This window comes from Ornithodoros turicata, chromosome 2 (genome assembly GCF_037126465.1).
Source record: "Ornithodoros turicata isolate Travis chromosome 2, ASM3712646v1, whole genome shotgun sequence".
NCBI lineage: Eukaryota > Metazoa > Arthropoda > Arachnida > Ixodida > Argasidae > Ornithodoros > Ornithodoros turicata.
This window is the reverse complement of record NC_088202.1, coordinates 14,079,103-14,345,046: the sequence shown is the minus strand read 5'-3', so window position 1 is coordinate 14,345,046 and position 265,944 is coordinate 14,079,103. Positions and strand designations below refer to the sequence as shown.

The window sequence follows — 265,944 nt, the reverse complement described above, 5'->3', positions numbered from 1 at the left end:
AAGCAGCACAATGTACTGAAAGTCGAGTGCAACATGGGTGGACGGTATGTGTCTTATCAATGTTCTTTAGTTTCACGAGTCTGTTGAAGGCCTTCCACCTACCCGTCCACCCCTATTGCACTGGACTTTCAGTACATTGTTCTGCTTGGGAGTTTACATCACATCACTTCTGGCGGCTATTGTGACGAGCCACGAGCAGCTAATGGTGAGTCGATATTAGCTGCAATTAAGATATCCTATCAAAGCAGCTTGTGACGTTGTCAAAAGGGGGCGTCTTTGAAAGCAAGATTAGAGGAGAGCATCCAGCTCAGCGAGGACTTCCAACTCAGCCAACTACTTCGACTATGAAGAAGGTGGTATGTAAGAGACAATATGTAAGAGACAAGAGACAAGAAGGTGGTATGAAGAGGGAAAGTGATTCCGCCGTGAAACACTTGAAGCTCCGCCATTCATGGAAGAAAAAGTAATTGCCGATGTTGTGTAATTAGTAGCCGCGATGACCGGAAATTAGGAAGATCAAGGTTCGAATGCTTGCGCCGGAGGTCATAGGCCTTTTCAAGAATGATTTAGATTTCGTCGTTCGCTAGGTGTTGAGAAGTTCTATGGGTTTATCAGATTCCTAGGTGGAGGTAATTTCTCCGTGTCTTTGTGTATGACCAAAGTGTCCCAGAAAGATTTCCCCTTGAGGTGCGCACAACGATGATTTCCACATCTAACGCAACGTAGCAAGGCCTGGAAAAGAAGCTGAGCAACCATGGTGGCCATGATGGCCGCAGCAACACTTTGATGAAGATGAACGAGATAGGGCAAGATGAGTCTGAAATTTGAATATAAAATTATATTTTTCGTGTTAAAATGAACAACATATAGGCACATTCTCAGGGGCCTAGAGCTTGTGACCTGTATTTGCAGAACGGACGTAGCTGGTCTAATACACAGAAAAAGAAATTCAAAAATGCAGATTGTCTCCTCTTGCCGCAACCCCCGAGGCAAGACGAGACATCGCGTGGGGCAAGATGAGACACGCCGTGGTAATGAAATATAGGATTTAGATGTTGCAATCCAAGCAGACAAAGTAAAGCCCGTGGACTCCTACACAGCCCCCTTGAGCCCACCACCAACATGATGTCCAATAAAATCATATATAACCCATTGCTATTTCCCTCCACCGTCCTTTGCAAACAAGGCATCGCCAGTGTGAAGTGTCACTGGTCGCTCGCTTTTGCGCGCGCTTCTGCTTGGCTGGAAATATCCTAGGAAACTGAAAAATATTGATGGAAAATCCAGGGCAGTATGCAAAATCTCAGAGGAACAAGCATAAAACCACCTAATAGCTGACTTAACCGTTTCTAAATGACATTAAATATAAATTGCACTACACCTAAATTAAATTGTCGCGTCATGCTCCGTGCATATCATCGGATGCATTAAATTTAACGGATGCATTAACGGTAACCAATATTTTGCCAAGTAACCAAGACTTTCCAGACGAATGTCGGCACAGTTCCTCCTGGAGTCGGCCCAGGACGCATACTACCCTTCTGACTTCTCTTCTGACCCTTCTCTTATACAGTTGACCAAGAAGTTGACAGCTCTTTCCAATTCTTCGGGAGATCCAAAAAAATTATGGCGAACCATTAACGATGCGCTGTCAAGGAGTACCACAGGGTGCACTCCAGGCGCACGTCTTACCTACAACAATGTTTATGTGTCTGAACCGTCTGACGTGGCGAATGTTTTCAACGAATACTTTTGCAATATGACAAAGCGCGTGAACGTACAAATGGATACCCAGGCCACCGTATTTCTTCCATGTCCACAAGCAAACTGATTTGTTCTTGCTCCTACAACTAGGTCTGTAGTTTTGTCTGTCATACAATCTTTGAAACCACTGAGATATTGCGGCTATGACGGCATATCGCCTTTACTTCTAAAAAAATTATCTGACGTTTTGGCTAATCCGATGTCGACGGTATTTAACTGTCTATTTTCACAGGGGGTATTTCCTGAAGCGTTAAAAATAGCAAAGGTGATACCAATATACAAGAAAGGAACGAGATCTGATGTAGGGAACTAGGCCTATTTCTCTGCTGTCCTCCATCAGTAAGGTAATGGAGAAGTTAATCTTGCTGCGATTAGAACGTTTTTTTCGAAAACAAGGGGCTCTTTAGCGACTATCAATTCGAGTTCCGCAAAAGCAAATCCACCATCCAGGCTCTTGTTCACGACACTGAAAGAATATGGTCAAATATTGAATCAAAATTACTGACAATGGGAATTTTCGTAGATCTTACGAAAGCGTTTGGTCTCCTAAATCACAAAATTCTGCTTCAGAAACCAGCTAGATCCGGCATAAGAGGTACTCCACTTACACTGTTACAGAGTTACCTGCAAGACAGGCAACATTATGTATGTAATGGTGGCTCGAGTTCGTCGACGCGGTATCTGAATACGGGGGTGCCTCAGGGCTCTCTTTTTGGACCATTCCTATTTTTAGTGTATATTAGCGACCTCCATGAATTTCTTTCAAGCACTTGTTTTTTTGTACGCAGAAGACACCAACGTATTTGTGGAAGCTCCCAGCCTCCCAGCTCTTTTTTACAATGCAACGCTTGCACTCGACAAACTTGACGCATGGCTACGGTCTAACAAGCTCCTGCCTAATTTTCAAAAAACGTCGTACGTTATTTTCCGTCCCTCTCAAAGGACTCTCGATTTCTCAAATTTACAACTAACGTTCGGAAGTCATTTCTAACTCAAACTGTAACACGCGCTACCACTGTTAAATTTTTGGGCGTCCTCTTACACGAAAATTTATCTTGGCAGCCTCATATTAACTTGGTTAGGAGCAACATCACGCCTGGCCTTTATGCTTTATCTCAGCTGAAAAACTTTGTCTCTGTTAACACTGCTCTTATGGTCTACTATGCTTTGATTCATTCTCACATTACATATGCTGTAGAGGTTTACGGCTTCAGTTATCCTAGTAACCTTCAACCTCTCCTCCTCGCTCAGAAGAGGGCCCTGAGAACTATTCTAAATTTGGAACCCCGTCAGTCAGTTTCACATGAATTCCGGCTCTTGGGGATACATTCAGTATATAACCTTTTAAACTACAAGGTCGCTTTAATGATGCACAAATTGTTTTATGTCCCTACCAGTAGATATCAGCTGGTCATGCAGGTCTCTGAAACACCTTACTCTCTTCGACATGATGTAACCAGACTTCGGTACCCCACCTCACGAACTAACTATGGGCAGTTCTCGTTGATAACTTTTGGTAGTCAGATCTGGAATAAGTTACCAGAAAGCTTCCGTCATATCAACAATTACATCGAGTTTAAATGGAAGAAGTCATTTTCTTTAAGATTGTTGCTTTTCTTTTCTGTTTGTTTTTGCAGTGTCGCAGGTTAAACTGCTTGGTGCTCCTCACTCTATACCTATAACATTCCTTGTATTTGTAGTTTGGACTGTCATACAGTCCAGTTCTGTTCTATGTATGTAGTAGAAAACGATGATAAAAAAAGACTCACTACATGAAATTGAAGACGTCATATACATGTACAAAAAAAGAAAACAGAAGTGCGAGGAGTCAAGGTGCAGACTATGTTTTCTACCAATCAAAGTGTTACATTCATTTCGATCGACCGTCACATGCTCACAGTCAATCACACAGCACACAGGCTGTGCGGGGCAGTGTACAGTAATAGGCGGATTTTCCGTACGCAAATGACTCCCATGGGGAACCATGACTTCTGCCACAGGAATATTATATCTTAGTGTTCTTTTTATTTATTTATTTTTCGGTCAGGTCAAAGTCTGAGGGCCCAGTTTTTCATACTAAAACACTTGCGGAGAAGCCAAAATAGGACCATTTTCGTGATGAACATTTGGAAACCGCCATTTTGGGATTGCACAGCGCTTTCGGGAATTTAGATGCAAATAGTCTTTCGCTGTCCAACAGCTTTCGACAGTATGACCACGTCTGTTCAGTAAATTGTGTGGCAAGTGCTCGTGCAGCCGTCACTCCGCAAACTGGCCGCAACTGTCGATCTCAGACAACGTGTACACGTAACAGTCACGCAAATACAAGCAGGTCGCATCATACCAGGACGTCTACCAAGTTGCAGCATCCAAATTCCCTGACTTTTGCAGGTTTGCACTATTTCAAGGGAATTTCCTGACCAAAACAAAGGCAACTTTGTGAATTCTGCTTCGTTTTGATACAGATATTTCATAAAAGAGATCATTTGTTGAGTGCTAGCGAGGCTGGCCTATTATTCTGCCTCTAAGCTTGACATATTGTCGAACTGCTACTCACAGCAGCGATGCTGCAGCATGGCGGCTCAACCAAAGATCGACACTCTAAATTCGCTGTGCATTGTCACGACACTTCTCTCCCATTTGCCCTCACTCCAGCTTGGCAGAATAAAAGCGCTAAAAACACGAGGACAACGGACACACAGTTAGCGCACTAACAACATTTATTTTTCAACAACACCGTTCCTTAAAAAGGCTCACGAATTCCCTTTCCTTCGTTGTCAACCCAATGGAAGCGCTGCTGACGCACTTGTCACCCCCCTCCGCTATCAAAAAAGCTTCCCAGATTTCCCGTTCTCTGCTATCAGAGAACCTGCCCTTTATCTGCGTGTCACCAAACAAAGGTAGACACCCACAATCCCTCACATGTAAAAAAAGATTACCAGAACGTGCAGATAGATTATACTTGTGCTCTCTCAATCGAACATTTAAACACCTTCCTGTTTGGCCCAGATACATGGACCCACATGACAATGGAATTTCATAAACAACATGAGAAACACAGTTAACAAATCTATCCCTATGCTTCACAACGCATCCTTTCTTTTCAACCCCCCGAACATCGTTAACTATTGCATGTCGTTCGAATACTCTCTTGGAACATCATATATCTTGCCCATATTTCTGGCGTACGATTGGGGTATGGATGGTATCACCGGAATGCCAGCTAAGCACTTAGCAGACAAAAGGTTGCGGGCGGCTGCTTCGGACCGTACGGAGACGAAGAGAGAACCATCTCGGTGGAAACGGTGGTGCATAACCTGTTGTTGGGTTAGCAGGCGTATCTCACTAGCGACCGCATTAGGATTCACCTTCCAGAAGGAGTAGTCAGTAGTTGCTGGTCGAAACAGTATGGGAAAACCGCCGGCTCGGTTCTTCTTGTAGGTGACAGTGGTGAACGGGTCATGAAGTGAAGTGGCAAGGTTGCTATCGTTCATCGCATCTGTCTGCTGAGGAGCTGGCGGTGCCGAAGTGTCCATGGTGTTATCGGGAACATTCACGATCTGTGGAATGGTGGGATCACCAGAGGAAGGGCTCCCTACCCGTTGGCGTTTGGCGGGGCTGACGGGGACCTGTTGACCTGTGGTAAGTGTCATAGAGACGTTGGACCTCCCGTCCAGATTACGGCGGGAGGTCCGTGATGGTTCGATTTCCTTTTCAACGGCTCTGAAAAAGCCTAAAGGCTAAAGGCTGTTCCACTTCACAACGACGGTTATCCTCGTTGCTCTTGCATGGTTAAGAGCTCTCGGATGGTGCTCTTGAGGATCTGGAGCACATTCTTCTTCATTGCCCTCACTACGAAGCTTCCCGAACCACACTCTCCGAGTCTTTTCGTCAGCTGGACTCTCGCCCTTTCTCCCTACCGAAATTGCTTGGTCCCTGGCCCAATCCAGCCCAGCAACGCTCTGCGCTCAAAGCTCTTCTGACATTTCTGGACACCATCGGACTTCGATCGTTATTGTAAAGGGGCTCGTTATTTTATTCCCCCCCATTCCACCAAGCACTGGGGTAGAGTATCGCCTGTTGCGATGAAACTCCCCACTCTCCAAGGCCGAAAATAAAGTTGTTGTTGTTGTTCGTTTCTGAGATGAGAGAGCTGCTTCGGCGGCGCTGTCCGCCAGTTCATTGCCTTCGACACCGCAACGGGCGGGAACCCATTGAAGAGCGAGCCTAGTCCTGCTTCGTAGACTAGGTTGCAAGCGATTAACACATCCAAAACCAACGGGGCGGAGGAGCCTCGGATGCCAGAATTTTCAATTGTTGCAGCGCAGATGCCGAGTCAGTAAAGACCACCCAATTCCGGGGTGGGAATGGAACGATGTGCTGCAAAAAGAAAAGCAGAGTGTGGCGTAGAGTTCCGCAGCTGTGGATGATGTACAATGCCAAAGGCGACGTCCTTGAACTATGCCCTCGTCGGGGATGACAAATGCTGACGCGGACTTGCCATTTCGACATGCGCCATCGGTGTAAGCTGCGGTCGAGGTGGAAAACTTCGCGTCGATGAGAGCATAAAAATGGACTCGAAGGACTTGAGGGGGAACCTGAGCTCTGCTGACCTGGAGGTCAGGCAGACGTGGGAAGGTGGGTGGCACAGGCAGAGCCCAGGGGGCGTTTGGCGGTGTAACAGTCCTAGGTGTGAAGCCGGTAAGAGCGGGCCGTGTCCTCTGCGCCACGCGATGAAAATCACTTTCAGGACGGTATAGAATTTTCCTGAGGAGTGGGTGACGGGGAACGTTCGCACGCAAACGCAGGAAGTGTCGAGCCGCTTCCCGCTCACGGAGGACCTCCACCGAGAGTTCTCCAGCTTCAGCTAGGACTTGCCGTGTTTCAGTATGTATCTGGCGTACTTGGCAGTGCGGCTGTAGGAGGTGCATGGACTCACCACTTCCTGGTTTATCAATTTGTCCGCTCTATGAATTCGGCAAGATTCCGAGCGATACCGGGAGCTAGTGCGCGGCAGTCGAGTGGGAAGGTATAGGCGCTTTTATCATCTGGCGAACCGGTTACCGAACCATATTCTTTCAGTTCTGTTCCTGTTCGTTCAAGGGGAGAGAAAAACTGTATATGATTCAGTTCGGATTCAGTTCGGCAAAAAATGGCGTTTCTTGCGGATTTCGGTTACGGTTTAGTTCCGGTTACGACCCCTGCTTCCATGTGCACACCTTTACAAAAGAATAGCATTTTTTTATAGTGACATGAACAATAACATCCCTATTGAAAAATCCCGTATGAGACTCATATGGTTCCTATATCAGTTTGTATGGTTCCCGTACAGATTCGTATGGGTCCTATATTTATACATATGGACCGCGTATGAAGTCATATGTAGGCAATATGGCATTCTTATGGGTACCGTACGGAGTGATATGGAGTCAATATGATACTTATGTGGGCCTCGTATGAAGTGATATGGGGCCGTATATCACATATCTTTCACCCATATGAAGTGATGTGGCAGCAATATGGGTTCCATACGACGTCGTATGTGACAGCAATAGTACACATATGGGGCCGTATGATGCACATTAGGATAGTATGGGGGACAGGAATCACACATGACACATAATTCGAAACGTTGATTCTGCCACATAGTTATGGGTACAATTATGCCAAACTAGTTTTTGAAATGGGCCACTTAATTGCGTCACGCACTTACCTTATAAAAATGGATTGCGCGAAAAAAATGTGTGTCACTGCCCTGGAGGAACGTGCAGATAAATAAACTCACTGCTACGTTCCTGTGTTAGGGACTAAATAGTAACGGACGGACGGAAACGATGCAGAAATAGGATACACGCTCCGAACAACACGTGAGTTGACACACATGACTAGGTTAGGTCAGGTTGGATGATGTCGCTTTTTGCTGAGAATACAATTAGTTATACCTTAACAAGGATTTGTCCTGCTTTCTAACCTGTTCCCGTACTCAAAATATCGATTCTTCAGGTATTTATCTGGAGTACACGGATAGCCTGCTCAAGACTCTTGGGGACCCTAGTGGTTCATGGCAGTAGTGAGTCTCTTTCGACTGACGGTGGTGTCGCTTGATGTGGTAGTGCGTCTAATATAGAGGCCTAAAATGGTCCTATCAAGACGCTATTTGTTGTGACGGATTCCGCATTCCTCCCCCTTCACGAGCACGCCTAAAGTTTCTGAGAAATCCTAACGGTAGCCGACAAATGTGAAAATTTTTGGCTTCCATCAGCACATATACGACACATTCGGAGCGCCGTCACTCCCGCGGCGTTTGTCGGATTCACGCCAAAATTTGCGTCCAAATAGGTCTCGAATAGTTCTATGATCGGCCAAATCACACCGCGGTCCGGTCTTTAGCGGTTCGGAAATTGTGGGTGAAGACGCGTTCGCGACGCTCTTTTTGCAAACTTTGGGGTCCTTTTTAGGAAGGAAGCTCACGTCCGACGATGTTCATTTTTTTGTAACGTACTCTACATGACGTACCAAACGTGACAAAATTGACCGCAGCTCTGTAACTTTAGCGGCTCTCCAGTTACCGGTTTCCGTGTTTGCACTCCTCACAACAGATGTGACGGGCGGCCGCATTTTCCTAAAACCGCCCCAGTTGCAGCTACATAGTCGTGTGTAACACAGTTTTGAAGGTCTCGACGTGCTCTTTTCAATCGAGTTTGTCTTATAGGCCCGCAAAGTTTCGTTCTCCAAGATAAGATATTGGCTTTGTAGTTTTTCGACGCCGGCGTGTCTGGGTGACGACGCCCCGAAACGCTTCCCGCTGTTCAGTGCTGTAACTTGCTTACCTAACGCCCGATTTACCCGAAATTTTGTGTGTGCATGCTCCGTACCCTGCACTACAAGTTTCCGATTCGGACCACCGGTCAATTCCCAGCTGTTAGGGCGTCATTGCGAAAATTCCTGACGCCGACCCCCGTTCCGCGACATTTGTCTCAGTGTTTGGGTTCGAACCCCACGGCAGATCCGAACCTCCCTCTGACGGGCACACGTACTCAAAGCGGGCAAGATGTAGGAACTTGTGACACCTTTTTATCTCTCTCCGTTCTCTAGTTAGGATCCCGTGGCAACGGCGGCTTCCTTATATATGGGGTGCGGGGCATTTTTTTCGATATTGGGTGTTTCTTGGCGTAGGAAGGTGAATGAGGTCTCGTTTTGACGGGGAAAACGTCCTCTTTCCGATAGCATTGTTGTCGTGCTCGCGCCGATTTCCGTTCTCTTGATATAGCACGAAGAGCGCCGCGACAGTGGCGCCCCCGACGCCACACTCTGCATCCGCCACTGCTCTCAGTCGACGTTGGAGCACCGGAGGTGAGCGGTCGCGTGTTGTCGTCGTTCCTGTTCTGGGTGTTTCGGGGTGGCGTTGGTGGCTCGGACTGTTCTGACTGTGTGTTTGTGCCTTGCTAGTGATGTCTGGACATGTTTCTCTGTTTGTACGCCTTGGAAGATACGACCAGAAGCCGTTGGATTTCGTGAATGGAAGGTTAGTTGTGAGGCTGCTGTGCCATGATTCATGCACGGTTTGCTTGGTAACATTCCTAGGGTGTGGGTTCCTATTACTTTATGCACTCAGTGTGATTGCTACCCCTCTTGAGTCCTGTTACCTTATGCTGAACTCAGTGTGGTCGTTGCCGTAGTCGTTAACCGATATCGTCACTTAACATCTGGTGAAGATGTCACATGTGATGCTTCATTGGCCTGTTACAAATGTGGAATCATTGAATTTCAGACGCTTTTGACAGATTTGTTTCTGTGCACAAGACAAATGGGCTGTCGCACTCCCGACGTAGGAAATGAACACACACGTCGCTGAGATCTTAAAAAACAAAGTAAGTTAAGCTACAGGTCATTGCAAAGATTTTTACTGAGTTGTGTTTCCTGCGAAACAGGTAGGGTGTGCACTTCACCCATGCAACTCCAATGTCTGCTTCATGGCAGTGCAAGCTTTTACAACCGTGCCCTTGAATGTAACAAGCCAAATAAACTGGATAACAGAGAAAAGTTTCCTGGTTCTTTTGCCACTATGTTCGCGTAATTATACTCAGCTTATCATACCTACATTTTTCTAAGATCTGTACTGCTTTCACGATGTATCCTCCCCTTTGGTGCTTTGTGTGTAGGTGGATTTTGGTTCCCCACTATGTGTCAACCCTGTATAACCTTCACTCCGTATCGTCATACGACCGTTACCCGACCAGCGGCTTCTTCAACGTGGTACATAACCTTATGCTCTCTGTGCCCCGTATAAGCCGTCTCATAATTCCGTTGTGGCTCACACAATCATGTGGGTCTATGGGTCACATGAGAATTGTATGGGACACATTTATACGGGATTGTTGGATATGGAGATTCTCGTATGGCTCATACGGGCCATATGAGGACCCCGTATGGTCTATATAACTCATATGTCCATATGACACATAACCCCATGTTCAATAATGCCATATATATGGGACCCGTATTTATTCGATATGGGTTTTTTCAATAGGGATTAGTAGCCAACATTAATTGATCAGCCAGCTTGACTGGACAATATGCAATCATGTTTATTAAAATTATTCTGGACAAAAAATGATACCTTGTTATAGTGTGTCAGCTCCCTCTGCTCAAGTACCCCAGCTTTTCTTTGCCTTGTCTTCTTCGAATGGCACTGCTGCCACTGCACCTTATTCCATGAAATAATCAGTAAGGTGCTCCCTTACTTCATGAGCGGCGCTACAATACATGCCACCGTGTTTATCGCCTAGTCATAAGGCTTCTTGCACAGTGACACAGAGAAAAATATTTACAGGCACTTCGCATACGCTGTCCAGCGCATACCTGTTTTTGGGAACTGTGCCAGTGCTGGATTTTAAGCTTCGTATGCCCTCCAAGTTCCTTGCACTTTCTCACCCATCAGTGCCCTGCCGATTCACTACGCCAGTAGGGTAGTAGGACGCTCCCAACGAGTCAGATTCACTGAGGAGGAATTTGTGTAGCGCTACACATGCAGCTACTAAGCGCCTGATGTTGGCATCCTTGCCTGCATATCGGCTGCGTAGGATTCGCCACCGCTGAGCAAGAACACCAAAGGCATTTTCGATTATTCTTCTACACCGAGAATGGCAGTAGCTGAATATCTTGTGCCGCATCGATGTCATGCCTGTACAGAAGTCTTCATATATTTAATTTCCTTCTGGTTTTTCAATAAATCATGTCCTGATGCACATTCTTCTGAAAAAAAAAAAAAAAAAAACAGCCACTCTGATGTTCACCAGTAAGCATTGTAATGTATGCAAGTAACCTTTATTTGCACCCCAGCTGAAAATAACACTGACACAGTTGGATGCTACCCTCACATAGGTCGTGCAGTGTGTGTGCAGCCATGTGAGAGACCTACATTGGAGACCAATCCAGAGTACTCGCAACAGAGAACTCTTTCTAACACAGACACACACCGCAAAAAATTGTGAAACGCACTTGTTCGCCTTTACATGGCATGTCTGCATAGCAAGTATGTAACAAACAGTTAAAAAAAGAACTGAGGAAAAAGTGCTGACACCAGGACTCTTGCCTTGACCTTCCTGATTTCCGGTAAGGACGCTACCATTACGCCATGCCAGTAGGGGTCTCTCCTGGGCTTAGAGTGCTTCAAGCACAAGGGCGACGGACAACCAATCATTCTCTCCTACATTATTCTCACTCGCACATTCATTTAGACACGAGGCAGAGCAACACAATGTATATACAACATCAACAAGAATCACCTCATGTCTGAACGAGTGAGGGAGTAAGAAAGATGTAAGAGAAAATGGGAAAAATGTGATTGGTTGTCCCCCCTTGTACTTGAGGCACGCTAAACTCAGGTCCTGCTCTCGTGGTGTAGTGGTTGCATCCCTGACCAGAAATCAGGAGGGCTCTGGCGTCAGAACCTTTTTCCAGAGTTCTTTGATTTCATTGATCCTTGGACGTTGAAGGCTTATATGTTTGTGACCTGCCTTGCCTAATTCTCGTTGTGTACGTTATATTTAGGGTTCTGGGTTTTCGGATTAATCCGAAAAACTCCGCTTGGCAGATGTTTTCCCTGATAACCGGGTTATGTTATTGGCCTCCTTTTGTGTCCTGGGTTTCTTCTGACCTCGGATACTGACCCCACCGCAATATAACAATGGTTTCTGTGACCTAGCGTTTCCTTCGACGGTTATCTCGACCACTTGAGGATTCACCGGCCGGGTTTTTCCCTAGCCTGTTTTCCGATTTCCTTGTCCTACATGTCACATAAGCACTAAAATAAGCATCGAACAGTGGTCATACAGAGTGGTCTTTTTGAAATTGCAACTAGTTACAGTGCTGACGACAAGATGGGACGCAAGCGAAAACTGCCCTGGGACTACGTCAAGTAGTACCCTGATTTCGAGGAGTTCACGTCGTTCCTCGATCGCGATGCAGAGGTTGTCCTATGTAAGTATTGCCGCGTAACTGTGAACACACAGAAAGGGTGCTTTCGGAATTGCGGAACACCTCAGCGTGCTTCGCACGAAATGTATTGTTAAGGTTATGTCTCTTTAGTGTTGAAGCAATAAATGTGACAACTGCGTTTTCGCTGCACAACTGTGTGTGCGTCGTCAAGTGCTCTCCGAATTTCGGATATTAACTGAGCTGTAAATGATACCAAACCAAAAAAAATCAGTTTTTTGAAAATGGAATAAACTTCGAAAAGCATCCTCCGGTAACACCCAGAAATAAACTCCGAAATCCCGGAACCCTAGTTATATTCGATTGACTGCTGAAAAACATTGAAAATATACTGCATTCCTGAATGTATCTGGCGTACTTCTCTTGGGGTACGATCGCACAAGGAATGTCTCAAGGCGAAATGCCTCATCTCCCACGTAAAAGTAAGAAAGTTCTGGACGCCTTCCGACTTTGCTTGCAGGGGAGATATTGGATCGTGCGGACACAACATCACTCGGAAGAGAGGACTGCGAAAAGATGCCCCCATCAATGGCGCCTGCCGTGGTGTCCGATTTCCACATAAATAAATCTGAAAGGCAATATATCATTTTCTTCAAGTGTCTCGGCATGTCTGAAGGCTACCAAAGAATACCGGCGTATAAAATGCTAGGAATGTCCCTGTATGATCAACACTAATCTAGGTGCTTGACTGGATGCTAGCCATTCAACAAAAAGCAGTTGCCTGTAGTAGGCATCGCAACAACAACAACTACATGAATGATTATGGGATGAGGTGATTCACCGCAATAGTTGAGGCACCATATCTTAGTGCCTGGGTTAGTACATGAGTGGGATGACGATGAAAAAGATGATGCATACACACTCGCACACACACACACATGACTGACGCAAATGAGATATCACACACGTCGGTGCGTCGTAACAGATGGGATAGTAGTTCATCCAGTCGCCTACCGGAGATGAAATGCAGTGAAGAGCACGTCTCCACATTCATGGCAACAGCTCTGAGGTCACAGGAGTTCAAGCAGGTTAGAAGACGTCAGGAACACATAGAATGAGTGCAGGCATTGACGGTGCTGCATAGGCTTAGACCAAGGACCCAAGGTTGCTGCAAGGCTGAGCGATTTGTTGTTGAGACGGGTCAGTTGGGACTGGAGCAGTGCTCTCTCCGACCTGTATAGAGGGCAGTCGATGAGGACGTGTTGAATGCTTGCCACTATGCCGCAGTTGGAACACGAGCTGGTTGACGCATAACCTAGTATGTGTCTGAACTGCGGTGTGAAGACCACATTGAGGCGAAGTCGATGCAGAAGGGAAGTGAGACAGCGGGGCAAACGGCCTGGGAGAGAAAACTTCATAGTTGGATCGACGGCGTGCAACAAGGACCTGTCTGTAACGTCCCGGCGATATTGTTGGGATGCCATTGGCAGGATCATCGCCGAGAATGCCCTCCTGTCACCACGGGTCAACATATTCGGTATCACCGCCTGACATTGTCTGGCAACAGCAGTTACTCTGTAAGCCTTATCATTCCCGCTTAGTCCATAGTGACCTGGGATCCACTGAAAAGCGATGGAGTGCCCTACGTCGCAAAGACGCTGAGCAGCGCTGAGGATGTCCGTGACAATTGGAGCCAGTGTACCTCGTGCACCCATGCACTGCAGGGCTGCCCTGGAGTCCATGTATACAACCCACTACCGCGGAGCTTCATGCACAGCATACCGCGGAAACGACAAGATGGCGTAAAGCTCTGCGGACGTAGAGGAAGTGCAATGTATCAGGTGATACCCGGACCGTTGGAATAACGAAGGCGGCCGATGAACTTACGGGTGTGGAAGACCCGTCGCTGTAGACGGCAGTGTAGTGTGCTCAGCGTAGACGCTTACCATCATGTCCAATGACATTTGGCGAATGACTAACGGTGGCACTTTATTTTTTTTTAAACGTTGAGTCCCGGAATGCCGGGGGTGATACAGGGCAGTGGCAGAGACCACAGGGGAAACGAAGACACTGTTGGCATTACTACAAACGAGGGAAATTTAGGCTTTGCTTCCGCAATGATTTTGAAGACGTTGCTCTGCTTGCACCAATAAAGTTTTGCTACCAATGGGTGACGGCGATGATGAGCGATCAGAATAAATAGTGACGTACAGTCTCCCTCGTCCTAAGGAATTGATATGTCATGAGCTTCAGCGATGACCATCCGCGATTTCTGCAGCTCTGGGGACCCAAAGACAGATCCTCAGGCTGCGTGCAAGGAAGCACCGAAGCCGCTGATGTTGTATCTCAGAAATGCCGTGAAGAACAGGAAGGGTATACACCAGTGAACCACGAACAAGAGCTTTGTGAACAGCCAGGAGTGATTGCTCATCCATACCCACTTGGCGCCAGCACAATGACAAAGGACGGAGGTCCACCGCTGAACCTTCTTGTCAAGGTAGTAGATGCGTTTTTTCCAGGATAAGTTGCAGTTCAGGACGACACCAAAAATCTGTGATGTTTCACCTTCTTGATCGGCGATCCAGCAAGAAACAGCTGATATCGGTGCATATGTTTCCTTGTGAAGGCGAGAGCTGCAGATTTGTCCCCCGATATATCCAAGCCGACTTCGGTGAAGAACTGCATGATTCTGTCCAGTGAGCTTTGCAGACGACGCCGAATTGCAGGTCTTGATTTTCCAACTGTCCAGATACAGACATCATCAGCATACATTGCGATATGGATGTTATGCAAGACTTCAGACCCACCATGACGATGTTAAATAATATAGGGCTTAACACACTACATTGTGGTACCCCGTGCGTTACCATGACTTCCGGTGTTGGTCCATCAGGTGTGGGCACCCATACAAATCTCTGCTGTAGAAAGTCTGCGAGCCACCGGAAAGGTTTAGCGGGAACACTAGCTTGTAATAGATCATGCAACACCACAGCATGGCTGCGGTGTCGTACGCTCTCTTCACGTCAAAAAAAACCGCCATTACGATTCTCTTATGGAACTTTGCTTGTTCGACAGTGGTGACAAGGCCAAAGACGGAGTCCATTGAACTCCGGTGCCGACGAAAGCCAGGCATCTCCTTCGGAAATACCCGGTGCCGTTCCAGCCACCATTCTAGTCGATGAAGCACCATGCGGTCCAGCACTCTGCCGAGGCAACTTGTCAGGCTGACTGGGCGAAACGATGCAAGGTCTGAGGAATGCGTCACAGGCTTTAGCGGAGGAACAACCAGGGCTTCTTTCCAACCCCTTGGCACCACGCTGTTGTTCCAAACAGCAAAGATGCCTTTGTAATTTCGGTCCACGCTTTCAGATTAGCCAGGGCACTGAACAACAATATGTTTCCCGTCCATTGCACCAATGCAATGAGGGATGTGCGATCATTCCTCAAACCCAGCTACCCCATATGGTACACAGGAAATCCAAAAATATGAAAGCACGACATCATGATGACGATGATGATGATAATAATATAAAAAACGAAACAAACTGCCTCAAGAATATGTGAACAACCCTACCAACATTCCTCCACTCGTCGACTGTTGCGAGACAAGTCACATGCAGAGGGAAAAGCGCATCCCAAGTGGTCTGACATGTTTCTGATAGGATGCCACACAAACGTTGCTCTTCCGATAAGGGAACTGAATGAGCTGCTGCATATGTACTCGCCCGCAGCTAAGAACCTAAACGCAATGACACAGCACTGTCTTCGATATCATGAAGCATCGCACAATAATTATTTACATTCATGTTGCATTCAGCAAGCAACAAGTACTCACTCGCGGTAGTACACCTAATCATTCGCTCGACGAAAGCCAGGAAGAAGGTAGTGGGGTTGTCCTACGCTGTCCCGTTCCCATAAACACGGATGCAGCCGCCACTTTTTCTTCTTCTTTTTTTGTTCTTGCTGCAGTCGAGGCCGTGCAACAGGCAAGGAGAATAGTTGTCAACAACTGCTCTTCACTGCCCAGCGCAATATAAGTGTCCATCTTGAAAAACAGGATTGGATTGGATATTTGTGAAAAGATGGCTACGAAGTAACAACAGATTCAAGTATATCAGCACAACAGACACACGCACTTGGATAACGTGCATAGACTCGAAACCTGCCATTCAATCGCTACCGTTCCAGGACACGAACAACACCCTAGTCTCCAAAATATACGATGTCCATCAAAACATGTTTCATAGAGTAAAAATGGTTATAGTCCAGTGGGTTCCCCCCCATTGTGGCATACCAGGGAGTGAAACTGCGGAAGCCACAGCAAGAATGGCTCACAACGATGTAACAGTGCCGTCCATACCGTTCACACCAGAGAATGCGAAATGTCTCCTCCCTCAAACTGCTAAGGAAAATTCCGTCAAACTGTGAAAATAATATCTTCGTCTAACAGTCTACTTAACCTTCATGGACCCATACACAGCTTTGACAACCCCACGGAGCGTACCACGAAGCTTACAGACAGTCCTCCACCGAACTCACCTGGGTGTGCTGCAAACAAATAGTGTTGTGAATTGCTACAGACCATCGGCTTCCACAGGTTGTCCCACGTGTGGCACCACCGAAGACACACTACACATAATAATGCAGTGTCCAAAGAACTCCACAGAACGATCAAAATTTGAGAGCATCCCGGCTAAGCTGAATGATCGACCCTCTCTTTCGTGAAGATCATGGGAGCCTGGTGAAATGAAACACATCAGACGACCGCATTAGCAGCATTGTGCATCTATTCAAAATACCCCCACATCACAATCCTTAGCACCGCACCTTAGCAATCCTTAGCAATCAGCACCGGGAGGTACCTCACATCCCAAGTTATGTGCATATGTATTTGTGTGTGTGTGTGTTGTCCCATGTGTGTCCCATTTTATTCATTGAAATTGAAACGAAATTGCGCAATTACGCTCTGTGCTTGTCGAATGAGGCTAGAAAATTCTCGAGTAAAACAGCCACAACAAATACATGTAGCGACGATGGATGGAGAAACTTGACAATCAGTGAAACAGTACGTGTGGTATACCAATCTTGCTTTTTGAAGCCGCTGATAGCTGATGTCTGCATGAGACAACTTGTAGCCTCCTTACCCACATCAGGAGGTTGAGCGAGCGCGGAAGCGGGAAAGGAGGAAGGAGAGCAGTATTCATAAGGGAGTAGCGACATTGTTTTCGTTGCGTACATCGTAATTGCGTAATTGAAACGCTTTCAAGAAATGGAGCAGCAGAGCCCTGATGGGTGTCACCCAGCTCCAGTGTTGGTAAATAAATATGTATTTTCTCTCTCTCTCTCTCGTTGAGCAATCGACCGCTTTGTCTTCACTGGTGTCTCACCCAACCCTTGCAGTCACGCCTTTAGCATAGACGCGGCTCATCGTTGTTTTGCTTGAAGTCAAGGAAGCCTCAGTTTAGTAGGACACAGACATGTCTTCCTCTTTGAAACTGTTTGAAACAGGTATCTTTTATGCCACGTTGGGCAAAGACGGTCACCGGAGATCAAAGACAATAAGGGCGCCTTTCGTGACAAATTAACTGAAATTTTTTCGTACCTTTCACTTTCCTGCTCTGAACGGAAAAAGTTTCGGCACAGTTCTTCGACGCGGGAAGATGATGATAGTCACGAGTATGCAGTTGTAGTGATACTGGCAGAGTCCTGTGGGAGCTCCAGAGCAGGTGGGAGTAAGTGGCCATCTTCCCATGCATTTCCCCCTATTCTGCGCGTCAAACGCGGGCGGCAGCCATCAGAAGTCCCATAGTTATTAGCACAGAAATTTCTCCCCCCATAATTGGCGCAAAGTATGACGAGTCTGGTCACATTGTGCACAAAGTTCGATCACTGGTTGGATCCCAGTGGATTACAGATTCAATCCAAGCCATTAAATCGGTCCAAGTCAAGCCTAATGTCAACAAGCAGTGCGAAGGCGAAGATTATGCGAAATCGTCGGTTCCTGAATTGGAGAAACGTAATTAGCTGCAGAGTTTTGTGAAATTGGTGATTTATGGCCGTGTTTACGTCGTCACGCTTGTTGGAGTAGTGTTGTCTGTGCTGTGGTCCTTGGCTTCGCGTGTCATTTAGCGCTTTTATTGTGAAGAGTGACCTGCGTCCGTTTTTGTGAACTCGGTTTGAGTAGCGATGTGAAATACGCAGCAGGTGGATGATATACAGGGTGTTCAAAATTAAGCTGTCACGAGCGCTACGCAAACACAGCAATGACAGGAAACCGGATGATAACTTTACGCTGCTTGTGCAAGAAACAGGTGTTGCTAATTATGTAGCACCTATTTCTTACTCAAGGAACAGAAAAATAGCACCAGTTTTGCTTTTGTTCGCCTATTTATAAAGTGCTAGTGAAAGCTTAATTTTGAACACATTGTATATCATGCACCTGCTGTGTATTTATAGCACCACTATATAGTATTATTTACTATTTATGGCACTATTTATGGCACCACTATATAGTGCTAGCTGCATCATGCGTTAACACATGCATTAAGTTGTTTGCATTTAAGGGGGGAAAATGAATTGCACAAGCTGACGGTACTTGGCACAGAGCTCTGTAGGTCGATGCCCGATATGAGATCTGTCGTGATCTTGGCAGAATAGGTATTCGGCTGCACAAAGTACTGGGAAACGTGTAGGCGAGTGAGGCAGCCACACTTAAATTTGATGCAACAAATAAAATATGTTTATTAATGAAGTACCAATTTTATTACAGCGCAGTGCAACAAAATTAAGCTGTTTCAGGGGGTTGCCGACAGACTTGTAGCTGCTGTGAAGGAGTAAGTTAAACTCAAAACATAGATGTGGTTGCTGTTCCACAGGCTACCTCTGAGCAGATTACATTTGCGCCTGTCTTTTTGGTTAAGTATTCTCCCTGGATAAGGGAAGAAAAATGTGGAAGCACCGTCTTTTAGTTTCCAATCTGTAAATCAGGTTGACATCAGGTGCTGCTGATGCATTTGAGTGTTATGAGCTAAGTCATTGTTTTATCTTCTGTCTGAGCATTGGACCTCAGGTAAATAAGATCAAATATACCTTTGTCGGAGTTTATGGTCACCAACCTTAAATGTTGGGATGTCAAATGTACAGGGTTCGCCAAGATAAACTTCGGGGTTTGTAACGAAGATAAAACAAATAAGAACAGTGTCGGAAAGCTGAAGTAGATGTTAGAGGAAGTATTATGCCCCAAATTTTTATGTCAATAATGCCGCTTGGTCTGTTTCTCCACGGATAAATCGTGAAAAAAAAAATGGCGATGTCTAAACGGCTATACCTGTGTTTCAGCTTCTTTCCGTCAGATGGCGGAACGGTCGAACGCGGCGTTGCAGAGTACGACTCTGCAGTCAGTTCCACTTGTTCACTTGGTTTCGATGTCGTCTGCAACGCCGCATTCGGCCGGAGCTGAAACGCAGGTATAACCGATTAGGCAGCGGCGGTTTTCTAATTTTCACGATTTATCCACGGAGAAACTGACAAAGTGACAGTATCGACATAAAATTTTGGTGCATAATACATCCTCCAACATATACTTTAGCTTCCCGACACTGTTCTTAACGAATGGAAACAACTCAGTTGTTTCCATTCGTTAATTTCTGGGCGTTTGAGGCTTACTTGTCTGTGTCGTCCCTAATTGTTGGTCTGCCTCAGCCAAATCTCGTTGTTTACTGTTCTTATTTGTTTCATCTTCGTTACAAACCCAAAAGTTTATCTTGGCGAACCGTGTACTAGGCATAGTTTAGTTTTGCACGAACATAATTTTAACATCACACATATGCATTCATTTTTCCACTAAATAGTACATGTGATATGTGATTCTAGTACGGACAGAAACCATGTTCAACCTAAACTGGTGCTCAACTGATTCGGGGTAATGATCGGTTGGAGGTGCGTTTAAGCTAAAAAATTCAGACCGTAAATATAATGCCGTAAGTATGCAGGATGTTCGACATAGTTCGACACAGGTGAACCTCTATATTTAAAAAAAATGCATAGTGATCATGATTTATTTTATTGTATCAAATACAGGTAATATCCAGTTTATGAATGGTCAATGTTCCTGCAAAATATTCCATCAAATGAGATTTATCAATCGAGGTGTGAAGTTTTGTAATTATGAAGGGAATACATTTTGTTCCAGAGGGTGCTGTTAATAAAATGAGGGAATTTGTACACTGAATTTTCATCAATCGAGAGATGATTGAATTTCGTTTCAATGAAAATACCATTACATTGACTTTCTCTATAGCGAGCTGAGACTGTACATGCGCCCTAACCACGCCATGCTGCACTGTCGGTGTCGACCACTCCCCATGTAAAAGTCAACGACTGTGGCGACTACAAAGTCACGTTGAATCCATACCTGAGTGTGGAAAACTACCCGTTACCAAAGGTAGACGAAATGCTCAGTGCTCTGGCTGGAGGAAAACTGTTTTCTAAGATTGACTTAAGCCGAGCGTACCTACAGGTACTGATGAGCGCAGCGTCCAGGAAGTATTTAACCGTGAATACGCACAAAGGACTGTTTGAAGTCAATCGCCTGCCGTTCGGAGTTGCTTCGGCCCCGGCGTTATTTCAACGCATCATGGACACCATGTTGAAAGGCTTAGATGGAGTGGTTTGCTACCTAGATGATATTCTGGTAACCGGACGGACAGAAGCCGAACACATGGCGAATTTAGAAAGCGTGTTGAAATGTTTGAGCTCAAGAGGAGTGCGTGTCAAGAAAGAGAAGTGCGAATTTTTGAAGTCAGAACTGCAGTTCCTAGGACATGTAATCGGGATGAATGGCATTTCCACGGCACCAGAGAAGGTGCAAGCGATTCTTGAAGCGCCAGCTCCCAGTGACAGGAAGCAACTTCGCTCATTTTTGGGCATGGTCACCTACTATGCCAAGTTCCTGTCTAAGCTATCTTCGATTGCGTACCCATTAAATCGACTTCTCAGCGAGAAAGTAAAGTGGACGTGGTCATCAGAATCTCAACGCGCATTCGAGGCCCTCAAGAAGGCTATGGCATCTGCGCCGGTGCTTCAGCACTACGATCCTAGGTTGCCGCTTCAAGTGTCTGCTGACGCCTCACCGTACGGCGTTGGAGCAGTATTAGCGCACGTGGATAGTGATGGGACTGCGAAGCCAATAGCGTATGCTTCAAGAACTCTGACAGAAAGCGAGAAGAACTATAGCCAAATTGAGCGCGAAGCGTTGGCTTTAGTCTTTGCAGTGAAGCGTTTTCACTGCTACATTTACGGGAGAAGCTTTTGTCTGGTCACGGACCATAAACCACTAGTGACGATCTTTGGTCCAAAGACAGGGATTCCGCCCATTGCAGCGGCGCGTCTACAGAGGTGGGCAATAACGTTATCTGCCTACACTTACACGCTCAGCTACCGAGCAGGAGAGCAGAACTACGAAGCAGACTGTCTGTCCCGCCTTCCAGTGAAGAATGATGGAAGCAAGGTGACGGATGTTGTGAGCGAATTTTATTCCATTCGCTTGGATACTTTTCCCGTACAGAGCTCAGATATAGCTCGAGAGACAGCTCGTGACGACGTATTAGCACGGGTTACACACTACGTCCTGAAAGGTTGGCCACGCAAGGCCACTGATGATGACCTCAAACCATACTACGTGAGGAAGCTGGAGCTGACATACTTCAGGGGTTGTCTTATGTGGGGGATACGAGTAGTGGTTCCTCACAAACTGAAGAAGGAAGTACTCCAGGAAATACACGAAGGGCATCCTGGCGTAGTTCGAATGAAAGAGACAGCACGAAGTTATGTATGGTGGCCATCGGTAGACTGCGATATCGAAGACTTGGTATCTTCTTGTGAAGACTGCCAACAACAACGGAGCGTCAGCACCGTCGCGCCACTGCACCCCTGGGCTTGGCCGACGAAGCCCTGGCAACGCATCCACCTAGATTTTCTGGGGCCATTTCAAAGAACTAACTACCTGGTTGCGGTAGATGCCCATTCGAAGTGGCCCGAAGTGTTCGAGATGAAGTCCACAACTTCAGAGGCGACAATACGAAACGTGCGTGAACTGTTCGCAAGATTCGGGATGCCAGAAACGATAGTCACGGATAATGGCCCCCAGTTTTGCTCCCGAGAGTTTGAGGCATTCCTCAAAATGAATGGAGTGAAGCACGTCAGGTGTGCTCCTTATCATCCGTCGAGCAACGGTTTGGCGGAGAGGTTTGTGCGCACTGTAAAGGAAGCGTTGCGCAAAGACATGCATCGACCGGCCGACATTCGACTGGCTAGTTTCCTACTAAGCTACAGGAACACAGCACACGCCACGACGCAGCAGTCACCTGCGCAGCTTTTGTTGAACAGAAATCTTCGAACGCGGCTAGATTGCCTCAAACCGTCAACTGAAGACGTCGTCCGACGAAAGCAATTCACGCAAATGCTGGGAAGACGTTCACAGGAACGTTTCTTTGCAACTGGAGAGCATGTGTATGTAAGGAATTTCCGGAATGGACCACGTTGGTTACCGGCAACTGTGCTGGAGAAGACAGGACCTGTTACATACCGCGTACACATCAGTACAGATAGGGGACCATTCGTCTGGAAGAGACACCAGGATCACCTGCGACGCAGAACTTTGACGGTCAGCGGGGGTGTGTCAGTGTCATCAGCCCCGGAGCTTTTGACATCGGAGAATGACGCACAGGAATGTACTTCGTCCCATCAGCCACTGGTCAGCACATCACCTGCCAGGGCAGCAGCGGCACTGACAGAGGAGCCTGTTGGGTCACCTTCAGTCATCAATGGGGCTCAGGTTCGAAGGTACCCTACACGTGTGCGACATCCACCAGAACGTTTCCAAAGTACATAGAAGTGTTGTGTGGTAAAAGAAAAAAGAGAGAAAAAAAAAAGAGAAGTGTGCTACCAGTGAAAGCTTTAGTGTTTTGGTGGTTTAGAAATAACTCATTTTTTTGTGCATGTCATAACAATATTTAAACTGAAAGTGCGAGGTGCCCACTTATAGTATTTCCTCCTATTATGTACGGGTTGTACTTCGTTGTTAAGGGGAAGGAAATGTGGTGTTTGTTTTGTTGGCGCTTCGCCGAGGGTCAGTTGCGCGTGCATCGCGTGAACACTTCGTCATCTATCTTCGTTCTGGGCAGCAGCCCTGTTTTGCTGTAGCCGCATGTTTCGACTTGGGCAGAAATAAAGCTACGTTAACCTTTTGGATATCGCTGGTCTGTCTGGAGTGAAGACGTCAAGATACTACATGAGCAGCCAAGATGTAGAACATGTCGTAGCACATTAGCCTTTGATGTAGACAGATTTAGTGCCTGCAAACTTTGCTGGAGATTCTTCCTTGGTTTTGGTATTATTGCATAGAAACCTAAGCCAAAATTTTGTGATTAGTAAACACATTTTAATTATTTAACATGTGCCCTTGTTATTTAACCAACCAACATGTGCTAGATGAATATGTCTCACACAAACTGCTTGCCCACCCGTGTAAGACCTTTTTAAGATGTTCTCCTTTCCTTTATGTAACACGTGCATTATTATGCACCCTAAAATGTGCGGGAAATAAGGTCTCCAGCATACAGGTGCATGCGTCCCCATCACAAGTGAGCCTTTCTGTGAAGGGCTGCTCATGGGATGGTGCAGCTTCTGCTTGGCATATGGGTAGAATGAAAGTATATCTGGGACAAATTTGATTATCTGAGTGCTTGTATTTTGTGTACCTTGAGGAAATTGCAAGGTGCTTCTTCATGTGTGTGTACTTTTATTTGAAATGGAGTTACTTTCTCTGTAATTGTACTGCTTCTTTCCCTACCTTTTCTTGGATGGTTGAACAAAAACATGACAGATGGTGTGAAACAAACAAAAGTAACTGAGATAAGGTGGGTGGCAGCTATGGGAGCAGTGGGTTCTCAACGGTATCTGCCCTCTAATCAATGCTCTGCTAATAAAAATATATATGATGCGTAAATTTATTTATTTCTGTAGATATTACAAAAATAAAGGAACATTTTTATACAGTGGTACTCTGTTGTACAAAGCTCTACGGCCAGGGAAAGACGAACTTCATTCATTCAAACACATATTGGGAGAATTTCACAATAATGAAAGTAGGAAAAGTAGGCTACTTTGGAAGAGATATTCCTGATCCCCTCTCTCTGAACTGCTTGCAATTCTGTATTATGCATTTGTTGGACATGTCGACGTTGCTGACTTCCGAAACTGAACGTGGAAGCTTTCGGATTTCAGCTCTTTTTAAAAGCATCTGTAACCAAGAAACCCTTGAAATCGCCGAGAATCTCACAAATTAAAGTTATTTGACACGCTTTATGACTTGACCGCTTGACGGCCACGGAACAGAAACCCAAACCTAAGCAGACTCGAGATACAAAGCTACGTGGGATGCCGGTTTAAAAGAACAACATCGGAACAATAAAAAACACAAGATATCATCCAGCCTTGTTTTAATTGTTGTTTAACACGTCTCACATCAGTTTGTTTGGTACACACAGTGAAAAAGGATAAACCACGAACCAGAAACATCTTTCAGATTTCTTCCGGCAAAACCAGCGGGCTCCGCCACTTGTGGTCGGGCAACTCGTTGACGTCAAACGGCGGCTTCCTTGGTTTGGCGGTAGTTCTGGATGAGCTCCGGTGACCTGCTCCAGAGTCCCATCGGGCTCTCGACGATATAATGAACTGCATGTCATCCTTCAAAGATGAGAACTCGACCGACATCACGAGCGACGTCGTGCATTTCTGAGGTCCAAATGAGCATGAACCTGTTGCACCAGATTCTGCTGCAATCGCACGACTTCTATCAGATGTTCCAGCCATGGGCAACGAGCACTATCAAACCACACGTCCACACAAGTTACTGACGTGGACAACAGCATGTTCCCAGATGTTCCTAGTTGGGTGCGGAGCCGATCTCGCTCCGAAGCGTCGGGACCATTCTTTCGAGCTAACCTTGGTTGGAGCTACGTTGCTCCTCTTAAGTTACTGACGGCTCAACAGGCAGGATTTACACAAATAACTAGAATGGAACCTACCCCTGTGTGGAATGATTAGCTTAGAGATCCAAATGAAACCGCCGTTTATGGTGGCCAAAAAGGCTTGCGTCGACGGCGTCCTTCACGATGTCATACTGTAGACCCACCACTTGGAGAAATATTGATCAGTTAAGGGCCTACGTTTGTCTATGTTATTGACTTTTACCCGCACAACATTAAAAATAAAAGTCGCCTCCAAGGCCTCATGTTGCGACTAAAGCATGGTCGCGTGCGGTGAGAGTCTTGCCACACAGCAGCAACTTCAAAAATTCGTTACCGGCGTTAAGCAAAAAACGTCCTTAAGATTCTTCCTGAATTGTCGGGACGCTGAGAACTAATTTTGTGGCAATTTCAAAGTTATAACGTGTTCAGCTTTTTCAGTGTCACACTAAAAATTTCTGCATTTTTGCTCAAAATCCTAACTTTAGAATTTTTGATAAGAAATAAGTGGCATTGTTCCTAGGCTTCAAGCTTTCTATGATTGATATGTGGGCAGTGTTGTACCAGTTACCAAAATATGGTATCGCGATACCGAAACTCGTTACTTGAGTAAAGAGTATCGAAATAGGGATATCGATACTTCTTTTTAAAATAACGGAGTACCGCTTACTAAAAAAAAGTAACGGGATCCTTCGGGCGATACTTTAGTTTGAAATACGGAGATGACGAAACATAGAAATAACGCTTACGTGAACAGTTTTGCGGGGAAAAGACAGCATATTTCATATGTAGCTCGGAAACGTTATGCTTCACTTTTATCAATATAGCTGGTTCTTGAAATCGTCTTCTGCCATCCTTGCAAGCCGTGGGCTCTCTGGCAGCTGACAGAGGCCAGTGTGACATTTACATTAGTGTCAGGCCCACACATACCATGGAGTCCAATGACCAAGGAATCCTATCCGAAGTTAACAATGCCACAGTATATGTGAACGCGACTCAGTGCGACACGGCAGCTTAGCAGTGGAATCCAGAGCGCACTGTCAAAGTCTTGACCACTGTTCGTTGACCTCAACTCTTTTGCTGAACATAGCGTGGTTATTTCCTTCAGTTTCAAAGAAAAACGGTGAACTCGTGTTTGGCATAATTCCAGAATTCCGGTTACGGAGCACGTAGGCGTGTCCACAAGCTTCTTGTCGAGGGCTATAGGCGGACCACTGGCAATGAATAAGAGTGAGAAATATGGTCGGTGAAGAAAGGGTGGGAAACTAAAAAGTATCGGTATCGGTAGCGATACTGAGATCGCGTTACCATAAATTTGTAACGGAAATACTTTTCCGATACCGACTTAAGAAAGTATCGCGATACGCACTCCGACACCTAAAAGGTATCGATTACTGTAACGACGTTATCGGTAACGGCGATACGTACAAAACTGTATGTGGGTACAGCCCAACTACGAGAAAGTTCATTTTCGGGGTTTTCATGTATTGTGGATTGTTAAAAAAACTCAAAAATTTGCACATTTTGCGGATATTTCACTCAAGGACTCCATATCAACCGTCCGCACGGAACAACTGCAGACTCAGTCAGGGATAGTGCAGCCTTTTTGAAAAGAACCTCGTTAGAATGTTCCTGCAATGTGTAGTCGTTCTCGTTCCAGGGTCGTTCCAGTGCACCACGGTTTTCAACGCGGCACGGAAGTTCGGAGCCGCCTGGCGGCCGTTTTACGCGTTCTAGAAAAAAAAAGTGCATGTCGTGCATGTTCGTACCAACGACAATTTCCTACATATTTTTCTCGGAAATCAGAGATGGTCGAGCCCCGCGACTGGGACGATTGAGCTGGAATGATACAGCTTCCTTTTTGTGTTTGTTTTGTTTCTGTGGTAGATGTGCTAAAACTTCTTAATGTGTGATTTCTTTTAGTTCTGTGTTAGCGTCTCGAAGCAACCCTACAGACGTGGACAGATGGAGAGAGGACAGCAGCAAGGAGTGGGGGACGCCGGGTTTGGTGTGCGTCTTGGGCTGACCTCAGGGGGAACTGTGTCATCATTCGGCTGGGAAGGATTAGAAGGAATACAAGACTGGATTACAAGCAGATTGGAACGTCTTTACGATGAGAGTTCTGTAAACAAGGTACGCCAAGTACCTGATTTCTTTGCAGTGGGTGACATCACGTTACTGGCCTTCTATTTTAAAGGTTTTTGTTTTGCCTCCGTGGAACGCTTCCGATGTGTTAAAACAACGTAATGTGTGGTCCCTTTTGATTCCTCTGCCCCGCAAGTAAATAGAGTCCTCTAGCGAAGCTTGCCCTTTCCATACTTGCGCGCGCACCTGTCACTCTGTTTTTCTCATCTCCAGAGCGGAGAGGCAAGGGGGATTTTGGCGCACGGACAGGGCGACCTCCTGGAACCTTCCCGTTAACAGCTGCCGCTGTAATAGAAATTGTTCTTAGGATTTGAGCTTGCCTCGTATGCACAAAATGATGACTTTGAGCATACATCAAAGGTTATCTACGAAACGCTGCCCGTAAAGTCAGAGCTCTGTGCTATAGGGGCGACGCACTGAAGCTTTCAGGGTACCACTAGCCCCATCGCTCGGGACGCGTGGTCGTAACCACCCCGTAGGCGTTGTTTCTTTCGCGTGGCACAACGCCTGCGGAATGAAGAACGTCACTAGGAATCCGTGGGGGACATCCGAGGGAATATATTCCCATGTTTTTCGGTGTACCAATAACGAATGGAATTCCCGCAAGCTGTTCCAAGTTTTCAATTCCATTCGTTTCCTTCGGAGCCCTATAAAACGGAAAGAACGCAAAGCTGCATAGCTGTAGTACGCCACTCAAAGTAGGCCTCACTTTGTGTTTCATGTAACTTTGCGAGTGCATCCTTGAAAGATTTTGTGTCGGGAGCGCTTTATATTCTTTCGATTTCACATACTGAAGACTCATAAATGTAGCATATGGAGACGGTTGGATGACGGTACATCGATACCAAGTGAGTCGTCATAGATCTGCAGTTGCTACTTTGTAGGAAAGGGAAAGAGTGATGGCTACAACAGACGTTCCGACGATCTTCCCAGAAGCATACAGACGTGCAAAGTGCTCTGGAGATGCGGCGAAGGAAAGGCATGGGTGACAGGTCTATTTTTTGACAAATTTCGTCAGGTGCCATGACGTTGAACCACCGTGTGGCTGTAACGCAACTCACTAGTTTGTAGATGCTTTGTCGACGTGCTGCTAACGTTGCTATATTTTGCAATGAAGCCTTAGGAGCACATTGGCACAAAACTTCTGACATGTGCCTTAGGAAACAGAAATATCATGATTGTGGTACTGAGAACATCAAAACATACTACAACAGACACACTTCTAAATATTGTAACACAAAGGCAACCTCATTCTGATGACGTCTAGCATTCCTTGAAACAGCTCTTTTCCTAGGGCTGTGAGAAGAGCTGACACATGACAGATGTAAATGGCAAACCTTTTCCCATGAGGTCCTAGGACGTGCAATACTTGTTGCATGTGACATATCAGCAGCTAGGGAAAAATAATTTTCGCAGGTGTGGAGGCACTTGCTGATCAAAATACGTTCACATACAGGTGAAATAGGCAACATAGTAAGCCATGCCACGGTAACAAGGGTGCGTGTCAGTGACACAGTGCACACAGGATAATTGGGGGTCCCTAGCAGTGCAGATCCGTCAGCAATGCCTGGGGTAGAGGCTTGTGTTGTGCCATTGCTGCAATTAAGTCTACAAATTATGTTGCAAATTTTATTAGCATATTTTTGATCAGTGTACGAAGCATGCTAAACTGCACGCAGCTTCACATCATTGCTGTCTTTTTCTCTGTTGCTAATATTGAAGATGCGGCAACACAATTTTCCTACACGGATATGCGACACTGTGCTACAGAAATTCCAGTACCGGCAGATACAAGAGCACCTTGGGGCTCGTGAAGATCGTGTTGGTTTGCTGAATACAGGAGTGTGGAGAACTGACAGAGAGTATGTCTCCTGCCTTTGCTGCTGAGCATACTCGCTGCCAACGTAGAAGTACGTAAGGGAGATATTACCGGGTGGTCAGGTCACTGACTGAGTGTTCTTAGTCACATCCTGCGGCGCGGACATACTGTGGATAGCACATTCTCGGCATGTGGCTCTTCGACGCTGTGGCACGCCGTTACCCTTGTCGCCGCGCCGGTTGCGCGTCTTCTTCGCTAGCTTCCTGCAGCAGGACTTAATTGCGTTTGGTCAAGTCACCTTCGAACAGTTGTCGAGTTCGCATCCCTCCGTTTGTGTCCTTAGTGGACGTGTCACCCTGGCAGGCGCTCCTCCCTAACTGCGCACACTGGCCAGCTGCAATGACATCGTCCATCGCGAAGGGACTCTTCTGAAGGGGCGTTCTGGAACTCATGAAGTGGTATCACACGTACTGGTAGGGTAGCCAACGTGTGTTCACTTCGCATGTCCCTTCTAACTGGGTCTTGTTCGGGGAGCATAACAGCCCATCCGCTATGTGCGACTCGGTTCGCGGCATATATCGGACACCCAACGCGTATGTTTGCAATGTCAGCCGCATGGGCTTGAGACGTAATGGACACTGATGGAGATTTTTCTTGAAGATAGCCTCTAAAAAACGATGACCAGAATAAACTTCCACTTGTGGTTGTACAAACATGTAATCGTGGAACGTGTAGTTGTGATGGTGTCAATGGTCCAGACAGGTATGCCACACGGTGTTCCTTTTGTAGGAAGACCGCGCCGACTCACGCTGGCTACCATCCACTCACAGTGTCACTGGCTTGCTCGGATCGTAGAACTTGAGTAGAGTAGCGTCCCTCAGTTGTGCACTCGGCTTATAAAATCCCTGGTGGCATTCCGAAATCCACACACAAGCAGTGTACTTCTTTATGAGCTTTTGAAGGGGTGTCGTAATTAGAGCAGTGCACGGGCCTGACTCTACCGTCCCGGCCCGGTCCTGCCCGTACCCAAAGCCACGAAGTCTTAACCCGACCCTAGCCCGACTAGGCAACCGAAAACACGGCCCGGCCAGGCCAGTACCCTACACCACGGAAGCTTACCCGGTCGTAGGCTGACTTGGAACGCGCAAACGCAACCTTTGATGCGCTTTTTCCGTATAGCAACAGGTTTGTATCGAGTCTCGTGCGTGTGCCTGCGGTGCACGGCACAGCGAGGGCATGATCCTCAACAAGGCGAAGTCGCGAATAACGGGACGCTTACATTGTAGCGCTTCAGCAGAAAGGTGGAGGAAGTGCCTAGGGACTTAGTTGTTTTGCCTTCATGCTGTTGAGGATGAAATAATCTGAAGGAACCACTCACAAAAGCTCGGCCCAAATCGAGCTCGACGACTCTATGACTGGACCGGAGCCCGGTCAAAGCCCCCAGTCAAACTCTCTGCGAGGCCCGATTTCGGCCCGCGCATACACATTAAAAAATTTCACACCTCTTTAGGTGTTAAAAGGGCGTATTGCACAATTTACACCGTGCTGTACCGAGCTGGTGTTCGCGCCGACCCCGCTCTTTGCAGTGCTCTCCGTATATAATTGACACCTCAGAAAGCGCTGTAGCTCCTTCACACTTTGTGTCGATTCGATCATGCGTCGATGAACAGTTCTTCTGCCGATATTGCATATCCCACACTTGTATTTAGCTGCATTGGGAACGAGATTCACCTCTCTGCATCTCTCCAGGACTGCGCTCAGGCATTTAGCATGCTCGTTACTCGTAGTACCCCACATGAGGATGTCGGCCATCACAATCTCCACCCCTGGTGTGTTCTGGAAGATGTGGTGCATAGATCGCTGAAATACCTCCGGTGCGGATAATACCGAGCGGCATTCGCGTTAAGGGGTATCTTCCGAACGGGGTTGCAAATCTACAGAGGTGTGAGCTTCAATTATTAAAAACGATAAAAGCTCAGTGCAGGGGAACTAAAAGAGAGACTGACAACAAAGCACTGAAGAGGAACTAAAAGAGAGACGGACGTTTTTAATATGTCTGACCAAACACCCCGATTTATTAACCTTTTAGACTCGAGTATCCAGTTTTATTTGCCAGAACCCCGTAGATGGACCCAATGTTGAAAAGCACTTGGGTTTCTTGGGTCCGTGACTTTCTGTCCGGCCGGACGCTGTTCGTCCGTACTGCATCAGGAGATACGCCAGCTTTTCCCGTCTCTCGTGGAGTGCCACAAGGTAGTGTACTGAGTCCGCTGCTGTTCAATCTGATTATGGCATCACTCCCGGCATGCCTCTCTGAGCATATCCGCATCACAATCTATGCCGACGACATCTGCATATGGACATCCGGAGTCCGACGGGACGCCATTCAACAACGCTTACAAGGCGCTCTCAACACCACCGCGTCTTACCTTGCCGACCGAGGACTCCGTGTATCCCCTAGCAAGACAGCCGCCATGGCGTTTACTCGGCGGCCCTTCACCAGCTACCCTCTCCATGTTGCCGGAACCCCGCTTCAATTTGTGACGCACTGCGAGTACCTTGGTGTGATTATTGACAGACAGCTCTCGTGGTCTAAGCACATAAAGAACCTCTCCGTCAAGACGAGCAGATCAGTGAACGTCCTACGCCGCATCTCCGGAGCGTCTTGGGGCCCCACCTGTCGCGATCTTCGCCAAATTCACAGCTCCCTCGTGCTCGGCTTCCTGCGATACAGCATCCCAGTGCTGCACGGCCTGCGGACGACTCACGAGCGGGAACTCCTGAACATTCAGTCTCGCAGCCTTCGCGCATGCCTGGGCTTACCCAAGACAACGGAAACTAATTCGGTACTTGCAGAGGCCAGGGAATCACTTGTTACCACCCTGCGAGATAGAGAGACCCTCCGCATTTACACGCGGCTAATGACTCGGCACCCTTTCCACTACCTCAGGACCATTGTCCACGACAGCCCCGCGTCTGCCTTTGGTAGCGCAGTGCGCCGTCTGAAGGGTGTTGTCCCACCTCCCACATCTCACGTATCGTATGCTACCCCAACATGGGCTCTCGACCAACCTCCCATATGCACATTTATCCATGGCCTCGGGAAAAAAAGCGACACGCCAGCGCCTGTAGCACATCAACTTGCCCTGGAACACCTAGCCTCGCTGCACCACGGAAGGCAGACAGTCTATACTGATGGGTCTGTGATACCTGGTGGAGCAGCTGCAGCCTTTTATGTGCCCCACGAAGATTTTGAGAAAGAGTCCAAGCTCCCCAACGAGACGTCCTCCACGGAAGCAGAGCTATTCGCAATCAATATGGCCCTTCAGCACATCTCGTCCTCCCCACCTGCAGAGTGGACGATCCTCACCGACAGCAAGCCAGCCCTGGAGATCCTGAGTTCTCACGCCACCAAAATCATCAGCGACCTCCAAACGGCTATCATCGCCGCATGCGACTCTCTTTGCGCCTCTGGCCACGGTGTGCGGCTACAGTGGGTTCCCAGCCACATAGGCCTCAGTGGGAACTCCCGAGCGGACGCCGCCGCGAGGCGTGCCCACCAAGACGTCGGCCCGCCAGCTAGTATGCCGCTCACATCGTCCGCTTGTCTTATAAAGATCCGCGAGTGGTGTGCCTCCGAAATGCGTCGCTCTGTCGAAGACGCTGTACGCTCCAATGCGTATATCCAGTCCATTGACCCGACAATGCAATTCGCTCCATACCAGTAGCTCGTCCGCGCAGAAGAAACGCTGCTGCATCGGCTCCGACTCAACGTCGCATATACACCGCAATACCTGTGCAGGGTCGGAAAGCGTCGCTCAGCTAGCTGCGCTACCTGTGGCGCAGTAGCAGACGTTGAGCACCTCCTACTAACCTGCTCGGGGTACTCTGCAGCCCGCGCTGTCCTCGCCAATCGCCTCCAACGCCTGGGACACGGCTCGCTCTCACTGGTCGTGCTTCTCGGCCCCGTCGCACGCCAACAGCAGGGAGCCGTTACAAGGGCTCTCCTGCAATACCTACAGGACACCCAACTGAGTGTTACGTTGTGAACTGAGAACCGCGGCCCTGGGCACTCGCCCCCACTGCAAAGAAACCGGCCGTTTTTTTTTTTGTTTTTTTCTTTTTTTTGCTCCACCAGGGCGTAGCAAGCCGACATAGGTCTGGCTGACCTCTCCTTGCGTGGACGCCACCTCCTGTTTATTAAACTTATATATACCCCCCCCCCCCCCCCACACACACACACTTGGCGCCTTGTTGACGTGGTGCGATGTCATCCAAAGTTGACATAGGATAATGTTCCGTCACAAGGGTCTCCGGGACCTATATAGTTGCGCAGTTTATCTCCACGTGTGACAACAACCATGTTTTTTATCCAAGCTGTTGGCTCTGATACTGTCATTATTATGCCAGTGTCCCCCATTTTCTTCAGCTCAGACCTGCACGCGATCACGCAATGCTACTGGTACCTGTCACGCAATGCTACCGAGGCGAGCGTATCAGGCGTTCTTCTCCTGGGCATAGTTTCATTCGATAGATGATTCCCCTAATGTTTCCGATGCCACTGAACACATCCTGGTGCTCTGTTGTACCTGTTTTGAGGTTGTCGCAACTCTGACGATGAGTCTAAATGTTCCCCTGTCTTTCTACTGAAGGTGGTTTGAACTTTCTGGGAGACAGTTATAAAAGTCACAGGAATTTTGCTCTTTTCCGTGACAATAGGCCGATCTCATGGCGCGATCTGCGCAAGCGCGCGCACACCGGAAGTAGCTGGACGCCATGTTGGCTGTAGTCCACCGCGCTCCATCGTAACATGGGACGAACATCTGGTTGTTCTACGGTTCTACGCTCCTTCCCTTCGCCTTTGCGTCGTCCTATGCTTTCCCCTCTCATCTTCACAAGCTCTACCTGTCATGTAAGTATCTGCACGCTGCATCGCATGTGACTGCGGTGTTCGTTACTTATGACACGAATAAGAGGAGCCGCTGTCGGCGTATCATTGCGTTGCCTACTGCCGCTCTTGTTTCACGCGGTGTGTTGCTTGTGTTTGTGAAAGAATAGCGCTTGGAGGATAATGCTGCAGAAATGGCTTATGGAACGTAAAAATGGTTGCCCAATATCGAGGCATGAGGTACACGCGTCGGATTTATCTTGTCCGCCCAGCTCGAAGGAGGGCTCCGCTTGTGCTTTCACGTGTTATGTGACAGATATGAACTTTTTTAGCGTCTTACTCACGGTGACGGCCTCGCTTTTTGTATATGTGGAACCCTTAGAACGATCTAAAGCTCACCTAAACTGACCTTTCGCCAGCCGGTCGTCAGCTTTGCAAAATCAGTCGTCGTACATAGCTTCGAAAACCTAAATCAGGGAGTTTCATATGTAAAGGGTACGTTATCTTTATAGGCGTTGTCTGTACGTGAACACATGAAGTGATTTCAGAGTTTTCTTTACAGGTAACGTAATGAAAAGTAAGGAAAATGTCAACTGGACTGAGGGAGCGTAACGACGACCAATGGACACGAGAAACGAAATCATTAAACCCATTCTTTGGGAAGGAGCATATTTACAGGTATGTTTGACAGAACAAACAAACATTCAGGAGACAATTATCTCCGTGAAGTAGGAAACGCATATACCACATCTGGGCATTATTAGTGTTGAAATCACATCTGGAAAGGTAGAATTGATTTGTCTCTGCTGCACGCACACACAACAGAAATGTGATCCGCCACTGTTGTAACAGTGGCTGTAACTGGCTTAACCTAGGCCTTGTACCAAACTTCTTTTTTTTTCTTTCTTTCAATGTTACAACATTTTGCTTCCTTATTATTTCTTAAAATTTTTGCAGCCTGCAAACAACAACAACAACAACAACTAAATCATGACTATGACCTGGGGTGATTCACCGCTTGAGAGCAGTACCCTACCCCATTACACGAGAAGCATGAGATGTGAAATATGAAAATGAAGTTATGTGCAAGTACAACTCGAACTCCCGTCCTCTGGTTGCGCAACGCTATACGTCGCATAAAAGGAAGAAGCACATGAAAGAAGCGCCAATGGTCCTTGAGATGCAGGCCGCAATGCTACTATATTCACCGCGCAAAAAGAGGCCTCTGCCCACATATGCTGATAACTTTTTTCTCAATCAGGTACATTGAAGGAAAAGGTGCGCAGAGACATGGAGAGGCTGGCCTGCGCCTGTTCACTTCGGGTCATCTTGAGAAACTGGAGTTTTCAAGAAGGGAATGTGCTCTGACAATTATTCGTGCAGAAGTCAGGGCATCAATGTCATGCAGCATTACGTATGTAGCTACTGCTGAGATCTCAAAGTGTGACGGAGAGGTTGTCACAGGACACTGCTTGTGTGTTGCTGGACAGGAATCAGTATGCAAACATATCTGCTGCGTTCTCTATGGACTAATGTACATTGCACAATATGATCTTCGCTACGTACCTGAAGCACATGCATGTACAGAAATAGAGCGACAGTGGTACAGCCCGAGAGGCCCTAAACGTATTAGTGAGCATTTTGGTGACTTAGTGTTTTGTAAGGACACATGCCAAAGGATAAGTGATGCTCCAAAGCGTCACGCGAGACGAGCAGCATGGTCATCACTTCGAGATGAGAACTTGAGACTGCGTACTTCAAGTTCAGTGAACCTTCACATGAAGCTGAAAGAAAGTGGTCTCAACTGCTTTGCTGATGTGCTCGAACCAAATGACTTTATACCTGTCAAAGTAAAAGAAAAAAACAAGCTCTGGCACAGAAACTACAGAAAACCTGCCACCCCGATGGTTAGACCAAGTGAGAAACAAGCTTCCTGTGATTCCATACACTCCTGTTGAAGTTCTGGCCATAGAAAAGGCCACGAGACTGCAAAGCGTGTGCCCTCTCTGGCACCATTATAGAGAAGGCGTGATCACAGCTTCCGTGGCACATAGGGTTTACACTTGGGTGAACACTTGCAGGAAGAAAACTGGTCCCCATGACCCTCGGTCACTTATCAGTACACTTATGGGCACGAAGAAATACAGACCAACTTTCGCAATGGAGAGAGGGATTCTGTGTGAGAGAGAAGCACGTGAAACTTTCAAGACAGAAAATGCATGCCACATCAATATTGACGTGAAGCAGACTGGACTGTTCCTATGCAGCAGTTATCCTTTCCTCGGTGCAAGTCGTGATGGCATTGTCTCGTGTTTCTGCTGTGATGAAAGGCTAATTGAAATTAAAAGTCCTCTAAATTTGGAAACATTTTGCAAGGCCGAACTCCGCAGTGGATGCCTGAAGTGTAGCAGTAAATACTACACACAAGTGCAAATGCAAATGGGACTCACATCGATGAAGTCGTGTGTTCTTTTTGTCTTCAGCAAAGAAAAGTGTGTGCAGGTTCTAGTCCCTTTCGACCCAGCATATTTTAAGGAGCTAGTCGAGCGCTGCGCATTCTTTTACAACATGTACCTGCAACCTTTCATTTCCAACTGCGACTAAACCATTTTGTGAGACCAAACAAAAGAAAACCTGCTTTTGTTGTGCGCATAAAAATGTAAAACTGATTTTCTGTTGTTCTAGGTCATTATAGCTGTTTGTGTATGCAAGTTATGTTTGTTTGAAATGATTAAAGAGGAGTTTTCTAGTTTATTGGTTTATTTACAACATTGTACGTGTCCTTCAGTTGCTGCATATTTGTGCTCATTTATCCAAAAAGGGTTTCCCAGTGAAGTTAACAAGTCTAGCACAAACGTGCCACACCTTATTGAGATCCGTAGACATGCTATTTGGAAAGACCTTTCTGAGGATTTTGAAACCTTTAACTCTTCTTATAACTCTCTCAATGTGTATTCTCACACTCGCTATCCTTCTTGTCTCATTCTCGTCCTCCACACTGAGCTGAGTCCTTCCCCTCATGAAGGGAGGAATGTTTAATAGAATTGATCGTTTTCGACATTCTTCCTCTATCAGAAAGCCACGGTCTGCCATTATTGCCCTCCCAGGGGCTATGTGGTCAAGTACACCAGAGTTCAGCGTGATAGCTTTATCCGATATTCTGCCGGGTGCTAGATCCGAAACAAACGTTACAAACCCATTTGGACTACACATGATTAAGCCTTTTGCCGTGTTGTGCTTTTTATAATTGGAATACGTCTCGCTCTGAACACGAAAGGATGTGGGGGTTTCAATTAAAATTTCGGTGCAGTCCAAGATTCCGTCTACAGTATCGTACCCCTTGTCTTTGAAGGCTTGTGGCCTGTACTTGTCACAGAGAGATGGTGGCATAGCCGTAGGTACCTGGAGGAGCCCAAGATTTAACTAGATGAAGTTGACAGGTCGTAGAAAATTACATATCATGAGCATGGAGAGCAAATCTTTAGTCGTGTGCCACACGGGCACAATTCTAGGTGTAGAGTAATAGTACTGACCTGACAGAGCCGGTTATATAATAGATCAAGCCAGGTAATCCACGTCCTTGAGACTGTTGTTTCTGAGACGCCAAACCTGCAAGTTGGAAGTTGAGTGAGTTTAAATCCCTGCTAGTCACATAACCCGTAAGGAATGTTTGATGTTTTTAAATACACCTGTACGATAAGTCTACTCCGTCAAGTCCAAGTCTTAGCCTGACCAAAGTAAAAAGAAACTGATCCTTGGGTGAAAGGGAGAATTTCCGTTCTATACGTGCTGATGTTGGTGGCATCTGCCAGTACTGGAGATGCTTGACGTTGGGTTCGAAAAATGAGTAGAAGCTCTCTAGCAATTCCACAGTCTCAAATCCAGTGTAGTACCTTAATTTTCCAACGTCTGTAACTATAGCTTTATATGACAGCTGCACAGGACTTCTGTTTTTCTTCTCTTTCATCTCTTCCATAAGACTTTGCAGGCAAGACAGCTGACTCTTCAGTTTGTTGTTTTCTTGTTCCAGGTGATATGCCTTCCTTGTGGTTTCTGCATGTTGCTTTCTAGCTGTCTGCCGCACCTTCTCTGTCTCTTGTATTGCCGCGTCAACTTGATCTTGAAGATGTTCCAATTGAGCTCTTTGGCTGAAGATAAGTGCGCGAAGGCAGTCACAACCACTGAGCAGAGGGTACGAATGGTCCTCGCAGACGTGTGTTGCGGCTGTCTTCATAACCCCGGTCTGCAGTACATATCCCAGTGTTATTATGTTGAACAAATTGTCAAACAGAAATATACTGAATATACACAGCCACGCAAAACGTGCCGTGTACCTCAAGCGACGGTTGATGCTGGTCTGTTGGTCTTCCTTGCGGGAGTAGCAGCCTTTCGATAGTTCTCCGCTTTGGTTTTTGAGCTTTGTGTGCGAAAAGTATCGGCACCCGCACCATGTATGACCTCCGGCCACCCTCGAAATGGACGCCACACACTCTGTATCCAGCGGTAGGCACGAATTTTGAGAACCTATATAGTAAAACCAATCTCTTTTAGAACGCGACGTCAAACAAAACTTTCCGTCGGCATTATGTTTGAGGCTGTGATTGACGATGTAGGAAATCTCACAGGCAACGATTTAGTATACATGTAGAGACAAACGGCGTCCCACTTACCGCCCTTTGTTTCCTGCGCGCCCGATCTTGGCTACCCATTCTCCCCGCAACTTTCTGTCCTTTGGGAATGGGTGGAAGCTTAAGCCTTATCTCGGGAGCTGTTACTAAAGCAACCAGGCACACAGCATGTGTATCCGACCATAGTTACTAGGTGAATGTGCAAGAACCACAGCACTAAACAGCCACCGCCATAGCCGGAGCAGCCGGAAACTACGACTCCCACAATATTGCGCGACAGCGGCGGCGCTGCAAAACTACCGTGTGATACCGGCCTATTGACAGGACGACCTATCCTGTTGAGGTGACCTGATGTACAAAAAACGACGTCAACAGAGTCTCGTGAGCATCAACGTGCTTCGACGTGACATTTTGAAATGTGCTGTTCGAGGTCAAGTTGCTCCTGCGCCTACTTTTGCTTGTGTCTTCACTTCCCCAATGTGAACAGTACCCAACCAATGGTCTTTGTACGTTGTGTCCAGGGAGCCGATAGAGAATCCTGATCGTGACTCCTCTTCTTCTGTTACGCCACCAAAGTTTATTTTCTTTCTTTTTTTCTGCTGTTCTTTCTTTGATATGCACACTCTATCAAAGTGTTGCAATTTTCCGCAGTTTCTGGATTTTTTCCCCCTCTTGAGGAACAGCTTTTCACTTGATATGTCGGTTATCCGCAGCTTTTACACACCTGTTTCAAAGAGCTGACATTCTGATTTGGCGCGTTCGCTTTCGCTGCTTGAATTTCGCCACACTGCTCGAGGCTGAGGTCACTTGTCCGACATATGCGGATTATTTTCTGCAGACCAGCGTCTTCTGCAATTATTTTCTGCTGCAGCACCTTGTCACTCATGTCCAACATGATTGTGCAGTGAAGCATGCGATCTTCAATTTCTCCGAACGAACATGGCTGGTGAAGTGCTTTCAGCTCAGTCAACCACACATCCAATTTTTCTCTGGGTCGCGCGAGCTGAAGACGTATTCCGGGTACGTGAGATTTGCAGACGGGTTGCAGTGCCCCTCGCACTTCGCAATAACAGAATCGATGCCTAGTCTCATGGAGTCATCTTCAAATCTCATGGTGGCAACAACCTTGCGTGTTTGCTTTCCCATTACAACAAGGAACGTTGCCCAATGTATGTCTGTATGATAAAGCTTGAATTTATTGATACATTTTTTTTATGATTCACTCAAACCCCCTGTCATATCCAAAGACTCCGAGGGCGTGAGCATAATCGCCATTATCATTCCCCGTTCGCAGCCGGGTGGAGAAATCATTGTTGGTTCTTTGGAGTTACTCACAGTTTCGATGAGGTGGGGTGATTTTGGCATTGCTTCGACGTTGTTCTGACACGGTGTGTTGTCGTTTTGTTATAGTTAACGACAGGCTGTGACTTGCAGCCCTACATCGTAAACAGTCTTAATACTGGGCAGCAGGTGCAGCCGCTATGCCGTCGCTCTCCGTCACACCGAGTGGGCAGGAAAGCGGCGGCGTTGTCGTTGCTGCAATGTTGCTCGGCTTCTTTTTTCGGTCCGGTCATAACAGTCAACAAAACATTTGTCAAATTTACAACACTACTTATTTACGCCAGTTGCGGTAATTCTGTGACAAACTCTTCAGTCACATCCTTATGCTCTGATTTGGGTGCCACGAAAAGCGTAACCAAGGGGTCTGATGTTTGAGCTAGGTCTTCGATGGCCTTCGGAGTGCACCAGACTTTTGTGACTGGGCTGTAAGCGTTAAGGAACTCACTAAAGTGTGTGCGCCTCAGGACCGGTTTCACCAACGCTGGTTAACTTTGAGCCGAGATCAGGGGTTGCTAAAACTTGAAGTTAAAACTCCATTCTTTTTGAAAATGTTAGTTGGAGATGTAATGAACGTTTTAGTGACAATAACTCCCTTTAATGATGCAGAGTTATGCGTTACACTCAAGTTAAGGGAGCGTTGATCTCGGCTCAAATGTTAATCGGCGTTAGTAAAAACCGGGTCTCAGACACTCTTTGCAGTCTGGGACAATATTGGAGGGGAGCCGCTGTTGCTGTCCCGGGTTTCTTAGGTGCAGCACGCGTTTGCACGTCCTGATGCTCTTCGCATGGTAGCGAAGGGAAATCACCTTCTAACCAGTGGGCATGTCACATTGTCGCGGCAGGAACCATTCGCGTTTTTCAGATGTAGCACCTTTTCTTTGGGACCAGCGGCATGGCCGAGTGGGTTAAGGCGTCTCGCTCGTTGGTGTCCTGCTGACTGGGGGGTGGTGGGTTCGAACTCTACCACCGTCTGTGCTGTCTGAGGTTTCCCTGGGTTTTCCGAAGACTTTCCAGACGAATATGTCAGCGCAGTTCCCCCTGAAGTCGGCCCAGGGGCGTACTAACCCCCCGTCCCCACTCCTTGATGCTGTCCTCTCTCCATCTGTACGCTGCTGATAGCCACAGTTGCTGCGCGGCGCTAACACAAAAGTAAAAAAAGGAAATAACAAAGGTACCGTTGGAGCGCGTTTCCGTAACTACCTAGGTGGTGGTGGTGGTGATGAGCCACTTGACTGTGGCTGACAACTCTTACCCCCTACAAAGAAGAAGAAGATGGTGAAAGGGCTCGCCGTTGTTGGCCTTACGGAGGTGGGCAACGCACGTTGGGCAGAGGTGGACCTGGGGAGTGCCCAGCCCGGGCCGACTTCTAAGGGAACTGCCGACATATGTCTGAGAGCCCCTGCCCCTGCCTGAAGAAAACCCAGGAAAAACCCCCGACAACACAACCGGCACCGGGACTACCTTGTAGGTGTGTGGTGGTGGTGATGATGACGGATTGCCGTTGTTGGCCTCACATATGGGGCAGTGTCACGACTTTCGCCAGGATGATGAGCTCATATGATAACAGATGTTGGAATGGTGACGGCCGAAAGTTATGATGTAGGGCGGTCACTGCCAGCATTGGTAAGAAGCACGAGCAGAGAAACTTAGTCCAGTAGTCTTTGGGCTAGTTCAGACTCCTGGAGAAAGCAGACGAGGCTGTGACCTTTTCAGTAGCTTTCCGTGAAAGAGCCTCTGGGATGTAGGACATCATCCAGCGTGCAATTCCTGCACCATATCATATGCACAGCAATGAAGCAGGAGGTGTTCGATAGTGTCGATCTGGTGACAGTGTCTGGAATTTGCATTGTCGAGAGAGCCAATCTTGAATAATTGTGATGTAGTGAAAGCTCTTAGTGTTAGCAACCTGAAGAGCAGGGTTTCTGTTCTGCGGCAAACTCCTTTCAACGGGAGATCATGTCGACGATTTTGCAGGATGTCCCGAATCCCAGGGTGCTATGTAAGTACTATCTCATTGAGAAAAAAAATTCTGTCGCTTTCTACCGGTGTTGGCAAACTGGGGCTAGGCTGTGGTGTGCAGCAGAGGCTAGTTGGTTCGCTTTTTCATTGCCACTGATGCCGACGTGGGAGCGCAATGGGGCAGTGTACCGCCATAACGGCGGAGAATGACCCACCACATCATCATCCCATTATGTGTGTGTGTGTGAGGGGGGGGGAGAGGATCCATTGCCAGGGAGTTGTCTCCACCGATTGACTTCTATTGGGCACATCATGTTCTGATACACCGGGCTAGAATGTTACTCATGTGGGATTAATCACCAATTGGAGAGCGCTACGCGCGTCCGTGAGGATGGCAGCTTTGGTGATTCTCTTGACCTGCACCGCAGCTGCTGCATGTAGGATTTCCAGAAGCTCCGCAGTTGTATAGTACATTGGAAATCTAACTGACTTTCGCTGCCGTGCCACATTTAACGATGGTATATACAGGGTTTTTTTTTTTTAGGCGATACAGATTTTTCATTAAAAAACTATCAGAGCTATAGACATGCTGTTCTCACTTCTGTCATCTCTGGGCCGGCGGACGTTCTTGGCCATACGTTGCTCGACAACCAAATGACTAATGACCTAAAAATCGTTACTTAACTTTTTAATTATAAAAGCTACGTAGCTATAAGCGCGTAAAAGCGTATAAAAGCTACGTAGTCGTCTCAATGAGAACATCTGTTCTTTTCGGTGACCTGATATCGTGGCAGTTTTCAGAACAAAAATCCGTTCGGCAGATCGTGCCCAAAAAAAATCGTGAAAGAACACATTTTTTCTCTTTATCTTGTTCATTGCGCATGTTCGGGGACCCGTCTTTCCTTTTCCCCCAGTGTGAGAGGGTGAAAGAGCACACTGTCGCCTCTTGCGTCCTGGAAAAAGATTAACAGAAAATGCAACACAAGATAAGACAGTTCCGATAGCGTCACTCGATACATGTGTTTTTGCTTTGTTTCCGCAAGTTAAAGCTGATCTTCGACGCATGAGGCTCCTTCACCATCTCACATTGGGCGTGAAGGAAAGACGCGTCTCCGAAGATGCGCAATGAACATCATAAAAAAAAAGGTGTTCCCTCACGATTTTTTTGCACACGATCTGCCGAATGGATTTTTGTTCTGAAAACGGATACGATATCAGGTCACCGAACGGAACAGATGTTGTCATTTGGACAACATCGTAGCTTTTATAATTACAAAGTTAATTAACGATTTTATGTAATTAGTCATTTGACGGTCCAGCAACATATGGCCAAGAACGTCCGCCGGCCCAGAGATGATAGAAGTGAAAACAGCATGTTTATAGCCCTTAAAGTTTTTTAATGAAAAATCTGTATTGCCTAAAAAAGACACCCTGTATAAGGCGGAATTAGCGGTCCTACACGCGGCAAACGGAGCCATCTGTGAACACCAGCGTGTGTGCGTGAAAAGTGTCACTGATTAGGTCCTCAGCAGCTGCTCTGACTTCCAGTGAGCTGGATTCACCCTTCTTTCTTAGCCGTGGAATGTGCAACGAGATATTGGGCATTATACCATGCCACGGAGAAGTAGCAGGTCGTGGGATAATTGTCGTGCTACCTGGTGCAATGTGGTGAGGTTGCCTTGAAAACCGGTGAAGAGTGAGTAAGTGAGGCTTCTTGCCTAGAAGTATTGCGTTGCCTATGAACCGGATCCATCTGAGTTTTGAATGGACGTTGACGTCTTTTGACTCCAGATTGGTATAGGTAATGCTGAAGAAGATGGGCAAAACAATCACTGTTCGATGGAGACTCTCCAGGTTCAGCCATTGTGTTGGCGACAGGTCTACGTACGGCGTCGCATGCAAACGCTGAGGTAGAATAAAAGCTCTGTGTAGATCAAGCAGGGTCCGCGCATTACAGCCCTTGCCACTGATTCTCCGAGGAACCAAATTTAGCGACTCTTTTCCTTTAGAAATTGTTTCATTCACTTGCTTCGTCCAGCGCAAGGCGCTGTCAATAGTGATGCCAAGGTATTTACATGCTTTACATCTTGGAACAAGAATGTCATTCATGCTCAGACGTGGAAAGTCCTTAAGGGGCCGTCACACTGCCGCGACAAAGACAAGACACTCAACAAAAAGAAGTGTTTTTGTCGCGTCCGTCGCCATGTCACACTGCTCTTTACAAGAACATCGACAAACGACAGCATTGAACGACATTGTCTTTCGTAGACGTCTTGTCTTATGTTTCTGTTTCGGTTTGCTGTCACACCAAAAAACTTTCCTAAAAGACGCACACGACCGACATCGACATCGCGCTCCTCCTTCCTTCCGTTTCTTCTGTTTGCTTGCTTTCTGAAGCCAACATGTGGGATCCGGAACTGGAGATGATGAGTGCTCTCGCGCTATACTTTGCGTTCGATGATGACGACAAACAACCGCCGCGTAAGAGAAGAGTTTGGGTTAAGCCGTGGCTCTCAAGGCGAAAGGCACAGGGGTGCTATGAAAATCTACTGCGAGAGCTGACCCTCGAGGACGCGGAATCTTATCGGAGCTGGATCCGCATGGATACCAACACGTTGGAGGAGCTACTCTCCCTGGTCCGTCCTCACATATCAAAGCAGGACACTAACTTCCGACAGGCAATTTGTGCAGGGGAGCGTCTTGCGATCACCCTCAGGCACTTAGCAACAGGTGAGTGTATGACGCTGAATATTTGCTTTTACTTGTTTGTCCTACAATACAGTAGTACAGGGAATGTGCGCGCTGCTACAAATGCGTCGTGAAATTAGGAAACACTCCTGAAATTGATTTTTGTGCGAAATACGGGTTAATACTAATTGCGACGTTCAAATTTTCTCCATTTGTTTTTGCTGTTGTTGTTACAGGTGAAACACACAAATCCCTGGAATTCCAATTCAGAGTTGCCCACAATACTATATCTTTGATGGTGCATGAGGTATGCAAGGCAATCTTCCAAGTGCTGTGTGACAGATACTTGAAGGTACATCCACTGATGTATAGTGCATATAAGCATGATGCCATGGTATGAAGTTGCACATCTTTTCTAACTTCTCTACATCATTTCAGGTGCCACAAGGGCAGGAAGAGTGGTGCGATGTGGCCAGTCAGTTCTATGAGCTCTGGCAGTACCCAAACTGTATTGGTGCTCTCGATGGCAAGCATGTCGTCATTGCTCCTCCTCCACATACTGGGGCCTTGTACCGGAACTACAAGAGCACTTTCAGCATTGTGTTGATGGCCCTTGTGGATGTCGACTTGAGGTTCTTGTATGTGGACGTAGGTAGAAATGGTCGTATGAACGACAGCAGTGTTTGGGGCCAGTCAAAAATGCGATCAGCCATTGAGAGTGGACAGCTAGGTATACCAGGCCCAAAGACATTGCCTGCATCTACGAGTAGCACACCTTTCGTCATTGTTGGAGATGAAGGTTTCGGCCTAAAACCCTACCTGATGAGGCCGTACGGTGCAAAGGACCTGAATGATGAAAAAAGGATTTTCAACTACAGGTACACAATAGGAGAAGAAAGTGATGAGTAGTAACTACTCGCTTGTAGTTCAAAATGAAGTTGGATACTATGTGCAAAAACTAGTTAAACCTGCTTAGTTAGTTCCTGCTAGTTAGTTCTGCAAGTTAGTTCCTGCTATCTACATAGTTAATTACATTTAGGTAACTTCAAGCCACAAGATCATTCCATTTTTCTTCTTTGCCTTGATATTATGTAGTGGATAAAATTTTCCACACAAATTGCCATCTTTCTGTTGCTCCAAGTGTACCTTCACGTCATTTGTCTCATATATGGAGATCAAGCCACGAGACAACAGACTTTAAAAGTGATAAAACCCCCGTGCCGGGAAACAAGTCAAAGGACGACACAACACACAGCACAGTGTGCAACCTTTTTTGTCGTCCTTTGACTAGTTTCCCGGCACGGGGGTTTTATCACTTTCAAAGTATGAAATACTGAACGGCCCCGTTTTTAACCGTTTTTGAGACAACAGAGTAGTCAAAAATGCAGTTGAGCTACGACGTAGCAGTTACCTGGTAGCTTAACTAAAAGTTCCACAATGTAGCTGGACTACAATTTGAAGAAACAGCAGTATAGTTGGACGGCTAAGATATTAATTGGTGCCTATCCCCTCAAGTAAGGAGGCCCACATGTAATTGTTTGGAAACTCCTCTGATTACGTAGGCTCTCCCGTGCACGCCGGGTGTCCGAGAACGCCTTTGGGATACTGGCGAACCGCTGGCGTATATATCAATCTCCACTGAAGCACAACCCTGAAAAATGTTGTGCGATGGTGCAGGCTACTGTGGTTCTGCACAGTTTCTTGAGGTGCAAGACGACTGCGAGAGTACGCTACACGCCGCCAGGAAGTCTTGACGTGGAAGATGTCGTTGCAGGTAACTGTGGCGTGATCATGATCGCGTCAGCCTTGCCAGTGATCTCACTCATGATTGCGCCTACCTATGCTCACAATTAACAGATTCTTTTTTTATTGTTGAACCACTTATATAGGTAATTTCCATGGCTTAGTCGTATCACAAACACATGATCACTAGGAACATTAAGGCACGTGAACACTAAGAATCCTTATCAAGATACTGTGTGAATCAAGTAGGCTTCAATCAAGGATCTCCCTATACGCTTGGTTTAGAAAGGTACCTGCTATTGTGGTTTTTCGAAATAGTGGTTCACATCCGCAGTTTTTGCAGTGAACTGGCAGGTGACCAGAGGGGTTGTTACATTTTTGGGCAGCGGCGTGTTCTCTCAACCTAGTGTTTACACGTTCACACTAGTCTTCACGTGCCCTGATGTTCCTAGTGATCATGTGTTTGTGATATACCTAAGCCATGGAAATTACCTATTTAAGTGGTTCAAGAATACAAAAACTGTTTGTTGTGACTACACAGCCGTCCTGTCTCTTTCTTCCGTCCTTGTCTCTCTGCTGCAAAAAAAACTGAAGTATGAATTACCAGCTATCGTGTTTCTCTACGTTAGCAGTTCTTGATTTCACAACATAATTATAGGCACACTACGCAAGGGATCGTGGCGGAACGAGGGAGATCCCCTTGATGACTTTCGCAATGGTGGAGGCATGAACTGCACGACAGATGCAAAGGCAATCCGGGATACCTTCAAGCAGTACTTCAACAATGAAGGGCAAGTCAGTTGACAGCACAAAATGATATGAACTGGTAAATTTATTGCACTATTATGACCACATTTAGTTATTGCACACAGTATTGCATATGTGTTAAAATCATTCTGTGTGGAAGTCTTCAAACTGAATTACGTCTCAATGCCCAGTTTGCAATGACAATGTGTATTTTACGATAGCCTGCTGTGCAGCAATCATTGCAATGTGTCTTTGCACACCTGCAGGGACCTCCCTGATCATGTTTGCTATCATGGCACCATATATTTCGCATTCATCACTTTGCGACTTGTGAAGCCTCTCAGTTACAGCACGCAATAGCTTCGTCTTGTCATCGCTTCGTTGCTTGTCTGCTTTTCTCTTTTCAGACCTGCTGGGGGTGGGGGTGTCTTCCAGAATTGGACTATCACCTATAGGGCTGCTATAGTGCCACCAGCTACAGGGCTACTGCTGCTGCTGCTGTCAAAAACTTCTGTCTCACTCCGACAATCCTGTAACTATTAAATTGAATGTTGTTAGCACAGTTGCGCTTACGTTGTACTTTGAAAGTGCAAAAAGGAGGAAGGAGGGATCTGATTAAACAAAAACATAATGATTCTTCAAGTATTCAAGGTAAAAGAAAAAAAAATCTGTGGCCTATAGTTATGACACACACAACACACAGTTTTATACTGCCTTAGGTGGAGTTCACATGGGCCAACTTTTTCCACCAACTATGACTAACATTGGAATTGGTCAGATGCCGTCCACCACAAACCTCGACCAGCTGGAGATAGTGCGACGAGACGAGCAGTGGCAGATGACTTCTGGCATCACTGTGGCATTTGGAAAGTGGCGCTATGGGTCTGCCAACTCAGACAAACTTGGAACGGTGTTGGCTATGGTGGGAAAAGTTGGAAAAAATGGATCATAACACTTCGTCAATTCTGAGTCACTCATGCTAACTAGTAGAGTTCAGCTGCATATGTGTAGCTAAAATAATGTAAAGGACTCCTCCGTCAGATAAGTTGATAATGATGTAACCCATTCTCACAATCATGTAGTTGTCATGCTGCTCATGAAGATAGTTTGCTCTGGATACTATAAAAGCTGCTTACGCCATGCTCAGAATCTTCAGATGCTTGGCCAAGATTTAAATTGCATGTACTTTGAACTTGCTTGCAGCTCGAACTCAGGAGCTGCATTGCTTCAAAGTGCGCCCACTTGGGTCGATATACTTCGACGGGGCCACATCCAGATCTTTTGCTTCCTTCAACCTTTCGCACTTCTCGCTGAAACTGGGACCTTAGGTTTGTCCATTTGACCTTGACAACAGCAGCTGTTGGAAAAAAGGGACATACTGCTCTAATTGTTGTCCAATATCAAAATAAAAACAATGGCACGAATTGGTTGGCTCTGCGTTATTTATTTGCTTTTGGAAAAGACCTGAAACACAGACACATTTCGCTGTGGTTTATTATTGAACTTTAGAAGACAATCTTCAACTGCAAAAATTCGCAGTTCTTCGGAATGAAATGGTATATATGCGCATATCATGTCCTCTGACAAAACTAACGTCGTCGTATTTACATCGTCTTTTTGTGCATTTTGTGAGGCCATGAAATCTTGCCGAGCGAATGTATGAGACACAAACTTCATACAATTATACACGCTATTTTGAAAGTACAAATATGTATATTGTCATCACGCACAAGAACAAATATTTCACATCATGTGCTTCAATGCGTTACCGAGGGAAAATGCTAATTCGGGTGGTGCTTACCTGTGCATAAAAGTTTTTTCCGCAATGCTGCAGAATGCCTTTTCCTTTAAATCACGCCTGTGATACGTCGGCAATCCAATATTCCATATGATGGGACGTTCCTCTACTTCTTTGATCAGCTGCAGTTCGACTTCGTGTGTCCACTCCATTTCAAACAAGCAACAAATGGCGGAACCTTGCATGCATTCACATAAAAAACGTGTTTCGATGCCGATGTCGGTGACAACGCACACCCAAATTGCCAGAAATCCGCAAATTCCCATTATGTTTGCCGCTAGAAATTTGGTCAGCCGCCAAAACAGCAAAAACACGTCTTGCAACATGTTTTGCTGATGTGTTTGTCGAGAAATTATGTCACACTGCCACAACATTTGTTTTGTTGTGATGTTGGTGGCGCTGTCTCTCCAATGTGACATCCTCGCCGACAAAACGCGAAACACCGACAGCGTCCGCGGCGCCTGTCTTGTCGATGTCTTGTCGTTGTCCGGTGTTTTGTTTTACAGTGTGACATGCCCTTTACGATCGCGTTTCTTTGGGGAGTGGGGATGCAGACGAGACATTGGTACTTTTTTTTTGTGGTATTTCCAGCCTCTCTCCAATAAGGTCTGGTTCGTGGCGTTTAGTGGTACGTCGGCTGAGTCGAGAATCTTCTCTTTGTTCGTTCCTGCTATGTGGCGGCAGACATCATCAGCGTATATGGTCAGTTGTAGCGCATATGTTGTAGGACGGACTTGTTTGTGGATTCCAGCCATGATTAAGTTGAACAGCGTGGGGGCAGTACTGCCCTGAGGGACACCTCCCTGGAAGTATTTTCTGGAACTAATGTGGCCGTTAACAGACACGCCAACCTTTCTCCCTGTCAAAAAGTCTACAATGAATCGCAGGAGACGCCTGGCTTCAGTTAGGGGCGACAAAACAAGCAAAGTGCTTTACGGTGCTTTCTTCATATCTAGGAACAGAGCAAGCGGTGGTGGTGGTGGCAAGTGCGAATGCAGAATGACGAGATGATGGCCTTCGTCAGGGTGGCTCGTGCCGAAGCTGCATCATATGTTCCTCTATTGATGCACTGCAAATCTGAAGATTTAATTGCTTCCTTACAACCATATCGAGATAATTTTCTCGAGAAGCCGTTTTTCTCCTTGGTGTAGTTAGCAACTCTTTAGTTTAGTAGTTTTGTGCGGGACGCCATAACCCGCTGAGCCGTGCAGCTGGTAGTACTTTCTCTAAAGCGGATATTTTGAACCAATAGTTTTGTGCCATCTTGATTATTGGCCTTCTTTCGCGTTTTAATAACAGTGACTCAGTGAGCCTTGATCGAAAATTCACGCTGAAAGGGTAAGCGGCACATGTCAACCGCTGCGTATGAAGGATTGTTTCATTGTTCGATAAACACATTTCGCACAAGTGGAAATAACAGCAAGTAGAGTAGTTCATATTCTCGAACGCAGAGTCACCATTTCGAAATCGCATTTAAGACGCTCATAGCTAATTCCCGGACAACAATTTTCGAACGTGAAGGAAAGCGAGAGTTTTGACGTACACTCAATCCCAATGTGGATTTTTTTTGTCTCGATGTACGTGCTGCTCCCAGCACACGCAGTCACCTTTAACTGGATGGGCACCCCGCCACCTTCGCAGGTAGTTTCGTTGAACAAATGCGGTAAGGTTGAATTTCCCTTAACATATGCGAATGTTCGCTCAGATTGTGTGTTTTATATACTGGGGAATCTACTGATGATGATGGCGATGGCGATGGTAGGAGAAAAAAAATGGAAATGTGAGCTCGCTCGTCGCGGGAGAATTCTATTGGAGAATCTATATGACTGTCTATCGTAGAAATTGCATAAAGACACAGTAGCAAACTGCGAAAACGTGAATGGATGTCGACAGGATACCCTAGGCACGTTCCTCCTGCTGGTAGATAAACTGGAAGTGGTGTGGGTATGCAGCAACATCAACCACATAGCTCACTCGTTGCGTGTAACGTGAAATGGGCACGCAGAGCTTCTCGATGTTATGCCGTGTTCTTGTTGGTTTTGGCTTGGTGGAAGAAAGAATAAGAGGAAGAGCGCTCGGTACAGGAGGTCAGCTGCTCCAGTTCTCGGAATTGGTAGATGAAAAATAAATAAATGAAAGGGGGGGGGGGACAACGAAAGTGGCAGAAAAATCACGTTCATTGTCACAGTAAATCCACAACCTTGGTATCTGTAAATAAAAAAGCGGAAACGCTTGCAGATGTTTGAGATGTTTGATAGGAGGCCAGGGACACCTGTCCTTCGTTACGTTATAAGGGATGCTGTCCGTCGTGCCTTTTATGATTCATCATAATAATTGGGAGTAGTTTTGTACAAAGATTTATCAAAGATGTGTCACAGAAACAGGGGACCGCATTTCCATAAAATGGTTGCGCCATCACAGTGACCCTATAAAGCGGAGGTGAACGGTCTCATCGATATCACCTGACGTTTGTAAGGAGAGGTGAATGGACTGTCCTTCGCAGTGTCGATGCCTGGGGTTCTGCGCTCGGGCCTTCGGGGTAACTTCGGGGAATGTGAAAAACATGTGTCTGGGCACTATTATAAACGCCCAGACTCCTGCTTTTAACATTATGGAGTTTGTCCATCAGCTGCCGCCATATCAGATTAGTGTCAGTAAGCAACAAAAAATCAGCTGGACTGCATCTATGTCATACTCTCAGCTACGGAGCAACGAGCAGAGACACGTCAATGATCATAGCATACAGTATGCTTACTCTTCATTGTAACAATATTTGGGGTGTCCCAGCTAGCAAACACGAATGTATGAAAAAATAGTTTGGTGCGCTCTGAACGAATGAAACCGACCGAGTGCAAATTTAGTCGTTGAATAACACATGGACAAACATTTAACAGTGTTTCCAACAAGGTACACTTACTGTGTCGTTTCTATCAGGCTGTAGAGGAAAGCCCAGGAAATCAATAAGGACACGTGACAACGCGTCCTGCAAATGGTCGTGCTGACGATGCACGGCTGCTGACAACGCCCAGTTGGCTTCATTGACGCAAAGCTCTCAGAGTTCCTTAAATGTGCATGTCAGTTAGGGCACCCTGTGCACATTGATCCAAAGAGCCCTGCCCTTTGCGAAAAGCTTGGCGCATTATGGCCCTTGTTGTCGATGCGCAACAAAAACTGGAATTATCATCATGATCTTTGCCAAAAACTTTGACCCCGAAAAGCGGAAGCTGTAACGCCAGAGGTCGATTCCATAGGTCGCTCCCCGTTCATCTCACCTGTCGAGGTCGCCCTCAATGATCGTGTTACCTTCGTTTACACAAGATAACGAGCAACTATACCACTTGTTTCACACGTTCGCATCCAAAAGCAGCACACAAAAAAGCACGCCTGCGTGCCTGGGACCGATATTTTCTCTCTTTCCCTAGTAACCAAAAAGAGATTTCCTCCATGCACTGTATGGGGAAAAATATTCTCTTTGTCTTCATCGTTCCAGGACAACATGAAGAGTTTACCACCTTTTCTGTGGAGCCGTGTAACCAAACTCCATGTCTACTAGTGGCTGGAGGTTACTACAAATTCAAATTTGAGGCACACCTAAAAAACAGTAAGTACGTTTGCCTTTTCCGTCCGCGGAGAAGCATCCCATGTCATCGTCACTTTTCCTTCGTTCATTTATTGTTGTTGATCTGTCTTCGGGTTCATCAGTCAACATTGTGACAAAGGTAGCGGCTCCTTCATTCGCATTCACCAACTTTGCTGAACCGACGGTTTAATGATGCGGGATTTAAAGTGATCACGTGGTATCTTCAATTGTGAGGCATGCGAGTGAGCGCCAGACGCGCTAGACCACAGCGCCATGCGTTGTAATAATTTCATCTAGCATGACGTAGGGGAAGTTTGCGAAGCGACAGCGACAGTTAAGCCTGCCTTTGCGTTTGGAAGCAAAAGCGACTATCCTCATCCGCCGGAGGCTCCCATATAAGCTCTCCTACGGTCCAGGATAAATGGCGGGCCCCCTAACCACGTGATCACCAGGAGCCACTCACAGCGGTCAAGATCAGCAGCGCGCGGGAAAAAAAGCTCGGGTCAAGTGCGCATGCGCAGACTGACCTTCTTTCTCAACCTCCTTTCCCTTCTCTCGTCGGGTTTTTCATCTCTCTTTTATTCTCGTCCCCCCTCCCCCCAGTCTCAGATTCATCTGTTTTTCATTCGCGTTTGCTGCAGACAAACGTACGTGTTGTTCCAAGCAGAGAAACAAAAAGCGCTGGCGGTTGATAAAGCTAGTTTATTTGTTCCTCGCGAACTGTTCAGAAAAAGTTACAGTACATATGGTTTTAACAGGCTTCACTGGAGCCTTTGGTGCTTCGACACCGACAGTGTTCAAAAGCCAATCGCAGTTCGCACACCCAGTATGTAAACTGTACAGTTTTCGAAAACAGCTGTGCCAGGTGTGTCGCTATTGCCGATGGCTGCGGGAGCACTAAAAAGTAAAATAAAAACAATTTATTGATGATGCGTAACTCTGAACGAAAATCACTGCTATGAATAGGCAATCGGTGTTGATTTCGTATTTGAACAGCAAAGCACACTTGTCACAAACGTTCGTATATCACAGTGAATGAACGGCTGCGACATGCATGAGGGGCCAACTATAGCATAACCGCTTAATTAGCGGCAGATCCGAAACGTACAAGTTACGTCAACGCACTGCACTATGAAACGCCACTAAAGTACAGAACGACTCGTAAACGTTGTACGTAATACACTTCACACGGGAAAGCTGCATTACTTCCATCGGTGACAAGAAGTAACCAAACTTGTCTTACCGTTGACCTGTGGGACATCCAAAGAAGGGCGACTTCCTCACGATTTCTGCGTCCTTTGAAGGTGCAAGGATTCCCTGTCATGTTCGTCTTTCCGATGTTGTGATAATCAGGTAGATGCGCCATTCCGTTTCCACATTAGCTGTTCCCACAATCTAAATGTCTCCTCCGTCATTTTTCGTTCTCCTTTCTTTTCTTCCTACAACCTTTTCGTTCATGCTTTTCTTTCTACAACACATCGCTGATTTTACACCGCGGGAATGGACAGTCGTCACAGACTCCAAATCTGCACTTCATGCAATTGAAAATTCCGGCATACGGGGCCCATCCGCACCCCTAGCCACAGATGTGTTAACGGCTTACCACATTATCTACGCAGCAGGCCACAGGCTAGTTCTCCAGTGGGTTCCAGCCCATTGTGGTGTCGTGGGGAACGAGCAGGCCGACAGCAGAAGCAGCACTCTCGTATCGGAAACGGACCAGTATTGTTCTGCTGAGAGGAGACCGCGGTTCAATTCTGCGACGCCTAGTGACACCCCTGGCTTCCCGCCAATGGACAACCGACATTCTTCCCCCCTCTATGTTAAGCAGAGTTGATCCAACGCACACTTTCCGCATGCCACGAAACACCTCTCGTCAAGATGCTGCATTAATCCACCGAATGCGCCTCGATGTGGCCTTTACAGCTCAGTGGCGTTACCGCTTGAGACAAGTTGACTCTCCCACCTGCTGCCACTGTAGTGTTCTTGAGGATCTGGAGCATATTCTTCTTCACTGCCCCCACTCCCAACCTTCCCGAACCACACTCTCCGAGTCTCTTCGTCAGCTGGACTCACGCCTCTTCTCCCTATCGAAATTGAGTGGTCCCTGGCCTATTCCAGCCCAGCAACGCTCTGCGCTCAAAGCTCTTCTGACATTTCTGGACACCAACGGACTTCGATCGTTATTGTGAAGGGGCTCGTTATTTTAATCCCCACATTCCCACCAGCAATGGGGTAGAGTATCGCCTGTGGCGATGAACCTCCCCACTCTCCAATGCCAAAAATAAAGTTGTTGTTGTTGTTTTTTCAACTCTGTTCGACCGACTGTTCGGATTCTCGAGGCTCATTAAAATGTCTCTCGTCCAATCAGCGCGACGAAGACTGACGCAAGTTCTCGGAGACCAAGAGCATCCAAATATTTACTCATATGTCACGCAGCCTATTAGGGATACTTAGATCAGCTACGCCAGTGGCGACGATGTTTTGGACCGGATGCGTTTCGCTTTAGAGCCGGCGGCTGCTATCCTTGCGTTTGCCGACCAAGAGCGAAGGAGTCTCCGCCTCCTGGATGCCGGACAATAGGAGGATGCGGAGGGCAGGCACTTCCCAAGCCTCTGCTCTCGCCTAACAGATGGCGCGGCGTTACCCTTGTTTCTAAAGCCCCTCAGTGCTAAAAGTAGCAACAGCTCACAGGGGTGGCATCTCCAATGCATTGCTCTGTAGACGAAAGCGTGCTGGGCGAGCGCATTGCATACTGGACAGGTCCTGGTCGCACGTCACAGCAACCTCTTTAGGGTAGTTACAACAATGGCTGGTTTGTGTCATCCCTGGGCGACAACTCCTTCCCACACACTTGCTTCTCTCCCTTCGCCTCGACAGTGGCGCCGCCTGGACTGCAACACCGTAGCAGTCGACAGCCGTGTTGTAACCGTGTTCAGGCAAACAGAAGATTACTGTTTGCTTTGTTTGCGCCCTCTGGACATGTCTTCGTCGAATGTCCTCGTAAACAGAGTTCAGCATAGTCACATGGGCTGCGCATGGGCTCGTTATTTTATTCCCCACATTCCAACCAGCAATGGGGTAGAGTATCGCCTGTGGCGATGAACCTCTCCACTCTCCAAAGCCAAAATAAAGTTGTTGTTGACATCGTAAAATTTAGTCCTGAAGTGTCAAGGGAACTGAAGTGTCAAGGGAAAAATAACGCATGAAATAAAGCGCCCAAGTGTTTGTGGCAATGAACAGATATATTGGATCGAGTGAGGCACCACTCATGTTCTAAAACTTGACCGCTGGACGGATTATCATTTATCAATTTTTGCAAGCTCCTCATTGAACAATCTGGTTGAAAGGATGTCCTTATACTCGTTTGCTTGTTCTATTTCGCCTTTCAGTTCTTTGTCGTTTCAGAAAGTGTATGCTGGGGAACAAAAAAAAAACGACTTTTTCCCATAGTAGAGATATTCCGATGGCATAAGAATAGATGTACGAGTACCTGTCGTAGGGCTTTGCATAAGTAATTAGACTGTCCTTTAGTAAAGCTCCGATAAGCCATATTTGGGTCTATTCGAACAATCTTGAATTTTTTTCACGGCCTGGCATGTTTTTAACGTATTGGAAAGTCGCTCGATTCAAACAACACTCGTGCTTTGTTCAAACGAGTTATTCAACTTGGTTCGCTAAAGTGAAGTGGTTGGGGACAAAAAAATAAAAAATAACTGTCATCACACGTGGCATCATACGTCAACAGGAATTTCAAGAAACCACACTCTTCTGTGAGGTGCGCTGATTTAGAAACAGGAGAACGGTATACTGTACGGTCAAATATTCCGCACTGTTTTACGTTCTCATGAATGCATGCAATGTTCATTGACCGCATAAGCGTGAGCCACCATTGAAATGATCCTGGACAAAAACAAAAATCCACTACAGCTGCGCAACTGGACGCAAAATGTGGCTACGCGGTGACGATGAAAGCTTTCATGGCGACAGCATGGGTAAGCTAAGATTAAATCAATAAAAATATGTGCTTGACAAGACTGAAAGGACTGCAGCATTTCCTTCGCAAAGCTGAGACGGTCGCGTTCACTTATAAATATCCGTGCAATGAAAGGCAACGCAAAAACTACTCCCCTTCACCATATTGGGTGTGGCACCCGAACGCACAGCAACAAATTTTTACATAAAACAGTGACAGGGAGACTCAGAAACAAGCGGTGTCGTGCAGTTTGCAATTGGCACTACCTACGTCTTCCTGCTTTCTGCACCAGAATGGCGGCTATGAAAGAGGCTCCGCACCACGTGATAGCGAAAGCCCAATGAAAGAGGCAAGACGCTGTCAGGCGGGTCAAGCTGCCTCCAAATCAGCGTCAAACAGCGGAGGCTCCCCTCTTGTGGAACGCAGTTGCCGGACCGCGAAATCCATAGTTCGCTCTTTCCGGCGGCACAAAACGGTGTTACTGTATTTTTGTCATATTGTGCTTAAACTAAGCAATTCAGTACAAAATTATTCATCAAACAGGTAAAAATTATGACCTTGGTTGTCTTTGACATTCTTAGCGACTGTCAGTAGACATCCCTACGCTCCCGTGGCCGCATTGTAACGCATGCAACTGCTTGAAGGAGAGTTTCGGTTTGCGCTTTGCTCGTTTTGGCACGCTACATATCTATCATATAGAGGCACGTCTGTAACTAGAGGCAGATCTAAAATCTCCCCGAAACGTTTTCTTTTTATGTATTTTCCAGGGAGGGCAGGATGGAACGTTAGTCTCTTCGTGCTACAATGCCGTTGTGTGTAGAGCTGAACTGATAAATGCAGGTGCCCAAAGATCACGAAGTGCGCAAAATGTTACCGATACTTGATGGAGCTGCCCCTTTCCCCTATATCATGATTACTCAAGCAATTCATTTTCAAGGTTCAGCAGTAATTAAGACTCAAACCATATTAATGAGTAGCCTGCAGCAAAACAAATAGCCTGCACTGAGCGCATTGGTATGACGGTTGAGTACAGTAGGAACAGCATACTCCCTTGTATAGAATTGCAGTGTCAATACAGCTTATCCCTCTTTATTGATGGAAATCTTCACTGTGATCAGCGTACATAGAGGCAGAGTTCACATGTTGCTCTGCAACCACTTGTCACCGGTACATTTCAGACCTTTGCATAGAGACAATGCCTTTGAAGTGCACAATAGAGAAATTATAGTGAAGGTACAGTGCACGTGATATCAGTGGTCCTCAGAGTGACTACTTGCCATTAAGACACAGATAACGACCATGGTACATGACAGTGTTCAGGTGACTTATGTTGTACTGTATGTCTATATATAAATTAATTTTAATAGAAAGCAATAAGTAGTTACATCCAGCAAAGTGACAGTTCTATGTGTGCACACGTTCTGTGCATGTAACGACGGCGTTCTACATTTCACTTCTATCCAAATATGAAGCGTTTGTGTGCAAAACGTGACAAACATATGCTTTGGGTGAATATGAATGTTACAGATATTATAAATATAAACTCTTTATTCATCTTGTACTTCTGCACAGATTCCATATCACATGCATGTCTCAACTCATGTTAGAGCAAGTTCAGGGCAGCTATGCTCATTGTGTTTTCAAAACAAATTTTGCTACGAAATTAATAATCAGTAATATACAGCAAAGTAACAATTCCGCATGCGCATCTTTTGTGAACGTAATGAGTCTTTCATATCTTTCTTCTACTAAGGTTGCATGAGTTGAAAACTGGAAAGTGAATATTAATGTCAAGAGCTAGGATGGTAGAAAATGTCAGTTCACTCTTTTCTTTTACGATAGAGGTGAGGGCCTTAAAGGAGCAGTCTAGAGGCCCACAACTTTGTTTCTGTTTTTGGTCAGTATGGAATGTTAGGCGGCCGAAAACAGTTTTCTCACAATTAGTGCAACCGTAGCTAAATTGGGACACCTGCAATATCTCCCCGAACCTCCCGCGCGTGAAACACCCTCCTTCGCCTTCACGATAGGCACGTGATGAGCGCCACCACACACGTCACTATGTGACGCAAGTGGTGAGGACGCTCCTCATTGGACTTGGGATCACATGATCGAGGTGAGCAACATAGCCCAGGCCGGAGCGTCTGCTACTGCTTCGGAGACGCCATGCGTTCTCCGGCTTCGTGGTGTCCGAAACGGAGGGTTTGAAGGCTGTCCACGACACAACCACGATTTTTTGGGACCGCAGGCACCACGGGAAGAACGAGTGGTGCAGCCCGAAATTAACTGCGTTTGTACAGCAAAAACCCCGTGCTTCTCGACAGTGTGCAGCCTGTCCGACAGTTTTCACCGCGCAGTTGGTTCAGTGGCTAACAGGTGGCGCCACAATATCGCCGCTATCGCTAGCTTTCTGCTGCTGTGAATTCTGAGATTGCACAGAAGCCACGGATATATTACTCTTGTGATCGTAATCTTATTTTGTCAGGCTGCGTATATGCTTCTGTTTTTTTTTAGAAAACGTGATATAAATCATATAAATAATAGAAGTCAACAAGAAGCAGCTCGCAATGTTCGTAGCAGACGGTTTTCCCTACGAACGAATGAGGGGCTCTCTACCACGAACGTCACACTAGAGTGGGTGTGGTCTGCAGTGGGAGCGCTCCGGCCTGTCACCGCGGCAGCGATTTTCCAAATTAATTGCACCGTGGTGATACAACTTTGGACATAAATATTTTGTGGGAATGCTTTCCACATACTGCTTTACAAGATGACAGCAGTTTTCGGCCATGTTAGATACCACTTTAATGCTCCTTTAAGAGGGGATACCACCTCCGGCGGCCCCATGTGTTTTCTATGGGAGAACCTTCGCAGTCTCTTTCAGTAGCTAATGAACCGATTTTCACGAGACTGGTCTTGTCCGATAGTATTCATAAATGCGCCTTGTCGTTCCAGGAAAATTGGTGTTTTTTTTCAATTCATTTTTCTAAACACGTTACTGAAGTACAAAAAATTACCGAAATTGCAAAAGCTTGAGCTTTGAAACGCTCTTCTGAAAAAAAAAAAAAAAAAAAGAAACTAAAAGACCTATGCAGAAAATTTCTTGGAGCGAAAAAGTAAAAATCTTCCTGTAGCGTTTTAATACCGATTCTCGATTATCTGTTCTCCCGATATATGATAAAATATGAAGGTATGTAACGTGCTGCTTGATTGATGTTTTTCGGGCCTACCTGTGGTGCCATATCGCGGGCTATAGGTGAAAATAGAATTCCTCCGCCACATAGCAGCGTAAATCAAACATCCTCTCCTTGATTCCCTTTCCTGCCAGGACCCTTCCCCTTGTTGTATTGGAAGTCTTCAAATAGCCCTTTTTGGGAGACTAGGTTAGAGTCACTAACTACGAAGCAGAGTAGGGACACTGAGCCACGCATAGAGTTAATATAGGAAGACTCTAGAGAACGTACCTAGCGCGCCGTCAATGGGATTCTCCTATCCCCGAGCGTGACCGCCCGGGCGCAGCCATCCGTTGGTCATGGATAGTGTTAGTGGACGAATTTCAGCCGGAATTTCAACGAGCCGGTTGAGGCAACGGCGCCCACCGTAGGAAGCGAGGCCAGCCGTGTAATTGCGTTGAGTACGCACGAATCTTCGGGATACGTGCAGAATTGAGTAGTGCTATCGGAATCGCAAGGTAAACGTTGCCATATCAAACGTGAATCACATCTTATCTATGAGAATACCTGCGACATAGCCAACCCTCCACCGACACGGATGAAGATGTTTACCGCCTATGACGTGTTGAAGTGGCGTTTTTATGCTTTGGGAGCAAAATCAATAAACCGTTACCCATCGTAACAAATGTGGGCATGTATTTCCGAAGGCAACAGAATTCCAAAGATGAATACACGCAGTAAACCGACATTTTCGTGCTGCTCTGCAAACCAATGAGAACCGGAAATGGCAAAAACGAAACCAACCGCCATTCTATGCTCTGGTCTGTCGAGTTTCTTGATAATAAAGTGATGAACGAATGGCAGCACACAAGCTAGTGATGTAGTGGGAAAATATTCACTGCTTATTTCTTAACGAGTACATATGAGATACGCACATAGTACGCGGAATTTAGATAGCAAGTGATGGATTTAGGAAAACGAGCACGTCAAGTTTAGCGGAATGAAGCAGCCAACGGAAGGTTGATGATGATTAGGATTTTTAATGGCGCAAAGGCAACTTTGGCCATAGAGCGCCCCGACAATGGTATGAGTCAAAAATAACCGATATCATTTAAAGTCAAAATAGGAAAGGTAAAAAGCTGTGAAAATATTTGCATGTTCACAGGTCGTTCAGGTAACCTATGTCTCTTAAAAACTTTTACACATGGTGGTTAAAACTGATGAGAGGCTCGTCCCCCAGCAAAAGCGCTGGGTGAAGAGGAATCCTATACTTGTAAAACAGTGAGAAGTGTTGTTGACGATGGTGTTCGTGATGAGTGTAAACTATGAGTATATGCATAACGGACAAGGCTGTTCCTCAATGCTCGCAGTGTGGTATCTCCTCGCCTCGGAGAAGATACCCGTGTGTTAAGAAGGTGTGTTCAGCTCTCAGACGGCTGAATAGAACTTCATTTAATCGATTTTTGAAGTGTTGGACACACTGTTTTATCCGAGGTTTGATAGTGTGCAACTTGTTCACAGTTTGTGTGTCCCAAGAGCTTTGCCATTCCTTGTTGATAACATGTCTGAGGTCTCTCAGGAGATCACTGAGAGGAATCTCAAATGCCGTAATGTCAGTATCCTGAGCAGCAGCGGCAGCACGATCCGCGCTCTCATTTCCCTTTATGCCTACATGACTGGGCACCCAACAAATGGACAAACTGTGGCCCTTTCCTTGTATAAGACTCGCAAGATACTGTGCTCGTCTTACCAGCAGGTTTTTGTGCATGTGGAGACCACATATGGCACAAACTGCACTAAGAGAGTCTGTGTATATAACCGATGATGATGTGTGTGTTTGCAAGATATGGTTGAGCGCAACAATGATGCCATAAACCTCAGCACTAAAAATTGACAAAATATGGCTTAAACGGTGTGGCTTAGTGTATACACCAGATACCATGGCGCCTGATACTCCTGTATTCGTTTTCGAAGCATCAGTGTATATCTCCACCTGGTCGCCAAAGTTTTGCCTGAGGGCTTAAAATTCTTGTTGTATTTGCAAGGCTGGGCATTTCCGTTTGTCAAATTTCAGAAGAGTTGTATCATGTTGTACAGGTGGATACCAAGGAGATGCCAGCTTACTGCACAACAAGGGCGGTAGATTATAGCTTGTAAAATTGTAACGTTCTACATACCGCTGGACAGGAATATTAAATGAAGCCACAGCATTTGGCTTCTTAATAAAGAGCCGTTGGAAACAAGTGCTGGTTACAGTGGAGTGTGCAGGATGCTGTGGATAGCTACTTACTCTCAGCCCACAAGACACTGCAAGGTAAAATCGTCGCCTTTCCAAGGACCACTCGTTTGACTCAACATATAAGCTTTGAACTGGTGTGGTTCTAAAATCCCCAAGTAACAGCCGCAAGCCAAGGTGGTGCACTGGGTCGAGAGCTTTCAGGACTGATAAGCGTGCTGATCCATATGCAACACATCCATAATCTAGTTTAGAGCGAACAACGGTGTGAAATGGTTTTAAGAATATTTAAAGATTTCAAGCATTTCGCTTACAAGGTCTTGACGTGCGGCACGAAAGTGAGCTTTTTATCAAAGATGACGCCAAGGAATTTGTGTTCCTCAAATACAGCAAGAGCGTGACCATCGATAGTCAGTGTGGGGTCTGGGTACAGTCCCCTTCTCCTGGAAAACAGGACACAAACAGTTCTTTCTGAAGAGAATTTAAAACCATTTTGATCGGCCCATTTGAGTAGTTTGTTAATTGCGAGTTGCAGCTGCCTGTCATAAGTACTCAAATTTCTGGACGAATAAGAAATTTGTACATCGTCCACATACAGAAAGTATGAAATACAAGGGGGAATAACGCTTGCTACTGAGTTCATTTTAACTATAAAAAGTGTTACGCTTAGCACTGAACCTTGTGGAACTCCGTTTTCTTGAATAAAAGGTCGCGACAGCGTTGTCCCCAGTTGAACTCTGAAGGTCCTACCTTGTAAAAAGTTGGTTATGCAACTGAGAAGTCGGCCCCGTACTCCTAATGAGTAAAGGTCTCGGACGATACCATACCGCCAAGCAGTATCATAGGCCTTTTCTAAGTCAAAGAAAACAGACGCACAGTGATTTCCTCTGACAAAAGCTTCTCGAATACTGGATTCCAACCGGATGAGGTGGTCTGCTGTCGACCGTGCATTTCGAAAATCACACTGGTTATTATTAAGACAGTTATTAACCTCAAGATAGTACATTAGTCGGTTGTTAACTATCCTCTCGAAAGTTTTTCCCAGACAGCTTGTCAGTGCAATAGGTCGGTAACTGGTTGGGTTTGAATCATCCTTCCCAGGCTTCAGAAAGGGGATGACCGTTGCTACCTTCCATGTTGATGGCATTTGGCCCTTTTCCCAGACATTATTAAAAAACTTGAGCAAACATTCTTTAGATTCGCTTGACAGGTGAGTGAGCATAGAATATGCAATGAGGTCTGGCCCCGGGGCACTGACCTTTACTGAAGACAGTGCTCTCAGGAGCTCTACCATGGTAAAGGGCTTGTTATATAGAAGGTTCTCACCACCTGTGACTGGAATGGCTTGTTTTTCAGCTTGTTGCTTTGTAGGGAGGAAATCCTTGTTATAATGAGAAGAACTCGATATGTTGTGAAAATGCTGACCGAGTAGGTCAGCCTGCTCGCCCAAGTTCTGACATATGGGGACCCATTTACCTAAAGTAAGGGGACAGAAAAGCTTGTATATCTCCTTTAATTTTCCGAAGTCTATCCCAAACCACCTTTGATGGAGAGTTGTGTGTTAAGGAGGAGATAAAACTGCACCACGAAGAGCGCTTGGCCTGCTTTCTCGTCCATTTAGCTTTCGCCCGTGCTCTTTTAAATGCAAGGAGGTTCTCTGGAGTGGGGTATCTGCGAAAGATACCCCAAGCTCTGTTCTGTTCTTTGCGTGTTTTCCCACAATCGTTTGTCCACCAAGGTTTGGTACGCTTGGGGAGACGGCCAGATGTTTGTGGTACGGATTTCAAAGCAGCATTTATTATTGTATTCGTGATAATATTATTCGCTTCTCCAATGCTAGTGTCCTCAAAACATAATGACACAAGGTTGGCTTCTTTCTGAAACAAGTTGCAGTCTGCCTCAGAAAGTTTCCATCGTGGAGGTCGTGACCTTAGAGAATTTGTTGGACCACGAAATTTTATAATTATAGGAAAATGGTCGCTACCACGAGGGTTTTGCTCAACTATCCACTCCAGACGTGAAAAAAGTGTAGGACTGCACAGCGAAAGGTCTAAAGAAGAGAAACTTTGCGTTGAAGAATTTATGTATGTTGGTAACCCTGAATTTAGGAGACATATTGGCCTTGAGAGAAGAACCCTCTCCAACATTTTCCCTCGTCTATCTAGTTTTGAGCTGCCCCACAAGGGATTGTGAGCGTTGAAGTCGCCTAAGATGATGTATGGCTGAGGAAGTTGATCGCATAGGTTCTCAAGTTCTCTTTGTTCTATTCATGGTGATGGTGGCAAGTATAATGAGCATTACTGTCAAGATAGTGTCAAGGCTGACCTGAACGGCAACTGCCTCCAAGTCTGTGACAAGCGGAATATGTCTTCCGGGTATGGTCTGCGGGAGGACCATAGCCACTCCGCCAGATGCACGAGTCCCAGTTGTACGGTCCTTCCTAAAAATATTATGTCTGCGGAAAGGATTGTGGTTTTCTTCGTGTAGGTATGTTTCTTGTTAGCAGAAACAGACGGCCCTGTATTTTTCGAACAGGTCAGGTATATCATCTATGTTAGTGTGGAGGCCTCGACAGTTCCACTGGAGGAATACTTGCCCCATAATGAAAGTGTGAATTAAGAGGAACAAAAGAAGTCTGGCCATTGTGTGTACTAAGGAGGTACAATCCTTGGTGGGGGTAGTTTCTCTTTGTCTTGAAACCTGCCCCTACCTCGGCCTCCTTGTTTTTCTTTTCGCTCCTTTTTGTGGGGAGGAGCGCGTGAGTTAGGTGTACTGGGGAGACTTGATGATGATTTTTGCGACATGCAGTCATCATCATCAAGGTCCATGATGCGGATGATGTGTGTGTCTGTCTGGGGTGAACTCCCAGGGAGTTCGTCCCAGACTGAAAGTACGCCATCAGCCTCTGCAGAGGATGTGGCCACCACTTGCTGACTGCCCATTTGAGCAGCCGGAGCCAACGGAGGGCAACTCTCCGCAGGCTGTTGTTGTGTTTGAGGAGCTTGGAGTAAAGACCCAGATGGGGGGGGGGGGGGTCTTGGTCTCTACGGATTTCGTCGGGGGCGTCGCTCCGCTACGCATCACCAATGCATAACCGCTTTTTTGGCAAACTCAAATTTTGTTTTGGCTTCTTTGTATGTGATGTTTTCAGTTGTTTTAATCCTCAGGATGTCTTTTTTTTGTTGCCACTGAGGGCAGGACTGTGAATAGTCTGGGTGATTGCCACTGCAGTTTGCACATTTAATCTTATTCTGACAGGTTTCTGCCGTATGATTTTGGTCTGTATCGGCGCGCTTTGGGCAGGTAGTGCGTCCCCGGCTGACCTGCAATCCGTGCCCAAAACGTTGGCACTTAAAGCAACGACGTGGGTTAGGAACGTAAGGTCGCACGCGGCAGTTGATATATCCTGCTTTGATGTCTGTCGGAAGTTCGTGTAGCTGAAAGGAAAGTACGATATGTTTGGTCGGGATTTCTTTGCCATCTCGGCGCATTACAATCCGCAGCCAACGGAAGGCAACGCCTTACATGACCAACGGATGGCAGCTCCCACGTAGTCACGCTTTTTTGAGCGAGTCCGACCCTCCTGGAGCCACGCCGGCAAGCGGAACCACCATCTTGGGTTCTGCGCGGCTGCGTCGCCTAGCAATGGAACCCCAACCCTACCTTCTCCACCGGAGAACTGCGCGCAGTCGACCCAGCTCGCAACCGCGGAAACCGGTTTTGGATGGAGAGGACTCAACATGAACGGCGCGTTCTTGGAAGGAGAAACCACGTGCCACGGTCGGACCAATGAAGGACACCGAACGTCTGCTCTGCGATCTGAAAAGGAATGCGATACTCTGTACCCCTATTTAGTGACTCTTAACTAGGTGATGGGACGACAAAAGCGTCGGCTGTTTGAGATAGTGCGTGTGTCGTACTCTCTGAGCCTGTTCCTTGCCTTGGGTTCTTCCGACCTGATCGATATGACAATACACGCTTTCCGGCAGGAAGGCCTGCGGCTGTGTTGTATCAGCCTTGTTTGTTTTCTGTGGACAGTGACCGCTTACTTTTTCGGTGAAGGGACCCAGGATCCTAAGTTTATATGGTGCTGTCGTTGAAAGCATACGAGCAGTTGTGACACTGCTTTTGTTATCAGTTGCTCCGGTGCTGGTGTCGAGGAAAAAAATGTTACAAAAAAAATATTATCGGATGCAATGGCAAAGGTGGAAAAATGGTTCCATCCAAGTCGTGCGCGGGAAACAGCCAACGGCGAACTGAGACTAGCCTCGACATATAAATAACCTAATCAACCTAATAATAAACTAACCAATATGATGCGCTCTCTTTGCACTCCTTATGTCACAGGCAAGAGAAACTCCGAACATGGGACCATTTTTTCCGGAATGTCGTTACATCCATCGATGGACGTAATGGCACGACAGATATAACATCTCGTTGGATGTAATAGTACGGTATGGATGTAACGACGCGTTGGACGTAACAGCATGATGGATGTAATGACACGATGGATGTAACGACACGACGGACGTAACGGCCAAAAAATCTGTGCCCCCATGGGGTCGACGGGAGGAGAACCCCGGATTAAAAATAGCAGGAGTGAACCGGTGACCCGCCTGTGTTCAAGACGACTACAACCCGGAGGCAATTGCTGTGTATATATGTGTCGTTTCTTTCTTTATTTTTCGTTTTCTTTTTATGGAAGGAATAGCAAGTCGGCCTATGCCTGAGTAACCTTTCCCCACTTCTTTTTCAATAAACATATCTCCCCGTTGCTGGTCAGTGGCGATGTACATTCATCCACAATGCATAGTGCATGAATATCTATCGATAATGCGTTTCGATACCTGGCCAAGAGTATTAGTTCCGCCCATCCTTTCTTTTCTCCCGGTCTTGCTGGCATGGGACGCGCGGACGTCTGCATCCAAATTCGATGCGAAAACTTTATCAAATTGTGGCTCTCATTTCCACCCCATTCTTTCTTGAACGAACTTGAAACGTGAACCAGTACAAACTGACCGCAGACAGTCTCAAAAAGAAAAAGAAAGGAAGCACGCACACACAATAAAGCTTTTACAAGCATAAGATGGCCCGTCACGACGGGAGCTCTGCTCAAGCGCTAACTGGACCTGCCAGCCTCACGTCCACAACGTGTGGCTGCAACGTGTGGCAGACATTGAAAATAAAATACATAACTAAATGAATTAAGCATGAACGTTTTTTAATGATCTTACCTGTGTGCTGCTCTCGCTGTATAGTTGCGCCACCATTACCAAAGGTACCGCAGTAACTTAACAGCAAAAGGTCACAGTTTCTTGAGCAACGCGGCATACTATATTTTAGTAGGTACATCAGTTACAAACAGCTCTTCATTCGCGGACTATAATATTATGTGCATGGCAAAATCCCAACGTCTATAACGCGTTTCAGGTGCGTTGCGACGTCTTCATATTGAACGGGGGCACACAAAAAATAGCGGCGAAATAGTTCCATCTCTTCGGCATATCGGGCGTTCCTCTCGCAGATTCGTGCCGTTTGTGGCTTGGGCAGCGCTGCAGGGTCACACAGCAGCAGGTCTGGGCAAGATACTTCAAAAAGTATCTTCGATACCGATACTCGATAACCTCAAAAATTCTATTTCCGATACCGATACAAGATACAAAACCGAAATTGATTTTCACAATATATCACAATCACAATATAATAAAGCTGGTAATATGATTAGGGAAGTAAAAACATTTATTCGTTATTTCTAGAGCCTTTACTGTATTTTTATAGCGCACTTTTTCTGACAGGGCTTGAACGTATCCGACCGCACGGATTTAATGAAGCTGCACTGTCTAAGCAGCTAGTCTTGTTAGAACTTTAGACTGAAGCCATGGGTACGTTGAAACGATCGCATCAATAAGCAGCCTAGTAAAAAACAATTCTTTAAGACAATGTTCTTCGTGCGTACCGGTCTGTGAGCACTTGACTATACATACGAATAAACCTGAAACTTTTTTTCTGCTGCTTTTATCGTTTGGTACTGCAGTACTTATCCGGTAGCCTCTGACTTTGCCTCTGACTTGATTTTCTTAGTTGGCCGTTGTGAATTGTGAGCTGTAGAACGGGTTACAGTGCTCAAGCTAAGCCGGCGGTTATACTTTCCGCATGGCAGACGCGGAATCCACACTTCAAGTCAAGTGGACGTGCTCTTGCGCACTGAGGAGGGAGACATCAGTGGAGTGCAGCTGTAGCTTCCACAGTTTCGCCACGAAAACCACCGCCCCTCTTAACCACGTGATCATCCGTAACGAATCACGACAAAATAGCCGGAAAACGGCGCCAAAAAGCGCGCGCTGGCTGATCGAACTGCGCATGTGCACTGCGTGCCCTCTCCGTACCCTCTCACTCGAATTCTCTCCCCCCACCCGGTTCCGAGCGCTTCGCCAGGCCATCTGCTAATATTATCGGGAAGCAGAAAATGAAAATCCAGAAGACGAAGGAATTCACGTGTACAAATTTATTGACACGGTAAACATATAAACAAGAAGCAACATTTGAATGCAAGTAAACCTACACGATTATTACAGAATAAATAAAGAATAAATAGTGACGAGCAACAGAAAGCGTGACTATCATATTATACAATCATTAAGGGAACCTATTCGGTTTGGAGAAAGTAGATATTACTATACACATATAATAGCACGTGATGAGTCGCAGAAGCCATCCGCTTTATCCCAGCACAACTGTAGAATGTTCAGGTGACAGGGGCCACATGTTCGCGGATCGCAGGGCCACGAACAGGTGTCGGTGTCCGAATGAAAAGAAAAAGAACCTCTTAATGATATGGTAAACCCGAGCACAGGCAACGTTAGTATTCTGTATACGCTATGTAAGACATGCAATCGTTACGCGCCTAATGTCGACTAATGACAAAATTCGAAGAGCCCTGCGTACGCGACGCACGCTGTTTTCCATTACATGCACACCAGTGTATTAAACATCGGACACATTCAAATAGCGGAACAAAACGCGACAAGTAACGCCACGCAGAATCATAAACCAGATCATGACTGTTAACCGGCAGAAAGTGATGTAATACGGGACAAGGCGTACCTCCATGTACACAGTTAGGCGACAGTATTAAACGTCTGATCACTGACATGCATCATACGTTTGTCTGCTTACCTTTCATTCAGGCGTTCGTCCATAGCTCGAACATCTTCGAAATCCACGAAACGAAATCACCGTCTGCCTACATAGACGCCAGCTACACAACGGTCAGACGGGTCGGCGCCTCGGAGAAACGAACGCGGGCGAATCCACCGGTTAAATGAGCCTCAGCCAATCATGATCGAGAAAGGTCACGTGGGGGACCGGAGCCAATGGAAAGTAAATAGCCGGAATTTGGCGGGAAATGCCAGCGGCGACACTATTGTCGCGGCGGCGAAACTCGCTTACTGTGCCTCCTCTGGAGACATCGGGCAGCGCAGTTCCAGAAGCCGTGAGGTTGGTCCTGTGTAAGGCGTTTTCGGCGCGCCCGCCGTAGAAAGAGACGGAAGAGATTCTTCTGGAACGAACTAGAAGCCGCGCGCGCCCACGAGCGCGTCCCAGGGCAGGGCCCAGGGCCTCCTTTCCGGGCGACCTTGACGATGGAGCGCGCACGCGGACGTAAGCTTCGAACGAATTTATGGTCGACATGTATACGCCGCTGCGGCAGGCTTGTACTACCGCCTGAGCGAGCGCCGTCGACCCTAAGTCTCACAACAGCCTCAATATTTGCGTCTTTTTTTAGTATCGAGTATCGTTAAAATACATGATACACTAAAAATGTATTTTCGATACCGGTACTCCGATACTCTCATTTTTGGCACGCGATACCTAATACCGATACACAAAATGTATCGAAAGATTGTATCGAAGATACATGTATCTGCGATACTGCCCACCACTGCACAGCAGAAGCCGCAGCTGGTACTTTGCGGCGTGCTGCACCCTCTGGAAAAATGCAAGCAGTTCCGTGAGTCTTGGGTGCTGGGACGTAACGGCTCGTTTTTGGATGTAACAGCGCGTTGGATGTAGTGGGACGGAATCAGTACCATACACTTCGTAGCACAATGTGATCGTAGAGTTACGCTGCGTACCTTCTGCATCATCCAAAGCAGGCTGAGCTGCATGGGGGTGCAGGTGTAACTTGCCATCATAAAGACAGGCAGACTTCACCTGTCTTCCTTGCACGCCACTCCACTCCACGTTGCAAGTCGGACATCACAATATTTAACGAACATCCCAATCGACAGACATAACTGGGCACAACGCCACAGGATGGTACGTGATTGGAAATACCGCGAACACAACCGTCATGACAGCTGTTGAAGAGAAACGACAGCCATAAATTGAAGTGGCTATTCCGAGAAATAGCATGCTTGGTGCACATTGTTTGCAGATAATTTCTACTTCAATACAAATCTGAGTGGCAGATTTTGCGATGTTGGCAACGACCGTCCCACAAGGTGGCGATCCCCGCGGTGGCGATTGCGCGGCGAATGGGCTTTAATACATGGCAAGATGGCGACTTTGACCCACCTGGACGCTTTAGACCGCGTGACAGAGGAGGAAAGCGGTGATCCTCAAAGGTTTGGGCTACATTTAGAAGTACAGGGTCTTTAGAAACAACGGTAACGCTGCGCCCTCCCCTAGGCGAGAGCAGAGGCTTGGGAACTGCCTTCCCTCCCCGTCCTTCTATTGGCCCACATCCTAGTAGGCGGAGCCTCCCTCGCTCTTGGTCAGCAAACGCAAGGATAGTCTCACATACGTACAGCCTGTTTGAGAAGTGCATTAATCAAATGAACACTGCTATCTTTGGAGTTGTTTATCACACCTGCATTCCGGAATTTGTACTGACGCTCAGTCACGGTAGGTGGAACAAAGAAGCTACAGCTACAGCTAACGACGACCCTTATCTTCTTACAACTTTACTCATCTGCTTGCAAAATAAAATTGTTTGTGTTATGCGTGGATGTTGGTGTGAACACATAATTCTTCTCGAGTGAATGCTTGCAGAGCAGATTACATTGTACTGGATTGTATGAAAGTGATCCCGAGGATCTCGTCTTAGCAAAGTAGAAAGAAACGAAAAACGATGCATCGTGAGCAAATTGCTGTGGTCATGTATCCGTGCACTTTAATGTGACAGGTGACTTTGGACCCATGAAGTACAACCCTCTCCCCTTTTTGACAATGCATATAGTTATTTTAATTCTTGAGGGTCGTCATGTAGCAACACCATGTATCCATGTGCTTTAATGTTAAACTTCAATGTATACTCTGAGAGACTTATTCTTAACAATAGCTACTTACGCGTTTAGTTTTGAAAGGTTATTTTTTAGAGTTTCAAACGAGGTACACCCCCTCCTGTATACCTTGTGTACTTTCTGTAGACTCTTCCTTTCTGTATACCAAATGCACAGACGGTCTGCATAGCTCTTATAGACCTCCTGATCTGCACGCCTCCTCGTCCTCTCTGTAAACATAGTTTGCAGAGTTTCTGTATAAATCTTATAGACCTCCTGTATCTTGCCGTCAGGAGAAAGTGTGCACACCTTCTGTGCACTGTGTGTAGATTTTCTGGCTGTGTAGTTGGGGCTATAAATTATGTGGTCAAGACAGGTATCAATTCCGCCTCCGTCCATGGACTCTATTATCACGGTGCATCTTCTGCAATGTACACTACTGTACATAATTTCCCATATTAGGAAACAACAGCAGACATGCACAATTAATAACAGAAAGAGCATATGTATCCAAATAAATTGAAAGATAAACAAAGAAAGCAATAGATAAAAAGATAACAAAGAGAGAAATAGAAAAACGAAATAAGAAAAATAGACAAGTAGATTTGGCCTTTCTGTATAGACATCCAGTGTACTTCCTATGTATCAGAGTTGTGCCCGTTATTGAAAAAAAAAAAAACAATTCATTACCGTTACCGTTACTTCTACAGAAAACGTAACTGATTACCGTTACCAATTACTCGACTCCAAATGTAACTGAGTAACGAGTAGAAAACTCACGCGTTACACGAGTCGTTACTCTGAATTCATGCAAATTATACCCATCTTTGTGTGCCTCAGAAAAGGAAAAAAGAGAAAAGGTCCACTGGAAAACAGCTGAAATAACACACGCACACAAAAACAAAACAAGAAACGTAGGATGGGTAGTTGATAGTTGCACAGCATTGCATGGAACTTCCCCATGACTCCCTAAAGCTCCAAAGCTGCAGGTGTCAACACACTGGTGTAGGGAGAGCAGGAAGATATTAGGGAAAGAGACCCTGAAATTCAAGAACGCTGTTACAATGACCTCTGCTTGCTATAGTAGAACAGCCCAACAAAGGCTGACGGCACGGGTGTTGGACAGAACATTTGAAAGATAATGCCAGTCTCTGCCGGAAAAGTAATCAGTTGCTGAGTAATCGATTCCTCAGAAAAGTAACTGGTTACTCGAGAAATAACTTTCACAGCAATGACCCTTATCATGTCGGGGATTGCTCCAATGTCCGTACAAGTTGTGGCAACTGGTCTTGTCAACGCTGTAAAGCCGAACAATCCAAAACTAAGAAAAATACGCCTTCTGACAAAGACAGTGAAGAATTAGATACAATTTTCAATATACTCATCGATCTTACTCCAATGAAGGAGAAGGTAAACTAAATGAGTGAAACCCTCGCGCAGATAGAAACATCCCTGTCAAACAAATATGACACTGTACTTTCTAAACTTTCAAAAAGATGAGCTAACCGATCTCCGTAAACGGGTTGATAAGATTGAAGAAACTTAGTACTAAAAACTAGAAACTACTAGAAACTTAGAAACTAAAGAAAAAGACTTAGTGAAATGTTGTTTTACGTTGTATGATGTTGTATGTACATTCATGCCTTGGCCGACCTCAGTTGGCTGGCATTATAGCTAAATAAAAAAAAAAACACCATGCACATAGATACGCTCGGCACTGTTAAACGAGAGCTTAGCGGTTTAGAACAGTACGGACGGAAAAATAACCTGGAAATACATGGAAATACACTCGCCACTACCGGCACACATTAGTGCGCGACATTCTTCGGCAACCAGCATCCGGATGCTGCCAAACTGTTTTAGCTCACCGCAGCCTCATTCCAAAGCATAAAAAAACTGACTCTACCCGTAGTCCCACCATGGGCCCTTTAGGCACGACCTGTGCATGTCACTGTCATTCGCTTGACTTCCAGAAAATTGGCTACAACAATTGTTCTTCGCCAACTCACTCAGAGCCTGCTTCATCGCGATGAAGGCAGAATTAAAATCTTTACTGATGGCTCCCTGAGCTGTCGATTGAACGAAGCGCTAGGCTGTCGCACCCGACGTCGGCTGCTGCGGCCGAGCTGTATTCCATTCTTATGGCGCTTTCCTTCATTGTGTCCCGTCAACCACCCATGCACTGAACCAAACAGTGACTCCAAAAGCGCCCTCCAAGCTCTGCAGTGCACCATGGGCTCGAGCTTCCTCGCTCCACTGGTGTGTGACGTCCTCAGGGAGTATTCGTGTTCTGTCACACAGACGCATAACATCACCTTGCAGTGGATCCCAGGTCGTTGTGGCGTTCCTGGGAATGAGGCTGCCGACCTACTTGCGAGACGGGCTCATGTGGCACGTGGCGTACCGGCGCACCCTACGGATTTTACCCAAGCGGACGCGAAGCAAGCAATTGGTACAGTCGACCCCCGTTTATCCGGACGGTGCCGTTCCCGGCGAAATCGTCCGGATACCGGGGCATACGGATAAATGAAACGACCGAATAGAAACGTCCTACAGAACAAGGTTTAATTAAAACACAGAAATCTCGTCAATGACAGCTGTTACATAGTAGTGTAGGCACTCCATTCCTGCAAACTTTTGCTAATTGCATAGAGTTGAGCCACGCTGTTGCGCTGCTCGAAGAATGTCAGTGCGGACGCAAAGTGTCAATGTCGGAGTCTTTTTTCTCACTTGCGTCATCGGCACCGTTTTGCTGCACATCATCGGAGGCAATAGCAGCAATCACACCGTCATCAGTCATAGCTGCACACGCGTCATCATCCTTATCAACGTCAACGTAGTGAGAAACTACAGCATCATCTACGGCAGTTACAATGAGCCTCTGCATCAGGGATCGCAGCAGGCCCTCGGGTCGGAGTTTTCCCCTCTAGAACCGGACAGTTGCTCGAGATATTTCAAAATGACTCGACTGGTCAACGTGACCCAATGCACACAAATAGAAAAGGGGGTCATCGTGCACGGTTGTCTCCCCTACGGAGGAATATAGGTTCCAGACGTGTGACGGGAATAACCCCAACACAGCGAAAAGGGTGACGAAGCGGGGTCAGCGTCTCCTCTTACTCACGGTAGTCCGGATAACTGAAGCTGGATTACAAGAATAAGGGAAGAAGGGAAGACTTTCGTTCCCTGGAATTCTTGTCCGAGTCCGGAAGCTGAAGTCCGGATAAACGAGAACAAAATACACGGAGGAAAATCCGTTCCCGTGCCTTTTGTCCGAATACCGCGGGATCCGGATAAATTAAGTCCGGATAAACGGGGGTCGACTGTACTCTTATGAGATGTCTGTGCAGTGAACACTGGCGCAGAAGTGTCCCTTCTACGTCGTTCCTGCGCAAGGTGGGCCCAGGTCTCCGTTTTTATATGCCGCCAGCGCTTCCTCGACCCATCACGTCGCTCATCTACAGGCTTCGCCCAACGTGCCATACAGTGGACGACTTTTGTTTAAGCTCAGCATGGTCCCGTCCCCCAACTGCGGTCTGTGTGATGTAGTTGAAGACGTGGATCATATACTACAAGACCGCCCGAGGTACAGTGCACACCGTTGTACCCTTGTGTCGTCCCTGACCCGCCTGGATAATCGGCCATACTCCACCGAAAAGGTTCTTGGGTGCTGGCCAGCAAATCAGCTCATACCTGCCATGCGCACCCTTGTGCAATTTCTCGTCTCGACGGACCTCTCGGACGCATTGTGACGCTCTTTGCTTTTGTGCATTGAGATTTCGCTTTTGGTGCTAAGCTAGCTGGTGATGTTCTCATTTATTCTGTTTCCATTCCGTTTCAAAGCGTCGAGTTTTGTGTAGTTTCCCTTTCTTTTCTTAATAACGCGTCCTGGAGTAGCCAGTCTCGAGTGGCTCGAGACTAATATCTACATTTTTTTTCCTTTAAAAATCAATCAATCAACTCTGCAGTGGATTCCTGGACATGTGGGTATAGGAGGGAATCAAGCAGCAGACGAACTAGCGGACATAGCACACCTATCTTCAACACTACATCTGGTGACATACTCAAAGTCAGATGATACCTATGTGATGATATCTTCATTAAGGTCATCGTCGCAGGAAATGTGCAGACAGTGATGGGTGCAGTTGCAGAGTCATTCGTCGCTGCTACATCGCATAGATCCGGAGCTGAAGTTCTGTGTTCCGTCTACGTTACCGCGCTCTGTTCAGACGTTTTTACACCGGTGTCCCCCCGAAGTCGGCCCAGGACGCACATTTCCCCAGGGCGTCAGTCGTGACGTTGCCCACATACGTGAGGCCGACAACGGCAAGCCCTTTCACCATCACCACACCGGTGTCCTTGAATGTGCCTTTTAGCCGTCATTTTCTTCATAAACTTGGAAGAGCCGACTCATCGAATTGTTCGGTTTCTGCAACGGTGGAGTATAGATAGCATATTATAATGCACTGCACTAGGTATGCATCTCAAAGAGCTTCACTGAAAGCTACACTTGCTCGACTAGACAGCAGGGTCAAGGTGTTGGGACTTCGGGCACCGAACACGAGGGATGCTGCCTTGGCGGCACTTGTGAAATTTGTCCAGAGCTGTGGGATGGATACAACCTTCTACCATCCTCTGTGCATGATCTTGGGATAATTGTGAATAGTGGATAATTGTGGACTTCTAGTGAACATGTGGATAGTGGACTTCTGAATAGTGAATAGCGAACTTGCGTGTAGAGCACCTGAGAAGTAGTTTTTGGGGGTGGGAGGTGGGGTGGGGTGAGAATTTATGTTAGGAGTAGCAGAACAAGTTCAATTTCTGCTCGTTTTTTTTCCTTACAAACAAACAAACAAAGATGACATCGATCGTTTCTTGGCTCATGGTTTCGATTTTGATGTACTTATGTTTAGTAGGACTTGGTTTAGCTCAGAGGAAGAGTGTTATAGGATACCAGCGTATTCCTACTACGTAGTAAACCGTCGACACAATCACGGAGGCGGACTTGAGATTCTTATTGGTAATAGTTTTCCTGCTGTCACTATTGCCTATGATCTAATCTCCTGTAGCAACGATTATGGATCACTTGTTGTAAACAACAAATGCTCCTTGATAGCTCTTCTATATCGCTCTCCAAGTGGAAATGCAGCAAGTTTACTGTGTTATCTAGAACATTTGTTACTTTTTTGCTCTGAAAATAATTTGAAAGCTATGATCGGTGGTGACGTCAACATTGACTTACTGACAGACACAAACACCTGCCACGAACTAAACAATTTGCTTTCATGCCATGTGTTCTCGAATGTCATCCACACGCCGACTCGTGTGACGGCAAGCACTTCCACGCTTCTAGACCTTATTATACCAAACTGTGACCTATGCTCAGCGATAGTTGAGGCAATAAGGACAGATATAAGCGACCATTTCCCGGTATTCTTGTCGCTCAAATAAACAGACACGTGCGCCAAAAAATTACAGCATTACTAGGAAGGCCATAACAGATGCGGGATTAATAACTTTCGAACGTGCCCTTCAGGAAATAGACCGGTCAGAGGTACTCGAAAATCAGGACCCAGATGCTCCCTACGATAGTTTCCTGCTCGGGTTTACCGAGCTATTCACGACCAACACTTTCCCACTAGGACTTACGAAGTACATAAACAAGCACGCAAACCATGGGTTTCGCGAAGTCACATACGAAAAATGAAGAAACGGAACAGGCTCTACGCGAAATTCATGGAGCAGCGCACAGAAGATAACTGGGACAAATATAAAAACTTTCGCAACAAACTTAATAGGGAAATTCGCGCTAGTAGTAGTGAAAACGCGTGTCTCCACAACCTCGGGGCGTCAGCCCGTCCGTTCCGTGCGCGAAGAAACAAGCAGCACAACCAGAAATTCAAACGAACATACCAGGTTTATTCAGGGAAAGGCAGGTCAATGCTCCAAGCAGCTACGCAACAACAACGAAAAAGCAACCCCCTTCTTTCTGCACCGCCTTTTTAACCCATAGGGAACGCCCCCCCCCCCCCCCCAGTCCCAACCGGTTCCCACCGGTGTCGCTATCTTCCGCCTGTCGGTGGAACCACTGCGATGTGGTTGCCACACTTCCCCCACCTTCAGAGGGACAGCAGGTCCTCTAGAGTGTCCTCGGGGGATACGGGCGCCTGCACTTGGGGTGGAAGCGTTGCCGGAGGTGGTGGCAGTGACTGCGCTAGTAGTTCCGGGCGGAGGCGTCGGAGCGTGCTGAGTGCAGCGGAGACGTCCTGGGAGGAACGCACGGCTTCGGTGCGGGCTTGATGTAGGGAGCCCCGTCGATGAGCTACTCTGTGTAACTCCAGCACCTGGCAGAGGGGCAGAGAATCCTTCGTTCCTCCGCTGAAAGCGGCTGGAGAGGATCGGAGGGGTGCCGCTCGTCGAGCGTGAGGCCGTTAAAAGGAGCTGGCGTCTGTGTCAGGTCGTCTCCCCTCCGGGGACGAGGCTGACATGTCCATCGTGAGCGGGAAGCCCACGACACGGACTGGCCGTTTGACACCACCGTCCAAGTCGCGACGGAGTGGTGCTGTGGGACCTGCACTTGGGCCCGGTCTTGAGGTCCGGGGGGTTCGGGCGGCTTCCGCGGGAACGGGGTGTCTAGCGAGCGGGACGCTGGTTGCGTCCCGTTTCTCCGGTCCGACGCATCTGAATGCGAGGCGAGAAAAAGGGAACACGGTAAGAGGGTATCTCCAAGCCGTGAGCGCCGGAACGGCACTCCCTAGGACAAACAGCGGAAAACTGTGCAACAGAAATCACACTAATAAAGCACTAAATCACAAGCACTATGCTTAGCGATGGAGATAGTGGCAGCTACGTGCACCGCCTGCAGGGACGCAAGTTGTAGCGACTGGACGCAGGTCCGGGAAAGGGATCCGGGTCCAGGTCCTGGAGGGAGGGAGGTTGCAAACCGGGCTCCTCTCCGTCTGGGTCTCGGAGGTGGTAAGACTTCAGGTCCGAGATGTGACTGACCCAGTTTCTTCGCCGGTGTCGCAGCGACGAAGCCTGTAAGTGAGGCCGGAGGAGCACGCACTTACCTCGAAAGGGCCATCCCACCTATCTGCGAGTGAAGCTGCAAAGCCTCGTGACGCATCACTTAGCGGATGAGTCCGTCGAAGGACGAGGTCACAGACGCTGTAGGTGAGGTTTCGACGTCCACGGTTGTACTGGCGAGCCTGGTCCAACCTTGCGACGTCCAGGTTCTCCCGAGCTGTCTGGGCTGCATCGTCCAGTCGACTCCGGAGGTCCTCAGCGTACCTTGAATAAGGAGGCCGGGTAGCACCATCCCGGAGGCCCAGAGCATTCTCCACAGGAAAAGGGGCCTATCGTCCCAAGTTCAGGAACGCCGGGGTGAAGCCTGTAGACCAGTTGACCGTCGTCCGTGTGGCGAACGCCAGCTCAGCCAGGCGAATTACCCAATCACGGTGGTGCTGACTAGTGAAAGCAAACAACATCATTTTCAGTTTCCGATTAACACGTTCGGTAATGTTAGCCTGAGGGTGATACGGGAAAGTCTGTCTTAGGCATTCAGCATAAGAAGCGTAAGAATCTGAGAACACCTTACTTGTAAAGTAGGTTGCGTTGTCGGTCATCAGCTGTGCGGGAAACCCGAACCGCCAAAAGGTGTCGAGTAGTTTTTCCAACACTCTCTGGGAAGTCAGTGTCCTGAGAGTAAACATCTCATCCCATTTTGTGAAATGATCAGTAACCACAAACAAATATTGGTTACCTCTAGGGCTACGGGGAAATGGTCCCATCACATCACAAGCAACTATCTGCAAGGGTCTATTGCTGCGAACAGGCTGTAAGCGCCCAGGGGGTAAACCACCGCGAGGTTTTGCTCTCGGCATACCGGACAAGTACGAACATACTTTGTTACATCCTGCCTCATTCCTAGCCATGTCGCAACACGACACAACTTTTCATAAGTTTTCCTGCCGCTGCTGTGACCTGCCAAGGCCGAGTCAAGTAACGTATGAAAGACTTACGCAAATTCCGTGGCACCACGACTCTGAACGGGGATGAGCCGTCGTCCTCATACGCCTGGGGTATGTATCTGAACAGGATGCCATCCTCGCCCAGCAGATAGGAGTCGTGCCGTCCGTCACTGGTTCCGGTGTCCGCCGAGTCTTGCTCAGCGACACCCGCTGACAAAGACCGTCCGCTCTCTGAGCGTCTAAGTGCTGCTCTCTGCTCACGACCGTGCCCCAAGAGGAAGATACGTCTCGTGCCACTTGTGCTGCTGCCAGAAGTTGGGAAGGCGCCTCGGTGCCTTCCTCTTCCCCCTGCGGTAGAGGCGCACGGGATAGCGCGTCTGCTACCACGTTCGTTGAGCCCCGCCTGTACTCCACGGTGAAGGAGTAGCCTTGTAGCGTCAGGGCCCACCTGGCAAGTCGTCCACACGAGTTATGGAGCTGCTGCAGCCAAGAAAGTGCCTGGTGGTCAGTCTGGACAGTGAAGGTACTGCCGTCCAGGTAGAGGTCGAACTTCCTGAAAGCGAAGATGATCGCCAAGCACTCCTTTTCCGTCACGGAGTAGCTCCGTTCTGCCGGATTCAGCGTGCGACTTGCAAAAGCCACTCTTACACAGAGTAGCGTCATGCTCCTGCAAGAGAACTGCGCCAACACCATAATCGCTTGCATCTGTTTGCACAACAAATGGTTTGTTGAGGTCGGGCAGATAAAGACCAGCCGTATCAGCGATTGCTTGTGATAGAGCTCGAAATGATCGTTCCTGCTCTTCTCCCCAATTCCAGCGCGTGTCCTTGCGCAACAACTGGTTCAGCGGCCGCGCTAGCTCGGCACAATTAGGAATGAATTGTCTGTAAAAACCAACCATACCTAAGAAGCGCTGCAAGGCTTTGACGTTACCGGGAACCGGAAACTCCGTGATAGCCTTTAGCTTGTCGTCGTTAGGACGGATGGTACCTCCGTTCACCACAAAGCCGAGAAGGCTGATCCTAGACGATGCCAGCTGCACCTTGCGGGGGTTGATCGTTATGCCCGCTTCGTTCATCCTTGCAAGGACGGGTGTTCCAAGTGTTCCTGAAAATTTCTAGAAAACACTACGATATCATCCATGTACGTCATTGCGAAATTGTACTTCGCATCTCCCAACACTGTATCCATCAACTGCTGGAAACTAGCGGGTGAATTAGACAGACCGAAAGGCATCCGTACAAATTCGAACAAACCTCTATGACACGTAAAGGCTGTTTTTGGGACATCCCCCGGGGCAACTTGGATTTGCAAAAATCCTCTACTACAATCAAGCGTTGAAAACACAGTTGCGTTGCCCAGGGAATACAAGACTGACTCAATGGACGGGAAGGGGTAAGAGTCCCTTACAGTTACTGTGTTAAGTCGACGGTAGTCGACGCATAACCGAGCCGTACCATCACGTTCGGAGCCAGAACAACAGGAAATGCCCAAGGGACCTTTGAACTCCACCAGTTTGGAGCATTTCGTCAAGAGCAGCGTCTAATAAGGCACGCTTATGCACACTCAATGGTCCCGGATTACAACGCCATGGCCTAGCGTTACCGGTGTCTATGCTATGCTGTAACACAGACGACTTACCCGGTTTTTCCGTAAAGATTCCGTCAAACTGCCGCCGTACTTGTTCAAGCTGACGGCGTTGCTCCTCGGCACCATGGAATGACCCCAAGACAGTTGCCAGCCCAGACGTTTCAACAGACGCTGCCACAGCTTGCTGTGCTGTGCAGTGTTCCCGTGCTGCGGCGAAGCGGAAAAATCCCGAAGAGCCATGGCACACGTATCGTCCATTGGGCAGGTCCAGCGCCAACTTCTGCCGGATGATGAAGTCTCTGCCCAGGATAACAGGAACTGCCAGGCCAGGAAGGTGCACGGAGCGCTGCTTTCGTCGTCTCCCTATCCAGAGCACAACTGCAGTCTGTGCTGGAACGGCGTCATTGGAAGCAAGACGAAGAGTGACATCTGTGGATTGCAGTTCCACATGCCGTTATACGCAATGTTCGTAAACCCTAGAGAGTTTTAGTAGATCGTACGCAAAGGCGATAGCGTACGTAACAGATGGCGTTGGTGGTTCTGCGCACTGCGCGAAGCCCTCTTTCTGTTATGGGCGTGCGCAGAACCATCAACTCTATCCCTTACGTACGCAAACGCGATGGCGCACTATGTACTAAAATTCTCTATTGTCCCCGATAAGGGAAAGCGTTGCTCCCGTGTCGATAAGGGCAATGTAATCTTTACCCAAAATTCGAACGGCGATGTTTGGTTCCTTATCCTCGATGAAATCTCGGACAGAAAAAGCAAGAGGAGCCAAAGCATCTCTTTGAGTTACCTTACCGCTTGCAAAGCTAGTTTTTGACTGATCAAGGCCACGGATAGTAACCGTCTGCTCGTTTTCTTTGCAACTTGCCGACGTCGTTGAGCGAGCATTCATGGACGCCGGCTGCGGCCGTTTCCCGATGGCACATTACGGGTGTTTGGTCGTTGTCGCGGGCATTCGCGACGAAAATGGTCAGGGCTGCCACAATTCCAACAGCCGTTGGGCGCTCGTGGATGCCGGGGCGCAGGATCATGTCGCTCCCGCTGCCGTGGGGTTTCGCTAGCTGAAAGGCCAGGTTGACCGCGATTTCGGGGCAGGACAGGTCTGTCAAGGCTCGTTCCTGCGGGGATCGTCCTCTGCTCATATAGGAAGGGATCTAGGGCTCGGTGGGATGACTCCGCATTGTATGAATTATGGGGGTTGTCACCCAAACCTGTTGCATGCAGGCGTTCGACCGAGGCGGCTCCTCCCGACCACGCGCAGCGCGGTTCCAACGCTAGCTCCGGGGGCGGAGGGGGCCGGTATTCGAGCTCTGCCAGGAGGTCGCCTTGTATTGAACGAGCCTCCTGGGCCAACGCCTCAAGAGTTTTAAAGCGATGGGCTCTTAAGTAGGGCCGGAAGCGCGGGTGGCACTGACGGATAGCCCGTGCGACGTGCTGCTCTTCCGTAGCAGTGGGATCCGCTCTGCTGTGCAGATCTTGCAATGCCCGAACGAATTCAGATAAGCTTTCCTCAGGATGTTGAGTTCGCTTATGTAATTCCTCTAGGACACGGTATTCGTAATCCGGGGAAGAAATTCGTTTTTGAACCGCTTCTGGAAGTCCTGAAAGGACGCAAACTCCGATTGCCACCGAAGCCTAAGGCACCGAAGGCTAAGCTCAACTAAATAATGGAGAGACCCACCACTGCCAGACCCAGCTCCTAACTACGTATCAATGGACGAGACTACAGTGGACAAGCTCTAGCCACAATTTTTAACGAACACTTCACTACTATTACCGTCCACTGTCAGCAAACCAGAACACTGTTTCTTGATGAATCGCCAACGCAGACATTCTTTCTTACCCCAACGGATGTAAATGAAGTTTACGCCACTATTCGGTCCATGAGAAATACTTGTGCCCTTGATGCCTTTGGGCTAGACGTAAAGAGTTCCAAACAGGTATTGCACATAATTGCACCGCTGCTAAACCACATTTGTAACCTTAGCTTAGAGAAGTATAAATTCCCTATAAATATGAAAATTGCGAGGGTAGTTTCCATTTTCAAAAAGGCAATCGTAATACTCTGACTAACTATAGACAAATATCTACCCTTCCCCATTTCTGTAAGGTACTAGAAAAAATCGTCTATATAAGACTACACGCATTTTATGAAAAACACAAATACTCTCGCCTAGGCAGTACGGTTTTAGGCAGAATAAATCGACTGAACTCGCACTCCTTCATCAAAAGGAACCTATCCTTAACAATTTCGAAGCTAAACAACTCACACTGGGCGTCTATATAGACTGCTCAAAAGCGTTTGACTCAATTCATGGCTCTTAACGAAGTTAAATCATATGGTGTACGCGGAGATAGCCTGTCTTTCTTTCAGTCCGATTTATCCGACCGCTACCAATTTGTCTCCCTCGACCACACGACCAGGTCAGAACAACTTGGGGTCAAGACAGGCGTCCCACAGGGCAGTATATTGACCCGTTGTTATTCCTGACGTACATAAATGACATTACGGCCATACACCCCAATATTGTATTGTATGCAGATGACGTATCCCTACTAAGTGGGAAAACGTATGACATGATCGTCCAGGATGCAAATGCAATACTAAAAGAGTTTGATGCATGGACCCATCACACCCATTTAAAAATTAATGTAGAAAAGACTGTTGCTACCCTGTTTACTCCACGAGGGCCAAATATATCATCTGTCTCCGTCCTGGGCCAAAGCCTACACATTGGGAACTCCCAGGTCAAGTTTGTGGAGTGCGTAAAAATACTGGGGGTTATGTTCGACAGTAAACTATTGTGGCATAAACACATTAACTGTATTGCATCACAACTTAGTGGAATCTTGGGCTTGCTTCAGAGGCACAAATACACACTTTCCGTATATGGAGCAAGCGACTCATATACCAGGGACTTATTCAATCACGTCTCCATTACTGCAATCTCGTATGGGGTACCGCTACCAAAACTGCCCTTCACCGACTTCCGCTGCTACAAAAGAGAGCTGTACGTATTATTGACGGTGCTCCCTATGACGCCACAACTGGACCATTATATACCAAGCACAACGTGCTGCCTATATCGAGGCAATACACATTCCGTCTGGCACTAGCATATAAGCAGTCGTTAAGGGCTCCCAATGATTTATTTGCATTGGCCGATGTGCGTCCAAACAAAAAAGGGTATACACTTAGAGATCCCGACGCCTATATAGTTCCTTTTTCCTGCTCAAAGTACGGCAACAAAATATTACAAGAAATGGTCCCTCGTCTTCTGAATCGCTTGCACCATCGTAAGATAGATATTTCAAACATTTCCTTTCGTGAACCAAAAAGATGTACGTTCGAAAGTGATGTGCTTGATTAGACATGCTGTACTATATCTCATTGATGTTAGCCCACAGTGATTACAGAAACATGCCATTATGTCACTGAATGTGCTGACTACTATTTATATTTAACTCACACTACTTATTTTTGTACAGTTGCTAGCTGTCACTGCAATGTGGAGCCGCGGCACCCTTTCAAGCTCTTATGAGTTTTTAACCCGGCTCCACCCATCACCTCATGAAAATAAATATATAATAATAATAACCGTAAAGTAATTGATTACTCGAAAAATTACTCAAAAACGTAATGATTACAAGTAACGCAATTACTAGTTACGCGTTACGCGCAAGTCGGCTGTATACCTTGTCTACTCTTGTGAACTGTCTTTTCTGTATACGAAGTATATATAATTCTGTATACCCTGGTAGGCTTCATGTATACTTCTCACTAGCTGTAGGCATTCATGGTTAAAGGGGCACTAAACATCTTCACGAATATTTTCCAGTTATTATGCTCTCTGAAAGAACGTGGCTCACGATATCCAATCATGAAATTCATTTACTTCTAGCGAGCGTCTTTACCCCGAAACAATGCCAATCAAAGAGCATAATCCGCGTGAGTCTCTCCTTCCTACTCGGAGAGCACCTACGTCACGCGTCTCGCGCGTGTAGCAAAGCTGCATTCCAGTTACCGGAGGTAGGGGAAATTTCGGACTCCTAGCCAATGACGGGCCTCGTTGATACAACGAGCAGCGCGCGGGGAGAACCGGTTGTGGGAACGTCGCTGTGTCCTCGCGGAGCAATACTACACTGAAAACATAGTGCGCACACGAAATGCAGCATTGCGGGCTTTTGGTGCCGTTTGATCTGACTACCATGGGACTGGCAAGTGGCAAGACGCTTAGAATTTACCTAACTTCCCGATATTACAACAAAATCAATGTACAGTGAACCCTCGTTAATATGACCCCCGATAATCTGACATATGCGCTTTACGACCATACTCCTTGGGAACAATGCAGTGAAACCTCTGCAAATTTTTCCCGTTAACATGACAATTCCGCATTGTGACCAAATTTTTCGGGGACGACCATGGTCAATTATAACGAGGGTTCACTGTATAAGCGTCCGGCATTTTGAATGGTTGATGATACGCGATGTCAAAATGACGTGTGGCTATTGTCGCATGGGCATCGCGAGGCGGGGCATGAGCGCAAAAGAGTGCAGTGAATATTCGGTCGGTTTGGAGCCATTATTTACTTTCTTTGCGACAACAATTTTTTTGAAAACGTTCACTGTCAGCAATGTATCACATGGCATTAAAAAAAAGTGCAACTCGTATAACTCTTTATTGCCCCTTTAAGGTAATCCTGCCTACACCCGGAGTGTGGCAGGGGGGCTACCACCCCTCTTCCCCCACTTTCCGACGCCCCTGGGTGAAGCACCGAGAATACAAGTGGAGAATACCTGTCTTCGTCAGGACAAAGTATGTCTGTCTTTGTCCTGACGAAGACAGTGCCACTGTCGAAACGTCGACCGTTCTCTTAAACGTTTCATAGTATATTATAATATTTGTGTTAGAATACCCACTAAATAAACTACTTTTTGTTAACTTTCCTGTAATCTGTCTTCCACGTCTTATTATTATTATTATATATAATTTATATATAATAATATATATAAATTATAAGGGCAGTCGCGATAGAGTCACCCGATAGATTTGTGTTTTTGTTTTGTTTCCGCAAGTTAAAGCTAATCTTCGACGCATGAGGCGGCACTGTGCTCTTTCACTCTCTCACACTGGGGGTAAAGGAAAGCCGCTTCTTTGAAGATGCGCAATAAACCAAATAAAGAAAAAAATGGTGTTCCTTCATGAATTTTTTGCGGATGATGTACCAAGACGCGTCTCTAGAGATGCGCAATGAATAAAATAAAGAAAAAAATAGCGTTCCTTCACGAATTTTTCGCGGACGATCTATCGAACGGATTTTTGTTCTGAAAACGGCTTTGGTATCTGGTGACCGAAGAGATCAGATGTTCTCATTGGAGCAACTTCGTAGCTTTTATAGTTAAAAAGTTAATTATTGAAAGTTAATTAGGACATTGCCTTAGGAGTCTGTTAATGCCTCCCTAGGGAGTGCCCTCCAGCATATGCTATATTGCAATTGATTTCATCTCGGAAAAAGTGATTCATATATTTTTTAAAAATCTGTTCACACTTAGCGTGGACACCCTGTATATATATATATACTATACGAAAAATCAGACGACGAGAAAGAGCTTACAGGAAACACAAAGGGGAGTTTATTAACACTTAAGGACGGGGGTCGACGTTTCGGCACTTAGTGCTGCCTTCGACGGAACTTGGATTTGGAGACAGGAACAAGCTTTACATATGGGAGAAGGTTATGCACAAGGGAAAGAATGCAGCACATGCACCTTTGTCATGACTAACATGGGTTGGTGACTATGTGGAAAGGGAATGATTGGGAAAGGGGAATGGACGGGACCAAATTGTCAGCAGTAGCACCGAGGCTTTCTTGAAGCTCAGAAAAATCGCGGATAAAGTTGCACGCTACACCTCCTATCGTGATACCTTGGCACTTATCATGAAAACGACAAGATTCCGCGTGGACTAGAAATCCACAAGAGATTAACCTTCCCCCTGAACCATGAACGCAATCTACAACGGTTATGCATTCTTAGCAAAACATTTTTAGACCTAATTAAGATTCTAATTTCTCACTGCCAAGATACTATTCAGTCTCTATCCCAAGACGCCGAAGTCATTAGCAGCACTACCCCGTTGTCATATTCCCATAGATCAGTTAGACAAATTCCTCCAAACGGAAAACGTCCACTTGAAGCTCCGAAAGCAACATAAAGTATTTAGAGACAAAGCAGAGTTCCCTGCAGCTCACAATAGTTCCACAGATTCGGCACCCACTAATATTGGAGCCGGTAGCAATACTTCACAATTACATTCAGATACCCCGTTAAACAGCAACAGCCCGCCTTCCCCCGACATCGCCCCACTAACCAAACGTAATGTAGTGAACCTTCCTTCTTGTGACGTTACACCCACGGAAATCTCTCTCCTGGAGAAGGGATTATCATTTTTTCCCAACAATAGTAAAATCGATTAATATCAGCTACATCCGGAATCAAATCTAATTATTTCCGTTATGAAATCCGATTCTACTCCCAACCCGAACCGAGCTAAAAGTATTGATATGTATATCACACTAAGAAAAAAAGGAGTACTTTTACTCCTTTTGGGGAGTAATTGCATTGCCACAAAAAATAGTCCCTTTCGGGAGTAAATGCACGGGAGTAAGTGAATGTCACAGAGTGGAGACCGCATTTCACGCGCTGTTGTAAGAGTCCCAGGTACATAATTGGTGCGCATGCATGAAAATACTTTGAACCAAACCGTCAACCGTGATATATCGAGTGATATAAAATCTTGCGCCATATTAGGGCACAATTTGCGAAGAAAGATGCGCTAACTGTTTCTTACTCTGTGTGGCTGGAAAATTGCTACGTTGTCTGAGTTGTAGAGTCTTATGTCGTTCAGATTTACCAAGGGCACATATTTACGTAGACTGTCGCATTCAGGAGACCATTCGCGAAGTTTAGTGACAATTTGCAGTCCTGGGGAGTAAATGTCTGGACTAAATGTTGGGTTAGGGGACTAAAATGGGGAGTAATTGCAGACTAGGGGAGTAGAAGCTGCAATTACTCCCCGTTTTACTCCGTTTTTTCTTAGAGTGCAAAGCCGTTCAGAAAGATATCCTCAGTAGTTATGAAAACTCAACCAATCGGAAATTCCGACCAATCTTACGAAAGCAGAACAGAAATGCTTGTCCGCGCTAGAAAGCAACGAAAGTATCGTCATCAAACAGGCTGATAAAGGAGGTGCCACAGTCGTAATGAATGTGCAAGCTTATGTGGCAGAAGAACTCCGTCAATTTAATTGTGCAGACTTCTACAAACCTCTTGAGTCCGACCCCACCATTGAAATTGCCGCAGGTATATATAGAACACGATAACATTTGTAGGCCACTAAGAAAATTGGCGATGCGCTCTACGAATTCTTACTTCCTAAGGACCCTAACCAGGACGATTTTACATGCTCCCTAAGATACATAAACATGACAATCCCGCAAGACCAATTATGTCCAGTAACGATACCGCTACAGAAAACACATCGTCTTTTGTCGATAACCTTCTTAAATCTGTCGCCCCTAAATTGCCTTCCTACGTCAAAGACGCCAACCATTTCAACCATTTCCTTCAAACTGAATCGCAAGTAACCGTTCCCTGAAGCTGCCTCTTGTCAACGTTAGACGTCACATCCCTTTACACTAATATTCTCCACGCAGATGCTATAGCAGCGGAGGTTTCAGTATACAAAAATCGATCTGACCAGCTATATCATCCGACTCTCCTCGCCAAACTGACTTTGACCTACAATAACTTTGAATTTGATAACAACACACACACACACACATAAATGAGATGATGAATTGGTGGGTCATTCTCCGCCGTTATGGCGGTACACTGCCCCATTGCGCTTGTGGAAGGGATGAGAAAGTGATGATGATGGAAAGGTGTCCTATTAGAGTTCGTCCATTAGTCCAGTGCCGGAGAAGAACTCAACAACAGCTCGTAGGCCTTGCATCAGATGTGAGGGGTCCGACGACGGCCCGAGAATTTTGGCTAAGTCGAACTGGCGTTGATCGACGCGTTGGAGAGCAGTTTCCATGAGGGCGCGCTGGCGATCGTACTGTCCGCAACCAGGCGGACGTGATGGAGGTCACCGCGCACACCACACGTGGAACAGAGGCTGGACGCGCCGACACCGAGGAGGTGTTTGAAAGCCGATGTAAAAACCACATTAAGTCTCATGCGGTGGAAGAGTGTGGTAAAGGAACGCGGCAATCGGCGGGGGAGAGTAAGGGACAATGCGGGTCAACGGAGTAAAGCAGAGAGTGGGTGGTGATGTCACGTTACCCTTGAGACTGCATCATGGGGCCAGTGAGGCTTGAGACGAGGTAACGGCGATCCCCCCTGAGACAAGATGATGGGGACACGCCGGGTGTACTGGTGCGCACCTGCGGCTGTTCGATCTGCGACCTCGTTTCCGCTGATGCCCACATGACCCGGGATCCACTTGAAGCCGATAGAGTGGCCCTGTGCGCTTTCGTTCTTATATACTTGCAGAATTTCAATGCCCACAGCACTGAGGAAGCCGCGAAGTCCCATAGTTGCCAGACACTGCAGCGCAAATCTGGAATCCGCGAAGACGACCTAAGAGCGAACGGGGCTGTCAGTAATTTTCCGCGGGGCCAAATTGAATAGCATAAGGCTCAGCGCATGTTGACGATGTTTTATGTGAGAGATGATGGCCATCTGAACTTGACTTCCACTGAACTTCCCCTCATGGTTGAGCCGTCCGTGAAAACTGCGATGGTGTGTCATAACACGAGCTCATCATATCGAGAGTGAGCTGCTTCGTCACGCATGCAGCAACGTTGCCTTTCTTCACTGTTAGTCCAGACAGGGAGATGCAGGGTGCCGGAAAAGTACAAGAATGAGTGCTGGGAGGTGTGGATGCGACCACAAAGTCAGGTATACTAGTCTTCACTTGAGAGACACGTGGGTGTACGCTGCGGAGCTTCATAACTAGCGGATGCCGCCGATGGTGAGCTAGAAGGCGGATGTACTGCCGACACGTCTCCCCGTAGCGAAGAACTTCAAGCGGGGCTTCCTTGGCCTCAGAAATGACCATATCGGTCTCTTCCGCCTGAGGTACTCCCAAGCACACTCGGAGACTGCCTGCCAGAAGGCACTGAAGCTTATGGGCTGAAGAAGGTGGAAGGCAATTCAAGACAGGCAAGCTGTATGCAAGTGACCCGCGAACCAAAGCTCGGTGGACGGCCAAAAGCGACACTATGGCACTGCCCCACCTCATGCCTGCCAGATGCCTGATCACCGCAATCCACCGGTGGACCTTGGCTTCCAAGTCCCCTATGTGCTTCACGCAAGACAGCCTGGCGTCTACCGTGACGATGCGTGTGTAATGCATTACTCTCCACCTCTGCATGGTGGCCTAATCACCCCATCAAAATTTGTTGTTTCCGTTCTGGAGTGCTCTGAATGTGTATTTAGGTTGGATGCTTCTAGCCCACAAAAGTTAACAGTGCGGCGGCTTCTGATAATGAGCTTCCATGAGTTTGCAGCAAACATGAGGGGCTGCTTTCGGGTCTTGTGCATTATGCAGCAGAACCACAGCATGTACTTGCACTCATAAGGGCCGTAATGCAGCACTATACTTGCGTGACTGCTAGGAGACGATGAAAAGATGCACTCCTCAGCGGTACACCAGCAACTGAAAGAGGGAAGGGATGCATGTTCCTTCTCGTAACCAACAACAACAATAAATGAAGAAGTGATGATGACATGGGATTGTCGCTTCTCGTAAACAAGCATTATCTGCAAGTTAACATTTCTCCAAAGTTCGGTATTGAAACCATTGGTGTACAAGCAATTTTTAGATGATATTTTTATCATATGGCCTCATTCTGAAAGCGACCATCTCACGTTCACGAACCGGTTCAATGAAATTCACCGTAACATTCAATTAACCTCCCATTACTCCGCGTCCACTGTTACCTTCTTGGATGTGGAAGTCATGTTACAAAACGTCTGTATCTCAACGAACATATACAGGAAGGCTACAGATTCTCAACATCATCACACATCAACTTCAACATCACATGACATCATGCCCTTCGATCAACATCAAATCATTTTCTATGAATGTGGTGATAGTGAATGAGGTGGGTCAAGGCCATCATGAATGAATTCGCCGACATATGCCTGAATCACGAAAGCCTTGACAAGCGTTTGGAACCACTCTCGTTTCCGCGCATTATCCATTGGGATCTTAAGGTACGTGAGTCCCTTGTCGAAAGAGCACAGTTGGTAGATCCCCGAACACTACATTAGATACGTGGCATCGCTGTCAGATGAAGTTCTGTTGAATTTCGGCAGGAAAGGTACTTTTTGCTTACACAAACCTCGCCAGGCACAATTCAAGGGTGCGATGCTTGGGAGGGGAGCAAACACAGTGCGCTGACGGTGTTTTGAGCGCAGAGGGTACTGCTTCCTTTTTTTGAAGAATTTTCCTAGTAATTCTTGTGCTTCTTAAGATAATGTTTATTAGTAATTAGTAATAGGTCATAAGGTCATCGTGTAATACTTTGGTATCACGTGACGGGCCTACTCCGATCATGACTTCTTTAGCTGTTGCGGGGCACAGCGTAACGTCCAATTTATTTTTTCTAAATTAAACTGCGTACTAATTAACGCGCTTTAAGCGCTTAGGCTCTATGTGCACCATCACACAGGCAAACACTACCAGGTCGCACACAGAAACAGGGGTTTGTATTTTACTTTGCCGTTCCTTTAACACGTACTAAAAGCCTATGGAATCGAGCCATCAACCCCGCGATGCAACTTTACCCCACCCAACACCTTACCAGGGCCGAAGAAACTCTCCTTCATCGCCTCCGCCTTAACGTCGCCTACACTCCGTCACTCCTGCACAAGATGGGCAGACGCGGCAACGCAAACTGCGATGCCTACGGCGCCATTGCTGAAGTAGCCCACCTCCTCCTAACGTGCCCGGCGCTCTCGGCGCCCCGTGCCGCCCTCGCCCGACGCCTCCAAGCCTTGGGCCACCACTCCCTCTCGTTCGCTACATTCCTCGGGCCTCTCCCGCGCCCTGGGCAACGGGATGTTACCACTCTTCGAGTACCTCAAGGCCACCGAAATGATATACCACCCTCTGAAGCAGAGGCGGCAAGCCTCACCGCCCGCAGCACGTCGTTGCCATCGCGGCTTCTCCCGCACTTGTTTTTTTTTCTTTTTTTTTTCTTATTTTAAGGAGTAGCAAGCCGGCACTTGCCTGGCTGACATCTCCTTTTGTGTGAATAAACATATACCCCCCCCCCCCCCCCATGGAATTTCCACATAACTGACAATGTCGTCCATGTTAAAGCCGAGTGTAAGCGAAGAAATTGTGACGACTAACGTTGGTAATCGTTGCCGATTTTCGTCACTGAAGACGTGCATAGTTAATTTTTTTGTAAAGTAACTAAGTCGTTACCTCGTTACCAAACCAAGTAACTGGTTACTGGGTAACGAGTTTCTTGTAACGAATTACGTGGAACTCTGAGCTGAAGGTGGTGGTTAGAACTGCCCTAATGGATTTTCAATTTTAATTTATTTTCATTTAATGAGTTTTTCAGAGGATGCACGACGCACGCGGAGTTCAGGCCGATGAACACACACATACATTGGGTGATGATGAGGTGAAAGAGCATAGCTTAAATATGATATTTCGGATATCTGACAATCTGTCCCGACGTGTTAGCGGAAGCTGCCTCATCCACGTCTCTAGAGTTACCGTACTGGCGCTGAAAGTAGTTGAAAATATTTGGCTGTTATTTTTTTTTTTAATATAACGGATGGAAAGCCCTTCGTTGGCACAGTTCGGAGGGAGGAAATCGGAGGTTACCGGGTCAAGCCACCTGTTCAGAAACAAACACCGGGAGGAGTTTATCCGAGTTTGTCGGATAAATCCGAAAAGTCGAATCCCTATATTAAGAGAAAAAAAGCGGGGTGTATTTCAATGAAACAAATCGATTTATTGCCTGCGTACAATGTGCAATTATTTTTATATAGGCCATTTTTTCTAACAAACCACCACTTCGTGCTTGCAAATAGCATAACGCACAGCATCATATTGAAAGTAAACGATGGCACGCCATAGACTTTCTCCTGAGACATGAACCCCTAAAGGAAACAACAGAAGGGGTTTCGCCTAAAAGGATTGCCTGAGGAGATTCGGGAAACTGAAATGGGTCAAACGGTGTACCGATCCCAGAACAATGGCACGGCCTTGGTGACGCGCACAGTGACCTTTTGAAAAGGTTGAGCGGCACCTGCAGTTGACTCTGCTGTTAGTGCTCCGTTGGTCCGCACGTCAGCCGTTTCGTGGTTATAGATCTGAACCAACCAAGGTTTGTGCCATCCCTGCAGAGGTCCGGAAAGCGTACTGCAATACGACAGTCGCCGATGGCCAGGGTGCGTACTGGAATTTTCCTACAAGTCATCAAACCCTTCTGTACAGTACTATCGCTGTACCTCCTGGTTTGTGCTGAGTGCAAAGCTCCGGAAAGACGGTGAGCGGTCTTCTGTAGCTCATCTGACACTGCGAAATGGCATCTTGGCTACCGACCGGGATAATCCAACCACCACCCACTCGTACGATCCAGCATCCTCAAAGCAGTCAGCTGCTGGAGTCTTCTCGAAATGGTATATGTGCGAAGTACGGACTGAAATACGGAGAACAAACGAGAGACCCCGTGATGATTATAACACTTCTCGGTCGTAGACAGTCATGTTGACGGATACGACGAAGACGTGCGAGTGGACATAAAACCAAAGCTTGTTTCTGGATATGAATACGCCTCCAAGCGTCGTGCTCTGTCCTATAAGCGACACATTCATACCACGAGAAATGCGATAATTGGAAGTATCCCAAATGAGTTGCAGAAATCCATCTCAAACCGAGACTTCCTTAGACACGAAGATTGCACACCAGGAAGAGAGATGCTGCTATTTTTCACTGATGAAGATCTGCGGGTTATGCTAGCTGCACAGACTGTGTCCTAACCGACAGCAACTTCGTGTATTCCCCACCGGTGTTTTCCAATCGTAGACAGCTCTACACTCTGCATATGATTGTCAACGGAGACTCCCACCCAGTTGTGTATTGCCTAATAAAACGGCGTCACCAGCTTGCGTATGAGGTATTTCTTCAAATTATAGAGAACACCGTGACCGCACTTTATGGACATCTCGGGACGCTATAGCATGCTGCACTGTGGCTGTTTCACTTTGAGCTTGCCGCAATTCAGGCAGCTATTGCTGTGGTCAGTGTGGACCCTATCCGACAACCTGTCACAGTTCGTGGTTGTGCATTCCATTTTGCAAAGGCACTGAATGAAAAGTGGGACAGCATTGGACTCCAAACACTGTCGCAAGCAAATTCAGATGTGAGGTTGTGGTTCTCACGCATTTGGCATCTTTTGTTCGTGCCAGATGGCTTCGGGTTGCACTACGCTCGTGGCTTGATCAGGGCACCTCCCAGGACCGGAAGGCCGTTGGCTGATGCTCAACTCAAATGCTTCTCTGCAGACTTCCAGAACTTCTGGATAGATAATAAGAGAACTAATGGATTGTGGAGTCAGTTCGGGGAAGTTGGTCCTCGAACGACAAATGTCGCTGAAGGATGGCATAATGGACTTCGGGAGCAACTCCCCAACAGGCATCCACAGCTCGGGGTGCTCATAGAATTCTTGAGGAAACAGCAGAACTGCTCGGGATTGCAACTTCAAGCACTCCAACGCGACATCATGGCTGTTGCAAGACCTTCCGACCAACAGGTGGTACGACGGAACTTTGAGCTCGGACGTGAAATGGAGCTGTTCGGGGCCAATTATACGTACCACGCTGTCAATTTTCAGGACGTCACAAATTATGTTGATAGGGTTCAAATGGTCGGAGCCCTGCCTTATTCCTGAATTGGTTTGCTGTTTTTGCGTATCCGTGCACAGATGTGGCAGCTCATGATTTTCACATTGCACTGAGCAATAAAAGATTTTTGTTGTCAAGATATGTCACCCTTGCTTTTTGTCCTCACGTTGGACATTTTTGTCCGACACGTACTCGCCCATCCAGGCATTCGGGGTCTCCCGATACTGGGCGGTGGGGCCATTAAGGTATCTGCGTATGCAGGCGATGTCACCCTCTTTCTGCGGGATTTGGAGTCTATACGTAACGTCTGTAACGTTTTTCACCGGTACTCTCTCCTTTCAGGCGCTCAGCTGAACTCATCAAAGAGCAAGATCATGGTATTGGGTTCTTTCTCTGTGCCAGCCGTGGTTCCGTTCGCTCACTGTACGGTGCTGCGGGTTCTGGGGATCCTTTTTGACAGGCGAGGGATCCAAGCTGCAATCTCCGCTGCGTCTCCGCTATTATCGCTGTCAATGCGAAAGTGCCATCGGCGCAATGCTTCTCTTTCAGCTTCGCTGAGCGGAGTTATTTCATTCGCTCTCTCCTTTGCGCTCGTTTGTGGCACTTGGAGCAGATTTTGCCTCCTCCCTCTCGAATTGTCATTCGCTTGAATGCCATCTTGTTTTCGTTCTTTTGGTCTGGAAGGCAAGCAGTGGTTAACCGCCCAACGTTGATGCTTTCAGTTTCTCTGGAGCATACGAAACATCTCGGTTATCTATCAATGTCTGGTTCTTAAGGTTCTGTTAGGGGTACTTCGTGATGTCACGTGTGCAGCACACCCACTGGCAGTGTACTTTTGTTCTGAACAGACGCGCTTTCTGCCAGGTCTTCCTCCACTGGACAGTCAAGTAAGCGCTGAAGCACCTCTTCAGCTGCATGGCTCGTTGGTGGACTTCTTCTGTCGGATACAGCACCACTTGCGGGACAGGGATGTCTTCGAAGTGCCTGCTGTCCGGATTTCTGAGCGCCTAGCACTGACGGCGGACGAGGCTCGTGCCCGCCTTCGTAACCTGCGTCTTCCCTTCCGAAGTCGCATGTTTAACGACCTCCCCGGTCCGTCACGTGACTTTATGTGGCAAGCCTGGTGGGATGCCCTGCCTACCCTCAGGCGCCTCTCTCGGATGGATGTAACAAGAAACTCCTCTTGTTGCTTCTGTAATGACGAAGAAATCTTACACCACATGCTTTACGAATGTCGGGTTTTAAAATGTTTCTGGTCGCGAACTGCGCGTTGTTTCTTGTTGCGGTGCCCGTTAGAGTGGGGTGCCCTCCGAGTCGCACCGCGATGGGTAATGCATCGGCTATGCCGCTTGGTTACGTTTTTAGTGTTTCATGTTCTCTGGAGGGCCCGTAACAGGGCGGTGGTGAGACGTGAAAGGTTCCTCCCGGTTTTGGCAGCAGTAGCATACCTTCGTGGTGAGGTGTGAAACGTCTTGACCCGTGAGTTGCACCTCTTGAACCTCTCTGCTTTCTCATTGACGTGGCTAGCCACGAACGTTTTCACCATGAAAAATGCCTTAATATTTTTCACGGACTGTTGAGTCGTCTTACCAGTCACCTCCATACAGTGTTAAAACATCAAATGAAAGCTGGTCTTATCTTTCGTTCTTAGTTCTCTCTCTTCACCATTTTAGCACTGTATATATTTTCTTCCTCATAGTTTCACTGGTTCATTGTATGTAATGTAATGTTCTTCACTGTTTCGTTGTATGCACTGTTCTTCGCTGTCTCTTTTTATCTACCACTGTTATTCATTCTATGTTATCAACTGGTTTCTCTGTATATACAACTGTCATTCGTTGTATGTTATTAACCGGTTTCACTGTATATACCACTGTTATTCACTGCTTGCACTGTACGTATAATGAGTTGAATGTAATAAATTTCATTTATATATAACAAGATAAGCCGAATTTGTGCGTATGGTACTGCTTGTGTGTGTGTGTAGGGCGGGGGCACTTCCTTTGTATTTTACTGCCATATTTCCGACAGTTGATGGCCAGATTGCGGATTTGCATGTTTTGCATATTTCGTTCCTGGATATGCACGGCCGAAGATCGCCGATAACATAAATATAATCACTGCATATGAATCTGCGGTCTGGTGGTGACGTCCTAAAGGATGCAGTGCCAACGAACAGAAGCAGTCGAAGTGGTGTTGGCGGTCCTCCAGGTGGAGAAGGGTCTTCGATCTACGTTTCCATCAATGTCTGGTTCAAGATTGTGCATACTTTCATCCTCCGCTATCCAAACACTGCTGACAATTGTATTTCACCCAATTTAAATTTACCCAATTCACCCACAATACCATTTTTGCTGTCTTCCGTTCAAATTTACCTGACGCACCACTGCTGAGCAGCTTTTATGTTAAACCAGCGGCCACATGGTGAAACATTTCTATCGCAAACATCACAATTCCAGTGTTGACTTTGTTGAGAAAATGTGTCACATATTTTCACTCTGCAAAAAAAAAAAAAAAAAGATAAAGGAAAGCGCGCCCTGACACAATGGTAAAAAGAGCCTCGTTGGACAGTGTAGTGTTGAACATGCACGGATGACACTAACTCACAACACATGCACATCTCGTCATTCGTGTAACAGCCCTTTGTTCTTGAGCGCTCGAACGCGTTGCAAATAAGCGCTGTGGTTATGCTTTCAATGCTTTGTCAGATCCCACACAAAACATCTGTCAATCAAGTCCTTTTCGCAGATGAGACAGTGCTCTGGTCGAAATGTAGGAATGTACCGTATTTTCCAGTGTATAACGCGCGCGTTATACAGTAAAAAATTGCTCTGAAGACCTCCTGCGCGTTATACACGGAAATATTTTCGGACACAGTTCATTTTCTGCCGGTGTCGCACAAATTCCAGTCTCTTCCATGCTGTAGTGTGAGTTTCTCACAAATCTCTTAGGGTCAGTTGACAAAGCCGGCGAAAGGGCGCTGGACTTAAAAAAAAATAATGCTGCTGCTTAAGGACGCTATTGGGCAGCCCCGTTTTTTTTTTTGTCTAATAAATATATCCCCCCCTCCAGTCAATAATCCTGAATTGATTTCAGAAGGCTGGCGTGATTGAGAAGGGACGCGAAACTCAATATGTTTCAAATAAAGCATATGCATATATCATACACCGTCTTGGTTTATTGTGTATGGTGGTGGCAGTACAGAAGGTTGTAGCAACATTGCGGTGCGCGTTATGTACCGCTGTGCGTTATACATGGAACGTTTTTTCAAATTCGGCCCGTTTTTAGGGGTTCGCGATATACATGAGTGCGCGTTATACACAGGAAAATACGGTATTGTCAATTGAAAAACCGCTTCACATCTCTACTTATCGAACCGGGGGAAGTGGGGAGATGTGCGTGCATCATACTCGACACAATGCCTTGGGAGCGGTCGTTTACGGGGTCAGTTGGGGAGCTAAAGTGGGTCACGACATATCGTCATCCACAGTGCCATCTCATCCACCGAGCTGGGTTATCAATCGGGTTAAGACATCCACAGAGCTGGAACATCCCTGCCGTGCCATCTCATCCGAGTTGGCATGGTGGATGACCTGGCACGGTGGATGAGGTGACACGGAATCCGATGACAAGCGTGCCACGACATTATTATACATCACATGATTCCCGTACCTAATATTATTTCTTTGAGTGTTTTCCTGTTGAAAGAAAAACCAAGATCACTGCGTAGGCTGCAAGAACGAAAGCACAGTGCTGTTATCAGAAGCATGCGTATTTTTAGTTGATTTGTGATGTCTTCGGAGTAAACGTGAAGCACATTGCACTCCATGTCATCATATACAGGTTTATTTCGCAATATATTTCGCACTGAGGGAAGCCTTCTCTAGTGATCCCCTAGATTTCATTGATAAATATTACACAAACTTTTTCAAAACGGTATTGATTTTTAGAATGTATGTGGTATACGAGTACATCGTGTTATCCAGCTGTGTGTAGCACGATTTCCCCGTCCCAAGTCCCCCGTCTAGTTTCTCCCACGCCGCCTCCCCCGTGTCAATTAGACAGTGTCAGTTTCTGCGAAGTCCCTGTCTCAAAAGGGAAAGGAGGACTTTGTTGGGCGTCAACTGTGACCTATTTAGGGGTCGAATCGTCGGTATCTAGTCAAGTTATCTCATGAATGGTGAGCTCTACGGACCCTTCTATTCCGTAATCAGCATTCCATGAGCACCCTTCCTAGAAGTATCTGATCAAACCACCAATCATATGAAGATACAGTCATTGTGTCGAGTATAGCCTGAAAAAGTGTTAGGCATGAAAAAGTGTTGGTTCTAGGTGCCTATAAAAATAAGTATCAATCTCTTTTAAGGTACTAAAAACGGAGTTACCGGCATCACAAATTACAACCCATTTTTTTCGTGCTCGACGAATGTGGAAAGCAGAGAAAGGAATGGATCGCGATGACACATGAAGGACCAAAATCAGCCCTTCAACTACGGACACAGTTTTATTATCAGGGCTGTCGAAAGCAACATAAATGTATGCGTATGCTGCAGAAGAAAAGGAAAGGATGAACACAAAACTAAAAAAAGTCACACACGCGGTCACACAATCACAAGGCGTTGACAAGGTTCGAAGTAGGAATAAAGGTTGTTACAGGCGTTTATATCAAAACAGGTACTAATGCCAAAATTGAGTTCCACCACAAAATTTGGCATTTTTGCGGCATATACATAGATGTGACAGGCTTTAGTCTCGCCATTTAAAACGAAATATTGAAAGAGTACTTAGCCTCCCAAATCATTCTTTTGTTGCACCCTTTACTGCACTAAGGCCCTGGGAAAGGCCCGCACCCCATTGCTTCTGTACAAAATGGGCCAATCCAGCCCCCCCTTGTGTTCCAGCTGTGGCGAGGTGGCCGACATTCCTCATTGTCTTCTGCGCTGCCAGCAGCACATTCCCCAACGGCAAGCCCTCCATCGCCGTCTAATACAGCTGGGCTGCAACACATTGTCCATAGCCACCCTCCTCAGTCCCGTCCCTCGGCCTACTCAGTGGGCCATCACCACAGCCCTGCTCCGCTTCTTAAAAGACTCGGGCCTTGCGTCTGCCCTCTGACTGGACATTCTTGGAACCTTCTTTCGTGCCTGTACTGCACTGCACTGTGTGTCTGTTTTTCTTTCATTTTTTTCTTTCCCTTATTTCTTTCGTTTATTCTCAGTTCCTTTCTTCTTCTCTCTATTTGTTTATTTTTCATTTCCTTTCTTTTTCAGTTTCTTTTTCGGAATAGCAAGCTGGCAATAGCCTGGCTGACATTTCCGTTTTTTTTTTCTTTCACTCTATTAAACATATCCACCCCCTCCCCCCTGGGAAATGCGATGGGTGAATTGGGGGCCGTGGAGATGAGCAAGTTGTTTCGGGCCGGGGGACTTTAAATCAGGGGAATCGTGCACCACCCATCCAGCTGGATGTGAACTTATTTAACAACGTTCTCCATCGTGAAGTGATACACATAATGTCTCTAGCTTCTTGGGGAATGCACAGCAACATAGCCAGTATCGTGAAATAACGTTCTTTTCCTTAACGTTAGTAGGCAATGTAATCCTTAATCCTGCGATCCACTGACTCACGAATGACCCATCTTGTGCATGGCCGGATGTTGTGTATCGAGCAGTCGTAGCTTCATTGGCTCGGCTGAACATGGCACGAAATCCACTCTTCCTGTTGTTGTTGTTGTTGGTTGGTTAAATAAATACCCCCAAAAAAAGAAACGGTACGATCGCACCACAGAAGGTGCGAGCGCACCGCAAAAGTTCACCGGGGCGAGCGTCACGACCGCGACCACCCAGGACCGAGCGCGCCGTTCACATCAAGTATCATAGTAATGTCCACGGATGAGCCAACTGCCTGCTCCTCTTTGCCTCATGTGTCAAATAGAAGCGGGCATTTGACACATCCTCGTCGGCTGCTAGCGGTACGAAGGACACCTGCCCAGTCTCTGGTACCGTCTTGCCCATCTGGGCTATCCAGAGCTTCCGTTTCGGTGCTATGCTTGGTCCTACTGAGCATTGCTCAGGTCACAACTACGCCGCTGCTTTTCCTTCGCGACGCTGGACTCTTGGGCGCTTTGTGATGTCCTCCTGCAGCGCCTGCCTGGACAGCGATTAGTGCAGGAGCAATCTTTCTTTTTTAGGGAAGCGCACGGTTCCTGTATATGGCTAGCATTTCTTGTTTTTACGGAACCATTAAACACATTCTCCCCCAAATACAAGCTTCCTCAAGACCCAAAGCATATTTTTCCTCATATTTCAGATAATGTTGGAGATCAAATCGCCGTCTTTGGATATATCGTCGGCGCCTACGAATATGAGCAGTGGAGAATGCAACATTTCAACTTCAATTGCAGCTATACTGAAGGCCGCTTCCCATGCACCCTTCCCGAAAACAAGAAAGTTACAGGGTACGCCGATGTGAAGGTTGACGATGGATTTGTAAACGTAAGCGACTTTACTCCTTTTATTGGTAAATGTTAAAAAAATACAGAAGGTCCTTACGTGTTAGGGACAGAGCTACAGGGATGCTTTCGCTCTGACACTGCAGCACAAATACTGCACGTCGTCATTCAGTTACTTGTTTCGCACGTCATTATGACCGCAGTAAGAGTCGACTATTGTCATTGCTCATCTTGTGTCAATCTCTTGCCTTTGAAGGTTCGGTATCCATCGCAGTGTCTTTGTCCGCATTTCTCGCCAAACTATACTTTCTACTGGCTGGAAATAACGAAAGCATGTTACATGGGATTCAAGCTGCGCTCTTGGAAATGCTCAAACGCGCTACAAACCTACCAAACATCATATGAACAGTGGCCAGCCAGTAGCCGTACTTTATTTTTTATTATCTATTTCATTTAGATACACTACAAACCCCACAAAGGGTTCAAGTAGGGTGGGCCACACATTTCACTCAAAGTGGCACTCGTATCTTTTTTAAAAGATTGACACACAAGCAAGCACATGCATACAAATACAAAAGTGTGAAACATTTGGTCAGACTCAAATGATCCCGTCAACAAACTACTGTAATTTTGTTACATTATGTATGGTCTGTGGCAACGAATTGCACTCGCGAATAGTGCGTGGAAAATACGGATACTTGAAACAATCTACGCGTGCGAATGGTTCTTGGAAAAGGGTACTATGAGAGCTTCTTGTAGGACGAAGTTCGCAAAACCGTATATGTAAGAAGCTATCTCGATGTCATGTATTCCAACAACAACAACAATAAATGATGACGATGAGATGGGGGGGGGGATATGTTTATTGAAGAAGAAGAAAAAAGGAAAGGGGGAAAGGTCAGACAGGCCGAGGCCGACTTGATGTTCCCAAAAGAGAAAAAAGAAGCAAAAAAAAAGGAAAAAAGTGTCGGGGGACGATGGGGTGGCTCAACGGCTGCTGAGCAGCCCAGTGTCCTTCAGGTAGCGCAGGAGGGCTCGGGTGACTGCCCACTGTCTGGAGTGCCGGACAGGTCCCAGCAGCGTCGCCAGGGAAAGTTCCCTGTGGCCTAGGGAAGTGAGAGTTGAGGCGAGAACAGCTCGGAGGCCGGCGTACCGCTTGCAGTGCAACAAAAGATGGCATATGTCGGCGACTGCAGCACTGCAGGCACACATCGCGGACGTCCGTCTGTCTATCTTAGTGAGGAGCAGCGGGGTCAGGGCAACATCGAGGCGTAGGCGATGGAGGATCGACTCCTCCTGTCGCGACAGCCGCTGGGACAGGGTGAGTTCCATCCTCGGGTCGATGGAGTGGAGGAACGTGTTTGCCGCTACAGCGTTTGAGCTAAACGCGAGGGTGCTGCGAGACGTCTGGCGGCGGATCTGTATCAGGCAGGCCGATGGAGTGAGAGGAATGGTGGTGGTCATAGTGGTGGCAGCTGCCCCGAGCGCGCCTCTCGCCGCAGCGCCAGCGCGGGTATTTCCCAGCAGGCCGATGTGGCTGGGGACCCATTGAAGCCACACGCTGTGACCGGAGGCGGTGAGACGGCTGTATGTCGTGAGGGCTAGAGAGCAGATGTCTGTGACGATCTTGGAGCAAGGAGAAGATAATATTTGCAGCGCCGCCTTGCTGTCTGTAAGCACAGTCCAGTTGTTTGGGGGCCTCGTTGATATAAGTTTCAGGGCTTCATTGATGGCGGCGAGCTCTGCTTCGGTGGAGGATGTCTCGTGAGGAAGCTTGAGCGCTAGTTCGTAATTTTCACAGGGCACAACAACGGCTAAAATTGAGGCGCCCGCGGACACCGACGCGTCCGTGTAGACCGCTACTCTTCGGGAGTGCACGTGACTAAGGTGGAGGTGATGAGATGGGGTGTTTCACTAGGGTGGGGTGTATATTCCAAGCATTATTTGGTACAAGTGCAATTTGAGTCTCTTCGTCCTAAATCTGTCCTAATCCGTCCTAATTCGTCCTAAAGTTTCCTCTTGGTTGTAACGTCGTAATAGAAGTGCAGTAACTGTTAAAAATAAATCTCAGTGCTTCATTTGGAACCCTTTTTAACTTGTCATAATTCGTCTTAGTAAAGGGATCCCAAATAACAGACCCATAGTCGAGTACAGGACGCACAAGAGGGGGGGAGGATATGATTATTAAGAAAAGAGAAAGGAAAGGTCAACCATACGGAGGTCGGCTTGCTATTCCAGAAAGAAAAAGGAAAGTGGGAAAGAAAAGAAAAGGGAAAGAAAAAAATAGGAAAGAAAAGGAGAAGAAAAAAGAGAAAGGGATTTATATAAGCTCAATTTCGTTTCACATGTTAGAAACCTTCAATTTCGCACTTTCTTAGTGGCCTTCTTCACAACATGGTCTACTGGCGCATTCCATGATAAATGTTACTGAGTGATTATCCCTAGGTATTTAACCTGTTCGACTCCCGTAAGTGGAATTTTTCCGAGACTAACTGTGAATAAGAGGTTTCCTTTTGAGTGACATTGATTATATTGTGGTAATGTTTTGTAACTGCATGCCGCACCATTCATTAATGTTCTCTAGAGCATGTGCAAGTATAACATGATCATATTCATCATTGACTCGACACATCACAGTCATCAGCGTGCAGTCTGATACATACTGGTAAGAGTGACACCGATTCACAGATATCGTACATATAGAGAAGAAAGAGTGCTGGTCTCAAAACAGATCCCTGTGGGACTCCGGAGCTAACCTGAGCTCGTGTGGAACTGGAGCCAGCGATGTGCAGGAATTGTTCCCTATCAGACAAGTAATCAGATATCCACCTAATAATTGCATTATTACGTAAAATATGTTGGAGTTTCTTGTGCGCCACTTCATCAAACGCGCGACAGAAATCCCAAAATACAGCATCTGTTTGCCTTTTCTCGTTAACTGCAGAAGAGAAGTCGTGCACGATTTCAGTCAATTGCGTAATTCTCGAGTAACCTTTGCGGAACCCGTGCTGCTTCTTTGATAAGATATCATACTTTTCTACATGATTCATTTTGTGCGCCGCTATTATATGTTCCACTACCTTACCATCAACTGATAATAATGAAATCGGCCTGTAATCCCTCACAATGCGCTGGTCCCCATCTTTAGGTATCGGGCACACCTTCGCGACGTTCCACACGGCCGGCACGGAGCCATAACGTAAGCTGCGGTTAAATATAAAGCAAAGATATTTCGACACCCAAACAGCATAGCGCCTCAGAAACGTATTAGGGACCCCGTCTGGACCCGCAATCCTTCTTACATTCAAACTAAGCAATGGATTTAGAACACCATCTTCTCGAATTATCAGGTCTCCTAGCCAACCGACATTACTATACAAACAAAATCGGGACAGGGGCCATTATCACACGTGAAAACCGATTGAAAGTGGCAGTTAAATGCTTCCGATATGACACGAGCATCTATAACGCTGATCTCGTTAATAATAAATGACTAGTTTTCTTTTGCTTCTGGGGGAGAGATATATCTCCAGAATTTCCGTGGACTTGTGCTGGAGTAATTTTTCATAGCGACGTTATAAAAGTTGAATTTCGCTCCATTAAGCTTCAGCTTAAAATGAGCGTTTGCAGTCTGACAGGCAAGTTCATTTAACACCGATAATTGCGACGAGAGCGTAACCTTTGAAGACGTCTCTTTTTTTTTTATTTCTGTTTGCTTCTGTAGCAGCACTATAGTGCCATCGGATGATGGCAGCTCAGTTTGAACGTGACCGCGCAGAGCGCGATTAAAACCAGTTGTTCTCCACCAGCCACCGGGTACGGTTGTCAGTCCTTTCCTGCGCCACATTTGGTGACCCGAACCTGGACATACGCAAACCTTCGGTTGGTTTCATGGAACCTCTCCCGCCGCAAACTGTCCCCGCTGCTGGCACACCGCTGCCCGCAACTTCGACAGCGGACCCGGCCATTTCGGCCGCCGCCCCGCCACAGCTGCGACTTCCCCCTTTTTGGCGACAGAACCCTCGGTCGTGGTTCCGGCAAGTGGAGGCACAATTTGCGCTTCGGCACATACAGAGCCAACAGTCGAAGTACTTCCACGTCCTTGCGGGCCTTCCTCCGGAAATTGCGGCCGAGCTGGATTATGTCCTCGCCACAGTCTCGCGTAATGAGGCCTACGACGTTCTTAAGAGCGCCATTTTGGATCGCCTCGAAGTTTCCGAACGTGCCCGGTTTCAGCAGCTACTTTCTGAAGACGACCTTGGTGACCGTAAGCCATCACAGCTGCTGCACCGAATGAAGCAGCTGCTCGGAGATTCCGCCAGTCAGAGCCAGCAGCCGCTCTTGAGGAAATTATTTCTTCAGCGTTTGCCGCAGGCAATGCGCATGGTTCTGGCAGGATCCGAAGACCTCAGCCTTGACGACCTTGCTGCTTTGGCAGATCGGATCGCAGACTATTCTGCGCCTGGGCATCGGGCCGGTGGTGGCAGCGGCAACTCTAGCTCAGCCTTCACGCTTAGATCGCATAGAAGAGAAGCTTCAAGAGCTAACGGACGCGTTCCACTCACTCTCTGCAAGTCGCTCAAGACGTCATCGCCGCTCCATTTCTCGACCTCCACCGGCCCGTCGCCGATCGTCCACCCCTCCGCCTCCGGCGTCAGTTCCCGTGCCACCCTTTGGTGGTACCACCACCGCTTCCGACATCGAGCCCAGCTCTGCATTTCGCCCTGTGCCTGGCAGGGAAACTCGCGGGCCGATCACTGATGGTGGCAAGCGATCCCGGCCCAACCCCCAGCCGCCTTTTCGTCGTATGTGACCGCGTTGCTGGATACCGCCTTCTGGTTGATACCGGCGCTGAGATCAGCGTGCTCCCAGCGTCTGCCGCAGATCGTCGCCGTTCGCCCACCGGCTTTAAACTTCAAGCTGCCAACGGTACCGCAATCAAAACGTACGGCCTACGCTCCTTGACGTTGGACCTTGGCCTGAGGAGGACATTTCGGTGGGTCTTCGCTCTTGCGGACGTCTCGCAGCCTATTCTAGGCGCCGATTTCTTGGCTGCCTTCAACCTGTCCGTTAACGTCCGCCATCGACGCCTCCTTGCTTGAACACCACAACGCTTGAAGTGAAGGGCCTGTCTCCTCCGGAAGTCCCAACTGGTATCCGCGCGCTGCGTCCCGCTTCCCCGTATGACGCGCTCTTGGACGAGTTTCCGGACATCACCAAGCCCTGCAACTTGAAGGCACCGGTCAAGCACGATGTGACCCATCATATTACTACCACCGGCCCTCCAATCTCCTCCCGCTTCCGCCGCCTCCACGGTGACCGCCTGGCTATCGCTAACGCGAGTTTGTCTACATGCTGGACTTAGGTATCATTCGGCAATCCTCCAGCAGCTGGGCATCCCCGCTACATATGGTGCTGAACAAGGACCCAGGAGATTGGAGGCTATGCGGCGACTATAGGGCCCTCAACGCCAGGACTATTCCAGACAGATACCCTCTACCTCACATCCACGATTTGACTGCCAGTCTTGCGGGCTGCACCGTCTTCACGACCCTGGACTTGGTGAAAGCCTATCACCAGATTCCGGTGCACCCGCCTGACACAACTAAGACGGCCGTCATAACACCCTTTGGACTCTTTGAATTTGTCAAGATGCTTTTCGGGTTGCGCAATGCTGCACAGAGCTTCCAACGCTTCATCAACAACGTCCTGCGAGGCTTGCCTTTCGTCTACGCCTATATTGACGACCTCCTCATTGCAAGCGCCTCGCAGGAGGAGCATATTGTGCATCTCCGGCAGGTATTCGCACGTCTCCAAGCCCACGGCCTTGTCATTAACGTTAAGAAGTGCAGTTTCGGGCAGAGCGAAGCGAAGTTTCTGGGACACCATATCGATCAGCACGGCGTTCGTCCTCTCGAAACCAAGGTGCAGGCCATTCGTGAATTTCCCGGTCCGCAATCGGTACGGCAGTTGCGACAGTTCCTTGGCCTGCTGAATTTTCATCGGAGGTTCATCCCCGGCTGCGCACGCATTGTCCAACCGCTCACGGACCTCCTCCGGGCGCCGAAGTCGGCGACATCCCAGTTGTCCTGGACGCCGGAAGTCGAGGCCTCCTTTGTCGAAGCGAAACTCGCCCTTGCCAATGCAACACTGCTCGTACATCCAATTCCTTCTGCACCAACCCGCCTCATGGCTGATGCCTCTACCACGGCTGCTGGCGCCGTTCTGCAGCAGTTCGTTGATGGCATGTGGCAGACGCTTGGTTTTTTCTCCCGCCGCCTCAAGACCGCCGAGACCAACTACAGCACGTTTGGGCGCGAGCTTCTCGCTGTATACGCGGCCGTGCGACACTTCCGCTATCACCTGGAAGGGCGTGACTTCCACATTCTGACCGACCACAAGCCGTTGTCATATGCACTCTCTGGCAACCACTCCGGCTACTGTGAGCGTGAGATCCGTCAGCTTGCTTTTATCTCCGAGTTTTGCACCGACGTTCGCCATATCCCCGGCGTTGACAACTCGGCAGCTGACGGTCTTTCACGCATCAATGCAGTTCCCTACTTGCCATCCCCGGTGAGCGTCAGTGATCTCCTCAACGCCCAGGCTCATGACGCTGAGCTCAAGGATTACCTCGCTGGCGAATCCTCCCTCGTCCTTCAAAAGATACACCTCCCTGGTTGCGTCGACCCTCTGTTCTGCGACGTGTCCACTGCACATCCTCGCCCCTTCATACCCGAGCCGCTACGCCGCTGGATCTTTAGCGAGTACCACAGCCTCGCCCAAACCGGCGTGCGCGCTACACAGAAGGCCATTGCAACCCGCTACGTCTGGCCAAATATCAACAAGGACATCCGAAGCTGGACCCGCTCCTGTCTTGCTTGCCAGCGGACCAAAGTTGAACGCCACATCCACACGCCACTCAAGGCGTTCCCCACGCCCGAAGGCCGGTTCTGCCACGTTCGTTTGGACCTGGTTGGCGCACTTCCCTCTTCACTCGGCTGCCGGTATCTCTTCACCTGCGTGGACCGCTTTACGCGCTAGGCAGGGGCTGTACCCATCCCAGACGCGACGGCGGATACAGTCGGCCGCGCGTTTCTACTCGGTTGGGTCGCCCGTTTTGAGTGCCCTGGCATTGTGACCACCGACAGGGGCGCCAGTTCACATCCCGCTCCTTCACATCTCTTCTGAAAGCTATCGGAGCCAAGCATATGATGACGACGGCCTACCACCCCACGGCAAACGGGATGGTGGAGCGGCTGCACCGCCAGCAAAAAGCAGCCCTCTGTTCCCAGCCTGAGCCCACTAACTGGGTTGGCCATTTGCCATGGGTGCTCCTCGGCCTACGCTCTTCGCTAAAGCAAGATCTCAAGTGTAGCTCGGCGGAGTTAGTCTTCGGCTCCCCTTTGCGCTTGCCTGGTGACTTCCTCGATTCCAGCCCGAAGCCTCCCCTCACCGGTGACGACTATCTGGCGCATTTACCAAAGTTGCAATTTCTGCTGGTAATGAAGTTTCCATCACGCCACTGCAACGCGCCGAAAAACAAAGACACAGCTGAAGTTAGACTGAACACAAGGCGCTGTCTAACTTCAGCTGCGTCTTTGTTTTTCGGCGCGTTGCAGTGGCATCATGTACCAACAAGGCCATATTCCTACGTTGTCCAAATTTCCATCACGTGTTGCTGGTGCGAAGCCTTTTGTGCCATCCATGTGCGTAGCCATCACGTGTTGAAGGTTGTTCATGTAACTGTCAGTGGTTCATGTAACTGGCAATGTAAACATTGCTTCCAGCAGTGTGTCGGAGATTTCCGGCGCATGTCAAAAGAACCCCAGGTCCTACCCCACGGCACGTGCAACATGTCGCCACACTGCGCAGACAAACCTTACGTGTATCATCACGGTACCATTAATATTATTTTTTTAAGAAGTGGAAATTCACAGAAGAAAACATGTGGGTCGGTCAGACGTGCAGAGTGGACGTCATGAACCGCTAAGACAGAGGAACAGGAGCACGGCCGGTGCAAACTTGGTAAAACGAGGAGGTTACGTTACACGACCAAGCAGCCGCGAGTCAGCCTGAAACAATTTCCCCCACTTGGTGGATTTGTCGCCCTTTACACTTTACCCTTAACATTTGTTGAACGATAAGATAGCCGCCTTCTGGTGGCAGGGACTGAGACATGGGCTCGTCAAAAATGGGCTTCGAGCTTCCATGCGGTGCATCCGCTTACCCTTGCTTGCGCTTGCACCGCACAGAGTGCAAGGCAGTACTGATACAACCAAGAATAGTTTGTATTGGCCCGTGGACGACGGTGGTGGTGGTGGTGGTGGTGGTGTAACTGCTTGCCGTAGTCGGCCTCGCAAGGCGGGCAACGTCACGACTAACGCAGGTCCGTAAAAAAAAGAAGAAAAAAAAGGAAACGGGAAAGACAGGACTGTAGATTCGGATTTGCAGTGAAGTCCAATCAGGGGTTGAGCGATGAGCAGCGTTGAGCGATGAGCGGTAGAACACCAGAAAATGAAAATGAAAATAAAAATCACTGTGGGGATGCTTGACTAAGGTGTTGGTGTACTCGGCGAAAGGGCCACTTGTGATGGGTTCTTAGAGACGATATATCAGCTTGGTATCCCTCAGGAAGGAAGCCAGTTTTGACGCATGGTAACGTCTTTCTGCCGGCGTTGAGCCGCCAAAGATGACGTCATGTACTTGCGAGCTGTTGTGGATGATGGGGTCTAGATGCTTAGATCTTTCCTGACTGTAGGCAGGGCATTGTAGAAGGATGTGTTCAATTGTGTCGAGGGATGTCGGACAGAAAGGGCATGTTGGATCGTGCGTAGTCTTCAGGCGGTGGAGTACGACGTTCGAATACATTGACTTTGTACGTATGCGGTGTAGGACTGTGGCTGTGAGCCTGGAGAAACTTTGAGACTGGAGTGAAGGGCGTGCGTTGGACAGAGTGAGCCTGGTGCTCGGGCTAACTGTAGATATTAAACTCTTGGCTGTTTCTTTAGTGGTTCGATGTGGTGGTGATGGAAACGTGAGAGCCGGAACAGAATGGGCTTCGTTTGCTAGGCGGTCAGCTTCCTCATTGCCGGGAATTCCAACGTGGGAAGGAATCCATTGCAGAACTATGTCTTTACTGTCCCGTCTCAGGTCCAAGAGGGCTTTGCGGATGCAGCGGATCATAATAGATGAGTGGTCTAAGTCTTTGATCTGATCTAATGCGCTTGATGAGTCAGTAAGTATAACTGCCTTTGCACAGTCGATGTACTTCAGTGCTGCTGCTGCGTGTAGGATTGCGCATAATTCGGCCGTAGTGGACGAGGGTGACTTACAGTGAAGTTTAGCTTTCCAACAGTTGCCGGTTTTGGGAATGAAGTAGGAGCTGGTTGTTGACTGTTTGAGACTGTCAATTGACCCATCAGTGTATATCTGAAGGTGATTACCAAACTTTTCGTCTATGAGACCAATAGCAATAGACCGCATTACAGTAGGCGCTGTGCTTCTTTTGCTGCGGATGCCTGGTATCTCGGTGGATAACTTTGGGATGTACTCCCTCCATGGGGGTGGGGTTTGAATCAGTGATGGAGCCGGAGTGATCGCGACTTTTTCTAAATATAACTTGGTTAAGGAGCCGGTCTTTGTGCTCGAGCATTTTGATAGGCTATCGATGTAGCTGAAAACAGATGATGCATTGTAGATTCTGTCAATTATGGCGAGTGCCATTCTTTCTGCGTGCAGACTCAGTGGTATCTCGGCGGCCTCGACGAGGGTAGCTTCTACTTCGGAATATTTTGGAAGACCCAGTGCGATTCTGATGCCTGCACGATGGAGACGCTCCAGTGATTGCCAACCGTGCACCGAAGGTTTTATGAACGGAGTAGCATAATTCAGCCGACTCAAGATGAGACTCTTATATAGAGTGATCATGTGTCGCGGGTGGTTTGCCCAGGTTTTACCACAAAGACGTCTGAGTATGTTTAGCAGGGGAGTACATTTCTGCACCATTGCTTCTACTTGGGATGCCCATTGGAGTCTGGAGTCGAATATTACTCCAAGGTATCGAACCCGTGGGACTCTTGGCAGAGTATTATTGCCGACGCTAAGACCTGGATAATTGCTGCCGAGGCGTTTTCCTGGTGGTGCACAGACCAGAGTGACTGTTTTTGAAGTGGAGATGGTCAGTCCTTTGGCTAAGAGGTTTTCAACCACCTGGCTAAGGACTACTTGGGCAGAGTTTTGAATTCGCTTTTTTGAACGGCCTTGGAAGAGTATGCATATGTCATCTGCGTATACAATAAATTCTGCTGGGATGGTTGTGATGGGAATTCCTGCGTGGATGTCAGATAGGGCTGCGTTGAACAGGAGGGGAGGAATTACGATGCCTTGAGGTACTCCTCGTATGAGGCGTCGGAGGGTGCTGGTAGCACCGTCCACGGTTACTGTTATGGTCCTGTCCGTGAGAAATGATTTTACATATGCTTCTAACCGTCCTTTAACTCCCGACTTCTGAAGACGATGCATGATGGCCTCATGTAGAACAGAGTCGAACGCTTTGTCCACGTCCATGAATACTGCTAAAGATATTAGTCCCTTGTTCTTTGCTTCGTGGAGTTTAGTTGACAGCATCATGAGGGCATCGGCTGTACCACGATGTTTGCGGAAGGCACAGAGATGTTCTGGGAGCTTTCCATTATTCTCCAATGTCCAGGTGAGTCGTCTGTGCACCATTCGTTCCATTAATTTTCCCACGCAAGACGTGAGGGCAATAGGACGGTACGACTTTAGGTCATCTAGGGGCTTGCCGTGTTTCGGTATGGGGATGATTGTAGCATGTTTCCAGTCAGAGGGGATGTGACCTGATGTCCAGACTTCGTTGTAAAGATCTAGAAGTTTGGTCAGGGCTGAACTATCAAGGTTCTTGAGCATCTGGTATGTTATCTGGTCTGATCCGCAGGCGCTTGCTCTTCTACATCGTCTCAGAGCATCACAGAGTTCGTTCATGGTAAACAGGTCATCCTCTGGGCCCAAGGCTTGCGGTGGTGTAGATGCACCGTGTGTAACTAGAAGCGTAGATGTGCTTGATAACAGGGACGGGGAGACTGAGTCTGCAAAAGCTTCTGCGATATCTCTGGGCTGTGATCTGGTCGCTATAGCAACGGTGGCTAGTGGCCTTTTAGGAGCAGGGACACCCTCAAGTGATTTAATGACATTCCATATTTTCGTAGAGGGTGAACTCTGGTTAAGCGATTCAGAGAATTGCCGCCATTGAGTACGGCGCAAATTTACAGCGTAGCGTCGGAAGGCCGCCGATATTTTTTTGTACGTAGTCCAATCACTTGTGCACCCCGTGCGAATTGCCCGACGTTGCGCTCTTCTTCTGGCGGCACGAAGAGACAGATATTTGAGGTCTGGACGGGGTTGTTTGGGAGAGATGTTTATGGACTTGGTGGTCGTGGTAGCTGCTGTTTTGATCGCGTCGAGGATGTGAGTGCTCTCGCTGTTATGTGCAACAGCTCTGCGAAAGGCGTCCCAATTAGTGACCTTGTACGTGCGCCGTTCGTGGGTCGTGCTTTGTCTTTGAGCGGAGATTTTGATTGGAAAGTGGTCGGAGTTCCAGGTGTCCGGTTCTGTCTTCCAGTCAAGGGTGACGTCAGGCGAGCAGAGTGTGATGTCAAGGGCACTTTTGTAATTTGGAGGTCGGAAAAAAGTTGGACTACCGTCATTCAGCAGAACTAGGTTCGTGGTGTTCAGCCATTCGGTGAGCTGCTTCCCTCTGACGCAGTCCGTGAGATTTCCCCATTGAGTATGTTTGGCGTTGAAATCACCACCAATTATTATGGGACCTGGACAGATCTCGAGAAGGCTGTTGAAAGTGGAGACTGGAAATCTGGATTGTTGCCATCTGTATATGGAGACTATTGTTATTTCGCGAGTTCCTTTTTGAATCTTACAGGCTACCAGTTCTATATTTGTGGTGCAGAGATGTGACAGGTCAATCGGGGCTTGTCTCAATCTTCTGTGAATGAAGAGCGATGCCCGAGAGTGTCCATCTTGTTGGTTTGTTGTGGCGTGGTAAGCGACATATGGGGAAAAGCGGAAGTTGCTTGATACCATGCTTTCAGATATAATTAGAGCGTCGTATTGCTCTTTGGTGACTTGTACGTAGAGGTCTGCAGTTTTGTTTGAGAGTCCTCTGGCGTTCCATTGTAGTAGTTTTGGAGAAAAAGGTTTAGCTGTCATGACGTTATAAGATAGCAAGTGCAGGACAATAATAGTAAGTGGGAAGAGCCTAGTAGGATTTTCCATGATGAGGCTGGGGAAGAAGCTTGTATAACTGTGGCTCAAAGGCCAGGACGTGTTGCACCTCCGGGAGATTTTGTGCATTCGGCAGGGCCGCAACTACTGCCTTTAAGGCGGCAAAGAGAAAAGGGATAATGTGCACGAACAGAGGTATGGCATCGGCTTGAGAGTGGCTGATCACATGTTTGGCGTTGGGCTTCAGATTTTTGGGAGCTTGCGTCCAGGCTACCTTTGCGCTCTCCCTGTCTTCAAGTCCCTGCTTTCTCGGAAAAGGTATGGGAAAGTCAGTACGGTTTTGGGTCTTCATTTTTGACTGTCCAGAGGGTTTCGGTACTGCCGACTTGGGAAGTGGAGGGAAGTTCTCTTGGGATTTCGAGGGTGGGGCAGTAGTCGGGTTAGAGTTCTCTGTGGTTGGTGGTTGACACTGTACTAGCTTTGGGTTTGGAAGGGCTGGCGATTTTCGAGGGGGAGGGCGCTCCTCGTAGGCGGAGTCTCTTACAGCTTTTAAGGCATTCAGCCGTCGTGGGCATCCGGAAAATGTGGCTGGGTGTAAGCCATCACAGTTGGCGCATCTAGATTCACGTTTCGGTGTACATTCGGCGTGTACGTGAGGCCCGGCGCAAGTTCTGCAGCGCTGAGGGCTTCTGCAGTATTTTGCCACGTGGCCAAAGCGTTGGCAGTTGTAGCATTGTGTGACAGAGAAGTGCTCCCATACTTTGTGTGTGTAGAATCCTATGTCGACACTGTCGGGCATATCTGCTTCGGCTTTGAAGGTGATTATCATACTATCTGTTGGAGTCTTCTGGGGGGCACCGCCAGCATCGCGATGGTGTATGTATTGACGACGAACTGCAGTGACCCCTTCTGACGCAAGGCAGTCGAGTATCTGTTCCTCTGTGTAGTGGATGTTGACGCCTGAGATTCTACCCACGTTCCGTGCGTATGAGTCTGGTATCTTGCCCTGAACCGGAATTTGGCAGAGAGATCTTACGAGAAGAAGTGAGTTTGCAGCAGCTTGCGAGGTCACCGTTACTGTTAAACAACCATCTTTACTAAGGCGGTGGTTCTTTATACGCTCTTGTGTCGCAGCCATAATTTCTCTGGCAAGGCTGTTGGGGTTAGCTCGAAGTAATGAATCTTCAGGGTTTTCTGGTCGGATAGTGACAGGTATTCCAGTTTTCCTGTGTTTCTTGTAAGTTACTGTTGCAAAGGGCGTTGGATCGTCATCGATTCGCTCATTTTCATTTTCCTCATTTGCAATGATAGTGGAACAGTCAGGGCTAGTAGTTCGTGAAAATTCTCCTGAGGCAATGGAGTCCGCATCATCCTGAACGCGGCGTTTCTTAGGTCTAGCAAGTGCAGACGTACCTTCAACATGAGATTCCATAGTGGACAGTGCCACATGTCCGGGTGAAATGGTTTAGTCTTGGAAACGTCCATGTTTGTGGTTTCTTGTGGCATAAATGCAGCACGTAGCACTGAAGAATACGGTGCTGAGGCCTCAAGAAGCCTCTATCGAAGCGGATAGCTTCAGTAATCTCGAATGTAGAAGCAGGAGATCGAATACACGTCTTCACTTCGCGATACTTCGTCGTTTTTTCGTCGTCGTGGACGACGGCGATGCAACACTACTACCGCGCGCCATGGCTCAAGCCAATCAGTTCAACCGGTACTATAATAATAATACTTTATTTATAATGGTGCCTACAAACAGCGTACGCCTGCACAGCAGTGCACCTTAGTACATTACACCAATCTGAGGTTTTAGACCACCTCCTGTCTAAAGTGATTAAAACAGGGATGAAATAAATCAATGTCATTTGTGAAAACATTAAAAGATGTTTGTATTCGTCGAGACGGGGACTGTCGAGCAGCCATATCGTTAACATAGAACAGAGAAGTGTGTCGGACAGTACGGAGTGGCGCGTGAAAACGTAAAAGGTGAATCACAGACCCTGCATGTATAATGTTGTGAACACATTTGTACAGAAAAATGAAATCACGACTGATTCTTCGGTTACACAGAAAGCGTTCAGATACGTGTTGCAGATCACCAAGTGGGAATGTTTGAGAACCGATATTCAAATAACGCTAAATAACTGCATCTAAACGTGCAACATGAGTTTCTCCAATACAATTCCATGCAACTGACCCAAATTCTAAGACAGGTAAAAGAAGAGATACAAAAAGAGTCTGCAAAAAATCTGGTCCGCTCAAGTCACGAGTCATTCTATGGATAATACTGCCACGGATCATCTTCGAGAAACTTCCAGGGCAGGCACGAAACGGTACAGCTCATCCCGGCGCGTGCTGAAGAAGAAGCAAGAAGATTCCAGACACATCGCCTGCTCTCCGGCAAAAGCACGTGCTGTTTCTAGACTTTTCGGCGTGACGCTTAAATGCTTGTGCGCTCCAGCCTGGAGCATTCATTCTTTGGACTCAGTTGTATTCAGAGAGCTATCACCATTGTGCTTTTGCTACCAAGTAGTTTAATAAACCGTTTGCTGTTTAATTCGACGACTTGCCTGCCCATTTCGGTTCGTGACAATACCAAGAATTCGGTAGGCTTTTTTACAACGTTTTCAAGTGGACATTAAATGAGAGACGATGATCCAATCAGATCCCAAGATCTCTGACAGCGAACCCTCTGCATATAGCTCTGTGTCATACAGTTGATATACAAAAACTGTAGGGTTTACTTTGTTGGTGAACGACAATACTTTAGTCTTTCCTGTGTTCAACGCGAGCCCGTGGTGAAGGCACCAAGTAGCAATAGCATCAACATCGGCTTGAAGCAATACACAATCCGATATATCAGATACACCAAGAAAAACGTTCAGGTCATCGGCAAACTTCAGATGTTTAGCCGAGCTTACTACGTGAACCACGTCATTAATGAAGACATTGAATAAAAATGGCCCCAAAATGGAGTCTTGTGGTACACGTGACTTTGCAACGTAATTTGTAGAGAACCTGTTACAGACCCTCATAGTATTCAACCTCCCGTCTAAATAACTGACAAACCACTGACAAAAACGTGAGCACATGCCATAATGCAGGAGTTTACGCACAAGAAGTGAATGGTTCACAAGGTCAAATGCATTGGTACAGTCAAAGTAAAGGCTACCCACTTGACCCTGCTTATGCAGACACGGCGCAACATAATCAAGAAAGGCAACCAAGTTTGTCTCAACCGATCGACGGGGGATAAATCAATGTTGGGTATCAAAGAACAGATTCTTAAGATGAGACAGCATATATTTGTGCAGAACCTTTTCAAAAACCTTGGAGAATGTCGCGAGCAACAATATGGGTCGATAGTTCGTCACGTTGTCAGTTCTACCACCTTTAAAAATGGGAGTAACAAGAGCAAGCTTCCAAGATGTTGGGAAATGGCAGTGGGATAAAGAAAGGTTAAATATATGAACCAGTATATGCGTAAGAATACTACGTCAGCCCTTAAGTATAAAGGATGGAACAAAGTCATGTCCAGCTGCCTTCCCTGAAGAGATTCCACGAATGGCTTCTTCTACGTCTTCTTCTGAGATGATCGGGAGTTGTATGCCATCACCCGTCGCGCAGGCAAACTCCGGGTCATCAAGGTCACCACACGTGAAAACACTCGAGAAGTAATGGACAAAGAGTTCACTTAACTCAGCTGAGTCGCTGATGTGTTCACCATCTCGACGGAGCGTTAGCTGATTTTGGGTCCGTGCTCTTCTTCCATTGTTTCACGAACCTCCAGAAAGTTTTAGGGCACTTACGCAAACTCGAAGAGATTATTGTATCATAGGTCATCGCATCACGTCCGTAGACTCGCTTTACTTCACGCCGGCGCCGGCGGAATTTTTTGCACCAACCTTCGCACCTCGTCTTTTTAAATTTACGAAAGGACTTGATCTTTTTTCTCATTAGTTTCCTCAGTTCTACAGAGAACCACGAAGGATACGAAGACGGCTTTGTAATTATGGTCGGTATAAATACATTAATGGCCGTTGTTACCAGTTCAGTGAGCGCGGTGACCGCTTCGTCCACATTCTTCGACGAAAGCACATGCGACCAGTCTGAGCCTTGCAATAAATTGTATAGCCCAATGTAGTCACCACGGTGGGACGCATATGTTTGCGTCCCACCACACGTTAGTATCTGCCTCCTGTGCACTAATGTAAATTCCGCCAAAAAATGGAGGGTGCCACAGATCGACCTTCACGATACTGGGATATCCAAAAGAATGACTTGCGTATTGGTTAGAATGAGGTTCAACACATTTCTGCTGCGTTTACTTTATCATTCTTCTGGGTCATGCCGCTAAAATGAAAGAAAGACGACAACGCGTCAAAGTAAGGGCGGCCATCGGAGCTGGTTAGGTTTCCGCGTGTGTCGACTGGGACCGTTCACCGTCTGGGTGAACTGCCGTACGCTATACCGTGGTGGAAAATAATAATTTTCAATCAAAACATTTCGTTGATCCCTTAACTTCAGCTCGACCCAAACACTTTCCTCGTAAAGTTCAAGGTCAGAGCGCCGATGGCTGCCAATTGAATTCTTCACAGAGATCAAAGCACCGCCTCCAAATTTACATGATTCACTGTAATTTCTATCACTCCGGTAGACCCTGTAGGTATCAAAAAAGTAATCGGCACTGGCAATCTCCGGGTGCAACCACGTTTCAGTCAAGCAGAAAACATCTTCAGTGGACGTGGCTAAGTTGGCACAAAATTCTGATATTTTTGTTCTTAGTCTACAAACATTCTGGTAGTATAATATTATGTTGTCCCTATTAGTGGCCGAACTCAGTTTTTTGAAACTTCCACATTGCTGTTATCAACCGTGTCACCGTTCGGGGTATCATCGCGAAGTATGACGGCATGATTTAGCCTGCCACGAAATTCGTGGACGTATCGGGTGCCAAACGTGATACAAATAATACCTTAGTGCTATCCTGGAAGAGTGTAATAGAGGAAACAGGACAGTCCTTCGCCTTTGCAATCGACGGTATGTTTCGTCGGCTTTATGCGCCGCTACCTTTTCTGCAGTACGCTTGTTGATACGGCCTGCTGGGTGAGCCAGCGGGCTAACCGTGTTGTCGTCTGCCACATTGGTAGTGGGTTGTTGCAAATTCCCCGCACAGGGTCGTGGAGAGTCTAGGTTTACGCTAACTACCCCAGCGTACGATTTCGTGCTGGATGTTACACACGGTAACGCAGATGTGAAGCTCGATAAGTCAAGGCGTTTTCCTCTCGTAGGCCCTGAACTTCAGTCAATTAGGTCAAACTTTTCCATTATCGCAGAAAAAGCTTTCGCAAAAGCCGGAAGAAGTTCTTCGTCAAATAGAGCAGTCTTCTCAGCTTGTGTCACAAATTGGTTGTCATTTGTTTTCGCGGTAGGCCTAGCATCCACTGAAAGGCTCAGCGTCGACGTGCTTCTACGTGTACATTTGTAGCACCTGTAGGAGCTAATGCCACTCACCATGAAAGCCTCGTACTCAGCAGAACAAACTTCGATGCATGTGCAGTGAAATTTTGTGTTGAATTCACAAGCACACGTTAGAGATAGCTGCTTTTGATAGAGTCTGCCGGAGCAGACTCTATCGGAGCATACGGCACTCATGTCCTGCCTCGGCGCCATGTTGATATGCATGCTATCGTCCGGCATCGTCCTTGCGTGAGGTTACGCACATCTCCCAGCTGGGACAGTCCATCATAGTCAGTTAGGGCTCGTATAGGGTAACACCATCTCTTCTGCAAGTTGAGAGCTCAGCTTCATGACTGTAGTGGACTTTTCGATACGTTTCTCAATAACTACAGGCCTGTCGTTACTAGCAAGATATGGTAAAGGCAACTGCTCAAAAACATCCTGCAGAAGCTCCGCATCGCGGCCTGGAGACTTCACCTAGATATAGAATGTCGACCGAACTTCGACCAGCAAAGCTGCATGAGACTTGTTGTGGAAGGACTATTCGCAGCTTTTGATGTTCCGTTCAGAACAACAGGTCCACTCGACGAACCCTGTTCTCTACCAAGAGCGGGACAAGGGGATTACAAGTCTCCGAAGGAAAATGTTGCCGCTGCGGACAGTGCTAGAAGAATGGAGGACCGATATACAAAGTGTGTCAAGTGCACCTGCACAGTCAGTGCTCATTTTTTTTCCAGGAGTGAGACTTGCTGCTAGAATGCTTTGATGTTGCGAGAGCCCATTTTTCCCAGTTGGGATCATTCCGTATCTGGCAACGGCTGCATATTTTGCCTTGCAAGTTTATATTTCCGTATATCTCGAGATAATAAACGTTTCTTCAAAGACTCGTTGTTGTAGACTTATCGGAAAGCAGGGCGGGGTTAATACCAACAACTTTTAATATCAACAAAACAATTGTTCTAGTAATAGTTCGAGTCATCATTTTAATGAATTATTCTACAGGGGTCAGTATATCTGCGTTCAATAACTCTTCCATCAGTGTGCTTTTGTATACAGGAAATGTTAGAAAAGACGTAAGTAAGTGGTTCATAGTATTGCAGAAATTTGGTAGCAAATAGTCAGTTGCCTGCATGTGATAGTTCGTACACACACATATGCACACACACACACACATAAATGGGATGATGATGTGTTGGGTCATTTCCCGCCGTTGTGCCGGTGCACTGCCCTGTTACGCTTGTGGAAGGGATGAGAAAGTGATGATGATGGAAAGGTGTCCTATTAGAATTCGTTCATTAGTCCAGTGCTGGAGAGGAACAAGGCAACAACTCGTAGCCCTTGCATCAGACGTGAGGGGTCGACCATGGGCCGCGAATTTTGACTAAGTCGAACTGGCGTTGATCGACGCGTTGCAGAGCAGTTTCCATGACGGCGCGCTCGCGATTTTACCATCCGCAGACCAGGAGGATGCGGTGGATGTCACCGCGCACACCACACGTGGAACAGAGGCTGGACGCGCCGACACCGAGGAGGCGTTTGAGAGCCGGTGTAAAAGCCACATAAAGTCTCACGCGGTGGAAGACTGCGATACAGGAACGTGGCATACGGCGGGGGAGAGTAAGGGACGATGCGGGGTCAACGGAGTAAAGCAGAGAGTGGGTGGGGATGTCACGTTGCCGTTGAGAGTGCATCTTGGGGCCAGTGAGGCTTGAAATGAGGTAACGGCAGTCCCCCCGAGACAAGATGATGGGGCAGCGCCGGGTGTACTGATGCGCGCCTGCGGCTGTTCGATCTGCGTCCTGCGTCTGGATAGCTCGTACGACTATAAGGGTAGACAGATAAATTAAGCTTCCGTAGTGGGTAGCGCTCAATTGTGCTGTTTAACTGAATCGCACCTGAATAGAAGCTGTTGTACGCGGATAACCCAAGCTTTAAATCGTATAGGTGACGTATTGACAATATTCTGAATTCCCGAAAAGTATCTGAAGGCCCTGGCGTAACATACTGCTCTCTTTTGCACTGCATAAATTGTACTGTAATTTGTCGAAATTGTTAATCCCCACACTAACAAACAGTAATAAAGTGTAGGATAAATTCGGGTATAATAAAGTGTCCTCCTTAGCCATAGGGGCAGCAGATGTTTAATTCGATAGAGGGCGCAAATGTTCCTTGCAATTTCTCCTGATACATTGTTAATTGTGTGTTTCATAGCAAATTTTCCTAAAACCATACCACTAAAAACTTGATTTGCCTTACTCGTAGAAGTGTATCATTGCCGATGCGTAAATGTATAGTACTGTTCTTGATTGGCTTATTTTTCGCCGCAAATATTATGTATTTAGTTTTCTTAACGTTTAACTTTCACCTATTTTTATTTCACCTATTCACCTATTATTTCACCTATGATATTCAACCAAACAGATAATTCTCTAAGATAATTATTTACCATAATATTTAGGTGATCTAAGGATTTATGACCAAAAAATACGTTAGTGTCATCCGCGTACATGAGAATGTCACTTGTATGCGGAATATTGATGCTAACTTTAATGTACAGAAGGAAGAAAACAGAACCGAGAACCGAGCCTTGCGGAACGCCGTATCGTATCACCTGTTTTGTAGTATGTTACATCATAGAGAGCCACCAGATGAACCATCCAAAGGTTTATTCCAAACCAGAGTGCCCGAAGAAAACCATACGCTCCCAACGGAAGCTTACAGCAAGAATGCGAACACAACAGGACGCGCAGGGCGTGAACAATTCCGCAATTTTGTCGTCGTCACTATATTACACTTTTTCCCCCCTTAGTCAAACTGCATGTCCGAAACGCACAGGTTTCTTGAGTGGTCTACCACGAGATGACGTAGGCCCCGATATGATGTCCCTAGGTGCTGCCGGTAGTAGAGCGTCGTCGTGAGGCGGGTGCTCCGCCGCTGTGGAAAGCCATTGAGGAATATGTCCCGAACGAGCTTTGGAAGTGATGGGGACCACGTCTGTGGGGCAAGGCGAGTCGTTTGGCGGCACCGGCAGCCTTGCAGGTGGCGAATTTACGTCACCAGTGGAGAACAGGAAGCTTGACGTGAGACGAGGTGTGCTGTCAACCGGCGAAGAGGACCTGCGCATGTGATCCACATGCCGATGAAGCAGTCGTCCATCCTGTGCGAGGCCCTCGTACGAACGTTTGTCGACCTTCCTGCAGACCTTCACTTGGCACCACTTTCCATTATTGGTGAAAGTCCTGAACCACGCGGTCTAACCGACCTTGAAGTGGTCGTCAAGCTGGGCTTGGGTGTCGGGGGGAGAGTCCTCGTAATGCGGGTGAATTGCGTCCAGGGCAGTCCTCAATTCCCTTCCAAACATTTGTTTGGCAGGGGTCTCCTTGGTTACCGCATGCGCTGTGGTGTGCTGGTTCAGGAGGAATCTCGACAGACGACATTGAATACTTCCTTGGGTGTGTTTCTTCAGGGCCCGTTTTAACTCCTGAACCATCCTCTCCGCCTGGCCGTTTGTAGAGGGATGATATGGGGCGCTGGTTACGTGGCGGATACCATTGTGGCTGAAGAACGACTTCATCTTGCTGGAAACGAAGGCGGTACTTTATCGCTGACCACGAGTTGCGGAACGAGTTGTAGCCACCAGAAATAACTTCTTGCAGCGTGCTTCATGGCTGTCATTCCTCTGTGGCCAGCGTGGAGCAGGGTGAGAGCTTGCGACTGTAGCGCTGGGGGAATAACCACTCGCGAACCCCAAAGTAAGCAACCTTTGTGGGTAGAAAGTTCGTTCGTTCTTACGTTGAAGGGCAGGAAATCTTTCCCGGTCCAATATGAGACGTAACCCGACTGTACACCTTGATACACTCTTGAGAGGGTTGTATCCTGTGCAGTTGACTCCACAATAGCCGAAGGCGTGAGAGGGGGAATGGAAACTGCCTCGATCATGAGCACATCTCCAGGTCCCGCCGGTTCATCCTCTTCTACAGGTTGAGGCAGTCTGCTGAGGGCGTCGGCGTTTTGATGGCGTTTTCCCGGCCTGTAATGGAGTTTATAGCTGTACGCCCCGAGCAACAGGCACCATCTTGTCATACGTGGAGATAAAACTGCAGGAATCGGGCGGTCCGCGCTCATGATGCCCAGTAGGGGTTTGTGGTCGCTGTGGATGATTACTTCTCTCCCTGCGATATACTGGTGGAAGTGCGTCACTGCAAGCACGATGGCTAAGCCCTCTTTATCCAACTGTGCATAGCTGCGCTCAGCTTTCCCCAGTTTGCGCGAAGCGAATGCAATTGGAGCTTCGTTCCCTTGATCGTCAGGCTGTGCCAGGACTGCGCCGAGTCCGTACGTAACAGGACAGGAACAGGGGTTTCTTCTCGTCATAGTGCTGGAGGACCGGAGCGGACAGCAACCTTAGTTTCAGCTCGTCGAATGCCCGCTGATGTTTTTCTTCCCAACGCCAAGGGGCATCCGCATCCAAAAGCCCATGCAGACTCTCTACAGTCGTAGCTCGGTCTTTGATGAATTTACAGTAGAATGCCAGCATGCCCAGGAAGGACTGCGGCTGCCCTTTGTTTGTGGGTGGTGGAGCATCGGCGATAGCCTGTATTTTCCTGTGAGAAGGTCGAACGCCTTCTGCGTTGACGATGTGTCCCAAAAACTCAAGCTCTTGCACGCCAAAGATGAATTTCCCCCGTTTTGCTTTTAGCCCAGCTTGGCTGAGCCTCTGTAGTACGGCTGTGAGACGTCCGCCGTGTTTTTCCATGGTTGGGGCGCAAATCAAAATATCATCAAGATAGACAACCACGCCGTCAAGCCCCATGAGCAGTTGATCCATGAATTGCTGAAAAACCAGCGGGGAGACGGAAACTCCGAACGGTAGACGTTTCACCTTGAACAATCCCTTGAGTGTAGTGATTGTTAGTGCTTCCGCCGTGGCTTCGTCTACGCGAAGCTGTTGATATGCTTGAGTCAGGTCCACTCTTTCAGGAAAAAAACTTTCCTCCTCGTAACGTTGACAGAAGCTGGTCTATCGTTGGCAGCGGGTACGACGCCAATTACACGCTTGCGTTTACTGTCGTTTGGTAATCCCCGCAAATCCGGAGGGTATTATCCTTTTTCCAAACGATCACAATTGGCGTAGCCCATCTTGAAGCTTGCACAGGTTCCAAGATACCTTGTGTTTCGAGCTCCTCGAGTTCCTTAAACGCCGCGTCCCGGAGTGCAAAAGGTACAGGCCGAGCTTTCAAGAACTTTGGTGAAGCCTCCTGTTTCATGGTGATGTGCACTGGAATGCCACTGTGTCCGTTGAAAGCCGGATCGAAGACGTCTGAATACTGTGCCAGTACAATATCGACGGTCTCAGCCATGCGCATCTGGTTGACCTTGACGGAGATTCCGAGGCACTGGAACCAGTCGCGCCCTAAGAGAGATGGGCCAGCTCCCTTCACTACTCGTAGGGGTAGAACATGCGTGCTGTCGTCCAGCTGAACGGTAACAGAGATCTTCCCCAGAAGTGTCAACGGTTGGCCCGACCAAGTTGACAAAGCTGTTGGTTCTGGCTGAAGTTTTGGACGTCGAGTACGCCATAAGTTCCTGTATGTGTCGTCGCCAATAACCGAAAAAGCGGCGCCTGAATCTACCTCCATTACGTGTGGTACGTCATTGAGCCTCAAAGCCATGGGGTTATTTTCGGAGCTACTTCGGAGCGTACGTTATGCAACGTGTAGACTGACGGTAGAGTAACGTCTTCGTGCTCTGGCTGCAACTGATTTGTTGTCCGATCCTTCATCTGTGACTTCTTGGACCGACAGGCCTTTTCGATGTGCCCTTCCTTTTGCAGAAGTGGCAAACGGCGTCCCTGAATCGACAACCCGATGGATCATGCTGTCCCTCGCAGCGAAAACATGGCTGAGAATGTTGCTGATCCTTCTTCCGCTTCTTATTGGGAACATTCTTGGCCATTGCGTTAATTTGCTGAGAGTCCCTAATTCCTTTGATGTGGGCCTGCTGGTTTAAAGCGGATTCCGCAGTCAAGGCTAGGTCCAGAGCGCGTTCAAAGGTAATATTCCGTTCTGTGAGTAGACGCTGTTGAAGCGCTGGGTCTCGAACTCCGCAAATCAGCCTGTCTCTCAACATTACATTGAGCGGTAGCGACGTGTCCAAAGCTGGAACGGCGTCGGCCAGCCGGGCTACTGCATCGCCTGACTCTGCAGTGGTTTGCAAAGGCCTCGCTGCTGGTGTTCCGAAGTTTCATTCCTTCGCAATACTTCGAAGCTCCGTCACGTACTGTGAAGTGGATTCCGAGGGAAGTTGATCCCGTTTGTGGAACTTGCAGCGTCCCAGAAGTTCGGTAGGCTTAGGGTCGAAGTGTCCACTCAGAATTTGCACAAGTTCGGCATAATCCACTTCGGCTGGAAGTCGAGGGTGGACAAGGGCTCGTATGGTCTGGTATGTCCGCTCACCACATTGGCTTAGAAGAAACGCCCGTTTCTTCGTGGGTTGGGTGATTTCATTGGCTTCGAAGTAGAACGCCAGGCGTTCGATACATGACGACCAGTCAGCTCCTTCGCTGAATTCGTGTAGCCGCAGAGACACCGCGGAGAATGGAGCCTGCCGTGGGTTGGATTTCTCGTCGCCACTGTTACATCATCGAGAGCCAGCAGATGAACCATCCGAAGGTTTATTCCAAACCAGAGAGCCCGAAGAAAACCATTCGCTCCCAACGGAAGCTTACAGCAAGAATGCGAACACAACAGGACGCGCAGTACGTGAACAGTTCCGCAACTTTGTCGTCGTCACTATATTACATAGTATTACATCCATGTACATATACATACTGATATCTCGAGGCAAGATAACTATGAAAAAGATTGTAAGCCCCTCCCCCCCCAACCGTATATCGTACGCATCCATTTATCGCAAAAGAATGCCGCGATGAATGGAGTCGAAGGCCATTTTGAAGTCTAGAAATAAGTCAATGGTGTACAATCGGTTCTGGATATTATGAATAATTTTATCCTTTGCTCTGCATAAAAACTTGCAATAAAAAAATGCGTGCATTCCCTTAGGGGTGTGCATGTAGGATATAAACATTTTTGGTCAGGATATTTTTTTGTTGAGCATTAGTGGCGCATCGAACTTGGCCCAAAGATGAAAAAGTGTGGTTCGTTCCGCGGTGTCCTTCTGACACATAGAGACGGCATTTCTGCGCTTTCTTTGTCTGGTGTTAGAGGATAAGGGTCGATCTATCTTCCCGGAGTGCATATGGAACGAGAACAAATCTGGTGACGTGGTGAGGGTTTAAGAACTAAGCAGGTTTTGGGCTAAGTTTACGATTAGTTTTCGCCAAGTTAGCATTCTCGCAGGATCACGAGATTATGCATGCTCATAAACTACTGCATGGAGATTAGCTTCACGAAAAAATATAAAGCTGATCTATATTCATTGTTTAACTAAACGACCGAGAATATCGACAATTCGCAAAAACTGACACTTTTCAGATAGTATTTTCACATACCTGAGGTCGTCTAGGAAGTGAAACAAATCGTGCCATTTGTAGAACAAATCGTCTCCTCTAACATATTGAAAATCTACAGGTGATCTACAGGAAAATCTACAACGAGAAAATATTTTTTTTTCTCTCACCATACTCCACTGCTGCTCATTCGTTAGTTGAGGCAGTCTAGAAGTAAAATGTGATGCCTTTGTGATCCACTGCTCTGAAAATAGACATTATCCTTTACAATTTAAAATCTACAGATGTATTTGTTTTGACGCGAGAAAAAAAAAAGAAACAGATTCGTCAGCGCACTTGCATCCCCTCTGTAAAGTACCATTATCACCCCGTGGACGAATTTCGCCTTCCGCAGTTCTGCCAAGTTCCCCCAACTCAACACTCACAGCCGCTGCTTCGTAACAGATTCGTCGTCATTTACGATTGTTTTTACATACCTGAAGTCGTCCGGGAAGTGAAAAATCACACCATTTCAAGAACAGACCATCTACTATAACAAATTAAAAATTGCTGGCGTATTTATTTTTTAACGGGAAAAAACTTCGTCAGCGCATTTGCATCCACTCTGTGACGTACCATTATCATCACTTTTCTTCCACTGTTTCCTGTGGATCTTACTGCGCCAGCTGACCATAGTTATTGACTCAGACTCCAGAACGCGACGTAACAGTCTTTGGAAACCATTTTTTGCGCGCACTTCTCCCACAAGAGAAAGTAAAAGAAGAGAAAAAATGTAGCTGTACGCGTACTGTCTTTGTTTCAATGGAAGTAGACGTTTTTCTACATATACGTGAACATAAGATATAGGCTCAAAGTAACAGTATCTCCTGGTGCACTGGATGCAGTATGCCTCATTGTGCTTCACGTTCATTAATTTCTTCTCCAACCGTAAGACCTCGGTGGTGAGCCACAATGCACTTCACTCTCTTCTTTTAGCCCATGCAGATGAACAGCTGTGCTGGTGTCAGAATATCTGCATTCAATAGGGGCGCTGCAAGCTAGCCCTATAGCTGCCGACGTTAAACTGTACTGCCAACATCGTCACATTGCATTTTACCACGGGATGAGGCAAAAAAGTGCTACGTGGCATGCCAAAGTCATGCTTGTGGAGGCAAAGGTTAGCGAATGTATTTTCTGTTTTTTTCTATTGCGACGCGCCATCACAGAAATAGTACAGTTATCGGACATTGTTCAATAAACAAGTGACGAATGGTGTGTACCGTAACATTGTATGGCTCATGAGTCAGGAAACCAGGAACGACGACAAAGCTGCTACGAAGAGGTGGCTGTGAGTAGTCGCGGTAGAACTAACGGTAGAGGGCGAACTTCCTTCAAAGGGTGATAATGATACCTTACTGATGGGATATGAATGCGCTGACTATCCTTTTTTCTGAAGAAAAAAATACACATGTAGACTTTCAAAATGTTATGAGAGAGGGTGTCTTCCACAAAGGCACATTTAACACCTCAACTAACGAATGAACTGCAGCGGAGTCTGGTGAAGAAATGTTTTTTTCTGGTTTAAGCAAAAATGCACCTGTAGATTTTCAGTATGTTATAGGAGAGGATCTGTCCTACAAATCGCACGACTTTTTTCACTTCCTAGACGACCTTAGGTATGTGAAAATACTATCTGAACAGAGACATTTTTTACGAATGGTCGACATTCTCGATTTCTTAGTTGAGCAATGAACATAGGTCTGCTTCAAATTTTTACGTGAAGCGAATCGTCATACAGCAGTTTATTAGTATAAATAATCTCGGGCTCCTGAGAGAATGCTAACTTGCCAAAACTCTATCGTAAACTTGGCCCGAAACGCGCTCCGTTCTTGTGCTCTTACGACGTCACCCGATTTATTCTCGCTCCATATGCTCTTAGCTAGATAGACCCTTCCCCTCTAGCACCAAACAAAGAAAGCGCAGAAGTGCCGTCTGTATGTGTCTGAAGGACGCGCGGGTCTTTCATGTTTGGGCCAAGTTCGAGGCGCACCAACGCTCAAGAAAACAAAATCTTGAGAAAAAAAGTTTATGCCCCACATAACACCCATAAGGGAATGCATATAATTTGTTTCAGCGAAATCTAAGAGGGTCGAGCTACGTCTCTGGTTGGTTTTGGCTGGAATGGCACAGGGAACTTTCATTAGAATGGTCACAACAACAGCGAAATGGTCTGACATACCATCGACAGCTTCACAGTCATCGAATGCAACATCATTTTTTAAAAGCACAAAGTCTGAGTACAGAGGAACTGTCCCCTCGAACACGCATTGGATTAATAACAACATGTCTCAGGTTAAACTGAAACGACACATCAATCAGTAATTCACAGTTTTCATCACTTATTTCTGCACTTCATGTGTGCCAATTGATTCCTGGGAGAATAAAGTCGCCTGCTATTATTAACTTGTATTTCTTAAACATTGATATGTGTGATCTAAGATCCTCAAAAAAATATTGTGAAGGATTTGGGGGGCGATAGCCGACACATAGAATATATAACTCGTCAGTATAGTATTGGATCAGCTCAAGTATCCGGAAACTCACACAGTCATCTGGACGCCATTAATTAGCAATTAGAGCAATTTAGGACCTCCCACAGTAATTAGCATCATTCAATGAGTCATTACACTAATTGGGGAGCATCTAACTCGTGTCCAGACCACAGTGTGAGTTGCCGGCTACTTGAGCTGATAAAAAATAAAAAATAGGTAGAAAATAAAATAAAAAGATAGAAATAGAGTGGAGAGAAGGAGTTTAGTTGAAGATCAACGACGTCATCTTGAAGAAAGCGGTCCGGAACGGTCGCTGACCATCGCTGGGCGACGGAGCACAGAGGCAGGCTGCAAAGCATCACAGATGGGGTCACCTGTTCTGGACATCCTGTGACGTCATCATGACATGTCTGGGCAGGTTGGGACAGCTCTGGACATGCGAGGAGAAAAACACTCATAATACAGAGGCTGGGAAAGCAAGAGTAAATATCCTAATCATCAATAGCTAACAATAAAAATAATTAGTTACGTAACAAATCAGCCCACCACAACAGGAGCGCAGAACGACGCGACTGCTCCATCGGACAGCTGGGCACAGAACTGACTCATAATGCTTTTTTCTCTTCTATAAAGTTACGCATCAGCAGCCCCCCTAGCGGTTACTTTCTCAACTAATTTCATGGCAAAATCATTAAGAATCACACCAGCGCTACTCTCATTCCCAAGGCAGGAGAAGACAGAAAATGGTGGGGATGCCCGGAAAAGAGCAACCACCGCCCGACATGGACGGGCATGAAAATCGCAAACAAAGCGGGGACAAAGTTATCACGTGCGAAAGAATTAGTTACACACAAATCAACCCACCACAACAGGAGCGCAGGCCGATGCGACTGCTCCATCCGACAGCCAGGCACAAACTGAGCTGCGCGGAGACTGCGGAGCGACTGAGGACACGTCTGCACTCCACAAGATCCAGCGAGCAAGTCACTGGGGCGCCGCCGCTTTTAGCGCCATCTGCGGCTACGCATGCGCGCGCGCTCTTAGCTCCCTCTGCAGCGACCACCAATGAGAAGTAACACGACCGTACCTGCGAGAGGCTAAGAGAGAAGTGCATTCCTGCGCCCTCTTCTTACGTTGCTCATTGGTCGTGACGTCGCCCCATTGTCCCAAGGCTACATCGCTTTTTCTTTTTTTACACGATCGACACAACTGGACAAGGTCAATCTGTAATGAAGCCATGGCACGACGTCATCATGCACCTGCGTGGCTCAAGGACGCATACGCTCTAGACAGGGGACCTATTATTTATTGAATCACTATCCCTTTCCTTTTTCCTCTATCCCCACTATTTCCTTTATTCTTCTATAACGATTGCATAGGAAACTATTGCAGAAGGGCACCATGCGTGAAAACTGTTCGTAGGAATTCCAAAGTCTTACTAAATGAGACTTGCAAAAGAACCTAACACCTATCCTAACACATAACTACATCAATGGCTAATAAGAGAACTAGGCACTAAACAAATCAACACAGAGTACGGGTAACACGGAGCGCAGAACGATGTGTCTACTCCATCCGACAGCCAGGCACGGAACTGAATCGTAATGCTTTTTCTCCTCTATCAAGTCATGCATCTGTCCCTCTTGCGGTTACTTTCTGAACTAATTTAATCGCAAAATTATTAAGAATCGTTCTGGCATTATTCCTATTTAAATCAAGGGTACAGCATCACTATAGCGTCATCATCAAAACAAGAATGATCAACACGAACCTTTCGTGTCCATAAAAGAAAAGAAATACAGAGCATCAACAGAGGAAAGCATGCATGTCGGGGATGTCATTAGTGCTATTACACGAGGACAAATCGCACGACTGCCGGGCAACAAAGGAAAGCAAACACGGAAAAACAGTTGAACAGAGTGAAAAAGACACTCACCATCATTTTTCACGTTCACTACACTCCCTCATTGTAAATCCGTTCGTCACAAAATCCACCACAATCGTCACACACCATTCACCAGTGACGAACCACACATCCGCACCCCATCAGAGGCAGACGGAACCCCACCGAAGCTACGCTGTTCCACTAATGGCCAACACAATTGCTAGAAACAGAATTAATGCGTCCACACCTGTCAGTGTCCAAAAGAGAAGTGAATCCTTGCGCCCCCTGCAGGCCGTGCTCATTGGTCGTGACGTCAGCCTATTATCTTAGGGCTACACTGTTTAGTTTTTCCACTAATGCTCCTCTGGACAAGGTCCACCTGAAACAATAGTGTCGCTGTATTACGTCATCATGCAGCTGCGTGGCTCAAGGACGCTACGCTCTAGACAGGGGACCTGTTATTTATTGAATCGCTATCCCAAGATTATTTCCTTTATTCTACTACAACGATTGCATAGGAAACTATTGCAGAAAAACCCCATGCATGAAAGCTGATTGTAGGAATTAAGCATTTCATTCCCAAAGTCTCACTAAATTCGACACTCAAAAGAAAAAAAATATCCTAACACGTAACCCCATCAATGGCTACATGCAACGAGCTAATCGAGACATGTCCGGTCCCATCCGAGAGCCAGGGAGATAACTGAATAATGACGCTTTGTTCCTCGACTGGATAAAGCCATGCACCTGTCCCCCTTGCGGTTGCTCTCTGAACTAAATGAATCACAAAATTATTAAGAATCGTTCTAGCACTACTCCCATTCAGGGCAGCACTATCGTCAAGACCAGAATGTTCCTTGTCAAAAAGAAAAAAAAACTACGTGTAGAAGGAAAACATGACAGAACAGGGGGGGGGGGGAGGGGTCAGGGCATATCAGCGCATGTTTGTCAGACAAAAAGGGGGAAAAAGCGAAGAGAAACACTTGAACAAAGCAGAAAACCAGCATCAAACTATTTCGAATCACACGCACTCTTCTTATTCAAAAACAGTGCTCATCATAACTGCGTCCAGGAGAATACACACCATTTTTCTATTGCCACACTTATTTCCAGTAGCGGACAATGCATTGCTACAGACTGCGTGACGTCATCACATCCTGTCTGAAGAAGACATCGGCAAAGACTCCTAATATTTATTGAATCGCAAGGTTATTTCCTTTGTCGGACTCTTAATGACGTTCACCTTTACAATAAAATTCATCAAAAAAAGCACCGTGCATATTAGCGATTTCACCCCAAAGCCTCATCATGGTCATTAGAATCACAACACTAGTGAACTACCACTGCTCTTTTAAAATAATAAGTGAGACCACTGAACATCATCACCAGGCTTATGTAATACATGACCCTTTCTATGCTACTATCCTCGTTGTCTGAGGCTACACCTGCGAGCAAAAAGGCGCGAAAGTCGGGGGGCAAAGTTCCACGACAAAGCACAAGACAGAACGCCTTTACGGGAACATGATTGCATTCCAACCATATTAATGATTTTCTATCTTGCATTGCAGTTTAGAGAAACTACTACAAAACTATAATTTTAGGAGCCTATTAAAATTCTACTTTATATGGAAGCTATAATTGCCCTATTACTTGGATCGCTATCAATGAAGCGCTCCATTTTTTCTCTCTTCCCGTTTCAGCCTTGTCATGCAGTAAAGCAGACTCACATAGATCCCCCCCCCCAGACTCACATCCACAATAATTAATTTACACTGAGGGTGCCGTGCTTCAGGAATTCCTATCCTGCGCTCACATACCAGCATTTTTGCGCGAATACCTATAACAGCTTACTTCTTCAACATACCGAGCTCATAACAACATCTAACAAACAAGCAGAGAAACCCACTCCTCAGCTGTACCATGCGACTTTCTCTGCACAAAAGTAGTGATTTGAGGAAAGAGCAGCAAAAATTGTGTGCACTTGTGCTTGACTTCAAAAACTGAAGCATATGCTAATAAACTAAGAAAAGGACACTCATGTCTGGTATCAGATAATTCTTGCATAATGCTACATACACAGCCGCATTGTCCCTTCGTAAAGAAAGCACAGGGCAAGGGCACACAAATTCCTTTAAGCGAGAAGGGAAAAGGCTTAAGATGGAGCGCTCAGGAATAATAGCAGAGTCACCAGACATCGCTACGAAACTCAGCGGCTAACACAAGATAACAACAAGATAATATCGGCGGGTAAAATTGCAACACTGCTAAACAAGCCCCAACATGCCATGATGACGTCGCAAACCAAGAAAAAAAAGCACGCACACACAGACATCAGCTCAGGAATGCACAAGAAGAGGTGCTTTATTGAAATTTCTCCTCCACAGTCACATACCAGCATTTCTGCACAAATACTTATAACTGCGTACAGCTTACTCCATCAACATATCAAGCAAAGTGAATACTGACACTCAACAACATATATAAAAAAACAAACAAATTCCATTCTCATGAACTCTCCTCTGCCGAGCGGCTTTCTCCTGCTCTACCTGGATGCTGACTTTTTCCCCTCACCTACATTCTGAGTAAAAGCAGTGAAAGAAGAAAAGAACCGCGAAAAATTACACGCATTTGTGTCCCACAAGCTGTAACTGCAAGAAACCGTAGCGCACGCTAATAAACCGTGACAAAGACGCCCATTTCTGCGCTCAGATAATTATTGCATAATGCCACATACCCAGTCGCATTGCCCTTGCGTAAAGAAAGCACAGGACAGGGATACACAAATTTCCTAAAGTGAGCAGGGAAAAGGCTTAAATCGAACCGCTCAGAAATAATCTGAGAATCATCGCTAATCGCTACGCGGCTAGCACAACATGACAGCTACAAGGTATTAGCGAAGGGTAAAAATTGCAGCAAGAAAGACACTACTGGACAAGTCCAGACATGCGACATCGCATACAAAATACTGCTCATCGGGGAAACGGCCTGCGACAGAAAATCATAGAGCATACACAACTTCATTTTTCTATTTCACGTAAACTAAACGCGGTCTGCTTGGAAAACGACGCACAAATTTTCTTAGCACAATTTTCTTTCACACCCATTTCTGCTATCAGACAATTATTCGATAATGCTAAATACTCAATTGCATTGTTCCTGCGTGAAGAAAGCACAGAAAAAGGACACTCAATTTATCTTATGCGAGCAGGGAAAGTCACTTCTACTCGGACAGCTAAATACCATAAAGTCTGAATTTTTGCAAAGAGAACAAAGCTTGAACAGCGCTACGAACGTGACAGATACATACTAACAAACAAACAACAACAGCACCGGCGTCGGGCACTCATAAAATACCCTGCCCAAAACAAAGACTTCACCAGGTTCGCAAGGCAATTCCATTAAAAACGCTCGTCCTACCCTACAGATAGCAATGCAAACGCGTCTACCCTTATTTTTAAACCACTATTTCACGCAATAGTACATAAATGTATCACTCGTATCAGGAATAATATGGATTTATGTGGTTGTGAAAATAGTCTTTGTGTTTGTGAGTGTGAAAATGTGAGTGTGAGTGTCTGTGTGTGTGTGTGCGCGCGCGCGCGCGGGCTCTTCTGAACCAGGGACTCCACTTGACAAGTAAGTGCTATCTGTTTGCCTTTGCGTGTGACACGAGTGGTACATTTATGTACTATCGCGTGAAATAGTGGTTTAAAAATAAGGGTAGACGCGTTTGCATTGCTATCTGTAGGGTAGGACGAGCGTTTTTAATGGAATTGCCTTGCGAACCTGGTGAAGTCTTTGTTTTGGGCAGGGTATTTTATGAGTGCCCGACGCCGGTCCTGTTGTTGTTTGTTTGTTAGTATGTATCTGTCACGTTCGTAGCGCTGTTCAAGCTTTGTTTTCTTTGCAAAAATTCAGACTTTATGGTATTAAGCTGTCCGAGTATAAGTGACTTTCCCTGCTCGCTTAAGATAAATTTTGTGTCCTTTTTCTGTGCTTTCTTCACGCAGGGACAATGCAATTGAGTATTTAACATGATGCAATAATTATCTGATAGCAGAAATGGGTGTCCTTGTCACAGTTTATTAGCGTGTGCCTCGTTATTTTTTTTATTCTGTCTCTTGTTGCTATGCGAGAAAAGTGCGTGTAATTTTTCGCTGCTCTTTTCTTATTTTCTCTACTTTTACGCAGAAGAAAGCGTCCTGGTAAAAGCTGAATAGTGTTCTATCAGTGGAAGTGGGGTTGTTTGTTTGATTTTGTTGGGTGTTCGATATCTTGATGAAGTAAGCAGTGCTTAATTTTGCAGGCATGGGTTTTTGAGCAGAAATGCTGGTATCTGAGCACGGAGTAGAAATTCCTATATTTCTCTGCTCCCTAAGAAAATTTCTGCATCGTTTTCCAAGCAGACGCGTTTAGTGTACGCGAAATGAAGTTGTGTATGCTCTATGATTTTCTGTCGCAGGCATACACCTTTTCCCCGATGTGCAGTATTTTGTATGTGATGTCGCATGTCTGGACTTGTCCAGTAGTGTCTTTCTTGCTGCAATTTTTACCCTTCGCTAATACCTTGTTGTTGTCATGTTGTGCTAGGCGCGCGGTTCGATTTAAGCGTTTTCCCTGCTCACTTAAGGAAATTTGTGTATCCCTGTCCTGTGCTTTCTTTACGCAAGGGCAATGCGACTGTGAATGTGGCATGATGCAAGAATTATCTGGTGGCAGAAATGGGTGTCTTTTTCTCAGTTTATTAGCGTGCGCTACGGTTTCTTGGAGTTACAGCTAGTGGGACACAAATGCGTGTAATTTTTCGCGGTTCTTTTCTTCTTTCACTGCTTTTACTCAAAATGTAGGTGAGGGGAAAAAGTCAGCATCCAGGTAGAACAGGAGAAAGCCGCTCGGCAGAGGAGAGTTCATGAGAATGGAATTTGTTTGTTTTTTGTTATATGTTGTTGAGTGTCAGTATTCACTTTGTTTGATATGTTGATGGAGTAAGCTGTATGCAGTTATAAGTATTTGTGCAGAAATGCTGGTATGTGAGCGTGGAGAAGAAATTCCAATAAAGCACCTCTTCTTGTGCATTCCTGAGCTGATGTCTGTGTGTGCGTGCTTTTTTTTCTTGGTTTGCGACGTCATCATGGCGTGTTGGGGCTTGTTTAGCAGTGTTGCAATTTTACCCGCCGCTATTATCTTGTTGATATCTTGTGTTAGCCGCTGAGTTTCCTAGCGATGTCCGGTGACTCTGCTATTATTCCTTTTCCCTTCTCGCTTAAAGGAATTTGTGTGCCCTTGCCCTGTGCTTTCTTTACGAAGGGACAATGCGGCTGTGTATGTAGCATTATGCAAGAATTATCTGATACCAGACATGAGTGTCTTTTTCTTAGTTTATTAGCATATGCTTCAGTTTTTGAAGTCAAGCACAAGTGCACACAATTTTTGCTGCTCTTATTCAAATCACTGCTTTTGTGCAGAAGAAAGTCGCAGTGGGTTTCTCTGCTTGTTTGTTAGATGTTGTTAGGAGCTCGGTATGCTGGAGAAGTAAGCTGTTATAGGTATTCCTGCAGAAATGCTTGCATCTGAGCGCAGGATAGGAATTCCTGAAGCACGGCACCCTCAGTGTAAATTAATTATTTTGGATGTGAGTCTGCTTTACTGCATGACAAGGCTAAAATGGGAAGAGAGAAAAAATTGGAGCGCTTCATTAATAGCGATCCAAGTAATAGGGCAATTATAGTTTCCATAGAAAGTAGAATTTTAATAGGCTCCCAAAATTATAGTTTTGTAGCATTTTTTTCTAAACTGCAATGCAAGATAGAATATCATTAATATGGTGGGAATGCTATCATGTTCCCGCAAAGGCATTCTGTCTTGTGCTTTGTCGTGGAACTTTGCCCCCAGGCTTTCGCAGCTTTTTGCTCGCAGGTGTAGCCTCAGACAATGAATGTATGAGCATAGAAAGGGTCATGTATTACATAAGTCTGGTGATGATCATGATGTTGATTGGTCGCACTTATTATTTTAAAGAGCAGTGGTAGTTTACTGGTGTTGTGATTCTAATGACTATGATGAGCCTTTGGGGTCCTTTTTTGTTGAATTTTAATGTAAGAATGAATATCATTATGAGTCGGACAAAGGAAATAATCTTGTGATTCAATAAATAATAGGAGTCTTTGTCTTTGCCGCTGTCTTCTCCAGACAGGATGTGATGACGTCACACAGACTGTAGCAATGCATTGACCGTTACTGGAAAAAAGTGTAGCAATAGAAAAATGGTGTGTATTGTCCTGGACGGATTTATGATGAGCACTGTTTTTGAATAAGAGGAGTGTGTGTGCTTAGAAATAGTTAGATGTTGGCTTTCTTCTTTGTTCAAGTGTTTCTCTTCGCTTTTCCCCCCTTTTTGTCTGAGAAACATGCGCTGACATGCCCTGACCTGTTCTGTCATGTTTTCCTTCTACATGCAGTTTCTTTCTTTTTGACAAGGAACATTCTTGTCTTGATGATAGTGCTGCCCTAAATGGGAGTAGTGCTAGAATGATTCTTAATAATTTTGCAATTCATTTAGTTCAGAGAGTAACCGCAAGGGGGACAGGTGCATGGCTTTATCCAGTCGAGGAACAAACCATCATTATTCAGTTAGCTGCCTGGCTCTCAGATAGGATGGACATGTCTTGCTGAACCATTATCTTGTTTTTTTTCCTGTACTCATAAGTCTAATTTAGTAAGACTTTGGGAATGAAATGCTTAATTCCTACAATCACCTTTCATGCATGGGGTTTTTCTGCAATAGTTTCCTATGCAATCGTTATAGTAGAATAAAGGAAATAATCTTGGGATAGTGATTCAATAAATAACAGTTCCCGTGTCTAGAGCGTACGTGTCCTTGAGCCATGCAGCTGCATGATGACGTCATACCGTGACACTATTGTTTCAGGTGGACCTTGTCCACAGGAGCATTAGTGGAAAAAAACAGTGTAGCCCTGAGACAATAGACTTGACATCACGACCAATGAGCACGGCCTGCATGGGGCGCAAGGGTTCACTTCTCTCTTGGACACTGATGGGTGTTGACGCATTATTTCTGTTCCTAGCAATTGCGATGGCAGTTAGTGGAAGAGCGCAGCTTCGGTGGGGTTCCGTCTGCCTCTGATGGGGTGCGGATGTGTGGTTCGTCACTGGTGAATTGTTTGTGACGATTGTGGTGGATTTTGTGACGAACGAATTTACAATGAGGGAATGTAGTGAACGTGAAAAATGATGGTGAGTCTGTTTTTCACTCTGTTCAAGTGTTTTTCTGTGTTTGCTTTCCTCTATTGCCCGGCAGTCGTGTGATTTGTCCTCGTGTAATAGCACTAATGACATGCCCCGACACGCATGCTTTCCTCTGTTGACGCTTTGTACTTTTTTTATTGTTTGACAAGGAACATTCTTGTCTTGCGTATGACGCTGGTGCTTCCCCGAATGGGAATAATGCCAGAACGATTTTTAATAATTTTGCGATTAAATTAGTTCAGAAAGTAACCGCAAGAGGGACAGATGCATGACTTTATAGAGGAGAAAAAAGCTTTACGATTCAGTTCCGTGCCTGGCTGTCGGATGGAGTAGACGCATCGTTCTGCGCTTCCCGTGACTCCTGTTGTGGTGGGTTGATTTGTTGAGTACCTAGTCCTCTTATTAGCTGTTCATGGAGTTAGGTGTTAGGATATTTTGTTCAAGCCTCATTTAGTAAGACTTTGGAATTCCTACGATCAGCTTTCATGCATGGTGCTTTTCTGCAATAGTTTCCTATGCAATCGTTATAGAAGAATACAGAAAACAATCTTGGGATAATGATTCAATAAATAGCAGGTCCCCTGTCTAGAGCGTACGTGTCCTTGAGCCATGGATGGTGCATGATGCATGGTGCAGGTGCATGATGACGTCATGCCATGGCTTCATTGCAGATTGACCTTGTCCGGTTGTGTCGACCGTGTCAAAAAAAGAAAAAGCGGTGTAGCCTTGGGACAATGGGATGACGTCACGACCAATGAGCAACGCAAGAAAAGGGCGCAGGAATACACTTGTCTCTTAGCCTCTCGCAGGTACGCTCGTGTTACTTCTCACTGGTGGTCGCCGCAGAGGGGGCTAAGAGCGCGCGTGCATGCGTAGAGGCCGCGGCGCGGCGCCCCAGTCACTTCCCTAGTAGCACAAAACGTTTTGTAAACGTCCAGGAAAGATCTAGCCACAACCATATTTTCATCTAGGAGACGTCTTCAATCTGATCTACATAACGTTTTCTACCCCCGGATAAGTTGACGCTTTCCCGAGTCTTGAAGACGTGTTTGTGGCCGTCTTGAAGACGTTCAAAAAATGTTTAGAACACTAATTTGAATGTGAGAAAATTCATCCCCGTAGATATCCACCGGGTACAGTTTTCCGGAGATCTGCCTCTTTTTTTATTTTTCAACCTCAGCCACCGTCACCACACGTTCCGTTTTCTGTTTCTTCAAGCAGAACTGCAAGCAACACTGCCACGTGGCGTTTCAGCGAAAATCGAAGACGCGGTTCACAAAGGTGGACCGCGTTAGCAGAGGTGCTTCTACCGTAAGAACAGCAGGCTTCCTCCACGGCGTTACACGTGGGGGAACCAGAGCGTAGAGGTGGTCTAGTCCCTTGCAAAGGGAAAACAGATACTATACATTGCTCGTCTTAGAAACTCCCGTAAACTCGATCCGATAGCCGTGCTCGCCTTTGAGTCGAAGTGGAGGGTGAGGTGTCTAAGTTTATTTCAGTTACGCACAGAAACAACACTGAAGTGGGAAATTTCTGGGAGTATTAACTCACCGTCAACTCAACGCCTGTGTTTCCTACTGCTTTTTGGTTTGAGACAGTCAGTAGGTCCATCGAAAGTAAACTTATTCAGTGTACACAAATCGTCCTCGTCTAAGATACGTCTTGAACACAGTTGACGAAGACGTATTATAGATGGAAAGTTGGCACGTCTAGCAAACGTGAACGGAAGATATTTACAGGATGTCTTCCTTCAGGATACCTCTTCAACAGAGATGTCGAAGACGTATTATAAACGGAAACTTGGTACTCCTTGCAAACGTGAACGGAAGACGTTTACGGGAGGTCTTCCTTTAGGATATCTCTTCAACAGAGATGCCGAAGACTTATTATAAACGTTAAATCGGCGCGTCTTATAAACGTACTATAAATTACGGCTTCTAGACGTCGCGTTGACGTCCTGATCATCTTCTATCCTAATTTGACCATATAAAGACGTTTCTGCGACGTTTTGTGCTACTAGGGTTGCTCGGTGGATCTCGTGGAGTGCAGACGTGTCCTTGGTCGCTCCGCAGTCCCCGTGCGGCTCAGTTTGTGCCTGGCTGTCGGATGTAGCAGTCGCATCAGGCTGCGCTCCTGTTGTGGATGGCTGTTTTGTTGTGTAACTAATGCTTCCACTCGTGATAACTTTGTCCCCTTTTTTTATGATTTTCATGCCCGTGCATGTCGGGCGCTGGTTGATCTGGTCCGGGAATCCCCGCCATTTTCTATGATCTTCTGCCTTGGGAACGAGAGTAGCGCTGGCATGATTCTTAATAATTTTGTCATGAAATTACTTGAGAAAGTAACCGCTAAGGGGGTGCAGATGCGTGACTTTATAGAGGAGAAAAAGCATTATGATTCAGTTCTCTGCCTGGCTGTCGGATGGAGCAGTCGCATCGTTTTGCACACAGCGTGACTGCTGTTGTGGTGGGCTGCTCTGCTTCTGTGTCTGATTCTTTTTGTTCTTAGGTATTGATGGTTAGCATTTTACTCTTGCTTTCACACCCTTCGTATTATGAGTGTTTTTCTTCTTGCATGTCCAGAGCTGTCCTAACTTGCCCAGACATGCCATGATGATGTCACAGCTGATGTCACAGGATGTCCAGAACTTGTGGTCACAGCTGAAGATGCTTTGCAACCTGCCTCTGTGCTCCATCACCCAGCGATGGCCCGCGGACGTTCGGGACCGCTTTCTCCGAGATGGCATCGTTGATCTTCAACCAAAACTCCTTCTCTCCACTCTATTTCTATCTCTCTATTTTATTTTCTACCTATTTTTATTTTTTATCAGCTCAAGTAGCCGGCAACTCACTCAGTGGTCTGGACACGAGTTAGATGCTCCCCAATTAGTGTGTTGACTCACTGGAGGGTTCTGATTAATGGGGTGGGGTCCTAGTTAGATCTGATTGCTAATTAATGGCGCCCAGGCCTCTGTGTGAGTTTCCGTATACATGAGCTGACTATATACTACTCTCGTCATCAATAAATTGTTGGCTTACAAGTTAAAATTTCACTTTCAGGGTCTTTTTGCTCCAACTTAAGGGGTATGTCATTTCTATTAACTATCGCTACGCCACCGCCACTTGGACCGCGGTCTTAACGTTTAATAGTATTGTAACCAGGAGGAATATCCTCTAAATCACTGATTTCACTATGTAACCACGTCTCGATAACAAAAACCGCATGTGGCGAGTGCACAATTAAAAAAAAGCCTCAAATTCTGTGACTTTATTAGCTAAACTCCTTGCATTTATATCAGCCAGTTTAAGCGTTGCATATGACATACCTGTGAGATGACTATCGCGTGATCAAGCGTCATGGCCCTATGCTGCTAGCACATTGGACTGTCTTTCGTAGCTGTGCGTTTCACTCATACTGAACATTGTCAATAAACAGCTAGTCATATCGTGATACCACATTAGCATCATTTCTACACTCTTCTGACGCCCTATCCTACAGCATTTTCCTGATCTGACGGGTGCTCTGAAAAAAATCTATCGCTAATGGCAATAGCAGTTTCTTTGAGTTTTGGTGCGGCCCTCAGAACCAATATTTTTTGTCACGAAAATCAGCAAGTCGTAATACCACAGGCAGGTTCATTTCCCACTTTTCGGCCGAGGCGATGACAACGTTCCACACTTTGATTTGCAAAGCCATCTTTCGGTCAAATAAGGTATGCAATACCAGATTCTGTAAGTTCTGTCCATTTTCGCCTTCTTCTTCCACAAGGCCATAAATCACCAGGTTATTTCTCCTCCCGTGATTTTCGAGATCATTCACGACTGACAATAGCTTTCCTATCATCTTGTTTTGATCTATCACTTTTGCTTCTAGCGACTCCACTCTATTGAATGTATTATCAAACTCTGTTAACCTGAATGCAAAGCCAAGTAACTTATTTTCTATCGTTTCTTGGTTGACTCTAATCTGTGAAAGACTCTCCATCAGACCCATCCCCCCCCCCTCATTGTACGGGCCTGATTCTTCTTCCTTCTTAATTTTTCTTCGTCTGAATCGTCTGAGTCTACTTCATCTGCTTACCCCATCGCCGACTCGAAGCAATGCCTTTAGGTAGACAACTATCGTTAAATCAGTAGGCACACTTTTAAAAATATATACAGCCCTAGTAGCACAAAACGTTTTGAAAACGTCGAAAAACGGGGGACAAAAAACAAGTTTTTCGTCTAGAAAACGTTTCGTTTTCGGTCTACGTAACGTTTTGTACCTTGAGATAACGTGACACTCGTTTTTCTCTCGAAGACGTCATTGCAGACGTCTTGAAGACCGCTATGCAAGGTATCCAAGACACCTTGTCAAGGTGCATAAAAAACGTTTAATAAACGTTTCAGAGAATGATTAAACATATAGTGCCCTTTCTGTGGACCTTCCGTTCCCTCTTAGGACAGTAGCAGGCATCCTTGATGTATGCAACTGTCCTAAGAGGCAGTGCATCCAGGGATGGAGTATCCATTCTGAACAATACTCAGTGAGTGACCTGCTTTCACCCACTGAATACTATTGCAGATCGGACACTTTATAATGTCTGCATCTTGCTGTTGGGTGTTGACTCATGATTTTTTGGGCTTTGATGAAGGGCTGGCCGTCGGGAGGCTCGAAGGGGATTCGGCCCGATTCCTCGTAGAACGAAGCAGAAGCGCATGCGCAGGACCGCGCTTCATTTCCGCTTCCGACGGCTGTCGTCTGCTACTTTGGTATCTCTGCTGTTCTGTTCGCGTTTGACTTGCAAACTTCATGTATGGTGGGCTACTTCATGTCTGTATTGAGATGTTGTACAACTGTTGGATATTGCGGATATGATATGTACACATCTCACCATCGTCTTCTTGTGTGTGTGTGTGTGTTGTACTAAACGGCCAGATTGTAACAATCACTGAATGGGCGGACAAGGGAAACCAGGATTGTCCGTGCCCCTCCTGATGTTCAGTATAGTCTCTAGTGTTCATGAACACACAACTTATCTCTCTTTGAATTCATATTCGTCGTACCGCACAAGGTGGTTTTCTCAGTCACGAATTCGTCGAACCGTCACTACGGCAGTACCACCGTGAGGGTATAACGCTCGAATCGCACGACGCGATCCACAAATGCACATGTCATCCGTGTTTGTTTGGAGGCGAGCGTCCCTCAGGGAGCGTACAGTGAGCTCGCGAGCTCACTTGGCTGGCGCGTGCCCTTGGGGCGCCCCCCCCCCCCCCAAGAACACGCTGACATGCCTCACTTATCCTGAGGATGTCATTGCGGGACAGCAGTGACATCATGGGAATATCCCCACATGATCCTCAATTTGTTAGAAAAGTGTTAGAATGAGACTCCAGAGATGGTCCTAGGGACAACATCTGGGGACAAGACTGGGATACTCTCAGGAGCACTATAGGATCATGTAAAATTATCCAGTAAATCTGCTTTCATTTCTCACTTTTAGACGTGTGCAGACGTTTGCAGTGGAAACGGACTCTCTCTTTTGCAGTTTTCAACCTCGGCCACCAGCTTGTCATTTTCCGTCTCTCATTTTTGATTGTTTTTTGATGATGAACAATGGGTGCCGTGGTATAAAAAGCAAAAAATATAAAAGGTCATGTGCCACTAAGTGTAAGACTAAGACAGCCGACTTTGAAAGGAATATCCAACAGTGGCATTTCCTTTCGCAGATAAATCATATACTATACATTGCTTATCTTGCGAACTTCCGCATATGCAAGAGTCCTCCTAGCATCGCAGTCAAAACCAAGTGTGAGGAACCTAAGTTTAATTCAATTTCATGTATAAGTAACAGACCAGTGACGAATTCCTTGGAGTATATGGATACAACCAAGGTAGCGTCCGTGTTTCCTAATTAGTGGATTTAAAACATCCACCGAAAGTCAAGCACGCGCTGTAATATGCACCACTTTTCTGTATCTTCCACGGAAATGCTCCGTGCAGCATCCCGTCAGAGACCTTGCACAGATGTTCATGGCAACGACGTCACAATGAAAGGTCTAGCAAGCTATATTTTATCGCACATTGAACCCAGTGCATGGAGTATATGTTGAAATCATTCAATTTGTATTTGTATCCCTGTATTTTTGTATTTTCTCTTTCTGTTCTACTATTCTCTCTTTGCAATATTTTGTAGTTTATACATGATCACTGCTGATTTGGTTCAATTTGGTTATGACAAACAAACCGGAACACTAATTAATGGGCGCAGGCATAGAAATGCACATCGCATTATTAAACTAATTTACTTTTCCTATATATGTCCTCCGGCTGGCGGCCGCAGGATGTACGCAAATGACTATCACTGGAAGATCCCATGATGAGGTAAAGGTAATACACGGTACAGCCGAATACATGCCTCACAGACACGTTACATACCTTAAACGGCTAAAACCTTGAAGGCAATGAGCGAAATGTTCCAGATGGGGACAGACGTCTTCGTCCTTTGAAGTTTCAGAACATTGACCAATATGTTGCTCGTTGGCAGAAACGATTCCACATACAAAGAGCGCTACGTCGCACAGGTTACAAGAACGAAAAAGCGACTAGTTTCAAGCAAGGGCCGCAATGACAAGCCACCGGAGCGTTTCAGCCTGAGAAGAATAATTATGTGATGTTCAGTATCACGATAATTATTGCGCACCACAGACGAGATGTGTGCGGATAATAAACCATTTGTGGGTGCGCGTATGCGCATGCCCAGCCGTCTCTGGTGGCTGCCGCCATGTTTTTTTCTTCTTTTTTTTTTTTTGCATGAAAGCATCATGACTGCTTGTGTACGGTGTATGGCTTGTGTACCGTGTAGGCTGTGATGCGACATGGTGAAGCCTTTTTTGTCTGTGTTGCGCCGTCGGCTGCCGAAACTACGAGACATTCAAGCCTGTTTCTCTTTGCCGGTGTTGTCGCATGTATATGTCGCATGCGGTGTTGTCGCATGTGTATGTCATCGTGGGACCCAGCAGAGAAGAAAGCGTTCAGGCTGGGCGCAAGCCATTTTTACATCAAGTGTACCACATACCTCATGACCAGACTACCCTTTGACAATGTCAATGCAGATCTTGAGAGAGAATTCAGCGAGAACCACAACTTTCTCCATGATTCGTCTCGTCTCACAATTCAGAACGCCAACGGCATACGACATATCGTTTCATGCGGTAAGAGGCTCGGAAGTGATCCCAGCCGTTTTTGAGTCGGACCCTGTGATTAAGGCGGTTAGAGGCTCATACCAGGTGTACAGGGACCGTGTCGCTGCTGAAGAAGAGCTGCCGAAGAAACGACATGCCGAAGCGGAGGGTGCTGATACGGCCCAGACTGAGCCATGCAGTTGTGGGCAGGATGCTCTGCAGAACGAAGTGTTCTCCGCTAAAAAAAAATGCTAACTAATGCTGAGATGCTCATTGACCATGGCATTAAGACAAGGAACGTCGGGGATGTTGAAAGTGGTCAGACACTACTGACAGAAGGCAAAAACTTTCCGATGCATTACAGAAAATGGCATCGAACACGTATACGAATCCCAAGCAGCACACAATATTGGGCCCATATTGGCTGGTCGTTGGCGATACGAGTCCAATATGGGATCCGTTTCGCCGAGATTTTCTCCATATTGGCTGAAAATGGGCAATATGGGCCCCATATTGCCCAGTTTCAGCCAATATTGGAAAAATCATGGCAATATGGGCCCCATATAGCCCACTTTGAGCCAATATTGGGATAATCCTGGCGATATGGGCCCCATATTGCCCGCGTACACCCCATATTGACTGAAAATACAGAAAATGGTACGTACCTGTGTTGCACAAATGTCCAAGCAGCACGGCAAGATTGAACGTTGAAGCGTGTGAAATACCCAATTCAGACAATCGTTACATCCAACAACTTCCCGCAGATGATACACATCGTTCGAAACAGTCAACGTACTTGGCAATCCCAATGTAACGTTCGCTAGAATTCGACAACTCAACATTCCACGTTCTGGAAATAGCCGCCATCTTCCTTCGCGATGCCAACAGGGGCGCGAAGCTGTAGTAGAAATCTATGGTAGCTGAAAACTCACGTGACCTCCGGAGCTGGACCAATGACTGAGGACTAGCCACCCTATTTTTTTATTTTTTATTATGTCGCGAATGACGTAAATGACGTGTCATCCGTTTCTCTCTCACTACTTTCCTCCTCTCTGCTCTGCTTCCCGTCTTCTTTTGTTCCTTTTTTTCTTCCATGCACTGTTTTTTTTTTTTTGTTCGCGTTTGTCGGAATGCAGTGGGAGTTACAGAAATACGACGGAGCCTTGGTCGTTTTTGTCACATGAAGTATTTTATTGTGCGACATACAGTTATGCAAGCAAGACGTACACAGGATGACATTATTATTGCTCCAGAATTTGCTTGAAGAAGCCTGATAATGTCGCACTGCCTCTGGCAAGGACTGCTACTGGGAACTGGAGCTCAGTGGCTGCAAGATGAAAAAAATTGGTATCAGATATACAGTTATGCATGTGAAAGTTGCAATGTATAGAAAGAATAAAGGTGCTATTGAACGCGAAAAATAAGAACGGTGGTAGGGTTGTGAGAAGCTCGCAGCCATGGGGTGTGATGAGCGACCTTAGTACAAAAAATACCTTTTATTGCGCTACTTCGCAATGATATATTCAGACCGAGTAGCCTGACAATCTTGGCTTTGGCGCTGCGTACAGAACAGCGCTACTAAGTCAACGCGTCGGACGAAACTTATCGAGCGAAATCACCAAGAATCAGACTTACAGTAGCGTCATACCTTTATACAGTACGACGTGAACGGGTATTTAATCATAGCATTTAGATGATATTGTTTCACGAAAAGAAATATGGTCTACCATCGTATTTGCAGAGCTACGCTATCTGTCTCGGTAACCGCGTTTTACGGTAACTGTTAAGCAACTTATTCACAATACACGAAGTGAATGCGGTGTTGTAAGGCAACAAGCAACGACAAATGACTTGCCTCTCGGCAGTCGTTGATCAGGTATCGTGTACGAGGCGTTCGGACGCTCGAATAGTTTCTACACCAATTAAGAAGCAGAGCACAAATGTTGCGCAGGCATCTTCCCTGGCAGCTGTGACTGTTCGAGGACACTCACATGAAACAGCTTGCGTTTTTAAACAGGAAAATTCAGAACTCATAGTCCAACACAACCGCTACACAACACGAGCCGTCCGAAACGGACGCCGGCGACTCCGTGGACGCCTGTTCCAACCGGCACAGCAGCCGCGCTGTCGCCTGTTCGAGCGCTCGCGAACAAATTTGAAAACGGCCAATCATCGCTCAGAAAACGAATTCATCCTCATGGGAACCAATCAGTAATCACTAGCCACCGGATGTCTCCATGACGTTCAATTTATGACGTTTTCTGACGTCCGATGACGTGAAACGCCTGAAGCGTCTCACTTTATCCCGCAAAGGAACTGGCGAGTTTCGGGCCCTTGATGCCAATGCCAATCGGTCGAGCCGACTGAAAGCGAGCGGGTTGTGCGAGCGAGCGAGGGGAGCGAAAACACGCGTCCTACAGCTAATGCGCATGCGCGACAGCTCGAACGGACGTTTCATAGAGCTAAAATGTCGCTGGTTGCTGTAATGATAACAGAATTGCGGCAGGTCAAGTAAGAAACACAATGTCTGATAGGCAGGGATGGCTCTTCTGTCAAATTCGGTGCTTGCAGGTTGCTGCAAGCAGTGTGAATTGCTCTGGCGTATGTCCGTCGCTGTCACGAAAGTGTTTCGCTCTTTTGTAGTCTCGGAGCGGGTTGGAAATTTTCAGTTCACAGAATATTACGATCCCAATGAAGGCTCCTGAGGGATCTTTGGCATTGGCGGTTCTGTGGGACTGCTTGTGTCCTTCAGCAAGGCGGGAGTAGTTCTTCGTTTTTCTTTGCTTTTTGTGTTGGTGATGCTTTTTTTTTTTGCGATCATGTGCAACGTGAATCAGTGAGATCCGCCGAAATAAAAAAGCAAAAATCAGAGAAAAGTGTTATTTGTGGTGAATATTATGCAGGATAATGCTTTCTTATTACACGAGTCCGTGTCCGTTGGTGTTATCACAGAAATATTGGTAATACTGGCGCAAAATGGGCTTGCCAATATGGGCAGCCCATATTGGTCCAATATGGAGCCTGGTTGCACTCCCCATATTGGTTCAATATTGGCAGCCCACATTGGGCCATTATTGGCAATCTTGGCAACGCATATGGGTCCAATATTGAACCAATATTGGCGTGCTGCTTGGGATACTATTTCCTAATAATCTGTTTACCTATTGGAGTACCTGTGTATGTTGGAGTGTTTACCTGAGCTCATACGTGTCTAGTCAAAGTGGGTGGCAGCTGAACCATATCAATGTGCCAATATATTTATTCTCTTGCATAATTCGAAGAGCTAGTCATATTGCAATAAACAGGGTTGTTTCACTACATTTTCCTTTTGGGCTTAAATTGCTCCGAACGAACACGGAACGGCGTTGAAAATGAAGTCTAATACCACAACTCAAGCGCTCGTTTAGCACATTGTTCTTCACATTCACATTCACGTTCTTACTTTTAGGCCATGGAGACGCCCGTGTCTGCCCCGAAAGATACCTTTTCTGCTCCGAAGCACGATTTTGGTTGCTCGCAAAAGTGCTCCAAAACGACTTTGGCGAATCACATCTCTGCTGTTATGAACTCGTTAACGAGTACATTCGACGACAATGAACGAGTTCATTTAGTTTATTCCCATGATTCGTTCAGTCTGAACTGTACATTCACGAACTGGTCCCTCGCGTGTCTATGCGACTTTTGAAGTGTTCGTTGACTGAGTTGCTGGTGTCCCTTCTGCAAAGATAGATAGATAGATTAAAATAACTGCGAAAAAAGGACGAAGGACTTGGCATTCTTCAAAAGCATTCTGCATGAACAGCAGCTATGACTTCACTTTAGCCTACATAAGGAACCAAAATGTAGTACATGCATGAATGTTGGTCGAGGTTCGCTCACGCTGCCTTCGCTACGAAGTTCGCTACGCTCAAAATAAAGTTGTTTTAGTTCCATGGAATTGATCAATGGTTAGGAAAAACATACTGCCATAAAATGCAATATTTTACATTCAATCGTTCAATCGACAACTTCTGGACAATGGGAAACATTCGTTTATACAACATAGCTGTCTTTTCTCCTAGCAAAGTACTTAGTCGCGACTCACCTCCGCATTTTTTCCTCTTCTGTGCGTCACCATCATCTGCGCGCTCACAGGTGGTCCACAGATCCCACCTTCTCCAGTGCAGGAAGAAGTACCTCAAATGCGTATCTATGGGACGTTTATTCCCTTACACCCAAACGCCTTTCCTTATCATCAGACACCCCTCCCCCCGCGCTCCCTCCCCCCACAGGAGGCAGTTCTCTTCGGCACACCAGATCACTTGTCTAATTTAGAAACGTCTAGCTTGTGATGGGACTAACTGTGCATGTTTGTTTGTTATGTTTCAGGGAACAGTGAGCTTCCGGTTTGCAATATACAACATCACCATGTGCGGCGACACTACCTTTGCCATGAAACAGTGGAGATATAGATCTATAACGCAAGGTTAGAGCTCCAAGATTCTACGTAATTATTACGTACGTAATCACTATGCGTGATAATAAAACACGCTTGATTCGTCTATTCTTCTCTGTCGTCGCTGGTACATCACTGTGACACGGATATAACACTTCTTTTAACACGTCTACGTCTGCCGGAAAATTTGTAGAAATAGATCACATCACTTCTGGCGGCTCTTGTGAGGGGCCCCGAACAGCTAGCGGTGAGTCGATATCAGCCACAATTCAGATACACTATCAAAACAGCTAGTGCCCTCCTTGGTAGCTCATGCTACGTCCACACTACATCATCGAAAGCCGCGAACCGCTTTTACGACTTTCGCGCCCGTCTCATCCCCACAGTGCCCCGAAGGCCGGGAATGCCGCCACGGCCGCCACTACCGTCCTCCTCTTCAAAACCTGATCTGTGTCATTCCACGATCTCTACTCACGTGTAATACGTATAATGTCGTTGTGATAAATCGAGATAACAATTGGAAAACACGTATTTATTGTGTTTTATACAGCAACCAGAAAAGTGATGCCCGCTGCGAGCAGCAGACGGCAATCGTCTACACAGTGTCTCGACACAGTCGACACACTTATTTCCTCGTCTTTTCTCAGCAGCTGCTATGATGCGGTCTTGATATCTACGTTTCTGCTCCTCTTGCTTTCGCTGTTGTACAACATTTAGTGCTACATTGGAGCCTTGATTATAATGTCGTAGACCAGGCTGCGCATCCGTCATGGCGTGCGCTGATTGGCCCACACTCGCGACTTTCCTGGCGCTCACGGCAAAAGTGAAGCAATTTCAACTCTTGTGTCGCGTTGTTCGGCGCCCCCACGGCTTTCCCGGCGCTCGCGAATTGCTGTGTGGACATGAGAAGTTTTCCGGCATTTCTGTCGTTCGCGGCGTTCTGTGCTGTAGTGTGGACGTAGCATGACTTGTGGACACATTGGCTTGCTGAGCCCAAGATCGAGGGTCCAAACCCGTCTGAGGACGGTAGCGATGTGAGGGAGGTAAACATTGCTCCCACCACCCTGTGTCGGAGATTTCCGGCTCATGTGAAAAGAACCCCAGGTAGTTCCAAATTACCCGCAGTCCTACCCTGCGGCATGTGCAACATGTCGCCATACTATATAAACCTTGCGTGTAACATCACGGCACCATATTTTAAAACAACAAGTGACGCTGAGAAAGGGAGGAGAGCATGCAACTGAAGAGGGAGTTCCAACTCAACCAATTATTTTGACCATGACGAAGGTAGCATGTAAGAGACATTGGGAGAGAGTGAATGGTAGAGTGAGTCCGTCCTGAAATACTTAAGCCTCCACAATTTACGGAAGAAAAAAAATGCGGATGTGGTGTAACAAGTGGCGTCATTCACAGGAAATTAGGAAGTTCGAGGGTCGAATACTTGCGCCAGAGCTCATTGGCCTTTTCATGAGTGATTTGGATTTCATCGTTCGTTAGGCGTTCAGCGGTTCTATGGGTTTGTCTGGTCCCTAGGCGGAGATAATTCTTCTGTGCCCTTGTGTATGACCCAAGAGTCCCAAAAGGGTTCTCTCTTGAGCTGAGTACGCCGATTTACAAGTCTAACACTACCTGGCATGACTTGGAAAAGAAGCTGAGTAGACGGCCATAGTGGCCACACCAACACTTTCGTGAAGATGAACGAGATTATTCATACGCTAATACTAATACTAATACGCGATACGCTAATACTCTACACCAGAAGCCTCAAAACTACGATTGAGAAGCCAGCCGTGTTGATCTTGGTCCACATCATGGGGGTCGCCCAGAAATCTCCGTAATCGCACTACCCGTAAAATACCCGGTATTTTACGGGTAGTGCGATTACGGATATTGTATTTTATGCTCAGGCTGAGCATAAAATATAAATATACACACACAAACGAAAAACAGAAGCGGTGTAGTTATTGTGGAGCTGGACCACGTACACATGTATTGAACACCAAGAGAAATAAATCAGCTGCCTTTCGGAATCGGGTACTGGAAATATGCCAAGACGTTTGAAGAAGGTTGTCCACAGTTCCCTGCGAACGATTATCGAAATTCTCTCTTGCTGCCTCTCTATGCTGTTTTCTAATTATCCGAGGATGATATCCGGAAAAGCTCCTGCTCCTCAAGCTAGACTACTTGTAAAAAATACGATGAGCCCATCTTCACATTAGTTACAGCGCTAGGTTACCAATCTGCACGCAGAGACCAGGTTGCTATGACCGTAACTTGTTGATGTTCATTAGCCACAAGAACTGCCCGCATGCGTATGTGCTGCTTAACATGGACAGGAACAACACTTCGTAGAGCAATGGTAAGCACAGTACCTGGAAATCTGGTTTCATTCTCGTTCTGGTGTCTAGTTAAGTATTCATACAGGCTTTTGAGAGGGCAGCTGTTCGGCGGTCAAGGGCCCTCGGGTCACACAACATCTGACTGCGGGCCACATGCGGCTCGCGGAACGCGTGTTTGAGACATCTGCTCTACACCTACTGTGGGTGCCCTGAGCTATTTTCCTGCGCATGCCGTGCCCTAGTGGAAGATGTGCCCAAATTGTCCCCACATACTCATTACTCTTGTGACATCGCACACTCTTGCGACCCCTGTTTATATACCAGGCGTTTGAACATGCATTTGAGTGCCGGACAGCTGAAAGAAAGAGAGAAAGAGTGCATTGTTGCGCAGGTCCTAGCAACAAGTAAACTGAAAGCAATGGGCATTACGTAAACTGAAAGCAAGTAATTGCTGAAAAGATCACTAACATTGCCAACGCGGATTATTTTCTGAAACATTTGCAGCGGAATCGGTGACAATCGCTATGGTATACAGGGAAGAGTTCCTCATTACTATTTAGCTATGCGTTTGCTCCGCCCTCGTCAGCGATCGTCCAATGATCATGTCCATGTCCCCAAACACAATTTCGTCCAATGACCATGGTGCAAGCAAAACCAAAGAAAATAACAATGCTTTGTAGTGGCCCATTCGGTGCCGGCACCAATCGTTGGACTATACGAGAGCGCGTAAAGAAGGACGCATTATGTTCTACATTATCGTCGATTGCTTACTTGTCTCTGATTCGCAATCTCTAAAGTTTCATGAAAATATTGCATGGAAAACCTAATACAGCTTCAGACTGATGTTCAAGTCGAAGCATTTGTTAGGATATGGAACGACATATACCCTACTTGCATTGTGTACAAGTTTAGAAGAGCTTTAAAAAAATACACTATTCATTTATAATATTTTCATTCCCGTGCACTTTTTATTCTTTTTCCCCCATGTGTGCGATTAATCCCATATATGCCGTGTTCATGCAGTGGGTTGCCATCACCTGCGATGGCTTTCTTATTTAGGAGGGCATCAAAATGTATTTACAACGTGAACGTCGAACATCGAAATCATCTTCGCTCTTCAGTCTCCTCTCCCAACGGCGACAATCATAGGAGAAGGGTAACGAGTCTTTAGCGCTCACGGCGCAAAGTTTACTATACTTGGCTCGCCTGCTGCTATGATAATGAAGGAAGTCAACTCAAATTTGCGATGCTGCGACGTGGATGTGAATACGCACCTGACCATTTAAACGCCTCCCGCTCTGCGCAGGTGGAGCCGGGCAAAAGCGAACGTACGAAGCTTTCAAATGGCAGGGAACACGCCCCAGGTGCTGAAAGCGTCCGACGTAAAACTTAAAAGTTAGGATCCTTATTTAATTAATGAGCGTATGCAAATGATCCATCCACCACTCAACCTTTCGGTTGTGGCGAATTGGCTTCGGTTGTGGCGAAGTGGCGAATTTCCTCATTCATCATCATCATTATATCTGTTATTGTTCACACTGTTTGAGATTTGTAGCGCAAAAGAGGCAGTTAGCCAGTGATATGAAAACATGCGCTGTCGCGCCAAAGGCAACAGGGAAGGACATTTTCAAGTGACACTTGTGTATTCGCAGGCTGGTAATATAATTTAAACTCGCTTTGAGGTTCTTTAAGGACACAGCGCAAAGTGGTTCCACAGAAAATACAACCAGAAAGACAACAACCCACACGAGGGAAAGTTGTGAACTGTTTTGTTTTTCTTGTTTGTGTGTCTCTGTCCTTTTATGTCTGTGTTCTATTTGTAACCGCTTTCTGCAGCACCATTACAGAACTTCACAGCTGTGGAATACCAACTAGCCACTAAGCAAGCCTCGTTCGAGTGCACTGCATAACCTGTATGTGTACGAGTATTTTAGTGTCCCCGACTCTGAACTGCTGACGAATATGCAGGGTGTCTCACGTAAGGTGTCAAAAAATTATACTTAAAAATCTACACGTCGGAAAATTATGGGGCCAACGGTATACGCCTTCAGAGAGTTTTTGCCATCGTATGAGTACACTTTTATGAATTTTTCGCCATGGGAAATTTAATTTTCAGAATTAAAGTCCGGAAATTGCCTAGTCAACCTTAAAATTTTTGGACATATTCGGGAAGAACGGGTCGGGTTTAGCCCACCACAGAAAAATTTATTGCGTGGTACAAAAGTAAGGAGCGGAAAAAAAAATTGGGAAAATATCCCTTTTCGGGCCGCGCAAATTGCCGCTCGCCTTCCGCATCTCGTCGGAGCGCTCCGAGAAGCGACGCATAAAAAACAGGTCGCTCCGCCCCTTTAATTCCCCTCTCAAGGCCCTCATGTTTTCAGTGACAGGTTCACTTGGTGCTTGCGTTTATCTTCTTTTGTTGTTCTACTCTACGCTTTTTTTTTTTTTTTCGTTTGCTTTAGTGATACGGCTCGCCAACCTGCATAATATGAAGGGCCGATAGCTTTTCCACGACTATCGGCACCCGTAAGATTGAATAGTTTGGCAGAGTTCAGGACGCGAATTATGATAACGTTATTTCGCAATTAACGTGGCCTTCCTAAAGTGGCTAGGCTTATAGAAGTGTAAAGTGGGTACAATGTTTCCAAAAGCACTCGAAATGATACGCTACGATGTCACAGAAATTATGCAATGATTAGTGAAGATGTGCGATATTACAAAACGTGCTCAAAGAGGTCTCCTTCCACACCAATGCACATCTGACATCTTGTAACGGCTCTGGCCGCGCTCAGAACCTCTGCTCGCGCGAGACTCTCGCAGGCCGATTTTATTTTTCGCTGTAGGTCGGCAGGCGACTGAGGTTCAGTGCGATAAACAATATCCTTTAGGCGTCATCAAAAATAAAAATCTAAGGTCAGGTCAGGAGACCGCGCGGGCCACTGCACAGGTCTTAGGCTTCCTATCCATTTTCCAGGAAAGTGGCTGTCCAGAAACTGTCGTGCCTTGTGGGAAACATGAGCCGGTGCGCCGTCCTGCTGAAAATACATCGACCTCCTTGATTCCAGAGGCAATTCTTCATTGAAAGGAAGAACTACACCTTCACGAATATTGCTGACGTAGCGCATTCCGTTCAAGTTTTCGTTGTAAAATAGCGGCCCAATTATCGTTCCATCGAAAATCTCTGCCCACACACTAAATGACCACTGGTATTGGTTTCTTGTTGATCTCACCCAGTGCCGACTACTGGTGCTCCACATGTGCGCATTATGCGTATTCACCTCGGCATTTCTCGTGAAGTGGGCCTCGACAGACCACAATACCTTGTCAGCGAAGTTGGGAAAGTTACTCTCTACGTTGAGGAAATAGTTGCAAAACTCAAGTCGTTTTGGGAAATCTGGAGGCGAAAAACACTGGTGCAGGCCGACCTGGTACTTCTGCGCACGAAGTATTCTCCAGGCACTTACTCTCGACGTTCCTGCTTTCCGTGCGAGCTGCCGAACACTAATCTGGGGGTCGCTGGCGCCATTTGCTAGCGCGCGCGAGGCAGAGCGACTGCCGGGAGACTTTACGGGATGGGCCCGCTTCCTCTTGCCAGAGGAAAATTTTCCGCTTGAGGCCAAGCACTGGTACACGCTTTCATGGTCCTGGAGGACGGGATGTTGTCAGAAGGAAACATTACCGGACGTACTTTTGCGGTGAATCTTCAAAATTCATCCCAGAAGCTCTCAAAGCCATTATCATATTGAATTTTTCTTTGTTGGTGAAAACAGAGCTTGCCATGTTGCAAGAGTTTCGAAATGACACGAGACGAGAACGCTGAGGTCGGCGAGTCGTATCACTAAAGTAAACGATAAAAAAGCGAAAAGTAGAACAACAAAAGAAGATAAACGCAATCACAAAAGGATCCTGTCGCTGAAAACATGAAGGCGTTGAGACGGGAATTAAAGGGGCGGGGCGACTGTTTTTTATGCGTCGCTTCGCGGAGCGCTCTGACGGGATGCGAAAGGCGAGCGGCAATTTGCGCGGCCCGAAATGGAATATTTTTCCTTTTTTTTCGCTCCTTACTTTTGTACCACGAAATGAATTTTTCCGTCGTGAGCTAAATCCGACCCGTGCTTCCCAAATCTTTCAAAAAAATGTTAGTCAATGTTAGTCAAATGTTAGTCTGTAAAAAAAAATGCTATGCAATTTCCGGACTTTAATTCGGAAAATTAAATTTCCATGGCGAAAAATTCATAAAAGTGTACTCACACGATGGCAAAAATTCTTTGAAGGCGAATACCGTTGACCCCATAATTTTCTGACGTGTAGGTTTTTAAATATAATTTTTTGACATGTTACGTGAGACACCCTGTAAAAGTCGCAGTTCTGGCTTATCAATATATCAAGCCCATCAACACAGCATTTACGTTCAAGATGTCGCTACTAGGCACGAAAGCAATTCACTGATACATCCTTAGCTTTTTTTTTTTTTTGATTTACCAGTACTTGTCGCAAAAGTCCCAAGCAAAAGTACTTAAGTACAGAACAACGTATACAATTTGTAATGTTCTTAAAGTAAAGTACGAGTACTCAGAAATATACGCGTACTTGGACCTTCGAGTACTCGCCATCACTGGCCACAACAGAGTTTGGCATTTCTTGCTCAGCGCAAAACTGTGCCGGAAGACTTGATACCTACATATTTTTATTATTCGTGTTTCTTTGACAGACAGATTCTTTTCTTCCTTTGGCGACACAAGGAATGAAAATCGATATCGTGAGGCTGATGGCCAGATTTTAATTGTCAGCGAAGCTTCGTTTCTTTCTTGTGTTTTTCTTTCTCTTTACCTTTTTTTAAAGCCTGTGATATTTCACAAGACACCGTGAAGTGCTGGGAAATGGGCAATCCTGATCTGTTGACTTATTTCATGTTTTGAGCATGGCTCTTCGTTCATATTGTACCTAGGGATTAGCATGACAGTGCCGTGCACTGGGAACATGGCGACAAAATCGAGAACTAGCACATTCCACTAGCACAGCTAGCTTGTACGCGTGTAAAGGCAAGTTATTTCACCTGCTTCATTTCATATCCATGACTGAGCAACGAACCCAGAGCCGTAGCGAGGCAAGTTTGCGCCCAGGGGAGGGCAAATTTGAAGCGCCCCCTCCTCCTTCACTGCTACCAGAAACCTTGTAAGCAATGGAAAGAAAACGCCCATTTACAATGCCGAGATAGTAAATTTGAATTGTCGTTATTCCTACTTTATACTGTCCAACCCACCTCCGAAGGCCTGCCTTTCGGCGCCCTCCATGGCGAGGGCGCCTGGGACGGCTGCCCCTCTCGCACCCCCGTCGCTACGGCTCTGAACGAACCATGTGTGCTTCAAGCATAGCCATACCATAGCACGTACTTACTAAGATTACACTTTAAAACATAATTACTTCCCGGCTTTTTGTCATCACCGAACAGTGAGACGTGGGGGATGCAAACTACAATGTAAGTTAGGAGTACATTCCCCTTTTCTTTTACTTTTTTTGTTATTTACCGGTACAATTTACCATAGATTGAGAAGTTACCCGTCAAAAAGAACTCGTTACAAGTTAAGTTACCATGTGCAAAATGTAACTAAGTTAATAACGAAGTTCTTCAGCCTGAAATGTAACTCGCAGTAACTGAGTTACTTAATAAAAAGAACGAGTTACTTCCAAGTTACTTCGGACACAAAATAGCATTATGCAGGTGCAGCGCGCGTGAGCAGTTGAGTTAGACCTTGCGTTGCTGCGGAGGAGTGCAACACGCTTAGATCGTTTTCGTTTGTGTTCAACAATAGGCCCCTCCCTGTTTGTAAACAAATGACGTCGTAGTGTTCGACAGCGCCAAAATTTGGTAGAATTGAACTACGCTCGAAGCTAGAGGTGAACAAGGCACGAATGCCACTGTCTTGAGGGGATTACAATATGGTCCCTTAAAGGGACGCGACCCTCGGTCCTACTTTTCTGTCAATGGGAGGCAGCGAACAAGTGCCCGTTCGTGGAACCAAGCCCTCTCCTTCCGATTTGTTTCGGTTTGAGTCTGTCTACCAATGTCATGATGACGTTTCTCTGGTAGAGGTCTATTGGAACGCTTTGCATCTTACTTCCTGTGGGCGCACAATGGTTCAGCTTCATTTCAATGGCAGCGGTTTTTTCTTCCTGAATAAAATACTGTCGTTGATTGAATATCACGTTTTTTTGGCAAAAAAAATGTCAAATGTGGCAAATGAAAGAACCGGAGAGAAAGCAAGAAAATATGTGGACGTGAGTGAAAAGCGAGTTAAAAGTAACTTGGAACTTAACTTAAGTTACTTTGGCAAAGTTACCTGAAAAAGGAACGAGTTCCTCTGAAAGTTACCACGGTGCAAAAGTAACGAGTTAAGTTACAAGTTACCAAAAAAAGGAACTTAGTTACAGTAACGAGTTACTTGTAACGAGTTACCTCGAACTCTGCAATTTACGAGTTAGTACATTAACAGTATTGTACTTTGTACGGTACACTCTTAAAAATGAACTTCACCACATAGCACGCTCCTAGCCAACCACCATCCCGAATGACAACGTTCTCGCCCCTGATTTGTTGAAAACAGGAGGAGCAGCCTATTTTGTGCCCTGCATAATGGGCACAAAATAGGCTCCTCCTCCCGTTTTCAACAAATCTAGCGCGAGAACGTTGTCATTCGGGGTGATGGTTTGCTAGGAGCGTGCTATGTGGTGAAGTTCATTTTTAAGAGTGTAGTTATGGTACCAATTATTCCAGGTAGTTGGTTGACGCACATTGCCCATCAGTGGTAGTGGCCCTTCAATGTCGTAGTTTTATGGGTTTCATAGCCGGTGAAGACTGAAAATCTGTCATGCCAGAAACGCCACTGAACAAGAGATATTCCGAGAACACACAAGACATATGTAGCTGTAAGACATCAATTTGTGTCTTCATGCAAACAGTCCTAAAACAAAGTACTAACTCATTTGATTCTTGTATAAACAAACCGCACGAAACCGGAAGCTTGCGCGTGCATGAAAATACTTATTAAACACTGCATATATCACTTTATTAGAGTTATTATCGGCCAAACGTGGTTGACTTCCCAATGTCGTTGTTGCGATACACAAAAAAGACCTGTACGAGTGGACCACCTGGGTCTTACAATAAAGAGGAACAACTACATCGCGTAGTGAGCCTCATGATGCGCTCGTGGTATCTGTCCACTCCTCTTGTGCTTCCTGGATTCGATCTTCTTTTGCAGAGCCCGGCTCAGCCTCGCCTGCCTCAGATCCTGTGCTCGCCGAAGGGCTTTCATTTGCTCGTGGTGTTGGTGACGCAATTCGGTCACTATTCCTGGAATGGTGAATGTTATGGTTAAACATGTCTACCTGCAAGCAGGATAGGACCAACACGTTATGGTTTCGCCAGCAATGAATGATGCAGTGTACGATGAAACGCCACTGCCCATGTCCCCCTGATAGTAGAGGACACGGTACCTCCTTGGTTATGGGAGAAACGCCCACAGTGTGACAACCCGAGTGTAAAGCACAGTACTTCAAGGACAACCACAGGCGAAAATAGTAGCAAGAACTTCGAAAACACGATAAACCAATCACGCTATTTCTTTGAAGTGGATATCATCACCTTGCTGAACTTTCATAGGACAAAGTTCTTGCTTTTGTCGTATCGTTTACGTAGATCGCTTCCCTAGCCAATAAAGTTCCCTAGTATCTGCCTCAATCAATATCTGTAGCATCTAGTATCTGTAGCAACTATAGTATCTCTATCATCAAAGCTCAGCACCGTGATGGCAACCACTCAAAGGGATAGAGCAGCCGGATTGCAATCCGGCTGCTCTATCCCTTTGAGTGGTTACCAAAGGGTTCGAAATGTTCCCTATGTTCGAAACAGTTATCGCGGTCGTCATCCGATCTACTAAAACTCTTTCACGTGCGAATGCGTTCCTATCGAAAGAATGTTGTTTCTCCTGAAGGACAAACCGTGGATTTTGTGACCATGTTTGTCAAATGTTTATGAAGCAACTGTTAACTGTCAACAAAACAGAACTGGCAGTGCTCTCTGTACTGTTTGAAATAATTGTCATAGACAAATCATATGCAACAAATATTGTAGTTAAAATGAAGTGAACTGACTGGTTACGTCAGAGATGGGGTAGCCTCCGGCCAGATGGTGTAACGGTGTACGCAGGTGAAAATGTACCGGTAGCTGTGTGGAGGAAGGAGGGGGACGACAATATCGAGATGCACCGTTTCGATACGTTGACTAGGTGGCAAGAACTGTGGCACAAGCGAAGTTGTATGCATTGGCATATTGACAAGCGGGGCACTACAGGGTTCATTGGCGAACCACCTCCTTGTTGAGGCCAGTCCAGACGTAACGAGCTGAGATGAGCGCCTGAGTTGAGCGAACTCCAGGATAGGACAGTGAATCGAAAGAGTCGAAGACTGCTTTTCGTAGTGCCAGTGGAACGACAGGGCGCGGAGAGCAACGGGACACGTCGCAGAGAACGGGGGTGGAAGCAGTACGAAACTTGACTTCCGCAAGGGCGAGCGCCTTTTTCACTCTTTTTTTCCTTTTTGAGGAAGGGACATCCACGGGGCATAACACGAAAGTGTTTCATTCGGAATGGCGTAAGACAACCATTAATTATATTCATGCTTGTTCCTGCGGGATTTCTTTTTTACTCTTTGTTTCGAGAGACGAACAGTTTTTGCAAAGCGAAACATGAAGACGACGCAAAACAAAAGAGAGAAAAAAAAGCGAGCTACATGCGTCAACACTGATCCAGAATTCGTCCGTACCCCTTGCCTCGTGTTAATTTCACATGCATGCGCCAGCTTGTCAGCACCATTTCACTTTTGTCGGTCTGACTGGCAGTGTCTTATTTGCAAAGAAGCAGTCTCAACGAGCGGATACGTGTGAGCTTGCTAGGTTGTTGCAGTTTGTCACAATAAGGACGGAGGCAAAATGAGTCGATTCTGACTTTTAAATCTCACGGCATATTTTTGTGCTACACTTAGACTACTGCTTTTATACTTACAGGTCGGAAGCCAGATACCCTTAAGAAAGCTCCTCTGTTTTCTTTATAAAGGGAGAGTCTGGACCCCAAATGCGAAGTAAATAGGCCTCGTGAGATGATTCCTTATATCTTTCCGAGCCACCATGCAAAATATTTCGTTTATATTCGGCTCGGAGAATTTGTAATGCAATTTTCAACTTGCATGTTTTGACCCCGACTGAAAGCCGCACTTGGACAGTTGTGACGCAAGGAGCGTTCTCTTCCGGCCTTTGCAGCGTCTGCTCGGCAGACTGTGTGTTCTTTGTGCGCAGGGGCGGATCCAGAGATCCCCCCCGAGACATACTTCTACCCCTCATTCCGGCAGATTTTCCTGCCGCACGCTCCGTTTTCCGCACACACCGCACGGTGGCGTTCCTCTACAGCTTGCTAAGCTTCGCAACATGTAGATCATAAATAAAGTTCTGGTGTGAAATGAAAGCGCAGCAGCTCGCCGTCTTACATGGCGACCCCCCCCCCCCCCCGTCTTCTCTCTTTTTTTTCTTTAGTGGGGGCCACCCCCGAGGATCTTCCCTGGATCTGCCCCTGTTTGTGCGTCGCCGTTCTTGGTTTCCGTACTTTCAATACGCGTGGCATTCCTGCTTTTTAAAAACAGTGACTGCGTGGTTACTACATATGTAACGGTGTTGTTAAGAGATGAAGCATAGGTATTCCTTAGCGCATCGTGAGAACTAAAATGAAAACACAACGTGCGTGTCATTTTTCGGGTTTGCGGACACCGAACCCCCAAAACAGTTGCGGGTAGCCAGTATTGACCGTCGTGGATAAAAGCTCGGTGCAGTACTAATGCCTTTTGAAAAGTCAAGTAAGTGTTGTTGAGTTTCAACCCAGTTCTCGTCATAGATTTGGCCTACACAGCATAAACATTTGTCAGGCGCGTCTCTCTGAGTTGCAGCACAAGCACCTGCATAGAAAATGTTACAAGCTACGTAGTTAGGAATACCATAAGTTATTAAACAAATCGTCAATACCAACTGGGTCAAGTCTCACCTGAAAATTTCACTTTGCACTCAAACAAGCGCTGAGTGTGGGTGTGTCGTCTTGCATAATTGTGATGTCGGAACAACAGTGACGTCACGGAGAAACCGAAACCGGATATGGGTCAACCGTAGGATTTAATTTATTTTCTCTAGAACGGGAAAGCTTCCACACTACGTGGATGATATACGTGTGGAGCACAATCGGATGGAGTCGCAACGGGAATACCCTCTGGAGGGCCGGACCGTCGCTTTAAACAGAAGCGATAATAAAAATTGTGTACAATTGCAAATTGTGACGCATTTTGCCCCATGTTATCTGTGTGAATTATACAAAGTATCCCACCTCGGCACTGGCAGTATTGAGCGTGCGCATATTATTCTTACATCATCTCATGTGGCTGCAGATCTATCGTGTTACGGAGATGACATGTGAAGCGCCTCTGGAAATCGACTGCTACAATCCGTTCGTTAATGTGCGTACATAATTCTATGAGGAAAGGCATACCAACCAAAGATTCTCTCCGTCGAAGGCAATGGCGCTAGATCTGTAACCGGAACCGGTGTAGGAAAGACGTTGGAATCAGGCGTTGTCGATGTGCTCCCCTGCAGAAAAACGGTAACAGTCAGTATGTCGCAGGTAGAGCGATTACTACTCATGCATGGAATACGCGATGAGACGCCCAATGCTTCATTTTTTATATATCCGATAAACTTCCTCGCGCTTGCTTTACTCATATTCATATCAGCTGGCAACAATGGCAACATCCCTATCAACGCTACACCAATCGATCTTGCGTCGTCTTGTCGTGGTATTGTTGGTGAAATACAGCTGATATTCGGTAAATACGTTATTGACGTCACGTTGAATACATTAAGGAGTAGGCGATCAAACGATTGGTCAACCGTGCTTTAATATCAATAACTGGAGAGCGCATGTCGGCACAGTTCCCTTAGAGGTCGGCCCAGGACGCAGATTCCCAAGGCGTCGGTTGTGACGTTGCCCACATATGTGAGGCCGACAACGGCGAGTCCTTTCACCACCTCCGGAGAGCACATGCTAATACTCACCCTGCTCCAGACACGTTCAGGTTGGAACACCTTGCCAACTTCTTCGTCTGCCACAATGTCGTCGATGTCGCTCTCAAGTCCACTGTCTCTCGTTGAGATTCCCATCTTATCCGATATAACTTTGGAGAAATGCAGTATTAGGAGGAGGCCCCTCAGAAAAAGAGGGGAAATACAAAGGTTTTACATTGTTACTATATACGTTGCATCATCGCTGTATTTGAGTGCAGATTACGTAGCATGCTCACCGTATTGGGATTCTCGGTTACCCAAGAGAAAGTGCAATCCAAGTGCAAGTCGACTCGCATTAAGTCGACTTGCACTTTCATCCAATAAATTCTGCATCCATTTTCATATATCTAAGGCATGATGACCATAGCGAGTCATAATGACCACACTTACTGTTGCCGTTTTCGGTGTCGTTTCCAGAGTACGCTTTCAGCTTCTGACGAATCAAATAGATCCGTTCCTTGCGCAGTTCGGCGAACTTATTGTGGCACCTGTCTTCCAGAATGGCCAGGTCGTGCTCGATCACAGTAGTGATTACCTGCCGGAAGGCAATACAATTTCGCAAAATAAATTATTACTTCAATTAATTAATTAATTCAAATACTTAAATATTATTTTTAAAACATATCCTCGAGACACAGGAAATGGTGTCAGGCATGGTGAATGCACAGTGAAGCAAAGCGGGTGCCTTTATGTTACAAGTGCTGCAACATAAAATGACTTATTAAGTTTTATATTTCTTGATATAAGATGGTGTATTTAATTTCAACTTGAAGTGACGAGGATTACAGGGTGAATTTTAATTATCATTCCACATTTCGATTTCGTCGCAAAAAGTGAAGTTCGTATCATGTCCCTCCGTGAACGTTTCACTTTCAAACGTTATTGTCGTGTAGAAACAAAACAAAAATAAATAAAATCTCATCTCGCGCATCTTAAATGCATTATCTGACTCGAAACCGCATTTTTTTCTTCTCCCAATTCAAGGATGAAATCCTTATGAAAAGGACGCTAGTCCCTTTGTTTGATTCCATAACATCACCTTGTTCCAGTGTTTGAACACCGTTCATATCAACAATGCAGCTGGGATATGTAGTTATCACATCATCAATTCATGCCATCATTGAGGTGCTGACACATATCCTGAGATAGAAGTCGAGCAATGGGAATGTGAACGCAGTGTGAGGACATACAAAAACCATCAATACCCTCTCCAACCATTGTTTCAGTGCTCCCGCCCTCCGGTACGTCGTATGGTAGCAGTTGAGTGCGTGCTCGTATCGATCTGGGCTCTTCATGTCCGTGAAGATGAACCTCACCGCCTGCAACATACAGAAGTAATTAAGAATTGTTTTCTCATCTATCCAGTACCAACGCATTCAAAACAGAAGTATCTAGGGTGCTGGGATTGGGACAGCATTTCCTTAATCGTGACTTTCCCGAGGTTCAACGACGCCAGGCTGGAACGAGAACAACGCTCCACAGATAAAGTTGAGCCCGCAACGTTTACTACCGAACGACAGATCATCTCTTCAGCTTCTTTCAAACACACATGCCCGATGCTTCTACGTACTATTTAGAGTCACTGATTTTTGTCCACACATGTCCACTGCAGCAATCATATGAGAGAGCTAAGTTGCTCTTCATATCCAAAGACTTGTGGAAGAATGACGTCCTGCTAATTACGAGCCCGTTACATGGCCGTAGGATGCCTGAAGCCATCATAAAAATAAATAACTAGTTTAGGAGCGCAAGCTAACAGGATTCACATATTGTTATTTGTCGACAACGCCACTGCATCTCCACGTCGGAAGGCACCTCTTCTGAAGCCGCCGCGCGGCGTCACGAGATGATGTTTGAGCTACAAGCGCAGGTATAAGCGCAGCCTTGGCTACTTTCCTTCTCACACATACAGATATGCAGGGTGCTTTTTTCTTTCTTTTTTTTTCAGCCTTTAGAGAATGTTTATAAAAAAGCTATGAGGGTAGCATAGATGTCGTTTTTGTTCTACGGCCAGGCGAGCATTCTCTTGAAGAGAGTGTGTAACAATAAGGTCACTACTTACCTGAAATTCATTACTTAACACTCTAATTACGGTATTTCTGGCAAAAGCGAGATAACAGAAGGGAAGACGATCCTCGTTGAAATAATCCATTCTGTCTTTTAAATATCAAGGAAACAGCGATTGCCGTGAAATATCCATTGCTGAACTTCGATGTGCAAATGAACCGAAACCCAAAAAGGGCGCTTGAGGAGCGCATCACGAGGCCCAAAATATGGCAGAACAATCTGACTATGCTGGTGCGTTTTAGTTATAAGCGATGTACACGTGTACAAAATAGGATAAATACGGACAACAGCAGTAGGGCGAGTAAAAAACCGAAAACACATTTATTAAACACGATGGAAATTGATGTTCTGAGGCTGGAACACAGAAGAAAGGACAAACGCGTAAAGCCTCAAGTGTCTAAGAACAATGAATGAAGAAGGAAGGAAGTTACTGAAAAGGCTAGGTGTCCCTTCGTGGGAAATATAGATGGGAAAGTGGTCACTACCTCGGGTGTCGACATCGGTAGCGCACGACATGTAGCGAATTATGTCTGCTGAGCACCAGGAAAGATCCAGGTCCTCTGTCACCCACTACTGGGCTGACCCCTTTCACGAATTGGGCATTCTTTCTTGCTGGTCTCCGAACATCTGTGCACACCGGCATGTCCTCACAGGCCCTCTCGCAAGGCATTCGTTCAGCCGTGCAGGGCGCGGTAGCCATGTCTAAACGGGTCACGTCGGTCATTCTCCCGCAATTAACAACCTCAGAGCATTACGTCGCCGAGAGAACGGCTCGCCGCAGTGGGCAACTTTCTCACATCGTGGCGTACCGCCGGATGAAAGCTACAGTAACACTAGAACTTAAGAAAGAGGACCGGAAGCGTTGGCGTAAGTTTTGTGTTACATCATCGAGAGCCAGCAGATGAACCATCCAAAGGTTTATTCCAAAACCAGAGAGCCCGAAGAAAACCATTCTCTCCCAACGGAAGCTTATAGCAAGAGAAAGAACACAACAGGATGCGCAGCGCGAACAGTTCCGCAACTTTGTCGTCGTCACTATGTTACACTCCCCCCCCCCCCCCTTAGTCTGAAACTGAATGTCCGAAACGCACAGGTTTCTTGAGTGGTCTACCACGAGATGACGTAGGCCCCGATATGATGTTCCTAGGTGCTGCCGGTAGTGGAGCGTCGTCGTAAGGCGGGTGCTCCGCCGCTGTGGAAAGCCATTGAGGAATATGTCCCGAACGAGCTTTGGAAGTGATGTGGACCACGTCTGTGGGGCAAGGCGAGTCGTTTGGCGGCACCGACAGCCTTGCAGATGGCGAATTTATGTCACCAGTGGGGAACCGGAAGCTTGACGTGAGACGTGGTGTGCTGTCAACCGGCGAAGAGGACCTGCGCATGTGATCCACATGCCGACAAAGCAGTCGTCCATCCTGTGTGAGGCCCTCGTAGGAACGTTTGCCGACCTTCCTGCAGACCTTCACTTGGCACCACTTTCCGTTATTGGTGAAAGTCCTGAACCACCGGTCTGGCCGACCTTGAAGTAGTCGTCAAGTTGGGCTTGGATGCTGGGAGGCGAGTCCTCGTAATGCGGGTGAATTCCCTTCCAAACATTTGTTTGGCTGGCGTCTCCTTGGTTACCGCATGCGCTGTGGTGTGCTGGCTCAGGAGGAATCTCGATAGACGACATTGAATACTTCCTTGGGTGTGTTTCTTCAGCGCCCGCTTCAACTCCTGAACCATCCTTTCCGCCTGGCCGTCTGTAGAGGGATGATATGGGGCGCTGGTTACGTGGCGGATACCATTGCGGCTGAAGAACGACTTCATCTCGCCGGAAACGAAGGCGGTACCATTATCGCTGACCACGAGTTGCGGAAGTCCGAAAGTGGCAAAGATGGCGCGTAGCGCGTCGATGAGGGCGGAGCTTATTGCGGTGGACACGGGCCGCACCTCGAGCCACTTCGTGACGGCGTCAACTACAACAAGGTATGATTGGCCGTGAATCGGTCCAGCGAGATCCATGTGGAGGACAGACCAAGCGACGCGAGCACGAGACCACGGTGGTGGTGGTTGTGTGGGCAGAGACTTGGCATAGCGCTGACACGTGTGGCAGCTGCTTACGGCGTTCTCGATGGCGGTGTCGGGTTGTGGCCACCAGAAATAACTTCTTGCAGCGTGCTTCGTGGCTGTCATTCCTCTGTGGCCAGCGTGGAGCAGGGTAAGAGCTTGCGACTCTAGCGCTGGGGGAATAACCACTCGCGAATCCCAAAGTAGGTAACCGTTGTGGGTAGGAAGTTCGTTCCTTCTTACGTTGAAGATCAGGAAATCTTTCCCGGTCCAATCTGAGACGTAACCCGACTCTACACCTTGATACACTCTTGAGAGGGTTGTATCCTGTGCAGTTGACTGCGCAATAGCCGAAGGCGTGAGAGGGGGAATGGAAACCGCCTCGATCATGAGCACATCTCCAGGTCCCGCCGGTTCATCCTCTTCTACAGGTAGAGGCAGTCTGCTGAGAGCGTCGGCGTTTTGATGGCGTTTTCCTGGCCTGTAATGGAGTTTATAGCTGTACGCCCCGAGCAACAGGCACCATCTTGTCATACGTGGAGATAAAACTGCAGGAATCGGGCGGTCCGCGCCCATGATGCCCGGTAGGGGTTTGTGGTCGCTGTAGATGATTACTTCTCTCCCTGCGATATACTGGTGGAAGTGCGTCACTGCTAACACGATGGCTAAGCCCTCTTTATCCAACTGTGCATAGTTGCGCTCAGCTTTCCCCAATGTGCGCGAAGCGAATGCAATTGGAGCTTCGTTCCCTTGATCGTCAGGCTATGCCAGGACTGCGCCGAGTCCGTACGGCGAGGCGTCACAGGACAACCCCGCCACAAAGACCCCGCCACGAAGATCTGGAGGACAGTTCGAGCTCTGAAGGATGCGCCCCCACAAAATAATCCTCTCGCCGCATTGGCTATCGTTAACGGTGTCGACGAAACCACGCTCGCGACACATTTCTCCGTCGTCCTAACGACACCAGCGGCTGCCTCAGCGTCTGCAGTACACCACAGTTTCGTCCAGAGCCTGCAGACAGAAATCCACCAAGACTGGCCCCGTCCACCGGCGGTTATGGACCGCGACTTTACTCTCATTGAGCTGCAGACTGCGTTGAAACTTGTGAATGTGCGATCGTCCCCAGGACCAGATAAAATCACTTACGCCGCACTGTGAAACCTTGACGAGCAGTAACTCCTAGCTCTCCTTCATGTTTATAATACGTCTTGGCGACAGGAATCCGTACCATCTACTTGGAAGGAGGCTTTAGTTGTTCCAATCCTGAAATCATGCAAACTCCCAAATGCCCTATCCTCCTTTCGCCCGTGAGCCTGACAAGCTGTATGGGCAAACTGATGGAGAGAACGGTTTTGCATCCCCTCGACTGGTGGCTCGAAACACAAGGTGCGTTCCCTCATTAAATGGCTGGATTTTGCCGCCACCGAAGCTCTATGGTTCCAATTCTCGATCTGGTCTCTTCCGTCCAACATGCTCGTGCTCATCGGCGGATCGTTGTATCGGTCTTCCTGGACATTAAGCGCGCCTGTGATACCGTCTCGCACATCTGTGTCCTCCACGGGTTGCGGTCTTTTGGAGTATCTGGTCGACTTTTCAGCTGGCTCCACGATTTCCTTACGGACCGAACTGTTGCTGTCCGCACATCCCACGGCCAAAGCCCCAAGCACCCTGTTCATCAAGGCGTACCCCAAGGAAGCATTCTCAGTCCTACACTTTTTAATGCGGTCATGGCAGGAGTAAAATCGATAGTTCCACGCAATGTCGCATTCTCCGTGTACGCCGATGACGTTGCCCTTTGGACAGTACACACGGACAGTAGTCACGACCAGCCATTCAGCGCCGTTTACAACAAGCCTTAAACAACGTTCATCTCTACCTTACGCGACTTGGAATGGACCTTTCGCCTGAAAGTGCGTCGAGCTCCCTTTCACCCACAAGGCTATGAGTAATTTCCCTCTTTGGGTTGGTGCACGGAAGTTCGAGCGTGTGCGTTCCCATCGCTTCCTTGGTGTGGTCCTGGACTCCTACCTGCGCTGGGCTCGCCACATTAAGCACCTTGAAACCAAAGTGCAGTGATGGCTTCCTGCCATTCAACATCTTTCTGGCTTCGGCTGGGGCTGTGATCAACGCTCCCTCTTAGCCGTTCACGCGGCTTTGGTGAGGGCGACTGTGCTTTACAGCCTTCCAATCTTACATAGGGTTTCTACAACATCGTTCAACACCCTTCGGTCCCTGTTCGCCCGAAGCCTTCGTCGCTGCCTTGGCGTTCCACGAATGGCTGAAACACGGCAAGTCCTAGCTGAAGCTGGAGAACTCCCGTTGGAGGTCCTCCGTGAGCGGGAAACGGCTCGACACTTCCTACGTTTGCGTGCGAACGTTCCCGTCATCCACTCCTCAGGACAATTCGATACCGTCCCGAAAGTGATTTCCATCGCGTGGCCCAGAGGATACGCCCCGCTCTTACCGGCTTCACATCTAGGACTGTCACACCGACAAACGCCCCCTGGTCTCTGCCTGTGCCACCCACCTTCCCACGTCTTCCTGAGCTCCAGGCCCGCAGAGCTCAGGTTTCCCCTCAGGTCCTCCCAGCCCATTTTATGCTCTCGTCGGCGCGAAGTTTTCCACCTCTACCGCCGCTTACACCGATGGCGCATCTCGAAATTGCAAGTCCGCGTCAGCATTGGTCATCCCCGACGAAGGCGTAGTTCAAGGACGTCGCCTGTGGCATTGTACATCATCCACAGCTGAGGAACTCTACACCATACTTTTCTTTTTGCAGCACATCGTTCCATTCCCACCCCGGAATTGGGTGGTCTTTACTGACTGAGCATCTGGGCTGCAAGCAATTGAAAGCTCTGGCATCAGAGGCTCCTCCGCCCCGTTGGTTATGGATGTGTTAACCGCTTACAAACTTGTCTACGAAGCAGGACATAGGCTCGCTCTCCAATGGGTTCCCGCCCATTGCGGTGTCGAGGGCAATGAACTAGCGGACAGCGCGGCCGAAGCAGCTCTCTCGTCTCGGACGCGGACGCGTATTGCACTGCTGACAGGCGATCGGCGGTCCGTACTTCGTAACCTTGTGACTCCTCTGGCTACCCGCCAACGGACCGCCGACATACTACCCCCCGCCACGCTGAGCAGAGTTGACCCAGCGCTCGCTTTCCGCATGCCAGGACATATCTCTCGTCAAGACATCGCCTGTGGCGATGAAACTCCCCACTCTCCAAGGTCAAAAATAAAGTTGTTGTTGTTCGTCAAGACGCCGCATTAGTTCATCGAATGCGCCTCGACGTGGCCTTCAGCACAGTGGCGCTACCGCTTGCGACAAGTTAACTCTCCTTACTGCAGTCACTGCGGTGCTGTTGAAGATCTCGAGCACATTCTTCTCCGTTGCCCACACTACCACCCTTCCCGCTCCGTACCCTCCGCCTCCCTCAACGAGCTCGACCCCTGTCCCCTCTCTCACACCAAATTGCTTGGCCCCTGGTCGCATCCAGCTCACCAACGCTCTGTCCTCAAGGCTCTCTTCACCTTTCTGGACGCCACAGGACTTCGATCCTCATTGTAACGGGACCCATTCCTTCATTCCCTGCTTCCCCTCCAGCAATGGGTTAGAGTATCGCCCGCGCGCGATGAAACTCCCACCCATTATCCTGAAATAAAGTTGTTGTTTGGCTAGGTGTCCCACAGCTGGCTAACCTTTTCAGCCACTTCCTTCTTGATTCAATGTTTATTAAGGCTCAAACTATTTAAACAATGTTTACAGTGAATCTAATAGGAACAAATTGTGTACCCGGTGAAGGCTATACCTCTCCTGCACTCGGCGCCTATGAGAAGGGCGCTGTCGTTCAGAATGAATAAGAGTTATTCCGAATGAGAGTTCTAAAGGAATAAAGCAGGCTCCCTATTTCACCGGAAAGTTAAGTTTGCATTGGGAGCAAGACGTGTGACGTCACGTCTAGTCTTCCGGTTTTTCGTTTTAGAGTTGCCTGTATAGCTTCGGAATTACGAGATCGCGTGAAGGTGTGATCGTAGCGTATCAAAATGGCCACCCAAGTAGTACCGCGTGCAGAGACACCCCATTTGGCTTTCTGAGGTATCATGACCCTCACGAGGCTTCAAAGAAGTTAAAGGACAACGGAAGCGAAATTTGTCCATTGCAAAAAAGGGTCTGAACAAGGTGTAAATTTTACGTGGAATTATGGTGCCACTAGTATTTTGCGAGTACACTGTACGGATGGGGATATTTTTTGACGACTACGAGCCCGCTGGGCCACCCACCCGACACGATCGCCCACGGAGCGCGCCCGCTGCCGCAAAGCATTGCGGGAAAATCTGAACAACAACAACAACTTTATTTTCGGCCTTGGAGAGTGGGGAGTTTCATCGCATCAGGCGATACTCTACCCCATTGCTTGGTGGAATGGGGGGAATAAAATAACGAGCCCCTTTACAATAACGATCGTGAAGTCCGATGGTGTCCAGAAATGTCAGAAGAGCTTTGAGCGCAGAGCGTTGCTGGGCTGGATTGGGCCAGGGACCAAGCAATTTCGGTAGGGAGAAAGGGCGAGAGTCCAGCTGAGGAAGAGACTCGGAGAGTGTGGTTCGGGAAGGTTCGTAGTGAGGGCAATGAAGAAGAATGTGCTCCAGATCCTCAAGAGCACCACAGTGGCAGCAGGTGGGAGAATCAATTTGTCTCAAGCGGTAACGCCACTGAGCTGTAAAGGCCACATCGAGGCGCATGCGGTGGATTAATGCAGCATCCTGACGAGATGTGTTTCGTGGCATGCGGAAAGCGAGCGTGGGATCAACTCTGTTCAACATAGAGGGGGGAAGAATGTCGGTTGTCCGTTGGCGGGAAGCCAGGGGTGTCACTAGACGTCGCAGAATTGAACGGCGGTCTCCTCTGAGCAGAACAATACGGGTCCGGTTCCGAGACGAGAGTGCTGCTTCTGCGGCGCTGTCGGCCTGCTCGTTCCCCACGACACCACAATGGGCTGGAACCCACTGGAGAACTAGCCTGTGGCCTGCGGCGTAGATAGTGTGGTAAGCCATTAACACGTCTGTGACTAGGGGTGCGGATGGGCCTCGTATGCCGGAATTTTCAATTGCTTGAAGTGCAGATTTGGAGTCTGTAAAGACTGCCCATTCCCGGGGTGGAAAATCAGCGATGTGTTGTAGAAAGAAAAGGATGGCATAGAGTTCCGCAGCTGTGGAGGAGGTTGGATGTGAAAATCTGAGAAGCGCGTGACGTCAACTGTCTCTCGAGCTCCATGTGCGGCTGCCAGGGGAACGGAATAAAGACGGCGAATTCATAATAACGCCTCAAGATGTTCGGTTCGGAGATCACGTGGAAGTCTGAAGGTGATATATCCTATGAGAGATGGGTGCGTACCTATGTTTCTTCGTCTCCGTCTTTTCCCCATAGCGGGAATCAGACGTACGCCGAAACGCCGAATGGAGTGAAAGTACAGAAGGGGCCGCTCCTTCTTTCAGCCTGATGTACTTGATAAGCCAAAGCTAATGAGCATCTCTGGGTTTGTTTTGAACCATTCGTCAACAATAGGTCTGCGCACTACTTGTCTTGTTTCACATGTCTGCAAGTAGGCATAGACGGATTCGCGACAAGAATACGATTCCTGTCTTTCGGAAACAATTGAAATATGACAGTCATCAAAAAAGTCAGGCATCGGCGGAATCTGAACTTCGCATCTCTCGATTGCCAGTCGAGCACCAATGGCCAATACGGTCACGGAAACAACTACAGTCTGGTAGAGCGTGTATGTTCTGAAACATATTCCGGCCGAACGCAAGGTAAGACAGCCAGCAGCAAGACTCTCGCCTCTAGAGAGAATGAGATCACCTTCCTTCGGATGGATTTTGGGGGCCAGCCTCGGTAGTGTTGTCTCTGTAATAAACGTCAGTCGATACTTGACGCTGTGTTTGTGCTGTCTATCCGTGTGTCCTTCGTGCAAGGAACACTATGGCCTTGCGTTGCTGAAAGGAAGTCGACAACATGCTGTAGCACAGCCAGGAAAGACTTCACAAGCATGTACAATATTTCTTGTCGCAAAAATAAACCTCCGATCGCAAAACAACCGCGAAATTAAAGTCAGGAACTCCACCAGGGGGCTCAATCGCTTCATCGTCGTTACGGTCGTTACAAGCTAACGAGTGTCGGGAAATTCAAAAAGGTGGGCACGTGACACATTGCGCGTGACGTGCACCACGGCCTTTACGTATCGCGCGAAGAGCGCCGTGCACGTGTTTTATCACGTGCCCACCTTTTAAAATTTCCCGCCCGCCTTTTTGAATTTCCCGACACTCGTTAGCTTGTAACGACCGTAACGACGATGAAGCGATTAAGCCCCCAGGAGAGAGAACGTGCGTCACTTCCGTGGTCTGCTACGGCGGCGCGGCGACGCTCAGAGTGCTCCACGGCCGAATTTTATATTACGATTATGGCGGCATTCCAACTAATAAATGTAAATCTAAGTCGAATTCCGGATTGTTTTGGCATACATCGCAATATGAGGCAGACAGCTTTGCAGCTTATTGTCGCTTCCGTCGTCTTTTAACGCTAGTCCCCTATTCAAGCGGTCGCTTGCTCAGGCTTTCCCCTACTCGAATACGCAAATGACGAATAGAATTCGTCATTTGCCTCTGTAAATAGAATAGAAAGAAGAACAGTGACATTCGCGAAGTTTTTCGTCCGCGTTGTTTCGGTTTCACTATGTCTACGAACGCCATGATTCCGTCTGGAGGCTTCTGGACAGAGTTATTGTGCCTCACCTTCTACCTTGTTCAGTGCTCGAAGTAGTACGAATAATTCAATGTTCGCCTGTCTTCCATGATGCTCTACTTTCGTAGCTTTTCACTGTCGCAGATTAACGCCGCCATAAGCTAGCGCAGATAGTCTTCGATTCCGACTTACTTGACCTAACTATTGTCAGGCAGAAAGCCGAGACAGGTGCCAATGTAGGAGGAGTTTTTAATAGCAGCCGAAGAGGATGGAAGCCGAGACCAGAATGAATTGGGCGCGGTCTCGCGCGATGGTCACAGCGAAAGGGGATGATTGCGATCGGTGATCTTCCTCACACTATGTATACTATTACCATGTCCATAGGCAAGAGTGACAAGGGAATCACAGCCTTATAGTTGGAAGTTCAACAACCTGTGGATAGTGTTTGACTCCTTTGATGATATGTTCATGAACATTGATAACCCATGTGCTTCTACTCCTAAATAGTACATTGCCCGAGCCCAGCAACACAAAAAAGCTGGAAAATATAGGAATGCATGGTGAGGAGTGACGGGGCAAGAAGCCCAAGACACGCACCTAGACTGCATCTGGTCTCAAAGTCTGCGTGATATTTGAAGAAGCGATGTAACATACAGGATGCTTTGACGATTTTCTCGTGTCGTTTAGTCGTCAGCATGAAACTCAATTTTAAGGGTAAAAAATGTTATCACCTTGTACATAGTCTGTACTTCCGCTGCAGTACAGTAAGGAAACTCTACATTGTGGAGGTACCTCTGTGCTGCACGTAGGTTCTGCAACGCGGCGCTCAGGTTGTTTCTTGTCTCTGCGACACAGTAGAACTTCATCTCGTCGTCTCTGAAAATACATGATGGCACGTGTTAGATACCACAGTGTGTCAGCTTTCCCAGTTAAAGGACAACGGAAGCGAAATTTGTCAATTGCAAAAAAGGGTCAGAATAAAGTGCAAATCTTACGTAGAATAATGGTGCCACTAGTATTTTGCGAGCACGCTGTACGGATGGGCATATTTTTGACGATTACGAGCCCGTTAGGCCGCCCACCCGACACGATCGCTCATGGAGCGTGCCCGCTGCCGCAAAGCATTGCGAGAAAAGCTGAGGAGCGCGTGACGTCAAATATCCCTCGAGCTCCATGTGCGGCTGGTAGGTGAACGGGATAAACAATGCGAATTCCGAATAACGCCTCAAAATGTTCGATTCGGAGATCTCGTGGAAGACTGAAGGCGATATATCCGATGAGAGATGGGTTCGTAGCTATGCTTCTTCGTCTCGTTTTTTCCCCGTAGCGGGAATGAGACGTACGCCGAAACGCCAAGTGGAGGTAAAGATTTGCGCCTTTCGTTTTCGTGAAAATACAGAAGGGGCCGCTCCTTCTTTCAGCCTGATGCACTTTGTTGACAACCCAAGGGTAATGAGCACCTCTGGATTTGTTTTGAACCATTCGTTAACAATATGTATGCGCACTACTTGTCTTGTTTCACCAGTCTGCAAGTAAGCAGCTTTTTGTAGGTCATTTTCGCTTCCGTCGTCCTTTAACTGGCTCACAATAAAGATGTACCATTGGAACTTCTTACAGAAAACCAAACTTCCTCGATGCCAAAGGTATTGGCCAGTTGGAATTTGTAGCTGACGCGACGATGCCTATAAGCCGCGAGTTGGTCTAGCGCGCTTTGTAATGGCGATGCGAAACCTGATAACACGTCGTAGCGCACACAGAAATATGATATTCTGGTCATCACGCATTGCAGTCTTGTCTCCAACAACACACGTATTACGAAACAACGTATTTATTCTGCAAATACTAGTGCCTGTGTGACATGCAGCTCCCGTTTGCGTAAAAGTACGAGTCTATAAGCATGTGCCAAAGTATATACCGACCATTACTTTGCTCAGTAGTTGCCGTGTTGGCCTTCTGAATTCAAGATCTGGGGTTCGAACACCACCGTGGACGGTAGTAATGTGAGGGAGGGAAACATTGCTTCCAGCACCGTGTGCAAGCGATTGCTACTTTAAAGAACCGCAGGCGGTGGAAATTATCCGCAATCCTACTCTCTGGCACGAGCACCAAGTAACGACACAGGTGTGGACGGACCCACCTTACGTGTCAATATATATACTCCCAATTATTATCATAGCATGGGTAATGCAATAAGCACGCGCTCGCTCCTCGTCCAGACTATGAGGTCGTCCTTAATTTTTATGTAAACGAGCCCGACAGCCTTCCAGGCGGCGTTGAACAAGTTGTATCGCACGTTTGAGCTGATTAACGAATCATATACGCATTCGTACGGTATTATTATATCTTCAACTTGCAATTGGTAGTCCCTGCTACTTGGTAAGACGGGAACAAGGATTGTATATGGTGCCTCATGAAAGGTGCTTGCGCGCGGCCTAGTGCCCTGTGCAGGAACCAACTATGCATGCCACGATATAACTGTGTTCAAAATCCGAGATCGCAAAATTCACCAATACCCAAAATCACGAATTGAAAAATCTGAGCTTATGTCTGCGAGGTCTGAGAATGACAGCGTTTCAGAGTAGGATATCACTGAGCAATGTGCCAGGTTCGAGTGTTTTCTATGTTCATCGAAGTCGTTTTACCGAAGGAAATGCATATTTTACCACCCGTCAGGCATAGCAGGGCGGACGCTTAGGAGCAGCGCAAAAATGAAGCGACGTTGGCTGGTTTATGGTCACGAGAGACCTATAAAGCAGGGTATCGAACCGAACCTGAACCCGAACGGAAAACCGTACCCGAACTGTTAACTTCGCCGGAATCGAACCCGAACCCGAAACACAATTTTCATCACACTGTTAAACCCGAACCGGAGTAGAACCGTAAAAAATCATAGGGGTAACCGGTTCGCAACAAAACAAGCCAGCATAAGAGTTCCCCTGAATGCCCGAAGGAAGGCACATTGGTATTGTCATCACGCGTGCGTCTCTTGGGTTTCGGAAATTTTCACCTAGCAGTCAAACGAGGACGTATACTAAGTATACGTTCAGCGTCTTCTTAACACGCTGAGGCGCAGTTATGCTTGTGAGCGTCGCGGCTAGCGCCCCACGCACGCGCTGCGGCGTCTATTCTTCAGAGACGAGGCGCCACGAGGACGAATGAAACAGGAATGAAGTAGGCCAGTTATGTAGCTCTACAGGACGAATATGTGATTAAGTTAGCGCTCAACATTGCCCTTTACACGTGAGCAGTAAAAATTAAACAAGTCAGAAACATGAGAACTGGAGAAGGAGCGTACGCAGAATTGTGCTTGTTTGATTGGTCGTGGTTTTGAAAATAAATGCAGTTCTGCTTATTGGTAGTGCAATTGTGTCGCCTTTGTTGTTGCACATTGCCTTTATGTTGTTGATTAACTAGTACACTGCTGTGAGCTCGGACACAGTAAGGCTGGCAGGCTTATTTTCGACATGCTTCAGTACGGTTCTAGATCGATTCACGCTTTTAATATAGTCTGCTGTAAGTACCGTACTCTATGTAACGCTGTCCATCTTATTAGGCTTCCTCTAAGTGTACCTTGCTGGCACCGTGCGTGTGAAAAAGAAATTTTGGGTAGAGAAAGTAGCAGGACTACACCGCTTCATGGGAGCGGAGTGTATTTGCAATAAGTGTTCATCCATTTCTCCTTTCTCTCGCTGAAGGGAGTACCTGACCGCTAAAACGCCAATGCAGACAATAGCACTAAGCTATTAGACACGCCCATTCTTTAGCGACGGAAAATAGGGACACTCGGTTAGACACAAAATAGGAAAGAACAGGTCGCAACTTTCAACCACTTTACTGGAATGAGACCAAAATACAGAAATGGTCTGTATTTTGGTCTCATTCCAGTAAAGTGGTTGAAAGTTGCGACCTGTTCTTTCCTATTCTGTGTCTAACCGAGTGTCCCTATTTTCCGTCGCTAAAGAATGGATTTGTACCAACCGGCCCTGCTTTTTCTGTTGATATTAGACACGCATTTCCTGATAAAAGCAGTTTTATGGAACACATAAAATGAGAGCGTTGAACTGGTTCGGGGCTACGTACACGGTTGGCGAACCGGTTCGATTTTTAGCGTGGCCGAACCGGAACTGAACCGGAACGAAATCAAAGCAACGCGAATCCGAACCAAACCGGAATTTTGCGGTTCGACACCCTGCTGTAAAGTTCTGCAGTGTTATTGTTCTATGGTTCCCCCGCGTGTTGTAGGCGCTGCCTAACTTTAAACTATGCCGATTGGGATATGGATTCTTGCTCCAGGCTACCCCCAGCACAGCAGTCTCGTTCACACAGTATTATCGAAACGTGCATGCATTGTAGAATACGTCGGAGCCGTAGAGTGCTACGCCCCAGCAGAACCATTTCTAGAGCGCACTCTTCTGGGCTGTGCTCTAGGAGGGTATGTGGTTATGCGAAAGAAGTATATATACATTTGCTAATACCACAGTTAACTGTGCGTATTATGAACGAAACCAAAATCCCACTTCTGCGACTAACTCAGCCTAATGGACGATCTAGTTCCAATGTGTGTGTGTGTTTTTTTCTCTGTCGCTCTCTCATTCTTCCTCTTGTTTGTTCGTTTTTTTTCTTTAGATTTTGCAACATTTCTTATGTCGGTCTTTTGGAAAGCGCGCTAGGAAACACCATCATCTCCCTACCGGACGTAGCCCAATATCCAAGGGTTAGTTGTGACGTCCGCAGTTTGCCATAACAGACATTGGATCGACCGCTGCAAGTGCATTTCTTCTCGGAGACATCTGAAAACCAGACATATTCGCAGAGCTAATGTGTGGCCCAGGATGAAATGGGTGTTCCTCCGTTTGTTCATAAAAATCCGCGAGCGTAAGATGGGACAAAATTCGTCAGAGGAAAGACTACGTGTAAGGTCTTCCCTTCCCCTCCCTCGCGCATACACAAAGAAACGTCAATTCTCGCACCCCTAGAACGCACTGAAGCTATTCTTCTTGGAATAATATTATTTTATTGTAGCTCAGAACCCTATCACTGGCCCACATTAACGAGCGTTACTCAAGGGTAACATATATCCACACCGACGGCTCTTCTACCTCAGACAGATCATCAAGTCAATTCGCGGCTGACACAACCACTAAATCATAAGGCCGTCTCTCAGCACTTCCTCCACGGCAGCAGAAGTGCCCGCTATCGTAAAAGCACTACGCCACATCAACAGCTCCCCTATCAGGACCTGAGTCATCTGCAATCGCTCCAAGGCAGCTCTATCCTCAATATCAAAGCAAGACCAAATCGTATATCATATACTCAGGACATAAAACGAGACCAAGAGCAAGGCATAAATCATATCCCTCCATTTATTTTCTGATTATTTACTTGCGCAATACCAATGTCACTTTCCGTTTGGCTATCCTTTCCCTCTCCTGTTTTCCTTTCTCGTTCCCTGTTTTTCCTTTTTTCTTCCCTCTAATGGATCTAATCTGACTGTGGTGTTCCTGGAAAGGAAGCCGCGGACGACGCAGCCAAAAACCGCCGTCAGCAAAACGAAATTATCAGACATTCCTTTCACGAAATCACATAAAAAATAACTAGAAAAAAAAAGAACTAGATAAAAAACTAATAGAAGAACGGCAGAAAGACGGGCTCGCACCATGTGGATCTCCTCAATCCAACAGATTACTTGACGTTTATCGACCCCAATGCAGAAACTGTCATTCCAGATAGAGTGGATTGACCACTAAAGACCGCATTAGGCTCGCATTAGACCATTCACCGCATTAGGCTCGGTGCGCTACTTACAACAACCATCCAACAGCGACTAGGGCTTACACGTTCGAAACTCACGCGCTGCAAGGTTCGCCAAGATATCCACCATGTCCTGATGTCATATAAGTGAACTTCAAGGGTCCCTACAGGCCCTCGGCAACAGAACCTTCTTCATCTGCTAGGTAATGGGAAGTTGGTCAGAAGCAAGAATTTGAAGCACTAAGGGCCCTCTGTGCCTTTTTAAAGACAGCGATATATATAACCGCTATTAACCCAAGCAACCTGGGATCCCCATAAGCTCCGCAAAAGAATTAGAGCTACAGGCGCCCCATGAGGCACTACTACTATTTTACTTTTATATGTAACACGTAAACTTTTAGAATATAAATGTTAACCCTGGTTCACCGTGCTGTAATTGGAACATACTTCGAAGGGACTGCGGAGAGCTCCGTCCATTTTTTGAGAGCGCGTGCCAGTTGGGTACACGCCTGACGAACCATGAGAAGGGCTTGCGTCCATTTGAAATGGGTTTGGTCCACTTGCTGCTTGCATATCTGCAGCTTTTCTAGGTCCAAGGCCAGCTGGTCTTCGAGCTCGCTTCCAGACATGCTGCCGAAAATGGTCTCTACAAAACAAAAAAGCAAGAAAAAATATACACAAGGATCTTCACTCGGTTTTCATCGTCTCCTAGTTTCACCACCAGGTTCCCCCTGCGTTATTTGTGCAACGCAAGTCAACGATGGCGTAATTTTGATAATGCACGGAACATAATTTCATATTCCCCGCGTTGTCTTTATGGCTCAAAAGGATAAGCTACCCTATGGTCACACATGGAATCTCTTGTGCGACGTAGTTTCGCATCGTGTTTAATACCGTTGAGGATCTACATATGTACATTATACATTTCTGGAATACTAACGAGGTTAAATGCCAACAGTAACGCATCAATGCCGGTAAACAGCTATCAACTTACCTAGCAAGTTGTCCCTTTCCTGGTATAGGGCTGCTAACCTCTCGCAGTGCTTGGCTAGGACCTTGAGCTCCCTCTGGGTTGCCTCGACCTGTGCTCTCGTCTGCTTCAATTCATCTTTACATACCTCCTGGTAAGCACGGACCACAATGACACTCAATACAAGTATGTTCTAGGCTTCGCACCGAAAAAAAGGTGTAAATCGGATCAACAATTACCTTTTCTGAGGGAATTGCACTACACTGGCAGTTAGGTCGACTGATACGGAGGACAACTTCGAGGCGATTGCTATACTGTCGCTTGTGTGACAACGTGAGCCTCTGCCCCGACATATGGCGACACAAGACACATTGTGTTATTTTCTTTTCATGGGGTTGTGTGTGGCACCTCACCCAAAGTTGTGCCAAATAAATGTAAGAGACGCTTGTTTGCACCAATGTGAAGCTGCATTCCAACGAGAATTTACCGAGGCCAGCTCCAGAAAGCGACGGTACAAACACATAAGCCGCCAGCAACTTTTCCCTGCGTTATATGTACGGCAAGCCAAGTTTCATAGCAAACGGGGCAATGGACGCGCATAAAATCGGTCCGGTGAATATCAAAAACTCCTTCGACTCTGATATTACCGCAAGGATTGCCGCCAGAGAGGCAGCTGCAAGCGAGTTCACGTGCTTTCCAGAACCCATTTGAATGGCTGACGCTCTCACTGCTGTGGCGTCAGAGGCTGCCGCGAAAGTTTCTTGAAGGGTTTCTATCCCGCCAGGTAGGAAACATAGAAGTGTTTCCCATGCGCAGGTGTGTGTTGTGGCTCTATGTGGAAGTCTCAGGACCAATGCGTTCCTCTTATCAATGCAATGTTAAAACGCCGTTTCTGTTAATAGAACCAACATGACTTCATACAGGTGTACAGAAAGAGAACTACAAAGTAGTTATTACCGTCTGTCTGGAATCGATTAACTCTCTCGATTCACTCGATTAACTCACTTTTCGTTTTGCGTGACCTAATACCTCAATTATGGCGTAATCTACATTAATCGATTTTGCTAGTTTCGAACTAGTATCTCATATTAGAAAGTGAACGCGTACTTCGACCCGTTCTCTATTCCAATCACGAAAGGTCTCGTTGAGGCGACGCTGCGAGGGATACAGTGTTTGACATCACTGCGCACTCTGACCAGACTTGTACGAAACTCGTTACAACTAACTATTAACTCGGTGATGAGTTACTATACAGTGGAAAGGAATAAGGACTCACTTATGTTTCTGAAATCTGTAGCTAGTACACGGATATACTAGAAGTTACTCGTACGAGTACTTTTATTTTCCTGAGTGCTCCTTTCGCTTTAGTATGAACGACTTTTTGAATTGGCCCTCCATATCCCTTCGCACGTGGTGCTCTGATAAGGACGATAGTTTCTCATCCGATATTCTTCCGATACCACCCGATATTCCTGCCACTGACCACACAGAGCCGTCTCGAAAAACCACCTGATGGTCTTCCTGACTTTTCTAATTCTGTTAAATTATGTACGCACATTCTATGAGGACGTTCTATCGACGTTCATCTTTTAAGGACATTCTGCATGAGCCATGAACTTGAGCTAGATGATGATGGGATATGTATAGATAAAATACGCGGAGAGATTGGCAGCGGCTACGAGCAGCTCCTACACAGCGTTCATTTGCCATGGCTGCAGGAAGTATACACTGAAACACATGCGTATACTGGAACACTGGAGCACTTGAGAGCGGCCACTGGACAACGACGACGATGGCCACGCGCCTGGAGTGGTGGTGGTGGTGGTGGCGATAGGGCTTGCCGTTGTCGGCCTCACGTATGTGGGCAACGTCACGACTGACGCCCTGGGGGAATGTGCGTCCTGGGCCGACTTCTAAGGGAACTGTGCCGACATGTGTCTGAAAGCGTCTGAGGAAAACTCAGGAAAAACCCCAGAAAGCACAGCCGGCACCGGGATTCGAACCCGGGTACCTCCCAGTCTCGACGTGACCTGGACGCGCCTGGAGCACCTGCTTCTCAGTTCCTCCGCTGCGGCCAATGAGATAGGCCACCGTCATCGCCTCTCCGTGGCATATACCATCATCGCCGGTCGGGACTCATGTAGAGGAACACCACCTCCTCTACACACTCATAGTTAAACAGACAGTCAGAGGGCGACAGTCAACGTCGAGACACATTCAAAGTCGAGGAACTCAGCCCGTGTTCGTCAGGAATCGTATGAGAGCGTCTATTGCAAAGCATTGGGATGGTGGATTGTTCAGGGCCATAAAGGAACTTTCAGATCGTATGGGCCGGTGGTAATCTTGAGCTTGCGCAAAACCGACCGTAAACAGGATCTCGGCCGCTCATATGCAGCGTAGCGCAGGAGGATGTGCTTAGTGTCCGATAGTGTGCCACAGGTGGAACAATTCGGGAAGCAATATTTCCTCATTCTGATGTACATTTATTCACCTATTTCCTCATTGTGGAGTAATATTACACTCCAGTAGGGAGAAAGGTGTTATGCTACTCCCTTGAGGGAGTGAGGAGATACCCTTTTGAGCGTAATTGTACTCTCCAAAAGGGTGTTATACAGGGTGTCCCAGAAAACGTGTCATTGAATTATAATAAAAAAACTACACCACCTAGAGTTATGCGGTCAATGGCATTTGTTCTAACTGGGTTTTTGCCACCTCTTCATGTGAATGTCGTGTAACGTAAGTGTAATTATGTAAATTTTTGCGAGCTTAAGTCGGAAATTTGCCTAGTAAAGGTCACTCTTTTACCCCATCAATGTAAAGAGCGTGTCTAATTTAGTGAAATTAATGATAATTGACAGAGATGTTCAGGAGCGAAAAGTGAATATTTCAGTGAGGAAATTATCTATCGAGATAACAAGCTAAAAAGATGTGCCTCACATAGAACTGTAGAAGAACACCTCATTTATGCGCGGAGAAAAAAAATAGAAAAGTACTTTTTCTTAAACTGAAGCAATTAATTTTTTCCGGCGGCATACTTGTGATGTTGGCTTCGCAGCGCGGTCACCGAGCATGTGCTCTCCTTACTCCTACTCACAAAGAAAGCTGCGAAAGACGTAGTATCAAACTAAAATTATTGCAACAGAAATGCTGGAGACTGTTCCCTAAGCTAATTAAGTCAACATTAAAAAGGTTATTTGCCTATTAACCTTTTTCGACCGCCTCAATGTCGGGGCCGCTGAGGTCCCTAGTCCTCTTGCCGGCTGTTTTCCTTTGCCCCCTTTTGGCATTTGCCGCCTTACGACTATAAAGGTTTGTTGTCTATAGGTCTCGACTTTGTACACATTTCATTTCATGGGTTTTGTTAACTTCAGGGATCAGATTTTTTCGTCTTCGTTGACAAGAATAGCGCTTGACAATGCAAACGAACGAATTGTTCTGCACAGGAAAATTCTATATTTACGGCAGTTTTAAGGCCATAGTTTGAACTTGACTCACTTGGACATGTGTAATTTGCTCCTCTTGGTTTCTTAAACCGGTCCTTTTTGATTGTGGTTGTCATTGAGCTATTCGGTATTCTGTGCTATATGTGCGCTAACTAAATATGTGCTAACATGGATGATATTGATGTTCTGAGGCTGGAACACATAGAAGGGACAAGTACAGACAAAGCCTCAAGTGCCTAACAAATTAATGATGAAAGAGGGAAGTCACTGAAAAGCTTAGCCAGCTTATCATAAATATGTTTCATCATAATTATGTGCTACATATGTGTTATATTCTGTGCGAGAGAAACTCTCGCTGAAACAAGGCGGATTTTTTTTCATGTGTTATGTCAATAACGCCAAGGAAGAATTATGTACATTATGCTACATTCGCTACAGCAAGAGCTGTCCCTTTTCGTCAAGGGATTGTTTGCAGCAACCTGACAGCATGAGACCGCAGCGAAAGAATACCGTGTTTTTGTGCCAGGTACTGTGAAGGCATTTCTGTATCTCAAAGGAGGATCGTAGCCTTCCTTTGATTTTCGTTTTTGACCACTCATACTGCTCAAAACGTAACTTTCACACGAGTGGCAATCGCGAACAACTGGGATGGACAGAGAACACCGATAATCGAATATAAATCTAATTCCTTGTTTTCTGGGTAAAGGTTATAGTAAAACAAGCTACGGCAAATGAAGAAATGAAGGAAAGCGATTCAACGCTTACCCTGTGGATATTATTTGCTGTACTAGCACAGCCTATAAGTTTCATCGACGTGTTTCAATAGGTTCAAAATAGCGGACAGCTCAATGACAACCACAATAAAAAAGACAAGCGGTTTATTAAACCAGGAAGAGCAGATTACACATGTCCAAATCAGTCGAGTTCAAATTATGGTGTTTTAAAACTGCCACAAACACATAATTTTCCAGTGAAGAAATATCTGCTTTTTCATTGGTCAAGCGCCATTATTGTCAACGAAGATATTTAAAAAAAATCCGTGACTGTGTGAGGAAGCAGAAACCGAAGACGGAGTGCAAGTTGTACAAGGTCGACATCTATATAGACAGCAGTAAAGCATTACAGTCACGGTGTACTACATGAAGTAATTAAACGTAGGACAAACACAACACAAGCCTCATAACGCCCACTTGCATACTTCAATCGAATGCAATGGGCTCGAATCGCACTGCTTGTGCCTTTTCTTTAACTGGCCTAACTTAACTTTAAAGTCGTATGGCGGCAAAGACCGAAAGCGCGAAATGGAAAACAGCCGTCAAGTGAACTTGAAGCGAGCTTGGGGCATCTGCGACCGCGACACTGTGACGGTCGGAAAAGGTCAGTAGGCAAATTACCTTTTTAATATTGACTTAATTAGCTTAGAGAACAGTTTCCAGCATTTGTGTTGTAAGAATTTGAGCTTTATACTACTTTTTGGTAGTGAGCAGGAGTAGGGCGCGCTCAGACTCGGTGAACGAGCTGCGAGGTCAATGTCGCAGGTATGCCGCCGAAGAGAGAGAAAAAAAAAGGTTTCTTTGGTTTAACAAAGATGACTTATCCTAATTTTTTCTCCGCTGATACGTGAGGTGTTCTTCCACAGTTCTAATGTGAAGCACATCTTTCTAGCATATTATCGCGGTTGAAACTTCCATGAGTTTACGATTTTTTATACACCTAAATCGCTGAGAACGAGTTCAAACGTTTTTATCAGAAGGCAGTCCTTATGGACTTTACACCTGCTTTGGATTTTGTTACAGGCTGCAGTTATTCTTATGAAAAATAGCCAATTCGGGTGTTTCACACAATCCCCCAAATCATAAATCTTGCGGCAGACTACTGAGGCTCAGTCAGCTGGTGACATGGTCCTTCTAGAAAATACGTTTAAAGTTTGAGTTTTTTCGATGGAGTAGAACGCTCACGACACGCTCCCATAAGTGGTATGGTTCTTGCTCGCAGTGCAATCTTCAGAGCCCTCTTGCGTCGGAACGCGACGGCCTTTGAGGCTACTATTTGAAATTTTTTTCGTGACAATCGGCGGTGGTCGAGCAGCATCGCTGGATCACTTGGCGTGGAATGCTGTTTCTTTAGGTATGTATTACCCCGTCTGCTGTAAAACTTCGTAAGGAAGTTCGCATCGGTGCAAATTAAGGGCTAATTTCGTTTACCTTGGTCTAAGCAATTACAACGGAGACAGAAGGCTAGGGGGTGAAACTCCCCATAGACCCAAGCGCGGGCGCGCGACTACAGAAAGTCACGTTGGAAGAAGGATAAAAGTGCAGACCAGACAGGTAGCGACGCGCAGCGCTGCTTTTGTTTTGCGCTTTTGCGCGAAAGTTATGGGACAGCCGTGCCCTTCGCGAGTCGTACGGCAGCTACTACGAATTTTAACTAATGGCATTTATTCGGATAATAAACATCATACATGCCAATTACATTGTACTTCTCGTTCCACGCAATCCACAGAAACAATTCCGTTTTGTCGGCTTTCTGCTATGTTGAGCAGACGACTGCAGAAAAGCGCTATATTTTTGTGCTTTTATTGTGTAGCGGGCTTGTGCGCTAGTTCTGTCTCTCGTGCCGCGTACCTGCCTACAAAGTATGCACGTTGCTCGATCATCCCAAAGCCCTACACGATCTGGAGGCACTGTGGGACCCAAACGCAAACCGCCGAGCTACGGCGTCGAGCAAGACATGCTGACAGCCGGCGGGCAAGCGACAGCATCGCGGGACCGCTCGATTCATATGTTTTGCGTTCTCGTGGAACAGATGGCGCTGCAGGCAAGAGCACCGCAGTGCCGTGTATTGAAAGGGAGTCTGGCAATTAGGAGGAGCCTAAAAAGAGGCTCGAGCTGTCAATCAAACTTGTGCGCATTTCATTGGTTGCGCGGTTTTCCATGTTGACCGCCATGACACCAAAATTTCTCCAAAATGGAGGATGGTGTCTGGAACGGTGAAGCGGAGATGTGGAGATGTGACATAAACTTTTCACAGACTACTTCTAATTTCAAGCTGTGAATATATATCCTCATGTGCGCATATGCCTAATCAGCTTCAATTTTCGCTCCGCCGTCATTATTTACGCAAAAATTTGATGTTTTATCGCCAACATTGGGCCTAGTTAACACCGTGATCACAAGAAAATAGGAAGAAAGACCCTCCTGATACGTAAGATTTTACGTTGTATCATCGTATTTTATTTATATATCTTTGAGCACTTTTTATTCACCTATTCACCTAAATATATTTACCTTACGTGATTTAAAATTTCATACCAGCAGCTGTCTGCCACCACACCGTAATACACGGCACTCGAGCGCCGCAGTGCCATGTATTAAAAGGAAGTCTGGCTATCAATGGGATCTGCATATACATGAAGCTCCACTCACTTTGAGAGGTATCGATCTATACCATCATAGGCCGAAATGCAGTTAACGGTGGGCCATCCAGCACTTATACCTCAACCTTATTTACTGGGTTCCACCATTTTGGACAAACTCTACATTCATTTGGATTGAAACGGATACCACTGGTGACAGACCAAAACGGCGGATTTCGCGTCCACTTCTATCAACGCCATCTGTATAAAAAGAGGCATGTTGGGAAGCCCCAAAGCTGTAGAGCAGGTTGCTGGCAAAACTGATGGGCCGGCAGAACCGCTTCTTCATAACAGACGGCTGCCGGTATGAACTTTTACTCACGTAACGTATGTAGATGTAATCAAAAATGCGTAAAGCTGTTTGTATAAATAAAATTCAATGCTATAATGCAAAGTCTTACGCATCAGGGGTGTCTTTCTTGCTATTTTTGTGGGATTGCGGTCTTAACTGGGCCTAACGATAGCGACAAAACATCCCATTTTCGCGTAGATAATGATGACGGAGGGAAAGATGAAGAAGGTTTTACAAGTACGTACATGAGGATATACACTCACAGTATGAAATCAAAGTAGTCTGTGAAAATTTTTTGTCACGAAATCTCCGCTTCGCCGCTCCAAGCCCCTTGGAGAGTCTTGGAGAAACCTTGGAGAAAATTTTTTGTCATGGCGGCCCCCATTGAAAACGACAACCAATAAAATGCGCCCAACTTTGATTGACAGGTCGAGCCTCTGGGCTCCTCCTGTTGGCAAAAATCCCCTTTAATAGATGGCACTGGAGCGCCGCTCCTGATACATTGTCTGGTCGCGGGAGAGAGTGAAGTTTCACCTCCTTGCCTTCTTTCTCCGTGGTTAGGGCGAAGTGTCGCAACCTTTAAGAACGCTTCGGCAGTTCCCGTGACTTGCCGGGAAACGCCAAAGAGTGGTATAGCAGGTCTACTGTTCGTCTTTGTGTGTGTGTTGTTATACTTAGTATGTCGAGCTGTCCCACGTCAGTTCAGGCAGGGAGGTATTTATAGAGTTTTTTTTTATATTTAGAAGCTCAACGTACATGATGACCAACATCGATAAAATGAATAATTTCCACGGAATAGTTTTCGCGCAAAAAAATCGGGAAAATCCGGCCCAGAATTAGAGTGTTTTAGTTTTGCAGTGTTTGCACGCGTATATCTCCCGAGTATTAAAAGTCACTGCAGTGATTTTTTTTTATGCTTTAGTATGCCTACACGCCAGCAGTCTGAGCGCAAATTTTAGCGCGCACGAGCAATGCTATGTGATATAAAAAATGGCGAACATGCTCTCTCGCGCAGTTTTCTTCCAACTCCGACGCGTGATTTATCTGGCTGTAGATATTCCTCACTGTCATATTTGGTGTTAATTCACTCCGCCTTTAATGCTGTTTCACCTTATATATATATATATATATATCGCGCGTATACCCCCTACGGGTATCTGCTGAAACAGGCAAATGTTAAGCTATATTTCGAAAAAACGAGGATTTTGAGCGTCCGTTTCTCGAAAAGGCCCCTTTTCATTTCATTTATATTTTGCCAGGACATGGCCCGATGTTAGATCTTTCATCTTACGTAACAAAATTCTGCTTCAAAAAGCGTACACTGGCGAATAGCGCGTTAAAACGCGGCCCTAGTCTGCGTGCGTACGCGTCGGAGCCCGGCTGCCGGTACCGCGGGATGGCAGGCCTCGTGTCGATGCTCCCTTTCTTTGGGTAAGGTTGTCTTGCCTTAGCTTTACCTGACCTATTCGTCGGCAAACTTTTGACGTCCTGCTGAAGAACGCCTCGGAGTGAGTTATTTCCAACAAAGCATCTGAATGAAATCCTACGTTGCCGTAAAGCCGTATTTCAACGGCTAGGTCAAACTGAATGGTCAGCGAAGGTAAAACCTCACTCTTGCAAGCTCCGTACACGGTAATACCAATACTGTACAAATAAATATCGGGTTAGGAATTGCTTTTTCCAGGGTTCGCGCAAGTCCCTCCAAAGCTTGCTTTACTTCATTATACGATATTTTTGAGTTATGCAGAGTGCTTTTAGCACAAAACGCTGTTCTCTGCTGAACTTGCAGCAGTACATTTCTTCTCTGAGCTATGCAAGTGGATGGGTTCTCGCATTTGTCATAATTACATTAAAGACGTTCAGAGCAGAGGCATGCGGGAGACGCACCTAATGCACTTCGATTTCGCTCAAAACTGGACAGTAGCCATGCCTAGCGAAATACAAGTGTGCCACTGGGGAAAACAGAGAAACATATTTCTATATTTACATGTACGGTAACAGCTGACACAGGAACGCACAATTTTGGTGTGGTGAGCGAAGACTTGTTTCGCGACTCAGCACAGTCACTGTTAGCTTCCATAGCTATTGAAGAATGTCTTGACGAGCATGTTCCTCTTGCAGCAAATGAGTTACGTGTCAGATGGAGCGGCGAGCCATTTTAAAAATCGGCACAGGCTCTATGAGCTCTCCAAATCTACTTTTGCGAGCGCGAAATGGGTATTCAGGAACAGGCCATGACAAAAGTGAGTGTGACATGATCGGTGGTATAATCAAGCACCATGCCACGACACCTAACTTGCGTTCACTCGAGCAAGACGTCATCTTAGAGTCACAAGACATGATAACGTGCTTGCCAAAATACCTAACGCGCGTCCATTTACACCATGTACGGGCTGAGGACGTGGCTTCTTTTAGAATGCAAAAGACAAAGGAATTGGTAAACGTATACCACATCAAAGTGGCATACAAGGGGGGGGGGGATATGTTTAATGCAAAGTAAGAAGAAAAAAAGGGAAGGGAAAGGTTAGCCACGGTGTGGGCTTGCTATTCCCTAATGCTTTCAAGCAAACAAAAGAAAACAGCTGGGATACAGAAAATCATCAAAAAATTCAGAAGAAACAGCTCCTTCACTAATCGTTGCGCATAGGACGCATCAGAGAATGCCCAGGAGTTCAGATTCCCGAAGGAATCGTGTCAGCGCAGACGTGACTTCAGCGTGCTGGGTAGGGCCAAGTAGCACCGCGAGGGAAAGCTCTCGGTAGCCTAGATGAGCAAGGCGGCGCCGGAGACTCGATCGGTGATCTTCGTACCGCTGGCAGGCAATGAGAATGTGTGGCACATCGGCTTCTACGTTGCACGTTGGGCAAAGAGGTGATGGGTGCTGATTCATCTTAAATAGGAGGAGAGGAGTTCGGGCCACATTCAGCCGCAGCAGATGAAGCAGCGATTCCTCGATGCGCGGGATGCGGCCAGGCACAGCATATGTCATTAAAGGGTCAATGGATTTAGGGAAGGCATTGGTTCGTATAGCTTCTTGCTGAAAGAGCTGTGTGCGGTTGGCAATGAAGCGGCGGATTTTCAGCTGGCACATAGATTGCGCAAGGGGAAAGACAGTTGTTTGCTCAGCGTCGTGGGCTTGCCGAGCAAGAGCGTCAGCACGATCATTGCCTGAAATTCCGACATGGCTCGGAATCCATTGGAACACCACTTCGTGTCCCAGTGATACAAGTTCAGAGTGCAGGGCGATGATCGTAGTGTAGGTGTTACTGATGACTGCGGCAGAGTAAGAGGCCAGCGCCTCCAGAGCCACTTTACTGTCGGTGAGGACCGACCAGGCCCTGGCATACAAGGTTCGCATGCGTGGCAAAGCAAGACATCGGAAAATCGAGGCCGGGAAACATGCATATAGCTAGTACCGTGGACAGTGAATGCAGAAGAGTGACGTGCCACGTGCATGCTGGGATTGGTGCATTGAACCCTATGTTCAAGTCTGGAATTGAGGGGGAGTCCGGACCCCTGGACCCTCCCCCCTAGATTCGCGCCTGTAAAGTTGTCACTTTCTTGTACGACATCGACAGGAGGTCGGACGGAGGGCAGCCGGACTATGACACGTATGCACGCAGACTAGGACCGCGTTTTAACACGCTAATCGCCAGTGTACGCCTTTTGACGCAGAATTTTTTTACGTAAGATGAAAGGGCTGACATCGGGCCATGTACTTGCAAAATATAAATGAAATAAAAAGGGGAAACGGACGCTCAAAATCCTTGTTTTTTCGAAATATCCCTTAGCATTTGCCTGTTTCAACAGATACCTGTAAGGGCCATACGCGCGATATATATATAAGATGAAAGAGCATTAAAAGCTGAGTGAAGTGATACCAAATATGGTAGTGACGAATATCTACAGTTAGAGAAGTCACGCGTCGAAGTTGGAACAAAACTGCACGAGAGAGCATGTTCGCCATTTTTTATAACAGAGAGCGTTGCTCCTGCGCCAAAATTTGCGCTCGGACTGATGGCCTGTAGGCATACTAAAGCATAAAAAAATTTCACTTCAGTATCCTTTAAGACTCGGGAGATATGGCAAAACTGAAACACTCGAATTCAGGGTCGGATTTTCTCGATTTTTTTGCGCGAAAGCTATTGCGTAGAAATTATTCATTTTACCGCTGTTGGTCATCATGTACGATGAGCTTCTAAATATAAAAAAGAAAATAATGAAAATCCAGGAAGTCGATGGGACCTCCCTGCCTGAACTGACGTGAAACCGGCCCCTTGTTTTCTTACTGTAGGGTATCAAACGTAGTCACGCGCACACTCAGAAAACCATACATTCTAGTATAGCATATATACCAAAAATATGTACCAGTCTGTTAAGGGCGTCCAGATAGTCTTCCTGCTCAGGCTGAAGCTCCTCTGCTCGACGTTGCTCAAGAAGCACCTGTTTGACAGTCTTCAATTGATCCTCACCAAGACAGCTCTGCAACGCCCTCCTGTTTGTGCGGAGAATAATACGTGTCTCTGTAATGACCACATACACCATTGTAACCTGTTCCGTATAATGCTTTTACGGATGATTGGATGATAGATGTCGTCGAGCTGTTAACTCGGTTGCTAAAGAAAGGGCCCTTCAGATGACAAGGGTGAAAAACATGGAAGGAACTCGCAATGTTTCAATGTGTTTCTCGCAATGTGTTTCCCAAACACTTACACTATAATATCGCATCGTGCAAGCAAATAGCGAGTTTTAGTACATCGGAAGAGCACTACGAAAACGACAGACAAAGGAAGTTGTCAAGTCCAAGCTTAGTAATGTGACGTTATACCCCTGTCAGACAAATTAATTTACTGAATTTAGACTACTCTAGTGTCACTTTCAACGAGGGACACTTGCAGTTAGCGTCATTCGTGTGCTGTCACAGGACATCTTTTATTGACACTCGGCAGAAAGTGCGCTAACGATTTCGTGAGTTCCCCAAACTAACGTCACTTGTCTTCGTCTGACCGAGTGTGTAGCCTCGACGGCAGACTTTGTGATAGAGGTAAAAATTTGGTGAAAAAAGGGATGGGCCCCGACGGCACAATATTTTTAAATAAGTGTTCTCAACAGCGTGTTTATTTTACTTTACTACAGTTTGACATTGTGCCGAAAAAACATGCCATCACTCTCGTGAACAGCCTGTGAGAACGGTGGCGGCCATGTTTGAGGACAATTTGTTTGTCCTCAACCATGGTCCTCAACATGTCCTCACATGTCATCCTAACACATGTCCTCCTAACATGTCCTCAAAATTTGTTTGGAAGAGGATTTGCAGGAGGTGAATCTAAATCATAGAAAACCATTCTGAGGATGGCATTGCGATGCACGCCTAACAATTTTGCCGACGTTTATTCTTATCTGTCGTAATTGCAATCATGCTTTAAGTGACACTTATACTTAAGCCGTGTCGCAAGCACGTAGTGAAAGTGATATTCGCTTGGTTGGAGTGGGCTTCACGAAAATGATACCAAATTAGCTCGTGTGATTGGGCTATAACTCGCTTCCAAGAAACAGGGCGATTTGCTTATGTTTTCGGTACCGTTATCATTAACACGGTCAGGGAGGCGAAGTTCGTTCAGTGTAGTGATAACTTGATGCGTCGAGAAATATAATCGAAACCAATGTATTCAACAGCGGGCAGCACTGCGCTCAGCGCTGTCCAATAAGCGTATTCCGAACACTTATCTCGGCGCATCAAGTTATGTCTGTACAGAACGACCATAGCCTACTAAATCTCTCTAATATTTTGCTTGAAAGCAACCAGCTAGAACCGCACTGATCAAGTCCTTTGGCTGTAAGCCTGTCATTGTGGGTGATTCGTGTACCGACGCCATATTGATTCAAGAAGGTCTGCCTTCCTTCATTATTTTGCTATATATAATCAAATGGAAACTCTTTACGCAATGACGGGAAGGTACATCAATCCACGACCTACTACTACATCTAGAAACCTGGAAATACGGCAGTCGCCTTTGGAAGGAATGTAAGTGAGGCTCCTGCACATGACGTCACGCGCAGCCTTTGAGCCACGTGACATGGGAAAACATGGGGATGCGCCACAGGCGTCTTTCGGCGGGCCCAATGAGGTAACAGCGTGTTTTTTCTTTCTTTTTTTCGCAATATCCCCTCGCAATTCCACGCATACCGCGGCAACTAACGGCATGCCCTGCTATTGTGACTATGTTTGCACTGGCCACGCGGCCAAAAGTGACGTCATTACACAAGCTTCATTGCAGATGCTGAACAAACGCTTAAAGGGGTTGTGACACTTTGATAGATGTGGTCCATTAAATCATGCACACATTGTATTGCACGCAAGAGTATCGAGGAAAAACAATAATTATTTTTTAGGTGTCACATTTGGCGAGATATCGACCCTTGAGCACGCGTACGCGTCACGCTCTGACATCAGAGAAGCGAGAGCTGCGACCACCCCATTGCTAGTCTTAAGCACGCGACCTCTCTCGCGCTGCCTCACTGGGGGACACGCGGGCAGAGCTGGATGAGTTTCCGTGTTCGTGGTGCCGGTGATCTATTCTGGTTGCACATTACCCCCCTTTCCTGTAAAGCTTCAAATCCAGGTCCACATCAGTGAAAGCAACCGTCTATTACGATTGTCTGGGATAACTTGGGGCGAAGTGTCGCAACCCGTTTAGACAAATGCAACATTTAAGCCTCACGAACGCCCAAGCCATGACCTGGGAAACGGCTTTTGAGGAAAGTCAGAGAGAGTGGACGAAAGCGCGCTGTCAGCGTAGTGAAATTGGTAGCACACCTGACCCTCAATCAGAGAGGTCCCTCAATTCGAGTCCCGCCACCGGCACTCGCTGACTGTTCATTAATTGCCACTTTCAGCTCGTGGAGGAGCCGGGTGAGGAGTTAGTTACTGTAGAGGCCGCTAGAAGTGCCACTAGTGCTGCCTGTTTTTGGACACATGCCAATGACATGGTCGTGTGCTGAATGGTCTGCTGCTTGCTATGCACGCGCTACCCTTGTCTTCAACAACAACTTTGTTTTGGAGATAGTGAAGTCAGTTGTAAGCATTTCTATGGCTCTCACAAATTGCCACGCTTTCAACGAATCACGTGATACCATATAGTAGAAACTAGCGCCAAATCCACGAGCGAAGCGCGTTTCCCTGGATCTGATTCGGGCAACTTCTGAGCTGCTAAGAAGTACGACTAACGATCAGGCATTGTTTAGTCCAGATAACTAGAGAGAATCCCCAGACAAGAAAAAAACATTACATTTCGTGGCCCATCCTCTGTCGCTCAGCATCCAGTGCCGCAGCAGTGCCTTCCAGCTGCTGCAGCTGATCAGCGTGAACCTGGTAGCTCTGCAGGATACGATGCTGCTCATAATGTTGAATTTCCCGCTCATATCGCAGGTACCTCAAAAGAGATTCTTGAGACACCTGCGTGGCAATTACAACGAAAGGTGAGACCGCGTCGTACGTTCACGTAAGACATAGTATGAATAGGACCTACCTCATTACGCTCCGACTGTGGCAGTGCATTTGTACAAGAGTTCTGCTGCGGCTTCACAACGGCTGCGGCAGTGTCTTTTTGTGGATATGTCGGCTGAAACAATGGCACAGTGTAAGAAAGTGGTCTTGGTCCAACCACAGTAGCACTTAGTGCAGAGAAATTGCGGTGCCGCCATCTGACGGCTGTCATTGCTAGTATCACTTCACGACATGGTGAAGTGGGACAGGTTACCAAATCTAGGCTGCCAACGAGAAGTAGCATGTTGTTTTGAAAGTCATGCCTACTGGTGGAGGAAATTTGAACTTTTCTGGTGGTTGTCATGCTATGTGTTCCCCTTCAGCCACGACAATGTATGCGCCACAGGCAGTCGTTTTTAGCGTCGAGCGTCTTTGGAACGGCTACGCAGGGTGAACGAGTCTCATTTCCGTTGTAGAAAAAGCCTGAGCTTGGGTAAGAGAACGACAGAAAGGATTGCTGCCTTGAGCTGCTTGTGCTGTGTCGTCCTTTCTGTCGTTGTCTTGCCCAAGCTCAGGCTTTTTCTGCAACGGATTTCATTCACCAGTTTGCCTGTATGCACGCTATTTTATGAGTCTAGTTTGCACATCGTGAACAATAGAAACAGGTCCAGCATCTAACCTTTCCTCTCTTTCTTTTTTCAATAAACATCCTCCCCCCCCAGAGCGTCCACATAGAGGACGGCTGACACTAGACGGATAGCTTATCCTCTCCTCTGGTGCCAACAATCGCAGTTGTAGTTGCGTGACGTGTTCAAGTTCCCCGTCATTTTGAAGTGGTAGTTTTATATGGCCAGCCAGCGTCGACTATGGTGAGCCATACAAAGGAGTGCAGACGCGCGAAGATCAGGATCAGGGCAAGGTAGAGTGCAGGACAACTGTTTGCGGAACACGCTACAGCGCATTCCTTCCTCAGAATGACACGCACGGACAACGGGCAGCACGGACTTACAGACATGTTCCCGGGTTACCCAACCACCTCTTTACAACTCCGTACGGCCCTATCCGCTGTAAGCGTGTCACTCTGGGGAAGTAATGCGTCGGTGAGTATTAAACGTCTGTCCAGTACTGTACTATAAATAAAGCTACCGCATTTAAACGTGTTTAGTAGAATACCCAAAGATGCAGGTGTTGCTTTTTAATTTTTGACACAATTAAAACCAAAGTCCCTAAAGATGTAGTTGCCAAAGAACGCGTTTACAGTGCTACCTGTGTAACGAAGCATCCTTAGCGAGCACAAGTGAGCTAAACTGTTATTTTTTACCTTTTCCAAAAACCAAATACAGTCGTGTCATAAGTGCCACCCACGAATACGTCAGTGAAACGTCACAACACAAGTTCAACACGAGGCCTCAATGAATACTACCTGCGGTATTAAAATGCCGGTCTCACTGGCGGCTATTTGCGAACGCAAAGTTTCTAGCAGAGGACATAGGCACGCAGTTGTGCGTAATACCTTTGTCTAATGCAACAACAACACCAACTTTATTTTGAGGTGATAAACGATGCAGAACGACAAATGCAAAACGATGATCCTAAGGAGAATATTAATCTTGAACCATACGTTGAATGTAACCTCAGAAAATGATAGAAAAGACTTCTCTTCAGTAAAAGCTTTCATGGAGGCTAGTTCCATCTTAAATCGAACAATCCGGTACATTTGATGTCTCGAATGAACGGGAAAAAAATATATGTTGAAGCCATCGGTGAGTTAGGAGAAATAAACGCTTTCCGAATTCTCTGCGCTGCGCGGTTCGGGAAGTAGGAGAGGAGGAAAAAACTGCCTCTCATAAGACGATGTCGTCGCGCGCGGGTTTGACCGTTCGCTACAAGGCTATTTCTTGTCGCATTATAGAAATTTCTTGATCTGGCTTTAGACCACTTAGGGCACAATAGGATCCTGCGTTGGCAGTGCTGTACCGGTTTCTGTTTGAATGCAAAAAAAATATCAAAGTTGACTCAAAGTGCCGAAAACAAACACCATATTCACTGGAGCTTTGCGGACGATGTACAAAACGGATAAGATTGAGCTTTATGCCGTTTCATTTGTCATTCATCTGGCTATCGAATGATGTATAATTTATTGCTCTACTCTGTCAGGAACATAAGCTATACCCCTTTCAGTAACACCATACCGCCGAAAAATGACGAATTTCGGAAGCCTTTATCTAAAAAACCCCACCAAAAACTTGCCTCGAAAATTTTATATGTTGTAGGTAGTTCCTTAGACTATGCACAGAAGAAAAATCAAAAGTCGGACTTTATCGGTAGGCGCACTGTGAATTTTTTGCCAGCCCTATACGCGGAGCGCATTCAAGCCGTGGCACCGTGTCCCGCGTGTTGCAAAATCGAATTTTCCAAAGGGACTTTCAACTTCTGTCTTCACATAAAAAGTAATTGCTATCATTTGAAACCGTTCTGAGCGCTTGCGTTCATAATAGTGTTGTAATCACCGAATGTAGATTGGGGAGCAACCATATGTGCTCACATTTTTTGCGGGATGACACACATGCATTGCAAGTGCTGGGAGCCCGTGAAGAACAGAATGCTTTAGAATACTTTTGCGTCTTTATAAGAGGTATATTTGTCCACGGTGATCATATCGAAGCATATTTACAGTACACAGAATAACAAGAACTTGACAGCGAAGAAGACAAGGTGACGAAGGCAAGAAGGTAACGAAAGTTATGCAGAGCATTCCGGGTGGATGAGAGTGCTCGTGTCATGAACTGCTTTAGGCCGTTGTGGAAGCCACTTTCCTTAATGTTACTTTTGATGGCAGGTTCTTGTCAGATTTTCTTTCAAATGTGGGCCACATTGCTCCGTGTTGTGATTCAGCCACCTTTGCTGTGAAGTACTTGAAGCAGCTTCTGCATAGCTGGCCCATTTCTGTTACGCCTTCGGCTTGATCTGCTGGAACCACAGTCTTTATGGCAGCTACGCCGATCTCCGAAGCAAAGCGAAAATCCTTTGTCTATAGCACTTCTTTCTTGTGTATGAGGCGGTATATATATATATATATATAGTCAGCGAAGTCCACACGATCAGCACTGTACAACAAAGAGACCATTCAGGTAGGTGTGATACCAGGACGACACACTACAGTAATGCAGATGTCGTCGCACACTCTGTATAAGGGCACTCCATGCACTTCTGTAGTCGAGAAGTGAGTGAAGCGTCTTCTGTGTGTAGGCGAAACTTTGCGCATGGTGTCTTCAGGGAGTAAATGCGATCAGGACCTTCCCATGGTCGCAGCATGTCGAACCGAATAACATATTGGACAGCGGCGCCAGTCGAGCTGTTTCGGCAAGGTTCATAAAAGGCACCATGAATTAGCTTTGAGTGTGTGCGTATGACACTACAACATTTTCCTCAGTGCAATTTCCCCCGTCCGAGGTCATGGGGCCGTAGGAAAGGAAATGTTTCAAATAATACTGGAAGTCACTGCGTCCCTCCTGCCATAATGCGTACAGTAAATATGGTTGTTTAGAATAACCCTGAACAGAACTCTTACAAAGATGTAAAATCATTCTGTTCTTCCCGGGTCCCAGCACTTGCAATGCATGTGTGACATCCCGCAAAAAATGCGAGCACATCTGGTTGCTCCACAATCTCAGTGCATTCAGCGATTACACCATTGTTATGAACGCAAACGCTCAGAACCTTGAGAAGGAAACCTTGAAACCTCAGAATGGTTTCAAATGACAGCAATTACTTTTTATATGAAGACAGAAGTTGAAAGTCCCTTTGGAAAATTTTATTTTGCAACACGCGGGACACGGTGTCTCCGCTTGAATGCGCTCCGCGTATAGGGCTGGCAAAAAATTCACAGTGCGCCTACCGATCAAGTCCGAATTTTGATTTTGACTCTGTGCATAGTCTAAGGAACTACCTACAACATATAAAATTTTCGAGGAAAGTTTTTGGTGGTGTTTTTTAGATAAAGGCTTCCGAAATTCGTCATTTTTCGGTGGTATGGTGCTACTAAAAGAGGTATCGCTTACGTTCCTTACAGAGTAGAGCAACACATTATACATCATTCGATAGCCCTATGAATGACAAATTAAACGGCATAAAGCTCAGTCTTATCCGTTTTGTATTTCGTCCGCAAAGCTGCAGTGAATATGGTGCTTTTCGGCACTTTGAGTCAACTTTGATAATTTTTTGCAGACAAACAAAAACCGGTACAGCACTGCCAACGAAGGATGCTATTGTGCCTTAAGTAGTCTAAAGCCAGATCAAGAAATTACTATAATGCGAGAAGAAATGGCATTGTAGCGAACGCTCAAACCCGCTCGCGACGACGTCGCCTTATGGGAGGCAGTTTTTTCCTCCTCTCCTATTTCCCGAACCGCGCAGCGCAGAGAATTCGGAAAGCGTTTATTTCTCCTAACTCACCGATGGCTTCAACATATATTTTTTCCCCGTTCATTCGAGACATCAAGTGTACCGGATTGTTCGATTTGAGATGGAACTAGCCTGGATACGTCCTCAATGGCACATGCCAAACTTAGTCCTTCACAGCCCTGGCTAGGGAACTCGCGGCACGCGGGCCGCCTGCGGTCCAGTTCCGCTCCTCTTGCGGCCCAGCGCAGAACAAGCACACGACAGAAATTCCGGTGCTTAGGAGTTGTTGTTGGTTACGGGCTTGAGGAGAGGCACTGGGCTGGCTTGACAGAGGTGGCGGCACTGCAAGCGATTTCATCAGGCGAAAGCGCGCGCTCTGTGTTGCCTTTGCCGCTCTTAATAAAGTTAACAAAAGGTGTTCGTTGCGCTCTCTTACCGTAACTTTGTGAATGCAACAAGACATGGAAAATGCGAGCTTTCAGTACATTGCACTTAAAAGTAATAGTTAGAGGGATTTTTAGCTTGATCGACCGCTTAATAATTGCGGCAGGCTAATTTAGACTGACTTTGAAATGGTTTCAAATATGTTCTGCGGCCCTGGAAAAAAAATCGACGAGATGGGGAATGAAATGTGGCCCCTAGGATCCCGATCGGATCCCTAGGATCGGAAAGGTTCCCGATCTCTATACTATACTATACTATACTATACTATACTCTATACTAGTACATGGTAACAACTCCGTAGCGCAGCATAAGCGATGCATGCAACATAACTTCTTCTTGTTATTTTGTTGTTTCGAGGCAAACCATGGGGTCCTATATCGACAACTGTACTGTTAACACGTTTGGTCGAACGCTATGTCCCGCCGTGTATGTATGAGCAAAGTGAGTATGCGTAAGGATGCATTCAAACTGTCCGCACGTCATTCTATTGGAGGTTTGAGAAACCTTCAATATATTGGACAATGGTATTGAGCGCCAGACACGTCAGTGACGTAGATTTGCACCACATCCGCAAAAATTTTAAAACCACGATGTTCCTCCAGATGGGTGGTAAGCACGCAGGCGCAACATCGGGATTTTTAGAAGGTGTGGAAATCGTCAATCAAATTGTTGCAGTGGAACACACATCTAGAGCGCGGCTTTTTATTTATATGTCTGAACAGTTCTTGCAGACAAGCTGCTAACGTGTACACCTCTCAATGGTACATGTTGAACTAAACACGCGAACATATCCGCAACAGCAAACAACACTTAATGAACAATGTAACATTGTGCATGGTAAGAATCAATACGGACTGATTCATCAAATATTTGCCGATAGATGACGGCGAAGCTATACACAGTTGAGTAATGACTACAATGCCTTTGTGACGGTTGTCAAAACTGATAGACTGCAACGTTCGAGATATGCATAATGCCGGCCCTAACTTACCAATTCTTTATTATATTGGCCACACGTTTCCATATCAATAAATAAACGCTGTAAGCACTGAATGGAGAACGAAAACTAGGACGTCGCGATAGGGCGCCACTGAAAAGGTCGCGCGAAGCCTTTGAAAGGTCAGAGGAATTTCGAAGAAAACAATTGGCTAGTTTTCACATCCTCACTACACTATACGCGCGAAGTGCAGCACGCAAGAAGCGGTTTCTACGCCCGCACTACTCCTTTTTAACACGCTCTGGTTGATCGAACCCACACATTTTTGATTATCGGTCAACCGTGCTGTCACCACTAAACTACGCCGACATATTTTTTAAATAACCCTTCTAATGCCCAATACTACACATCACCAACACCGAAAGGGTGGGGACCAACACAACCAAATGCCAGGACATATGCATAGAAGGCGACAGCATTTGCTTTCTAATTGACCACCAGCAAGTCGAATGCGGCGTGCCTGGCGTGACAAGGTTAACTTTAATTCCCCGCGTCTCATCTTCCTGATCACAACGACAGCGGGGATCTCCCAGTCCTTTCAATCTTACAGTCCCGTCTTGTGAAAACGATACTGTCGAGTGAAATCGAAATGCCTTCGGGGGGCACTCGAGCGATACCGAAACTCCCACGGTGGTTGGTTACCAGAGCTATTTTCTACCGAGTGCGCGCTCAGTGCAACACGGCAAACAGTTCCATCATCACCACCACGCTCCCGTTTCCATCTGCCCTCAAACTAGGTTGTCGCCTCGCAGAAAAAAGACTCCGATTCTGTGTTCCGCTAGCTCATGTTCAGGCCCGTACAACTAACAGTAGCCGACAAAACTCCTAGCATATTACCTGTAACATCCGGGGTACTGCGAGTGTGTCAGTCCTGTTCACTACTTCTTTCGTATGTTACAATAACAGCATGCGCAATAGAACCTGAATGAAGTATCAACTCTTACAACAAACACTGACTACTCTTAGTCCTTCAAAACCACACAAGCATGCCTATATAACCTGACCAACTAAAAGGCTTGCTTGTACGCTGATGAATGTGTGACGAGTATTCTGTCATCATACAAAACGGCGTACGCACCGTCCATCAGTATGCCTAATTCCTTATGAGAACGGACTATTCTAGGTGTCAGATATGTCTTTTTGCTCGGCTAGCCCAACCTAATCTAACCTAATCTAATTTTCATTATGTATCACAAACATAAGCTGTAACAAGGATAGACAATTAACAGTACTTTGGCCTCCGCTTAGCATCAGACGTATCGTGGCACGTACACACTGGTACCACTTCTGCTAGGGCTAAAAATTTCCTCGACTACTTGAGGCACAATATTCGCACAGCACAATGGCTCATCAAAGACATAAGTACATAAAAGTAGTTATGCCTAAGTTACGTTGTGAGTCTCTCACAATGTAGCTTAGGCACAGCTACATTTATGTACTACTCTCGCTCCACTATGTGATACTCTCACAACTACCAAGCCGGCTCTTTGCCTGGCTAACCTTTCCTTACCCTTTTTTACCTTTATAAACGTATACCCCCCTCCCTCTTACAACGCAGCCACGGCACGAAAAACTGGCCGCAGAACCCGACTTGACTCAGGACCGCGCTTTGATTGATTGATTTGTAAAAAAAAAAAAAAAAGGGAGATGTTGGTCTCGAGCCACTCGGGACTGCCTACTTCAGGACGCGTTATTCACAACAGAAAGGGAAACTACACAAACCGCGCCTTGAGATTCGTAGTCAACGATTACATCCTGCATAGAAAATTTCGCGACATGGACACGAATTACATATACGCTAAACATAGACTCGCCACCCCACGCATCACTTTAATAGTTCGGGGCTTTACGCCGCGAGACAACAGCGATCATGACCGATGCCACAGTGATCTGGTTTCTGTATTAATTCTGCCCACCTGAGGGCTCTTTAACGTGCGCCGAAATCTCGACACACGGGACACCGCATTTAACGTCCCTCGTGGCAGACGGCGTGTCTGAGCAACTTGTACCCTTCCACCAAGTTCCCACCGTCCTTGGCCGGGTTTGAACCCCCGATCTTGGTATCAGCAGGCGGACACGCTACCGACTGAGATACCGAGGCCGGCTCATGTATCTCGTCCTTAAACTGGGCTGTTTCAGAGCAATGTGTTCTCTAATGTACCGTGAACAATTTTACGGCAACCGAGTGTATGCTACGCTAAATTCCAGTGTGGCGCTCCCGTGTCAGAGGGTCTACTAATGTAAATCCCAATTACTCCCTCTCACATAGGAGCACCGCGTTGGTGATGTTGATGGTGATGTGAAAAAGAAAAAAAAAGGGGGGATGCAAGTCACGACGAAGTCGAACTGGCTACCCGAGGACGCTTACACGCAGAAAATAGAAACACACGAACGAGTTAAAGTGATGGAGTTCAACATGTAATTCAAAAGAACCACATTGGAATTTAGCGCAGTACTCACAGTTACCCGTAAAATTGTACAATAAAGCTCAGTTCCGAAATGGAGCGCATGGCTATTGGTGGCGAGTAAAAACTAATAAATGCCTGGTTGTGTAGCCACCCCTCCGTGTCGGTGTACTAGAACTAGCTATTGCCCGGTGTCTTTTAAATTCAGTTTTGATCCAAGCACTTTGCAGTTCTGACGTTTCACCTACGTCTTCCTCTGTGATCCTTTCATTGAAAGATCATTCGATATGTCCATCTTTTGAAATGAAATTCAAAAAGGCTCGTAAAAGATGCATAGCGCCACACTAAAGGGAGTACCTGTCGAGCTCTCACGGAAAGCAGTGAATGTGAATACTACAATTTTCGCTGTTCGCGGTCCTGCTGCGCCGCTATTTGCCACGCACTAACGTTATGATGATACAGCACCAGAGCGACTGACGGAAGGTGGCGAGAACAAGCCGCGAAAATAATGTTATTCCAATGGAACTGCAATGGACTGAAGTATATAAAGCGGGATATTTGAGGAACTTTTTGGCGCCGCTATGTCGTTGCGGTTTTGCTGCTGAATGAAGTCCGTGTGGCCGTGTGCTTTAAACTCCCTACTCCCTACACTCCAATTCCCCGTAGCGCACGAGTCCGCGATATCTCACTACGGTCGTACGATAGTATGTGCGTGAAAGGACTTGCCTCACGCCTTATTAAATTAAATTCATTCCTTGCAAGAACTTCGAATATATAGCGTACATGATTTGTGTAAAGAACAAGAAATTTACTGTGGGCATTGTGTGCACATTCCCCAACGCTCGAGTTTTAAAGAGGGAATCAGTGATTCACCGTATATTGTATGCAGCGATTTCAAAGTGTACGGTACCACCTCGGGTAGTGGTAACTTCTTGAGAAGATTGTCCATGATGTCACAGTGTCAGTGGTAAACGATGACCGGCCCGCCTTCGCTCGGAGACACCCGCACTCTAGCTCTCTGGGCTTCACCGCGTGTGCGATGGGCTCAAGACATACATCAGTTCCATCATCCCGCCTGGCCCTTCTGCAGCGCCGATGCGGACTCGCATGACACAAGCACATGAGCACGACTCGTACTCACACTTTTTCGCGCATCCCATCCTCGTCGCCAAAAATGATGTGGTGTCTTACATCGTATTATAGGGCATTAAGGGTTCATCCAGCCTCATTCCGTCACTCCCAGACTTTATTCTCCTTTCTCACGTGCCGTGATGCACATACGATAACCCGATAAGAGAAGTCGCCCGCTGCGTGCGCTGGGCGACGGATGTCAACTTCATGGGAAGTGATCATGTGTCCTTGCTGACCACTCTTCTATCTGTCTGTAGTTGTGCCCTCAAGAGTTTCGTGTCAGAAAACTGGAGGCAGCTTGCAGCCACGGTGGAGTCACAAACTGCTAATGTCGCCTCGATAGAGGAATTCATTGCTGTCCTCAGGAAGTGCCACGTACTCCCAGACCGACCTCTATGGCTCCTTCGCCTGTAAAATGAACAACATTGTCGACGTAGATTCTCAACAGCTGAGAGGAATTCCCCGAGGAGCTGAACGGCGCTTTAAACGAGCTGGAGACTACAAGATTACAAAGAAGCCTGTCGAACTAAGACCATTTTCGCCATAATTGTCTGGCTCGATCGCCTCGTGTGTCGTTGTGCTCTTCCCTGCCTCCATACACTCCGGCAAACAGAGCCTAGCAAGTCTTTATGAGCTTGAGCTGCCGGGTTTTGCAAACTTACCCTTTCAAAGCTCTAGCACTACTTATTAAATTGGAAAAGCAATGCCTGCCAGGCGAATTATGCCGTCTGATTTTAAAGCCGTTTGCATCCTCATCATCTCATGAGCACAAGGTGTCACTGGAGGAAGTTAGGAGAAGTAGAGATATAGCCGGCCCTGGCTCAGGGCTCTCATATTACCTTGGATATCGAAACCCTAGACAAGCAGAGTGGCTTTACAGGAGTTGCAAGGCAAACAGAGACAAACCTCGTAGTGGCGCCCGTTTGTTCTGTCCTGTAAGAGTTTCTCTCTCTCTCTTCTTCTTCTTCTTTTTTAGTGCTTCTAGAGAATGTGGTATCTGGAATCACTTCCCTCTTTACCCTTGAGTAATCGTTGGTTTCAATACGTTCTTCAACTGTCATCATTCAAGTGAAGTATGCCACTGGAAGTTCTGCTTGTCCTTCTATGCCTAAGGCGGCAACCGCATGGAGCACTTTTGCCAACTGAATGGCAGCAGAACTTGAAAGGAACGGTGACCTACTAAGCGAACAATAGACGACGGACCGATGAGCCGGTTTCTGCCAAGGGTAGATATTTAGTCTGAGGAGAGGAAGTGACACCACCCGACGGAACCGTGTGCGCCAATGAAAACACGCTTCACAGGAAATGCCACAAGCACGTGACAAAGTCAACTGTAATCATGCTTGTGACCGCCTTTTTTTTTTTTTCGGGCTTTGCCCTCTTCGCCCTGCCTCAGGACACGCACGGACTTCGACGTGGATATCGCAGGTTTCAAAGAGGCCACCTCTATGGAACGTTAAACTTGTTCAGTATAGGGATATCAACTTAAAATATATCCTTTGGCAGGAGGTGGCAAGGTGTGTGCATGGCGAAGGTGACTAAATGAAACATCCAAATGTTTATTGTGGCACACGCCAAATCGGAAATGTGTAAGGAGGTAACGGTAATAAAAATGCAGTCTGATATTTCTTTAGTGAGCATTGCTAGAAACACTCATAAGCCAACATTCTCTTCGTATCTCAAAATTTCTTGTAAACACCTGATTTCTAGATGTTATTAGCACCGTACTTTTTCAAGAACCGCTAAAATATCATTTATGTTACTAAACAATGCGTAGAGCAGTTTACTACAATAAGCATTGCTACATCGCGTGCAACAAGCGGTGGTAAACGCTAGGCCGACGCTTCACCATGACAACCTCAACGTGGACATTCTGCTCCATGCGGTTGCAAGCTTCGATACCGTTCCGTTCACGCTGAGTTGGCGCTCCGTTGGCCCGATTCAGTTGGCAAAAGTTGCTCCATGCGGTTACCGCCTAATGTAAAACCCCGAGACTAAGGAACACGAAGGGACAGACACAACACGAAGTCTCAAACGCAGCTGAAAATTTTACTTCACATACAAGAATTATATACAACCAGAGGGAAGGAAACAACCAGTTGAGGACAAAAAGGGTCAGTTCGGGGAAACAAGAAGTCCGCTCAAGGCCGGACCGAGGATTGCGGATGGGTAGCTGACACAGTTCCCACAAGAGGTTATGCATAGGGTCTGTCTTAAAAGTCTTCGTCTTCTGTAGGGGTCCACTTCAGAAGCTTTTACAATTGTTTCACCCCATAGAGGGAAGAAATCTGCGCGTTGTTCCAAATGCTTGGTAATTTCCGAGTTTGAGGCTTTATTTTTTACTTTTAATGAATGCTCTCTCAGGAGATCATTTAAGCAACGTTTTGTCTCGCCAATATAACAGAAACCACAAGCTAGGGGGACCTGATAAACAACATTTGAACAACAGGGGACGAATTTGTTCCGGTGATCCTTACAGGTAACTTCAGGTTTCGCGAAAGGCGTGAGGCGATCAAGACGGAAGTTGTTCTTGAAAACAAGGCTGATTTGAAATTTCTTCGCGACGGCCAACAAGTTGTGCGACACTTTGTGGAAGTAAGGTAATACAACACGTTTGGAGAGAGAAGGCTTAGTTTCAGGCGAACGAGGAAGCAAGGTGTTTAACAAAACATTTAAAGCACTAAGTAACATGTGTTGGGGGCAACCAGCATCATTCAAACGGAGAAGCTGACTCTCCGCAGAGAGAAGGATCTGATGAGAACAAGATTTTTTTACCGCATTCGATAGGATACCTGTGATCAAACCCCGTTTTACAGCTTTGGAGTGGCAAGTTGAAGCGGGCAAAATGGGTTTAGCTTGAGATTTGCCGTAAGCCCAGCAAAGAACGGGTTGTAACAAAAGTCTGATATCAAGAAACCGACGCACACCAACAGTGGGGAACTCAATAGCGAACACAAGCTCCGGGGCCGCGGACAAAATTATATTCTTACATTGAGCAATAACACTTTCATTGGTAGAAACGAAAACTAGGTCATCTACGAACCTTCTTACAACGACGTCATTTGAAGACAGAGAGGATATAAAGGATAATACAGCATTGTCAATTACACTCAAGTAAATCTCTGAAAGGACAGGCGCGATAGTCGAGCCAATACAGATACCAGTATTTTGGGTGTATAATTGTCCGTCAATACTTATGGCAGTAGATTTCAGATAAACTTCCAGTATGCTCAAAAATTCAGTCACAGATATACCAACTTGCGATTGAAATCGCACCAAATTATCTTCAAGAAATCGGCGTACTCTGTTCAACAACACATTCTCTTGCAGTTAATCGTACAGATCATTGATGTCCAAGGAAAAAAACAAAGCATTTCTTACCGTGAAACAACTGTAAATCCGAAATAAGTTGTTCAGAATTCTTCAAGATTAACGCGCTAGGGACGAATATAGAAGAAAACCCCTTTTCTAAAAAGGTCGAAACAAGCTTTTTCCAGGTTTGATTCTCATTGATTCTAATCAATCAATGATTGTTTGTTCAATCAATCAATTTGTCAATCAATGATTGTTGGATCAATGATTGTTTGATGCTAAGCGGCATGTCCACCTTGTGATCCTTGAGCCTTGAGCCACCCCATCAGCCACCCTATCGTCCCCTGCCACTTTCTCTTTTCCTTTTCTGCTTCTCTTTTCTCTTTCTTTCTCTGTTTTTCTTTTTTCTCTTTTGGGTTGGGAATTGCAAGTCGGCCTTGGCCTGTCTGACCTTTCCCCCTCTCTCTATCTTTAATAAACAATCCCCCCCCCCCCTTGAGCAGGAGCTTTACGCCGAAAGTTCCACGAGATGCAGAGCGTGTACAGCTACATAGGACAGTCAGATCATCGTCAAGAAGAATAGAGCACATCGACCTCTTGAGCTTGTCTAATGCATGATTATACGGTTTTAAAACGTTTCCAACAGCAGTATGTATGTGTGATGTTCTTGTATGTGAAGTTAAATTTTCAGCTACCTTTGAGACACCAGCTCACTTGCTTCCTAGCCATTTTTTCATTGTCATGTCCTTCTATGTTTATTTGCCTCATCCTTTTTCTTCCTTTTTTTCCTTTTCGTTTATTATCAATTTAAATGCAAATACAATGTTGGGATATGCCAAAAAGCGGCAAAGTAGCCGCTTGACTGGGGCATTATCCCGTATGGATGTTGCTGTGGCAGCTGCAACAGTGTACAAATATAGAAGGAGAAAACAAACAAAATACAAGTATAAGAAAAGGTACAAAGAAGCACTGGACAGTACATGTTATGCACTGGTCAAAAATAAGCAAAAACGAACATCAGTGGGTCATGTAATAACAGCCTCAGGTAGACTGGACAAATAATTCTCGCAATGAGGATCGTGAGAGTGTCTGAATATTAATATTTTGCTTACGATAAAATTAAATGTGCTTGGGAGAGTGTATGATAATGGTTGATGACTGTAATTTGTTCGGTAAAGTGGTATTTTTAACAGGTGGCTGTGACGTGAGTGCGGCGGAAACCACTCAAGAGGGACTAGTGAAAGCATACCTTCGTTGTTATGTTTGACTGCTGATAAGTAAGCCTTTAAGAGTAAGAACTTGTATAAGTGAGTTATTTTAATGAAGTTGAGAGCTGTGAATAAGTGTTGTGTGTGATGGTCGTAGGGGGACGTTGGCAATGATACGTATGGCCCGCTTCTGAGTAACCAGTAGGCCCTTAGCAGCGTTAGTATTAGCGGTGCCCCAGACCAACAGGCAGTACCGCAGAGTGGAAAAAAATAGTGAGTTATATAAAAGTATTTTAACATGTTCGGGCAACGTATGACGAAGGCGATTCATGATCCCAATGGGCCTAGAGATTCTGGACCTTACGTAGGATATGTGGGCGTCTCAAGATAAATTTGCAGAGAAATATACGCCTAAGACTTTGACCGACTTTACGACGTAACTCATCCACTACAACGTTTCAGAAGACCCCAGTGCACGATGGTCTATGTACTTGACCGCTCTCGGGTATTGAGGAGGAGTGTTCACATAGCCGTATCGCAGTTCATGCGGCCCTCTTGGATATCAAGAGAGTCTACGGTTCTGTACGGGACGATCCCGTTGGGTCTCTTCATATCGCTCCACACAAACTTTGTGTAGACGGCAATGGGTACAAGGCAACCGGCACGCCTCGCTGCTACATCTAGTACACCCGGAACTGAAATTCAGTATTCTGTCCACGTTACCTCGATCTGTTCGGACGCCTTCGCGCAAGTTACGTTTGAATGTCCCTAAGGGCGCCAATTCTTCCGTAAAACTCGAAAGACTGATTCTGCGAAATGTACACTTTTGCAACCATGGAAGACACTGTGCACATGCTCCTGCACTTTTCCAGACATTCGTCTATAAGGGCCTGGGTGTCGATCTTGAACTTTCACATAGCGATCGTTATCTTTATATTTAGAGTTCGCTCCACAGCCGCTTTGGTATGCTCGCGCAAGAGCTCGTAGCGAACCACGGAGCGGAGTGATGCCTTTAACGCGCGTTATGGCATATACCAGATCGCGTGGCTCATCGGATAGCGTGCTGGCCATTGTCACGTCGAGACTGGGAGGTACCGGGGTTTGAATCCCAGTGGCCGCTGTGCTGTCTGGGGTTTGTGCTGGGTTTTCCTGATACGCAATCAGACATATGTCGGCATAGTTCCCTTAGAAGTCGGCTTAGGGCGCACATTCCACCAGGGCACCAGTCGTGACGTTGACACACATGTGAGGCGAGCCCTTTCACCAGCACCGCGTTATGGGATAACGACAAGTTGAAGATGGGCTCCTGCTCTCGACCGATTGGACAACTGAAACTTTGATATCGTAAAATTTCTGGGTCCTTGGCCACCTGACAAGAGGGATGTTGCCTTGTCAACGGTTGTGACTTTTATCCCTAGTACTGCATTCGAGGCAGTCTATAGGCAGTGTGCTTCACTGTGCACTACGCTAACCGCTGATTCGGTCTCTGTTCGTTTTATCGCCTCCATATAGATCGGGCGAAAGTGTCGTTTTCTTTCTTTCTTTTGTTTGCTTTTTTAGGGGCACTTTATGGGAGCACCCTAATTCGTCGTGTGATGGATTCAATCTCTTCCTTTTATGTTTCCAACATCAACATCAACGGTCAGGTGCTGTATGTCTTGTGCGCGCTATGGGTTGTTAGAACACCACTCCGGTGGATTTCCTCGTATCTGCCGAGACAGATCATTTCCATGCGTACCGGAGGCGAAGCCAGTCACAATCATAGCCAATTAGCTGCTGTGCCTCAGGAAAAAGTTCCGAGCTCCCTACTGTTAAACCTGGTGCTCAACCAACACTTCCCAGCTGGTTACCTCGTCGCTTAAATGCAAGTATGTGTATTGATAACATCTGCTTGTTGTCATCAGGAGCTCAATAGGCAGAAATACAACGCCGACTTCAAGAATACATATAAACAGTGAGTGACTTCTTATCACAGAGCGGCATGGATATATCCCAAGAGAGAACTGTCTGCCGTTACACGAAAGAGGCGCCCGGACTTGCAGCTATATCTATGGGAGGATGCGCAGTACGAACAGTGACATTAAACCGGTTCCGAGTTATACCTGAGCGACCCCCCTCCTTGTCGGGAGAGATATCTAGCTTTTGGGGGAAGCAAACGCGCGCATTAATGGTAAGCCATAGGTGTTCTACTCAAGGGACTCTCTACACCTGTTGCTCAATGACGTCCTTTCGCGCTCTTACGCTCGCTAGCGCGCGTTCGGAAATCGACGTCGCGAACGACTACTGTGTCCATCTAACGGCAGCTTGGTTGTCACAGCGTCACAGGATCGTCAGCTCCAGCCATTCCCGTACAGGATCCGCATCTGGATTTGCCTTCTTCCCTTATGGAGTTACAGGTTCCTCTAAGGAAATCACTCCCTCATACCTCTCTTGAGCATGAGTATATTGCGTACAACACAGCGTTTCAAAATTTCCTTTTGCGTGGCCGTCACGCCCTCCTGAGGCAGTAGAGTGGCTGCTGGCGGGATGATGTTTTCTCCGCGGAATAGAAGCATGATGGTAGTGCCGCCCCTGAATCCAGGCTAGTCTCCACACGCCATTGATGCCTTCCGCTCAGTTGCACTCACCAGCGTTGTCGGAAATGTTATGAAACGGAATATCCACACGACTCAACTGGTATTCTGAGATAGCCCCATTCTTGCCTGAGGCCATGGCTGGCTTCCGACAAGCGCGATGGGCAATTGAGTCGATGTCGGCTCCTCTATCCAGCAAGCAAAGTCCGATGAGCCCTAGCAACCGAATTCCCTATGATGTGGCGAAAGCATACAGTAATGTTCTCTACAGTGCCGTTGTTGCATCGTTCCAAGAAACTGGTGTGGGTGGATGTCGACGTTCACCTTCTCTCTTGTTCGTCTGTTGTACCTCGTCGCTGACTTCGTCATAATAGGTGGATGTATACTCATGCCTGGTTGCAAGCCTTCCTCTCCGACAGCTCTCTGTTCGTGCGCACTGTAGAGGAAGATAGTGCCTCCTACTCTGTATTCGCGGAATCCTATAAGGAAGCGTCATCTGTCCGCTCTTGTTTAATGTCAGCCACCCACATTAATGTGCTCGGGCACCTCAGCGGGTCTTCCTGGGATCCGATGTGCTGACATCCGTCGTGTGCATTGTTCCATGATGCTTGGAACTATCCTCTATAGCCTGTCTGTCCTGTATGGGATCCCCAGCATTCACGAGCGGGAACTGCTCAATATTCAGGCCAGATGCCTGCGCCTTTGCTATGGAATGGCGAAGACTGCTGAAACTTCCCCTGTTTTAGCGGTGGCGCGGGGAACCATCGGCGTCTATCCTACGCGACAAGTCCGTCTACGCGTTTACGCACGTTACCTTGTCCGCCATCAGGTTCATCACATCTGTGACACTCTTGTCCTCCGTCTACATTCTAGCAAGCTATTCTTCGATCGCGACGCGACATCCTCTCAACTTCTTCCCTGATCTCCTTTGCGGAGCTTATGTGGCCCCTTCGCCACCCCACTCTGCAAACATCCATCACGGGTCTTCGGGAAAAGAATACTGTGTCAACGGGTGTGGTCTGTCAACGGTTGTGTCTGTGGCTCGTCAAAATGCTGCATTAATTCATCGGATGCGACTCGATGTGGATTTTACAGCTCAGTGGTGTTACAGCTTGAGACCAGTTGATTCTCCTAGCTGCCGTAACTGGAGAGCTCTAAAAGAACTAGAGCACATTCTTCTTGATTACACACACTACCAACTTTCCCGAACCACATCTCTCGGGGTCTCTTACTCAGCTGGACTCACGCCCCCCTTCCTTTCAAAATTTCTTGGTCCCTGGACAAATCCAGCCCTCCAACGCCCTGCCTTCAAAGCTCTTCTGACCTTCTTGCACACCATAGCACTTCCATTATTCCATTCCCCAAGCAATGGGGAATGGAGCGATGAAACTAGCGATGAAACTCCCCATTCAACATCTCGCAACTAAGTTCTTGTTGTTGTTGTTGTTGTTTTGGTCGGCCAACCGACCCTGTACCACATCCGTACCCATCACCGGCACCGAACTCATGTATTAGTGATGCTTCACTCTACGTAATAGTATGCTGCATTTTGCATCCCACTGGACGGGAATGAGCACAGAGTCAAGTTTCCCATCATGTCATCTGCAGAAGCTCAGTCATTTGCAATGCTGAACTCTTTGAGACACGTACGCTCCTCGTTGGCGCCCAGGGCCTGGACGATCCGGACTGACAGTAAAGTGGCTCTGGAGGAGCTGACCTCTTACTCTGCTGAAGTCATCAGTGACACCTATACAATAATCATTGCTCTGTACTCCGAACTTGTATACCTGGGGCAATGTGTGTTTGGTTCAAGTAGATTCCGAGCCATGTCGAACTTTCTGAGAATGATCGCGCTGATGCTCTGCCTCGGCGGTACTGGGCAGTCAACGGTCCTTCCCCTTGTTCTATGCACCAGCTGCAAATGCACCGCTTTGTTGATAACTGTGCCCGGCTGTTCTAGCAGGAAACTATCTGCACCAACCGCTCCCTGCGATCCACTGACCCACTAATGGCCCTTGTTGTGCACGTCCACATGCCGAGTAGCGAGGAGTTGTTGCTTCGTCGACCGCGGCTGAATGTGGCACGAATTCCACTCTACCTGTTCGAGATGAGCCAACTGTCTTCGCCTCTTTGCCCTGTGTGTCATGTAGAAGCAGATGTACGACACAGGCGCACAGACACAGCGCAGGAGCAGTCTTCCATTTTTGTAGGAAATAGCAAGCCTCTTGCATGGCTAACCTCTGCATTTTTTCTTCTTTTGCCAATAAACATATCCCCTACCCTCAGGTGTTCCACGTGCAAAACCGAATGATGCAGTGACTGCTGACGCTAGGGAGCCTGCCTGGGAGGCTGGTGGCAGGACGGGTGACGGACAGGACGGATGACAGAGTCCTCTCGGCAATATGTGCACTTCTCACGCGTTTCTTGAGGCACCTGCTAGCACTGGCAATCCGTAGACGGCACTCCTGTAGGTTTCACAAAGCTGCAATGTCATATAAGTGTCACATACCAGCACACAGGCCACGACCACGGCAGCGAGCTCCCTGTGGGCCCTGGAGGGTACCTGTTGCCAGCATTGTGGTCCCCGCGGTTTCGAGCAAGAAGACGGTTGCAAGTTGCGTCGCCGGGAAATACTGCTTATAGTATATCATGAATAAGCACAACGCTAAAACTGCAGTTTTTACAGATGTTTCCAGCACGGCGACAGGATCAGCTCGTGCGTACGCGATTCCCGAGCTATCTTTACAGTCTTCTGTTCGGCTGTCGCATCCACTTCCCTTCACTTTCTCATCGTACTTCTTCAAATAACGCAGCTCCATTGCAGCTCCATGAGCTCCATTGCAATACTACAGCGCTCACCGTCATCGAGTCTTCCACTGATGCCAGATCTTGGATTGTCTATAGCAGTCGTGCACAACCGAGGTTCCGCGAACAGGACGCTGTCGAGCTACGGCGAATGAAACTTGAATGCGTAGCGAAGCTTGCCCCATGCCAGGCTTGGTAGCCGGCCCACTTCGACACAGTTGCGTCTAGCATTGTGTAGCAGTAGATCCCTTGAAGTCATGCAGGCAGGATCACGGGGTCGCTCAAGTAACATAAGTTGAGAAGCACTGGCCAATAGCGATTGCTAGAGCGACTTGCAAGCTCCTCAAAATGTGTTTGTATCCGAGTAGGTGTGTTTGTGCATATGTTTCGCCTGGCCATGGCGTACTGTTCCACTGAGTACCCCGACACTCAGGTTGTTATGGGTAGGGTATTGCTGCAGCTGTCGTCTTAACGTTTCGTGTGCATCATAACGCAATCACTCGTTACTACGCGCAGAGCATGCTTCACTCCCTTCGGCGGCGAATCAACAAGGGTCCGTGGCTCTCTGGGAGCGCACGTTTTTCTCTGCTTTCCTTCGTTGATCCCAACTCCCTCCCTCCCTGATCTGTACTGCAACCCATGGAGTGTCTTACTCGCCGAATTCACCTTACTGTTCCCTATGGGCGTGCTACGCTCAACTTTGTCTAGCGATGCCAGTGCCCATCTGAGCCCAAGCGGTAGCAAGCACAATCATTGGCTCGTATCGCAGGATCGTATGATGTCAGGTTAGGTTGTGTCGGCACAGGTTCCCTTATATATATCGTCACAGGACGCACATTCCCCCAGAGCGCTAGTCGTGACTTTTCCGAGCTCTGTGAGGCCGACAACGGCGAGCTCTTTCAGCACTACTACCACCACCACTAGCAGGGCGCATGTTGCTTGCTGGACAGAAACACTTTGTGAGGTCGCCAAACAGGAAACGTCATAGCGAACGGCAATGTAAGCGGGGAGCACAGTACTATTGTGTCGTTAGCTGCCATACAACTTTGAAAAATGGCAAGTGTAGTATCCCAGAGTAGTGTTTTACCTTTCCCTGGAAAGCCCTGGCAGGTAGCTCATGCAACTTAAGCACAAATTGTTGAAGCGTAGATGATTGATCGTATTAGAATGTCGGTATGTGCAATTCAACAAGGTGGGCATCGCTGATGTACAACCAAATGACCAAGGAACGATTTCAACAATATTAGACTGCGCTTTGTATTAGTATTCTGCCTGACATCGAGGTGGCAGCGGCAGAATAGCTTCATGGGTACGTGTCCCTTTTGGAACTCTGGGGAACAATATTTGTGCATTAACCGTGTTCAGTATTCGTTTAAATACGCTATCCGAACAACGCTGGAATCCGAGTGACATGACAAGAAAGAAAATACTTACACTATTCCTCGTGGTGTACATAAAAGCATGGAATAAGTTTCGCAGCACTATAGTTTCCTTACCTAGTGTATGCAAGAAAACTGCCGCATGAGTTTTCAAGAACACATGTGCTCATGCCGCCGCCATCGGTGGCTGAGTCGGTAACGTGTCTGCCTGCTGATCACGAGATCGCGGGTTCAAATCCCGCCGAGGGCGGTGGCAACACGGTGGAAGGTACAAGTTTCTTCGACACGCCGTCCTCCGCGAGGGACGGTAAATGTGGTGTGCCTTGTGTCGAGATTTTGGCGCCTCAAGTGGGCAAAATTAATCCATAGACGCAACCACTCAGGTGCCACTCATGATCGCAGTTGTATCGCGACGTAAACCCCCGATTTACTAATGTGTTCATGCAATGTGATGCCTGTTCTTGCTTGCTCTTGTGAGTGAGTTTACGTGCAGTCACGAGATACAATCACAGTCAAGATCCTCGATTCTTTTATCGTACATTACTCTAATTGCACATGGATAATTAAGTGTGTTGAAATTACAACTGCAGCTACGGCAGATCCTAAGCAGTGTCATTTTTGTTTCTTCCGTTTAAAAGGGTGCTATGCGCTAAAATTCTTAGTTGACATCACATCTTCATAATTAGCGATTATAGCTATCGCTCCCTGACTAAGCCAGAATGTGCAAAATAAATGCGTGCGCACTTCTCAATTTCTAAGGCCTGATCATAAGTAAAAACTGGACAACGCAGGTGCGGTGAACGTGAATGTATCCTGGATGTGTCCAGCAGTTGTATTTGCAGAACATGATGTGTATCGATCTTGCTGACGTATGTTTTAAGGTTCATTTTTGCGTACTAAAGTTTAAAGTTAAAGTTATTTTCGCATTGTTCAAGTCAAACCGGGACTTGTCTCCTGAGTGTACAAATAGCTCGCGCTACTTCTTTTTCGTCATTTTCACACGCGACAGGCCTCCGCGTTCACCACGTGGAGGTCCAAAGTTTGTGCAAAACAGAAGACACGTGCTGGACAAGATGGCCGACAACGAGGTGAGCGCGCACATCGAAAAGCGAATTGTCATGAAGTTTCTCATGAATGAAGGCGTAAAGTCATCTGAGATTCACAGAAGACTTCAGGCTCAGTATAGCTACGATGCACTTAGCTGCAGCAAAGCGTTTGAGTGGTTAAACCGGTTCCGAGACGGCCGTACATCAGTTCAGGACGATCCCGGCCGGGACGGCTCAGAGCCCATTATCAGAGTTCCTACGAACATCCAACTTGTGGAGCGCCTGATCCTCAAGAACCGACTAATAATATGTCTCAAACTGGCTCGAAAGACGGACCTGTGGGAACGTTGAACACTATCATTCATGAACACCTCCAGTCGGGCAAGTCGGGAGAGTCGGGCCTCATCACCAAAGGATTCCTCCTCCTACAGGACGATGCACGCCCGCATACCGCACATCTCACGACAGGCACCTTACAGTAACTTGGCTGGGAGTTGTTGCCACATCCCCCTTACAGTCCAGACCCCGAGACCCCGCCCCCAGCCATTTCCATCTCTCCAGTCTACTGAAGGCGTTCCTTGGGGGGCTGCCATTTCAGCTGCGACGACGAGGTCAAGAATGCGGTCCGATCATGGCTGCTACGCGCCGGTAAGGATTTCTACGCTGCTGCCATCCAAGCCCTCGTGAAACACTGGGACAAGTGCATTAGTGCAGCTGGAGATTTACGTTGAAAAATAAAACTCATTCCTTGCCTCTAAGTTTATTTTACTTTTGCGAAAAATGAAAAGTCCCGGTTTGACTTGAACACCCCTCGTACATAAAGTCTGCCCGGTTGCGGCTGTATCTGCGCGGATACCCGCACTAATCTCGGATAGAAAATGTGAACTGATGCGGCTGAAATGCCGGTGCACCGGCGTTGCCCCTGCGGGCCGTGCGGGTACCCGCGCTATACCCGCGTTCATGCTGTTTCGCGAAATAAACGAACAAAAAACGGGACTTCCAGTGAGTTTTATGATAATTTTATAGCCGTTCAATTACTGTATAACGCACGTGATGTACCAAATGTAAAGCTAATTTAAACGTTTCGTGTTCTTCTTCTTTGCGCTCCAGTACTCTAACTTGTGCAACTCGGCTGCACGCCGTACCAGTGCGGGTCTGCTGATATACCCGCAGCACCCGCGGACCGGGCTAGCTCCACCAAAAACTCGTGCGGATACGGATTGGGAGATCGTGTCTGCGGTTAAAGTGCTGGTGCGGGTCGAGAATTGCATACCCGCGCAGGGTTCTACTAAAAGCGTCCTTAAAACTATCAACCAGGTATTTCCTTAACTTTGTGCACGCACCTTCGCTCGAGGGTAATTTCATTCTCATCCGATACCTCTTCCATGTGAAATACGTCATTGTCTGATAATTCACACTTAGAGAGGTTCCGTTCCCCAAAATCAACAGTTACGACACGGTTAAACGGTTATACGCACGGCTATATGCACGTTAAAACGGTTATACATTTCCACTATGCGGAATGCTGTATTTCGATGTCGGTGCGACCGGCAATTTCTATTTGTAAATACTTGTAATAAATGCCCTGCTCTGTTCTTCTCTTTCTTATATTATAGCTAGCTGATAGGTGTTACTCAGTTTTGTTATCTAAGCAACGTGCAGTAGCCGGCGTCCGCGCAGGTGGAGGCAATTTAATATAGGAATAGGTTATACACTAGTAGGACGACTGTTCCTGTACGTCCTTCTTCATTCCATTCGCTTTGAGTTGCACTCCTTTAGCACAACCCTAGCGCAAAATCCACACTCATGTCAATGCCGAAGGAACGCCGAAGCAGTTACTGTGATTTGATAAGCCAGTGAAAACTAAGTCAGCCCAAGCAGCGCATCCGTGTGGTGGGCGTCTAGGTGCAGGTACTTACCAGGGGCTCAAGGGGAACAACGGCAGCCCGGCTGCCGCCGCAGCCCATGCTGCTCTCTCCTTCTTCTTCAAATAGTCATCGAACATCTACGGAAGTGCCTGCGATCAAAGAGGAAATGCATTAGATACAGGGTACAACTTTATCGGCAGCTGTATTATTATTATGCGATTGGGGATGCAGCTGACATGAAATACAAAAGTCGCACGCAAAATTTTAGTCAGGGACGTAAGTTAGTCGGGGATGTAATGCGTAATATTTAATATAAACAAATGTACAGTTTGTCAGCATTATTCTGAAACATTACGATGAAGATGTACAAGAACTTCAAGTAGAAACTTCCGAATTAAGTCGTTGGCGATCAGATTTGACAGGCGCTTCACGCCTGAATCGGACATGTCCCTGTACCCGCCGTAGAAGTCACATGGTAGGGGACTGAGAGGCACGGAACAATAAGGACGGACGACGAATTCTCAGAGTTTGTCGCCCGTCCTTCTTGTTCCGTGTCTATCGGTCCCCTACCATGAGTCCATACCAGCCTGCCTGCACCCGTTCCCTTCTTTCCATAAAAGTCGCGTGCCACGTACAGTGTGGTACGTACTAGGTTCCGACCCAATGATGTTTGTTTTCTTCTAAGGATCTAAAAGTATATATTTATACATTTGTAGTATCAATGAGCAGTGCAAGACCATGACGATCAAATATTTTTTGTCCCCCACCCCTTATACGAAACCAATACTGTTACATCATCATCTCTTATGCGATTGACAAAAAGAGGGGGTACGGAAAGCCACGGAATTTAGGGTTCTGTTTGTAACGCTTAATGGCGAAAACTTGCATCAGCAATTTAATGCATTCAGACGTAAACGATACACGAGTGTCAGCTTCGAATGAATTATAGGATATCATTCGAGTCACAGTACACAGCTGGTATTGAAGCCTCTTGGTACGACCCTCTTGCATATTTAACGCACACACACGTTTCGCGATACGCGCACCGTCAAACCGCGTTGACGGTGACAACCGAATCGATTACCTAAAACGTGCACAGTTGTCGTTCTCGAAACTTTTCGCACCTCTTGGGCGGCGCGCGTCGGACCTTGAAAATTATAATAATTTGTACCGTCCACAACACACGCATCTACGCAGTGGAACAGCTACCAAGGCCATTTCGAAGTCGATGAAAGACGTTGACTTCCGCCGAATTGTGTGAACGTGAAAGACGAAACAACAGTCCGGCAGAGCGATTAGTGTCGTTATTGCACGCTATCCGAATATCCATCTCAATCGTACCCGGAATAATCTAGACGTCAACAGGTTTGCCAGTTGTGTTGTTGGTTTCCATTGCTGCGGCACAAATTCATCGCATTAGGCCGAAAAAAAAAAAAAGAGCAGAACCCTGTCTAGCGCCCTTTTAGGCAAGTCTCTTCCCCAACGCTTCGTCAAACTCCAACATGCGAGGGCCGTTCACGTCAAACCGGGACTTTCTGTCTCCTGAGTGTACCAATGGCTTGCGCTACTTCTTTTTCGTCATTTTCACACGCGACAGGCCTCCGCATTCACCACGTGGTGGTCCAAAGTTTGTGTAAAACAGAAGGCAAGTGCTGGACAAGATGGCCGACAACGAGGTGAGCGCGCACATCGAACAGCGGATTGTCACGAAGTTTCTCGTGAATGAAGGCGTAAAGTCATCTGAAATTCACAGAAGACTTCAGGCTCAGTATGGCCACGATACACTTAGCCGCAGCAAAGCGTTTGAGTGGTGCAAACGGTTCCGAGACGGCCGTACATCAGTGCAGGACGACCCCGCCCGGGGCGGCTCCTGCCACCCGTGTCAGAGTTCCTGAGAACATCCAACTTGTGGAGCGCCTGATCCTCAAGGACCGACAGATAACATGTCTCGATATCAATAGTGCATATAGTGCGATCAATAGTGCATATTACTGCCAGGTTCTCAGGGATGTGCATAAGGCGCTGAAGCGAAAGCGGCCGGGCCTCATCACCTAAGGAGTCCTCCTCCTACAGGACAATGCACGCCACCATACAGCGCATATCACGACACGCACCTTACGGGAACTTGGCTGGGTGTTGCTGCCAGTCCAGACCTCGCCCCGAGCGATTTCCATCTCTTCGGGCCACTGAAGGCGTTCCTTGGGGGCCGCCACTTCAGCTGCGACGATGAGGTCAAGAATGCAGTCCGATCATGGCTGCTACGTGCCAGTAAGGATTTCTACACTGCTGGCATCCAAGCCCTCGTAAAACGCTGGGACAAGGGGATTAGTGCAGCTGGAGCTTACGTTGAAAAATAAAACTAATTTCTCGCCTGTAAGTTCATTTTACTTGTGCGAAAAATGAAAAGTCCCGGTTTGACTTGAACGCCCCTCGTAATAAACGAAAAATCAAGCAAATAAAAAAAAGAGAGAGAGGGGTATGGGTGAACGACGTCTAGGATCACGTACTCTCATGGAAACAACAACAACGACTTTATTTTGTGGTGATGATTGGGGAGTTTCATCGCCAGGGGGCGATACTTGACACCATTTGTGGGAAATTGAATAATGGTGGAATGCTATGGATTCAAATAATGGAACAGTCATGTGGGAAATCGAATAATGAGCCGTCTCACAGTGAAGACGGAATTGCTGCGGAGTCCAAAAAGGTCAGAAGAGGTTGGTCATACATAATCAGACCCTGAGCTCTGTACCTGATCCGCGAGTACAATATTCACTTTGTAACTACCCGTGGGTGACGACAACGATAAGCCGCTGCGACAACGCGATAGCGCGCACACTGTTCAGTTCTGTCTACGAAGTCCTGAAGTGCGGTCTTTTTTAATGCGTTAGCATTAGAACCCCCAAGGTGGAAACTGGTGACGGCCTGGTGGATATGTGAAGCCTCAGAGACAACCTCTCTCCTCCCTTCCTCCTCCCATACCCGCATGCTGCGCATGCGCATGGGGAGAGGGGATATATATTTCTCTCTCTCTCCGGCAGCGCGGCGAAAGGGCAATTCGGCAAGGAGGAAGAAGGCTGGCGCCGTTGTTGTGGCTGTGTAGTTAGTGGTAGTTAGTAACAGTTAGCCATAGTTAGGTATGGATAGAGGTTGATAGTCTAATCCTAACACATTTCCGTCGCATTAATTACATAAATTGTCCTTCATTTTTTTCTTTCGTGATGGGGAATTACAGGAGAGGTCAGCCTACAAGCTGTCTTGCTACTTCTGGTGCGGGTCGAGAAGCTCCCAGAGCATATCCGGTTCTCCGGTACATTACGCCAGCGCCGATGAAGTCTTATGAGGAGGAGCACCATGTTCTCTATAACTTTTTTGCAGTTACAAACCTAAGCGAGTACTACAGCATCGCAGTCTAAAGGACTTCTATCTCGGTCACTGCTAATTCGGTGAAAAGTTCACCCATGTTGTGTACGCTTCAACGTCAAACGCACAGAAGATTTTGTCGAGGTTGTTCGCGCCGTTTCGTACTACATCGTGCATGCTTCGGTTTGCCAATAACCAAATAAACCGGCGAATACCATAACGGTGAAGGTAAGCACGATCAGCATCGCATTATCATGGCGGCAAATCTTCTAACGAGCAGCGTCATGTAAATAAGCCATATTGTGCCACTGAGGCACACAAATGAAAAAATAAACGGAGTGAGAAGCGGAAACGAGAGTAAATTTGGTCGAGCTACATCGTAGAATATTGTTTGTGGCACGAGATGTCATACTCTAGTTAATGCTGCAAAGTGTACACAAGCTGCGAATGAGTAGAGGGTGATGTGATGCCCACTTGTCGCTTTAGCGTGATCTGTTTGTCAACAGCCCGTCAGATGACTGTTCGGTCGGCTGGGAACGTGAGAAACGGAACTCACAGCAGCTACAAATGACTGGGCTCTTCCTAAACACAGACAGCGAACAAGGGCTATTATGTACAGCACGGGCGTTCCGACGCACGGCCGAGTGTTGTACGCGTTTCGATCGAAGGAACGGCGAAACTAAATTAGGCTTAATAACGCGTCCTCCTTTTGTATTCAGTTCAAGGTCAGAGAGGTTGCTGGCTATAATGTGCACGTCTTCGTATCGCCATCGATTCCTTTTATTGAAGGTGGTCGATAGAGATTGTGTAACACGTACGTTTTAACACCTCCGCCCAATTGTCAACACGGCAGACGAGACACGAATGGCAACACGCTAGGAATGTCGATATACATGCATTGTACTTAACTTACAGGTGCATACCTCCACTCACCGGAGTTGAGGCGGGGTGTCGTTGAGAATAGTTTACGAGCACACCCATTACGCTCGCCGGCAAGATATTTAACTTAAAGCAAATAGTCCCTGGAGAGCCACGCTTTGTACTGTAAAAATACTACCGTATCTGCATTGTTCTTGCTTCCGCATTTTCGTTGTAAACTGTAAACTCACTGCTGTGTTTGTGGTGGTGGTGGTGGTGGTGGTGATAGGGCTTGCCATTGTCGGCCTCACGTATGTGGGCAACGTCACGACTCACGCCCTGGGGGAATGTGCGTCCTGGGCCGACTGGGTGTTTGTGGTACTGTGTAGCTGAGGTGCGACTCGAAGTTACACTCTACACCTAGTGAGTGTCATACCTATGCCTTCGTGTATTATTCCAGGCCAGAGAGCTTCATGGTTCCCCAATAGAGAGCTGTGCCGATCCCCACCTATACTACATTATACACCTCACTACATGGCCCAGAACTGAATGAGTATCGATAAATGGTGCAAAGGTAATAATCTCACAGTTTATGACAAGACGGATATTGATGAGATTAACCAAGAGCTATAACTGGAACATATGTAAATTTTAATAGGCTCATGTGACCAGTACAACGGCAGCTTGCCTCGTCTGCGTTATCATATGTTGGCACCGAACGTGACGTGACATTGTTCGTTGTGTCATCTCATTTCCGAGCGCTCATCAGAGTCACTACGACGATGCAACTTCAGTGGCGCGCAAGTATATAGATTTCGCAGCTAGGCTGAGCCGTGCGAAAGGATTGCGCAATCCGGTTGCTAGAGTTGCAGCACGGATCGCTCCCACGAGCGATTCTTCTCTCAACCTTGAGGCGCAACCTGTCCGTCACTCGGCTCCTCCTCCGAAGACAACCAATCGCAATGGCTTGCTGTAGTGGCGTCACTTCCGAGGCGTAAATTCTGCGTCTCAGCCGGCGCGGGTTACAAAGCTTAAGCGGGACCCGCATACGACGTTTTTCTCGACGGAAAAGCGCCCGGCTCCGCAGTCGTGACGTCAGCTCGACGGACAACCGCTGAGTCCACCCGCATACGGCGATTTCTCGACATTTCCTTGGGCGGCGTGGGCGATGATCGGCAGGTTGGCCTTCGAAACCCCTTGCTTCGTTTTTAGTCGCGAATGTTAACTAGAAGACCGTAGGCGAGGAAAGAGCTAAGGTTTAAGGTGGAAAATGTAAACCAAAATACTGCATACATATAATTTATACGCTATCTCCCTTGAGGACGAATGAAACACGGCAAGAACCAGGCGACAGAAACTTAGAACCAGATAATGACTGCTTTATTTGACACCGGTGGACCACGTTTAGGACAGGAGATCGCAAAAAGAACGTATAGGGGCTGAATACGAAGTTTTTACCTCTATCACAGCTTAACAAGGATCCGAGAACAGTGGTACAGTGAACATCAGGCTCCTCCAGGGTATAGGGAGCGTGTGACGCCTGAGGCTCCCGTACAGATGTGCTGGCCTCCCGCTCATGATCTCAGTTGTCTCGCGACGTAAACACCCAATTATTATTATGTGCTGGCCTCCTGCACCCCAAGCTCGGGGAGCCCAAGAACGGACGGGAAGCTTCAGTTGCTTGTTGAGTAATTAAACACGTATTCTCCGAGTGACACTCACGTCTGTTGTCTCCTGCGGAAACAACAATCGCAACAATCTGTCTTGCAACTGGGGCGACTTGCCTTTTTTTCTTGCACAGAAGGAATGTTCCTGCGTCCTGAATTGGAGTTCACACGCTATCTCCCTTGTGTGTTTCGTTTTGTACGCACAAAATGGCGCCCAGTGCACACATACACAGCCGTACGCCATGACAGCTAGCTGTGCCGCAGCTACTGTGCCTATTGTTTTCGGAGCCCAGCGCAAAACCGTCGAGCCGTCGACGCTTTTCCGTCGAGAAAACGTCGTATGCGGGTCGCCCTTTATACGAAGACGACGCTAGCAGCATGGAAGCTTCCCCGGCGGTTAATGCAAAATATTTCACAAAGATCTGTTCTTGAATCCGTCACTACAAACTGTCAACCGTATTTTCAGCTCTCGCTCTAGTGCGAATGGATGGATATGAAGATGATGACATTTTCTCGCGCCATCCCACGAGCTCGTTCAACACCACGATGCTGCGAGTTGCTCACCGTGTGGAACGAGTCTATAACTTTGTAACTCCAATTGCGTGCAACCATTGCTCCAACAAAGCTACAATAAAAGTTGCATCGTGTGAATCAACCCTTAGTGTTATTGTATTCGAGTAACCGGTAGCCAACTAGGGTAACCCACTATTTCTACATTTCTACTCGGCGATGGCTGCAGTGACCCTTCGAACCTTTCGTTCTGCTCGGATTTTACCGTGATATCTTGTTAGATGCTGTGCTAAGGCTCGTGATTTACGTCGATATTGGCGGGTTAGTTGTGCAGCGTGTTACAGCGAGCATTTGAATGACAATTGAAAACATTGGCCATTGAATATCTGGAACATACCTGGGTAGTAATGTCATTACTGTAATGAATTACTTTTCCTGGTAATTTGTAATGTAATGCATTACTTTTTGCAGTATGTAATTTGTAATGTAATTTAATTACATGTGGACAGTAATTTTAATGACATTACTCATTACTTCTTACAAAAGAATCGAGTGTGTGTTCTGTGTTTGCACTTGGCAGAGAGTCGGGGACCGGCGAGTTAAAAGAATTTCAACGCCCACTATGAGCGGTGACGCACTCAATCGGCACGGGGAACGTGAGTGAGTTGCCTTAGTTAGGGCACCCACAAACAACCGTTCTTCAGGTCAACGGTTTGTAGCCTTGGAGAATCATTGTTTGCGGGCCCCATCCTCCAGACAATCTTCCTGTTGTCGTGATACTGTGTGTCACCTTCCTTTCAACATTGTGGAACGATACTCATACGTGGCACACTAGCCTGACATGTAGAAGAGACAAATAAAAGAGTACAAGCTAACTGTTGTTACATTGTCAACATACATTTCCCCGAATTTCGGGGAAGGCAAGGTTCATCAACTGTTGTGTTTTTGTCCCTTGTGCCTTCCACAAAACTCGGGAACATGTATGCCAATAATGGCAAAGTAATGACTTTGTAATGTCATTACTTTTTCGTAGTAATTGTAATTTAATTTCATTCCATTTCAGTTGCAGTAATGAGTAATGTAATTTAATTATGTTCTAACTGGAGTAATGAGTAATGTAATTTAATTACATTTTAGAAGTAATTTGCCCAGGTATGATCTGGAATATGATTGAGATACGCAGCTGCCACGATGCGCTATACAATGCTCCTTGAAAGTTGCGTGGCCCCATGGCTAATCCCTTTTACAGCTTTATCTGTTAACAACGTAATGTTCAACCTGCATTGAGCAATTGCCAAGACTGCATAGACTTTAAGACACCACCCTATATGTTTCTTCTTGTTGTTGTTGCCTGTGCCGTTTACGTTGATCGGCAAATTGATTTTGCGTGCACGCACATTCAATCAGTTTGCCTGACAGGAAGCTCTGGTAGTTGCTTCGGAAAGCGTTCCCAGTAGGTCAATGAAATCACGTCCCCAGAGGCCTCAAGAAGTGTGTCCCCAAATCGAACCCCAGGTTACCAGAAGAATACTGAATGGCTCTCGTAGTGTGTCTCTGCGTTGTATCGAATACAAGATCAGATGAAGCGTAAACGCGGCCCAGTTACGACGTCCGACCCGGAATCACTCCGGTTATTGGCCTTTCCCGTTAGACATTCCCAACAGGACGGAGGCCTCACAGACACTATACCGAGCCTTGGGGGGTGATACAAGTATTTCGGACACAAACAAGAAGAATTGCGTATTCTGTTGTTGTGAACAGCGATTTATTTATGCATCGAATATTTTGCAGGGTGCCTCCATCGGGTGAGCCGTATACTCTTAACGGGTTGTGACACTTTGATGTTTGCACGCCTGTTACTACACGCGGAGTTAAATAAAAAGAAATGTATATGATAAAACATGCTTGAACACATGACAACGTGTATGTCACAGGTGTCTTGGACACGTGTAAAGCTCTGACGTTAGAACGTGGTCTACGGCAATTCCAGTTGGTATAGTCGCATGCACGTGACCTCCCCCGCTCCGCCTGCAGTGCTGTGGGTTGCGTTACTCGCGGTGACAATTTTATAACCCATCCTTCACACCTTCGCAGTGAAACTACCACACGTGTGCCCTACCATATACCGATCCATAGACGATAGCGCGCCACGCGAGCGCAATGCATCCTGGACATGTCCTGCTGATGTGTTATTGCAAACCGCATGATACACTTCACCGTAAACGTACCCGCGGCTATCAGCCACGATCAGCGGCCGAACCGTTTGAGAACAAAGCAATTATTGTTTCTGCGCGACCTTTTGTAGCTTCTTCCGACCTCGGTAATTCGTTTTATCCGATATGCCCGCCGTAAAACACGCGGACTTGCAAATGAGGCCACGCACTGCTGACCACTCCCTGTGAGAACGGTACAGACGTTAAGACTCACCCAGCCGATACAATGCGCTCGTACTTCGGGGGAATACATTACTATGTCGCGTAAGAAGCGCTGTATCATTTACACTGGCAAAATACGTCCATCTCATGGATTTATGCTGATGGGGAATGTGTCAGCGAGCGCTAAAACTGAAATATAAACAACATGACCCTAAAATATTTTTTTTATTTTTCCTTCGCCGTGCAACTGCTGGTTAACGGTAACGTTAGATAAAGTTGGGTAACGTGCGTTATCGCTATGTTGCTAAAGGTACTCTAAGGCAGCAGAAATCAAATTTAATTTGGCGTTGCTGTTCGATAGTCCAAGCCATCACTACAAAAATGGCGCAAATTTCATTGCAGTCGGCGGTAGAATTAATTAGAAACTCAAAATTAATGACCTGCGGGCAACGCTGTATTAGGTATTCGGAAGGGACCCGTACTCCCTGCCGCGTACGGCGGTAACCACGTTGCATGCGTATAACATTGGTCCCGACATAACAATCCACCACAGCCCATACACTGGAATCCATCCTGCAATCCACACACGGTAAATTCACATCCGCGGACAATCAATAAATCAGACTGAACAAATACTGAACAGCTGAAACGTGGAAGTCGCTGAAGAAGCCAGAGAGCTTCGGGGTTTGTTTCTCCATTATGTGCTTTATCCTCAGAACCATTGCTTTATTTCATGTCAATCAGTCTGATTTCTCGCCACTCAGAAGAGACTGCATCGATGACTGATTATTACGGACTACGCGGTGGATGCATTCTGACGGAGTTTCTTTCTTAGAAACTTGATCCACTCTACAACTGCATATTACTCAGGTGCGGCTGCGGTAACTACAAGTAATTAGAAACAGATTTCCAGTGTTTGTGTGTTTGAACGTTTGCAGAAATCGTCGTGAAGCAGCCCATAAACCTGCTATGCCGGTTCTCTGTCTAAACACGGATGGCGACGTCATATAAAACGGTGCATCGGCAGCATGAACTAGTATGCTATAAATACTGAGAGAACTGCATACATGTGATGTACAAGTCATAAACCTGAATTTGTAGAGTATACGTGTGGAAAATCGCTTTGCCTTTCTCGTACGCAAACCGCTTCAATTCAACAATTTCGTGGAGTAGTTTGTGGAAGTGTTGCACTACTTCTTTCTCTTAGCCGCACGGCAGCTATGCAGAGAGGGTGTAGTACATAGCAAATATAGAAAGTTGGTGTTTCAATATGCCTGACATATTCTCGTCGCAAAGTTCAGGACAATGGCAATCACAAGCAAAATATGATGCGAAAATTAAAAAATAAAGAAGAGCAAGAGTGTATTTTCCTGAGCATTCATTAACAAAGGGAAAGCAAAAAAAGAAAAGAGTGAAACTGAATCAAACATGATACCATGGTGCACATGATGGAACTACACTGCTGTCATCTCAGAGGGTGGATCACATCAGCTTATAGGTGATATCCAAGCATCTGGGAATTACCAGACTTTCCATGAGAGTCGGGGACGCACATCTCCCCTCGAGAACGATAGTGGTATCGGTCCACCATGGCAACGCATCCTAGAGGATAGCTTTGCCATGGTCTGGAGGTTCCAAGCAACCATTCCCTCACAGTACAACGCTCTGCTGAAAAATCCCTGAATTTGATTTGTTCTATACATTTGTTGAAGTGCATCCGATGGTCACAGTTGTCTCACACTCATTACAGGGAATCATTACATAACATGTAAATAGCTGTCAATCACATGTGGCATATAACAAGCGTGTAAGCAGCTCAGGGCTGTGGAACTACAATACTGAAAAGTTTATGTACGAAAGATTATTCAGATGCTCCTTCCCAGTCATGAACATCATACACATTGCAGAGCAAGAGGGTCAACAATAGAGGGCATGCAAAATAAAGGTGCCGCCAGCTGTCATCTTTGCAATGCTTCCTCGCCCGCCATAATGTGGTCTGTCTCAGCGATTCATATGACAGACTGTTTCTGTGACTTGGAAAATTTTCTTCGCATTGTGGCATAAACAGACAACAATCGAAGGAGAACCTGGTTGAAAGCAATGAAGTCCAGATGAAATAGAGAGGCAGCTCAGATGAATTCAAACAACTCGGGGAAAAGAGGTGTTGACGCCAGGAATCAGACCTGGGTCTTCTGATCTACACCAGACCAGCACGCGCTTGTGTTCTCCCTAATTGTCATCTGCCTCGGCCAATTCTCCTTGTTTACAGCTCAGATGAAGTATGTCTGTATTCCCACTGCTTCTCGTGAAAAGATGTGTGCTCATTGATTGGCTAGGAAAAAAAACAGAAAAGAAAAAGCAAGCCGCGGCCATACCTGTAAAAGACGAAAGCAACTGAAGGTACCCGAGATTCAGACAATGTTGACTATGGAAGTCGTTACTTCTACCAGGAGAAACCAAAGCTTCTTTTGAACGTCTATGAACATGTGAAAGTGTCGCTAAAGCGAATGTATTGCATGACCGTGTAAGTTGTAAAGGAGCAGAAACTGCAAGGGAGTTAATTAAGCCTCGTCGTGTTAGTGTCTATATTCTGTATTTCTGTAAAAAATGCTGCCTTCATCGAATGATCACAGGCTTACTTGCACATTTCTTATCTGTTCCTTGTATAGATAGCATGTACCGTCGTGCTTTTCGTGTTGAATTGTGGATGCTGTGTGGTTAAGTTCTTTATCAGCTATACACACAATCTTCTAAATTTTGGGGTGGATGAGGTGACGGTCCTGACGTGTTGAGTAATGTAACCATGACCTGATCCTCCGCCACATTTTACAACAGGGGTAAAAGGTTCTGCATGAAGGTTTGCTTGGGCATCTTTGAAACGAAAAACCAGAAATCAACTGATATTGTACTGCAGCATCTGCAAAGGTAACGTAGCTGGGATAATTACAGGATGATTTTGTCTTCTGGAACGAGACTGTTTGTATGTATGCCCTGTGATGATGATGGAGTTCACATGCATTAGTTGGGCCAGGTTCTGAAAAAAAAAAGCAGTTGTGCAAGTTCAAAGGCTCTGCATCGTCAACTGACCTTGAGCCGTGCACCAAAAGGCAAAAAATTCTTGTGTACACACATCGTCTGCAGGGCCCAGAGTCAACAGTCTCAAAACATTCGACGTCTTCCACTGCGGAAAAGGCACTCACAAGCTAAAAGATTCAAAAGAGAAGGTATGGAAAATTACTGGTAAGAGATCAATGTGCAACTACACTGCACTATAACATGTATCTAAGATGGCATACCAGGTGTTTTCAAGGGCAGTGGAGAACTCCAGGGCTTTCCAAAACTTGAAAATGGCGTTTTGAATGCCAGGGTATTCAGGTGTTTCAAGGACCAGTGGGAACCATAGCTTGCAGGCTGTGAAATACGCACAGCCTCAGAAACCTTCTCCAATATAAGCATGAAAACAAGTCGTAGTACACAGCACGGTTGACTCCGGTATCATTGTATTTTCCTAAGGCATTACAACAGCATTAATACAGCGAGGAAATACCTTAGCATACAATGACAACCTGTTACTGTGCATGTCATACTGATATACAGGGTGTTTTCTCTTACGTGTCCAGAAATTATATTTAAAGCGAGCGATAAAAGAAAAGCAAGTGGTACATTTCTGCTACTTGAGTAAGAGACAGGTACCGCTTCACTAGTAACACCTGCGTCTTAGTCAAGTAGCTGAAAAGTAGCACCCGTTCCTCTTTTATCGCTCGCTTTAAATAAAATTTCTGGACACGTTAGAGCAAATACCCTGTATACATAACGCAACCAACCTCGCTAACATCGGCGTTTCCTGTCTGTGCTTTTGCTTCAAAGTTGGGCGGTGCTGACTTTGACGTTGTGAGCCAGGTACGAAATCCTCGTAAGAGTCCAACGTGAAGTGTTTCGAGCACAAACGATGGTCTAACTGCAAATCCATGCCCAGCAACCGAGACCATTCTCGTCTTCGTTCTTCAAACTTGGTACGACGTGGTACAAGATAACATTGCTTCCATCGCGCGTCTCCGCAGACCGAAGCACAGCACTGCGTACCTTATACGTACCTTGAGCGCACCGACTAGTGCTTTGACATCGAGCACGAACATTTTTAGTTCCCGATAGCTACGCGATCAGAAGAGGACCCGGACCGCGAAGAGGTTGGTTCAGCTGGCGCCTCCGTCGAATAGCGCTCCATTTCTTTTTTTTCGCAAAAAATACACCAAACAAGGGTTTCCGCACTCCTATGGAAATATGATAAGAGATAATGTAGCGGCCAAAGGAACGAAATCGCGACAAAATAATGCTGCGTACATATTCGACAGTGTTGCTGCACTAGGCTGAATTTTTCATGACAAATTTTAAATATTTAGAGCGCGGTCAGTCGAATTCCCTATAATTAAAAGATGGAAGTTTTCTAGACGCTTGCGGGTGAAGGGTCGGTACAGTGTTTCTTACAGTGTCGGTCGTATGCTTCCGCATACAGTATTTACAAGCAACAAAGTCTCCAGTCACGTAGCCGGAATATCTTGCTTCTTCACTGCTTTACAGTACCTTAAGTTGGCGTGCTACAAACGTCCACGCGACGGCACGTGAATAACGACGGTCAGGATTTGAAAGAAACGTCGCGACTGGCCTTCGCGCGGGAGCTCGTGAAAAATCGGGAAGTAGATGAATTTTTCCCGAGGTACCAGCTGTAACATTTTTATAACACCTTCTTTTTTTCTTTTTTGTATTGTTGACTCTATAAGATCATCTTCCCGGGAACGACACCGTAAGCGATACTCCCCCGGCGAGATTTACATATGATTTTTTTGTTGTTGTTCTTGACTCTCGTCGGCATGTATATATCATTCAAGTGGATTTTAAGAAAAAATATTCCTGGGAACGGTACCGAGCATGGAGACCTTAGGAAAAACCTTCCCGGAAACAGCACCGCAAGCGATGCTGACCGCTTGATAGGCCGCGCGTAGAAAAGATCCCTGTACTGCCATCGGAGCGGTAGACAAGCCACACAGACTGGCTCCCTCTAACGTTTCACACGGGCTGAACTAGGGCTGCGTAGATGCCAACTCTAGAGCAACATGATCTCTAGATGTAGTAGTAATTAACTGCTAACAAAGAAAAAAAAAAGGCGGGGGAAAAGACTTGGAGCATGGTGGCCGCCCTAAGGGCGCCTGCAGCTCCATCTCATTGAGGTGGTTTTGAGGTTTATGATATGTGTGGGTGCTAACAGAGCCAGTATATACCGCTTTCTTTTAGGTAGACACACAATGCATTGATGCCTTCATGTCTTGTTCCCTTGTAGCAGAGTTGTGCCTAACTCGTTACAATAACTCCTTACTTGGTGACGGTTACTTTTTTTGGTAACGAAGTAACGATTCAGTTACTTTTTTAAAATGGTAATAGTAGCGGAATCAGTTACAAAAATTGGTAACTCGTTACTGACGTTACTCTTTCCCTTTCTTCAGCGTAGGGTGGAGCACATTTCGGCACTCCGTATGGCACCATGTGTGACACACGACCACGTGTGACTCAAAGTATTATTGCAGTCCCTCGCTAGATGTGTTGTTGACGTGCTGAATCGTCTTAAAGGAAGGCACTTGTCTTTTCTCTTGTATCTGTAATCTCCGACCATCACTCCTTCCCAAGAATGAGCACCAATTGTGCTGTGACTACAAAAAGCGAGTTTCGACTTCTAGCCTTTTCTTGTCTTTGCTGAGCTTCTGAGCGCCCTAAATTGTGACGCAGCCCCTCGTCTGTGTTTGGGAACAGTTCGTGATCGGTGGTTTTCATAATCTCCAATCATCCACACTTCGGTAGCAGATGTCTTCACACGAAAGAGAACGAAGATCACTGATGTAAATTTCGAGTATCAGCATCTTGTGAAGTGCAACTCCTCGTTAATAATGAGTTGAAGGCAAGTGACAGCATGTTTGTTGGATCCTTTAACTATGCGACGGTAACCTAAAAGTAACTCGTTACCTGTGAGAAACGAGAAGTCGTTAATTGTTTATGTTGGTAACGGGCAACGTATTTAGTTACTTTTTGCTGAAGTAACGGGTAACGGTATTTAGTTCAGCTTTTTCTCTTTGTGGTAACGGGCGCAAGTCTGCCTTGCGCCAGTTAAAAAAAACAAAAAAAAGCTGAACTAAATACTGTTGCTACAAGGCAGACTTGCTGTTAGAAGACCATTACTTTGCAGTAAGAGAATGGTCTTTTTTTCCAGTGTTTGGAGTGCCTGGGACAGTCTTTCCCTTGCGTCTGCTCTGGGCACTGTATAAGTACGTGTGACGTGTCCTGGGGCACTTTGCAGATGTCGCACAGTCCTGAAGTTGGAAGTCTAGGAATTGGGTGGCACGCCGAGTCGAATCCGGTGAATAGCCGTGTGGAGGCTTCGGCCGATGTCATGTGGAATGATTGCCGTGAGATCGGGGTCTCTGTGAGACAGGAAATCTGTGTGACGGAGTGCTTGCCTCCAGCTTTTCTTGGACGGTCTGATTGTCGATTTGTGGAGGAATGTCTTGTCGTCCGATTTTGTGAAAGGTATTGCCGATAACTTGGTTTTACCTAGTGCATCCTTGGCTGCCTGGTCAACTACTTCATTTCCTGGTATTCCGCAGTGGGAAGGTGTCCACTCGAGGGAGATTGTGTGCCCCTTTCCCACAGCAGATGTGTATGCTTTGTAGATGTGGTACACCATTTGATCGTCCGTATCCTGCTTGATGATAGGGGCCAGAGCGGCTTTCGAGTCTGAGCATAGTACCCACTTTTGTGCTTGGGAGCTGTCGATGTGGCGGAGGGCTTTTAGTATGGCGTGTAGATCTGCAGCAGTGGAAGCTGTTGCGTGCGACAGGCGGTATTCCTTGGTGAAGCCTTTTACAGTGAAAGCACTCGATGATCTTCCGTTAGCGGAGGAGCCGTCCGTGTCCGTCCGTGTAGATGTGTGTTGAGTCTGTAAACTGTTGCTCAAGGTGGGCCACAGAAAGTTCTTGACAGCCAGACATGGCGTTGGTGCTTTTTTCCAAATACGAGGGATTTCTGTGTGGGTTTCTGGGGGTGACAACAGCCAAGGGGCAATAATCTTGTGATGACTGTGAACCATGCGCTTCAGCAAGCATCGTTCGATGTACGGAAGTGCTCCATGTATTGGAGATTTAGGTCTTCTATGGATCTTCTGGAGCAGCGGGTGAGCCGTGTGCCTGGTGATGAGACGTATCAGGTGTCGCTCAGTCTCTTGTTTTCTTAGCACTTGGATGGGGAGCTCTCTTGTTTCTGCTAGCACAAGTGCTGTCCTTACGGTCCTGGAGACTCCTAGGCATATTCGGAGGCTTCGACTAAGTATGCGCCGGAGGTGTCCATCTTGGGTTGGGGAGAGACGATGAAGATGACTGATGCTGTGAGCTATGGTTTGTCGGATGAGCCCCGTGTGAAGGGACTGAAGTGCTTTCCTGTTGCCCCTGCGGGGTCCACCGAGCAACTTTATTAGGTCGATGTATTTCTTTGTAGCGTCCGTGAGTGCCTTCACTTAATCTGTCCACGTCAAGACGCCGAGAAACTTGTATTTCTTAACACGCTGTATCGAATTCCCTTTAATTGAAAGATGGAAGTTCTCTAGGCGCTTGCGGGTGAAGGGTAGGTACACTGTTTCTTCTAGTGACAACTCCATGGACATATGTCGCGCACAGTTCCCCTAAAAGTCGGACGCACAGGACGCACATTCCCCCCAGAGCGTTAGTCGTGACGTTGCCCACTTGCGTGAGGCCGACAACCGCGAGCTCTTTCACTGACACCACCACCAGCACCTTATCCCGCGGTACGGAATAAAGAAATGTTGACCAAGCGTCCTGGATGAGATGTGATGATGATGATGATGATGATATTGCTCCTGCGGGTATCATTGTGTATACTCTGTTCCTTTCCCGGACTAGAGGCAAAAGTTAAAGGAGCATGCAGGAACATATAATTTGCTACCGCGTGATATAAACATACAAGCTTCAGGAGCTGTCACGCAAAGCATTTCCTAGAATAGAATGCGCTCAACGGTGGCGAACCCTACTCCTTCTTTCTGTCGATTGATGACGTCAGATCGTCCGAGCACTTTTATTAGCTGCCGAAAATCGCCTGCTACAGCGCGGGAGTGAAGCAACCGGTCCACTGCTGTTTGTGAGACGCGGGACACACGGCTTCCAATACAACTGTGAAATGAAATAAATGAAAAATGAAGGCACTATCGGGCGGGCTGGCCGTTGCGGACTGGCAGCCGAAGGAAGGATGAGCCTTTCTGACCCGCTAGATTGAAAGCTCCCTTGTGCACTAGGATTGCGTGCTGTACTCGTACATTCTGTGCGAATATGTTGTCCCACGGCTTGTAACTCTAATTTGCATTGCCTCTGGCATACTTCTTTTTATAGCTCCCGTGCCCTTACAAGCTTATCCTGGTATCCGCGGCTTCCCTTACCTCGATCCGAAAGTATGCTCATGTCGATAAGCACAGATGACATCACCCTTTATTAGCAGAACAACGGCTGTCTCTGTGAAGCGCTGTGCATCATCCAATCATGCACTCTCCCGTCTTGTGTGTAGATTGACGATATCCAGAGAAATACCTTACTTGTTGCAGATTTTGATTATGCTTTATTATGGCAGATATCGTATTTCGAAACTCTAAAGGCTTTTCTTTCACTTTTTTTTTCAGGACTCTCATCCAAAACTGTATCGCGGTGCTTCAGAATCTTACAGGTGGGGTTTCAATTGCAGTAAGACTTGGTTTGCCCTTGTAAAAGCGTGCCTTCCTCATTAACGGGACCATGGGGAGCTAAAAAAATTAGGAAGCATCTTTAATGTGTTCATGGATCCTAGTACGTTGAACAACAACTTTTTGACGACAACTATTTTACGACGAAGAATGGGGAATGGGAAGTGGAGAGACGAACCACACATTGGTTACAATAACGAATATATTAACGAGAAATCACGACCAAATAATGTGACTGCTATGACTCGACAACTGCTGCACTGTTAAAACAGAACTTCTCCACATAACACGCTCCTAGCCAATCATCATTCCGAATGATATCATTCTGTGTCCCTATTTGCTGAAAATGGGAGGAGGCGCTTATCTGGGACACATTATGCGTGTCCCAGATAGGCTCATCCCCCTGTTTAAACGAATCATGACACAGAATGATATTATTCGGAACTGTGGTTGGCTAGGAACGTGCTATGTGGCGAAGTTCTGTTTTAACAGTGTGGTACCGTGTAACAACAACAACAACAACTTTATTTTCGACCTTGGACAATGGGGAGTTTCTTCTCATAGTGCATTTTAATGGCCTGCTTCACAATTTTAGGGAAAGAAAACAGGATAGTCAAAATGACTTCTGTACAAGATTGTATTGTGTAGCGACCTATAGGCCTGTAGCGCTGGGCCGGGCGGCGTTGCGATCAGCGGACGACAGCGCCGCATGCGGAAGCAAACCGAAACTTTCGTCCGCACTCAAGAGTGTTTAGGTTTCGCGGGTTTCGCTCTGGCGCAAGCAAGCAATGTATCACATCATGTGTGGGTTTGAAAAGCTGGTCGCCATGGACGCTTGTTTTTTTTCCACAGAATCACACCTTTCGAAGGGCCAGTTACTAGTCAAACATGTTTTCGGCGTCGACGAAGCATCGGACGTAACGAACTCGACGTTAAAGCGAAGTGCATTTCGGAATAAGTGAAGGCCAGCGTGGTTTATAACGTTCGGTTCGAGGTGAGTCGGCGTGATCTTGCGTAATAAATGTAAACTGTTCATCAAAATGATATACCTGATCAGAAAAACATTGAATGCACATTTCACCCACACAGAAAGTTGATTTAACTCGATTTCGGTACCTCTGTATCACAGGTGTCCAAGTGCCCGTGAACGGTTTGTGTTGCGCGGTGTACCTGTAAAGCGGGAATTGCGGGAAAATGTAAGCACGCGGCAGCAGTCTGCTCCTACCTGAACAAGGAAGAAGTGGCGACATGTACGGGGCAGCCCCAAAAGAGGGGAACGTCAAGCTCAAAGCCGCAGCGTGACATATGACAAAGGGTATCGCCGACTTATTTCCGAGTACGTATGTATAATGTGGACAGTGTGCTTTCCTTTAGACAGGAGCTTGGATGGAGACCTTTCATATTGTATTTTTAGATCTGATGGGCTACAGGTAACTCTGCTGCATCGTTGATATTCAGCATTTTATACGTTTCGTCAACCAGTATTGTACCGTGTACCTAGTACGGTGCCTCAAAACAACGCTTTAGTGCTCTTAGTAATAAACAGCTTGCATCTGATATATTCCTCCTTGTTTGTCTAATGTATACCTGTACAGGTATATCAACTACATGCCTCCCTGCTGCAAAAAGAAAACCAGAAAACCGCATGGTGATATCATTCACACGTACCCAGGCATACTTTGTTCACTCGCTGAGGTCCTTCAGTCTGCACAGAAGGGGGCCTTACAGTGGGACTGTAAAGAGGTTCTGAACGGGCATTTTCGACAATGTAGTAACGGGAGAGCAAACGGAGAAGCTATTTGATCTCCTAAATGTCATGAGAGCGACACGCTCTGTGTTCCATTATGGCATTCCAACAAAAATGCCAGGGTCTCGTAGCGGGTCTCCTGGAGAACATAAGTAAGTGAGGTCATCGCTGTTTTCGAAGTAAACATCACACTGCACACAGACCCTCGAACATAGCATTAAGAAGAACCGGCGCGAGTCGATGCTCACAGTAAGCCTTTCATATTTCCCTCTAATCTGTATACGTTATGTTAGAAAGTAATAACTGTTTGGCAGTCTGTGTGATATATCCAAGTAACTTTACACCGCAAGTTGTTTGGGTATAACTCTATATTATCTCCAGGTGGAATGCAGAGCAGAAACTTCGCGGCGTTTCTACGGTGTATAGACGCAATTAACGCTTTCCGCCTTTATGTCTCCCAAGGTTTTCCGATCAAGCGATAACAACTTCATTTTTTTGACGTTTTGGAATATGTTATGGTACCCAACGACGCAAGAGTACTGTGTTCCCCATTTGTGTTCTGGTTTGCCGTGCGTTGGCAATCTGAAAGACGGCATATTTAACCACGGTACATGCTTGGATGCATGGCTGTGCGGACCAGACACTGCCCCCGCTCCCGCTTGGGTCCCGATTGGCGCTCGCGTCGCCGGGCAAACTTGAGCGCAACAAGCCTATGGTTGGTTGATGACGTGTTATTAACGAGCGGCTATTGCCTGCCGGTGCGGTATCATGCTGCGGTGCTAAGCTATGCTGTGTCGCCAGAGTACATCTACCTAGAGTCACTAAATAAGCTATGCTTCAGAATATCGACACTGAGGCTAAAAGTCGAGTTGGAGCCGCCATGTTGTTTCCGTTTGACCTTCAGCGCCACCCATAGAGCGCTCTTCGAAGTATTGTCTTCTTCCACTGCCGAACTTAATCTACATCGATTTCTATTGCCCAAGTAGAGGTGGGGCTGGAAGCTCGCCCCTTTTGCCTGAGTGTCGATACTCCGAAGCGTAGCTTATTTAGTTACTTATATCTACCCCTCTTGCGCGTTCTGCAACAGAGTGGGGTAGACCAGCACTCGTTATACGGCACTTCAACTGCTCTGACTGAATGGTGGTGGGAACAATAACAACATGTCAATCAATCATGACTATGACATTGGGTTATTCAACGCGGGAGAGCTGTAGACTACTCCATTACACAGGAAACAATAGAATTGAGATGAGTGGTGTGAGTGAGCTAGTGAGCGGTGATAGGGTCCTATGGATACCACGGGGAAACATCCCATGTCATCGTCACTTCTCCTTCATTTATTGTTGTTGTTGTTGGTGGTGGTGGTGTGAGTCTCCCTTGCATGTGTCCTTTTGCCATTTTCTCGCCCTACGTGCGATTTCCGGACTCCATACGATTGCTCTGACTTCTAGCTCCGTACTGATTAGGCCCCTTTCGCCGGACCCGAAGGACAGTCCAAGCGTTTTCTGTGCGACGAGCAGCCCCTTATACCAGAATTACAGTACGTTTGCAACGGTTCTTCACATCCTTAATGAGTGCGTGATAGCAAAAACTTTCTGCTACATCGTATGTCAAGTCTCTCGAGTAGATACCGTGAAGGGAGGCTCCTCAGAGATAGGCTTTTTTTCTTTACTCGTTGCGGTTACGTTTTTGTAAGTTATCTGTTGAATGAGCATGTTAGCTTTGTACCGCCGCTTCGACTCTTACGCAAAATATACACAGGACCTAAAACATGTCTAAAGACAAAAGAGAAATGGTGCTGGCAAACTCGCGGTAAAGGGGCACTTCGAAACACGCCTAGACCGAGAGACGCCTTAAACATATTTGTATCTGATGATCACGCAGTGATAATCAGTGATAAAAAAAACGCAGTGATATGATATGGATTTCGGGACACACACCGGATTCAAATCAAATGCCCATTTTGCCTATGGCCAGGAATTCAATCCAAATCAAGCGCGGATTTAAACTTGTTCCGGTACATCAAATCGTTTTGAATCTCGAGTTATGTTTCATCAAATCAGATACCTTTATCAACCGGGATTGATCAAATCCGTCACAAACGTATCAACTAAAGGGTTAGGAATGCCTTCGAGCTGCAAAAATGATTCGGGGTCTGCTTCTAACACAAATATGTCGGATAATAATGACGGTGTAACAAGCATATCTCATACTCAGAGCATCGAATGATCAACAATTTTGTAACTGGCTCACACAGGGAGATGGAGAACGTGACTGGAATTTCATTAATACCGAAAGGTGTAGCACAACGTGTTTTTCAGAAGATGGGGAAAATAAAACCGGAACCCCTGAATAATAATTTATTGTTTTTATCCTGCTTCGGGCAACATCTGCGTCATTATCACTTTAGTGCTGGTATAGTGTGCTTGCTTTCGTTCGATACATATTTATAATAAAACAGCTACGAGAGGAGAGCAGTACAGATACCGGTGGAAGTGGGTTATGTGGATGATCAATATACGTGCTCAGTTCAGGAGCCTGAAAAATAAAGGAGCAGGACCGTTAAAACAATGACTGCCATCAAACCTGCAAACTGCGAAATCGCATTTGCAGTACAATCTGGGAGCATTCAGAGGAAGGCCATCCGGTTTGCCTGTAATGCTTACAGCCCCAACGCATCGGTTTCAGTATCGGTATATGGTCAACTTGCAGTACTACTTGAAGCAATAGCAGTCCGGAGAAAAAAAAAGAACTACGGTTGAAGTTCTTCTTTCAGCTAATAAAGGGTTGCTTTAAACTTGATAGCACAAAATATGTTCACCTAAGCGATTTACCCCAGTCTTCAATCCGTCACAGTTAACATGTATATACCGAATTCAAACATTCACGTTCACAAGTTATCCTTTCTTCCCTGGACAGCTGTTGAATGGAACGCACTTACTAATAACATTAGGCGCGTCTTTTTTTTTTTTTTTTTTAAGAAAAGTACCGCACTCTCGCTGCACCAGTTCTTCAGTACACGCGAGATGTAGACACGAATTCTGAACCAGTTGCATTGGTGTGACACCGCCGGCTCCTAAAAAGAATGAGGAAGTGCACGCCTTGTCGTCTGCGTTACAGAGCGTTTTCTTGTGTGCCGTAGCATGGCGGTGTTGTAGCCTGTTTTCTTTCGTTTGTTCGCGCTTTGTTTGTATGTACTAGCAATTCGTAAGCAGATATCGGGAGATTCTCGTTCCTTATAGCGTTATCTCTTAACAGAGCAAATGCTCACAATAATGCCCGAATAATTGTCTTGGCACGTGGATTATTCCGCTTTGGACAGGCAGGTGATAAATTAAGTGCTAGTGATCGCGTTTCCGCACCTACGTTGTTCGTTCGGATCACGTTATTCTAGCTTTTGGAGACGGTACCAGTTTTGCGACACACCAGCTCCCGTGGCATAGTGGTTAGGATGATCGCTTTCCACGCCGAGACTGGGAGGTGACACGGGTTCGAATACTGTCACCGGCTGTGCTGTCTGAGGTATTCCAGACGAATGTCGGCACAGTTCCCCCTGAAGCCGGCCCAAGACGCATGCTAACCCCCTGTCCCCCACTCCTTCCTACTGTCCTCTCTCTATCTGTCTACGTCTGTACGCCCCTCATAGTCACAGTTGCTTCGCGGCGCTCACAGAAAAAGAGTTTTGCGACACAGATAGAGATGGAAAGGTATGAAAGAGCGAGGTGACGAGAGTGCGTATTTATAGTTTACGTCTGCGTTAACCGTGCTAGCAAAGAAGCATGGCAGGTATTTTTAAAGAAGCACACATACACCTTGCTTGATGCCAGGGGTAACGCTCTCTGTTATTCAACAACACCGCGCCACGAACGAAGTGCGCTCCGCCATCCCGTCGTCTGCTCCTCTGCACCCTTCCGTTACACAACCGCGATACGTCGTGCTAGAAGATCTAGAACTAGTGCAGAACTAGGTCAGCACTTCCGAAACAAGAATACGGACGCGCAGATGCACTGCCAGTGCATGACAAAAAGAATGCGACGAATGCTGTCCTTGCTGCAGTTCAGGAGGTGCAGGTAAAAAGGACGCAACTACTGTTTGCTGAAAACGTGCCGCGAAGTACACTCAGAGAAAAATCTATACCTTTAGAGGTATAGGTCGCCTGCTCAATAACTTAGCCCTTCTTAGGTATTATTTTATACCATGCTTACAGGTATAAAAAAATAGTCCTCAACAAAGGGCTATATGTCATACCTTTAGGGGTACAGCTCTATACCCCTGTTCGAGTCTGCACGAGTACCATCATGGTATTAAATCATAGGCATAGACATTTTTAGAGGAGGGAACTAGAAATATCACCTTTGAAGGGAAGACAAGTTTTTGACATACACACACGTACTACAAAGTACAAACACACGCAAACGGTTGTTAAGTAGAAAGCAAAGCTCGTGCACATTACTCCCCATGTAAAAAAAAAAAAATACATGCAAAGATGGAGTTAAAAACTAAAGAGAAATTTCAAGGAGCAAGATCGCTCTGCGCAGTCATCAAGTCACGATATATCACGATGACAGACATTGACAGAGCAACAAATACTGATGTACCGATGGCGACTTGACAACGTGTGGAGCAGTTTTCTTCTGGCACGCAACTCTAAGGGTGAGGACATCTAGATTCAACATTCCGGCAATGTAGATATCATACAGCCATAAACTAACCAAGTGGATTCAGATAGTACTGTACTAATGTCTGTGTTTCTTAATCAAACATCCATTTAACTGAGCTGGTACCGTCACCAAAAACAAAATACTAATGATGTGATACAGCACGTTGCGGAAGTAAAGGTATAAAAAAGCCGTAAAGGTATAAAGAAACAGAAGGTATAGCAGCTTCATCTATACCGTGAAATGCATAGCCTCGTGATCTATTCCTGGTACAGGATATAAACGCGTGTTGGTGAGGTATAAATATGGTACGTTAGCATTCCTTTATACCTCTTTCATACCCTTGAGAAGCGTTGGAGGTATAAAGAGGAGATTTGTTCCTCTTCTATACCATCCAAAGGTATATATCTCAAGCAGAAGGTATAAAAGGGGTATAAGAACACATTATTATACCTTATTTATACCTTTTTTCCTAACAGTGTATGTAGAATTACTGGAGGCAAAGCTTCCCAACAACGGCAAGCTACTTCGACCCCCCCCTTTTCATGCTTCTATGACAAAGGCAGGCAGTTCGCATAGTGTATAAATAAATATGTAAATCTGTAAACAAATAAACATGTAACTAAAAAGTTTAATAATAAATTTTGAATGTCCGCCTGGTTTCATAACCTGCAGAAGTGGCACATAATTCTGATAATCCAAGGCTTTACGTCGCGAGACAACAACTTTGGACGCTGAAAGCGAACCCCAACTCAATTCAACTCAAACCCAAATCCGTCTGCAGAAAAAGGATTCAATTCGACACCAAATCCTTCTGAAGAACAGTGTTTAATATCCAAACCCAAGTCCCCGTTCAAAAACATGATTATATAAAGAAAATTTATTACATTAACCTGATGATATGTACAGTGTGTGATTCAATCTAAATCCATCACAAATACATATCCCTTTTCAGAAAGAGGATTCAATCTGAATCGTAATCTCTCTTAAAGCGTGATTTCATCTAAATCCAAACCTAACCGATTAGGATGCCTGCAATCCAATCAAAATCACATCCTCATTTTGTTTACTTCATCACATTACCAAATCAAAATCAAATCCACGTGCACCCAATTGGGAACTAAATCCTGAATTGACCGAAATTCATTCACTGAAATGACTGAATTTCCTATAGTGCGATATGTGACACTATTCTGTAAACTTAGCGCTATACGCAAGCGCTGCACTCTACACACTAACTAAACACGCCGTTTCTCTATAAGAATGCAGAATGTCGCCGCAAGACGAGATAGGCAGTAAGCGCTGCTGATGTAAGACCATTCGCTACCATTGTCTGCAGTAAGAACGCCGCCAACGGTTAATGTGTTTGTGCGATTTTGAAAGCACCTATGGGACTTCTGATTGATTTTTAAAACTGAACAGCTTCGCGAGAAATTCATTAATTTGATGTATATCGTGGCTGGAAGATTTCAGTGATTTCTATATGCGCCGAGTGAGGCTAGATATTGAGTATAGGCCTCATAGAAACTTCTCCTATGCAACGTTTAGGAGATGACAATACATCACATTTTGCGCTTCCTCCAGTTTTGTTCGCATTCAATTAAGACACCTCAAACGAGAATTAGATCTAGTTAACCTCATTTAGCACTGAAAAAAAAAATATATATATCGACACATCCGACAATATGTTGCTTACGCAGCTATCTGTAGCCATCTAGCTACATCCTTTGCGGTGCTGTTCCCGGGAAGATTTTTTCGTAAAATCTAGCTCCCGCGCGATTTTTTTATCAGCTATGGTTATCTTTCGGCTTCTTGCGTGTAACGTAGCCATATAGCAAGTGCGTAGCGGACGACACGTCACACGGTCGCAGCATGATCCCACTGTCGAGTATGGTTGGTGAAACAGGCATGGGGCCAGCGCGTCTACCTTACAGACCCAGCTTCAGAAGTTGGAATTTGTCGTCAAACAAATTTCGTTTGTATGTGCGCATTCCTGGTCGGAAGGTAAAACAGCACTGACCGTTATTATTCGTGGCGTGCGTCCATGCAGAACTTATTGCAGTGCAAGACCACTCGTTTTGTTTTGCTTTTTTTAGCTTAATTTGCTCTGACGTACGTTAGTCAGATGAAGTACGTCCAAGCGTTTATGTAACGATGTTCTACATGTAGCGTAAAATCAAAGAGAAAAACGAAAGAGCACCATTCCGTAGTGCTTAGTTCTTAGTTCATCAATCCTCCGGGTACGAAGGACGTGGATTGTCTTGTGAGTGATCTTCGGGACTACGTAATCGTAGCGGAAGGTCACCATTCTAACAGTTAAGTTCTTCAGTTATAATCTAGTTGAAGATCGTTAATTCTTGATCAAAGTAACACACAAAAGGTATAAATATGTTCTGCTTCCGGGGGTTGCACTGCAGGTTTTGCAGCCAGGGTTCGTCTGGCGACCACACTCGCAACTGCAAATTTTGTTTTCCCTTTCACATAGCATTCACTTTGAACGCTAGTGTTTGAGCTGCTACGTTCATGGCAACTACGTCTCCTGCTCCAGCACGCGTTACGATCTTTCGTCAACAAACCGTCAGAAATGCACAACTGTCGAATGGCATTCTTCAGGCTTGCATGAACCAAGGAAAAGCTGTGTAGACATGTTTTCTTCTCTTTTTTTTCCTTCCTCCTCAAATGGACATCAAGAAGCAACATCATTGCAAATTAATCCCCGCGGTCTGATATAGGCTCTCGCTACCGCCATCGGTTCTCACGCTTTTCCCGGAAGTACATGTGAGCAAAGTTATGTCATGCACCCGTTTTCCAGCCGCACGACGAACGATAGTGCTTACCCTGCGAATGGTTCCTGGAAGGCGGGTCCTACACTGTCTTCTATTCCTGGCGTCAGAACAGTACAACAAACGCCGTTCACAAGTATAGGGCTTCGAAAAACGTTCCGTCCATGGTGAAGCGTACTTCCCGAATGTCGCTTTGGTCATGGGCATGGGCGGGCGCAAGAGGTCGATGTTGTCCAGGCAACAGGGAACGCCAACACGGTTCGGCGACCCTCTTGCTCACGACTGCCGTGCAGCGGGGACAAGCACAGCGAGTTTGTACTTGGCATCATTAATAAATTCAACTTTAAAGTAGTCAGCGCTCGTGTCATTGTTGGATGGGGTATACATGTTTATTAAAAGAAAGAAAGAAAGAGGGAAAAGGGAATGGATGATGGTAGATGTTGATGGTTTGTTTGTAACGAAAAAAAAAGAGAGGAGAAATTGAACTCGTCTCCCGACTTGTTCTGCTACTCCTAACATAAATTCTCCCCCCCCCCCTCCACTCCCCCAAAATACTTATCATGTGCTCTGCTCGCACTCGCTCTACTGGATTTGATGGTTAGTACTGCGCGTGGCGAACAATCATGCACCTACGTGATGAAAAATGATGCAAAATGAAACCTTATACGCGTTATAAACCCCCTGCTGCGGCACACGAAAGAGGCGTGACGGACACACACGCAAGCATGCCAACTCGCCCTAGTTTCAACGCTCTTCACAATGAAGCAGTTTCAATTCCTTCGAGTTAGTGAGCCCTGCCATTCGTCACATAGGTAGCGCAAAGCGGACATTCAAACGTATGCGCACATCACATCGTCCTTATCAGCGCAACAAAACTGACGTGAATTTATTATGTGATTATGATTGGAGGTCTGCTACAAAATAGTGCACATCAGAGTACGAAAAAGAGCCTTCCGATAACACTCTCCAAAGGTGACCAAGGAGGCTTATACCATCGGAGCGTTGAAGCTGAAAGAAGCTAAAGTTTGTTGTGTTGGGTAGTTTCGAAAGAAGGTCTATGTTCCATAGCTAGAGCAAAGGCCAATATTTGTCCATGATTTCAACACACTGGGAGGGGAGATTACGTAGGGATGGGAATGGTAATACCCGTATCAGATTAGTGCCCCCCCGCCCACACCATGTTCATATAATACCTAAATACATTTGGAGGTGTTCTAATATCATTGGTGAGTGTGTTAGTGTAGTGTGTCGGTACTGGGAAAACCCCCTCCTAAGGAACTGTTGCACGTATGATTGTATGCACCAAGACCACAAAGCAACCTGCAAAAACAGTACAGTGTGTGATATTGTGCGTTGGAAAATCTCTGATCCATAACCACCTCCCAACTATGTAAGGAATCAGTGGGAGTATATACGACACGGCCGCAAGTTTCTGTGGAGGGAGTTCAAATAACGATAGTAAACATTTTAAAGATATCAGTTTGAATGAACTATGTATACGGCAGTATTACTTTTTCTTCGAGTTTAGTACATATTTATTACAGTAAATGAAACAAATGCAATATTTTTATGTCATAGTGTTGTTACTGAGACAAGTCGATGAGTGAACGTTACAGCTACAATCTATCGTCTCGGTTAGGGGAGGACGGTATCATGGGCGATAGCGCGTAGAGTCGTCTCACCACACTGTTCCACACCCAACGATGGTACAAGAAGTAGATGTAATTGAGGCATTCGACGCTGATGTTGAGTTTAAAAGTGAAACCTAAAGAAGTATTGCCCAGAGTCGTACCCGTCGTCACGCGTGTCGCGCATTCGGCGTTGAACTGTCCTTCATGAAACCGATGAACTGACTGCTCTGCGTTATGTCCGCATTGAAGACTCCACATGAAACAGGACACTATCGGCATGTCGACGTTCACATGGAGAGACGGATGAGGGTTATCGTTTGCTGATGTGCGGCGCCGAGGACGAACCCAAGGGTAGGATTGATATTATTTCAGCATGACATGTATCACCAAATTCGCAATGGCAGTGCATGTGGTTGTCGATCTCAAAGGTGATAGGGCGACAAATACTTCGGCTGGGAATCTGCTTGGCACACATTCGTACCTGGTGATCGACGCAGCGCACTCGCGATCGCGCACCCATCCTTGCTCGCACTAATGTGACACAGTGTCCGACGGAATGTGCGGCGAGACTGTACGTTGCAGTTGAGTATGCTCAACGCAGTGCCCTGAGACGTGCCTCAGAATAGCTGAGTCCTCGAGCTGATTGTGTCGAGCCGGTGTTGCTCGAGACGCTGGTACTCGTTCATACGCGGGGCGTAGCTCCCGCGACGCCCATGATACGACCGGAAGTCGCTCTTGTCGTTCACTATATACGAGGTGTGTTCAAGTCAAACCGGGACTTTTCATTTTTTGCAAAAGTAAAATGAACTTACAGGCGAGAAATTTGTTTTATTTTTCAACCTAATGTCCAGCTGCACTAATGCACTTGTACCAGCGTTTCAGGAGGGCTTGGATGCCAGCAGCGTAGAAATCCTTACCGGCGCGTAGCAGCCATGATCGAACAGCATTCTTGACCTCGTCGTTGCAGCTGAAGTGGCGGCCCCAAGGAACGCCTTCAGTGGCCCGAAGAGATGGAAATCACTGGGGGCGAGGTCTGGACTGTAAGGGGGATGTGGCAGCAACTCCCAGCCAAGTTCCTGTAAGGTGCACGTCATGAGATGCGCGGTATGCGGGCGTGCATTGTCCTGTTGAGGAGGACTCCTTTGGTGATGAGGCCCGGCCGCTTTTGCTTCAGCGTCTTATGCAAATCCCTGAGAGCCTGGCAGTAACATGCGCTATTGATGGTGTTACCACTGGGCAGAAAATCAACATGAACAACGCCAGCTTTGTCCCAGAAAACCGTGGCCATGACCTTACCCGCAGACGGGGTGCTTCGGAACTTCTTGGGAGCTGGCGAGCCCGGATGCTTCCACTGTTTTGATGCGCGTTTAGACTCAGGATGAAATGGTGCACCCACGTTTCATCGCACGTGATGATCCGATCAAGGAACGGCAGTCCTTCAGTGTCGAAACGGTACCTTAGCTCTTGGGAGATTTCCAGTCTTCTCTGCCGGTCAAACACGGAGAGCTCCCGCGGGACCCAGCGAGCACTAACTTTCCGAAACTAGAGGCGTTGATGAATGATAGTGTTCAACGTTTCCAGAGAATGGTCCATCTTTCGAGCCAGTTGGAGACATGTTATCCGTCGGTCCTTGAGGATCAGGCGCTGCACAAGTTGGATGTTCTCATGAACTCTGACACTGGGCTCTGAGCCGCCCCGGCCGGGATCGTCCTGCACTGATGTACGGCCGTCTCGGAACCGTTTCCACTACTCGAAGGCTTTTCTGTGGCTAAATGCATCGTGGCTATACTGAGCCTGAAGTCTTCTGTGAATTTCAGATGGCTTTACGCCTTCATTCATGAGAAACTTCATGACAATTCGCTGTTCGATGTGCGCGCTCACCTTGTTGTCGGCCATGTTGTCCAGCGAGTGTCTTCTGTTTTGCATAAACTTTGGACCACCACGTGGTGAACGCAGAGGCCTGTCGCGAGTGAAAATGACGAAAAAGAAGTAGCCCGAGTCATTTGTACACTCAGGAGACAGAAGGTCCCGGTTTGACTTGAACACCCCTCGTACAAGCCGTGGATAGAGGTCACTTGACTCAGAGCGCTGTAAGCAAGCTGATGTTGTTGGCGGCTATCGTATTTGAAGACGATCTGATCAAAATTGTTATATTTATTTATAGATTAATATCACATATAGATTATATAGGACTACGATTATATATAGATATCACATATAGATTAATAATGACGTACAGACGGGTGCATTTTCAGCAGAATGAGCTCTTCCTTAACCTTGTTAATCTAGCCAAATCTAACCGTATACTTGCAAACGCCGATAACATGGCAGGATGAGAGACCACGAACACAATATGGCACACAACAAATTACATATATTTTACCAAAACTTTTAAATGACAACATACAAATTAATTTATTGGAATTAAGCGTTTCAAAGATACGATTGCTTCTCTTTGGTTGTGAGCAGTGATTATATTTTTCCTGATAGTCAGATGTTTATTGAAGAGTCTTAACCAGTATCGTTTTTGCCGCCTGTTAATTAAATTCACATATATTCATATGTATACATATTATTGTGTGTACGGTTCGCGATGTTGAAACACTGTGAACAGTTCATTAATCTCCGAAATATTAGTTTATTTTCTGTGTGTCTTGTCATGCCTGTTGAATTGATGACATTGTATGAACATTATGTAATATGATCCGCTCCTGAAGGACGGGGCCTGGGGTATGTCAGGCTGCAAATGCATCTTTTTTCCCAGTGCTCCGGGTTCACCTCTTGAGCCAAATAAAGATTATTATTATTATTATTTATTTTGTTTGTTTGTTTGTTTGGTTGGTTGGTTTTCTTTCTTTTGCCCTCTTGTGCTTTCTGCCTTACCGTGACCGTTTATGACCTTCCATATAATGTGCATCCTTATATTTCATGACTTGTTCTGATGTTGTCGAAACGTATGATATTCAGATTGTTTCCGGGAGCCCCCACCTCTAGCTATGCTACGGGACCCCCACTGGATACCGTATTACTGTATACTGTGCATGGCATAACTAATAATAAACTGGAAAAAAAAATCGTTGTTACGCACACTACGCACAGTACGTCTGAACCGTTTCGCGAACCAGTAGCCGTCTAAATTTATTTCGGTTCAGTTCCTGTTCAGCGAAAAATACACATATGGTGTCAGAAACCGGATCAGAACAAGAAGAGGACAGAATACTTTGAGTAGAAGCAGCGTAACGCCACAGGGCGAATGAGAAGCGAAAGCAATGCCGGAAAGGACAGACATGAAAATATGCGTGTGTGAATCTCTCAAACAATGCCCGAGGGTGGCTTGAAAACGCCCGGAGCCTCTCAGTGTGTCGTTGCGGTCTCCAAACCCATGATTGCCTATAAAGTTACGAGTGGCACGCCACCGCTATCCAGCTCCTCAAGAAACCCCAGAAGACCAGTGGCTAACTCCATGACAGCCACCGACTCGAACGCGCAGAACCAGTTAAGAACGCCTCCCCATGACCAAAGAAGACAAGAAGAAACTCGAAGTCGTGAAACATGGGGTTCAAGGAACGCTTCACGCTAACAGTAAATCACGCCTATAAAGGATATAAATTTAAAGGGGGCGTCGCATCCGTCCTGGTCGATTCCGAAGCTACGTCATATTTTCCTTTTACTCCTTGTTCATCGCCGACAATGATACCGAATCCTACGCAAAAAAGTGGAGTAGTTTCTGTGCAATTTCACTCCGAAAACAAAACGAAGAAATGTCGTACCGACTCTTTTACGGGTGTAAAACACCCCAACTCCGGGGTGCAAAATTTCAGCCTCTTCGAAAGGTATCTGCAACTCCGGGAACATTAGGTAGTAAAGTTTACTCCCAATGGTACGGAGTAAAAGTTACTCCCATACAGATCCATATTTACTCCAGCATATTGGGTGTAAAAGTGACTCCGTTCATGAGGCTAATGTAGTTCTTGTTATGGTACATACAGGGTGTCCCAGAAAACGTGTTATTGAATTATAATTTAAAAAACAACTACACCTAGAACCATGCGGCATTTGTTCTTACTTGGTTTTTGCCCCTCCTGATATGAATGTCGTATAACGTAAATTTAATTATATACATTTTTGCGAACTGAAGTTGGAAATTTGTCAAGTACAGGTCACTTTTTCACCGCACCAATGTGAAGAGCGTGTCTAATTTACTCAAATTAATGATAATACACAGGGATATTCAGGAGCTATAGCACGCGGTAGCAAGCCGGCACTTGCCTGGCTGACATTTTGTGTGAATAAACATATACCCCCCCCCCCCGAATAGCGCGCGAGAGGATAGCGCACGACGAATTTTTTTTTACCGCAGTCGTTGTCAGCCCGATGAAAGGAGGTTGGAAACCCAGCATCGTCAGAATGCGTTAATCGCGATCTGGATGATGCGAGTATCTGGCCCTCAGCACACACTGGCGTAGGTACTGCTTCAAAACAGTTTCATTTTGATAGCAATAGCGCCAGACGTTTTTCAACACGTGGTTAGCAGAATCCTAGGAGGCATGCCAAACACAACCTATTCTATGGATGACATCCTGGAGTACACTGAAACGAGCGAACAGCTGCAAGAATACACACAGAAAGTCTTCGACGCATTGAAGGAGTGTGGTGCACAACTCAACAGAGACAAGTGTGTCTTCCACAGTGATTCAGTCAAGTTTCTTGGTCATGAAGTAACCGCAGAAGGACTAAAGATTGATCAAGACAAAATACTCGCTGTCGATCAGATCAGTGAGTCAAAGAACGAGATTGAACTACCAAGACTGCTAGGTATGGTACAGTACCTGCAAAAGTTTGTGGCAAACCGTGCAGACAAAACTGCAGCACTGAGAAAGCTTGTCACACAAGACTCAGAACACCTGTGGACTTCAGGACAAACAGAGGCACTTGCAGGAATAAAACCAGCACTCATAAACATCTAGCCACTACAATACAACAACGTTAGTGGTACAGTGACCGTCTCGGTTGAAGCTAGCTCCAAAGCCTTGGGAACAGTACAGTTGCAAGAAGGACGCATCAGCAGCAATGACGGACACGCTGCTATCGTCGACACTAGTGCTTCCGTCATTGCTGGCGATGAGTAGGCAACAGCGGTTGTTGCAACAGTACTGCTTCTAAGGCAGCAATATCAGCAGCAGCGGCAGCATCTCCATATGCCACCTTGGCCCAGTGGATAGCCGACTGTTTGATGCTGTGAAGGTCCTGGGTACTTGGTCAACGACCAAACAATTCCAAACCCTGCAGGCGTTCGTCCAGTTTCTACAGACAGGTGGTGGATGTGCTGTGACCTCACTGTGACAATCATCTGAAGTATGCAGTGTTGTATGTAACGCCGTATCCGTAATCGATACTTTTTATTGGTATCGAAGTGCTGATCGCGATACTTTTAAATCGGTATCGGAAAAGTATTTCCTTTAAAAATTTATGGTAAAGCAATCTCCGTATCGTTACCGATACCCATACTTTTTTAGTGCCCCACCCTTTCTTCACCGACCATATTTCTTACTCTTATTCATTGTCACTGGTCGGCCAAGCGCTCTTGACTGTGGACACGCATATGTGCTCCCTAAAGCGAATTATACGAAACGCGCGTTCATTTTTTTCTTCGAACGTGCAGGAAATAACAACGCTGGGCTCCACAACAGAGCCTTTCCCAAGCGCTGTATTGGGACCGGGGCTTTGTTTTCCGCTCCGCCGCGAGAATCCGTCACAAAAATATGCAAACCTAGAGCAATCAATTATTGCAACAAGTGACCCGCTTCGGTGCCACATTTTTGTAAAAAGGTGTCCACTGAAGGTCCCAAAAAGGGGAATTACCCATTTTAATACCGATGGCACCCTGTTTTAGAAGTTATGTTTTTTTACGAAACTCATTTGAATTTTTCTTCAAATAATGAGTGCTTCCCACTCATTCACAGGTGCGCAGCTTGTAGCGAGTATCGGACAAATACTACAAAAAGGACGGCACTCAAGTTGGATGAGCCGTCAGTCATTCGCCGGCAACGGGACTTTGCCATTTTTCCACCTTCCTGTACTCCTGAACATCTAACACAAATCGTTTCATTCCATCAACAGCCTGTGCTGGATGAGCCCTCGGCCAATCTCAGGTAACGGGACTTTGCCAATTCGTATTCCCGCACCCAGAGCGAGCGCGGAGCGAGCGCCGTTCCGCCTCCTCTGCAGCGTTTTTCTGTATCCAGCGAAGGTGCTGTCAGACTGCATGAATTGCGCTGATGCGGCGGGCGGTGCTTGCTCGAGAGGTCCCCTTATCTATAGTAAAATAGGGTGATTAGACAAAACAGCACCACTCTGTATAAGCACTGTATAAGCACACGAGCGTTATCGTACGGGATTTTACCGTAAAATGACTCTTGTACCCAGAAGTCGCGCTGGATGAGCTCTCAGCCATTCGCCGGTAACGGGGCTTTGCCATTTTTCTGCCTTCTTATACTCCTGAAAATCTAAGGCAAATCGTTTCTTTCCATCCACAGCCAGTGCTGGATGAACCCTCGGCCAATCGCTGTTAACGGGACTTTCTCAATTCGTTTTCTCGCACCCAAAGCGAGCGCTGGATGTCCCGCCTCCTCTGGGTCCGACGGCAAATCGTTTTTCTGCATCCAGCGAAGATGCGGCGGCCTCGGCTTGCTCAAGAGGTCCTCTTATATATAGTAAAAGAAGATAATCAGAGCTGCATAAGTACTCGAGCTTCCTCGCACGGGATTTTACCGTAAAATGACTTTGTACGCAGAACTCGCGCTGGATGGGCCCCGAGCCATTCGCTGGTACCTTTACGGACTTTACCATTTTTACGTCTTCCTAACTCCTGAAAATCGACGTCAAATCGTTTCTTTTCATTCAGAGCCAATGCTGGTTGAGACCTCGGCCATTCGCCGGTAACCGATCTTTGCCAATTCGTTTTCGCACACAGAGAGCGAGTGCTAGATTTTTGCGCCGCTCCGCCTCCTCTGGGCAGGACGGGTAATCGTTTTTCTGGATCCAGCGAGAGTGCTGTCAGTGGGCATGAGCTACTCTGGTACGGCGGGCTATGCGGTCCCGAGAGGTCCCCTTATATATACTAAAATAAGATGATTAGAGCTGTATAAGCACTCGAGCTTCATCGTACGGGGTTTTACCGTAAAATCACTTTTGTACCCAGAACTCTCGCTGGATGCACCCTCAGCCATTCGCCGGTAGCGGGACTTTGTCATTTTTCCGCCTTCGTATACTCCTGAAAATCCTCGGGAAATCGTTTCTTTCCGTTCACAGCCAGTGCTAGATGAGCCCTCGGCCAATCGCAGGTACGGGACTTTGCCACTTCGTTTTCCCGCATCCAAGGAGAGCGCTGGAAGTCCCGCCTCCTCTATGCCCGGCAGAAAATCGTTTTTCTGCACCCAGCGAAGATGCGGCGGGCTCTGCTTGCTCGAGAGGTCCCGTTATATATAGTAAAATAAGATTATCAGAGCTGCATAAGTACTCCAGCGCCATCGTACGGTATTTTACCGTAAAATCACTCTTGTACGCAGTACTCGCGATGGATGAGCCAGCCATTCACCGGTAATGGCACTTTGCCATTTGTCCCTCTTCGTATACTCCGACGGCAAATTGTTTCTTTTCGTCCAGAGCCAATGCTGGTTGGGCCCTTGGCCATTCACGGGTAACCGGACTTTGCGAATTCGTTTTCCCACACAGAGAGCGAGCGCTGGATTTTTGCGCCGCTCCACCTCCTCTGTGCACGACGGCAAATCGTTTTGTGGATCCAGCGAGATTGCTGTCAGTCGGCATGAGCTACCTGGGTGTGTGTGGGGGGGGGGGGGGGGGCTCTGTGGCCTCGAGAGGTCCCCTCATATATAGTAAAATAAGATGATTAGGGCTGTATAAGCACTCAAGCTTCATCGTACGGGATTTTACCGTAAAATCACTCTTGTACCCAGAACTCGCGCTGGATGAGCCCTCAGCCATTCGCCGGTGACAGCACTTTGAAATTTCGTTTTCCGTACCGAGCGAGCGCTGGATGGCCCGCCGTTCCGTCTCCTCTGGGCCCGACGGCAAACCGTTTTTCTGCATCCAGCGAAGTTGTTCTCTCTCAGCATGAGCTACGCTGGTGCGGCGGGCTCTGCTTGCTCCGCACTCTTAAATATGAACTTCACCGCATAGCACGCCCCTTGCCAACATCATCTCGAATGATATCGTTATCTGCCCCGATTTGTTGAAAACGGGAGGCGTACGCCATTTTTGTGATACTTATGCTGTTCATAATTGTCACAAAAAAGGCGTACGCCTCCCGTTTTCAACATATCAGGGCAGATAACGCTATCATTCGAGATGATGGTTGGCAAGGAGCGTCCTATGCGATTAAGTTCATTTTTAAGAGTGCAGAGGTCCCCTTATACAGGGTGTCTTTTTTTTTTAGGCGATACAATTTTTTTATAAAAAAGCTATAAGGGCTATAGACATGCTGTTTTCACTTCTATCATTTTATTTTATTTACCATTTTATTTTTTCCTTTAAACCAACCAACCAACCAACTTCTATCATCTCTGGGCCGGCGGACGTTCTTTGCCATATGTTGCTCGACCGTCAAATGACTAATTACATCAAAATCGTTAATTAACTTTTTAATTATAAAAGCTACGAAGTTGTCCCAATGAGAACAACTGTTCCTTCCGGTGACCTGATATCGTAGCCGTTTTCAGAACAAAAATGCGTTCGCTTGATCGTCTGCAAAATATTCGTGAAGGAACACCATTTTTTTTTTCTTTATTTTGTTCATTGCGCATCTTCGAAGACGCGTCTTTCTTACGACCCCAGTATGAGATGGTGAAGGAGCCTCATGCGTCGAAGATGAGTTTTAACTTGCGGAAACAAAACAAAAACACATGTATCGGGTGACGCTATCGGAGCTGCCCTTATGTTGTGTTTCATTTTCTATTAATTTGTCATTGTGTTGATTTTCCAGGACGCAAGAGGCGACAGTGTGCTATTTTACCCTCTCACATTGGGGGCAAAGGAATAACCGGTCTCCGAAGATGCGCAGTGAACAAAATAAAGAAAAAAAATGGTGTTCCTTCACGAATTTTTTGCGGACGATCTACCGAACGGATTTTTGTTCTGAAAACGGCTACGATATCAGGTCACCGAAAGGGACAGATGTTCTCATTGGGACAACTTCGTAGCTTTTATAATTAAAAAGTTAATAAACGATTTTAGGTAATTAGTCATTTGACCGTCGAGCAACATATGGCCAAAAACGTCCGCCGGCGCATAGATGATGCAAGTGAAAACAGCATGTCCCTTTGGTTTCTTTTATGAAAAATTTGTATCCCCTAAAAAGACACCCTGTATATAGTAAAATAAGATGATTAGGGCTGTGTCAGCACTCGAGCGACATCGTACGGGATTTTACCATAAAATGACTCTTGTACCCAGAACTCGCGCTTCATCAACCCTGAGCCATTCGCCGACAACGAAACTTTGCGACTTTTACACTTTCATATACTCCTGGAAATCTAAGGCAAATCGTTTCTTTCCATCCACAGCCAGTGTTGGATGAGCCCGCGGCAAATTGCCGGTAACGTGACTTTGCCGGTTCGTTTTTCCGCACCCAAGGCGGGCGCTGGATGCCCCACCTTCTCTGGGCCCGACGGAGACTCGTTTTTCTGCATCCAGGAAAGGTGTGGGGCTCTGCTTGCTCGAGTGGTCCCGTTATATCTAGTAAAATAAGACGATTAGAGCTGTATAAGCACACTAGCGTCATTGTATTGGATTTCATCGTAAAATTGCTTTCGTGCCCAGAACCCGCGCAGGATGAGCCCTCAGCAAAGCGCCAATAACGGGACGTTGCTATTTTGGCGCCTTCGTATACTCATGAAAATCGACGCAAATCGTTTCTTTCCATGCACATCCAGTGCTGTATGAGCCCTAGGCCATCTGTCGGTAACGGGACTAACTGCCAGTTCGTTTTCCCGCACAGAGAGTGAGCGCTGGATTTTCCGTCGCTCCGCCTCCTCTGGGTCCGACGGCAAATCGTTTTTCGTGCAGGGAAAGTGTGGGGGCTCTGCGTGCTCGAGAGGTCCCCTTATATATTGTAAAATAAGATGATTACAGCTGCATAAGCACTCGGAGGTGATCATACGGGATTTAGCGTAGCATAGCTCTTGTATCCAGAACTCGCGCTGAATGAGCTCTCAGCCATTCGCGAATAACGGAATTTTGCGATTTTTCCGCCTTCATACACTCCTGCAGATCGGGAAATCATTTCTTTCCATCCGCAGCCAGTGCTGGATGAGCCCTGGGCCATTTGCCGGTAACGGGACTTTACCAATTCATTTTCCCGCGCATCGAGCACTAGATGTGCCGCCGCTCCGCCTCGTCTGGGCCCGACGGCAAACCTTTCTTCTGCAGCTAGAGAGGGAGCTCTCAGTCAGCATGAGCTACCCTGGTGCCGCGGGCTCTGTTTGCTCGGGTGGTCCCGTTATACACCGTGTCTCAGATAAATCCCCGGCTGAATAACTCGAGAACGGTGCCATCTATCGGGAAACTTTCTTGTTTTGTGGCAATCTCTGAGATGCCGTCCAACAGCCATGCCGCGTGAAATTGATGTGCGCACGCTCATTAGTTAGCTAAAAAAAAAAATCAGTTCCCCGAAAATTACAACGTTCAAAGTACGCGTCCGACGGTAGTGAAACATATACGGCACCATTGGGGTTTTTTAATACATAACACTCAGCGTTAGCAAAAAAGTAATCGGATCTAGTCATTTTCGCGAGTAATTAATTGGTTTCCGTTTAGATATTTTCTTCGCGTAGGGCCGCAAAAACAAATTCTTTCACAGCTGTCTCCGCCTCAGATTTACGCGTTCGTCCGCATGTTTGGCAGCAGGGAGTGCTGGTAGAAAAGTAATAGCCTGAGAACCCACTTCACCATCCTTCCTTCCTGTTTATCTGAGTGATGCACAGTCCGCTCTACGGTGCCGTCGTGTAGTCGAGATAGCGTGCCTTTATCGCCATAACAAAGAACGTAGGCACAAAACAAACAAGCAAAAGAAAGATATGTCAAGCGGGGATTAAATGGGCTCTGTCGTTGTCCTGAGCCTTCGAACATGAAATGCGGTCCATAGACGACCGTTGGACGATGTATTGACGGTGGTGTGATAACGCAGAAAGCGATGTGCTTCTTGTGCGCAGCCATGGGTGTATTCTTGTTAACTGGCGGGTTGTAGCGGCGTAGTTGGTTGAAATACATACTTGAGTGAAAATGCAGCAAGAGACGCGGACAGGTGGGTTATAACATATAGGACAGGAGACCTGCAGACTCGAAACCAGCAGAAGTTTAATGTGAGGAGACAAATATACAGAGAAAGAAGAAAAAAGAGCAACCAACCAATGAGGCTTGTGCACGTGACGTCACGCGCAGCCTTTGTGCGCCTTGGAGCCACGTGACGTGGGAAAACATGGGGATGCTTCACAGGCGTCTTTCTTCGGGCCGAATGAGGCAGCAGCGTATGTTTTTACAATTTTCTCTCGTAATTGCACGCATACCGCAACAACTGACGGCATGCCCTCCTACTGTGACTTCAGACTGCAATATGTTTTCCAATGTCACGTGACCAAACATAACGTCACTGCACAAGCCTCATTGCAACACAGTAGAAACCTGAAGTGAATTTGCAACACAGTAGTAACACGTGGATCGATAACAAAAGGCATTTGCACGTGTAATCCTACCCCCCCCCACACACACACACACCCCACGTGCAATCCTAACGCACGCATGGTAACGCGGTCACCATGAATGTCACACCAGACATTCAGTGGACACTGCCACTGGTGCTTACTAAGTAGCAGCCAGTACGGGTTAGTAGGAGCACAGTAGTGCCGACTCTTGGTGTTGACATTTGCGTCGCGCCCAAATCGCAATTGATGGGTCCATATGGCTTTCGATAGAAAATCGTCGTCGTCGTTCTCTATTGTGGCAAGTGCCCAGTTTGCAAATGCCGCACTTCTGCCGTAGTCAGCCTGAATGAGTCCATGTTATATGTGGGGATGGTAAGGATGTCTACCGACCTTGTTCAGTCTGCGCCATGTTGTCCCTCGGCTCACTTCAAGTGCAGCTGTTGTGGAACGGACACTTGCACGTGGATGATCGCGGATATCTTCGAGAACACTGGACGTGACCTGCTCGTTCCGCGCAGATGGCTCTCCCATATGGGGTGTAGGAGCCCGAGAGGGATGTGAACGGCCCGAGTGACAACAACTGGTTTATTGGACGGGATCGCCTAGGTTTCTATAGGTCGCGCGCTCTGCGCTATCTTCCTCATTGTCGATGCTGACGATATGCTACAGGGGCTTGACCAAGGTGTCGTAGGTTGAAAGACTTCCATACGCGGCTAATATGGTTTTATGATCCGGGTGGCGCGTCTGGGGAAACCTCTGGGCGTAAATTCTTGCCGCCAGAGAGGCGTTCTTTTGAGATTCCCCAAAGGCAAGGATCACGTCAACTCGTTCTTCGTTGGAGTGCGAACCCATCTCTTCACAGCTGACATGGCGCAATATTTCATTTCATTACTTCGAAACGGAAGTTGCGCCCAATGAAAAGAAAAATTCATATCAGTGTCACATGTGCGATGAACTGCGATTCATCCTACCCCTACCACTGCCATGTGCAAAGTCAGGTGCTGACAGATCGCGTTGATCAATGTCAGTCTCACTGTGTGCACATCTTAGTGATACCAGCACATCATTGTCAAGACAAGCTTGACCTCACCAGGGGCGGCACAACGTATGAAATTCAGGGGGTCCATGCTAAACGGCGTCCCCCCCCCCCCCCCAGCCGAGATACCACAACCGCGTTCAATTCTTAACCCACGGCCAGCAAACTCGAGCTGGTCTCGAGAGAGAAGAGAGAGAAGAAAATGAAACGTGGCAGACGATTTTGTCTTCGGCACAGGTTAATGCGGCGCTTCGTGAGTGCACTGCGGTATAGTATCTCGTTTCGAGTTCTGGCACGGTGAGCCTTTACGTGAATACACAACTTGCGGCGAGACATTCACGTGTGGGAAATGATATCATCGAACCATCATAGCTCGCACTCTTTCTGCAGGGGAATATTGAGCCCCCTCAGGATTCCAGGGGGGAGTAGCCCAACCTTCCACCGCCCCCAATCTTGGAAATGAGCAATGAACTACTGCGTCCATGGAACAGCCAGTGCTCAAACCTAATAATAAGACAACCCCGGTAAGCAGCGAACAAGAGCACTAAAGCCCTATCGTCGATGTTGCGAAGGACTCATTCCTGTCCCCTCCTCAATTCCCCGCACTACTAATTGTAGTGCCCTACATGGAGGAGAACGCGGAGGCGCGTGAGAATAAATCGTTCTCCAGTTTTGGGGATGCTCTCGGACCGAGTGGTTTGGTCTCTTACATTGGCGCAGCTGACATTGACGACGGTGTGGATCGAATTCCACATAGAAGGTGCATCTGCAAGCCCCATGGTCAGCAGCTGTTCCGTTGGAGGTGAGCACGTCGACTTACGGAGCTCACAACAACAAAATGAGCTGATCGAGTATCTGTTGCTGAAGACACAAGCAGGCAGCGCGGAAGCCCTTCTACAAAGAAAGGTTGTGAAAATCAACATGAAGAGCGAGGACATTCAACGTCTCATTCCTGAGGCAACAGAAAAATACCAGCAAACCTTTGCGGCTAACGCACCTGAAGACTCGGACATACAAGCTCCAGAGAGGACTGACATACAAGCCCCAGCTCCGGACGTACAAGCACTGCTATCTCTTCTCAAGGAGCAGCAGAGCCACATGGTGAAACGGCATGACGTCCTCGTCCGCCTGTTGAATTCTAGGCTGAGCGCTGTGCCTTCCCGCCGCGATGCCTGTTTGCCCGACCCCTTTGATGGCCATACCCAAAGTGCCGATACTTGGTTGCTCCACTATGAACGCTCTTGTGATCGGAATGGCTGGCTCACGGATGACGCGAAGATAGACAATCTTCACAACGTTCTCACGGGTTCCGCTAAGAAGTGGTACGACTCCCGGATCGTTGCGAAGAAGGATCCGAAGTGGGCGTCTTGGCGGGAAAGTCTTCTCCTCGCGTTTGGAGAAAACTTGACGCAGAAATGGAGCGAAGCTATAGAGTACACCTTCCGCACTGGATCGCTTCCAGAATATTTATTTGAGAAGGTTAGGCTTCTGCGCTGTGCTGAACCGACCTTACCGGACGAGTCCGTCGTGGCCTTAATTCTACACGACCTCCCGAACGACCTACGACGTCTGGCCCAGATTCGTGGACCTCTCAACACTGAAGAGCTGCTTTCGTGCTTCCGAGACATGGGACCCGAGAACAGTTTTCCGCAGATGCACTGGATGGCCGCTCCTCCGACACAAGAGCGTTCCACTCCAAACGCTAGGCAGTTCCGGGGCGGACCTCCCTCACGTCAACGAACGACCGCACATGCGGAGGACTATTCCCTTGCCCCATCCGTCGAGACTGACCAAAAAAACTAATAAACGAGGGTCACAGTTTCCTCCCTCTGACACAAAGTGAAACTGTCTGCCGTAATGGAAGCAAACTCCTCTATGTTGACATTTTCCTCAATAACGTCCCTGTCCAGGCTCTTATAGACAGTGGCTCCTCTGTGACCATTGTTAACCGCCGCTTGCTCCAACCTCACGAGCTGTCACCAGGCAAAATTGTGCAAATCAAAGCGTTTGATGGGACCACAAAACGTTTCAGGCATTGGGCTCAGGTCACCCTGAGACTCTTTGAGCAAGAGATCAAAACTGATGCACTCGTCATAGAAGGTGTAGACTACGACCTCCTGCTATCACGTCCCGATATGCGAAAAATGCGCCTGGACATCTACTGGGATGATACCGTTGGCGTTGACAACGCTCAGTCCCAGTGTTCAGTCACCACCTCTGTACCAGAAATCCACGACAAAGAAGACGTCGCAAAGCACTTTCCTGAACTCCTTTCTGTCACGGGGTATCCTGGAGCCACGTCAGCTCTAAGCGTACCTTTTGAGCTGGCGAATACGTCGCCTGTGCGGCGAAGACCGTATCGTATGACCCGCGAAAAGAAAGAGTGGCTGAAGTCTGAAATACAGCAGATGCTAAACGCTGGCATCATACGCCCGTCAACTTCGACTTTCGCGTCGCCGATCACCATAGCGCCGAAATCCGACGGGTCTTTCCGGCTCTGCACCGATTACAGAGCAGTGAATAAGCAGACTGACATCTTTCCCTTTCCAATGCCTCACGTGGACGACATAATCAATGACACTGGCGGCTGCACGGTCTTCTCCTCCCTTGATCTCTGTAAAGGCTTTTGGCAAATTCCACTGACAGAAGAAACGAAGCAGTACACCGCTATTGTAACCCCGTTTGATCTATACGAATACAATAGACTGCCTTTCGGCTGGAAGAACTCTTCAGCTTGGTTCCAGTAGCTGATGACGTCCGTTTTGGAAGCGTACATCGGGAAATTCGTCCACGTATACATCGACGATATACTCATCTACTCCCGCTCCTCTGCTGAAAGATGCAAAGCTTTATGTAAATCTTAACAAGAGCGTGTTTTTTCAGCCAAGTGTCGTTTTCTTGGGCAGGGTCTTCGACGGAAAGACGAAAACTACGAAACAGGATTCCGTTCAGAAGATCAAGAGCCTACGAAAGCCGCACGACGTCCACTCCTTGAGAGTATTCCTCGGCCTGGCAGGCCACTTTCGTGCCTTCATACAAAACTATGCGAGCCGCACAAAGTGTCTTACTGCACTCCTGAAAAAAGGTGTCACCTTCACGTGGAGCGCCGAGTGTGCTGCAGCGTACGAAGATCTTCTGCAAACGATATCTTCGAACCCTGTCCTCTCAATCCCCGATTTTCAACTCCCGTTCGAGCTATGCACCGATGCTTCCCAATATGGAACGGGCGCCGTTCTATACCAACGAGACGTTTCCAAGTGTCGGGCGCAACAGCTCACTGTCATCGGATTCCACTCGTACACCTTCAGTGAAGCGGAGCACAACTACTGCACCACAGAAAAAGAGTTCAAGCTACCAGGTATTTCCAAACCTTTCTAGAAGGACGGAGGTTTAAACTGTTCACTGATCACCAACCAGTCGCCCACCTCATCACATCCGCGGACCCAAAAGGTAGACTGGCGAGGTGGATCTCGGAACTCCAACACTACGACATTGATGTTCAGTATAAGCCTGGGAAGAGCCTACTAGATGCCGATGCTATGTCGCGCCTGGGATTGGACCTCCAAGCTGTTAACGCGGCTGATGATCCGCGTCTTTGGGAAGGAACTGAACCTCTGATGCTAAAGGGGGATCGCTTCGATGTCCCAGACACCCTTCGCCAGAGAGTTCTTCGCCTTTACCATGACAGCCCTCATTCAGGCGGCCATGATGGACTGTGGCGTACGTACCGTAAAATTTCAAAAAGATTCATGTGGCACGGAATGAAGAATGACGTTACGGAATATGTACGGTCATGTGACAAGTGCCAAAGGTACAAGATCAAGTATCACCAGCGAACAGATCAGATGACCTTGCCTGAACATTCGAGTACACCCTTTGAGGTAGTCCACCTAGACTTTGCGGAGTTGAAGAAGAAGGCTGAGGGCGTTAAGAAAACTCAAGCTTTCGTACTAGCCATAGATCAATGCACTCGCATGGTTGCCACCCGACCGGGTCGCGAGGATACGAACAGTGTAATTGCCCTTCTTGAAAGGGAAATGTTTGCACAGACTAAAGTCATCATTTGCGACAACGGCCCAGCTTTCGCAAGCAAACGCCTCGAGACCTGGTGCCAACAAAGGCGAATCCGTGTTAAGCTCACTGCACCCTATCACTGCACCCCCGGGCCTATGTAGTGCCCTACATGGAGGAGAACGACGGAGGCGCGTGAGAATAAATCGTTCTCCAGTTTTGGGGATGCTCTCGGACCGGCTGGTTTGGCCTCCTACACTAATAAAAACAATACTTGGTTACTGGTTACTGCATACTTCAAACTTTCACGTAAAATGTGAGTAGATGGCTAACCCTATTCTTATGTCAGCAGCGATCCCTGTGAAGTCTGCCCAGGACGCACACCAGCCTCCTGTGCCCCACTCCTTCCCGAGGTCCTGTCTCCATCCGTCCACTTTTGCCCGCCGCTCATAGCCACAGTTGCTTCGCGGGGTCTAGAACGGCAGAGAATATTTAATCCTCGTTTAGCATCGTTTTGTTGTTGGTCTGTTTTGAGCGTACAGTCCTTGTTATGGTGATAGAAGCACGTTATCTCGATTACACGACGGCACCGTAGAGCGGACAGTGCACCAATCAGATAAACAGGAAGGAAGGACGGCGAAATGAGGTTGTTACTTTTATATCAGCACTCCCTGCTGTCAAACATGCGGAAGAACACTTAATTCTGAGGCGAATAGCGCTGTGAAAGAAATTGTGTTTGCCGCCCTGCGCGAGGAAAATATGTAAACCGAAACCAATTAATTACTCGCGAAAATGACTAGACCCGATTATCCCCCCCCCTCTCAAGGTTATGTACTCAAGGTCCCCAATGGTGTAGTAGATGTCGCGGTACCGTCAGAGGCGTACTTTGGAAGTTGTGATTTTCGGGGAATTGATTTTTATTGATATTTAATTAATGAGCACATCAATTTCACGCTGTATGGCTGATGAACGATATATCAGAGATGGTTACAAAAAGCAAGTTTCTCGATAGGTGGCCCCGTTCTCGAATTCAGCCCGGGGGTTTTTCTGAGACACCCTGTATATAGTAAAATAAGATTATTAGAGCTGTATAAGCACTCCAGCATCATCGTATACATGCACTCTTAAAAACGAGCTTCACCGCATAGCACGCTCCTGGCCAACCGTCATCTCGAATGATATGGTTATCTTCCCAGGTTTGTTGAAAACGGGAGGCGTACGCCTTTTCTGTGACACTTATGCTGTTCATAATTGTCACAAAAAGGTGTACGCCTCCCGTTTTCAACAAATCATAGAAGATAACCATATCATTCGAAATGACGGTTGGCCAGGCCAGGAGCATGCTATGCGGTGAAGTTTGTTTTTAAGAGTGTGGTTTTCGCGTGACGTCACGACTGTCGTCTGCTTCCGCGGCGGCCATCTTTGTGAACCACAACCACTGGCGTGCATAGGCCATAGAGCTAATATTAGAGTGTCATAGGCGCATATCCCACCGTCTTTGAGTACGCAGCCGTTCGACAAATCACGGAGCTAATAGGACCTGCGCGTGTAAGGTATGAAGAAAAGATGTCTGGTTGTGCGGAAACATCGATCCGCACATGCTGAGACCCGGAATCGACACCACCAGTGATGTGAACGTTTTTCCGGACGTATTCCATGGCGACATAGTTAGCTATCTGGTATTTTCCGCAAACTTTGTCACTCTTGAGGACATGAAAGCGTGCAAAGTGCTCGAGTCCCAGAACTATTTCACGAGCGGCTGGGTAAAGGGGCTGTCGGCGAAGCAGCTACAAGATGACAAGGTGCTCTTTCTTGGAGAGGTAAGCTGAATCTTGCTGATCGATGAAGTCAGTGAAGGATGAGCTAGCAGAAC

The 265,944-nt window shown here is 46.8% G+C and overlaps 6 protein-coding genes, 1 long non-coding RNA gene and 1 pseudogene across 7 annotated transcripts; 6 read left to right on the top strand and 2 right to left on the bottom strand.

Moving 5' to 3' along the window:
- The first annotated feature begins 9,098 nt into the window (after positions 1-9,098).
- LOC135383130 (uncharacterized) lies at positions 9,099-9,810 on the top strand. Its single transcript, XR_010419681.1, has 3 exons — positions 9,099-9,289; positions 9,536-9,635; positions 9,696-9,810. It is a non-coding gene; the product is annotated as an uncharacterized LOC135383130 (long non-coding RNA).
- Positions 9,811-20,653: 10,843 nt separating this feature from the next.
- On the top strand, positions 20,654-23,092 carry LOC135384333 (uncharacterized protein K02A2.6-like). The gene has a single exon (XM_064613539.1). The coding sequence runs from the start codon at positions 20,654-20,656 to the stop codon at positions 23,090-23,092; it is 2,439 nt and encodes an 812-aa protein (XP_064469609.1).
- An 8,389-nt stretch (positions 23,093-31,481) lies between these two features.
- On the top strand, positions 31,482-32,921 carry LOC135384332 (uncharacterized). Its single transcript, XM_064613538.1, has one exon. It carries the CDS (start codon positions 31,482-31,484, stop codon positions 32,919-32,921), a length of 1,440 nt encoding a protein of 479 aa, XP_064469608.1.
- A 1,746-nt stretch (positions 32,922-34,667) lies between these two features.
- LOC135383129 (uncharacterized) lies at positions 34,668-36,725 on the top strand (annotated as a pseudogene).
- A 7,686-nt stretch (positions 36,726-44,411) lies between these two features.
- On the top strand, positions 44,412-45,606 carry LOC135384331 (uncharacterized). Its single transcript, XM_064613537.1, has 3 exons — positions 44,412-44,739; positions 44,934-45,049; positions 45,136-45,606. The coding sequence occupies exons 1-3, from the start codon at positions 44,412-44,414 to the stop codon at positions 45,604-45,606; spliced, it is 915 nt and encodes a 304-aa protein (XP_064469607.1).
- Positions 45,607-50,417: 4,811 nt separating this feature from the next.
- Positions 50,418-149,761, top strand: LOC135383128 (uncharacterized). The gene is made up of 4 exons (XM_064612736.1): positions 50,418-50,648; positions 52,476-52,586; positions 101,045-101,229; positions 149,583-149,761. Exons 1-4 carry the CDS (start codon positions 50,540-50,542, stop codon positions 149,682-149,684), a joined length of 507 nt encoding a protein of 168 aa, XP_064468806.1. The 5' UTR covers positions 50,418-50,539; the 3' UTR covers positions 149,685-149,761.
- Positions 149,762-159,148: 9,387 nt separating this feature from the next.
- LOC135383127 (uncharacterized) lies at positions 159,149-245,844 on the bottom strand. Its single transcript, XM_064612735.1, has 13 exons — positions 245,731-245,844; positions 218,982-219,079; positions 195,402-195,494; positions 195,162-195,328; positions 192,241-192,367; positions 180,747-180,873; positions 180,200-180,398; positions 174,733-174,877; positions 164,349-164,462; positions 163,534-163,678; positions 163,135-163,253; positions 162,576-162,669; positions 159,149-159,342 (listed from the first exon to the last, which is right to left on the bottom strand). Exons 2-13 carry the CDS (start codon positions 219,027-219,029, stop codon positions 159,167-159,169), a joined length of 1,554 nt encoding a protein of 517 aa, XP_064468805.1. The 5' UTR covers positions 219,030-219,079; positions 245,731-245,844; the 3' UTR covers positions 159,149-159,166.
- On the bottom strand, positions 234,074-234,835 carry LOC135384330 (uncharacterized). The gene has a single exon (XM_064613536.1). It carries the CDS (start codon positions 234,833-234,835, stop codon positions 234,074-234,076), a length of 762 nt encoding a protein of 253 aa, XP_064469606.1.
- Positions 245,845-265,944: the final 20,100 nt, after the last annotated feature.

Coding starts and splice junctions, on each gene's coding strand:
- LOC135384333 (XM_064613539.1), top strand. CDS start 20,654: ATGCTCAGTGCTCTGGCTGGAGGAAAACTGTTTTCTAAGATTGACTTA.
- LOC135384332 (XM_064613538.1), top strand. CDS start 31,482: ATGGCATCACTCCCGGCATGCCTCTCTGAGCATATCCGCATCACAATC.
- LOC135384331 (XM_064613537.1), top strand. CDS start 44,412: ATGTGGGATCCGGAACTGGAGATGATGAGTGCTCTCGCGCTATACTTT. Junction 44,740..44,933: donor CCTCAGGCACTTAGCAACAG/GTGAGTGTATGA, acceptor TTGTTGTTACAG/GTGAAACACACAAATCCCTG. Junction 45,050..45,135: donor TGTGTGACAGATACTTGAAG/GTACATCCACTG, acceptor ACATCATTTCAG/GTGCCACAAGGGCAGGAAGA.
- LOC135383128 (XM_064612736.1), top strand. CDS start 50,540: ATGTGGATTTTTTTTGTCTCGATGTACGTGCTGCTCCCAGCACACGCA. Junction 50,649..52,475: donor AGTTTCGTTGAACAAATGCG/GTAAGGTTGAAT, acceptor TCATCGTTCCAG/GACAACATGAAGAGTTTACC. Junction 52,587..101,044: donor TGAGGCACACCTAAAAAACA/GTAAGTACGTTT, acceptor CTCATATTTCAG/ATAATGTTGGAGATCAAATC.
- LOC135383127 (XM_064612735.1), bottom strand. CDS start 219,029: ATGGGCTGCGGCGGCAGCCGGGCTGCCGTTGTTCCCCTTGAGCCCCTG. Junction 195,495..218,981: donor TTGTTCCCCTTGAGCCCCTG/GTAAGTACCTGC, acceptor CCATTGTTTCAG/CCGACATATCCACAAAAAGA. Junction 163,679..164,348: donor TGAAACAATGGTTGGAGAGG/GTATTGATGGTT, acceptor GCCTTCCGGCAG/GTAATCACTACTGTGATCGA.
- LOC135384330 (XM_064613536.1), bottom strand. CDS start 234,835: ATGGTTCACAGTCATCACAAGATTATTGCCCCTTGGCTGTTGTCACCC.